Here is a 288,358-nt window from a genome sequence, read left to right as displayed (position 1 = left end):
GGTCCTGGAAACTCTGGAAGGTAGTTTTACAGATAATTATAAAAAACTGGAGGCCTATGCAAATGAATTGAGAGAATCAAATCCAGGAAGTGACGTTGTCATTAATTTGTCCAAGGAGGCACTAGCTCAAGGTAAAAGAAAATTTCTAAGAATGTATATTTGTTTCAATGCATTGAAAATGGGTTTTAAGGAAGGTTTAAGACCATTTATTGGGTTAGATGGTACATTCCTTAAAGGAAAAGCCAAGGGTCAAGTATTGGTTGCTGTTGGTCAAGACAGTATGGATCAATTTTACCCTCTAGCATGGGCAGTGGTTGATAAAGAGACTAAGAGGACTTGGATTTGGTTCTTACAACAATTGCAAAACTCACTTGAACTCCATAATGGCAAAGGAATAACCTTCATATCAGACATGCAGAAGGTAAACTACACTATTTTTTATCTATTTTTTAAATCTGCTTTTTTATTTGCTTTTAAATCTATTTTTTTATCTATTTTTTTTAAATCTGTGTAAATATTTAGCATTGTTTGTTTCTTATATGTAGGAACTAGTTGATGCAGTAAAGAATGTACTGCCTGAAGCACATCAGAGATTTTGTGTAAAGCACATTGAGGCAAATTGGTGCAAAAGGTGGAGAAAAGGTGAGTTGAAGAAGCTTCTATGGTGGGGTGCATGGTCCTCCTATGCTAAGGAGTTTGGAGACCACCTTGAACAGATGAAGCAGTTGGATGAACCTGCTGCAAAGGACTTAATCAGCAGGTATCCTCCAAAAATATGGTGTAGAGCTTATCTTGATACAGTCTGTAAGAATCAAAGAGTGGACAATAATTTTACTGAGTCATTCAGCTCTTGGATACTTGAAGCAAGGTATAAGCCCATCATTGGAATGTTGGATGACATAAGAATTAAGGTGATGAATAGGTTAAGAGAAAATGATGAGTTTGTGAGTAAGTGGTATGGTTTGGTCAGTCCTAATACAATGAAGTTGTATAATGAATATTTGAAAATAGCCCAAGTGTGCAAGGTCAATGGTAATGGAGACAGTGGATATGAGGTAACAGAAGGAAATGATAGACATGTGGTGATTTAAGGCAAAAGCGGTGTACTTGTAGGACATGGGACCTTACTGGAATTCCATGCCCACATGCAATCAAGGCCATGATTCACAAGAAAATTGACCCTATTTCTGAGATACATTGGTATCATAGCAAGGAGGCATTCAAGCTAGCATATAAACACAAGTTGCAACCGGTTAGGGGCATACAATTTTGGAATATTGACCCTTCTCAGGCCATGGAACCACCAGCTTTGGTCAAACTTGCCGGCAGACCCAGGATTAAGAGGGATAGAGGAAAAGATGAGACCCTTAAGAGGCAAGGTGAATGGAAGCTTTCAAGGAAAGGTAGAGTGATAACTTGCAACAACTATGGAGAGCCAAATCATAATGTTAGGGGTTGTGGTAAGGTAAATCAACACATCTATTAACTGTTGTGTATCTAATATTAGTATAATTAACTATTTTCTAATAATTTTTTCACCTTTTTGTAGCCAAAGAAAGGCAAGCAACAAGCTAAGAAAAGACATCCTGCTAAAGGCAAAAAGAGACAGACTCGGGGCTTAGTTGATGAAGATGAAAATTCCCAAGTTGAAGAAGAGATCAACTTAACAGCCCCTCAACCAACCCAAGATAGTCAGCCCATGCCTAGTAGCAGCACTCCATTTCCTAACTTTAAATATCCCTCAGTTGAGGAAGATGATGAAGACCCTTTTCTAAGGCCCATAGTGATTTCTGAATTTTCCACAAGACTTCAAATGAGGCAGAAAGCGCAAGAACCAACAGGTAGAAGGGCAATAAGCTTTAGAGGTGACGACAATGGTGTTAGTGAGGCAACCAATCTTCCATTCTCATTAACAAGATTAACTTGGCAAGGGAATAATGCAATTACTACCAGCAAGTTGGAGGCTAAAGCTCAAGAGAGGATTGGAAAATTGAATCCAAGAAGGGGACCTAACAATTGATTTAGCTTTATGAAATGTTATTATTTTTTGTGAATTATAGTGATGTATTTACTGCTTAAGACTTGTGGTGTATTAGTTTTTGAAATGTCCAGTTATTTTGTCAAATTCAATTATGTTTAGTTTTACTGAAATATTGATGAATGTATAGTTGTGTTGTTCAGTTGAAATATGCAGTTGTAATGTGCAAAAACTGCAGTTGTGCAGTTGAAATGTGTATGGAGTGTAGTAAATTAAGATCTATCAGAAACAGTAAAGTTTGATACATGAGAATATGATACATAAACTTTCATCTTATATTCGAGTTTGATACATGATAATAACTGATACATAAGTTGACTTAATACATAAGTTGTAGCTGATACATAGATAATACATAAGTTATAGATGTATCAGAAGCAATAAGTTGATGTATAAGTTGTAGCTGATACATAAGTTATAGCTGATACATAAGTTGACTTGATACATAAGTTGTAGTTGTTACATAAGTTGGCTTGATACATAAGTTGTAGCTGATACATAAGTTGGCTTGATACATAAGTTGTAGTTGTTACATAAGTTGGCTTGATACATAAGTTGTAGCTGATACATAAGTTGACTTGATACATAAGTTGTAGCTTATACATAAGTTGACTTGATACATAAGTTGTAGTTGTTTCATAAGTTGGCTTGATACATAAGTTGTAGCTGATACATAAGTTGTAGTTGTTACATAAGTTGGCTTGATACATAAGTTATAGCTGATACATAAGTTGACTTGATACATAAGTTGTAGCTTATACATAAGTTGCAGCTGATACATAAGTTGATTTGATACATAAGTAGCAGATGATATATAAGTTGTAGTTTATACATAAGTTGCAGCTGATACATAAGTTGTAGATGTATCAGAAGTAGTAAGTTGATACATAAGTTGTAGCTGATACATAAGTTGACTTGATACATAAGTTGACTTGATACATAAGCTGTAGCTGATACATAAGTTGTAGCTGATACATAAGTTGACTTGATTCATAAGTTGTAGCTGATACATAAGTTGACTTAATACATAAGTTGTAGCTGATACATAAGGTGTAGCTGATATATAAGTTGCAGTTGATACATAAGTTGTAGATATATTAGAAGTAGTAACTTGATACATAAGCTGTAGCTGATACATAAGTTGCAGCTGATACATAAGTTGTAGCTGATACATAAGTTGGCTTGATACATAAGTTGTAGCTGATACATAAGTTGCAGATGATACATAAGTTGTAGCTGATACATAAGTTGCAGCTGATACATAAGTTGACTTGATACATAAGTTGCAGATGATACATAAGTTGTAGCTTATATATAAGTTGCAGCTGATACATAAGTTGTAGCTTATATATAAGTTGCAGCTGATACATAAGTTGTAGCTGATACATAAGTTGTAGCTGATACATAAGTTGACTTGATACATAAGTTGCAGCTGATACATAAGCTGTAGCTGATACATAAGTTGCAGCTGATACATAAGTTGACTTGATACATAAGTTGTAGCTGATACATAAGTTGACTTGATACATAAGTTGCAGCTGATACATAAGGTGTAGCTGATATATAAGTTGACTTGATACATAAGTTGTAGATATATTAGAAGCAGTAAGCTGATACATAAGTTGACTTGATACATAAGTTGTAGCTGATACATAAGTTGGCTTGATACATAAGTTGTAGCTGATACATAAGTTGACTTGATACATAAGCTGCAGATGATACATAAGTTGTAGCTTATACATAAGTTGCAGCTGATACATAAGTTGACTTGATACATAAGTTGCAGATGATACATAAGTTGTAGCTTATATATAAGTTGCAGCTGATACATAAGTTGTAGATGTATTAGAAGCACTAAGTTGATACATAAGTTGTAGCTGATACATAAGTTGACTTGATACATAAGTTACAGCTGATACATAAGTTGCAGCTGATACATAAGTTGACTTAATACATAAGTTGTAGCTGATACATAAGTTGACTTGATAAATAAGTTGCAGCTGATACATAAGTTGTAGATGTATCAGAAGCAGTAAGTTGATACATAAGTTGTAGCTGATACATAAGTTGACTTGATACATAAGTTGACTTGATACATAAGCTGTAGCTGATACATAAGTTGCAGCTGATACATAAGTTGTAGCTGATACATAAGTTGACTTGATACATATGTATCAGCTACAACTTATGTATCAAGTCAACTTATGTATCAACTTACTGCTTTTAATACATCTACAACTTAGTATCAGCTATTCTCATGTATCAAACTCGAATATAAGATGAAAGTTTATGTATCATATTCTCATGTATCAAACTTTACTGCTTAAAGTTTATGTATCATATTATCATGTATCAAACTTGTAGCTCAAAATTTCCAAGAATTCATCCATAAATGGTTTCTTCAACACATAAAACTCAACTCTGTGTCCATCAATCACCGGCTAACACAGTGTCTGCAGTTTCTGCACATCTCAATTTACTATACTTCATAACCTGTTGTTCTGCTCTTTTCCTCAAATTGGGTGTTCAAAAATGTCCGACTTCAAGAAAACTACAAACCCACTTCGTTCTTCAAATTCATATAATTTCCTTTATGATAATTCCTTAAATGGGCTTTGACAAAATTGTAGCAGCAACAATGGTGGAGAAGCATTGAGTGTCCATTTGCTTCAGAACCAACTACTTATTTCTGATAATAAAGAGAATGCTGCACCTGAAAAATCCAATCTTTGTGATAAAGAAAATGTTTTATCATTTGATTGGACTAGTAAGGCTAAGAACAACGAGTTTTCATCAGCCGCGAGAATAGGGGTTGATATGAAAGACTCTGTGCTGAGGCCATCTTCGCTTTAGAGGTTTACAAAAACATGAACCAGATTCCAAAATTGGGTTGAAATGGAGGTTGAAGACGATAGAGAGAGGTGGTATGCATTTTTTTTAGAGAGAGAACAGAGAGAGAGCAACGTTATTGATGGGTTAGGTTTAGGTTTATTTGGGTATGATATATTATTGATGGGTCGGATACTAAATTGATTGGGTCGAATCTAATATTATTTGATCCGGATGAAAAAATAAGAGGGGAAATAAGTTGGTCATTGAGAAACCGACACGTGGCACTCTATTATACTCAAGGGCATATTTGGCCCAAATTATAATGGTAAGGGTATAATTGGCCCTAAAGTATAACGAAGGGCATGGATGAACTATTTTTCGAAGTTCAAGGGTAATTTTGGTCCTTTTCCATTTTCAAAATTGTATTACCGTCAAATAAGAAATAACAATACAAGTTTAACATAACACTAAAATAATAACAATAAATCTAGTATAATTTTATAGGTGAGGTCTTGACTTTCACATCCTCCTAAAAGTCATATTCTCAATAAGCTGAAGTTGTGCAATGTCTTGCATAATCACTTTGTTTCAATACTTCTTTGGCATACCCCTGTCTCTTCTTTAGTCCACCATGGACAACCTCTCACACAACTTCACTGAGGTATTCATGCATCTCATTTGCATTTGTCCAGATCGTCTCAGCATTCCTTCCCTCATTTTATCCATTAGGTAGGTCACTCTCACCTTGTCCCGTATATTTTCATTTCTAATCTTATCTCTTCTATTATGTTATGTCCATACATTCTCATCTCTGCTACTATATTTTATGCACATGAACATTTTTAACCAGCCAACACTTTACCCCTTACAATATAGTTGCCCTAACTACCTCTATGTAGAATTTACCTTTCAGTCTTGGTGGCACATTCTTATCACACAAAACATCAGAAGCAAGCATCTATTTCATCTATCTTGCTTCAATACGATGCGTGACATCATTCGTCAAACTCTTTATTGTGTTGGATTACTGAACCAGGTACTTGAAACTTTCTTTTTTGGGATGACTTGAGAATCAAGCCTCACGTCCACTTCATGAGTCACGTCACTAAACTTGCACTTCAAGTATTTGTCTTAGTCGTGCTTAACTTGAAACTGTTTGACTCCAGAGTTTGTTTGTTCTAACTCCACATTGACTCTACTTCGCATCTGATCAATCAATAATATGCCATCAACAAATAACATGCACCGTGACATTTATCCTTTAATGAGATACGTCAGTGGGTCATTGTCAAGACAAATAGAAATGAGCTAATCATGAATCCCTGACATAACCTCATCAGGTTTGAAAAGTGTTCCAAATCACTTTTCATGATTCTTACATGAAATTTGGCTTTATCATATATGTTGTTAGTCACCTTAGTACACGCTCTATCAAAAAAATTAAAAAATCAACATCATCAAAAGCAATTTTCTGTTGTTGGAGAGAAATTAAAGTACAAATTTTTGCTTCTTATTCCAAGAAGCACAACCAAAAAAAATCAATTATTTCAAACAAAAATATGCAATACCTCTCTTTTAATTTTGTTGATATAGTTATCAAATATATATATACAAAACTCTCTTCATCTTCCCTTTTTTGATTCAGTTACATTCCTACTGATTAAACCTTAATATATATTTTATTTTAATTAAAAAAAAATCAACAAAAATGTAAACTTATTTCCCTATTTAAGTAATACTAATTCTAAAATGAGTTTTAAGATTGTTTTGAAAGAAATTTGACACTAAAAATATTTTTTTGGGACAAATTGGTCAAACACAATTTATTTATCAAATTATTAAAGAAAATACCTTCTAAATGAATATGCCAAAAAAAAGTATTTCTTTTCAATTTTTAAAAAAACCCTGACCAAACAAACTCGTAGTTGTGATAAGATAAGAGGTGGATGTCCAGTCGAAATCCACCCATTTTTTACATACCAAATCATATTTTCTTTTGATGATTTAAGAAATATTATATTCCTTTGGTTTTGGCTATAAATAGCCATGGTTTTGTTCATATAGAAATACAGACAATACTCTCCATTCTCTCTTCCTATATCTGTTTTTTCTTTTTGTTTTGCTAAGTTAATTTATTTTATAACACGTTATCATCACGAGCCTCCATCACTTTGAGCTATTTTAAAAAGGTAATAAAAGGGTAAGAATTTTATTTTCTTAAAATGTCTAATATTTCTAAACTTGAATTTGTTGCTCTTGATATATCTGGAAAATGCTACTCATCATGGGCACTAGATGACGAAATATACCTAGAGTCGATGTGTCTGGCAAACACCATCAAAGATGACAATATGACATCTAGTCAAGACCGTGCCAAAGTCATGATATTTCTCCGCCACCATCTTGACGAGGGGTTAAAATTACAGTACCTAACATTAAAAGACCCCCTTAAACTGTGGAAGATTTTAAAAGAAAGATATGACCACCTGAAATTGGTCATCCTTCCACAGGCACGTCATGATTGGCTCAATATGAGATTAATGAATTTTAAAAATATAACTGAATATAATTTTGCCTTATTTAGAATTATAGCTCAGTTAAATTTATGCGGAGAATAAATCACTGAGCAAGACAAACTTGAAAAGATATACTCCACATTTTCACCCGCGAATATGCTCCTGCAGCAGCAATATCGCGAAAAGAGGTTTAAAAAATATTCTGAATTACTTTCTCTAATTCTTATTGTTGAACGCCACAATGAATTGTTAATGAAAAATCATGATAGTTGGCCCGTTAGTTCTTTGCCACTCCCTGAAGTGAATCAAAAAAACTATAACCAACGAAAAAGAAGTCATGGCCCAAGTCGTGGTCGAAGAAGAAATTATAATCATGATGTTCGGCTGGCACCGAGAAATGATCATCAGTATAAAAAGAAGAGTGAAAAGCAAGAACATATACCAAAGAAAAATTCAGAAAGTATATGTCATAGATGTGAAGGTATGGAGCACTGGTCATGGACCTGTCGGTCATCAAAACGTCTGGTTCAGCTATATCAGCCATCTTTGAAGAGGGCAGGAAATAATCTAGAGAAAAATTTATCTCTGAATATAATATTGAGCTTATACATCTGGATGTAGCTGATTTCTTTAATTTTCCAAAAGAAAATATGAATATTGAGAAGCCTAATAATATTTAAATAATTTTTTTTATTTGTGTGTACTAAATAATATGTTTGTATTTTTTTAGTCCGTGTAAATAAATAAAATTTCTATAATTGACCATGTTTTAATTATAATGTTTACTTTATTTCTTTTTAAAGATTTTTTTTGGATATACCTCAAATTTTGTTTGGATCAATGATCAATCACAAGGATATTTGTGTAATTGATAGTGGAACAACTCATGCCATTTTTAAAGACGAAAAATATTTTTCCTACTTGCTTAGAAGAAAAGCAAATGTTACTACAATTTCTGGTAATTCAAAAATTATTGAAAGCTTCGGAAGAGCTACTATATTTATTGCCTAAGAGGACAAAGATTGTTATAGAAGATGCACTAATTCTCTTCTAAATTCCGAAGAAACTTGTTAAGTTTTAAAGATATCCGCAGAAATAAATATCATGTTGAGACACTAAATTAAATGAATATTGAACTTCGTCTCAAGCCAGAAATATATTTTGAAAAAATTATCAACTTTATCGTCTGACCTATATTATGCAAAAATTAGTGCAATTGAAGCACATTTGATCGTAAGCCAGAAGTTTACTAATCTAAATACATTTTTTGAAAATTCGACTGGACATCCGTTAAAAACTTGAAGATTCTTATGAATGATGAATTTTCATGTGCTACTTGTTATCAAGATAAATTAATTGCAGATCATCAACCCTGAAGGTTGGAATCGAATCTCGTGGCTTTTTATAGCGTATATATGGAGATATATGTGAACCTATTCATCCACCTAATAGATTGTTCAGATATCTTATGGTCCTAATAGATGCATCATCAAGATGGTCTCATGTGTGCCTCTTATCATCTCACAACATGACGTTCATGAAGTTGTTAGCACAAATAATAAAATTAAGGGCGCAATTTCCAGATTATCCAATTAAGGCTATTCGCCTTGATAATGTTGGAAAATTTACTTCCCAAGCTTTTAATGATTATTGCTTATCAATTCGGATAAAAATTGAACATCATGTTGCTCATATTCATACTCAAAATAGCCTTGCAGAGTCATTTATTAAGCACCTACAATTAATAGGCAGGCCTCTACTAATGAAAATAAAATTATCAATTACTGTTTAGAGTCATGCTATCTTACATACAGCAATACTTATACGTCTCGTACCGACAAATTGTAATAAATACTCTCCATCGCAATTAGTATTTAGTTATGAGCCAAATATAGCCCATCTATGAATTTTAGGTTGTGCGGTATACATGCCTGTAGCACCACCACAATGTACAAAGATGGGACCTTAACGAAGGTTGGGCATATATGTCGGATTTGATTAATCCTCCATAATTCACTATCTTGAACCATTGACAAAAAACTTATTTACTACTCGATTTGCAGATTGTCGGTTTGATGAAATAACTTTTCCGCAATTAAGGGGAGAGAAAAAGAAACCCGAAAGAGAAATTGCGTGGAAAGTTTCATCACTATCTCATTTTGATCCGCGTACTCGCATATGTGAGCAGGAGGTCCAGAAGATCATCCACTTACAGAAAATATCAAATCAAATGCTAGATGTATTTACTGATTTGCAATAGATAACTAAGACACATATCTCTACAGTGAATGTGTCTTTCCGAATTAATATCCCAAAAGGACCATCTACTAGTATCATAGCTTCTGAATATCAAACACGCCTGAAGCGTGGTAGACCATTGGGTTCAAAGGATAAAAACCCTAGAAAAAGAAGCGTGAGAAATAATAAAGATGATACTACAAAGAACCTCCTGAAGAAGGTCAAGATTTGAGTAATCCTGATATTCCTGAAGAAGTCAGTGAACCCAAGATTCAAGTGATTGAAGAACTTTCAATAAGTTCTATCGATGATGAGATAAATTTAGATCAATCAAAAATTATGGTGGATAATATTTTTACATATAATGTTGCACTTAACCTCATGCAGGATAGTGAAAGTCTTGAGTCTAAATTCGTCGAAGAATGTCGACGTAGATGTGATTGGCCAGATTGGCAAACGACAATTCAATCAGAATTAAACTCACTTGCTAAACGTGAGGTTTTTGGACATGTAGTCCAAACCCCTGAAGGTGTAAAATCAGTTGGGTATAAATGGGTTTTTGTGCGAAAATAAAATGAGAGAGATGAAATTGTAAGATACAAGGCACGCCTTGTTGCACAAGGATTCTCTCAAAGACCTGGGGTCAATTATGAAAAAACATATTCACCTATTATGGATGGAATAACTTTTCGATATCTCATCAGTTTAGCTGTACATAAAAATCTTGAAATACATCTAATGTGTAGTTACAACTGACCTTTATGGTTCACTTGATAATGAAATTTACATAAAAATCACAGAATGATTAAAATTGCCTAAAGCATGTACTAAGTCTCGGGAGATGTACTCAATCAAATTGCAAAGATCATTATATGTTCTAAAATAATTAGGATGTATGTGGTATAATCGCCTTAGTAAGTACTTGTTAAATGAAAGTTATATAAATGATGTCATTTGTCCATGTGTTTTTATTAAGAAAACGAAATCAGAGTTTGTTATACTCGCCGTTTATGTTGATGACATAAATCTTATTGGAATCCCTGAAGTGGTCCAAAAGGCGATTGAATATCTAAATAAAGAATTTGAGATGAAAAACCTTGGAAAGACAAAACTTTGTCTGGGTCTGCAAATTGAACATTTAGCAGACGGGGTCTTTGTCCATCAATCTGCCTATATTGAGAATATATTAAAACGATTGTAAATGGACAAAACACGTCCATTAAGTACTCTAATAGTTGTTCGATCACTAAAAGTGGATAAAGATCTGTTTCTACCTCTAGAAGAGAATGAAGAACTTCTTGGTCCTGAAGTACCATATCTCAGTGCTATTGGTGCACTTATGTATCTTGCTAACACAACCAAACCTGATATAACATTTTCTGTTAATTTACTGGCAAGATATAGTTCATCCCCAACGCGAAGAAATTGAAACGGTATCAAACATATTTTGCGATACCTAAAGGGTACCATCGATATGGGTTTATTTTATACTAACAAAGGTTGTGCAGACCTTATTGGTTATGCATATGCAGATTATTTATCAGACTCATATAAAGCTCGATCTCATACAGGCTATATATTTACACACGGAGGAACTGTTATATCATGGCGATCTACAAAGTAGTCTATTATTGCTACTTCTTCATGCTGAAATAATAACAATTAATGAAGCAAGTAGAGAATATGTGTGGTTGAGATCGAGGATTCAATTCATCAAAAAAAGATGTGTCCTGAAAAATGATGTCAAAGTACCCACAGTTATATTTGAAGACATTGTTGCGTGCATAACTTAATTGAAAGGTGGCTTCATAAAAGAAGACAGAACAAAATATATTTCACCAAAATTATTCTTCACACATAATTTCCAGAAGAATTGTGATATTGATGTACAACAAGTTCGTTTAAGTGATAATCTTGCAGATTTATTCACAAAGGTATTACCAACATCAATTTTTGAGAATCTAAGATATAAGATTGGAATGCATCGTCTCTAAAATATCAAATGAAGTTTTCATCAGGGTGAGTAAAATACGCGTTGTACTCTTTTTTCCTTAACCAAGGTTTTGTCTCATTGGGTTTTCCTGGTAAGGTTTTTAATAAGGCAACACTCAATGCGTATTACCAAATGCGTGTATTTTTTTTTCTTTACTAGGCTTTTTCCCACTGAATTTTTCCTAGTAAGGTTTTAACGAGGCATAACATCTATGGGTGTTCAGGATAACTACATATATTATTTCTTGTAAAGTTTTTAATGAGTCACATTACACGTGGACATCCAAGGGAAAGTATGATAAGATAAGAGGTGGATATCCAGTCAAAATCCACCCACTTTTTACATAACAATCATATTTCGTTTTGATGATTTAAGGAATATTATATTCCTTTGGTTTTGGCTATAAATAGCCATGGTTTTTTCATATAGAAATACAGACAATACTCTCCATTCTTTCTTTCCTATATTTGTCTTTCTTTTTGTTTTGCTAAGTTAATTTGTTTTATAACAATAGTGTATTATGTTATGACCCGCCACTTGATCTTGAAGAAGGTAGAAGAATCTAGAGTCTTGGAGAGGTTAGTGGAAGACTCTAGATCCTTATAGAAACTTGTAGAGAAGTCTTGAAAGACTTAGAATTCTCTAGAGTGTGTAGAGAATTCTAGAGAGGGACTTCTTTGTAAATATGGAGGGACTTGTATAACAATTTTTATTTACACTTGAGCCCCTTAGGAGTAGTATAAATAGAGGGGGCATTCATTTGTAGCAAACCATCAAGCAAACAAGTATTCTTCCAAGCAATACAAAAGCCTTCTTCATAAAAGCTCTCTTGTCTTTCTTACAATCTAGCATTCCCTTAGCGATCTAGTCTTAAAGGCTTACTTGAGCTTACAAGATCGTAAAAGATTCGTGAGTAAGTTGTCAAGTGCCGCACGGAGGTCTTAGTTGAAGTCTAAGTCCGTGACAACGTGGTATCAGAGCCAGGTTCTACTAAGGGATATGGCAAGTGAGGGAGACATCAACGCCACTACCGCCACCAACGTCAAGCAAGATGTTGGAAGGAAGCACCGCAAGGGAAAGAAAAACTCTAAGAGAAATGAGGAGGTGCCGCTTGAGCCTACACCAAGTGAGGCCCTAACATCCTACTCACCCTCGGCCACTGAGGTGAGTGACGATGAGCGAGGCGAGGAGCCCGTGGACGTCACACCCGGCATGGAGTGGATTGCAAGGGTGGATGCTGCCCGGCAAGCAGTGGAGATATTAGGCAAGCGCTTGAACAAGGTCGACGGCAAGTTCAAGTCCCTAGAGGAGTTCACCCTTGAGGAGAACGACAACATCCGGAAGGAGTTGGAGGTGCGCAAGGCTGCCGAGTACGAGATGAAGGAGGTGATCACTTCCTTGGAGTGTCGGCTCATGGACGCGCTAAGCACGGTGGAGACCATGAAGGCCGAGATGGCAGCACTCAAAGGAGACATAGATGCTGGGAGATGCATGACGTCCAGTGCGGACCAGGAGGCCAAGATTGAGGCTCCCAAGCCACCGATGTTCAAAGGTGCCCGTGATGCACAAGAGGTGGAGAACTTCCTTTGGCACTTGGAGAATTACTTCAAGTGTAACAAAGTGAAGAACGATGAGACGAGGATCAACACAGCCGTACTATACCTCTCGGAGATGGCCATGTTATGGTGGAAGCGCAAGGAGTCCGAGATCGGGAAAGGGCTATGCACCATCAACACCTGGGAGCAATTCCGGGACGAGTTTAAGAAGGCCTTCTTCCCCAACAACGTCATCTATGAGGCCAAACGCAAGTTCCGGGAGCTGAAGCATACGGGTAGCATACGGGCTTACGTGAAAGAGTTCACTACCCTTACGCTTCAAATCCCCAACCTTACAGATGAAGATATGCTCTTCCACTTCATGGATGGACTGCAGAGTTGGGCCAAGACGGAGTTGGAACGCCGTCAAGTCAGCACCATCGATGAGGCCATCACCCAAGCCGAAGCCTTAACGGACTTTAAGCATGACAGGCATGACAGAGGCAAGGGCAAAGAAATAAGGAGTAGTCATGCCAAAGGTGGGGGAGATCGTGGCAAAGGCAAAGAGCAACATCCTCCACCTAAGATCCATGATTCCAACAAGTCCGACGGTAGGAGGTTCGGGCGACAGGGCTACGCCGAGAGAAAGGAGCAGACCTCGAAGGGCAGCGGCTGCTACATATGCGGAGGTCCTCACGGCTACGCTAGGTGTCCGGAGATGAAGAACCTTGGTGCCATTCTGCGGGAGCGAAAGGACAAGGAGGTGGACCAAGGGCAGGGTTCGGACACGACTCAGCTAGGCATGATCGGGCTATGTGGAGCCATCACGAAGCAAGCTGAGAAGGCAGGAGACTACTCTGCCCAATATGTTGACATATCCATCAACGGACGACCAGCTCGTGCCATGGTGGATTCTGGAGCAGAAGCCAACATCATGACCAAGACGGCGGTAGCAAGGTTGGGGCTAAGTTACGGGCCAAGCAACACCCGCCTGAAGACGGTCAATGCACCATTGACTCCCGTGTGCGGAGTCGCTCATGGAGTGGACATCACGTTGGGAAAGTGGCAAGGTAAGACAAGCTTCACTGTCGCCCCCTTAGATATCTTTGATATCATCCTTGGACAGGAGTTCTTCCAACGGTACCACACGATGATCGATCCCTACCTCCAACAACTCTTGGTGATGGAGCGAGAGGGACCCTGCATGGTACCTCTAGTCAAGATGCCAAAGAAGGAAGGACGAACCCATCTGTCGGCCATACAGCTTGTGAAGGGCCTAAAGAAGGGGGAGCCGACGTTCGTAGCCACCATTGCGAGCTTGGATGAAGGCAATGGTGCTAAGGAGACGTTGCCACCTTGCATAGAGAAGGTGCTTGAAGAAAACAAAGACGTGATGCCCGAAGAGTTGCCAAGACACCTACCTCCAAGGCGCGAGGTAGACCACAGGATCGAGTTGGAGCCAGGAGCAAGGCCGCCCGCATACCCACCATACCGCATGGCTCCACCCGAGTTAGAGGAGCTGAGGAAGCAGTTGAAGGAGCTCCTCGAGGCCGGTCATATCCGTCCATCCAAGGCACCTTATGGCGCGCCGGTGTTATTTCAAAAGAAGAAGGATGGCTCGTTGCGCCTATGCATAGACTATCGAGCGCTCAATAAGGTGACCGTGAAGAACAAGTATCCCATCCCGCTCATTGCCGACTTGTTTGATAGACTTGGACAGGCCAAGTACTTCACCAAGGTGGATTTAAGGAAGGGCTACTACCAGGTACGCATAGCAGAGGGAGATGAACCGAAGACCACATGTGTAACGAGGTATGGAGCATACGAGTGGTTGGTGATGCCCTTCGGCCTAACCAACGCACCCGCTACTTTTTGCACACTAATGAACAAGATCTTCCACCCCTACCTAGATCAGTTTGTAGTAGTCTACTTGGATGACATAGTCATCTATAGCAACACCTTGGAGGAGCACGTGGAGCATCTAAAGAAAGTATTCCACGTCTTGCGCGAGAATGAACTTTTCATCAAGCGGGAGAAGTGCGAGTTCGCCCAACATGAGGTGCACTTCTTGGGACATGTTATCAGTCAGGGAGAGCTACGGATGGACGAAGCAAAAGTCTGGGCCATCAAAGAGTGGGAGGCGCCCACAAAGGTAACCGAACTTAGATCTTTTCTTGGACTTGCTAACTATTACCGCAGGTTCATTAGCGCCTACTCCGCCAAAGCCGCTCCACTTACTGAGCTATTGAAGAAGAATAAGCCGTGGGTCTGGAGCGAGGAGTGCATGGAGGCCTTTGAAGACCTCAAGGCTGCCGTGACAGAGGAGCCGGTCCTAGCGTTGCCTGACTTCTCCAAGACATTCGAAGTGCATACGGACGCCTCTGACTATGCCATTGGAGGAGTATTGATGCAAGAGAGGCACCCTATCGCCTTCGAGAGCCGCAAGCTGAATGAGACAGAACGGCGGTACACCGTACAGGAGAAGGAGATGACAGCCATCGTCCATTGCCTACGCACATGGAGACACTACTTACTTGGCTCCAAATTCTTAGTCAAGACCGACAACGTGGCCACTAGCTACTTCTAGTCGCAGAAGAAACTCACCCCGAAGCAAGCTAGGTGGCAAGACTTCTTGGCCGAGTTTGATTATGAACTGGAGTACAAGCCGGGCAAAGGCAATGTTGTGGCCGATGCCCTTAGCAGGAAGTTCGAGCTGGCGGCCATCACCACAGCACATTGCGACATCCAAGATGCAATCAAGGATGGTCTACAGCATGACCCCGAGGCAAAGAAGCTTATGGAGTTAGCCGTTCAGGGCAAGACAAGGCGCTTCTGGGTAGAAGATGGACTCTTGCTTACCGTCGGGCGAAGGATCTATGTGCCAAAATTCGGGACTATCAGGCGACGAATCATGAAGGAAAGTCACGACACATTATGGGCCGGACATCCAGGGCAGCATCGCACGAGGGCATTGATTGAGGCGATTTACTACTGGCCACGCATGCGGGACGATATTGAATGCTATGTACAGACTTGTCTTGTGTGCCAGCAAGACAAAGTAGAGCAGCGCCAACCAGGAGGACTCTTGGAGCCCCTGCCCATAGCGGAGCGTCCATGGGAGAGCGTGACCATGGACTTCATCACATGCTTACCGAAGTCCGACGGGTATGGGACGATTATGGTCGTGGTGGACAGGTTCTCCAAATATGCCAGCTTCATGCCCGCCACGGCAGGTTGCACTGCTAAGGAGGCTGCCAGGCTATTTTTCAAGAATGTGGTGAAGTATTGGGGATTGCCAAGACATATCATTAGCGACAGAGATCCACGCTTCACCGAGAACTTTTGGAGAGAATTGTTCGAAATTCTTGGCATAAAATTACATTTCTCCACTAGTTTCCACCCGCAGACGGACGGCCAGACGGAGCGAGTCAATGCCTTACTGGAGTGCTACTTGAGGCACTTTGTGAGCTCCCATCAGAAAGATTGGGCGAGACTACTGGACGTAGCCCAATTCTCTTACAACCTACAGCGGAGTGAGGCCACAGGGCGAACACCATTCGAGCTAGCCACAGGCCAACAGCCACAAACTCCACATTCACTACCGGCCGCGTTCGAGGGCAAGAGTTTGGGGGCTTATCACATGGCCAAGGGATTTGAGGAGCAGCTCGACACTGCCAAGTCTTATTTGGACAAGGCAGCGAAGAAGATGAAGAAGTTTGCCGACCGCAAGCGTCGTCCCACGGATTACCAAGTTGGAGACATGGTCTTGGTCAAGTTCAACCCCAGGCAATTCAAGGCGTTGCGAGGCATGCATCAAAACTTGGTGCGAAAGTACGAGGGCCCGTTCAGGATCGTTGCCAAGGTTGGCAAGATCTCTTATAGGTTGGAGCTACCACCGCATATTAAGGTTCATCCAGTCTTCCATGCCAGCGTCCTCAAGCCGTACCATGTGGACAAGGATGATCCTAGCCGAGGAGAATCAAGTCGGGCGCCACTCACAATCACCGCCTCCCATGATCGAGACATCGAGGCTATTGTGGACTACCAAGCCAAGCGAAAACAGGGACAACAGGCCACTGCTATGTTCTTAGTCCATTGGAAGGGACAATCTCCGGAGGAGGCCACCTGGGAGAGATATGAAGACCTGTGGCAGTTCAGGGACAAAATCCGGGAGTTCTTGCAGCAGCAGTGCGCCGCGGTCGTCGCCACATCAGGTGGGGGAGAGTGTTATGACCCGCCACTTGATCTTGAAGAAGGTAGAAGAATCTAGAGTCTTGGAGAGGTTAGTGGAAGACTCTAGATCCTTATAGAAACTTGTAGAGAAGTCTTGAAAGACTTAGAATTCTCTAGAGTGTGTAGAGAATTCTAGAGAGGGACTTCTTTGTAAATATGGAGGGACTTGTATAGCAATTTTTATTTACACTTGAGCCCCTTAGGAGTAGTATAAATAGAGGGGGCATTCATTTGTAGCAAACCATCAAGCAAACAAGTATTCTTCCAAGCAATACAAAAGCCTTCTTCATAAAAGCTCTCTTGTCTTTCTTACAATCTAGCATTCCCTTAGCGATCTAGTCTTAAAGGCTTACTTGAGCTTACAAGATCGTAAAAGATTCGTGAGTAAGTTGTCAAGTGCCGCACGGAGGTCTTAGTTGAAGTCTAAATCCGTGACAATTATCTATTTAACAAGATTTTATCCCATAAACTATAGTTGAGCAACATAATTTTACATTTTTAGTGGTTTGCACTTGGCCATGGTGCAGTAAATAGAAAGTTAACTTAGAGAGAAATGTGATATAAGTGAGAATATCTTCAAGGGAAGACATAGTAGGTACACCAAAAATAAAAAATTAGGTGGTTATATGCAGGGGCGGATCTATGTTGATCATAAGGGATGCCATGCCATTCCGTGGTATCGCTTGAAAATCTGTATATACATGTATATTTGTATATATATTTATAAGGAAAGTATAAATATTAAACGTGTCATCCTTAGAAATAATAAGCCTTGTGGTGTCAGTGATTAAAGCTTAGGTTTAGCACCATATGAATGTTAGTTCGAGTCGTGGGGTGTATTTTCTTAAAACTGTTTTTATAATGCAAGACATCGGTGGCAAATTTATTTTAAAAGAATTGTGAATAAATAGATTAAAACCCTAGACCTCTTGTAAGTAAAATCTTAATTAACCCAACAAAACAAGTCTAAATTTCATATCTAAATTTGCTAATAAATATTAAGTATTATCTTGTTCTATGCTGGAGTTTTTGTCATAGGTTATTGTTCAAAGCAGCGTGGCACCCAAAGATTCAAACACCTGAATCCGCCTCTGGATATATGCATGATAGTAATAGTCAATAAAAGGAGATCAAGATAAATTCATCCTTTTAGATTCTGACTCCTACTTTTATATTTGAAGAGCTTGTTGAATCTTGGATATACATCTAAACCTGTGAAATATCCGTAATGACAGTATTTTTGATACGCCTCAAGCTTTCATGAATTCGCTACAATGTCTATGATCAAGCATTTTCTGTAAGATTTACAATAATATATGCTTTCCTTTTAACCTTATTACTTTAATATTATTTTCCATATTACAAACATATTATACTAATTTATTAATTTCTTAAACGATTCGTCCAGTACATAAAATAAAACGAAGAAACTGTGCAATTGCGTTTTATAATTACATTGTAAATTATAACTATTTATGACGATTTTCTTTTAAATATTTGAATCTTATATGAGGAAATTTCATAAATAGCTAAGAGAAAAAATTTAATTAGCCTTCATAGCTATTGTTTGCCTAATTACGCTCCATAATTTTGCTATAGGTATTTCCGTTAGTATATTTTGCGTGCATTTAATAATTTGGATTTCAATTTTTTTAGGAAAATAGGCGGTAATTTTGATTGTGAAAAAGGAAAACAATCCCATAAATCACGGGGATTGTATCTTATTAGAAATTCTTACCAAATATAACTTCTACCAAATAAAAAAATAAATTTAACTTCCTAAATAAACATGTCAAAATGACTTTTATATATATATATATATATATATATATAATTGCTGAAATTATACAAATAAATAATTGGAACGTATATTTGTTGATAATATACAAATACAAAAAAATAATTGTATATAATTATTGAAAATATACAAATAAGGTCTAAAAAAGTAAGAAATTCGCAATAATTATTGATACTCTAAATCCATAGAATCGTAGATAACATAATACGAAATATATTGATAGAAATACAAATCACAGAAGATATACAAAACAAATTATACAAATACCTAAATAATGCTGAAATTATTCAAATAATAGTTGGAACGTACACTTGTTGATATTTATTAGATATACAAACATGGTAACTATATACAATTTCTAAACTTATACAAATAAAAAAAATTCATAACTTATACAAACCAAATATCTCAACAAATCATACTAATAAGAAAATTAATTGATAAATACACATGAATCTATTGTATAGATACAGCTGTAAATCTGAAAAAATTAGCTATAAATCTTGAAATTCGTAATGTTATACAAAAATGAACATGAGTAAATTACAAAGGATAAATCTGATAATTATGCAAATATATATATTTGTATATGAATTTGAAATGTATATGTATATGAAGATATATATATACAATTAAATATGACATAAATATACAACTACAGATATATACCCCAAGATACGTATGCATATTTGCAAATAAATAACAAAATTATTTACGTATATATAATAATAATTTTTTTTAATTCAAATTGACATATACAATTAGGGTTTATACAAATACTTGGGATTCTTCAAATTCATTTTGATCTAACGAATCAGAAACAACTTCATCAGTTGTTCTTGACTTATTGCTATTAGAATCGATGTCTTTTACTTTCCTTTTCTTATTGGAACTTGATTCGACATCATGTTTGTTTTCTCCTAAAGTTATTTTGATGACTTTTGCCTTAGCTTTTTTTTTTTTTTTTTTTTTTTGGGAACAGACCCTACACGAGGCTCCCACCTCTCGTGCACAGTCAGGGGTTGAGCAGCACCCCCAAGCCTTACCATAAATAATCAAAATCAAATACAAGGAGGGGGACATAAACCTTACCTCCGATCCTATGGTGGTTCATAAGTCGGCTAACCTCTTAAGGTCGGCTAACTCATCCCCGATACAAAAAGAGACTAACTATAACTAGAAAGCATTAAACCTGTGAGAGGACTCCTCTCGGTACAAATCAACTAAGAAAGCATAAATGAGGGAGACTCTCCCCTTCCATGAGAATACAAGAAAGTAGCCTACACTAGTCCTATTCAAGAACAAGTATACAAACCTTCTATCTCGCATGGGTTGGGGAAATTCTTTTCATCTTTGCTTTTTTTAGACATTTCGTACCAAGTAGGTCCAAGGAAAATTGCAGCAACACCAATCGTAGCCAAGTTGGTAAAATTAGAGATAAACATGTTCAAGAAGGTTGTTTTATCCTTTTTAATCTTCTTCTCCTGAAGCTTGCCATTCCTATCTTGTCTAGCTTTATGTAGCCCTTGGTTTCTTGTGGAAGTTGTTGAAGGTTGTAGAAGTGTTGTGTATTATCAAGTGTATGGCTGTACTTAGATAATGTATCCGCTGGAAAATTTGCTTCCCGAAAAACATGTTTGCATTGGAAGTATTCTAGCAGTTGGACCAGTTGTTGGAGTTCATTAACGTAGTTTTGAATGTTCCAGGGTGGTTTGATGTCCAGATTCAGCCACTTGATCACAAGTTCCGAATCTACTTCCAATATTACTCTATTATAACCATGTTGAATGCACCAATTAATGCCAAAACTGGCTGGCTGCACTTCCGCTTGATTATTTGTTCCAACTCCCAAAGGAGAGGCAAAAGCATATATCAAATTACCCTTGTGATCCCTTACTATTCCTCCTGCTCCTATCTTTCCTGGGTTGCCTATGGCACTCCCATTAGTGTTAAGTTTAACTATGTTAGGGGGGGTTTGAGCCATTTAACCTGGGTTACTTTTATGTCATGCTTACAGTTTTCTATCCAAATAATTAGATCTTTCCAAGCTGGTGGCCATTGGATATATGGAAAAACTGTGGTAATAAGCATGTATATTTCTCTGATTAAATTGAACTTCACCCTAGTAGTACTAGATTTCTTTCCTCCATATTTACTTGCACACCTGTTCTTCCAGACATTCCAGCAAATAAATATAGGGAGGGCTTGCAACATGAGTTTATGTACAGCATTGTTTGGTTTGTAGGTCCACCATCTCATCAAGATGTCTCTAATGGAGTTGTGGTCCTGCCTGATTCCCCCCCCAGTTGGAGAAATATGTCCAGATGTGTTTAGCAAAGCTTCCAGAGACAAATATGTGTTCTATGTTGTCCAAACCAGGCCTGTAGCAGCATGAGCACTCTGCAGTTTCTCTCCCAAAAGAAATCAGTTTATCATTGGTTGGCAGTTTGTGTCTCAATGCTCTCCAAAGCAAGAATGAAGCCTTGAAAGGGATGTTAGTATGCCATGTCATCCTATCTATCAATGTCTTGTTTTTTTTCTTTCTCACATTTTCCTAAGCTGATTTACAAGTGAAATTTCCATGTGATTGCAGCTTCCATTGAGCTTGATCTAATGTGTTTTGTTGGTACATGATTTTAGTATTGAGAATTGTGTGTATCATGTGTTGAGGGGCCTGTTGCCTGATTTTCTCTTCATTCCATTTTCCATTTGTCAAGAACATGGAGACAGTGGAGTTGTTGAATCTTGGAATATATTCATAGTGATTGGCTAGCGGGCCAATACCCAGCCAATCATCCCACCAGAAACTGCAGTTCCCTGAACATAAGGTCCACTTAATGTGAGGTTCTATGTCACCTTTGTTCTTCATCATGTTCTTCCACATGAGAGATTGACCTGTGTGCCACTTTTTTGTGACAGGGTGAGCTCTTTGGTAGTATTTAGCTCTCAAGAAATCCCCCCATAAAGATCTCTTAGTTCTGAACAACCACCAATGTTTGTATTGCATTGCCAGACATATATCTTCCAAGTTTTTTACACCAATACCTCCCTCCTCATATGGTAAGCTAAGGGTTTCCCAAGAGGCCCAATGGTACTTTCTTTTCTCCTTATCCCAACCCCAGAAGAAGTCAGCAATAAGGCATTTTATTTGTTTCAAAGTGGTTCTGGTAGGGGTTATGGCAGATAACAGATGTATAGGAAGTGATTGAAGCACTGATTTGATCAAAGTGGCTCTCCCCCCGTAGCTTAGCATCTTTGTCTGCCACCCTTGAATTTTAGCAATCACTTTTGAAACTATACCAGTGAAATATATGACCCTTTGTCTTCCTATATACAATGGACATCCCAAGTATGTCATAGGCCCATGAGTGCATTTATAACCAGTGATGGTCGCTACTCTATCCATTATATCATCAGGGGTATTGGTAGGGATTAAGATTTGGCTTTTGTCCTTATTAATAAGCTGCCCAGAAATGCCTTCATACATCTGAAGAGTCTTCATGATGAGTTGAAGGGAATACTTGGAAGTTGAGGTGAAAATAATAATGTCATCTGCAAAACTCAAGTGGTTAATTTGAGGACCCCTTTTCTCCATTTGAAAACCAGTGTATAGATAGTGCTGATGAAGGTTGTTTAACATTCTGGTCAGTACTTCTGCACCAAGAACAAAGAGAGCAGGAGAGAGTGGGTCTCCCTGTTTGAGACCTCTTGTTGAGTGGAAAAAACCATGCCTGCTGCCATTTATGATGACAGAGTACCAATTGTTAGACATTATTCTCCATACCATATCTATGAAGGTTTCCCCAAATCCCATCTTTCTCATGACAAGACAGATAAATGACCATGAGACTCTATCATAAGCCTTGGCCATGTCAAGTTTAATAACCACATTATCTCCAATTTTGGGTTTGTTTATGTTATGCATAATTTCTTGAGCCAGCATAATGTTCTCAGATATGCTCCTTCCTTGGACAAATCCAGACTGATTATCAGAAATAAGATGTGGAAGGATGGGAGCCAGTCTGCTACTAAGGAGTTTGGAGATTATTTTGCTACTAAAATTGCTGAGAGATATAGGTCTGAATTCAGATAGTCTATTAGGATGTTCAACTTTTGGGAGTAGAACCAGACATGCATGGGAGACGTATTTTGGGATGTCATGGCCATTAAAGAAAAACAGAATCAGCTCCAAAAGGTCCTCACTGATAATGTCCCAGCATACCTAGAAAAACTTGCCACTCATCCCATCAGGACCTGCAGCAGAAGTACCATTCATAGAGAAAATCACTTTCTGTAACTCCTCTTTAGTAGGTACCCTTTGCAACATGTGGTTTTGATTGTCACTGACCTTTCTAGGTATGTACTTAAGGAAATCTTCATTGATTTTCTTGTTGTCTGTAGTAAATATCTTTTCAAAGTAATGACATGCAGCCTTGGCAATTTCCTCATTTCCCTGAATACTATTACCCTGATCATCCTCAATTTTGTGAATATACAGTCTTCTCCTTCTCCCTCTAATGATAGCATGGAAGTAATTGGAGTTGGCATCCCCTTCCTTAAACCATTGGAGTTGAGTTTTTTGTTTGAGGATGGATTGCTCTATCTTTAGATACCTGATGTATTTGGCATTGATCAAGTTCAACTTGGTTCTATTTTCTTCGGAGTTATCACTGATTATTGCATCCTCAGCCTCTCTAACTTTTGTCTCAAAATCAGTGATGGAAGAGAAAATATCACCATATTCTTGTCTTGACCACTTACTCAGAGTGCTTCGCACTCTTTTCATTTTTTCCTAAAATCTTCTCATAGGATTTCCTGCGGCAGGTTTTCCCCAGCACGTTTTCACTACATCAAGGAAGCTATCATTATCAACCCAGCAGTGTAGAAACTTAAAATACTTAGGGGAATTGTTCTGTCTCTCTGCACACTCCATAAATAAAGGGCAATGGTCTGATCTAGTGGAAGCTAAATGAGTAATAGTAGTCATGGGCATCATGTCTAACCACTTATCATTTACCATAGCTCTATCTAGTCTCTTCCAAATCCTGGCATCATTATCTCTGTTGTTACACCATGTATACTTTGCACCATGAAAACCCAAGTCTATGAGTCCACAAGCTTCAATAGTACTTATGAATTCAAAACTTTTGTTCATGTTGTAGGGTATGCCCCCCAGCTTCTCTTCAATGCCAGTGATTACATTAAAATCCCCTATTGTACACCATGGTTTGCCTACACTGGAATATAGCAGTAGTTTATCCCAAAGATCTCTTCTCAAATGATCTTTACATTTAGCATAAACAAAGGTTGTGAGATAGGTAATATGCCATGTAACATGTTTGATCTCACAGTTAATCTGCTGCTCATCCTGATCTATAATGGAGCATGCTACATCTTTATTCCAGAAGAGCCAAATTTTGTTGTTGGAATTATGAATAGCACTATCCATATTAAGCTGAATTTTATGGGAATTGAGGTGTGATTGGTTTGAGAATGGTTCAAGAATTGCCATCATAGATATTTTGTGATAGTCTTTGAGTTTTTGAAGTCTATCTAGTGAACCCTGAGTATCAATACTCCTTGCATTCCAACATAGGGTATTAATCATTGAGACTTATTTGATTTGGACCTTGTTTTGATGCCACTTTTGCAAATAGCATTATCAGAACTTGTTGTGTTATCTTGTTGCTTCTTTTTCCTATTTTCTTGCTGACCCCTGGTAGAAAGAGCCCTCCTTTCCTCCTCTTCTTTTTGAACCTCATCATATTGGTCAGGATCTTCCTCATCCTCAGAATGTGTGACTCTATATTCATCTGTTAGTTCTTGTGGAGTAATTTCCTTGTTAAGGGCACATTTTCCAGTATTCGGTTTCTGAATTTGCAAAGCTGTCACATGGATGCCTGCATGTTCCACCACCAGTACATCATGTAAGCTCTGTTGTCCTGATTGCATTTCTTTAATAATTTTCTTCTTCAACGCATCCCTTTTCTTCTTACTAAGTGATAATGTAGACTTGTTGTTAAACGCCTGAGGACTCTCATTTTGCCTTTTCGGATCTGGAGGTTCCTTATCCATTGTGTAGCAGTCCTCTTCTTGTTGTGAGTATTCATTGTACCTCTCCTTTCTGGTTACAGTTGTAGTAGTTACCTCTGTGGTAGCAGGAGCTCTAATGTCTTTCCTATGGTCAACCAAAGTACTTTCCCTCCCTCTGGTAACCCCTTTCTGCAAGTTAGTGGGTTCCTCCTGTATTCCCCCATCCTCACCTCCGTAAACTACAACAGCTACATCATTCACAACATTAAAATTATTGGGGGAGCCATGAGGCTGTGGGAGAGATAAGTCAATACCTGGCTCCTTCATTTTGTAATATTGCAGTCATCCTCAAGTGTATCATTTGTGTCAGCATTTAAACCAATCATCGGGACTTGGGGGTGTGGGAGAGATAAGTCAATACCTGAATCCTTCCTTTTTGTCGTATTGCAGTCATCATCCAGTGTGTCATTTGTGTTAGCATCTAAATCATTAATGGGGACTTGGGGGTGTGGGAGAGATAAGTCAATACCTGAATCCTTCCTTTTTTTTTGTTGCAGTCGTCATCCATTGTGTCATTTGCATCAGCATCTAAGCCATTAATGGGGACTTGGGGGGATGGGAGAGATAAGTCAATACCTGTTTGCTTTGCTAGATTCTGCTTTGATTGAACATTCTTTTGTTGTTCCTTCTGTCTTGGTTTTTTCTGAATTTGCCATTCTTGTTGTTTCTCCTTGTTTTTGTTCCTATTTTGGTGTTGTCTCTGTCTCCCAGCTTGATTTTCTTTTGTACCTGCATTAGTTAAAGATATATTATTCTCAGGCATTTGTACAGTGGTTAAGGGACATACCTGGTTGTCATCTTCTTTCCTGGTTTTATTATTCCTTGCTTCTTCAGCTTCTTTCCTTTCTTCATCTCTCTTCTTGACATTACATCTTGTCATAGTATGTCCTTGATGCTTACAGTAAGAACAGTATTCAGGTAAACCTTCATATTGTATAGCTTGCCATCTGCCTTTATTGTGATCCTCTTCATCAATTCCTAACCATACATGTTGAGGCCTTTCCTTGGTGATATCCATTTGTATCCTTACTTTTGCAACACTGCCTCTAGTTTTTTTAAGAGATGCTGCATCCAGGTACAGGGTTTTACCAATCGGGTCTAAAAGGGTGGTTATAAACTCTTTATTGTAACAATGCCACGGTAGTTCTGGTAGTATGACCCAAACTGGTACGATAGGAGTTTCCTCCTCTGGCCTAAAGGTTGGAGTCCACAATTGTAGTCGCATAAGTTGCCCATCAATATACATTTTCTGTTTATTCCAGACTGAAATATGATCTTCCTCATTATCAAGATCAATGTAAATGTGTCTTGCATTGAAATGAGCAATTTTGACACCTCCGATGAGTTGAGTCTGCTAAATAAAGCTTCTTCTGATAAGCTCTATCTTGGGCATTGTATTGGTGAATTTTCCTATTAAAGTATACTTACATCTAGATGCAAGTTTCACAAAAAAGTCTTCCTTTTTATAGATTATAGCTGGTAGGCCCTGTCTTGTGGTGTAGACAGGAGGTGAAATATTAATGGGCGCTTCAGTTCTATTTTGGTTAACTCTTAGTCTAGTCGCATAAGTTTGTATAACTGTAAATGGACTTGGTTCTGGGACAGACTCTATTTTGGAGCTCTGCAACTGAGGTAGCTGTTTTGGTTTTGTGGGAGGTTTGTCATTTGAATTCTGGATATTTGGTTTATACTGAGGGTTGTGTTTAACAAAGTTGGATGTTAGCTTGGTAAGATCATGAGGGAGTTGAGTCTTGTTAGATGTTGAATTGTTATGATTAATCTTGGTACTGTTATTACATGCATCATTTTTTCCTATGTTGTCCTGAGTATCAGTTTCTATAGCGATAGGATTCAACTCATTTTCACCCTTATTTTCCTTATTTACCTCTTTCGACTTATGTTCAATCGGAATAGATACACTCTTACCTGGATTGATTTGGATATTGCTCCTTGTCGTTTCTTCACTCTCGATATTCGACTGTTTCGAGATCCTTTCCTGTGAGGCATTTCCAGCACCAGTCGCCGAGTCCTCCACATTTTGTGTACCTGTGTCGAATCTCTTCAAATTCAAGAAGTTCTCATCTGAGTTAGAGAACTCTTTATCAGAGGAACCACTCTCAGTATCCGAGTCACCTTGGGTATCCCCAGATTTTCCGATTGGGAGTGTGAAATCGTTTGAGATTTGTTGTGAATCTGATTGTTTAGAATCAGACTCCGCGTCTTTACCCTGAGTTTCACCATTGCTTCTATTTTGTGACCAGAAGATGATTTTTTGTGCCCAAGCTAGTTGCTCCTTCGAAATCTCTACAGGGGTCGCGTTGTAGCCGATATCCGAGGAGCTACGAATGGATTTAGGTGTTGATTCCAGTTGGGTCTTGTTCCTGGGTGAGAGAGGCTCCTCTTGGACTAAGTCCGGTGGTCTGCGGAGTGCCGCCGGCGGCGATAGGGCCATTCCGGCAGCCTGTTTGTTGTCGGCGTTTGAGTATAGAGAGAAGAGAGAGGATAGTATTGCCTTAGCTTTATTGATAATTTGTTGCATTACAATTGGGTCATCTTTTTGCTTGGATCTAAACCCTTGATTAGATGTTTTCTCTTCAATTTTTTTAGATTTTTCAATTGACCCAACATTGACTCTCAAATCTTGTGTTAAATTCAAAGATAAAGACGGAGGATCATTAATAATTTTGTTATGCAATTATATATCTCGAGTGATTTTTATTGATGGAGTGTGATCATCCATTGTTTGTAAAAAACTATGGAAATAAGTGTATAATTGAAGATTGAAGATGAAATTATATGAATTTATCGAAAAAATGTAAACATATACAAAAGTAAAATTAATAAAGAAGAAGTTGGAACACTTTTTGGGCGGATACCTTGAATTGAGATGACACGATTAGATGAGAGAAAGAAAAACTTGGGAGCAATCAAAATTCAAAACATCGAGAGATTTTAGGAGCAAAATCAGTGAGTGGGAGATAAGAGATATAATTTGTGATTTCTATAAGAATAGCTATATTTGGATGAGGATGAGTTTTTGTATATAATACAAATCCGTTCAGAGGAACTCAAAATTAATAGCAAATTCCGTTAAAATATAACCGTAATTTATAATTAATTGAAATTATATTCTTATATCATAATATAATAGTAATGTTTGTCAATCTGCGTAATTTTTCAATCTTATATATGACCAAACGGGCTAAAATCCAAAAGGATCCAACATTATCATCATGGGCCCATATCCCATTATTGGGCCCACAAAGAAGGAATATGCATCGTATAAAGCCCATTATTCTCATCAACTTGTTTACATTCACATTCCCCAAAAATAATAATTTTTTAAAAAAATAACCATGAAATAAAAAATAAAATGAGTGGTCCATATTCAAACTCAACAATTTCTCAGCACTTCCAACAAATCAAAATCAACCACGTGTCAAAATTTCCCAAAACTTTACGCCACGTAAGATAATCATCAATCAAAATACTATATAGCTTCTCTCACACGATTAATTAAAGTCAAAATAACAGCTTCTTGAAAAAGTCTGTACTAATATAAAATCTCTCACACATACTCTCAAGGTGTGGTAGCACATTCGATAGTTAACTCTTTTTTATTTTTTGCAATTCTCACGAGTCTGTTTATAATCACGATTATTATTACTATTTCCTTGTTTTTGGGAGAGATTAGCGTGTACGCGATTATGGTGAAGAGTGATTATGAATTGGTGGAATTATCTGAAGGATGCAAGACACCAAGACATGATAAATGTAGGATTATGGTGAATTCTATGTGCCCTCCGCCGGCGCCAAAAAAGAAACGAATTTATGTGAAACAACAATCTCCTCCGCCCAAGGAAGGTTATTTTCAGCCGCCTGATCTTGAGATTTTCTTAGCTATCATTCCACGGAGGGAGACTCGTGTTTGAATATATTGTCTATCAGAAATAATCTTTCTACCTTCACCGTTTGTTTTTTTTTTGAGAGGAGGGGGGGTTTTCTGTTGCTGGAATGTGAAAAAAATCTAAGAATAGTAATTTGCTCTGATGTATCCAAGATTTTGTACAATTTAGAATTGGTTAAGCACTATGGGGGGGCATTGTTATTATGTCTAATTGTTTATTATTACACCTAGTGTTTTACTAAGCTTTTATATAACCAATTAATTTTGTTTGTGCAATTATAATTGACCCCAATTTAATTAAATATATAAACGACCAGGTAGGAGAAGTTGCTCGATCGTAAGCATTCTCCAGCTAGCAAAGGGAAAAAAAGAAGATAAACCTGTTACCCCGGAAAGGACGGTCAAAGTCAGAACAAATTAACAAATCCAGTAAACTTGGACAGAAGAATCCATGACGAGTCATGGAACAATGGGCTAAGAGTCCGTTTGAATGGAACCAATTTAAAGCCCCTTTTTAGCTTTTGGACGTGTTTGCCTAATGCTAACTTTAAGTCATAAAGTTCTTAAAGTCAGTCAAAAATAAAAAGTTAGGATTTCTAACTTTTTTTTTCTAAGTGCTTAAAGCCATTTTGTTTGACCATGGAAATTACTTTTATATCTCTTATATTTTAACTAAATTCTCAAACTACCCCTTTTATTCTTTTAACCCTTAAATTCAAACACTTATTTTCAACATAAACACTTTTATCCAAACACTCAACTGCTTATTTATAAAAATAACTTTCAGCACTTCAAAATTCTAAAAACACTTCATACATAAAGTTATTTTTTTTAAGCTCATCCAAACGGTCTCTAACACGCATTTCTGTTTGGGCCTAAAGTGGACTTTATTCTATACATAAAGCCCATTTAAACTAGTTTGTAGCCTGCTCATTTAGTTCTAATAGTTTTTGAAGTGCTTTATCATTGTTTAAAGGCAAAATTCATCAATAGACACCTAAAATTGGCATGAATTTTTATTTATATACCTCAATTAAGCCTGGTACACTTTAAACACTTGTAGTAGCTTTGTACATACAAAGATATTTCATCACTGTTTTGTAATTTGCACACTTTCTACCAATGTTTTTGTTGGAAATTTGTCCATCGGAAACAGTTTCCAGCGAACACATTTTTTATAGATTTCAGAGGAAAAATACGTATTTATGGTAAATAGTATATTTTAAGACCTCACTTATTGAATTCAATTGGATATATGTTGTTGTTATAATAGATAGTAGATTTATTCGACACAAATTTGAGTTAATTAGGACATGGACCTAACTACTACTAGAGCAATAGTAAAGGCTTTAATGAAATACACTATTTCCCTTCTAGACAATTCATTCCATGTTGTACGTCCAAACCTTTGACGTATTAAACAACCATTTATTGACATTCCATCTCACATATCAATCTCATAAATCAATTCAATTGATACCAATCGAAAGCTTTACGACTTATTGAAATTAATGTATATAATTAAAAGATGTTACATATTTAAAATGATTAACTTATTAATGAAATGAATATTTGAAAACATGCAAAAGTTTTTTTTTAAAATTGAATAAGAAAGTCTAATAAAAACACTTTATTATGTATTCAAATACTCAATTAAAACGAGTCATAATACAAATATCTAAAAGAAATTTTCTAGCAAGTTAAAACTCAAGAGTCAATGTAGTAAGCCATTAAAAGATCTCACGTATCTCATAATGACTTGATTCTGAAATTTAGGACTTTGTGGTCCTTGGTCTTAAGTAACCTATAAGACATATTTTCAGTCGCAAAAAAAACTATTAAAGAGATAAGGACAGTCCAAATTTTATAAGGAGTTCAAAATTTTTATTCAAGAAAAAATAGAGCGATTGGTAAGCTGACCCTACAAGAAATTCTTTAGTTTCAGTTTCGTGGGAAGAAGAAGAAGGGGGATTCGAATCCATTTGAGTCACAACCCTCTTTCCTTCTTAATTCGAGAGTAATCTTGGCTTCTTCTTCTTGATTTTTCAACTCCGCCCAGATTGGCTTTCCTATTCTATTTCAAACAGTAGACTTTTTCACCATTTTTGTTCGTGCTAGACAATGGATCCGCTGGTAGCGCCTTTGTTTTGGGTAAAAAAATGTCATCATTGATGTGTATTTCCGTCCATTCATCCCCCTCTCCCCATGCCCAGATACGAATATTATTATACGTAATTCTCAACTGTTTGGTCTGATCCATGCACATTCATGGACTGAGGATATTTCGACCTCCCTTCAATCATTTCGGGACCGGGTATTTCATCTCCACCCCCTCAATCGGTTCCCATTGGGTTCCACATCAGATTAAGTTTGATTCTAATATCATGTCAACTTAGATATTGAGCTTAATTTATACTCCTAAAACAAATTCAATAGGAGAAGATTGTCCAAATCATATAAGAAGCTCAGAAATTTTGTTTGTCACCAATATGGTATTCCATGGTATTTTGATTGATTTTTTGTTTTTTTTAATGATCGAGAAATTCTTGTGGATAATAATTAAACCAACGACAATTTATGAAACTTGGAGATAATGACTAATGAATTCTTTCTTTTACTTTTCTTCGTTTAAATATCAAATTAGTTTAATTTATATGTAGAATTTGAACTTGTGACCTAAATTATAAGCGGCTCACCTAAATCAAGTGTTTATAAGTAAACTTTATGCTAGTCACCCTAATTTATGTTCTAAAATTTATAAACACTTTTAGTTGACTAAGTTATAACATTTTATCTCTAATATTTTCTATAATCCCTAAAGTATCTTTCCTCCCTCCCAAAAAAAAAGGTTCCTAAATAGTTGTCTTATGGGTTCGATTGAAATAAATAACTTTGGAGTATCTTAAACTCATTTATTTCCTTTTTTAAAAAAAATAATTGAATTTGCCTCTATCTAGTTCGTTTCTATTTTATGTACATTTTGCCGGTTTATCTGCCTGCACAAGCAAAAGTAGCCAATATTAGCGCTAGCTACAATAATAACGCCTCAATCCAAAATAATTACGCTATTCTATTTAAACTTCTCTCAGATTAATATTGTACTATAAAATAAATGAGTAGCAAATTGGACAAAATGGAAGAAGACTGTAGACTGTATGGAGTAGGAGTTGGAAAATCAAATCGGAAACAATACACAACCCTTCCTACCTAGAAGACATGAAGTATGTCAATTTCTTATTTTACTATGTTCAACTTTTTATTTATTTTGATATTCGAAGAATACATTGACAACAAAAACAGTATATTCAGTGTAATTTCACAAGTAAGGTATACAAAGGGTAAAGTGTATGCAAACTTTATCTCTTTCATGAGGTAGAGTGATTGTTTCCGACGACCTCTACCTTGGGAGGTAGAGTTACTTTTTACTGGAATTTTCTGCGAGAGTTTTTTTCACTATTATAGCGATTATGATTGAGATAAAGCTCTTTAGATGGTCTTTTCTATTGTATAGTTTTCTATTGTCTTAGTTGGAGGCTTATCTATGTGATTCACTACGCTTGTCTGCGCCTATTGGCTGATTCTAAAGCCAAACTATTACTTTCTCCAGTCGATGGTACTATTGAAAGGAGAATGTCGTGTCGTCCAGCTCACTTGACCAGATCCGGTAAACCAAAACATCCTGACCAACTAACCATTGAGAATGGAACATAGATTGAATTCTTCTCTCTTCTCTTTCAACCCTTGCTCGTATCTAAGATGATAACAGAGTTTATTTTATTTATATGCACATAAAATAATTATGTAAACACTTGCTCGAGAAAATGGATACAATTTTATAAACGATTCTATAGGCTAGATCGAGTCGCAGAGCAACCGCAAATTCAAAGATTCTCTCAAAATCTTTGATGCTTAAGAACAAATATTTTAGAGGAAAACCCTAATAATGTAGCAATTCCCAACTCTTCACAATTATCGCATCATGCATTTTAGGCCCTTCTGAAAGCCACAATACCCGGTCACATTGGCTAGCTTGCTCGCGCCTCTTGCTTACTAATTTGCAATTATTACTACAATATAATCGTTCCTAATTGCACTTTACAACTATCTTAAGTTATCAGGTCACTATAGGTCCTAATGCACTCCACGATTTTCTTAAGTTATGGGGTCATTCATTATGCGTTTACAAAGGGTTAAACCCTTGATTTTTTATAATAATAAAATAAATTATTGGCCTATACACCTTGTTATAAAGAGGAAATTCTATTCTTGATTTTCAATTCCCTGATTGTCAAGAAAATGTTACAAACAAAATATGTTAGATCCGGAAAAAGAAAAAAAAATAGTTCATCAAAGTATATTAATCAAAGACAAAATAATATATTGTTACATTCTAATGTTACAAGATTAAAAAATATTTTGGTACATTCAACATATTTTAGTTTAAGACCAAGAAATTCAAAAAAAAATATTTACTTTTGTTAATCTTCATGTCAAATCAAAACAGTCATATAAGTTTAGCTAATCCCTACTTTTCTTTGCTAGTTAACAACACACCTGATCACAAGTCAGTTCTTTCTTAAACGGATCTTTATTTGATATCTATTTTTAATTAACGATTACTGGATTTCCAATAGCAAATTTTAGAAATATCAAACCAAATATCAAACGTCCACCCTAGCAGGTGGTGTATAAAATGAAACTAATAAGAGAATATTTGACTGACCTGGTGAACTGTACATGGGTCTGCCCCATATTCAATTATCTGAAGGCACGATATGCCAAAGGCCCCAAAAGAATCATCAAACTGTAACAAGAAACTATGACAAGAGATCTTCAAGCACATATTAGAAAAAAATCAATCAAGAAAGAAACAGAAAACAGTATTTAGTAAAAAGAACTAGCTAGTGACAACATATCATCAGAATCCAAAGAGAATAAATATTTAAATATCACATTGAAGTACAAACATTATAATACTAAAAAATAAAAGTCTTTTCCGCCACAAATCAATGAGAAATTTGTGTTATAATAGATGATTTTCATAATAACCATATTATAATTTTTCCATTTGTGAGAACACTATTGTCTCTTCTTTTCTCACCTATTCATTCAAAATATTTGTCAGAATAGCTAGTGAAATTTTCAATTGGAAAAATAGTGATTTATTAGTAATGTCACAACATAGAAGCAAGACACTAATATTTGTATAAGGTTGTCTTGTGTATCTCCTTTTTACATTGAAAGTACATATTTACCTGCATCATCAGACAGTACGGCCAAATTCAGAACAATTAATCTACAACAATAAGAGATTTTTTTTTTTTTTACAAAAAAAGAGACATTATACCATCTTTCAAGAAATCAAACATATGACACATCTTCCCCCCACAACATGGGGAAATTGTCCCAAGGTGTTTTTTTTTCTTGAAACAAAAAAGAGATGGGACTTAACTTTTATGAAGAAATATATACTGTAACAAAAAAAAATCAGACATTCTTCAACTATAACAAGTTTGAAAAGTTATCGGCTATTCGATTCCGAGGCAGATCTACAATGTTAGAGGTACGTAACAGAAGGTGATTCATCCGAAACTCCTTCATCGAAAAATCACAAAAGACATATTTAAGTGTAAATCATAAGACAAGGTATTAAATACTTACAAGCAAAATCTCACGATCTGGATTCATGAATATTGAATTTTAAAAAATGTTACTAGTAAGAAAATTAGCCATTATTTGCCGCTGCAGCATCATCAAGATTCCCACACATCACCATAGGGCTTTAAAAAAAATTAAATCCCTAATACGACTATGTGAATCTTGATGATGCTCCACCCGCAAAAAAATTGACTGGGATATCTTCAGAGCTTTACTGATACAACAAAAACATATCTAATGTAATTCAATAACTCAAGCATGAAAAAAAAAAAGAAGAGGTAAAGGTACTTGGCCAAAACCCTAACCCTAGGAAAAAAATGAAAAAGAAGAGATGGAAAAAAAAATATTGGAGTGGTGATGAGGAAAAAGGAGTTAAAGAGTGGATCTATAAATACTAAAATATGTGATGATAATAAAGTTAATATTACAAGATATTAGGGATTGGTTGGTGTGTAGTACACTGCAACAGTTACACATCACAATCTTAAGTACCAAATATTAATCTGAAATTTATTACTATACTTTTACTCAGTCTGTATAAATTGCATCTTAATATGGAAAATAAATATATTTACTATATTGTAATTGCGTCCTGCAAAAGAATTTTATCAAATTGATTGATGGTGATGTATATGTATTAAAGGAGGAAGAGTACTACACGTCAAATTTTGTATGAGATTTTAGGTTTGCAGGAATTTTGATTTAAAGGCAAAACATTTTTAACCAAAAGAATACTATAAGAAGTACTTACTAAGTTACTATGCAATCACAATTTTTATACAAGTTGTTTTTAAATATATATGTGAATACGGTTTTTGGTTTGTACGTAGGTCCAATATAATATACGCCATCATAATAATGATTATTATTACTCCTTCTGGTTTAATTAATTGTTTATCTTTTTTTTTCCAGTGCGTTTCAAAATAAATAACTCTTTGAATAACTTTTTAATTTGAACTTACCATATATCATGATTAAAACATGGGCGGAGCCACCTTAGGAGAAGGGTGGTATGGTGCACACACTTTGCCGGAAAATTATGTAGTGTACGAAGGTTAAATATTAGCTATTATGATTTATGAGTATATAATTAACTTTGCACACTCTAAACACAATTGAGAAGAAAATTTGCAGATTGTTCGCCAAACATCTGGTTCCTCCACTGGCTTTAAGACCACGAGATTAAAGAGTATTTTACATATCTTTTGTTTTCTTAAATTCTGTATCAAATCAAAATTTGACAAACAAATTGAAATAGAGAATTTTATAAAGATATAAAAAAATTTACCTCATTATTATAACTTAATATGTCATAACATGTTACATATCATTTGTTCTATGGTAACCATACTAATAACAAATAAGATTGCTTACATTACCATTTAAGTAGTCTGATTATATGAATAGTAGTGTAATCATTTATAAGAAAAAATCTTGTTATATAAAAAGAAACATATAATACACAAACAAATTTGAACATTTTCTCTATTATTTTTGAATCTTTAACACTATTAAATAGATAAAATAAAAGGTGAAAGGACCTACATAAAATGTAAAATCATTTGATTGTTGAAAAAAATATAAAAACATGTGATAAAGATTCGACTATCTATGAGACGATTGCGAAAAGATTATTGGGTGACATGACAACAAATATTATTGGGAAACATGTATAGTTTCTTGTTTAATATCTACTCAAAAAGAAGTATTTATCAAATATGTCAAAAATTGTGGTAAAAATGTTTAATTATAATTTTATAACTACTAGGTACGATTTCTAATAATAATAATAAGCAATTTTATTATATATATATAATAACATATTTAGTGTAATTTTATAAATAATGTGTAAGAAAAATATAACTAAAACATACTCAGACTTATCTTACTTTTGTGGGTGAGAAATTGGGTTCGATAGACCATTGGAATAAGCACTTTTCCTATTAGCAGTAAATTTTGTATTTGCAAGTCACATGTCACATGTCACATGATTTTGAATATATATATAAGTGTTGTCTTGTATATATAAGAAAAAAAAGAATTTGTATATAGAGTATATAAAGATGACGACTGTAATGTTATTTTTTGTCTTAAATTATCTGTCGTATTTTTTTTATGTTTTTAAAAAAATTATTAATTAGGAACAAATCTTTACTATTTTACTATTATTTATATCTACAAATATAAATTTTATTGACCCACTATACTCTCAGTTTCATTTTATGTATATTAATGTAAAAATTCATAAAGTTTAAGAACGTAAAATAAAATTTTAAACTTCGTAAGTTTTAACAATCTAAAAATGTCATTTGAATATCATGTTATTAAAACATTCCATATCATTCATTAAACAAAATGTCATTAAAGTTAAATTGAGAAATATTAGACTTAAAAACCTAAGAAATATGACATTATTTTCAGACTAATTTTTTTTAGATTGAAGTAATATTTTATTATTAACAAGAAAAATGTGAAATCCTAGGTAAAACCAGCTAATATAAGGTCAACACAAGTCTAATCAAATACAGTATAATAACTTTATCTGAAACTCAATTTACTACAGCCTAACTTCAAATTCTTACCCTACTAGATGTTTATACTGGACCATAGAAATGAAATGAATTTTAATTATAAAAATTAATGCATTAAAGAAGAATTAAGAGCATTGTTAATTCAATCTTTTATTTAATGTATTGAGATTCTGATCTACACTAACATTTTCCAACATGTCTAGATCAAGAGGGTTTAAGACTGTTCACTCAAACTCCATCGAATATTTTAATTTTTTAAAAGTAAATTGAATATATACATTATAGGTAAAAATAATTTACAATTCAAAAATAATAGAAATTATTTGAAAAAAATATGATCAAAGAAAATGTCCTTTAGCTGATTAAATAGTAATTAGTCAAAAAATTAAAACAAAATAAGTACTCGCTCTATTTTAATTTGTATGTCTTGATTTTCTTTTTAGCCCATTTAAAAAGAACTTTTTTTCTTATAATTTTTTTATTCAACTTTCTACGTAACATCTTTAAAGTCATCAAATCTTTATATTTTTAATTTACGACCACGTAATTCAAAAATACTTTTTACTTTCTTAAATTAAGTATTAAGTTAAAATAGAACAAATAAATCGAAATGGAGGATAGCTAATCAATATTTAGATTCCTTCCAAATTCTAAAATATACTTGCAAGATTTATTTTTATTTTTTAAAAATAATTCGACCCATCAAATTAAAATTGAGGATAGCTAATAATTAAAAGACATTGATGGGGGCGTGGGGGAGGGAGACACGGGGTAGTGGGAGGGGCCTTTAAATTGGGCCATGTTCCACTTCAGATACCCAAAGCCCAACTCTTTAAATATCCTCTCGTTTCCGTACGGACTCTTCAATTATATGTTTTATTTACGTAACTGAAATTTCATTAGTTTTAAGAATTAATTATTTAGATATATATTAGTTTGAAATATTAAGAATTTTATCAGATTTTGGTGTGTTCAGATATATGTATCTCCAGATACATGAGCTCAAAATTAAGTGTAATTTGTTCGAGATAGATTGTGTTGAAGTGGATTCGCATATATCTGACTCGCCACTCTCCTATCTCACTTACGTATCTGGTATCCTAGATTCATGCAAATCACACCAGATACATGTATCTGATGTGTATCTAGTATGATACACATGTATCTGGAATACATAGACATCGCTCGCCTCCTTTATGTTCTCGCTCGCCTCTCTTCCGATTTCAGTATATAGAGTAGCAAAAAACAAGTATCTAAGTGTATCAGAATTGAAAAATTTGGTGTGAAATTATTAAGTAGTGATATAAAATATAATTATTTCAAACTATAAGAAAGTAGAAATATTCGTGTAATTAGATAATTTCTCCTTTTTATTTTCTATTCGAGTACGTGCACCGACTTTAGGACATTATTAATTTAGATTCATATCGAAAAAAAATCACTTTTAAGTAATAAAGTAAAATATTTTATATTCAAAATAAAATTAGAAATTGCTGAGAAATACTTGCCACAACTTTTGACGACACTCTTGAATTATTGGGACACCCACATTATTGTTACTCCACTTTCCACGCCTACACTGAACTAACTGATGAATGTCTTATGTTCTCTAAATACCCACGCTACTTCGTTTCATGAGTTATGTAGTATTAAATGTTATATATAAATAATATTATGTTTGATAATTGATTAATAAATAATTTATTTATATTTAAAATTAATATAGTACTTAGTTTGTAATTTAGAAATTGCATAATATGTTATGAGAAAAATTATATATAATTTTATGTAGAATGAAATGTGGATTAACTAATACATGAATAATTAGACTCTACGAAACTATACCTGCATAAAACAATGCATAAATTCCCTCATAACTAATTCATATATTACTAATTTTTGTATAACTCTAATTAGCTATCAAACAAACCCTTACTGTTTAGTATTTGTATTTTACTATATTGTTTACTTTCCTTTGGAAAAAAGAACCATATTCTAAATTCTTTTCTTTAATGAAAATCTAATTAAGAACCCTCAATACATGAGTTTAATTTAATGAGGTGCAAGGACAAGACCATTAATCTTCGGAGAAACTAATGTATCTTTCCTACCATCGTACCCTATGATTATTGATTTTTTTTTTTAAGGTTTGGCTTTTCACCCTTCACTAACCCTAAAGCTAGCACCACTAAAGAAATGCAGCGGATGAAGCAACTTTTTTTTAATTAGACGTCTTAATTTCGAGTCCTCGGTGTGAAGAAATGGATATTAATAGATAAGTAAGCGAGAGGGCGACACCAGCTAGCAAAACGGACGGAATGAGAAAAAATCATCAAGATGGAAAGAAGTTTGAAAGTGAGAATCAGGAATGAAATAGGGAGACCAAACGAGCAAAAAGATAGTCACGAAGGTTGATGATAAGAGCGTAAGATTTTATGCAAGAGGGTAGAGCCCTTGATCCATTATTGATATGAAACGTTATTCTCGAATGAATTTTACACGGCGTGAATCTAAATTAGTCAAATTTCAATATAAATATCAAACACCAAATAGAAAATCAAAAAAAAAAACTGAAAGCTAGGTATAATAACCTAAGGATTCTCATGAGAAACCTAGTTTTGATTACACAACCTCCCTTTCATGTCATGAAAGGACAATTATATATATTGGTATGTCAAATCAATTTATTTATTTTCCCACTTCATTGCTTGTATGTCCTCAAACTTGTATGTCCTCAAGGTTGAAATTAACTTGGATTTTCCTCGTCCGCACCTAGTCATGACCAATTATGATCGATGTGTTTCATTTTTTCATTTTTCTATAATCATGTCAAATCTCTCTCTCTCTCTCACACACACACACACATATATATATATATATATATATATATATATATTCAAGAAAGAACCATTATATTTTTCAATAATATATCTCTTTCGTAATATTTGAGTGGAGTAAAAACACTTATCTATATGTGACACAAATTGTTATACACTTTAGGCATGTGTAAATCAGAAATGGATCTTGTATTTTGAATTTTATAAGTTTGAGATTCGAAATTCTATCGAAAATCAATTGATTTATTAAGTTTTAAGATATATTAGGTCAATATTTCTTTCGTCCGCTCTAAGTTCTAGCAAAAAAAACGTAAATCAATTTTTGACTTTCACAATTCTTTTGACATAAATTACTTTGGCATCATTAAACACATCATTTAAATTTACTAGAATTTTAATAAGTAAGTTTTTAATTCTGAAAATTAATTCGAAAAGTGTAATACATTTAAATTTAAATTTACTTACTCTCCATAAAAGGTTGAAAATAATATTGTTTTTATTTAATCGATGAAAGTAAACCTTTAGCAAAACCTCATCGTTAATTTGAGGTTTCGAATTTTATTCTCGAAAATTAAAAAAAATAAGAGAAAGGTAAAATTTGTATATATTCTATCTTTTCCAAACTTTACTTTGTAGAATTATATCCCTTTTAGTGGGTCTTATGCGATACAAATTTGAATTAGTTGGAACCAAACATGGTTGAAAAAATCAAATCTTTGAAATTTGCATTAAAAAGATAGCCCAGAAATCTCGCTGAGAAAATTGACAGCAACAGAAAATTAAATTCATAGGCAGTGCCCTATATATATGCTTGTCCATTTAGCTTTCTTAATTTAGAAACTAATTTGTCCTTTTTTGTCTCGATTTTATTTTTATGGAAATTTTCATTATTAGTCCTTGAATTATAGATAAAATTAAATTTTAGTCCTTGTGATCTAGTTACTGTTTGGCTTAAAGACTTGAAATATTATTTGGATATTGTTTTTGCTTATCAAATTGGTTCAGTATAATCCTACAAAGTAGTATGATAGTCAAAGAATAAAACAACAAATAATAACAGAAATCTATAACTACTAGTATGGACGGATAAAAAGACAATGCATTGCTACCTACTAGCTTTTTATTCTAATCTGTATCATCCACAACCTCCTATATCTAAGATTATATTCTCGGTAAAATTAAAATTGCATCATGTCTTGTCTAATCACCTTTATTCAATATTTCTCGGATCTGCCTCTCCCTTTTTTGAAACCATCCATAGCCAGTCTCCAACACCTCCACAGTGGGGTATTCGAACATCTCATCTTCACATATCTGAATAATTTTAGTCTCGTTTTCCGCATCTTTTCCTCCACCGAATCTGCTTCACCTTATTCTAAATACCCTTATTCCTAATTCTATCTCTCTTAGTATCCCCACACATCCACCGTAACATCCTCATTTCTGCAACTTTCAAACTTTTCATTCGTATTTTTCTATGATCTTTTAATTAATCGTTAGGGTATAACAGTGTCTATACGTGAGTTTGAACCATAACTTATTTGTTCTTTTTGTTTTAATTGGAAATAATTAATGTCTCTGATTTGATATTGATTCATGCTTTTCAGAATAATGAATCAAACCTCGAATTATTGGATTAACCATTAATATAAAACTTAATTTTATATTCTGTTTTAGCCAAGTTACTATTAAAATATTCCTGATAAACTTTTAATTTTTTATCAATAAATTAGTCTTAACTTAATGATGAAACAACGTAATAATGCAGTGACGTGAAAAGGGCTAATTCATGTATCTGAATTGAAATATTATGAAGCATAATTTTTAGGTGGTGCATCAACTCATACCAATGATGAATGATACAAATTAGAGGTGTCAAATGAACTTATTGAGTTGAATTTGAACAGATCAAAATATATCGATTAATAGGAAAAAAAAAAAACTAAAAATCGTATACGAAGTACGTGAATTTACAATATTTGCAGTGGAACAATATAAGAAGCAAAATGTAAAGAATGAAGAAATTTTTATAGGTCTGTTACTATCTTGTCTTATGTGTGAAAGATGAAAGTTTCTAATTAATTAGGAAGAACCTTTTTTCTACATTCTTATATTGAATTATCCTTTATTTAGTCTATATATAATGAGCTAATAAAAAAGAATGACCATATGAGAAATGGGCTGAGGGCAACACAAGATTGATTTGCCTCCCCGCACGAGATATAAACCTCATTATTACTTCCGAATGCAAATTCAAATTTAATCACTCTTCAATATAAATATCAAATATCAAGTGAGGAATTATTTAATTTTTTTTATCAAAATCTCATTTATTTAGGAGCTAATTACTTAAATACACTATAGTTTGCAATATTAGGAATCTTACCAATTTTTGGTGCGTCTAGATATATATATCTCGAGATACATTGTGTCAAAGTTAGGTGTAATTTGTTTTAAATACACTGTATCCAAGTAGATTCGCATGTATCTGAGATACATAGACAAATCTCGCTCCCCTCCCTCCATCTCGCTCTCCACTCTCCTATGTATTTGGTATACTAGATACATATCAATCACACCAGATACATATAAATACATGAATCTAGTGTGTATTTAGTGTGATTCGGATGTATCTGAGATACATGACTATCTCGCTCGTCTCCCTCTTCATCTCACTCAACTCTCTTCCTATTTTTAGTGTGTCTGATAACAAAAATTACGTATATCTAAATGCATCTTCCTCATCATTATTAAATTCCTTTTTTACACTAGAGTAAAATCCTAATTTTACCATAGCATTAAAAAGAAAGTTAAATTCTCACTTCAGCACTTCTTGTAGGCCTATGACACCCTTGCTGAAGCCCAAAACAAAAAAATTGCTCCTTGTTGCTGTAAAGTACAAAATTCATCCATCCCTCCCACAGAAGGGCAATGATATGTACTGTTTCATAGTATCAAAAATACTAAATAAGAATTAAACAAAATCGTTTGCAATGTCGGATAAGGTGAGATATTCCATGATTAAGTTTGGGATAAAATTCATATTGCATTGGTAGACAGTATAAATTTATCCCGGGAATATAATCCCACAACCCCTTAAATATATAACAAAGCATAAGCAACATAAGTTGACAGAAGGATCAATTTAATGATAAAAATCGTCACATTTGACAAACATTCTTGACAGCTAAAATTTCCAGAAACGATTTTTCAGTCCAATGATGGGAGGAAACAGATACATTTGACAAACGATTTTTCAGGGTCATGGGCTGTGTACCTCGAACGAAGGATCCCGCCTCTGTATCCTGATAAGATTTAAGACTAAGCTAATATTTACCAATGCGACATATTTCAGCTAGTTTGCACAATTGCAGAGTGCCATAAGAGACTTTTGACGATACAGGCTTCTGTGGTGTATGTGTATCGATGTCGGTTTTACAAATAAGTTATGCGCCATGCTGAAACTACACCATATCATAAGCATCTTCTCCTCCTTGTCCATTCTCATCCCACCTGGACCCTGCTCTAAATTTGCAGACAGGGCAAGTTCCCCGCTGTCGTAGCCATGGGTCGATGCAGTTTGCATGGAACTGCAAAAACAAAAGATAACAATTTAAAGTATGTACCTACTCTGCAATAATATGTCCAAATATTCATACTGAACTTTACTTACTTAGCTGCTAGAATTAAGGTTAATTAGGCAATTTTTTATTCTCAAAAACCACCCCATTCCTTCTTCCCCACACCCCAAAAAAGAAAAAGAAAAACCCAAGGTTATAAAACAGAAAATATCTCTGATGTACATTCTACGGAAATGTACTCAAAAAAGAATTTTGTGAAGGTAAGAATGTGTGATATACTTGCATGGTAGAAGACTACCACGAGAATAAACGTAACTATCAAAATACTTAACCTGATGTAAGCAAGGCAAGCTACGAATGAGTTCCCCATCATTGACTTGCTCCAAGCAGACACTGCAAGTTAGTTCGTCATCTGAGTTTTTTGCAACTCCTACGGCATTTGCAGGTTCTTGCTTCTTCTGCTTGAAATAGAATAATAAATTAGTTACTCTTCTCGTGACAAAAAAATGAAGTTTTTGACAACTACATTTCCCAAATAATAAAAGAGTCTAGCACAGAAAATATAGATCGCTGACAACTTGGTTTTTATATCATCAACACTGAAGGATGCCAATGCGGCAAAGTAACTCTTGTCTATTGTTGTATTTATGAAGCTTATATATTTCCTCCTTCAAATTTACTCCTCTTTTTACTTCCTTCTTTGATAGTTATCTTTCACTCTCTAGATGAATAGAGAGCTTCATTGATATTTGATACATGCTTAATAGTCATACAACAAATTCGTGACTGGTAAAGTTGCTGCCAAGTGACTAGATGGTCACGGGTTCAAGCTTTGGAAACAACCTTTTTTGCAGAAATGCAGGGTAACCATTGTGATCCAGCCCTTTCCGAACCCCTGCATAGCAGAAGCTTAGTGCACCCGGTTGCCCTTTTTATCATAGAACGAATTGTCCTCCAATCTTTTAAGATTCTTGGTTTATGGTTGCGTTGAGGAGAAGAACCTCAGAATATCAAGTAAATGAAAGCAATTTCACGAAGAGTCGGGATTCTCCTACCAAAGGTTGAGAACTTCTCCGAGAAGGCTCTTATAATACTTTCTTGGTGAATATGAGCTCTGACATCTCTGGAGGAAGGCACACCTCATAGAAAGACTAATTTCAATATGAGGAGCAGAAAGACATCGCAAAATGAAAAGAAAAAAGAAAAATCAGAGTTAAGCTAGTTTAGGGTCACAGCTTAGGGTCTGTGCAAGGCTTGGAGCATGAGCACAGCATCTACTCTAAAACATGAAATGAGCTCAATAGTTCACCTGAATGCAGTTGAAACACCTCTTTAATATTATAGTTGAATTTTGCGTATACACTTTGGTGTCACTGGATAACGATCATTTTGTCATCTAAACGTACATTATGGTAAAGACATTTGGAACTTATTCAAAAAGTCATTCCCCCTTTGTTCCATTTTATGTGGCACTCATTCTTTCCATTTTTTGTCTGTTTGTTGCAAAAATAGGGCAAGTTCCATATTTGGAAACAATTTAGCTTTATACACCCCATTACCCTTAATGGACAAGCTTTTATAACCACAACAACAGTATGTTATGTTTAAGACCACAAGTTCCAAAAATCTTCCTTTTTCCTAAAACTCGGTGTCCAATCAAACATCTCCACTTAAAATGAAATGGAAGTAGTACTAAAAATAGAACACATCATCGGATTGTGTCTTATAGATAAGTCATGCAAACATTGTTCCTGCAAATCAATTGTTCAAACAAAAAGGACACTAGAATTTGAAAAGTCAAATACAATTCAAAAGATCATCAATTGGGAAGGCATCTCTTTTACAAGCTTCAAGAGAGGGCTAGAAAATGAGGTACCTCAGTGGTTCCTGAAGAAGATGTCGGGTGTGTTGATGAACCAGCACTGCCAAGAAGAGCAGTCATCAGGATCAAGAGAAGCCAAGATATTACTAAAGGAGAGACATGGCACCGTACTAACAGATATACATATATACACTAATCAATTCGAGCAAGATTATTGCAAAACATATTATGAGGAAGGGAATCTCTGGCACAAAAAAAAAGATAGAGAACTGACATACAGATAATCCTGTCCATAACTTCATCAGAGATCGAGATATAAAAATTCCTAAACTTCCACTACAGAGCAAGAATAATAAAAAATAAAGGAACATCAGCACTCAATAACAGAGCTCTCGGCACAGAAATTTTCCGTTAGGATTACATATCATACAAAATTGTGTAGTAAATAAAATTCCAGCATGCATATGACCAAATCAAGGTACATCAGCAACCTGAAAGATCGTCACAAATTGAAACCATAGTTCGGTAATCCCTTGAAAACTGATTAAAACCGACAATAAACTCCTCATTTCCATAAATCACAAATCACAGATGGATATTAACAAAGAAAAGATGAAGAAAATGTGGACTGATCTAGGTGTCAAAGTGGTATATCAAAAGCTGAGAACTCAAATGGGTGCGGAAGCAAAAAGTAGTAACAACATGACAGACCTTTGGGGTCCAGAAACCTTATACTTGTGAACAGGAAGGGCATTTATCTCTTCCTCAGTCATTGATGGGGTTGTAGGACCATCATCAGCATCCAGTGCCCTCAACGTTTCATAATCTGCTAGTACCAAAAAATATCAATAAGCTTCCCAAACCCTTTAAGATCAGTTCAAGATAAATTTTGGTTTCTGGATTTTCAGAAAGCCAGAAAATGCTCAAGATCAGAAATGCATGCATTGTCACCTAAGTCATCAAACTCCCTGTCAAGAAGTGCAAGCTGTAGTCTGAGGCCTCGCAACCGTCCTCTGGTAGCAAGCGCTATTGATGGAGGCATATGCAGCCGCAACTCTGTAGGACCAAGAAGACCACTTGCAGCAACAGCATGAGCTTGTGCCTGGGCTTGAAGCTGCTGACACGTTGCATACATCCTTAGGGTTGTTGCCATGAAGAAGACACCAAGCACCAACCACAGCTGCAAGGTAGATTTAAGGCAAAACACACAAAGTTCCACATAAATAAAATAAGGGCCAGATTTAATTCAATTACACATGCTCTGATATTAGTCTTTAAGAGATAACTTACCAGAAAGTTCGGTGACATTTGATGAGAATTCAGAATCATGAACAGTAAGAGCACTGTCACAACAAAGTGGTTACACTGAAAGTGGTTACATTGAAAGATCTAGGTAAATCAAACACATGACCAAAGAATAAAAGAACAAAGGGATATAAGCTACTGGTACCTGTGACAAGAAAAGCTAATGAGTTAGTATTAACTGGCCGGGCTGCATGGACTCGCTGAATATGGAAAAGGAAAAAAGTAAGGGTACATAAGATGAGTAAAACAGATAAAGAATGTAACAATCACTACAAGCATTTAGGACAACCAAGACCAAGATTAAAAGGAGATGTAGGAGACTACCACTGCACGGCGCTCGGGGATCAATCCTGGAAAACCAGGTTCTATATCTGCTCTAGAGCCTCGGAAAACAAAACTCATGTTTGGAGTTGTACGAGAACTATTTCAGCAAAAAAAAAAATGATAGTTCGTAGAAGATCCAGCAACCGAATCCCACTGAAGAGCTTGAATTAACTGAAAACCCAGAAATAGCAAAGTGAGAAAACTTGTCTGGTACAAATATTAACCCACTACACTTTGTTTCAGAAGACAACACTAAAGCAAACTGTCATAAATGAAGATTAATTAGAAAATAACCACCACCACCCCAACTACACACCTTAATTTCACGGGGGTCATATTACCCCACTGAACTACTTTAAAATGGAATACTTATCTCTCTAAAAAGTCATAACCAGTTCTATCTCAAAGTTGTGCATAACATGCAAAAACGACTGTGTATTTATTTTTTTATTCTTTAAAAAAAAAAACTTGTTCTTTTTTTTTCTCTTTGTTTTCCTCCTCCATTTACTTTCTTCCTCGCTGCCCAGAGCCACCATTGATGTAGAGTATATTCATTTGATTTATATTTCTTTCTTTTCCATTTGATCTGTAGAAATTCATGAAGTACTGCTAGTTACTCTTTATCGCACAACAATAGCGGAAAATGGCAAAGAGTTGCATATTGCAGAATTTTCATGGCTGACTTTAGGCTATATGATTCCATATTTGGATATCTCAAAGCTCATAGCTCAAATGGGTCACAAAGTTTCCTTTAATTTCTACTCCTAGAAACATTGAACGCCTCCCAAAACTTCTCCCAAATCTCGCCCCCTTCTTAAATTTCGTCAAACTTCCAATTCCCCACATCGAAAAGCTAACGGAAAATGCAGAAGCCACCATTGATGTACCTTATGAGCAAGCCAAGTACCTCAAAATTGCTCAAGATAGACTCAAAGAACACATCGCTAATTTTCTCAAAGATTCAGATCTTGATTTTATACTCTTCAATTTTGCTTCTTACAAGGTTCCTTCAATTGCTTCAAATCCAACATTCTGTGAAAACTAAGTGGATGATCTCAAGCATCCATTGACAAACTCAGAGAAAGGAAACTCAGAAAGAAGAAGAAGATATTATTGATCTCTATTCCCAATTGCACAGCTCATTGATCCTTATATACACACACATATTCGGGCCTCAAAATATCTTTCTAACCAACTCTAGCTGCCAGCTCATTATTGACAGCTAATTAACTAACTACTCAACTGAGTGTGCAGCTAACTTGACTAGTACCAATACAATGACACAGTAGTAACTAACTAACAGAAATAGTGAAAATGGTGTACATGCATATTTCAATACGCCCCCTCCAGCTGAAGGGTGCAGTATATTGAGCACACCAAGCTTGCTCAACAAATGCAAATGCTGAGCATGACTTAACCCCTTAGTCAACAAATCAGCCACTTGTTGTTGTGTATGAACATATACAATTTGAATCAAGCTAGTTTTGATCTTGTCCCAAATGAAATGGCAATCGATTTCTATATGTTTTGTCCTATCATGAAATATAGGATTAGCTGCCAATTAAATAGCAGACTTGCTATCACTCAGTACTGTGATGGGCATCTGAATAGGTATACTGAGCTGACTGAATAGTCCAAGCAACCAAGTAACCTCTGCCACAGCTGAAGCCATATTTCTATACTCAGCCTCAGCTGAATTTCTAGAGACAGTGTGTTGCTTCTTTAACTTCCATGAAACTAGAGACTCTCCAAACTTCACTACATAACCTGTAACAGATCTTCTAGTGTTAGGACATGCAGCCCAATCTGAATCACACCAACATGTCAATGTTGTGGTAGGCTGAGCTTGTAACCAAACACCCAGGCCAACTGTTCCTTTCAAGTATTTCACCACTCTAGTAGCTGCCTCCCAATGAGATTTCTTGGGATGTTGCATGAACTGACTAAGTGTTTGGACTGCATAACTAATATCAGGTTTGATGATAGTAGCATACATTAGTTTGCCTACTAACCTTTGATAAGCTGAGATGTCTGTTAAGACCTCATCTCCATGGAAGCCAGTAGCTTACCAAATTCTATTGAGGTCAAACTCTGGTTGGACTCCAATGGAGTGGCTACTGACTTTGCACCACTGAGGCCTATGTCAGAAATAAGCTCCAATATATACTTTCTTTGGTTCAGGATGATCCCAATTTTGGATCTCAATACTTCAATTCCCAAAAAATGTCTAAGTTCTCCCAAGTCTTTAAGTTTAAACTGCTGATGTAACACCTCTTTTGCCTCTTTAATCAGTGTCTCATTATCCCAGTAATTAGCAAATCATCAACATAGATCAAAACAATTATCATCCCCTCTGGCTTCTTCAAAGTGAACAAGGAGTAATCATGTGAACTTTGAGTGAAGCCTGCAGTCAATAGGGTAGTGGTAAGCTTGATATTCCATTGCCTAGAAGCTTGCTTAAGGCCATACAAGGACTTAAACAATTTGCATACTTTGTTGGAGCCCTGGTTTCTGAATCCTTCTGGCATTTCCATGTATACCTCTTCATCTAAATCTCCTTGTAGGAAGGCATTGTACACATCCGTTTGGTATAGACCCCATCCTTTTGATGCAGCTAAGGCAATAACACATCTAACTGTGACCATTTTTGCAACAGGGGAGAAAGTGTCATGATAGTCCAACCCTTTCTGTTGGCTGTAACCTTTGGCAACCAGCCTTGCCTTGAATCTTTCCACTTCACCATTTGCTAGACATTTGATCTTATAGACCCATTTTGAACCAATTGTGTGTTTCCCTTGTGGCAAGTCAACTACCATCCAGGTCTTGTTGTCCTTAAGTGCTTGAATTTCCAGCTTTATAGCTTGGATCCATCTATCATCCTTAACAGCTTGCTTGAAGTTCTGTGATTCTACCAAAGCAGTAAACTTTGTCAGATAACTATGATAATGTGGTGTAATGTGGTTGTATGAAAGATGATTAGCTAAAGGATATCTGCTACCTTGGTCCTTCCTAGGAGCTGCATAATCTTTCATCCATATAGGTGGTCTAGAAACTCTTGAAGTTTTCCTAGTTGAAGCCTCAACAGATGGTACAGATGGGAATGAGGATTCAGGTAAATCTTGTTGTGTTTTAGCACTAGGGGAAGCTGCTTCAACTTCCTCACCACTAGGAGACACATCAACATTAGAAGGCACATCTGATAATGGTTATGATGGGATCTCACCAACTGGACTTCCCTGAGGTAAAACTATAGGAAGTGGTATGCATAGGGCTCAACGATTACGAAATTTAGAGAACCACCGTTGAAAGACTTGGAGAAAAGCTTGAAGAAATCATGAAATGGTTATAATGATTTTGTGATATCAAAAAAGGGAAAAGAATAATTTTAAAAAAAAAATTAAAAAATGAATTAATTACATAATCTCCAATTGGAAACTGACATATGGAGTATTTAATTCAATTTTAGCCATTTTAGAAATTTTACGTCAACCCTTACGCACCTCCAAGAGGTGTATTCACCTTCTTGGACAGGTCGGCATTTAAGGTTTATGAAATTCCAAAAATAAAAGGTTCAGGGGGTGATTGGACTTCCGTGAAGTTTAAGTGTGTAGTTGAAAATTGGCTAATAGATTGAAAGGGCATTTGGCTATTTTCTCAAGATTAATAGCGCAAATCATAAGAAGAAACAAAGTATGGACTTAGGGCAAGAAATACTGAGAAGAGAGAGAACGTCTTCATTTATGTAACTAAGGCTGAAATGGGGACGCTGAGAGTAAATTATTCTTACAAAAAGAAAAAAAAGGTGCCTTATTATTTTTGGTACAGACCAGGGATAAGACATAAATAATCCCTGAACTATACCAGAAATCCCAACACACCTAAACTTAACTAGGGTCCTATTACACCTATAAACTTGTTTTTTTGTATTTTTTTGCTCCTTTTGTGCTGGCGTGGCACCTTGTGACTCCACTTTGCTGAGCAAGTGGGATGACTATTGAGACACCGCTAACCAATAGGAAGGGGCCACATTTCTTTAATAAAGTTGAAATTGTGATTATTTTCGCAAATTTCAAAATTACAGCAACTCTCCTTCTTCCTACCGTAGTTGCTGCTGTAATTTGATACTAAATCATCTGAAACCTTTTCTGAATCACTCAAAATGTTAAATTTGAGATCCTCTATACGTTCCACTTCATTTGAGATATTACCCACCTAAAACGGAAGTCTTTTGTGGTGATTTGAATATTTAAAATCGAGCTTCCCATAGCTTTAATAGTGGACTATAGTCACTCACATTTTTTCAGCTTTAAAATCAATGGCTATTACATCTTTCCGCTTCAAATGTCCTTCACTAACAAGTTCGATCAAATGAAACCCGACCTTCGAAAATCCAAATATTACCAGCACCCAACTTGAAATCGAAGCTCAAGATCTTCGTTAATAGAGGTCACCTTCAAGCTCTCTCAAAATAGTAGCTGAACCCCCACTACTAGCAGATTTTAACTCAAACATGGAACCAATAAATGAATCCTTCAAACTCATTACTCAAATCACACGGACTAGATTCCTTGGTTGAAATTGAACACTAAGTATCAAAATGAACATACAAAGTATAAAATTGAATATTGAAGAAGAAAGACATTTGAATTTTCGGAGAACAATTTATTAAAGTGAAATGGTAAAAGTTAAAGGACCTTTTGATAAAGTTAAAAGTTTTTTTGGAAAGTTAAAATTTTGGTAAAGTGGGACCCGCGCATGTTATACAACGCAGGTCACTTATCTGGACCAAAGTGCCACGTCAGCACAAAGGAGCAAGAAAATACCAAAAGAATGAGTTTAGGAGGATAATAGGACCCAAATTAAGTTTAGATGAGTCGCTAGAATTTCGGATATAGTTCAACAGGGGTATTTATGCCTTATCCCTACAGACTAAAAGGAAAAGTATCACATAAAATAGAACAGGGAACATGTATATGTGTAGAAAATTGGTATTGTACATACTTTACTCTTCTTACATACCATTTATATATTGTACATACTCATCTTAGCTTTTGAGTCAGTCAAAAACCTTCACACAGGATGAAAAGGAGAGAATGTGTTCATTCATGTAAGAAGAGTATAGTATGTACATTAACTCGGATTTATTGCATGTACACATATTCCACCATTGACAACACCGCTAACTGACTTACTGAATAACATTGTCTTCTATCCTCCCTCACAGCCATCATCTAACAACAGAGCCATGCTAATGTATTTTCCAACACAAACGAAGCTCGAGCATATTTAATACCTCCAGGTCCACAATGGAGTAAATGAAAGCTGACGATAGCAGCAGGAAGGACATTCACATTGACTTAAAGCAAATGTTATAAGGAAGGAGGGGCCAAGTAAACCAGGTAGTATTAGCATTGCACTCATAGTATACATGAGTTCACACAATTCATACACTAAAAGACATTTTTTAGTAACTGTGGTGTCCAACTTACGCTCAACTCAATTAATTTCACGAGATACATATAACAGCTCCCATCAGCAACAGATACCAGGTAAATCTATCCACCAAGACTAGGACAGATAGAAAGAAATCACCAAGTTCTCTACTTGAATTTGAACGTGAGATCTCATGGTTCTTAGTCCACCCTACTTCATTGCCCACTAAGCCACACCCTTGGAGTTACACCAAAAGAACTATCAACTCCAATATTTTCACACTAAGAGACTCATAATTGGCGGCAAAAGATCAACCTTAGCAGGCAAAAGTCCACTTTTTTGCCGAAATGAGGCTGAAAACGTGTTGAGCACCTGACCTCGCTTTATGTGCACGTAAGTGTCGTCATCAAGGTTCTAAGGCATATCTTTTCTTGCTAATGAGTCCATTCTGAAGAGGTGACACTAAACAATTGATATTTCACTTTATCATTAAAAAAATCAATTTCTTTGGTCATATATTTGTCATTCATGTTTTATAGACTAAACATATATATTCGTATTTTTTCTCCCTTTGCGTTTTTTTTCATTAAAGTTCACACTTTATTTCCGCTTTGCATTTAAAGCCTCAACAGACTTTTGCACTTTTCGCCTTTGATAACACTGGTGTAATATAGGAAGCCATTGTAATATGATGTATACAAATCAGAAAATTCCATCCACAAACAAGAATCCCTTTACTTCCACGGCTACAAAAAGTACTCTTTTTTAAGATTCTCCCAGCATCAATTTTACAACATGTTTGGTTTCATAAAGTACAACAGAATGTTAATATCCCTCACAGTATAACAGAATGTTAATATCCCTTACAGTATAACAGAATGTTAATATCCGTCTGTAGTACAAAAACTAAAATTCCAACCAAAAGTACACCCATTTTTTAATCACAACATCATAAAACATTACCAATTGCCAAAGCAAAGGCAATTTCACCTAAAACCCCCAAATTTATCAATAAGTAGCTAGCATTCAGGACGAAAAAGTAAAATTCACTCAGATTACATCATTTCCGATACAATAATCATCAAACAAAACAAAATTAAACAACTCCAAAAAAAAAAGGAAACATGAAGAATCAATGCACATCCAAATGTAAGTTCAACAAGATTACATAGTTTACAATAAACAAAATTGTCGGTGCATCTAAAATGAATCATACATGATAAGATATACCCAAAATGGAGAACATTTAGATAGAGAGATAGAGGAGATCAATCACTTACAAGCTTAATTAATGGCGAATGATGGAAACCGAAAACAAAATTTAGGGATTTTGATGAATGATGAGCGAACGAGTCAAGTCTACAGAGATCCAGAAATTGGACTCGGACGCCAAAGGATATACCAACATATTTGTGTTGAAATCAGAAAAATGGTTTTTTGAATGACGGGTTTTGTTATGTCCAACGACATCGTTTGAATGCAAATGTTTTTCTTTTTTTGGTTTCCCCGAAGCTCACATTTGGAGCACTGACTAAATCTGAATCGGGCATTGTAAAACTTATTTGGGGTGGCTCTCCCAACATAAATTTTTCTATACAATGAGCTTGAACTCGATACATTTAGGTAAAGGTGAATCAGTCTCACTACTATCTTACCACTATATCAGAACTCATGTTGGCGCAAATGATCTTATTACTCTCTTTATTTCAATTTATGTAATGTAATTTAACTAAATACTATACAAATTATAAAAACAAGAAAGAGCTAATGACGTAAATGTCACTAGTTTAGGGTTTAGTTATGTGCCTTCACTTCAGTTTTCGAAATTACCTTTTGTATTATATTTACTTCGCCCGATACATGTATTTTGGATATATACATGTCAAATTAGGTGTATTTTATTTCATATACATTGTATCCAAGCGTGATTCGCATATATTTGGGATACACTAATTCTCTCACTGGCCTCTTTCCCTATGTATCTGTATTTTAGAATATATTTGGTATCTTTGCTACATCTATTTGACTTGAAATCTGAATGAGTGATGTATCTCACTTGAAATCTGGTACAAATTGTTATTTAATGAGATAATATGCAACTATTTTTAACTATTAAGTGGATTGTTATTTATGGTAGGAATATTTGTGTAATTAGGTAATTTTTAATTATTGAGTGGTTTACTGTTTATGGTAGGATCGCGACTGCAAAGTCCATTCGGAAGTGGCTCTCCCAACAAATTTTTCTTCATACCAAGGGCTCGAATTCGAGACATCTTGGTAAAGGTGAAATAGTCTACCATTGCACCAACTCTCATGTTGGTGCAAATGGTCTTATTACTTTCTTCGTCTCAATTTATGTAATGTAATTTAACTAAATATTATACAAAATATTAAAAAAGAAGAAGCAAATAACATAAATCTCTCTAATTTAGGGTCTAATTATGTGTCTTCACTTTAATTTTCAAAATTCTTTTGTATCCTATTTACTTCACCGATACATGTATTTTGGATCATGACTCGCCAAAATTTACATTTGGTTCAAATGGATAGAAAATCGGATTGGACCATGACCCACTCAATTTAACCCGCTTTAATCTCGAGAATTTTAACATATTACTATGTATTTTTTGTAACGACAATTTGAATTTCAACTCAAGAAAATAAAAAAATAAGTTCTTGATTTTGAAGTGGAAAGTCACCAGACATTATACCAATCAAATAAACAAATATTTAAGATAACTCACTCAATATGTACTACATGAAAAAAAAATACAGTTTAATTTCTTTCGATTATTTTGATTCCGGAAAAGTAAAATTTTAATTTACAAATGGATAGATAAAGGAGAAACTACTTTATTAGACATACATCAATACCATATCTATTAATTCTACATATACTTTTAAATAATTATGTATCTTACCACTAATTAAGAGTTTTCTATTATACATTGAGAAAAATACACCTAGATACATGTATTTTTGCTATCAAATATACTTAAAATAGGGTGAGAAGCGAACAAGATAATCATGTATCCTAAATACTTGGGAATCACACTAGATACATGTATCTATATGTATATGATGTAATTCATATGTATCTAAGATACTAGATATACATAGGAGAGTGGTGAGCGAGGTGAGAGGAAGGCGATATCCCAGATACATACTCGCTCGAGGGAGGCGATATCCCAGATACATACTAATCAACTTGGATACAGTGTACCTAGAATAAATTACACCTAATTTTGAGCTCATGTACACTGAAATATATGTATCTGGACATATATGCACGCAACAAATTTTGGTAAGATTTGTAATATTGCAAACTAGAGTGAGATTTATGTATGTTTCTCTATTCTAAAAGATATAAAGTAGATAGTAATTCATACATTCGATATAGGAAGAGAATAAATTGCACCAATGCAAATAAAGAGTCTTAAAATTGGTTGAATTTAGAAATTAATTGGGGTCAATTGAAGATTCATTTTAAATTGGTTAAGATTTGAATGGATTGAGATTGACTCAATTAAAATAGATAATTACTGTTGACACCCAATTTTGACCATCCACAACGCAAATTAGCTATTGAGTTTTTTTGAATTTCGAACATTTTGAAATAATTGACTTTTATAAAAACAAAAATATTTTCATGTTATTCTTAACTATTTTTATCTTTTATAAATTTTTGTATAATATACATATTTCTATATAACTATATCTTTGATTACTATTTATGTGGTTATTAGAAAATCATCTCAAAAGATTTTATTTTTTACTAAATATAATGTTAGTTAGGTTAGTTTAATTATAATTTATATTTTCAAAATTTTTAGTTTTTTCTATAAAAAAAAAACAAAACCCTTCTCCCACATCGAAAATTGATGAAGAATTTGGAATTTTTGGAGTTTATATAAAGGCTCATATTCTTATTAAGAAGAGGAAAGAAGTTGTAGGTTTTTTAGCCACCTCAAAGTTATAAATTTTCTTAACTTAGCTAGGATTTTGGACTTTTGTCCCCAGCCTAAAAGCTGTGAAAATTTATAGCTTTCAATCTATATTTTTCTTCAAGGAAAATAGGAGATTGAAGTCGAAATTTAGGCTAAGAACCGTGTTCTTATAACATCGAACCACGAAGGTTCGAGTCTAAATTTTCAATTTTTCTTTTTTGTGGATTGGAGTTCCATCAAGCTCTTGGATGGTGGTAAAGTTGTCTTCCGCTCATCGTCTTCAGTCTCGCTACCCGAAAAGAAGTAAAATATTTTCTCAGTTTTATTTTATTTAATTATTTCATGTTTTATATTTAGTTGATTCGTAGTCTTGTTTTTTTTAGTTAACATGTATTAAGAATAATTAGATTAATGATATAAATTTCTTATAGTTAGCATGCGTCTCGTAGTTTTGTTTATTATTTTTTCAAGTAGTTTTCTTTGACAATATAGATTTTCATGTTTTCAATTTCTTCTTTTAACATGATTTAGATAACAAAATATGCTTAAAGTTGTTATTTAATTAGATCTTTAATGGCCTAATTGATTTAATTATCTTTTTAAAATTGAGCTAGTTAGCATATTGTTAGTCATTTCTAGAATGTCCATCAATTTGACAACTTAAAATATCATGATATATTCTTTGATTTAGCTTAAAATGAGTAATGCTTATGTAATTTTATTTTGGTGCATGTGATATCAATTTGAGTTCATCTTTGGACTTCATCCTTGCATATCATTGAGTTTGAATCTCTCATCATCTTGCTCAAAATGCTGGAAAGTTGATACATGAAAATGAAGCTAATATACATGATTTGAATATTGATATTGGGTTGTATACATGGAATAGAGGTGGAAAACAGTGTCGTATATACTGATATACAGTATATATACACTCCAATATGTAAGAAAGTAATGTTGTATATACTGATATACAGTATATATATAGTATGATATATAGTGATATACAACATATATAGAGAACAAACAGGTGGTATATTGTGAGTATACAGTTCAATATACAAAAATAATATTGTATACACTGTATATAGTGTATATACAATCCGATATACAATGTATATACAACTGTGATATACAGTGGAATTGTGCTTAAGGCCCATAACGCAAATGCCCCAACATCTTAGTCCAGACGTACAGAAACTAATTGTCAGACCATATTTTCATATGTTATTTATTGTTTATTATTGATTCGAGTTGTAATAATTTATTTACTTATGTTATTTATGCTTGCTTAGATATTAATTTTAATTTTTTTTAACTTAATTAGATTCTCCTAAAGATAAACCAATTCATGTTAATTTACTCTTTAAATAATTTTCTACCTTTACTTAATCATTTGATAAATTTTTTACTTTTTTTTTATACACATGTATATTATTTTCAAATGTTTAAGTTTGATCATTTTTCTAAAAAAATAATAATTTTAAAGTCTTCGTGTTCTCTTAAATTAATATTTTCAAAAGTTAGTCAAATAATTTTTCAAATCGTCGGATAACCATGCGTTAGCGGACACTTTGAATGCTTAACACCTTCTCAAAGTGGAAATAAGAACCTCGTACCTTTTTCTCTGAATTTTTAAGACTTAAATCTGTTAGGGTCTTTTAAATTAAATTTTCTTAATTTTTTTAAAAAATTAAGTGGCGAATCTTCTTTTCTAAAATTAATTTTTTTCTCTATAAAGTTGAAATTAATTTTAAATCGTCTTTTTCCGACATAACAATTACCTTTTTAATTGAGTCCTTTTTATAAATATTTACTACTTTTAAATATATTTTTTATTTATTATCTAGATATATTATATTTAAAGAATATATATGTTATATATAGATAAATTTTCATAAGAGTATTTCAATTATTTTATAAACAGAATAATTTATCGATACTTTTTCACCAAACATCTCTTTTTATTATCAATTTCATCACTTTATTCACGTACTATTATATGTAGAATTAATTTCAACACATAATATTTATTAGTTATTTACCCTCAACCAATCCAAATGAATTCCATATAAATAAAAAAGGCTAATTAAATAGGTAACCAAAACTATTAATCGAAATGGCAACATCAATTGATCCGAAAGAATAGCAAAACAAGATATCTCTATCTCATAGTTAAATAAATAAAATTATACACCCTAGCCATAAGGCAATTAATATAATAGATTATTCAACATGACCTCCACCCCCCCCCCCCCCCCAAAAAAAAAAAAAAAAACAAATATTAAAGGAATATATGAAAACAATTTGTACCAAAAAGAAAAAATAGCTTAAATAAAGTAACTCATAATCATGTTCTTTCTTGTGCCTACCACATTTTTGAAGGTGTCAATCGATTTCTTAATCCCATAATTAGTGCTGGAATTTTTTGTTAATCCATCATTACCAGCAAGAATTCTGTACTTGTCTTTTCTTGTAAAATTTGTACACTCAAATCCTAATGTTGCACCCAAAATTCTCTGGACATAATTGGCAACATCGTGTGGACTTTTCCCAGATGAACACGTGGCATCTTCTGGTAATTTATTCAAGAACGTTACCTCATAAATTGGTCTAGGATTCATAAAGAAAAAAATTGGATCCATAGCTTTCCATCCTCTAGCTGTTGTTGCATGAAAAAACCCTACTCTATCATTCATAGCCACTGGTACAATACTATTGGTTAGTTCTGCAAAAAGTGCACTGAATCTTAATAAAAATGGTTCCCTACATGTTGTTCCTTCGGGGCACACGACCAAATCTCCTTTCTCGAGTTGATGTTTGATTTTTTGTGCGTCTACGTCCCGTATTCTTGTGAGACGGACAGTCGGAATCGGGGACAGGATTTCGGTCAGTCGGGAGACTGAGTAGGTTACGGCTGGAATTTTACGTTGGAGTACGATTGATAAGACAACAGGGTCCATAAGGGTACGATGAGTGCAGACGAATAATACGCCTGAGTTAGTGGTGGTAGCCGGTGATGGTGGAGGATTTCCTTTGACTATGAGTACTTTGCCACCAAATAAAGGTGTTAAATAGGGAATTGTCCATATAGGAAATATTAAGCCAGTGAGGATTCTAATTGTAGCTATAATAATGCCTAGGGGAATCCATAAAAGGATTATTAGAGCTGAAAATGGTGTTGGTCGAATAACAAGTCGACCATCATGGAAAATTACTGGCAATGGATTGATAATAACTTCTTGTTGTTGGTCTTGACTTTTGCTTCTCAAGAATGGTGATTGTAATTGTTCCTGTTCCATACAACATTTAAACAATGAGTTAATAACTTCTATAAGTTAAAAAAGAAGAAAAATTACACTATTTGACGTGAAGTATAAGGTATAATAATCTCGAAATAAAATGTAGAATTATTTTATTTGACATTTGGTTGGAGGTATTCGGTCATCCTTGAATTATATTATATATCCACTATTTATACCTTAGTGATGAGATAAGTTATCTCATAAACATAGTAGAATAACTTATCCCAGGATAAGTTGTTCCTAATCAAATGACCCCTAATAGATAAACGTCCATAAAAAGTAAGGACAGTGACTGAGAAAATATGAGAGATTACGTGCTATGTCAAATTAAAATTTATTAATAGATTTAAATTTAACTTATATACATCAATATAATAAAGAATTTTTACATCATTAGGTCATTCAAAAACTATTTATCGATACCTTTTATAAAATGAAAATTTTTAATCTTAAAAAATAAAATACAAAAGTCAATCGATTTTTTAAGTTATTAATTATTGTGATTTATAATACTTTTTATATAATTTTTAAACATACAACAGATAAAAAAGAAAGTACATTGAAACTTGAATTTTCATAAATATCCTTAACTAGAAACAGGTATGTCGACGAACAACTACTTGCTTCTAGCCGCTTATTAGTAATAGTAATACATAAGTTAAATCCTTAACTATATATATTTATGGGTTTAACTTCAATACATACACTAAGTCTTTTGGATTCAAGTAAAAACAACAACCAGATAAAAAGGTAATCGTAGCAGCAAAGAAAATAACAGATGATAATAAAGATTTAAGAAAGAAAATATAATAATAATTTTCTGTGTACATACTTACCTTGCACAAAGAAAGGAAGGAAGAAGTAGATTTTGGCCTACCAAGACCAAAACTTGGTTGTTCATCCCCAAATAATGCAACAATCCCATCATAAACCTTGTCAAAATCATCCTTAATAAATCCAGTAGCAAATCCATATTTACTAACAAGTTCACTACCAACAACTTCATCACATCTTAAATGCACTTTCACAAATCTCTCCACCATAATCCTTGGAATTTTAGTCACCACAACTTTTTTATCACACATACTAAATATCCTCCATGCCTCCATATTAATATCATCAAAATAAAACTTAGGTAAAACAGCTCTAGACACCGATTCAATTTCGGATATTCTTACCCCTATTGTTGCTACGAAAATAGTAAGTTTTAATCCGTAATCATCTCTCCCTAAAAACTCGAGCAATCGAATTATTGGCCATAACATTAGTAACAGAGCAAATCGAACTACACCCGATGCCTCGAAAGCCATTAACATGAAATAACAAAAGGGATTAGGGTCTTTCAAAAGAACCCCTTCAAGCTCAGAAACAATAGAATCCATTGATCAATTAATTTCTGAGGAAAAAATATTGTTGTGTAATTTTGTGTTTTTTTTTCTTTTCCCTAAGTGGTTTTTTGTAAAGTGTAACGTTTTTTTGCTTGTTTGTTTGAGTGTGTTCTAATGAGAGAAATGAAGTTGTTTATCTGTTTCACAACTAATACTTGATGCATGGAAGACTCTTATTTATATTAAGCTTTATGCCTATATTTTTTTATTTTTTTTAATCAGCTTCATATTACCAAGGACATGACTCTAGATAGTAAGGAGTGGAGGACGCGTATTGTGGTAGAAGGTTAGTTAGTGGAGGATTAATGTATTATGTTGTGTATTGTGTTTCGATCATCACACTATTTTGCTGTTGTTATTATTTCTTTTTTGTAGACTTTGCATTGCTTTTCTTATTAACGGCTATGCTTTCTTCATTGTTTCTTCTTTTCTTGGATTTGAGGCACTTGAACTGAGGATCTTTCGGAAACAGTCTTTTTACCTCCTTAGGATAGTGATAAGGTCTGCGTATACTCTATCATTTTCAGACCTCATTTAGTGAGATTTCACGGAGTATATTGTTATTGTTGCTTAATTTTTATAATATAGTTTAATGGAATGTTTGGACTATACGCCACGTTTAAATGCAAAGATTGGTTACTAAACTCTACCAACTTTTCTAATCTTTTCTTACATTTATTTAAGGATGGGGTCCAGGAGTCTCTAGTGATTAGGGGCAGAATTCACTATACGAGTTCGATAGAATCTAATTTGTTTTAATTATATATATAAATTAAGGAATTTATTATATCTTTATATATGTGTATAAAAATTAAATTTAGATTTTTAATTGCTAACATTGAAGATTGCCATCCTAAAATGTAAAATCTATAATATTTAAATTCTAAATTCGTCTAGAATCTCAATCCAGAAATGCTTTGCTCAATTTTAGGTGACTAAATTAGATCATTTTGTACTTGGATGACAGATTAGTTGATTTTCTATTTTTTTTAGTTTCTCATTCTATGTTTGGAGTTCGTGGAGTCTCGATTAAATTCGAATAGCACACTGCAGGACCCATTCGGGGGTGACGCTCCCAATAAGATTTTTTTCATACCCAGTACTAGAACTGAGACGTCTGATTAAGGGTAAAACAATCTCACCACTGCACCACACCCATGTTGGTAGGATTAGTTGATTAGTACTAAACTAATTGACTGTATAATATAAGTGGCGTATAATCTTGGCAATTTGCTAGGGCCTTGGCGGGAAATTGATCTTTGTTTCAACGAAAAAATTGTGTTATAAAATATAATTTTCTCATTGAATTAATTTCCTGGAAAAACACATGATGAAAAACAATTTTTTAATGAAATACTGGAAACTTTTTAATTTTTCTGTATCAAATAACTACTATTTTTTTCTCACTGATTTAATCAAAATATTCACGGGAATAACATATTAAAAAAAGTCAGGGAGAAATTTCAATGGATTTAGTTACTTTTTAATAGTTACCCTTACATTAAAGATTTTTTTTAATAATACTCAATTTTCAAAAAACATCTAATAAATTAGAAAATAAATTAATAAACTATATCTTATATTTATTATTTTTAAATAAACATGAAATGAGCTAAAACAACACTTATTTTGAGATGAAGAAAATATCTTATAGTTGTATTAATTTGTTTTAGGAGCCATGAGGCAAAATAAATAAAGAAAATAAGAATTTGTAAAAAATGCTTGACCAGTAGCTTGATGGATAGTAGAGTATAGTAGTAGTTAAATAAATAGCTATACCTAATTAAACTTTTACATGTAGATAAACACTGTATTTGGACTATCAAAATCACACTTAAATGAAATGATTCCATTAAATTGAGTTTTAATACCACTAATTAAAATTAGTGCTTTCTTGTAAAAATTACCAACTGCTAGTTGCCATTTCGGAAAACTTTGAATTTGGATAATCTAACCTTAGTTTTTAAGTTTACTCGGTACGTTTCATATTACTTGACCCTATACGTTGATTTAACACATTTTATAAGTAAATTTTATTTTAAAATATATTTTATTAAACTAATCTTATTAATGATGTTTTGAAACTTTAAATTTGATTATTACTATTTTATGTAGCTATTTAATACTAATGATCGTATAGGAAAAAAAGCTATATACTTGTAGCTCAACTGCTTCCTTTTTTATTATAATTTAATTACTATTAAAAAATCACTATTTTTCCATTTAAATTTCTCATTGAAAAATGTTAATTGACTATTTTCATATATATTTTATGTGTTTTTTTTAATAAGCTGGTTCAGTGGGACTGAGCTGAAAAAATCATGTTTTATCACAAATTTCACATTGATGCGCAATGTAAAAAACCTCTGTTTCTAGTGGTGAGTTGAGCCGAGAGTTTATTACAAACAATCTCGACCTTACTTATGAGCTGCTTATTTTAGAAATCCATAATACATAAATATGCCCTTCAACTTAGCTTCAAACTGGCATCTATGCCTCAATTTTGGATGTGCACAAATAGACACTTAAATTTGTAAAAAATTAAACAAGCAGACACATGCATCCTACGTAGCATAATAAACGCAGGACACAAATTGCCACCCAGGGACGCCTAGGAAAAGAGAATTAGGCAAGAAGTCTACAATGGAGATTTCAGATTATGATTGTTAACCAGCAGAGTAAATGTTGATAGTAATAGTTTGTTCATAAATAAGACAGATCAATACATAGACATAACAATGGAAGTTTTTCTTTTTTGCATACATTGAATTGACACTTGAACATACGAGTTACATCCAAGGTCCATTTTTTTCGCGAAAGTCTAAATACTCGTACTATCAATAATTCTTAGTATAGTAATTTGATTGAAATAGTTTGCTCATAAATACAAAGACTTGTAAGAAAAATGGGAAAAAGAAGTGTTGTATACATTGAATTTACACTTGAACATACAAGTTACGCCCAATGTCCATTTTCTTCGCGAAAGTAGAAATGCTCGTACTATCAGTAATTCTTGAAGTATAGCAGTTTGATAGAAATAGTTTGTTCATAAATAGACAGATCAATACAAAGACTTGTAAGAAAAATGGGAAAAAGAAGTAGCATACACTGAATAACATTTGATCATACATGTTACTTACGTCCAAAGTCCATTTTCTTAACACGACAGTAAAAATGCTCGAACGATTAAGTAGGAGGGCAAAAGGTAATGAGATATCGTGGCGCCTTACAACTTTTAAGTCCAGTAGATTCATCAAAAGCATAGCTATAAGCCCTAGGACAAATAGTCTTAAACAAGCGCGAAAACGCGGTTGGTTTGCAAGTGTTTTTACTAGCAAATTCCCCTGTGCAGCAGTATTTTGGTGAATTAGTAGCAAGACAAGCACTTTTACATCCCACAATTTTCCCTTGACACTTAATTGCTAAGTATTCTGGACAACATTGATTCAAATCAGCTTCACAGGCAGCAATTCCACAACCAGTACTGCCACCAATTGGTATCATTGAAACAGGAATATTGAATCCATCAACTAAACTTACATCATAGTAATGTTTTTGATTGTTTGAGGTACCTAATGTCATTTCCACGAGCGTTGCAGGGGGGATTCCTCCGGCCCCTGAACAATTCAGGAGGCCGGAGCAATCCCCTGTCTGACAAGATCCTTTACCATTTTCGTCGAAACAACAGCCTTGTCTGCCCCATATTCTTCCTGACCATAGGTTAGGAAGTTGAATTATTACTTGTTGGCCAATGTTGAGATGGAATCCACCATTGTTTGGTGTTTCATGCCCTGCTGTGCCAAGAATTCCTGGCCATATGCTTTCTTTGCAATTGTTCACTATAATCAATTGAGTTCCATCTGCATATCATAACAACATTAGACAATTTGTACATTTTTTCACAAATTCCAATCTATGGAAAACTTAACAAAAAAAAAAAAACTCAGTGCACAAAGCATTCTGCATTAACGCTAGGTCCAGGGAAGAGCCTGTGATCTACACAGCCTACTCTGACGCAAGCATTAATAGCTGATTCCACTGTTCGAACCACATGGAGATAATTATGTCAGGGTAGGTTGCCTAGCCTTCCCTGGACCCTGCATAAGTGGTTGATTCCATGACTTGAACCACATGGACACAATTGTACAATTGCTTCAACGCTCTCCTTCGCGACTTAACAAACATGAAAAAAGAAAAACATGTATAGGGGAGAGAATTATTACTTGAGATAGATAGATAACCGGACAAACAGAGGAAGAGCAAGAGATGTAAATTAGTTCTCATATTCTTCTGAACTTTTTTGTTCTTGATTTTGACAAATTGAGAAAAAAATTAAAGCAAAGTTGTTATTTTAGAAGAAAAAAATAACTGCAAAGGTAAGGTAGAAGAGGTGGTAGCAATTAAAAGGGAGGTACTCAATGAGCATTTTCTCCATGTTCCACTTTTCAAGGGCAAAAATATTATTATTTTCGAGTTTAAGTTTTATGTACCGAGTAAAGTTTTATCAAGGATAATAGAACTTCTGGTCGACCCTCAGTTATTGATAAATTCTTACTTTTGGTTTTTTTAGTATATGATTATACATTTTAATTTTTAATTATTTTTAAAATAATTATTTTTAGAAATCACAATAAATAATTTGAGGTGGGTTACATATGTTTTTTCTTATAATTTAGCCACTATTAAATTCATCTCTCTTGGTTATCTTTACAGGATAATGTATCATGATTGTGTTTACTTTACTTTTTCTAATCTCTCTTATCTAATTGGTTAACGGAGGATTAGGAAATGGTTTAGTAGCTAATTTTCCACTTTGGTATGTGAAAAAGTTAGAAAAATAGATTCCTTAAAATTTCATTCACTGAGAAAAAGTGATTAATATTCTAATGACACGTATGACTTTTTTTTATTTTATAATATTAATTGGTGGGTTCTCGTTAATAAAGGAGTTTTTAGTGTGCAAGTGCAATTATGTTTTGAGATTTAATAAAATAATTTTGCACTTATTCCTACAATTATAGATCTCGAGGAGAAAAAGAGCAATTCTTGAAACTCCAAAATGATCACAATTTACAATCTCATGGCCACATAACCAACTTGTACAGTTTTTTTCATTTTTTTATTTGTGTTATAGTGGTAGATTTAGAATATTGCGTGTGAATTTAGGGTTTTTTTTCCTTAGATTTTATATTGCTATCAAAAAATTTATTAAATATATTAGTAATTTCTATTTGGGAGAGCCTGATATCAAAAGGGATGTTGATTTCACAGTAAATTAAGTTGAAATTAGCTTAATCACATAGTACAATTTTGCTTCTTATTTTTTAAAAACAAGGAATGATATTGATGGAAAGTAGAAACTCACGCGGTTCAAATCTTGAATTCGTCTTTAATTTAATGTATGGCCGACATAAACATATTTAGACAATATTGTACGATAAATGTTAAGGTATTCTGATTTTAAAAAGAAAATTTCACAAATAACCATTATAATAAACTTAATTAGGCTCATTAGCTATAATTTGCATATTTATGGGTTGTAGCTATAGTTTAAGCTGCCTCATTTGTATAATTCGCAACTTTATGTAATACGCAAGTTTGTATAATTCACGGATAATTGAGCTATTTTTGTATAAACTTGAAATAACGAATTTATACAAATTCAAATATATGAACTTTAAACAGTTATACAAATTATATTATACAAATTTTGAATTATACAAACGTGCGAATTATACAAACTCGAACCGTAATTAACGCTAAATGTTAGTGGCGAATTGTTAATTAGCTAAACTATAGTTATGTTAACTAATTAACTAGTATATGTCTGCTTATTCGCTAATTTTCCCTTTAAAAAAAAATTGGTAGTTAACTGGTTAGTTAAACTATATTGATCGCATATATTGGCTTTTATTTTTTTGGCACAACTATTTAGTAAATAATCCCATTTTTATTTTTCTAGCAACTTATGGACTTTTTAGATCATTCTTTTGAATATACTCAAAATCTTACGAGAAAAAAGTTATACCATTATCTATAAATTTTATGCAATACGAGAGATGGATGTGTGGGCATAGCAGGAGTGACAAGATTAGAAATGAGGCTATTCGAGAAAAGGTAGGAGTGGCCTCGGTGGAAGACAAGATGCGGGAAACGCGACTGAGATGGTTTGGACATGTGAAGAGGAGAGTCCCAGATGCACCAGTGCGAAGATGTGAGAGGTTGGCCATGGATGGTTTCAGAAGAGGTAGGGGTAGGCCGGAGAAATATTGGGGAGAGGTGATCAGACAAGACATGGCGCATTTACGACTTACCGAGGACATGACCCTAGATAGGAGGGTGTGGAGTACACACATTAGGGTAGAAGACTAGTACATAGTGGTTTTATTCTCCCTTATTCGTAGGCGTATTAACGCACTATGATTTCTTGTACTCGGATGTATGTTACTTATGGTATTTATGTTATTATACAATAATAATATCTACTGTTTTTTTGTGCTTTGATTATACTATTGTTTGGACCGTTTTCGTCATCTACTTATTTACTCTAATATTCTTGTCTGACCTTTTTCTATGCTTTTATTGAGCCGAGGGTCTTTCGGAAACAGCCGTCCTACATTGGTAGGAGTCAGGTCTGCGTACACTCTACCCTCCCTAGACCCCACGATGTGGGATTTCACTGGGTTGTTGTTGTTGTTGTTGTTGTTTTATGCAAGACGATAGTCTAATATCTTATTAGTCTCAAGGACAATATTAGCATAACTTTAAGGGAAAATGACATGAATTAGTAAACATTTACGAGTTAATTAATATACATAGCTATAATTTAAGTTAATTCCACTCGCAGCAAACCTTTTCAAGTAATTAATATACATAGCTATAATTATCTAGGATTTGTATAATTAAGCTCGCAATTGTATAAATTCAGAATTTGTTTGTATAAATTCAGAATTTCCTAAACGAATAAATCCATATTTTGTATATGCTTATCGTATCATGTATATAATTATAATATTGATACATTTGATTTGTATAAGTTATGAAAAATTCCTAAAATGTATAAATACAGAATTTGTATATACAAGCGAATTATACAAAAAGTTGTTATAGCTATAGTTATAAAATGTAATTATCTAAACTATAGTTATTTCGACCTATTAAAATTTTTGTAGTAGCTATTTGTGAAATTTTCAGAACTTTTAAAACTACGAACAAAATCTAAACAGTAGCCCGTTTCACTTGAAGCTAAAAATAAGGTGGTCTTGCAAAAAGGATAAAGTTTAATGGGCCGGGACTGCAGAATATTAGTTAGCGGAAATATAGCCGGGCCAACCTATTCAAGTTTGGGTAGATTAATGTTTGTCTATTTAGATTAGGGGAATTTTTGTATATAGCCATTCAAAAATATCTTAATTATACTCCATAGCTATAGTTTGCTAATTATAATTCGTAGCTATAGTTATAGCAGCGTTTGTATAATTCGTGCAACATTTGTATACGTTTGTATAATTTGTTATACAATTCACAGTTTTTGTATAATGTTTGTATATTTCACTATACAATTCATGCACATCGTTTGTATAATTCGCTATCCAATTTTTAGTATTTGTATAGTTCGCTATCCAATTTTTATAAGGAAAAAAAATTAAAATTATGTAAAAGTTTAGTGGGTCAGCATTGATCCATTATTTAACTCATCTAGACTCAACTCCCGTAACTTAATGAACCCGTCTATTTTATTAACTCAAATCCCTTTTAACTCGTTCAAATTTAATCAAATTCGCTCTTTTGACGCCCCTACTTTATTTTTCGTGTGGTTGTTGGTTTATTACTTCTACTCTAGATTCTTTGATTTGAGGGAATACTTTGTTAGTAGCCTCAAGCAGGTCCTAATCATGTTCTACTGTATATAGTATTTTCTTCTGGTTTTAAGGGTCCATTATATTATACAAATTTTGAACTATACAAACGTGCGAATTATACAAATTCGAACCATAATTAACGATAAATATTAGTAGCGAATTATAAATTAGCTAAATTATAGTTATGTTAACTAATTAACTAGTATATATTTTTTTATTCGCTAATTTTTCCTTTAAAAATGGTAGTTAACTGGTTAGTTAAACTATATTAATCGCATATATTGGCTTTTTTTGGGCATAATACATAAATATGTCTTTAAACTTGACCTCATTTCATATTTATGCCCTCCAACTTAAAGTAGCCGAAATGAGAATGTTGAGATGGATGTGTGGGCATACCAAGAGCGACAAGATTAGAAATGAGGCTATTCGGGACAAGGCAGGAGTAGCCTTGGTGGAAGACAAGATGCGGGAAGTGCAACTGAGATGGTTTGGGCATGTGAAGAGGAGAGACACAGATGCCCCAGTGCGGAGGTGTGAGAGGTTGGCCATGGATGGTTTCAGAAGAGGTAGGGGTAGGACGAAGAAATATTGGGGAGAGGTGATTAGACAGGACATGACGCAGTTACAGCTTACCGAGGACATGACCTTAGATAGGAGGGTGTGGAGGACCCATATTAGGGTAGAAGGCTAGTACAAAGTTCCGTTATTCTTCCTTATTAGTAGGCGCATTAGCGTATTATAATTTCTTGTGCGCTGATTTCTGTTACTATCTACTACTCTCTGTACTTTGATTACTCTATTTTATCTATTACGCTTTCGTTATTTGCTTTGCTTTATTTGCTTTCACATAACACTTTGAACTTCTTGTACTTCTTTGCTTATCTGACCTCTTTTTATGCTTCTATTGAGCCGAGGGTCTCTCGAAAACAACCGTCCTACCTTCGTAGGAGTAAGGTTTGCATACACTTTACCCTCCCCAGACTCCACGTTGTGGAATTTCACTGGGTTATTGTTGTTGTTGTTGTTGTTGAGTGTCCACTAAACACAATAGGGACGAGTTGGAGTGTTTAGTTGTCAGTTGAGATTAAGTTGAGGTGTCTAGATGTGCACTCTCGAAGTTGGAGTGTTGTTTGAGTGTTTGTTTATGTATTATGCCTAGTTTAATATTTTGGTTATGATTGATATTAAGTTACCATGACTGCTGTAGAAGTATGCCATAAAAAATTACTTATTGAGAACAAGAACAGAAAAAAAGGGAAGGAACCAAATGAAGTCAAAATTCTATTGAAATGGACAAAGCTTCAACAAGATTCAAAAGTGATTGACTGCCAAAATATATTCACATCCTACTAGCACCAATATTCTCAAAACCAGAGAATGGTTTATATATCATTTTCTTTTCAAAAGCCATAATTTACATGTAAGTCGAAAATCAAACCATAAAAAGAAGTACTAAAATATGGAGGGAGTTTGGGAGGGCAGGTAGAATGGTCCCTCCATTTTGCATGGCTACCTGTTGTCCTCTCTGCCAGAATCCGTTAACGGTGTTACTGAATTAGCTTCAATATCAATATCTCCTTCACCATCATAAGCTGATGACCATGTGCTTACTTTCTCAAAATAAGACGAAGATGGATAGGAATCTATTAAGTCCTCTAACTCCATACCACTAGTGCCATCCTTCTTTCCATCATATTCATTCAGCGTCTCTGGGAGCAACATCTCCCCTTCCAAGTATCTCACCACTAACCTCATGCTAGGTCTCTTAGATGGTGTATTATTTGAACAGATTAGTCCTAATTTAAGCACCATTACGGCCTCCATCTTATCATACTTGCCATTTAATCTCGGGTCAACCACTTCAAGAATGGCACCTTCCTTCCATTTATCCAAAACCCAATCTACTATGATTAACTCCTCAGGCAATGCCTTTGCCTCAATTGGCCTCCTCCCACAAGCAACTTCTAGCAGCAATGCACCAAAGGCAAAAACATCTGAACTTGTTGTAGGCTTTCCGGTCTTGGTTAATTCTGGAGCTAAGTAACCCAACGTGCCGACTACTCTTGTTGTGCTAGGATTTGCTCCATGCTCATATAACTTGGCAAGCCCGAAATCTCCAAGTCGTCCATTCATATCTGAATCTAACAACACATTCCCTGCTTTAATATCTCTATGGATCACAGTTTGTTCCCATTCTTCATGTAAATACAACAGACCAGAAGCAACACCTTTAATAATCTTGAATCTCTGATCCCAAGTTAAAATAATTCTTGGTTCATCATAAATGTATTTGTCTAAGCTTCCATTTGGCATAAGGTCATAAACAAGTAACAAGTCACCTCTTCGCCGACACCATCCTATGAGCTGAACCAAATTTCTATGTCTAAGGCGACCAATTGTGGCGATTTCAGAAACAAATTCTTGAAGACCCTGTTTTGCTTCATGATTTATTCGCTTAACAGCAACAACGGTATTGGTCTTAGGCAGTGTTCCTTTATAAACTCGACCAAATCCACCAAACCCAAGCAACTCCTTATCTCTAAAACCCCTTGTAGCCTTCTTTAGCTCCTTGTAAGAAAACCTATGTGGACCTATTTCAAGTTCCCAAGGTTCAATCACATCTATGTTCTTGATTTTCCAAATGACATACAAGGCTAAAATGAGTCCAAATGCAAGAAATACGAAAGCTGATAAAGAGGTAGCTACAATTAAGATTGTTTGGTTCTTCTTAGGCCTAGGAAGAAAAGGCAATGAATCAAGATCCAAAGATTGAGCTTTCCCATTCATCTTGAAACTCCAACCAATTATATAATGTGAGCTAGCAAGCAAACCAGTTGAAGCAGAAAATCCAACATACATGAATTCCTCAAGAATTGGAGAAAGGTCCACTGGGAAAGACAAAATTGAAGAAGTTGGTTTTGTTGAAGAAAGGGAGAGTGTAACATTCAATAAATTTCTAGTGGAATCATAGTCAATCCAAGCCTGAATTGTCTTTCCACTCTGAAGATAAAGTTTTTGCTTAGTGGAATTTCCTTCAGAAAAGTAGCTAGCATTGACTGAAGCATTGGACTTCAAATCATTCATATCAATACCAACATGATTATCACTTATATCACCAAATTCAAAATCTTGAACAGTATCAAATTCAACAGCAAATACATGGTTGGAAAAATTCCCGACATCACCTGAATTTAAAAGACCTAAATACTGACTAGGAAAAACCCCTTTCATCTCTTTAGTCCTTGAGATTGTGAAAGCAAAACCATGCCCCCCTAATTTAGCATATTCTGGAACAATCCCGAAAGCAAAAGCAGTAGAAAAGGAAGAAACTTTACCAGATTGGGAATTCTTGAATCTTATTGGATTTTTGTAAAAAGCATGACCAACAACTCTGGATGTCTCATCTGTAAGCTTTAAAGCACCATTCTTTACAATCTGAGCAACCCCATTTAAACTTAGATTACTAGCTTCAACCCCTTTAAAGTCATTATAAAGAAATTCATCAGAAAAAACTGTTCTTGACAGCAAAATAAAGAGTATCAAGAAAAGGGTTGGCTTAATTTGTTTGGCCATGGCATAGCTAGATTAAAATTTGGTATTTGAGTACAAGAACTGTGTGGGGTGATGATTTATAGCTGAATCTAGACATTCTTTTTGGAAAGTTGCCACTGATTTGACACATGTGATTTGTCTGTGTGATTACAAAGGAAAGAAGAAAGAGTGGGGTTTTGAGGTTGTGGTGAGTTAAATTCAAACGTGGTTTTTATGTTTTGGATTTTGGATTATTTACTTTTTTGAATTTTTTGTCACGGGGGTGATTTTTCTTTTCCTTCACAAGATCACAACCCGCGCGGCAGTCAACTTCGCAAGCTAACTTCAGCCAACCAACAAACGTTTGACACAAGATTATATCAAACACAAAGGAAACACACTACAGCGGAAATACACAACAACAACACAAGCATGTACAGGCAAACTGCCCAACTTCTATATATAACTCTCCACAGTTTATACAAAAGAATCACCTCAAGGAGTTTGGAAGGCTAAGGAGCTTGTGCATTGCCCCTTGTCAGCTGGCCGATGTTGGCAGAAAAGCAATGCGCGGCAGACATGCCTATGGCATGGCAGGCAAGCAAAGGCCAAGGGCCTTGAGTGTTGGCAAGGCTTGGCAAAGTCAGTGGCAATGAAGGCACATGGCACCAGGCGGGCGTGTGCGCAAGCAGTGGGGTTGGCGTTGGCCGACATGCGTGTTGGCATGGGCGGGCCAAGGCCAAAAGCTGAGGCAAAGGCAAGGCAAGGCAAGGCAAGACAAGGCAAGGCAAGGCAGAGGCAGGAGCGTGGGCTGCGGATGCGCGCGGGCGCGTGCAGCAGACAGACACCTGACAGACTTGCAGACAGGCGTGCAGGCAGAGCACATGGGCTGGCATGGGCGCAACATGGGCTCTGACAGGCGTGCAGATTGTTTAGTATTTCCCTTGTACCCCTTTGTAAGGTGCTGGCACATGGCCAGCACCCCCCCTAGTTGGCTAAAGCTGCTGGCTGCTTTGTATATATATAGAGGGAGTTTGGATGGGCAAAGGTTAGCAAGAGTTTTGTGAGAAAAGCTCCTTAGCCTTCCAAACTCCTTGAGGTGATTCTTTTGTATAAACTGTGGAGAGTTATATATAGAAGTTGGGCAGTTTGCCTGTACATGCTTGTGTTGTTGTTGTGTATTTCCGCTGTAGTGTGCTTCCTTTGTGTTTGATATAATCTTGTGTCAAACGTGTGTTGGTTGGCTGAAGTTAGCTTGCGAAGTTGACTGCCGCGCGGGTTGTGATCTTGTGAAGGAAAAGAAAAATCACCCCCGTGACAACTGGTTTAGTGTCTCGTATTTAGTGTCAGAGTCAGGATTTTAAATTAAAAGATTCAAAATCTGAATAAGTAGACATATAAATTAGTCGAAAAGGGTCGATATCTATTTTATATACATAAAAATTATTTTAACTATGTATAAATGCTATAATTTTCTGTCGAAGGAGGTTCGGATAAAAAAATCGCCACAAGGTGGCTTCGTCACTGCTCGTACCCACATAAAAGCTCGACTAATTCGAATTCACCTATTGCAAGAGAGCTCGACAAATTCAAATTCACTTATTGCAGAACTTATTTCTAAAGCTATGCTATCAACAATTTTTTTGATCATATTCAAAACTCGAATGCTACCTTTGATTAAGGATAGAGAGCGAACGGTGGAGGATTCAATCATCCGGTAATTAAATGTAGACTTACAACTACCGCGCACTACAACTCTAAAGTGTCAGTTTCCTAGTCAATTGAATCTAATAGTTTTATTTATATTTGTTTTTAATATTTAGGTATAATATATAAATATGTTATTTTATTTAATTTTATTTTATATTTATATATTTTAATTTTGAGTGTGCACAAGTAGACATTTAAACGTGTATAAAGTTAAACAAGTACACACATAAGTTTTATGTGGCATAATACACGTAGGACATAAATTGTGATATAAAATGCCACCTAGAACGTATATATTTATTTAATATGTATTATGCCTAATATTTGTTGAATATACACTGAAATATTAATTAGTAACTAGTAGATTATACTTTATAATATTCTTGGTCAAAAAGTTTGAATGAGTTATAACCATTATACTGTACCCAAAGTTGGTAAGAAATCAATTCCTTTGTAAAATGTCAACGAGTTTAATTTGCAACCTTAATGCCCTGGTCAGGACTAATTAGTTGGTTAACCACTCTCCTGTTACAAATTGAAATATAATTTTTTTCTTGCATTGAAGTCACGTCAATAAAAAAAAATCAATATTCTTTTCAACTCCTATAGACTTCTAACTAACTTGAAGTAGTGATGAATAGCTTTCTTTATAAAACAAACATAGGATAAACATATAAAATATTGTGTTTAATTTGTTTATTAGTATATTATTATTAAATTATTGTGCCAATTAGCATAACCCTATTTGCACAAGGAATATTATTAACGTGACAATTTTTAACTTCTCCACTGCTGACAAAGGGGTTTTGGCTTGACTTGGGAAGGAAGAGGTGGAGTTCGGAGTGTAAGGGGTTTATTTGATTTTAGCGTTCATATGATATAAGTTTAAAATTATTATTTTTAATTTTTTTATAATTAATGTTAAAATATTTTTATCTTGTGAAATCATACTAAATTTATTATTATTAAAAAAAGATTATACATTATTTTTATATATTTAAATATTTTTGTAAAACTAATAAGTGTATTAGTATTAATTTATGAGTTTCATTGACTTTATACGCTAGCTTTACCCATTAATTTATCATCTGCCTCGTCATAAATAAGCTATATATCGTTATCCATAAGAAAATAAATTGATATGATGGGAGGATGCCTAACTATAAAGTAATTTATTAAACAATTAATTGAAAGTACTAAATAGTAGGCCTGGTAAATTTTAGTCAATTATATTTTGGATTCAGTCGTTTGATCTTTCGTGTGAATTAACACAAAACATTATAAATAGTAAATGTGTAAAACATAAAATGAGAGCAATAGATATATAATATCAAAAACTTTTTTTTGGTTTGGTTTATCACTCTGTGTCTGATACATATATTAAAGTTCGATTAATTCAGATTCATGTCAGGTAAGTCCATTCGAGAAGTTTCGCTCTTTACTAAGGATTTTTTTATACTCTGGATTAGATCTTTAATTTAAAAAAAAGCAGTTTCATTCATTGCATCACATCCTTTTTTGGTATATCAAAAACGTTTATATTGATTCGGAATCAATGAAATATCCTTAGTTTCATTGAGGTGCAAAGATGTTCTTTGAGATTTTTGTAATTTAGTATGGCGAAATGATTTGGCAACCCCTGTACTTGGCTTCGTTTATCAGTTGAACCCTCCTACTTCTCATTTTGCCAATTAAACCCTTAAACACATCAGAACACAATATTTTAAGTCATTTTCTCCTCTGGTCAGTGCGCGTGTAATAAACTCGATTACACGTGAAATTTCATGTCATTTCTTAATGCCGTATAAGAAATTAGGTGTTAAAAAAATAAAAAAATATCAATTTTGTAATTTCTGAAAAATTTCAAATAGCCATCTTCTTCATATTTGATAACAAATTGAGCATCAAATTCATACACAATAAATTTTAAAAAATTCGATTTAACTTGTAAATTTAACTACAAGTTCAACCCAAGGAACTCCAATCAATTTTTTTTAATTAATTTTACAAATTAGCAAGACCCATTTGTTATTTTTCAAGCCTTTTCAAACTTATCAATGTAGTTTTATAACTTTCAATACTCATAATCACATTCACATTATCCATATCTTCTCTTTAAAACCAACGAACAAAATAGTGACCTCAATATTTTTAAAACCTAAAAAATAAAAATTTCAGAAGGGACAAGGGTGGGGGTAGGGGCAGAAAAAAGAGATTAGAGGTGAATGATTTGTATCAAAAAATAAGAATGGAATGAAAAAGAAGAAGAGGAGGAGAAGAGTGGATGTGGTGGGTAAATTCGATGATTAAAAAAAGAAAGTGCTGAAGAAAGAAGAAAGTTGGGGGCTAGGGTGAGGGGCGGAGGAAAGAGGGCTGGTGGAGAAGAAGAAAGGTGTAGTTGGGTGGGTGGGTGAGAGAGGATGAAGAAGATTTTTTTTAAAAAAAAATTGTTTAATTGAATTTTTAAAGTAAAATATTGTTCTAACTCGCTTTTAAACGTGTGTAATCATGCATATTTTCAACTCAACAAAATTAATGTCATATAAGCTTGGTCAATGGTCAGAGAGATTTAAAATATTGTGTTATGATGATTTTAAGAATTTAATTGACAAAGTAATAAATAAGAGGGTTCAACTGATAAATAAAATCAAGTATAGAAGTCTCCCAGGTTATACCGCCATTTAATATTGATGTGTGAATTTCTTTGACTTATTCACTACCTTTACCCATTAATTTATTATCTGGTCCCTCATAAATTAGTTATGTATCTTTATCCATAAAAAAATAATTGAAATAATGAGAGGAAGCTGAATTAAAGTACTCTATTAAACAATTAATTACCTTTTTTTTCAACCGGTGTTCGGTACGGTATCCACATTAGAGCCCAATTAAATTTGAATTTGCGTCGAAAAATTCCATATTAGGGGTAAAACGCTCTCTAACAAAGAAGACTCCGTACCTAAGAGGATTCGAACCCGAAACCTCTTGATTAAGGTTGAGGAAGTACTTACCACCACCACAATCCTTGTTGGTAACAATTAATTACTTAAAACTATAGGTTTGTAGATTTTTATTATACTAATTCTTATTTGGCGTGTTAAATAGGGTGTGCAAAAATCGAATCAAAAAAAATATTATTGGGCTATTGCTCTTGGGTTATTGGGTTAATGGATTTTTACTGGTTTTATTAAAAAAAATCGGGTTATTGATTCGATATTGATTTTTAATATTGGGTTATTGAGTAAATCGATAACTCATTAAAACAATAGTAATTTACTTCTTTATCCCTAAATAAATATTAAATATTAATATAAATACTTTATTGATTACTACCTTTGTCATTTAGCCTTCAATTCACATTATTGTCCTAGTTTTTTTATTTATGTTTCACTTGTAGAGTTTTTTTCATATTAGAGCCCGTTTGGATGGGCTTAAAAAAAGTAACTTTTATGTATGAAGTGCTTTTAGAACTTTGAAGTGCTGAAAGTTATTTTTATAAATAAGCAGTTGAGTGTTTGGATAAAAGTTCTTAAATGAGGAAAATGATGTGAATTTTAGGGTTAAAAGAATAAAAAGGGTAGTTTGAGAATTTAGTTAAAATATAAGGGATATAAAAGTAATTTCCATGGTCAAAGAAAATGACTTTAAGCACTTAGAAAAAAAAGTTAAGAATCCTAACTTTTCATTTTTGACTGACTTTAAGAACTTTATGGCTTAAAGTTAGCATTAGGCAAATACGTCCAAAAACTAAAAAAAGGCTTTAAGTTGTTTTTGACCAACTTAAAGCCCATCCAAACGGGCTCTTAGTCACTATTGTTTCTATATTATGAGGATTCTGTAAAGTTATATTATTGTTTTATCGCGCCAAATTGTTGGAGAAGTCATATAATTATTTTATGAGCATTTTTTTTGATTAAACTGAAAACCAAACCGTTAAAAATCAAAACTCATAAATCGAAAACCAATAAAAAAATATTTTGTATTAATTTATTATTGATTTAGTATATTTTAAAATTGAAAATCAATAATACATAAAATTGAACAGAAACGATTGACGATGGGAAAAACACAATTGCACTTTCTTCCAAGGTATATAACTAAATCTTTGTTATAATCATATGATTCATCAGAGAATTCTAACACCCATTTGGTTCAAATTTTGATTATTATCTTTTTGTATGTTATCCTTTGTCTGTAAGATAGTTATTTACCTTAATAAGGTGTAAACCCCTGATATGATGCATATAATTAAATAAGATGCCATATATGGCTAATTTAACTATCCAATAAATGAAAGAAAATATGTGTAATTTTTTTTAAAAATAAAAATAAATTATCAAAAGTGTCTAACTGGAGTATTTAATCAGAAGTTGGAATGATTTCGATAAACTTCCTAAAGGATGATGACGTTGTGGATGATGTCCCAGCTCGAGAGGTCAACCTTGAAGACTCCTCTTTCTTCTCCAGTGAAGTCACCTTATTTGTATAGGGAAGATCTTAGATAGAACAACGAGAAAACAGTCTTAACCCGTAGGTAGGGTAGGACAGTTCAGTCCAGTCCTGATCAGTCCCTGGATAATTCAGAATCAGAATAGGTCCAGTCCAGGGGACAAATCAATAGGAAATGCTATTTGCTTCGTAAGAATAATATTCTGAAAAATCTAAAATAAATTCACAACAATGGAAGTTATTTTCATTGGCCCCTCTCCCCACAATCCAACTCCAAAAATAGTAGTCAAATTTCCGTTTAAAATGTTTAGTGCAACTCGCTTTCGCCTATTGGCAACTCGCGTTCAGATGGCCATTCTTTATTTTATTCATACTTTTGTTTTTTCTCAACTAGGTGATGCACCTATATCAGTTGATGATTTCAAGATGGTAGAAGTTGGTAGTTATGAGCAATATCCATGGGGGAAATTAGCATATTCAAAATTGATAAAAGGAATGCGTTAGGAGTTTCCAAATGCCAAACAAATGTATCGTCTAGGCGGCATGCCATACGCTCTGAATGTTTGGATATATAAATGTGCATCTCAAGTTTCCTCTGAAATTGCTGTAAGAGTGGGTAATAAAATTCCCAGAATTCTTAACTGGCGTGTTGTCGCCGTGAAACCAAAATTTGAGACCTTCATGTCTACCATCTTCAGTGAGGTACATGCTTTGAATATTATTCGTTTATGCACTGATTCATTATACATAAAATCTAAGATACATTATATATCCATGACCTTGATACAATATAATTTGATTCATAAAGTAGATGTATCAGCTCATATATTTATGTATCAGGATATAAATGTATCAAGATATAATGTATCTTATACATATACTTTATATAACCTTTCTGATACATATAATTGTATGTATCAGAAAGGTATTTACATCTCATGAAAACTCATTTATCAGTATTTACAGCTCATTAAAACTCTATCTTATGTATCAAATTATAATGTATCAAGAATTACATCTCATGATACATCTGCATGTATCTATCAGATAATGTTGTTTTTCTATCAGTTTAGCATGTATGAAGGATTAATGTTTCTGATACATCATGTTTATGTATCAGCATTAACATGTATCAATTATTCAATTTTTTTGCAGTATCCATGCTCCAACATTGTCCAATCTCAATATGAAATGGAATCTATTGTCGTTCATGACAGCCAACAGAAACCTGAAGATTCAACATCGGCTGTCAAGGTCAATTTCAGAAAACCTCATGAAGTCACTGGATTTGAGGACTTTTCAACAACACCACCCACTGAATTTTTAAAGAGATCCAGGGATGTCGCTGAGACATCTTCTCCACCTCCTTCCAAGAGAATGAAGACTTCCCCTGCTAAAAAGCCAATTCAAGTAGAAACAGCCAACATGCACAAGGATTTCATACCACCAAATGAATCAGAAAATCTTGTTTCTCCTGACAATGAACCGGGGGCAAAGTCACCAAAGGAATCAGAAAAGCCTGTTTCTCCTAACAATGTACCAGGGGCGAAGTCAGCTGTAGGAGGTGAATCTTCCGGTCATTCGGATCAAATTATTCATATGTAATTCAAAGCATTGAAGAAATCCATAAAGAAGTCTCTAAATAGATACGTAAGTTATTACTTTAAGATGTATCACGTACAATATACTTTTAATTAGGTGATACAATCTGATTTTTCATATACATGTATCAAGGTTGACCGGAAGTTCAAGCGTTTGGAGAACAAAATGGATTCAAATCACATTGATCTTTTGAAAGCCATCGACAATATGGCGAACCGAATGACTGACACATCATCTCAAGTTAAAAAAAATGATTTTGATCAATCATTCCATGTGGTTGAACAACAAGAAGCACCTACTGGATTGGAGGTGAACAATTTTGCAAATAAATCTGATCCACCCCAAAAAAATGACAAATCTAATGTCCAGGAAGATATTAAGGTACATACATCATGTAATATTTGATATTTATGCTTTTAAACTTCTGGATACTTTTCATTGTCATGTATCAAATGTAAATGTTATTATGTTTTCAGGGACCTGAACCATCCACCATGATAAATCAGGTGGACAACATATCGGAACAAAGCATTTCAGCAGATGTTTCTGAATTATTTGATCAGCAAGTTTATTCTGATACATTAAAGGTAATGTATCAGAAACAAATTGATGAACAATTTGATTCTATATATATATTTTGTATAAGCTCAACCTCTTTAAATATATATATATATCTAGACATTTAGTACATATATATCATAAGTAAATGTTATTATGTTTCCAGGAAGATGAACCATCCATCAAGATACAAAAGGTGGATGATATATCACAACATAGCATTGTAGTAGATGATGTATGATATCTGCACATTTTTTATGAAGTAATTGGTTTTTTAAGATAATGTATTATATCCACAGTTTTTTATTTAGTAATTATTTTTTTAACATTTGTATGAACCGAAAACATTAAATTTTACACCACAATTGAAGGATGTATCAGCACACCAAATGGAACCACAAAGAGCAGATACTGATAAGCTTATTGCTGATTCTGATACATTACAGGTAATGTATCAGATTCTTTACTGAGATAAAGTCAACATTATTAATTTTTTTAATGACGTTATACATTACGTGTAGAACACTGGAAAGAAAGATGGAAGAGTAGCCGATGATAAATCTGACAAAGTAGAAGAGCAAGTCGAGGAGATTGAAAAAGAAAAAATCAAACCAAGCACATCAGAATCCAATACTTCAGCACCATTTTCGACCGAAACTCTGGATGTGATAGATGCTCTAATATACGGACTTTCATTACCAGCCATGCCATTGACAGTTGTTAGTCATGAGCAAGTTCAGGATGAATGTCTATTACGCGATATCCAGCTACCAACCACTCTTCCATCAAAAGCTAATGTATTGTCTGACGATGCGAAGACACCATCTCGAAGAAGCAGGATTCCTTCGAAGATCTTACAGTCGCCGTATCTTTCAAACTTTAGGTCGAGTGAAAAGGGAAAGGAAAATTTGTCAGATGTTATGCATCAGACACACCCTTTTGAAGGTTTTGGTATATGCTATCAACCCCCTTCCGAGCTTGTCACAGACTACTCTCAATGGATAGATAAAGGATTTCTAAAATCACATGGCAACAAGTAAGTATGACATATTCAACTTATACCCATACAAGTCGTGTATTATATTTGTTATGTTATTAAACTACAAGTTTCCATTCAGGAATTCGAAGGAGGATCATTACAGATCTAAGTGCTCTTCATTCGGCTTTGAAAAAATGGACTTTGTTGTGGCATTTCCTAAAGATAAGAACTGGTTCTACCTAATGTCACATCCGGACAGATGCTGGAACGATGAGGTAAAAATTTCATCATAAATAATATGATACAACTCATACTAACTACCTGATACATACATATTAATGTATCTGATACATAGATAGATAAATGTATCTGATACATTCATAATCTGATACATGATGCTAGTTGTTATATAACTAATACTTTCTTAAAATGTGCAGCACATCGATGTAATATTTTACTACCTTCGGAAGAAATCGAAGATGCAGTTGAGCAATCAGTATCGATACACAATGACAAACTGCATTTTCAAAAATTACATCGAATATGCACACACACGCTACTATCACCTTCCACCTAACATTTCTACACAAGAAGATATGGCAAGGGCCACTGTTACAGCTCATCAAGAGAGATCCGTGAAGAACATAATAAGAGGTTTCTCAATACCAGCCGGTTTGCCCTGGCATTTGGTAGATGAGGTATACATTCCAGTAAACTGCGACAGGGATTTTCATTGGGTTCTTGCGGTAGTTGTGTTGAAAGAGAGGTTGATACGTGTGTATGATTCATCGCCTAGACGAAGAAGTAGCAATCTTTCCCAAGAGATCCAAAAGATAGCAGCAATGCTACCAACATACCTGCAAGACAGTGGTTTCTTTGACAACAACGAACGTACTGATTGGTCGTCTCTTGATTCATACAAGGACAAATCAACCGGTAACATGCTTGAACCACATCACCCATTTGCAGTTGAGTATGTTGAAGGAATTGCGCAACAGGGAAGTGGCAGCTTGTGAGTATTAACATCGGCTATGTATACCTAAATCATTCATATGTCAATTTTACTTTTTTTTAAATTCCTGTATTCCTTTATTTGCAGGGATTGTGGAGTTTTCCTGGCCATGTTTGCTGAATATCTTAGTGATGGAATTTCTATTTCAAATACCGGACTAAATGTTGAATTCTTCCATTCAAGATATGCCGCACTCTTATGGAGATATGGTTGTCAGAAGGCCATTGATGGTTATGTTAGCGATAACGACGATCCAAAAAAACCTAGGAGAGACATATCTCCAAACCAAGGAGAACTGATTGATGTCCAATAATTTTTTTTTGATAGTAAACATTTTAGGTGATTCTGATTCTTCCAATGTGTCTGATACATAAACTGTAATGTATCAGATTTAGTATGTTTTAATATTTCCATACCTCAGATTTACTATGTTTTTCTCTGGTGTCAAAATGGAATATAAAATCAAAGTTTATGTTTTATACTCTACTGTATCAAACTTGTATCGAGTATAATATTCATAAGTGTCACATTTTTTGAATTCTGATACATGAATCAAGTTTTTTTTATAAGTATAATATTCATCATGCACATGTATCAGATTCTCATTTCTCAAGATTTAATGATTGTATCAGATTTAATATGTTTTAATATTTCCATACACCAGATTTACTATGTTTTTCTCTGGTGTCAAAATCAAATATAAAATCAAAGTTTATGTTTTTATATTCTACTGTATCAAACTTGTATCGAGTATAATATTCATAAGTGTCACATTTTGTGAATTCTGATACATGAGATAAGTTTTATTTTATTATGATACATCATGCACATGTATCAGATTCTCATTTCTCAATATTTAATTATTCTGATACATTAATTTTTTGCATAAGAATTCTATGTCTCAAGATTTAACGTATATGATACATCTTGCTTATGTATCAGATTCTCATTTATCAAGATTTACTGCATATGATAATCTACAACCTATATCAAATAGGATCTTATGTATCACCAACAACTCTTGTGTAATTATGGTTGTCGAAAAGACAAGAATGTTTATGTTTGGGAAAATAACGATCCAAAAAATAAACCATGTGAGATTTCATTAATCCAAGTCAAGGCGAACCGATGGACGTCCTGTATTTTATTTTAAAAAAAATTGTAGCAATATAATGTTCTAATCTTGATACATATCAACTGAAAAAAGATTTTTATATTTATGTCACGTGTCAAACTCAAATATAAAATATAATAATAGATGTTATTTTATGATTCAATTAGAATGTATACCGAGATACCACAAACATCATATCTATTTAGGAATGAAATTACAAGTCTTTCTGTTGTGGCCTTCGTGGCCACAACGTCCACAAGAATTTGTGCTACTTGTTATTTTCTCATTAGCGAACTTTTTTCTCCCTTTCTTTGGTCTTCCTGGCATCCTTTTGTATATTGGCGGCAAGACAATTTCTTCCAAAATTTCCTTCGGAGCAGTCCAGTCTTTCTTATCTGGCATTGGAACCATTGGTAATTCATAAGTATTTGCCAACGCCTCTGGTTTGTAGTAATCAGAACAATATGGGTGCAGGTCAGTAATGTTCTTGCTCTTCAACACTGCAATTGCATGTGGACATGGTATCTCGTCTAGTTGAAATCTACCACAAGTGCATGTTTTTCTCTCTAGACACACAATGTATCTTATACCTAATTCGTAAACAGAATAAAGATACTCTGATGAAGCAACAACCTGCAGGAATTATATTTCAAATTTATGTATCAGTACTGCTTCCTCACATACACAACTATGTATCAGAACTGAAGTAAAAGGGTAATAATTATCACAGGATATACATATCAGATGAATCAACAGCCAGCAAGAAATAAATTTCACATATATGTATCAGAAAGTACGTATCAAATACAGAAATGATGTATCAGAACTGATGTATCAGTATGTATTTTAAACATGTTATGTTTATATGTGTCGGTACTTATGTATCAACTACACATTTGATGTATCCGAATTGATATATCAGTGTATAATGAGCACAGGCTATACTTGAATGACGAAGCAACAAACTGATATAAATAAACTTCACATATATCTAATAGTACTTATGTATCATCTACACAAATAATGTATCTACACTGATGTATCAGTATATATTTAGAACAATTTATACATAACTGATTAATCATCAGCCTGAAGGAAAATAATCTTTACATATATGTATCAGAACTTATGTATCAAATGTAGAACTTATGTATCATAATTGAAGTTTCATTATTTAATTAGCACATGTTATACATAACTGATGAATCATCAGCCACCAAGAAATAAATATCACATATATGTATCATAAAGTATGATTCAATTACAAAAATGATGTATCAGAACTGATGTATCAATATATATGTATCAGAAAGTATCTATCATGTACCAGAACTGATGTATCAGTATATATGTGTCAGAAAGTATGTATCGTGTACCTTCATTCTCGAACACTTGATCGTGTTTGAAACTAGGATATCTTCGAATTTTCTACCCAAAGTATGTTTTGTATAAGATGCTATTTCTCTATTTTTGCAAAATCCAAGAACCAAAAAACATTCTCGTTTGCTCCAAAAAGTCAATTATAGGCAGCTCTCGTGCTTCAACAAGACATCCATTGATACATTCTGCGATGTTAGAAGTCATCATTCTACCCCTGTTGACAGTGGCATGAACCCTTGACCACTTTTCGTATCCTGCATTTTTTAAATATTGTGCCACCCGTTGATCGATTCTTTCAACTTTGGCCATTAATTTATCGACTTCATCTTTTCGGTATGCCTTGGCCATTGAATAGAAGATATCACTTAGTACAGCTTTGCTCCTTCTGTATTTAGTACACACATTTTTCCATATATGCCATATGCATGCAAAATGAGGAACATTGGGAAATACCATGCTTACACTCTTGATTATGCTTTCGTTCCTATCTGATACAACACACATATTGTCCCTCTCTCCAAATGCATTCTTGAAATTCTGAAAAATCCACGTCCATGATGAATCATTTTCCGTATCAACAATACCATACGCCAACGGCAATATGCAACCTAATAAATCAATAATAGCGATACAATAGTTATTAGAATTCATCAGAATCACAACAAACGTGAAAAATGAGATGACACACTGTTATTCAATAAGAAACAATATAAGAAAGCAATACCTGCCCCATCAAGTGTGCTAGCTGATACAAACGTCCCTTTATAAGGTCCATCAAGATGTGCACCGTCAACAACAACTACTGGTCGAAAAAACTGAAACCCCCTCATCAATGGCCTTAACGCTATGAACAAATACATGAATTCATCAGTTGATGACTTGTGCATACTTATGTACGAATTTGGATATACGGTTTTTAGAATATGTATGTATACAGACAGCTGTCTATATCCATCAGCAGGTTTTCCCCTTAACATCTGCAAAGCATGCTCTTTTGAACGCCATGCCTGTTGATAGATAATATCAATTCCATACGCTGATTTAATATCCTCTCGTATATCATTAGGGGTGACAATTCTCTTATGATTAACCAATTTAAGGGCTGTGAATGCACTAACAAAAGCCTTTGTAGCATGAACTTTGTTGAAAATCCTATCTCTCAGTGCAAATGAATGTTCACCATTGAAATATCTAACTTTGAATATATCCGATTTTTTCCAACATGAAGCTTTCATTCTCCAACAACATCCTTCTGAAAGGCATACTAACACATAACTGCATTTGTATTAAAAAAATGACATGTATCATATCAATATTTTTTCATTTATAATATCAACAAATACAGTGACATACTGATAGGAAGTGTGTCAACCAATGTACTTGATACATGTTTCTTTGTATGTATTGTTAAAAAAAAACATCTGATACATAGAGTATTATGAATCTGATACATACTGACAGCATTATTATCATTTTTTAACTGAGTTACAGGAATGGAGTTTTGATGTATCATGACAGGAAAATTTATTTTATTTTAAGAATGTATGAGATACACACAGTAATATGTATCTGATACATACTGTTGGATACTATCCAACATCAAAATTTCCAAATGCAGAAATGGAGTTTTGATGTATCATGACATGAAAAATTATTTTATTTTAAGAATGTATCAGATACACACAGTAATATGTATCTGATACATACTGTTGGATACTATCCAACATCAAAATTTCCAAATGCAGAAATGGAGTTTTGATGTATCATGACATGAAAAATTATTTTATTTTAAGAATGTATCAGATACACACAGTAATATGTATCTGATACATACTGTTGGATACTATCCAACATCAAAATTTCCAAATGCAGATTATGCGCATACCTTTTACTGTCGGATCTTTTAACCTTGAAATTAAATTCATTATTGATTTTGTATTTGGCCATTACATCAACTAGAGTTGCTTTATCCTTATAGAATTGATTCTCCTTCACTTCCGCACCATTTGTATCATCTATGTAGTTCGTCAACTCCAATTCTGCTATATAACAACTTGCAACTTTACCAGATTCTTCTAAACCAAAATTGTGGGACTCATTCACATTTGATTCGGCACAAACGATTGCTCCAGATGTACTGTCGAATGATTTTATCTCACATCTTTTTATATCAAAGCTTGATATGCACAGGGGATAATTCACGAAACCAGGCTCTTTCTTCTTCAACTCTATGTAAAGATTAACACCCATATCATTACGAATATATATTGGCGACGAGTTACCTTCAACTATGTATCGAATTTCAATTTCTTTCTCTGATTCATCCACACTCAATTCAGCAGCGATTGCTGCTTTTAAATTCGAGTAAGATACATTGTCACCGACAACGATTCCATCACTTTTGTATTGTTCATAAGTAATATCGGATTGCCAAACTCCAGAATGTCTCAGTAGTATCGGAATATTCATATCGATTAATTGATGAAACTCGAAGTTTGCTTTGAATTGATGCTCTGTTGTTTTCCTTGTAGTCGATGCTCTGACTTTTGGCTTCAAAATTCATCTACATAACTGTCGCCTTCTTTAATAGATCAGTAATTGATATAAAGAGCCAATCTTTTATCCATAAATAGCTGATGTGCATTAACTATTCTATAGCTAAAGTTATGTATCAGATACATAACTTATGTATCAGCAAAAGTTGAAAAATAATTGAAATCAACTTCAGTATGAATTGATGCTCTGTTTTTTCCATTCGAGACGACGCTATGTTTTTTGGCTTGAATCTTCATGGACATAACAATTGTTTTTTTTTTTACAATTGATGTATCATATACATAACTGATCTATCAGATACATAACCCAAACTGAAAAAAAAATGGAAACGAAGTTGGTTTGAATTTATGCTCTGTTTTTTTTTTGGCTTAAATCTTCAACTGCACAACCGTTCTTTTTTTAACCAAATTAATCTCATTAATTAGATCACTAATTGATTTGAAGAACCAATCATTCCTTATATTAAGATACTATCCATAAATAGATGATCTTCATTAATTACTGATTGGATAATTGATGTATCAGATACAAATCTAATGTATCAGAAAAGTTGAAAAAAAGGAGATATCGGGTAATTTTGATACAATGAGGGATGTATAGTAATTAAACTTTTCCATTATGGGATTTAGGTAAAGTTTGCTTTAAATTACCTAAATCCAATCTATTCTTTTTTATAATGTTCGTCTTTTGTACTTGTGAACTATTTTCAATAGATTAATTTTATCTTTTGTTAACTTTTGGCTAAAAAATGTCCTCGTTGTTATATTTTTGGCTAAAAAACACCCTCCAATTAGCCAAATAGCTCGAAGGTACCTTTACTAAATGAGGCAATTTTGCGCTTGAACTGTTAGAAATGAGGCAGTTTTGATTTGGCCAAAAAAGTTGTGGCGACGTCAATTTTGAGCCAAAAATATAACAAAGGATATTTTTGACTGCTATGTGTCCTATCCAATCTCTTTCACCCTTATATAGTTGCATGTATGTATTTTGCAAGGATCTTATTTTGAAGCAATATCTGAAGTTTTTTTTTATTCGAACGAGTCTGTCTTCTTATTTTTTTGGGATCTTTACATGAATAACTGGCAAATTTACTCATTATACACAATTATACACATACTATACATGAATTTATATATATATCGATTATTTTTAATTTAATCAGTTGAGCTTCTATTTTTTTTTCCTTTGTGCATGTGTGTACATGTTTAGTACTTTAGTTCCTCTCTTGGCTCTTTCAGTGGCTTTCCTTGTCCATTATTCAAAGACCCGTTTTTCCCTCTTTCTTGAAACTTGTTTTTCTTGCTTTAATCAGGAAAATCACTTTTCTTATTTTAAAGACTTAATTTTTTTTTAGAATATTTTTCAAAACCTTCTCAATAATGAAACATAAATATATATATATTACGAATCTTATCAGAATTTGGACTTTGAATACATGTATCTCGCACGTTCAGATACATGTATTTTAAATACATGATATCAAAATTAAATGCATTTTGTTCCAGATACACTCTATCCAAGTGGATTCGCATATATCCGACTCTCTCGATCGCGTCTCTTCCTATGTATCTGTATTTCAAAATATATCTCTCTGATATCCCAAATACCTACTATAATTTGCATTTATTTAGGATATATATACTATTTCGCTAGCCTCTCTCCTTCCCTTACTCGCTTCTTTCCTTATTTCACTATATCATGTAATAAAATACATTTATCTAAGTATATCTGATTTAAAACCTAGTATGAAATTATTAATTGATAAGATAATATGTAATTATTTTAAACTATCAAGAAAATTAGCAAATATAATAAAAATATTTAGGTAATTATTTTAAATTAACAAAAAAATAAGAATGTTTGACTTTCTCTTTTAACTCATATTTTCACACTAGACCAAAGTTTTATCTATGAAAAAACAAGATTGTTTTTTACTTTAATTTTCCTCTTTAACCCTCAAGTAGTAGTTGGCAATATTGACTATGCCATTATTATTTTTTTAAAAAGTCAATTCCATGTCCCATAAAGAGGACAAATTAAGGGTCAACAAGATTTATGACAATTGTAATTTAGTGGCGTAGGTCAAATAAATAGTGAAACGCCACATTTATTAATCTTACACCCCTCAGAAAAATCATTAATCGGATGATGTTCAAGTTGGTTGAGTAGGAAATTATTGATATTATTTATCTGTATTTTTTTGGATTAAGCTCATCGCACGGAAAGACGGATAGAGAGTATATAACAGCCCTAAGGAACAATTGGTCGCATTGAATGAGATTACTGACATTAGCACTAGAACCTCCCAACGTCCCATATACAGATTGACAGATAAAGCCAATTTAATTGACACACAAATCAAACATTTTCTTCCTTCCGATGTAGCAAGACATTAGTACTACCAATTAATAGTCAGACACAAAACATATTTTTCCCTTAACCAGATCAAAAGTAAATGAGCTAGGTTTTGTTGTTTTTCCGGGTAAGTACAAGATAAAGCTCGCTTTAATGTAATAGCCTCAGAAATCATACAAAAAGGTACATCTCACTAGAAAAATTATGTGACAAATTATGTGCGACGAGCTCGATTGAAAAAACATACACCCCCACCCTCACCATTTGAGGAAAAAAACAGTATTACCTAAATATAACAAATTACCACAACACTTTGTGAAGAACAACCATGACTAGTCCCCAGCCTTAAATCAATACTACAAATGAAGTGGCAGAATAAATGCTACAATGATTAATCACATTAAAATGTGGAACAAAAAGATAGTAATCCATCATTAATTAAAAGTCTTCGATTCGAAGACTAAAAAAATGAAAAAGAATTCGAGTAGGTAGCACTTTCATTTTAATTCAGAAACTTCAATTCGAGCCCTAAGAATAGATGAATTTCTAGCAGGTAGGAGCGTTTGTGGGATGAATAGAGATTTACGCATCATTAATCAGAAGTCTCGAACCCTAAAAAAATGAAAGAAAATCGAGTAGGTTGCACTTTCATTTTAATTCAAAAACTTCAATTCGAGCCCTAAGAGTAGATAAATTTCTAGTAGGTAGGAGTGTTTCCTTTCTAAATGAGCTCTATGCAACTCAAATTTGAATGAATGTTATACAAAATGATTGAAAAAAATTTCAAATTTAGTTGAAGTAGGGCAAGAATTTCAGCAACATCAACAAAGGCTAAAACTAACACCTCAGTACCAAGTTTTCAACCTATATAAGTAGGTGTTGAATTTATAATTCTACCTAGATGGCTAGCTATTAAAGATATAATTCTAACAAGATATAATTAGTCAACCAAAATAGAAGGTTCACTAGGAACAAGACTGTTCGAATCGAGTATGCAAAACTAAGAATGAGTTTTGCATACATCTAACCGCACTAATGAAACTCTACTAGGTATATTGTTGTTGTACTAAGGACTAGACTACATATGGGTTCAACTAGGACTAACAAACTTAAATAAGAGAAAAATTACTAGGATTTCAACCAATATTAAATTCTGAACTTATACAATTACCTAAAGATTGAACCATCAAATTTAAATTCTATATCCATCTACATTTATTAAAAAAAGAATTATAAATCAAGGCGGTAAATGATACCTGAATCACACAAGATAAATGTATCTGATTGTTCTCCCATGTCTAGACAAGATTGTCTTACCTACATCAAGGAAAATTCAACAATTTCTACAAAAAAGAGAGTAGCTTAGAGAACAAACCAAATTGATAAAACTTCTAGGGATACAAAGTTACAAACATAACCTAAAACCTAATTAAAAGGAAAAGATTCACAAGAGATACAAATAGGGTCACAAAAAGTTAACAGCATTGTAATAATCTACTAAAAGTTTCAACTAACTAATTATATGGAGTAGGCCTTGAAGGAGGAGGAGGAGGATGAGCCCAAAAAACTTCATGGTGCATTTGGTCATTAGGCAAAACATTAGTGGGTAAATTGTACATAGACATAGAAGTAGTAGGAGATGGATCATCAACTTGCAAACTATCAGAATTTACATTACCAACCCCTGAAGTTGTAGGTAATTGCATTTGCATCCCTTCATTTACATTATTCTCTTCTTCTTCTCCATCATTCTCCACTAATGGTAACCTTTCAAATGTTGCATTTGTAAAAGATGCAGCAATAACCATAACGGGTCCTGATGCAATTAATTCACCTACAACATTTCCTCCAACAACTTGTCCTTGGCTTCCTGCCAAGTACACTGTTAACCCAGTTGGAGATCCAACTGGGGAATTCGGTGCGGGTAAAAACGCGCCGGAAAGTGATAAAATCTCGAACCTCCCATGAAGCGTGATTACGCCTCCGGCCGCGGTTACCGCGGCCGGCTGGCGCAACGTAACGTTCGTTACTATGCCACTGCCGCTCAAAACAGATACGCCACGGCCGCAGCGATTCGCGAAAGCGGCTATGCTTTCGATTATGTCGCTTCCGGTTTTAATTTCCAAAACGTGACTCTTAAGGGAATTTGGGGTTTCCTTAGTTATCACTATTGGTGGTTTGGGCTTGTTTTTTGAGCCCATAGGTCTTCCTCTGGGTCTACGCCGTCCAGCTCTATTCGAACTGGACGGTCCAGAGGAGAAAAGACCTTTCGAACTCTGTATATTCTCATCTCCTTCATGACTCATTTCGTTTGGGTTTTCGCTACTATTGGTGGTCGTGATGGTAGTGGTGATGATAGGTTCAATTGTCGTATTCATAAACTCTTGCTCTCTTCCAGAGTGGAGTCGGTTTGATCCGATTTTTTCTTCTTCTTCTGGGTTACTCCTTGATGAAACCATTGGATTCATTGCTATATTTCCAGTCCACCATGGGTTAGACATATTTTTTTTTCTTCTTTCTTCACTTTTTTCACCTAAAATTCTCACTAACCAAGGAAGAAAAATTCACCAGAAGTTATCTAATCTACTGTTTTTCTCTCTCTAAAACTATTTCTCTCTCCCTTTTATAATTTTAAAGAAAATACTCTCTTGGCTTAAATTGATTTTCTTATTTTTCTTTTTTGGTCTGTATTTGAAGAGGAGTGTCTCTTTTCATTTTTTATAATTTTTTAATTTTAATTTTTTATATGATATATTTAATATTTAAAAAATTAAAAAATATTTGAATATATTCTATATCATTTTACTTTAAAATCAAAAAAAAAAAAAAAATCTTGAACTTTCATTACAAGAAAACATTAGTAATGAAATGTATCCATAATTTTGAGTTAATTAGTTGATAAAAAGCTTTTGGCTAATTAAATTTTGACATAATATATAAATATGTTTTTTAATTTGACTTTAACTGATATATATATATATATATATATATTTCATCTAACTTGGGTGTGCATAAGTATGCATTTTAATTTGTATAAAATTGAACAAATAGACACATTAATTCTACGTGACATAATACACTTATGACTTCACGTTGGACGCCAAATATGATGCATGCATTTATTTGTTCAATTTTATATAAGTTAAAGTGTCTACTGATGAACATTCAAATTTGAAAAGCATAAATGTTATTTGATGTTAAATTAAAAGTTATATTTGTATATTATATCTTAAATCTTTTTATAATATACCACTAATTATCTAAATGGGATTAAAAATTTTAAAAAATATTTTTAAACTATGAAATTTTACTCATTGCTAAATTTTTTTATTTTGTAATATTATTTGTGATAAATAAATTAAACAAAGTGAATATATATATATATATATATATATATATATATATATATATATATTGTTTTTAATATCAGAAACAGCCAAAAAAGTAGTCTTCTTGGAGGCAAAAAAACCCAGCTCTCTTCAGCTACATTGAAATAATAAAGAGGGAGAAAAACAACAACCCATTTCATTTTCTAGGAAATTTGAACCTCAGTGAATTTTATTTTTTATTTTTTTGTTTGGTTCTGAGTTTTGTGGAAGCAGAAAAAGATACTATGAAGCAAAAGCTTCTTCTTTTTTTTTTTTTCCTAGTTGTACTAACCTTAACACGATATATTCAGTTGGTACTGTGGTGGGTAAGGGGTGCCTAGGTTTTTTGGGTTCCTGTGCAACTCTGTGCTTTCTTCAATTACACTAAAAAGACCTATATCGGTAAGAGCTTCCTAACAAATACGAATTTGTATTTATTGAAATTCAAATCTAAAATTTTTGATTGAAAATGAATGAATATTTATTACTTTACCGCAATATTTGTCGGTGAGTTGTTTTTCATTTATAAGTACATCACAGATTTTCCTTTCTTGGTTCTGAATAAAGTTTTTTCCTTTTTTTGTTTTTAATTTTGAGCTTTGTTTTATTTTAAGTGGAAGATCTATAAAAAAAAAATAGTTTTTTCTATTTTTTAATAAAAATAAAAATAAAATTAATGTAAATTTAATTTTTTAATATTTCACTTATAATTTATACTTCTTCCGTTTCAATTGATATAAGTTAGTTTGATAACTTATATAAATTGAGAACGGAGAAAATAACTTTCATTTTTTAACGGTTGTGCAAAAAGGCAGTGGTTCATATGTTAATTTGTTGTCAAATAGAAATGTAATAATATTTGTGCTGTCAAGCTCCCTATTTTTAATCTTATGTAGAAAAAAATAAATCCACACGAATTGCACATATTTTCGTAGAATTTTTTAATTTCCTGATAATATTTAATTAAAGGATGAAAATTGTTAATTTTTAAATATTTGAAGGATGTTTTCTGTTAAAAAATATATTTTAAAAATGTAATTTAAATTTGAGGTATAATTTAAGAATATTTTCGACCAAAAACTCCACATATATGCTTTCCAATGTGCATTCAACCTTCTTCTTCTTTTTTCTCCCTAGAAAGTCCATTGACAAGTTGAATTATGATGATGATGGTTAGAATATAATGTATGATATTAGTTATGTTGATATTATTTTATATTATTTATTTGATTTATTATATTAAATAAATATGTTGTATTAAAATAGAAAATAGTAGTTCATTCATTTTAGAGTAATTGACATGTTTTATTTTTTGACAGATGATTTAATTAATTATTTGAAGTTAAATTGAATGAGATTAATTATTAGCCATCTAGTCTCACTATTAATATGTGTATGTGGAGACGATATTATGCTAATTTACGGGAAAATATTAAACTCTCTTTCTAGATTGAGGTTAAATTAAATGAGATTGTCACGAATGTTTCAAGATATTCCTTTCATCTATTGTCATGTTTCATTTTTTGAGTCAATTTAATTAATTTTTGAAATTAAATTAATATAATATATTAAAATTATAATTTAGATATTTAAAAATTAGATAAAAAACATTATAAACAGTAGATTTTTTTTAATTCAATATATATCAAAATATAGATCAGCATTCCAATAATTCGACTCTTGAAAGGATAAATATTTCAAAACGGTGAGAATAATAGTTTTTCCCCCAACTTTCACTATTGGTTTCTCACCAGATATTTGGAGTCCGCATTAGAACCTCGATTAAATTTAGATTACGCACTACAAGATCTATTCAAGGGTGGTACTCCCACAGATTATTTTTTTATTATATCTAAGACTCAAATCTAAGAGCGTTGATTAAAGATGAAATAGTGTCAGCATTGCAACACATCCAAATCTCATGAGAATCTATTTTTTATTTTACATTTTTCGATAAACTAATTCAATGCAAAAAAAAAAAATCAGATGTTATAACATAAATTTTTCATTAATTTACAATGGAAAAATCACTGTTTGTAGTGATGAAATTAGGTATTGATTTGTTTTTAATGACAATTGAACACAATGATGTGTCATTTGATGGTTGGTTGCATGAAGGTCTAGGGTAGCTCTTGTATTTGGTAAAAGTTGGACTTTCACCCCTTCCAAACATTCTAGGGATGTGTGTTTTCGTGGGGACAAAGTTTGCATGTTAGTGCAGTTGATGGGCCATCACCATCGACAAGTTTCGACACAAGGTATCGATTAATGTCTAAACATCCCCCTTTTCCATTTTCCATCGCCCAACACAAATATTTCTCAACTAGTTTTGATCCATCATCACCTAGTAAGTACACTTAAAAAGGTCATAAAATTTAAAAGTCTCATTTAAAATTATCGCTTGTTTATGAAATATGCATTAAAATTTCAATTTCAAATCATAAAATCTCAATAAAAAAGATTTATTTTGAACGTGAAGAGATTGATTATTTCATGTGGAGGGGTTTTAACAAAAAAATAATATTAGTTACTATTATGGTTGATTTATTGGACCAATGAATAGTTGTGAAATTCTATATGTGATTTAATAATTTGGTACATTGTTATATTTTGATACTTTAATTATAAACTATGATTTGCTCATTTAGTATGATTGTATAAGAATTGAGGTAGTTTTGACAATTTTTACAATTAACAGATTTTCATGCTTATAAAAAAAATTACAACTTAAAAAATTCAAATTGTATATCTAAATAAAATTTTAATTTCAAACTATGTCGAAACGAACCCTAAATATTATAGTTGGGAACCGAATAAAACAAATTAAAATTCAACTCGCTTATATTTCATGCAGGTAAAAAAGGATTGGGTCATTAATCGGTGCAGTTTCCTTGGTCCCACAAAATTAGAAAAACAATTTATTTATTATATTCTCTAAAAAATTTAACCATTTGAAAAAATTATAAAAATCTCTATTCTCTCCTATTCTCGGATACATCACTTTATACAATGTATCGATCGGATACATCAGTGGCGGACCCAGGAATTTTATGAAGGGGGTTCAAAAAAAATTAAACACGCTAATCAAAAAAAATGTGCTTATTCGGATTCGAACTCGCGAGCTAAGACAAGCTAAAGCAAAATATTGAACCACATTTGCCACTAAGCTAGTCCTTTGGCTTATGTTCAGGGGGTTCAATGTTAAATATATACACATAAATTAAAAAAATTATCTTATATATACGGTGTAATTTTTTAACGAAGTCCGCCCCTGGAATACATCACTTTACACAATTTATCAATCGAATACATCACTTTACATGATGTTTCGAAACGTAAAATACATCACTTTACATGATGTTTCGAACGTTGAATATATCACTTTACGTGATGTATCGAAACGTACATGATGTATTCGAATTTTATCAAAAAAATTTTTGAAAAATTTATTTAAAAAATAATAAAAATAGAATATAATTAGCTCTTAAAACTATGAGACTTGTGTAATTCCTACGAAATACAACTCTTGTCAATTTGGGACCCTTGTTACAATTTTCTTCAATCATGAAAAATTGTGTTTTCCATATTTATGACGAATTCAAAACAAACACAATTGTTTTAAGTTTATTTCTCTGAAACAACACGTTTTTCCTAATAGTTAGGACAAAATAATTCGGTGCACTAAACAATTCGTATTTACATAAAGTTTAGAGAAGGGCCGCCCATCTAAACCTTAATGCAAGCATCAGTAGCTTATTCTATGATTCAAATTCATAGCTTATAAATCACATATAGATAACTTTATAGTTGTTCTAAGACTTTCCTTTATTTTTCCTAATAGTTGGTCCATTAAAAATTTCTAATAAAGATGTAAACATAGAACTCAAACTCATAACTTACATAGAAATAACTTTAGAGTTGCTCCAAGGCTTCCCTTCATTTTTCCTAATAGTTGGTTCATCAAAATTTTCTAATAAAAATGTAAACATGCAATAAATGGAGTTAATAAACTTTAAAAAATATTTTAAAATATCAAATTTAGATATTTATACCGTGTCGAAGTTTGCATGTAGGGATAATAGAAAATATACTTAATGTTTTCTTGATATATTAAGTTGTTAATAAGTATACATTGATTAAATTAACGAGTGAAAGCATAAAAAACAGTACAAACATAAATAAGGAGCCCTAATGTAACAAAAATTACAAGTGGAATAACAGCTCCATAAGTATGCATACTCCCACATCCCAAAGTTCCAAGCTTGATTTGAACCACATTGATCAGACCAAGCATCAAAAACACCGACCCGACAACTGAACCCGCAGCCGAGACCAAGTACCCGACCCGTAGAGCGTTTTTGTTGATTAGGGCTAAGTCAAGATTTAAGACAGTGGAGAAGTGAGCTGACTTAGCCAGTCGAATTGCCTGCTTAAGGCACAACGCAATGAGGCTAGAAAAAAGGAAACAACTAAATGAGTAAACGTGGAATGCTACAAGGTCCTCCGCGACCTTGGGCTCCGCGAAACAGCTCGGGTCTTGGGAGAGACTGTTGCCTTGATCATGCGGATTCCAAGCTAGCCCGATGAACACGGCTAGCGTGAAAAGGGAGTTGACATTGATGATCCCATCGAGCGCTGAGATGTGTATGGTGGTGCCGAGTTTTGGGACAGCTCCCTCACACATTTTTTTCTCTCCGAATCAATCAGATGAGGATTCAGGATTTAAAGTTTATCCTACAACCACCTAAAGTTAATACGACCCCAATAACTAAGTTTCCACTCAAATATTTATACATTTGATAAATTTATATATATATATATATATACAAAATTTGATTAAAAGCTATTGAATTCATGAATAACTCAATTCAAGGATTTTGCACGACTGAAGCTTTAAAATATTAATACTTAAATTTGAATAGGTCTTTGCAAATAATTATACATAACACATTGCTCCTATAACAACATTAAGAAAATGGAATGCATATGCGTATATATTATTTTTATAAGATATTATAAGTTAATGTATTGTATATTACGTACATTAAAAAAATACATTTATTTTCACAATTAAAATTTGGTAAATATTTGACAGGATCAGAAATGTTAACTTTAATAAATTTAAAGGACCAAAACTACACATATAACACTTAAAAGAGACTATTTTGAACTTACTATAAAAAATATGATACCATTTTTGTCATTCACTCATAGATCTAATCGCTATATCCTAATTTGTTATATGATTATTTCCTGTCTTTTTTTTTGCGATTTCTGCTGTGTGTCCGATATTCATATTGAGAATTTTAAATTCACATATGGGAAATGATACATTTCTGACATTGATTTCACAGAATTTATGAATAATAACAGCCTAAACAGTTCAATCATCACCAACATTTGAAGATTTATAGCAGAAACAAAAGCAAATAAAAAAGTAAAAAAACAGATAATCTGAGAAGATAACTAAAATCGCATAGAAAAAGAGGGAAAAAAACAAAGTAAACTTACAGTTAGCCACTGAAATCGCGGAGAAGAAAACGCAGAAAATGTGTGCAGAAATGGAGGAAAGGAAAGAGGAGACAGAGATCTGAAGAAAAAGGAAAAGTAAACTTAGATTTAGGGATTTTTGTAATTGAGGGTAATATTGGAATTATTTAAAATTAACAGGGATACAAACGTCAAAAAAGATAAATTAACTTCCTTTTTAATTATTTTTTATTTTATTTTTTACCCCTCGCTGGACAAGGACTTCCACTTTTTTGACCACTTTATTGACTCGAACTTACAATTTTATCGTTGATACAAAGGAATGTTTATCATCCGAGCAACTCCCTCTCATTAGATAAATGAACTTTCTTGACCTCAATTTAAATATTTTCTTTAGAGATGTAATGAATATTATTGTCTCTATCATTAATTAAAAGTCTCAAATTTGAGTCAATTTCTCTTATTAAAAGTATTAGTAGGGATTACACATATCACATAGTATTAAGAGTTAGTTACATTTTATCCCTACTCTTTTTCAAATTAAAAAAATTCCTTAAATTTAGTAGAATCCGAATACATTCCAAAATATCTTAATGTATCGCATCTCGATTTCGAATATATCCCTCAACGTCCCGATACATCTCATCTCGATTTCGAATACATCACTCAACGTCCTGATTCATTATGTATGTTCCGATACATAACATAATTATAATAAGATAATTGTCTCTTGTAATTATAATAAGATAATTGATAAGGGTTTCTACTTCTTACCTATTCTGTATTCACTTCTATTTGAACCGTTCAAACAAGTGTTATAGCTTATAACTGTGCAAACTATGCAAAACAGAAGTGTTATGTTACTCTAAAATAAAAGTACTCTTTAAGACAAAATGGACTAATGGACATTATTGATGAAGTTTTGTGTACCTCTTACTACAATCTTTGTGGTCATCTATCTGGGCCAAAGTTGTAGACATCTGCCTTTATACAAGTTTAAAGCCCAAATCTATTTTCACAATTTATCATTCATGGATAATGAATGGCCCATATACATAGAATTATAGAATGAAAATGGAAAAATTACATAATAAGGTAAAGGAAAAATTACTAGGAAAAACATTTTTTAATAAATAATTACTGATTTTAGTGATACTTTTTATTTATTATCATTTATAGCAATATATAGCAATATTATGATATATCTGCCATGTATTAAAATTGAATTATGCATGCAATATAAATGTATTATAAGTGTTTTAAAATATATTATACGGAAAAGGGCCAAAATTACCCCTGAACTTTGAAAAATAGTTTATTCATGCCCTTCGTTATACTTTAGGGCCAATTATACCCTTACCATTATACTTTGGGCCAAATATGCCCTTGAGTATAACGGAGTGCCACGTGTCGGTTTCTCAGTGGCCAACTTATTTCCCCTCTTATTTACACAGAAACGAGAAAAAATGAAAAAAAATGCATTTAAGTGGTAAACTTTCTCATAAATTATACATCTATTAGTTATATGAAATTACAAATCAAACACCGTATTAATTTTATATATGAATAGCTTACCTCCTAATCAACTACCAAACATGATATTACTTATGAAAAATTTAATACTTACATAACTCATTTTCAAATCAGCTACTAAACGACCCTTTAATGTGTGTTCGATAAATTGATGCTTCTCCATTTAGGGTGTGTTTGATATTTGGGGAACACATTTTCCTAAAAAATATATTTTGATATTTCATGTTTGTTGATCAACAAAAATTTAAATACTTTTTTTTCTTAAAATGAGGTTGCATGTATATTGGTATGATTCAAATTTACATACTACATAACTCATTTTTAAAGACGATTCTATTAATATAATTTTATCCTATTTTAAAATTTTAAATTTTAAATCTTTAATTAAAATACGACTTATTTCATGAATTATTTTTGGAGACGGTGTTCCTATACAAGTATGTGTCACCGTAAATTAGGTCCCAACTGGTTGACAGGTCGACGTGCAACCAGCTGTGTTGACACTAACCAAAAACAATATGTATATTTTCACCTTCTTACAAAGGTATTAATTATTTTAAAAATAAAAAATGTGTTTTGATTTCCTAAGTAATAATGGCATCATATTTTTTTTTGATTTCCACTCGATGTTCAAAGATCGTGGAGCCCCGACTAAATCCTAACCTCTAAATAACAGCATCATATATAAATAGTGAATAGATTAAAGTAATAAATTACTCTTATGCTCATCCGTTTTATCTTATTCAATCCCTGATGATCTATCGTGCTTCATAATAATACAAAAAATTAGAGGTATGTTTTAACAAATTAACTTATAAATATTACATTGATTTTTTTAATTATATTTTAAAATTTTAAATTTGATTATTATTACTTTGTATAGTCATTTATTATTGAGAATAGTATGAACCAAAAAAAAAGTTTCTTAATTTATTAAAATGGACAGATAAAATGCAATATATTTTTTTGATCCTAATTGGCCAAATAACATAAAACGGATGCAGTATATTTATGGATTTCATAAAACAAGTCAGCTAGATACTCCTTTCGTTTTATTAGATAAATGCACGAACATAAATTGGAAAAGGACAAGTCTAATAATTTGCTAAAAAGAACAACAAATTACAAGAACCGTAACATGAGAAATTTATATGATTTTTTTTTTAAAATATGAAGTAATCCTACTTTAGGTTAAAAGCTTAATGATTTTAACACGTAAGTCTATACTAAATAGATAAAATTATTTATATATTAACAAGTGTGACCTTATTTTATAGATATTGTTTCAATTTTTCCTCCAAATACGTATGTATATCGAAGAAGCAAAGAATTTAGTTGAAATCATTTGATCTTAAAATATGTGTTTTAGTTGGATGGTAAGTACTCACCCTAATAAAGAATTTACATCAAAACATGTAAAATTTCTATTATTAAGTATTTTATGAAGTGAGAATATATGTTAAGTAATCATAGTTAAATACTAAAAAAAAAGTATGTACAAACTTGTATTTTGTATTTATTGACTTAAAGACTTGACGTTGACCCCATAACTTTTTATCTAGTATTTGTATAATCATATTTATTTTTTACATATTTTAAAAAATATATAAATTAAAAAAATTAAAAATAATTTATTATTATTTTGAAAAAATAAATTATACTCTTTTATTTTATTTATTTTTAAATACAAAGTAGAATTTTTTTGATAATTCTATCTTAATTTTTAGAATGAAACATATTTTGAGTCAAATATTTTTTGTAATCCCGATAATTAAAATAGAATGGAGAAAGTATATCAATAAAGATTTATGATATTCCCTCCATTTTACTTTTCTAGTCAATAAGAAATTTGCATTCTCCTAAAAATAAATTATTTAAGAATTTGTTTTACAACGTTACACTTTTTAGGATTTAATCCAAAGTTGAAAGTGCTACTATTTTGGAAATAGAGTTTAAAGTTCTATTAATTCGAAATTAGATTTAAGATCTTACTACTTCAAAAAATATTATTTTTTTTACTATTTCACAAAATAAAATATTAAAAATTCAGAATATTTCTTCTTAATCATTTACCTCTTTGGAAGCAATGAATCGTGATATATTCACAATTAAATGTACATTTAATTTTTTATGCTTTTATTACATTTACTTTAGAGAATAGATCTAATATTTATAACATTTATCGAAAAAAATATTTTTGATGAACATGAAATAATCATTTGAATGTATAAGTATGTCAATATGATGGTTTAGCACCTTGTTTAAGATGTTGCTTCTACAAAAACAAATGGAGGTTAATATATCTTTAATTGCAACTACAACAAGCCTATGATTTATTTCCGAGAATAAATTAGAACAAGTAATTTGACTGCAATGATTTTTTCAAACATAATATGTTGTTTTGGACGCAAGAAAATGTGTAAGTACTTTAGAACATTTTTTGAATCTTATCTCTCGATATTCGTTGTGTTAAAGCATATTTAAAGGCATGAAAAATTAATGATTTAAAAAATTAGCATATCAATTAGTGATATTTTCACCACATAATTAACTAAGAGTACAATTCTAAACATTGAAGAATTGTACCTATGGATAGGTTCAAAATCGTATGACCATAATGGATCCAATCAAATCGTGCTTGTGAAAGCTGATCATTTTCAGATGATCATATCTATATTTTAAATTATTTTTTAAGTGGTGGACAGTGTGCCATTGATAATGGTGTTATTGATTATTACGCTGATATGAATATTATTTTATCTTCACTTAATTCATCAATATCATTGGGTAAGCTAAAGCTTGTTGATAGCTCTACTACTCTAATTGTTGAGAGTGGTACTGTTAAAAAATTTCTCCTTTAACACATGCATAAGTGATAAATATGAAGAAAGAAGATCTTTAAATATGAGAAATTCTAATTTCAAACTTTCATCAAAGTAATAGCATAAAAATATCATTGCTTTGACACCGTCTTGATTTGATGCATGTTGTTTATTTTTTATGGTACTTATCAGATCCACCGCACGAGCATAAATTCCAATACCATATGATCAAGAGATGTAGTTTTTGCCGACTATAAATTCAAGCTCGAAAAATTTATATTAATCAGGAAAAAAAATATCTAATTCACAGCTTTCAAATATTTGCTCGAGATGAAGAATCTCATATTGATAGCATATTATGAGATAATAATGACAAAAATACAAGACAATAACATACATAGCTAAAGAAGATAGCGCATATCTATATATATATAAATTGTTGTACAAATATACTTAGTTAGCTTTTTATTTACGAGGAAAAGAAGTTATTGCAAGGCTTTTGAGGAAGTATTGTAAGACATTTTAAAAATTGCGTGCAAGCGCTTACTTAAGCTACTTGTAATATGTTTGTTTGAGCTACTTTTAAGTTGTGTGCTTGATTGTAAATTTCTTTAAAAAATCATAGGATTAATTCAATGAACGTCCACAATGCAGTATATTTTCTATAAAAAATATAAATTCTATAAAATATTATTTTCTATAGACCATTTTACATGTCATATTTTTTATTTATATGCCTCTTAAAAAGCTATACGTTTTGACCATTATGTCAATTTTAAAATTATTTTTAATAATTTAAAGTAATAATCTCTCTTTAATGATTTTTTAAAATTTCTCTTCAATAAATAAAAAGAGATTTTAAATTAGACAATCACAATCTTGGAGCATATATATGTGTCATCTTCAGTTAAATTTTCTGTGTTAATTATTTAATGTTTATTTTTTCAAAGAATAAGTATTATTGGGGATAAAATGAAAAGAATATACTCGATTATATTTTAATTTTCTAATATTGCAACGATTTTAAACCTTCTAATTTTAGAAAGGAAGATAAGTAAAATTGCCCGAAGGGAGTATTATTATCTCCATTTTAAAATAAATGATATTTTTAATTTGGACACAACCCCTTAAAAAAATCATTCATTTTTAAAAAGTATAATTATCTTTACTAATTTGCTTTAATAAATACTTTGAAAAATATGCAACTCTTAAATACTCTTTCAATCCATTTTTGTTTGTCCACTATATTAAAAAATACTATTCATTTCTGACAAATCAAAAGATAAATTTACCCTTGCTATTAACTATACTCATTTCCTAATGCAATTTTCAAAGTAATGATTTTTTTATATTTAAAAGGTGATACAATAAAATTGTTATTCTATTTTATTATTTTTAAAGGACAATGCAAGTCATTAATGGACAAATAAATATGAATGAAAAAAAATAATTAATTCTTGATTATGTAAAATTTACTTTATTTAAATAATGATAAAATTGAAAAAAACAATATTAATATCTTTTTAATTATGCAAAACACCACTAATTTTGAGACAAATAAAAACAATAAAAACACAACTTATTTTAAAATAAAGAGAATATCAAAATGTGATAAGGGTTCAATTCACACATCGTAATCTCCTTCTCATTTTTTCTTTCCCTGCTCTTAATAATTTTTAAAAAGAGAATACCAAAATCTTTTTCATATTTCAAGTTTTAATCAAAGGAGTTGAATGAAATGAGTTGAACGAACATAGCTTTTGAAAAGACATAGCTATTTGCTCATTTTTATTTTTATTTTGATTTTTCAGTTCGAAATTTGTGGAACTCCGATTTAATTTAAATCGTCTATTACAAAGCTCATTCGGGAGTAACGCTCTCAACCTAACATTTTTCCATTTCCAAAACTTAAATTCAAAATTTTTAATAAAGAATAAAATAATTTCACCATTATACTACAATTTATATTGATTGGTTTACTCGTTTTACTCAAACTTAAATACGTATTTAAGGAGTTGAACATAATAAAAAGAATCGTTTTTTCCTGATGAAAAACGCCACAAATTAAGACACGTAAGAGGCCTCGAACTAATTGAATATCAAGGAGGTGGTTGGGTGAGAGATACATCCTCCTAAATTTTTTTTAATTTTTTTTGACAATTTCTAATTTGGTTTTTTAAATTTCTAATTTGCAGCTTCATTGACACGTAACATTGAGACACGTGTTGTCATCCTGGGTTAATCAAACTTCAGATAGTCCGCAAGCGTCAATTTAATGTTGACATATCTAGTCTCCACACACATTTTTTCTTGATTTTATATTAAAATTTAATTAAATTTAAATTTAAATTTATATTCAATTTAAAAAGCGTTGCTTACCATAAGAGTTTTTTGATTTTCCGTAAGCTAAATTATGAAATATTTAATTAAAGATAGAAATATCTCAATCATTCGATGAGACTATAAGCTCGTTTGGATGAACTTAAAAAAAATAACTTTTATGTATGAAGTGCTTTAGAAGTTTAAAGTGCTGAAAGTTATTTTTATAAATAAGCAGTTGAGCATTTGGATAAAAGTACTTAAATGAGAAAAATGATGTGAATTTTAGGGTTAAAAGAATAAAAAATGTAGTTTGAGAATTTAGTTAAAATATAAAGAATATAAAAGTAATTTATATAATCAAAGAAGATGACTTTAAGCGCTTAGAAAAAATTAATTAGAAATCCTAATTTTTCATTTTTAACTGACTTTAAAAACTTTATGGCTTAAAATTAATATTAGACAAAAACATCCAAAAGCTAAAAAGAGGCTTTATGTTGATCCATCCAAACGGGCTCTATGTCAATATGTCCGTTTGTTACGTAGACGCTTTTTAAAGTGTTTCACAACTGGAGTGGATGGAACAAAAGAATTAATGCAACATTTTTAATTTCTGTTTCCCCCACTTGTAGTTCTATGGACGTGTTCGTCACGCACTGGTATTCAGCTAAATGTGTAAAACTACTTCCTTGTAGCACACAGCAAATTGAAATCAAGATGGTATTGATATGTTGTTGAATTTTATGAAAAAGTAATAAAATAATGGGAAAGGGTTTAAATTAAATTGCTTCTCATTTATGTGAAATAGATCCCTTATGTCTTTTATTATATTTTAAAATAAAAAAATACCTCAATCATTATAAAAATATAAATACTCTCAAGATTCACTATAAGAAATTGAATCTTTAGCCGCGATAAAAATCACCATAAAATTTAGAATATCACCGTTAAAAGTTTTCACGAAAAATTTGAATTGTTAACTGTTAATGATATTTGAGGTTTTTTGAAATAACATCAAAGGTAATTTTTGACGCCAAAATATAATAGAAGGTATAAGAGACCAATTTCATATAGTTTAGAGGCAATTTTGACCATCTTCTAATAAAATAATCTAATATCTTTAAGCGAAAAGAATTTTTAATTGAGAATTGCAATGAAATTTTGAGCTTCAAAATATACCACTTTAATTGGTAATAATTGCCACTAAAAATCTGTGGCTATTGTAATTTTTAGTTGTCACTAAAAATCAGCGAGAACCTTTAGTTTAATGACAATATTCTGGGATTTGTGGAGACAAAACTAAATGTCTAGTTTCTTGTAGCGAATCCTAGTTGGCAACACTTAGGTAGAAGGATTACTCCTACATGGATTGCCACATCAGAAAAAATTGATTTGTTAACTCTTGACAATATTTGTGGTCTCTTGGAATAACGGCGAAGGTATTTTTGATACCAAAACGTAACAAAGGATATAAATAGTCTATTTCACATTGTTTAGGAGTAATTTTGACTTTTTTCCCAATTAAATAATGAAGGAAAATATTTTATTTATAAACTCAAGAATTCTTGAATCTTACTACAAGATCTCTCTTGATCTTTCTATTTTGTATTTTTCTGTATATTCTTGTGTATTTCTGTTATTGAAAATAACCTAACAACATCCTTTTTTATAACAGTAAGAAATCAAATTAAAGTACGACTAGAAAATTTATTCCTATATAAACTAGGACAAATAAATCATACGTAGACATAAATTAAATAAATAGCAAATAACAAATCCTACGAACTTTGAATTATTATTTCAACATTCTCCCGTAATTCAAAGTTGTATACTCTTGCCTTTTTCTTCTTGTCATTGTTGTTGTATTGGAAAGTCTTTTTCTTCAATCTTCAAATTCATTCTTGTTGTCGTTGTTGTTTTGGAGAACTTCTATTTAATCCTCAATTTTTTTCTGCCCGTCCCATAGATATGGTCTACTCGATCCGTAGGATCAATCTACCCGGCTCATAGGCTCGATCTATCATGCCCGAAGGCTCGGTCTACCCGGACTATATATCCGGTCTATCTGGCCAGTAGGCTCGGTCTACTCGAACTATATGTTCGATCTACCCGATCCGAAGGCACAATTTATCCGAACTATATGTACGGTCTACCCGGCCAGTAGGCTCGGTTTATCCTGCTCAAAGGCACAGTCTACCCGGCTCGAAGGCTCGATCTACCCGGACTGTATGTCCAATCTATTCGGCCCGTAAGTACGATATAGCGTTAAAGCACCTTATCTCCAACTCTCGTTGATGTTCTTCTCACCAACTCATTTTTTTTGTTTTTTAACTTTCTCTAACTTTTAATTAGACAAAAGTTTTTTGCTCTTGTACCATGTTTGCTTACACTTCTTTAACTCTGCAATATTTTGTAAGTCCTTCCTCCTAGCATTATGTTTTCATGCATATATCATTCGTCCAGTGTTTTCATCATGATCATTGGCCAGACAGACGACATATATGGGTCATAACCTCTCGCCGGCAACGAAACTCTTTGATTCTCTACCAAGATCGTAAAAGTTCTAATATTAATTTGAAGGTAAATATTTTATTTATAAACTCAAGAATTCTTGAATCTTACTACAAGATCTCTCTTGATCTTTCTATTTATATTTTTTCGTGTATCTTATGTATATCTGTGTATTAAAAATAATCTAATAACATTCCTATTTATAATAGTAAAAAATCAAATTAAATTGGGATTAAAAAATCTATTCCTATATAAACTAGGACAAATAAATCATAAGTAGACATTGAAAGAAAGTCAAACAAAGGGGTTACAGAAAGTAATAAAAGAAGGAAAAGTAAAAGGTAGGCAGCAACCTCCTTTTACACATTTTCAATTGCCAGACTCTCCTTACACTTTCCTTACGCGTTTTAAAATACGAAAACACGTATACTCCTTTTTACGCGTTTTCATTCTACTATAAATAGAGGGTCTCTTGCCCTCATTTGATTCATTCAGAAAAACAGAGAGTAAAAATACAAAGAGAGTTATACACCAAGATAAATATTGTAGTCTTGAATGTCCTCTTTAGTAGTTGTTCCTTTTACAAGAGAGAAATGTTAATTGTTGTTTTCTCCTTCTATTTGAGAGCAGTGTACTTCCATATTATCACAGTAAGATTCTTCTACCCCATAATTTTTCTCCTCTATCTGTTTGAGGGATTTTCACATAAAATTATCGTGTCCAATTTATTTTTATTATTTATTATCATATCAAATTTTAGTTGTGGTGCTTCCTCCCCCAATAGTGGTATTAGAGCCCTCAGTTATTCTGTCTATTTTATGCAAAGGTACTATCTGTGAATAGTAAATTTTTGCGAATAGTAAAATTCAGTGAAAAGTACTATTCACGTGAATAGTAAATTTTGGTGACGGTATATTTTATCACGATTGTTCGCAAAAATATTCAAAAATGATCTAGAAGGGTGTGAAGCAAATAACAATGTCGAATACAACAAAGTTTGATGTTGATAAATTCAATGAAACTAATTTCTCATTGTGGAAAATGAAAATAAAAGCGATATTGAGAAAGGACAATTGCTTAGCTGCAATTGAAGGCAGGCCCACAGACTTCACTGATTATAGCAAGTGGAACGACATAGACAACAATGCAGTTGTTGATCTACACTTGGCACTAGCTGATCAAGTGTTACCTAGTGTGGCTGAAAATCGGACGGCGAAGAAAATATGGGATACTCTTATGGGATTATATGAGGCCAAGTTTTTGCATAATAAAATTTTCTTAAAAAGAAGATTGTATACTCTTCAAATGGAAGAGTCAATGTCGGTTACTGAATACATCAACACTTTGAATACTCTATTTTCGCAACTTACAATAATGGGTTGCAAAATAGAGGGGACTGAACGTGCGGAGCTTCTACTTCAAAGTCTACCTGACTCGTATGATCAACTCATCATCAATCTGACGAATAATACAGACAGTCTAATTTTCGATAAAATTGCAGCCGCCGTCTTAGAAGAAGAAAATCGGCGCAAAAATAAGGAAGACAGACAAGTAAGTTCGCAGCAAGCTGAAGCTTTGATGATGGCGAGAGGAAAACCAACGAAACATGGCCCCAATGGGAGTCACAATCATGGTTGATCTCAATCAAGAAGTAAGAAGAATATCAAGTGTTACAACTGTGGCAAGAAAAGGCACTTCAAGAAAGATTGTCGGTTCAAGAAGAAGAGTGAACATCCTGAGTTATCAAATGATTAAGGGAATGTTGCAAGTATCCTCGGATGATGGCGATATTTTATGTAGTGAAGCAATATCAAATAATGAAGACGGAAAATATTTCAGTGATGTCTGGATCATGGACACAGAAGCAACATGGCACATGACTTCTCGAAGAGAATGGTTCCATCAATATAAACCTATCTCTGGAGGATCTGTGTTCATGAGAGATGATCATGCTTTGGATATTATTTGTATTGATTTTATTAAAACAAAGATGTATGATAGCACGATACGCACCATCTAGGATGTACGACATGTAAAAAACTTGAGGAAGAATTTATTGTCTTTGAGGAAATTAGATGATAATGGATGTTCATATAAGACTCATGGTGAACTCATGAAAATATCCAAAGGAGCACTTCTAGTGATGAAAGCAGAAAAACTTGTTGCAAATTTATATGTGCTTAAAGGTGAAATACACCAAGAAGGAGAAGCATCAACCGCGTAAGCAAGTTTATTTGAAGAATCAACGATGATATGGCATCGTAAACTTGGCCATATATCGGAACAAGGTTTGAAGATTCTTGCTGAGCAAAAGCTTCTTCCAGGACTCAAAAAGGTTTCACTACCCTTTTGTGAGCATTGTGTTACCAGTAAGCAAAATAAACTGAAGTTTAGCTGTTTCTCTGTTAAAAGCAAGAAAATATTAAATTTGGTCCACTCTGATGTCTGGCAAGCACCGCTGGAGTCCTTAGGAGGAGCAAAATAATTCATGTCATTTATCGACAATTACTCTAGAAAAAGTTGGGTGTATCCAATCAAGAGAAAGACAGATGTTTTTTCAGTCTTCAAAGAGTTCAAAGCGCGGGTAGAACTTGAATCTGAGAAAAAAAGATCAAGTATTTAAGGATAGATATGGAGGAGAATACACTGGTGATGAATTTGATAACTTCTGTAAACAAGAAGGTATTAAAATACAATTCACAGAATCTTTTCGGAATGGACAAGAGCTATGTTGGCAACTGCAGGATTGAAAAAACCATTTTGGGCAGAAGCAGTCAAAAACTTTGTTATGTGATCAATCATTTACCATCAACTGCAATTGAACTGAAAACGCCAATGGAAATGTGGATAGAAAAATCAGCTGATTATTCTCGCTTATATATATTCGAAAGTCCTGCTTATGTTATGTACAACACCCAAGAAAAATTAAAGTTGGACCCAAAATTTAGGCAATGCATTTTCTTAGGGTATGCTGATAGAGTCAAGGGGTATCGTTTGTGGGATCCCACTACCCGCAAGATGGTCATCAACAGGAATGTTGTGTTTGTTGAAAACAAAATACAAGCAAAAGAATGTAGCACTTCAAAAGAAAAATCAGAGACTACTACAGTTGAAGTTGAAGAAATAAAAGAATTTTTAGTTTCTTCTAAAGCAGCACTAGAGTACGAAGAACAAGAGCAAGCTGAGATCGAAACTCCACAAGTTCGACGGTCAACCAGGGAGAGACCAGCTTGGCACTCAGATTATTTTATGGAGAGTAATGTTGCATACTGTCTATTAACAGAAGATGGAGAGCCTTCAACCTTTCACGAGGCTATGAAAGGCCAAGAATCATCTCTGTGGATGGCAGCAATGCAAGAAAAAATTGAAGCTCTTTATAAAAATAAAACATGGGATCTTGTTCAATTACCATAACGAAGGAAGGCCATTAGAAACAAATTGATCTACAAGATCAAACGTAATGGTAATGATCAAGTGGAGAAGTATCGTGCAAGATTGGTGGTAAAAGGATTCGCTCAGAAAGAATGTATAGACTTCAATGAGATATTTTCTCCGGTGGTTCGACTCACAACAATTCGAGTGGTACTAGCGATGTGTGCAACATTTGACTTGTAATTGGAGCAGTTAAATGTCAAAACTGTACTTCTTAATGGAGAACTTGAAGAAAAAAATTACATGCTCCAACCAGAAGGTTTTGAAAAACAGGGAAAAGAGAACTTGATTTGCAGGTTAAACAAATCTCTATATGGTCTCAAACAGGAGTCGAGGTGTTGGTATAAAAGATTTGATTCCTTCATTATAGGCCTTGGATACAACAGACATAATTAAGATCCTTGTGTTTATTATAAGAGATTTGGTGATGATGATTTTATTATTTTGTTGTTGTATGTTGATGACATATTGGTAGCAAGCCCCAACAAAGATCGTCTTACGAATTTAAAGGCACAGTTGGCTAGGGAATTTGAAATGAAGGACTTGGGACCAACAAACAAGATTTACGGATGCAAATTTACCAGGACAAAAATAATAGAAAGATTTGGCTTTCACAAAAGAACTACTTGAAGAAAATCTTGCGACGCTTCAAGATGTAAGATTGTAAGTCTATTTCTACCCCACTTCTTATTAATTTCAAGTTATCCTCAAGTATGAGTCCTAGCAATGAAGCAGAGAGGATGGAGATGTCTCGAGTACCGTATGTATCAGCAATGGAAAGTTTAATGTTCGCCGTGGTATGTATTAGACCTGACATTGCACAAGCAGTGGAAGAAATCAGTCGATACATGGCTAATCCTAGTAGAGAGCATTAGAATACTGTTAAGAGGATCCTGAGTTACATCAGGGGTACCTCAGATATTGCAATGTGTTATAGAAGATCAGACTTTACTGTTAAAGGTTATGTTGATTCAGATTATGCAGGTGATCTTGCTAAAAGCAAGTCCACCACAGATATGTGTTTACTCTTGCTGGAGGAGCTGTAAGCTGGTTTTCAAAACTGCAATCTATCGTGGCTACATCTACGACGGAAGCAGAATATGTAGCAGCTACACAAGCTAGCAAAGAGGCAATATGGATGCAGATGTTACTAGAGGAGCTCGGACACAAACAAGAGAAAGTTGCTTTGTTTTGTGATAGTCAGAGCTCTTTGCATCTTGCAAAGAATCCGGCATTTCATTCAAGGACAAAACACATACCAGTTCTGTATCACTTTGTTCGTGAGAAGGTGGAAGAAGGCAGTGTGGATATTCAGAAAATTCACACTAATGAAAACCTAACAAATATGTTTACAAAGCCGATCAACAGTAACAAGTTTAAATAGTGTCGATCTTCTATTGGCCTAGTAGAAACGTAACATTGCAGTAATTGGGTAGAAAGGATAGTGTGGAGACTTAGTTGATTCTCAATTAAATCTTCAAGTGGGGGAGTGATAGAAAGTCAAACAAAGAGGCTAGAGAAAGTAATAAAAGAAGGAAAAGTAAAAGGTAGGCAGCAACCTCCTTTTACACATTTTCAACTGCCAGACTTTCCTTACACTTTCCTTATGCGTTTTAAAACACGAAAACGCATATACTCATTCTTTTTACGCGTTTTAATTCTACTATAAATAGAGGGCCTCTTGCCCTCATTTGATTCATTTTGAAAAAGAGAGTAAAAATACAAAGAGAATTATACACCAAGATAAATATTGTAGTCTTGAATGTCCTCTTTAGTAGTTGTTTCTTTTACAAGAAAGAAGTGTTAATTATTGGTTTCTCCTTGTATTTGAGAGCAGTGTACTCCCATATTATCATAGTACGATCCTTCTACCCCATGATTTTTCCCCTCTATCTATTTGAGGGGTTTTCACATAAAATTATCTTGTCAAATTTATTTTTATTATTTATTATCATATCAAACTTTAGTTGTGATGCTTTCTCCCTGAATAGTGGTATCAGAGCCCTCGATTATTCTGTCTATTTTATGTAAAGGTACTATCTGTTAATAGTAAATTTTTGTGAATAGTAAAATTTGGTAAAAAGTACTATTCATGTGAATAGTAAAATTTAGTGACGGTATATTTTGTCATGATTGTTCGTAAAAATATTCAGAAACGATCTAGAAGGGGGTGAAGCAAATATCAAATTCGAATACAACAAAGTTTGACGTTGAGAATTCTCCTATTTTGATCTCCTAATAAGTAACGCAATTAGCATTTACCATATTTGAAAGATATTCTCCTATAATTTTCTTCAATCTTTTTTTAATTACTTGTATTCTATTAAGTAAAAAAATAAAAAAGTACAAAAAGTGTCTAAATAGCAAGTCAAATTATTGTCATTTTCAATAAATGCTAAAATATAGCTATTGAATCCTATTAAATACTAAAAAATTACTGTTTTGAAAATTTCTCAACTAAATATTAGTAACATTAAAGCCCACGGCAATTATATGCCAGTATTTGTTAGACGATAAAAATATATATATATCTCATCTCCCGTATTAAAAGAACATTGCATGGATAACTGAGTAGACCTTTAGGGCATCTCCAAATTTGGTGTGAACCAACTTCAACCCACTGCATCAAATTTTATACCAAAAAGATTCTCTTTTCCTTTTCATTATTATACTATTATTTCTTATTTCATAAAACAAAATTCTTTCTAAAAAACATTCACTATATATAATTTTCATATTGTTTTAAATTATAGTCGTTTAATATAAAATTATTTTATATCATAATTTTTCAAATTATATAAATTGCTAGCAAATATTACATATTATACATAATAATGGATAACACAAATAAAAGTGAAATCATTAACGAAATATAATTAAATAAATATTACGCAATTAAAAATTTTATTTTAAGTTCTACATGAATATTCAACTTCAAGATCACAATGGTGCTCTCATAAATTTAATTTTAAAAAATTTAAGTAAAGGAAAATAATTTATAAAAAATATTAAATTTTTAATCTAAAATTAATATTATAAATATATTACGTATAAATAATAAAATTTAATTAAAACATATAATTTATATAATGTTTAATTAAAAGTATTATATAATAAAATATTTAAAAAGTATAATTGGTGTGATCAATAGTATAACATCAAATTTGATGTAAAATTTGGAGTGGGTTGGAGTAACTTTGCACCATATTTTACACTAAATGCGGGAGATGGCTTAAACTAAGAAGGTGACGTACAAACGCTAAAAAAGGCGAGTGGAACAAACACAGATCTGGTATTCTAAGATGTTGCCACGTATTGTGTTTCTCCTTAGAAAGTCGAATAATCGGCGTGTGGTTGTCTTTAAGGGCCACATGCGTGTCAGACCAGCAAACTATATCGTGTCTCCTTGTCATTGGCCCACGTAAATTCAAAACAATAGAATCTGCTTCACACGTGGTTTGTATCTGTGAAACAAATGGACGGTCATGATCTATGGATCTTTATATTAAGAATCTTACGTCACAACAACAATACGTGTCTCATTCTGCCCATAGACGGTGACGGGCAATAGGGGGCAGCATCTGCCCGAAATTAGCCCCACTATAATTCAGTCTTCATAACTAATCAGAAATATTTCTAGCATTCCTCAAATTTTGTTAGTGTCTTCACCTTCTTTTTTGCTATAAAAATCTTCAAGTTATAATTGATTATAATGGCTGGTATGTGCTGTGGTGTTAATATAGCTGAAACAGAGGCTACTACACGAGTAGAGCCAAGTTCAGAATCTGTAAGGAGAAGAAGAATGGAAATTCATCAGTTCCGTTTTGTACCAACCGATGCTGAAGCATCGGTTGCGGTACAGGAAAATGGAAGGAAAAGGCATAAGATTGAAAAAGTTGTTGATAATAAGAGACAGAAATTGGAAACTAGTGTAACGATTTCGTTGTTGCCACCACCAGCGTTGGTGGTGGCTGATGAAACTGAAACTAAAGTGCCTGATCTGTCTGAATCTGGTTCTCAATCGATTGAAATTGAGCCTGATTTACCTAAATTTGGTATGACGTCTGTATGTGGAAGAAGAAGAGATATGGAAGATGCCGTAGCGATTCATCCTTCCTTTTGCAAGGAGAAAAGTGAAAACTCAAGCAATTTACATTTCTTCGGTGTATACGATGGTCATGGCTGTTCACATGTAAATACCCACAAATTGACTGAACTAATACTGTTCTGTTATCTTTCTTTCTTCTTTTTTTTGCGTCAATTTTTGCTGAACTTCGTTTGATTTATGTAGGTGGCGATGAAATGTAAAGATCGAATGCATGAGATAGTGAAAAACGAGGTTGAAAAGGAAGAAACCCCATGGAAAGAAGCAATGATACAGAGCTTTTCTCTAATGGATAAAGAAGTTGTGAAATTTTCCAACGGATCTTCTACATCTAGTTCCGAATGTAGGTGTGAACTTCAGACTCCACAGTGTGATGCCGTTGGATCAACTGCTGTTGTTGCTGTAGTCACCCCGGACAAAATCGTCGTCTCTAATTGCGGTGATTCTCGTGCTGTTCTCTGCAGAAACGGCGTCGCTATCCCTCTTTCAATCGATCATAAGGTGCTTTGAAATATTCAATTCTTCAAAATCTGGTATTCCCCAAATTTTAATTTATTTCCAGATAAATAACCTTGAAATTGTGCCTTACAGCCTGATCGACCCGATGAATTGAATCGAATACAAGAAGCTGGTGGCCGTGTTATATATTGGGATGGTGCTAGAGTTCTCGGCGTTTTGGCAATGTCTCGAGCAATTGGTATGCATAATAATTGCATCTATACTACATTTACCAAAATTTGGAAAGCATAAAATAACATTTGTTTGAACTTTTTAAATACAGGGGACAATTATTTGAAACCATATGTTATATCAGAACCAGAGGTGACCATAACAGAACGAACCGATGAAGACGAGTGTTTGATACTCGCCAGCGACGGATTATGGGACGTCGTATCGAACGAGACCGCATGTGGCGTGGCTCGTATGTGCTTGCAATCAAGGAGGCCACCGTCTCCGGCGGGTTCGCCGGAAAATGACAACACGGTGACCGGTGACGGAGAAAGCTCCGACAAGGCTTGTTCTGATGCATCCATTTTATTGACGAAATTAGCCTTGGCTAGGCGGAGTACTGATAATGTTAGCGTCGTTGTGGTGGATTTAAGGAAAGATCTATAACATTATGATTTAAGTAATTTTAATTAATTAATTAGTTAATTAAGTGTATAATTTTGTTATTGATTTTAATTAGAGGGTTTTTCTTGAAGAAGGGAAACTCTAATTTTAGGTTTTTAATTAACATGGGTTTTGCTAATGAAGCTTAGATTAAAGATCTTTTGATTTTGCTGCCTATGTTGATGATTAGTAATGCTAATTATATTTTAGAGAAATGGACATAGAAATTGTAAAGAGGTGGATCTTTTCTCCAACTGTCCAAAGATTTTATGTGAAATATAGAAAATACAAAATCCTATTTTATTTTTGTTTATTATTATCACAATTACTGGGCAACAGCTGGCTCAAAGTTGATAAGAAATGTGTAATGCACACACTACCCGCGCACCCCCCAAACCCCACACAATGAATACAGAACTCAATTATAATATTTAATTAAATTTATTGATAAATTTTTTTAAGTTAATATATTGGTATTAGGCTTAATTAATTTGATGAATGATGAGTGGAAAACTTGGGTTAAGAATAATACTACTAATGAAACCATTTCTCGTTATGTATTTTTCATAATTTAATTTTTTATCATTTTACTTTTAAGGATTTGACTTAAAAACTTAAAAAAGAAGCCCTCCCTCCTTATATGATATGCAAGATATAAGTTATTTTGTAGTCAAATTCAACACAAACATTGTTTATGTAAATATTTTTCTTGTTTATTCTCCACTATAAAGGTCAAAATATAATGTATTTTCAGTTAAAAAGGAATAAGTGGGCGGTGATAATGTAATGGGAGGACAATGAAGAAAAGATGATTCAAGTGGAAATATGTGTCATCTATTTGGGGACCATAATTACATAGTATGTTTATATAGGATAAGATAATTGTTAAGTGGACATTGATGAGGAAAATAGCTAGAGCCACAAATATACTGGCAAAAATCAGAAATTTCATTTAATGAGAAGTAAGGGTGGACTTACGTGGGTGTTTGGGGTTTTACTCGAATACATTGTGTATATCTATATAATAGATCTTTTATATTTTTATATATATATATATATATTAATTTTAAATCACTTCAATTAAAAAAAGAAAAGATAATTTAATAATATTAGATTGTGTAATTTGGATAGCGAATATTATCCCCAGTTCATTTTTTGCTGAATATGCTATTTTTATTTTTTAAACCCCTGATAGAAAATCTTGTATCCACCCGCTGATGAGAAGCATTCAATTTATCTATCTTTCACCATACATGATTTACTATAAATTTACATATAAAAGTTTAAAGTATTTCTTATGTAATATATAAATTCATATAAAAGAATTATTTTTTAAAAATCCGACTTTGATAGGGAATAGGTGGATGCCGCATTTTGGTCCATGATAGATACTGGGGCTCCACTTGCCGGATTCGAATCAGCTTTTGTTGGAGTTGAAGTGTACACTTCAACCCATCTTTGCCTTCCACGTATTGCTTACTCAATCTCATATGCTCCACCTTGCTCACTAATGCAATCAAGTGTCTTTTATTGACATTTTTTATTTATTTTTATTAAAGAGATATGATATATGTATTTTATATGTTTCTAAAATTTTATTTTATAATATCACACTAAATACATTATAATTATTGTTATTGTTAAGAGGTAGTTGTTAATGGAAAAATTTATAAATGGCGTTGTTTGGATGTTTGTTTTTATAAATAGCGTTGATGATTGATATCTTTTTATGTAAATAATATCTCATCCTGATTAAAATCGGGCAACTTTAATATTTACTTTTATTATATTTATATGCATATGTTTTTAAAGTAGAAGTTGAATGTGTATGTTTATGTATGTGAAGACATCAACTACATATATTGTCAATTAGATCCTCCAATACATATGTTCTATAAACTGTATATGTAGATCTACTGTATGAGCAATGTATATTATATATGTATGGAAAATCAACACGTAAAAATATATGTTATATGTATGTTAGATATTTATTATCATTTATATTAAGAAATTGCTCACTGCTAGAGTTTTGAATATATAAATATATATGTTATATGTGCTTATTATTAAAAAAACAAACAAATACAAATATAACTATATTTTATATTTTTTTGAAAGTACAAAAAAATTGTCATTTTTTAATAACAAAAAATTGAACAAAACAATTAGAACAGTCTTTAAATTTCCACTAAATAAGCATTGACCTTTAATAAATGCAAAAAGAATATCAGCTATCCCATCACATTCCTTAGTGATTAAATCATTAGTTTATGTTTTGGTCCCAAAACTTGAGTTTTTAAATCGAGTAGAAGAAAATGCTGCCAATAGAGTATAAATTTATTTTCTGAAAAAAATATTTCAAGTAAATTTACCAATATTAAATAATAATTCTCATTTAATTAGTATTTTCTCTATTCTACCATCAAAAAATAATTTAGAATTCAGTAAAAAAAAAACACAATTCACCACAAGAATGACGCTATCTAAAAGAAAGAATTGATTAAATACAAGGATCAAACCTTTTAATTTTCAATTTTAGTTCGAATGTAAATTTCTTAATATATTTTATATAACTTTTAGATAATAAGAAATTACGTAAAATATTATCTTATAATTTTTATAATTACAATACTCAAATATATAAGAAAATTTCGGAGTCAAAGCCAAAGTTATTTGACTCTTTGTCTAAAGAAAAATTCTCAAACATTATAAATTTCAAAATAGTTTCCAGTGTTTTAAATAATATTTTTAGTTTATAGTTATATTATTAAAAAGTAAGAAATAGTCTTATATTATAGATTTCCTTGAACAAATATGAAGTAATCAGTTCATCAACTTCCGTTTTAATTAATTCAAATTTAAATATTCAATTTGTGATGCATGATTGAATGTACTTTTTTTAAATAAAAAAAATAAAAATATGTGTATACTATACCTTTTTGTCTTGACTTGAATGTCTTCTTTTGTTTGTCAAATTAATTTGCTTAATTTTTATTGTAGAATTTCACCTTAGAAGTATTACTTAAATTTTTAAGGTGAAAAATTCAAGCGGCTTACTAACTAATTAAACGAATTCTTGATTTGACATTTATGAATTTAAGATTTTACATTGTTAATAAGGTAGGAGAGATCTTCGTGATAAATAAGACGAAAAAAAGAAATAGAGATGGTTCAAGCATGTGATCAAGAGGAGGTGCATTTGTGCTACGGTGAGGAATTGCGAGGGATTGGTTGTGGTGGATTTAAGGAGAGGTAGAGTTAGGTCGATGAAATATTTGGGAGATATGATTAGACAGGATATGATAAATCTTCAACTTACAAAGGACATAAAACAAATATATATATATATATATATATATATATATATATATATATATATATATATTTATATTTATATATGAAGATCACATATTAGGATAGAAGAGTAGTAGGTAATTGAATGTTGTCTCGACTTTAATTTCCGGCGGGATAGATCGACTTGGTAATAATTTGGTGTACAATATCCGCTTCTTCGTTCATACCTGTAGTAGTAGCATTTTTCTCGTAGTTATCTGCCTTTCAAAATTTGTTACTCTTTGTTATTTCATGTGCTTCAGTTATCGCACTATTTGATTAATGTTATAGCTTATCGCTTTTTGATGCTATGTTATGTTTTCTCTATTATTTGTTGTGTCTTCTTTTCTTCTATATTTTTCTTTTTAACTACATTGATGTGCATTATTCGAGTCGACGGTCTTTCAAAAATAACATCTACTTCCATGATGTAGGAATAAAATTTGCATATAATTTACTTTCTCCAAACTCCATATATAAAATTACACTAAATATATTACTCCCCCCCCCCCCCGTCCCATACTAGTTGTCATGTGTATTAAAAATAGTTGTCAATTTAAACAATCAAGAAAGAATTAATTATATTTTTCCAATTTTACCCTTCACATTAATTATTCTAGAATTAAGAGGTACATAAATAAATAAAGATCAAAGAATTAATAGGGGGTATATTAATTAAATAATGCTCCTAATTAATATTTTATTAAAGATTGTGCAAAATCTTATCATGACAATTAAAATAAAATGAAAGAAGTATATTTGATACGACCTCAAATGCAAGAAATTAGATTTTAAATATAACTATTGAAAATATTTAGTAATTTAATTAAAATTATTAATTATGTCAATCATCCCTTGGCTAATGTATTGCTATTAGTTTAACATTTTCTTTGAATAAAAAGATAGATCCTATGACATGTCACTTTTACTTTAACGACATTAAAAAAGTTAAGACGGAAAATTTGACTTAAGAAAGATAAACAGAATATTTAATTTCGTTGGGCTATTGCACAAAGTAAAGCATACAAATTACAATATATTATCATCTTAAAATACTTGTGGTTCTTAAGAAATATATTTATTTTAAAATATTTAATATTTTAAGAGTTAAAGATACAATTTTATTTTGTTTTATTAATAATAGTAATTGCTTTAGAAAATTATCAATATCTCAATTATGACACACACATAAAATAAATATTCAATGAAAATATATAAATAAAAATAAAATAATCAAATAACTCTACATATCAATATTTTCTTAAATAATACGATAAATAAAAACACGATAAGTATTTTAAGGCGGAGTTATCAGTACCATGTAGTTTAAATATCATTATGAACTTCTGAATCATTATTATCGATACACTTGTCAAATTAAGGTTTAAGAACGTAAACTAATTAACCGACAATTACAAACAAAAAAATAGTTAATAGCTAGATAACTTAATTAAATCCACATACTTCCAAATCAGATTAATAAATTAAATCAAACCTAAAATATATATTTTTAAATTTCCATAGTTTACTAGACCATAGCACTTACAGATCTTTATTCTTCAGTTTTTTTTTCTTCTTATTTTTATATTTTATACTTTTTTCTGGTCCCAACGTACAATATGTTTTCATTTTAATGATTTCTTGAAAAATTAATTGGTCGATGATTGTGAGGTGTCAATTAGTGAACAAAGTTTGGATAAGAAAAATCATTTAACTAAAAGATATACAAATTCATAATTATTTTTTTATCTTTTAACATACTTTAACCTATAAATAATTTTATTTTTAGCTTACTAATTTATTTATAAATAAATACTTTTAATCAGTTATACTATCCGAAAATATTTTTAGGTAACTTAATAGTATAAACTTTTTTTACCCAAACGGATAAAAGCTAAACTCGAAAAAGAAAAAACATAATTGTGGCTAGTTATATTACTCATTGTTTATTTGAAGAGAGAAGTATTGAAAATATCCTTAAACTTGGCACAAATTATTAATTTTATTTTTGAATTATTAACAGCCTTAAAAATATTTCTTTATTTTGCTAACTGAACTTAAATACACCTCTACTTTAGCAACATGAGTGAAATACACCCCTAAATTCTCGTCAAGTTTAGGGGTGTTTTTAACACTTCTCTGACTTTTTATTAAGAGTTTCATGCTCCTACAAGAGTTTGACACCACTTGCTATATCATGTGGTAGGTTGGGGGTGTATGTAAGTTTAGTTAGTCAAGTAGAAAAGTTTTTTAAATCTGTCAATTGTTCAAGAATGAAACTAATAATTTACGTTAAAGTAGAAGGGTTTATAGCGTGGAGTGACATGGAATCATTGTTGGAATTTGGACAAACCAAGTTAGACCTACTTCTACTTTTGGTTAGGCAATAAAATCATTATGGTCACTTTTTTTATCATCTTTTAACAAGATAGTTCAATTCAAGGTGCACTTTGTTTTTTTTTTTAGGTAATTTTTTTTTACGCCTATTTTGCTAGTGAGGCATTATGATTATATATATAAATAAATTTTTTCAAAACAAATATAAGATTTCAAAGTTCAATGAAAAGATAATTCATTCTATACAACATCAAATTAAAAGTCGTGTAATATTACTGAGTTCTATCGAAATTGTTATCCAAATTGTATATCCACCCCAACCTAATCTAAGTTTATTCAAGATATATTTATCAAAAAAAAAATTACATCCAAAAGAATATGATTTAGAATAAATATCGAGTATCTTATGCTAAAAGTTGAAATAAAGGGCGATAATAAAAAAAATAAATTATCCATAATATCGAGGTTCTATAAGCATCCATGTTATGGTTTAATTGATTAAACGAGCAATTACCTCACACAAAGAAGGACACATCAATCATATGAAAAAGAATTGGAACACTTGATTAATGTTTTATTCAAGTAAAGATATTATCATATGTAATAAAAAAAAAGAATGATAATTTAGATGCAATAACACTTATAATTATAAACATGAAAGCCTTCTCAACACATGAAATCATTATAATGTAAGCCTTCTGAAGCATTAGTGGTTGTTGTTGCTCCAAAATTGAAGGATTTTATTCAACTTTTTGACCAAAAATAAAAATAATAGGATTTAAGTTATAAGAGTCTAAATATATATTTTTTCAATTTAAAATTAGATATTGATTCCTTGGTTATTATTTCCACAAAAAAAAAAACACAGTTTTAGATTTTTAACACTATAAGTCACAATTTTTTTTTTTTATATAGTTCCCTATTAATTTAGTATCTCCTAATTTAAGGGTGGATAAATTTGCCGATAAAAATATGATTCAATCAATTTTTCATATTATTTTGACACCCCCTACGCTACTTATTTCCTTTGACATTTTTGTACCCCTACTCTACTTATTTCCTTTGACATTTTTGTAAACATTTTAAGAACATGACTCATTTATTAATATAATTTATTTTGATTCGTTCAAATTCTATTTAAGTCGCTTATTTGATATCCCTATTCCTTCTATATATTCGTATCCTAGGTTAGATTTGGATAATGAAGGTTTGAAGAATAGCATATGATTCCTGAAAATTGCTTTTATTTAATTAATGAATTTGACTACATTTTGTTCCATTTTTTTAATCTCATCCCACTTCATATATATTCAACCTATTCCCCATCACTCTTTATTATACAAGATTTCTCATCATCTTTTTTAGATTTTTGACTGTCTTTCTTTTTTTTAAAAAAAAAATCTAATAAAAATATTCTTTGCTCTTGGTTGGTGACAAAAGTCATTCAGTAGAAATGACACTAGGTAGTCACTTTAGTGGCCAGTATTTAAATTTTAGTCCCAACTTCAAAAATATTGCAAATAACAACAACAACAACAATATACTCAAGTGAAATTTCACAAGTGGGTCTGAGCAGGATAGAGTTTACGCAGACCTTATCACTACCTCATAGAGATAGAAAGTCTGTTTGCGAAAGACACTCAGCTCAAGTGTAGCAAATCCAAATATAGGGAGTAAGAAAAAGGAAAGCAATGCAAATCGTGCAAAAAGGGACAAGAATAACAAAATAGTGCGACAATAAAAGGAATTAAAAGATATTGCAAATCTAGCCATTAAATAATTAAGTGGTACTTGAAAGATAAAATTTTAGGGTTCTGATATATGTATACTCTAACTTTGATTTGATGAGTTGAATTGTCAATAGGATTTGAGAAAACTTCATTGATATTATAGCATGATTTCTATCAATTTCGATGTGTGAGCTTGTTTATATTGCCGATCTTCAGCTCAAATAAAGGAGGAGGGTTGCGAAAGGTCAGTCGAGAACAAATAAAGGTAGGGTAAGGCTAAACTAAACAAAATTCGGTACAAATTGGAACTTCAATTCATTTCTTGGTAGACTCGATAGGTTTGGTCTTTGAGCTTAAGTAGTGTGTGTGAAAATAGCTACAATTAAACAAATTTATATATTATGACTGTGTTTTAAATCACACCAATAAAAGTGATTATTGGTGCTATCAGCCTAGTCATTCGATCATCCAAAATGTACTAGACAAAATAATACATATATTAAATATTTAATATCTTGTTTGGTAGTGTCTTCAACGTTTGTTAATTATACATCATATTTAGTATTACAAGATGTATAATTAATACATAGCAATTTAGGGTATTAGTAATACTAGAGTTATTAATAGATGGATAAGTATGATTAAATACAAAACTAACATCAAATCAAATAGTAGATAAAAAAAATAATCTCAGTAAAATTAATCTTAACATTACTAATACATTATATTCAATCTTATTCTTAATTTCTTATACATCCTACCAAACAACCCGTTTCCCCCCGAGAAAATGGCATGAAGGAGACCATATTTTGAGCCACTTTTTAATATTCCAACAGAAACTTCTCTCTGGCACACATTATATTAGAGTTTCACTTATAAAAGTTTGAAATTCCAACATAATATAATGTAATGAAGTTATGAACCTTTACCCAATGTCGATCTCTACACGGATTTGGGACCTAGGTCCACTTAACAATTAGCTAAAAGGACGACGGATGAAAAAGAAGTTTTATGCAAATTGTTATGCAGAGTCTATATTCCCTCACCCTTTTCTGAGTATCTGGCTTCTCATCTCTTTCTTGTTCTTACTATCCTTTATTGCAGTCATTTACCTATTGTTATTTCCTAGAATTTCTATTGTATCCCCATTGTGTAATTCAAATACCATTATGAGTTTGCGCTGAGAATTTGGTTCATTACATTCAACATAATGTGCTAGAATTCAACTTGAAAAAGTATTAAAATCCAACACACTGTCCTGGAGTTTTACATGTTAGGATTCTTTGAACTACAACATATTGTGTTAGAGTTTTGACATATAAGATCTTCAAATTCTAGCACATTGTAATGCAAGATGTTAAATTCACCCAAAAGAAAATTTCAAAGAAGGTACAACTCCTACTTAAATATATATATCAATATGTTGCATAGTTTCTTTTTCTGTTCTACAGTTTCTGGATTTATTGTTTAGATTTCTCAGCTCAAGTAAACAGCAAAACTTATGACTAAAAGAACCCTCATAGTCAGAACAATCAATGGAAACAAATACAACACTGAGCTATGTAACTTCCACACATATCCTTTTATGGGCGAAGTAAATTTCTCCTGTTTATGTCTCGATCGTGTGAAGCTATACCATTTTCTGCTGTACATTTTATATGCTACATGGTTCAAACAACAGCCATGGAAAAAGAAAGACTGCCATGTTAGCAAGCATCGATCTTTCAGGTCCAATCCTCGTAGAAACATGAGTTTTGATGTGTCCATGAAGTTATCTGAATGTTCTCTTCTCCTTTCTTATCATCTGTTAGGCTCGTAAAAGGTGTTTGTCCCCTGTCAATATCTTGTAACTTGCATGAGGACCCTCAGATGTGTCTCTCACAGTTACATGCCAACCCATGGCTTTCCCAATATCTTGAAGTTCATCCATGACAGCAACAGAATCACGGATGTACGCTCGTCCACCTGGCCTCAATATCCGGTCCATTTCGAGCATGATTGTGGACATGTTGCATCTGATACATAGAAATCAAACACAGCATTAGGGCATCGTAAAAATCTTTGAGCAAATTATGAGATCTATCCTATGAATGCGGAATTGGACCACAATATCATTTGTGAAGCAAATAATCAGTTAGGAACAAATACCTTTTATGTTCAATGGAGAAGAGACCATTTGCGTGCAATAAGTCGTAGGTTCTTGGGTAAGTATCAAATGGTTCACACCTGGAAAATAGCACAACTCTTAAAAGACGATCCACTTGGATAAAATGGTAATCACATATCAAGATGAGAATGTCACGTATGTATTTCATGCAACCTACTTCTCAAAGAATCCATTGCATGTTCCTTGAGGATTTGTATTTCTTCATGTTGGCATAGGATAGGATGTAAAATATGCCAGACTAGTATATCTTATAGGCTATACGTGCAGACAAAAGAGTCACAAGTATTGTCTCCTTTCTTCTCAATTTCCTTTTCTCCCTTTTCTTTTTTTGAAGTCATATTGATATTGCTAATGTAAGTTATAAGAATGATAGAATGGTAAATGCTAACCACTAATTAAATGCGGTGAAGGATTAGCAACTCTTACCAGTCATGCATGACTCCAAGTAGTCCACGGTCAAAGATGACAGGTAATGTATTTTTGCCACTAACAGGGACAACATTTAGAACCCAGCAATCCAGTTGATTTTCAATCAATGCTGCTGCAAATCTGTTGAATAAAGCAATTGATAGGATATTATTCTTTCCACTAACTTTAGAAGCACAATGCTGATCAGACGATTGAAATGCATAATGACAAAGAGTTAACCAACAGAGATGGAATACAGTACCCTCCAAAACCAGCTCTCATATCCAGCACATTTCTAAGTTTTAACTTCTTCCAATGCCAAGCACGGACATAGCTATCAATTATTTCTTTCCAGAATTTAGACTCTGCCTTGAAAAGCTCTTTCCTAGACATATAAGAATCTAGTTGTATGCTCTGGAGTCTATCTGGAGGATATTGCAGGCGTGCAGGCCAAGTGGTAATATTTGCGCCATATCCTTCGTTAGGCAGTCGTGTAATACATGCTTTCAGATCAACATACCTAAATGTGATTGTGAAAAAAGAAATCAGCCAGTGCCAGAACAAAAGGAATGTCTACATGAAACAAGAATCATTAATGCATGGCAAGCTATTGATTCAGTTTCAAATGCCTTCAGCAATGTTACCACTTTGAACATGCCCCGTTGATTAATCAACAGCCGACTAATAAAGAACAAACTGTTATTTTCACAAAAGGCAAGTACTTTTAGCATTATCAGACTAAGTAGCGGAAGTGCCAGTTCGATTTGTTATAACTAGGAAAAGATGAAACAAAACGACTACGCTTGATAATCCTTTTCAGGCTTCAGACATGCCATTGATCAAATAGTGCAATGAGTAAGTTGGAACTAATTGGTAGGCCATTATTAAAAGCACCACTGAAACTTCTGCTGACATCATAATTATTTTTATAGACTTACTCCAATCAACTTAAAAACAACTATGCCTCAATCCCAAGCAAGTTGGATAGACTTTATGAATCCTCACAGATTATGTCGTTCCAATTAAGCTATGACTAATCAACATGGTCCTCAGAAAATGCCTAATCTACAGAGGAATCCTATCAAGTACAGACCCCAATCTCCATTCCTTGCTGAACACTACACAACATGATGAATAAACAAACAAACAGATAAAAACAAATTCTTATTTTGTTCTCAAACATGAAAAGGTAAAAGCGGAACCCATCTGCAAAAATGCCTTAATTTACCTTGATAGTGAATGCCAACATAACTTAAATGATTAGTACTGTGAAGAAAGTGTACTTCTCATGGGAACCACATCCAATTGTTCTTTCAACTTAGACTAAGACATTGACATATGCATCATGAGTGGAAGGGAAGAGCACAGGCGGATTTGGGGGTGGGGGTGGGAGGTGGGGGGATTTGGAACTTTTGTCCACTTTGACAGAAAGAAAATAAAACTTTAAACTGACAAGATAAGTATAATATTACCAAACATCGTCTGGGTCATCATGTGGATCACAGAGAGGTGGTTGGGTTCCTTCCTCGCGGCTTAAATAGCAACTGTTATTTAAGGGCTTCTGCCATATAGCGATATAACCTTCCTTCTTCACAAGATTCCAGCAAAGACGAGTGGTAAGATTAAGCATCTCTGCATAAGAAAGGACAAGAACAAATATTATGATTTGTTACAGCACAGATTTACTAAACCTGCAATGCAGAAAGTTTTCAAGAACCAAAAGGGCATGATATAGTTTATACGGAAAAGTTGCCACAGTTTCAAAAGCTGTCTAGTATTTTTAACTTTAACAATTGGGGGGGGCGGGCTGGCAGTTCAATTTTAAAGAGAACGAGGATACAAGTTGTCGTTTAAGCAACTAAATTTTCCCCATCATTTTATTCCTTTGTCAAAATTTTGTTTTATTTATCAACAAAATAGGAGATAAACTTAAAATGAAAAAAGAAATAGTTAGAAGAATTTGATTGGAGTCAGTTTACTATAGAGTCACTTAATAACTTCTGTCTGCAGAAATGCTGAAAACTGATTTGGACCTTATTATTAACTTTCTTTCGTTTTTTGAAAAGGAACCTGATCATTTTTTTTATAAGATAACAGACCTGGTCATTAACTTTTTGAACATTACAGTCAAAAGTTTTTCTTGGGTATGGCCTTTAATAGGAGTTTTTGTACAATCATCAAGGAGTATGTCTACCAAAAAGTGGAGAATTGCCTACAGTCAGGTGAAAATTGCTGACACAGTCTAAATAACTTTGTATTTACCTTCCCATTGTTCTTCCAGGACTGCTTCATGCTTATAAACAGGTTGTGCAGCCCAAACAAAATATCCACCAGCACGGAGCAACCGGTTGACCTCCAGTAGTAAAATCCCATCTTGAAAAAAAGTGCATCATAGGATAAAGGCAAGAGTTAGACTCTCTTATACATGAGCAGCTAAATAAAGTTCAGCAGACTTGGTTAAAATTAAAATATTTATCTAGTAAGTTCACAATAAACCTTCTAAAAAAGAGAGGGAATCCAGACAAAGGAAAATCATATCTTGAGTTAAAAGGACTAACATATCTTCGCTTTTCCATTCAGGACTCTAAAGGTATGGTGCTCCTAAGTCCGAACCTAGAAAAGATAGCTATCTATAGAATATACAGATTATTAATAAAACCATAACTGTCATCTTGATGAATGAAACTATGAAAGTGAGAAATGAAGGAGCTCTGATAGAATTACAAGTGCAGCACTTCAATTTTAATACAACCTACAATGTCAAAGGGGAATATGCATCTAAAACTGGTTTTCTGTATTAATTGATAGATTTCATACTACAAATAAGAGAAATAGATAATAGCATGATCTAGAAAAGCATACCATCACGAGTCCAATTGATCCTACACCTTGAACAATGTATTAGTTCAAAAGCCTGACTTGGATAAAGTAAACGATGTGTCGCAATTGCAGCTACCATTGCAGGCACGCCACGTTCGAGAGCAAACTGAATCTGGTTTTCATGAACGTCTTTTGGAGCCACAGACAGAGTGAGCACATTCCTGGATAGTAAATAAGCACCAAAGCTTGCCACACCACAGCCAATATCTAAAGCAACACGGACATGACGGCCAAATGCAATTTCAGGGAGCATCTAGCAGATAATACCCAAAAGATAAATTAAAATAAAAAAGAGCATCCAAATTTGTCCAATCTGTTACCAGCTTAAATTGAAAAAAATATCAAACACCTTTTCAATCTGATCCAAGTACTGATCAGCTCCATGTATGAACTGAGTGCCACCTCCAGGAAACTTGAACTTGTCCTTGTCTATCAATATCCAATTTTGACCCCCCTTATCCTCAGCTAGACGTGCATGAGGAACATTGCTGAACCAAACCTGCAGTATAGAATTTTTTTTTAAAATTCCACAAAATGAAACTTTGGAACTTCCTTTTTCCCTTGTCATCATCTCACAAGTAATTATCCAAAATTACATAAGCACACTGGACAAGTGCTTCAAAAATTAAACTTTGAGCCACTCATCTCAAAGTATTTCACGAGAACATAATACAACTCATCACAATATCTGAACAATTGCTTCAAAATATAAACTTTAAACATTTCAGTTACCATACACCAACTTTAATATACAACGACAACGACAACAACAACATACACAATGTAATCCCACAAGTGGAGTATGTACGCTTGGGTCAAGTAAAAACACCAACTTTAATATCCAATTAGATCATGACTGATATAAGACAATTTACATAACTAACACAGACGGATCCAGGATTTGCAGTTTATGGCTTCCTACGTACTGAGTTCATAGTCAAATATTTAGTGAATTTCTTAAAACATATACCGGATTACACTATTGATCCGCCACTGATAACTAAATTATCTTTAAAATAAGTAGAATTCCCAGCAGAATACAACAAACCTCGTCACGACTTTTAGGCCATTGAATTGGAGCTCGATAACCTCTTGGTGGAGGAACCAAGCAATTCAATCCGTTACCTTTTTCAGGACAATGCCGCTCAAATTTCTCCCCTCTTTCAGTTGATTTCAGCTTCCGAATTGCTTCTACATTATCCAAACACGGAATATACTCTCTCATACTATCAGGACACAACCCAAATTTCTTAACCCTAAATCTTTTAACCCCAACCCCATCACCTTCCTCTACATCCGTCTCATTCCCAACACCCCAATTATCCACAACTTCAGGATCAAATTCCCCCACTTCAAATTTATCATTCATCACCCCATTCTCATCCAACACCCCCATCTTCTGAACCGCCGGCGGAGGTGGCGGCGGAGATAAAACAACCTCCACCGACGGCGTTTCCTGTGGCTTTTCGGAAACGGTGGTGTCATTAATTATGGAGGATAAATCGAAAGATTTGTGGAAATTAGGGGAAATTGAAACAAATTGAGAAGAGGGGTTTGTGGGGTTTGTGAGGGAAGATGAATCTTGACGTGAATTGAAGAAAACAAGCTGTTGAGATCCATCAGACCAGTGTTTGCCGAAGTAAAAAAACGCTATAGATAGTAATGCAAAGGCTAAAACTTTGATTATTGTGGCAGATTTGAATACATCTCCCTTCATTGTTTTTCCTTCTTCTTCTTCTCCGACCAAGCTAACACAATCAAATTTTCAGAAAATCGATAAGCAAAAGAAATAAAACTGCATAGTTATAGTAAAATAGTGAGAGCGAAAGAAACTGTTCCTTTGTAGATCTGGAAATCTGAGTGTATAATAAGTGAAAGTGACGGGGACGTTATTCTAGTTTATAATTATTAAAATTCGAGGACTCCCAGTAAAACTTATTGACACAATCCGCTCGAATAATTAAGATTTCTCGATTACTTATAAAAGTAAATAAAAGATAATATTTATATAAAATTAAAATAAATACAAATAGCATATGATGAGGGGACTAATAGATAAATATCGAAAAGGGAAGGAGGAGTTACATTAGGATGATAAAGGCTTACAATAAAGGACATGTATGAAAGGAGTTAAAACACTGATAAAAACAATGGAAAGAGATTTGGATGACTTTTCTGTGGAAATAGGCTTACACCAGGCATTAAATTTAAGTCCGTTTTTATTTATCTTGGTAATGGATGAATTGGCGCGAGATGTTTAAGATGAGGTGTCTTGATGTATGTTATTTGTGGATGACATAGTATTGATTGATGAGACGCGCAATTGAGTTAATTCTAAATTGATGGTGTGAAGAGAACTTTAGATACTAATTAAAGGGCTCAGATTAAGCAAGAGCAAAAGAGAGAATGTAGAGTGCAAATTCAGTGATGGAATCATGAGGTAGGCATGGATAAAGTGGAAGCTCGCCTCTAGAGTCTTGTGCGATAAAAAAATACCAGTGAAATTCAAAGGTAAGTTCTATAGTGTGGTCATTAGATTGACTTTGTTGTATACGGCAGAGTGTTGGTCAGTCAAAAATTTTCATGTCAAAAAGATGTACATTGCAAAGACGAGGACGTTGAGGTGGATATGTGATCATATTAGGGACGATAAGATTAGAAATGAGAATATTTGTAATAAGGTAGGAGAGACCTTTGTGGTGGACAAAATAAGGAAAGCGAGACAGAAATTATTTAAACATGTGAAGAAGAGATGCGTAGACGCATCCGTGAGGAGGTGTGAGAAGTTGGTTCTATAGGCTAGAGGAGAGGCAGAGATAGGCCGATGAAGTATTGGGAGAAGATATGACCCAACTTCAGATTATCGAGAACACGGCCTTAGATAAGAGGATGTGGAGGAAATGTATTAAGGTAGAAGATTAGTAGGTAGTGTAGTGTTGTCTTGCTTGGGGTGGTTGATGTTTATCATTGTCATTGTACTAGTTGTATAATTGGAGTTTTTGTTTTTTATATTCTTATTGTTTATTATTATTTATTATAATCTACCATAGTATGTTGTTTAATGTATTTCGATCATACTATTTTATTGATACTTGCTATATTTTCTTCATTGTCTCCTTCTTTTTGGCCGCACTTAAGCCGAGTGTCTTTCAGAAACGATCTTTCTACTTCCACGAGTTAGTGATAAGATCTGCGTACATTCTATATTCTCATATTTCACTTATGAAATTTCACTAAATATGTTATTGTTGTTATTTTTTAAAAAACTAAATATGTTGTTATCTTATTTAAATTTTAAATTTTTTGATTATAATAAGTTAAATACGCTCCTTGAAGAGCTCATAATTGAGCCCGACCAGTATTTTCTAGATTTAAGATCAATTCGCCATGAATTCAGTGTGTTAGTAATAAATGGCTTTGCCTCAGAGTAAAGCGTTCAATAAATAGTCAATGTTTGATTGCCATAAGTTTCCCTAAATAATTAATTTTGATCGTTGATTACATATAAAACGTCACTTAAGAATTTAAAATTACTTTTTAAAACTAAGCCCCACAAAAATTAAGCCTCATATGTGAGCCTCAAGGTGTTTTATCAGTATCTATCCATAAAGCGAGTCCCAAATTATCTTTTGAAACACTGATCAAAACAAAAATCATAATAATGATTTTTTTTCTTCTTAATATTTTGATTTATTTAGTTCCTGTTAGACTTGATATTTTTGTTAAGAAAATATTTATTAGAAATTTATTTATTATATTAGTTTTACTAATATTTTATATATAATTACTTAATAGTAATAAAGATAGTATTAAAAAAATACTATTTTTTCTTAATTTGTCAAAATAAATCCTATATTTTAAATATCGGATCAAATAAACTTATTAAACTCGTAAATCCCAAAGCCTATAAAACCCCCCAAAACAAAATAATTTCACCTGAATTCTCCTTCTTCTACTTTCTCCCCTTCCCCTTCCCCTTCTCGGTTAAGCTTCAGCAATTTTCTAGCCATTTTCCTCACAAAATTTTCCCTAATTTTCCATAATTCTGTTTCAAATTCCGATGAAATGATCCAAAATTCCATCGACCGTGCCGGAAACGATTCTTCCTCAAAGTCTGTAAACGAAACGGTGAATGGGTCTCACCATTTTACCATCAGGGGTTACTCTCTGGCCAAAGGAATGGGACCTGGAAAGTACATATCTAGCGACATTTTCACCGTTGGTGGGTATGATTGGGCAATTTATTTCTACCCAGATGGTAAAAACATCGAGGATTCTTCAATGTATGTATCTGTTTTTATAGCATTGGCTAGCGAAGGAACAGATGTAAGGGCGTTGTTTGAGTTGACGATGTTGGATCAGAGTGGTAAAGTGAAACACAAAGTTCATAGCCATTTTGATCGGGCATTGGAAAGTGGACCTTATACTTTGAAATATAGAGGGAGCATGTGGTATGTTTTCTATGTTTTTATGGTTATCTTGTTAATTGATTGTTAGTTATGTGTTGAAGATTGGAAATTTTTGTTTGTGTTTGTGTAAGGGTTTAAAATTTTGCAATTAGGGTTTTGAATTGTATTCGATCCCAATTCTGGATAAATTATGAGGGTTCGTGTAGGTTGATGGTCGGTGTAAGGGGATGAAACGATGATTCTTTATTGAATTTGATCTGTGGAGCCTGCTGATTATACCTGACTTTACTTGTTTTACTTGAGCCCGTCTATTGGAAACCACCTCTCTACCTTGTTAAAATGGGTGTGTTTTGGTAACGTTCAATCCTACACCTCAAAATGAAGCGTAGTGCGGGTTGTACCTATAATAAACCTAACAAAGTTTGGGGTCGATCCCACGAGGAATACACGAGTCAAGATGTTGAAGAATATGCTTGTCTTTGAATTTCCTAAGTTTTCTTCAAATAAAAAAGTGATTTGAGTAATTAAATCTAAAACTAGACTATTTTCTAAGCTAGGAATACAAGAAAATATAACTTCTTGTTTATCTTTTAAGGGGATCGGAGTTGTAGACTTGTAGCCTCAATATAGCATATCTATTCATGGATATAACTTTCTTGCCTACATATAAGGGATTGATGATTATGATTCAATTGAAAGCTACTTACTAGAATTTTTCCGTCTCTAGCAAGCTAATCCCTACAAGTTCTTCCAAACTCAAAAGAGAAAGAAATATTAAGACCCAATTGATAGACCCAGGTAGGAATTTCTTTATTCCTAGTTCCATTCCATTAATTGAGCATAAAATTTCCTTAACATACTCAATTCCTTGCCACTTGTTAAAAACCCAATCCAATTTCCACTCTTCCAAGCAAGAAATAGATATGTAGGGCTTAATCTAGTGTTTGCAACCACCAAATTGACAAATAAGAATGCAAACAATTAGATAGTCAGAATCCATGTAACAATAAGCAAGACAAACCAATACTCATTCATATTAATGCCATAAGAGTTTATAACCCCAGTTAATGGGTTTAACTCATACTAGAAATGAAAAATATAAGATAAAATGCAATAATAAACACAATTTAAGATTAAGCAAAGAAGAAGATGCAAACTCTATGGTGAAAATCTCTAAATCCATTCCAAGCTAGCTATAGATACTCCTCCGAGAGATAAAAGATCAAAAGCTGCCCATGAAAATGACCTAATTCCTCTTTATATATGTCTACAAATCGGGACAAAAAATGGCCTTCCACTGCCAATATTGTGGAGACATTCCAATTTTGTGTATTAGTTTTCATTTCGTGGAGCAATTTTGTGGAATGAGACAAACTCGTTCCTCTTCAGACTTAGACAAATTCAAGCTCAAACCCTCAGAAACGGCTTCTGGAAAACTAAACTTGGGCACAATTTTTGTGTGTCTTGTCTTCTCAATCTTTACTTTTCTCACTCTTTTGCTCCAACTTTCATCTTTTTTCATCATTCTTGTTCAAATACTTGATTGATTGGCTTTTTTAAGCTCCAAATCCTGAAATTCACCAATTTAAGTTAGTTTAGGTTATTAAATTATACTCAAAAAGACTCTTAAAACTCAAGAAAAGGTAATCCCTAGGTTGGTAATTTACCAACTTATCTTGTATCTGAATCTTGTGTTGTATTTCTCTCTTTTGATTTTCCTGGTTTAAATGTGTGAGTTTTTGATGCTCAATGAGTGTATGTGAAATGATTTGCATTCCATATATTGGGGGTACAACAATGTTTATATTTTGTCTGGGTTTATGATGATGCATGTGTAGATAAAATAAGTTTTAGGTTCCTTACAATAAAAAATAATACTGAAAGAAGGAAAAGACCCTTTTTCTTTTGAACTGGTAATGTTAAGAAGGAAAAGGCCTTTTGATACTATTGAAATATTAAACCCAGGTTTATTCTTATTTTTGTAATTTTTTATGCATTGGTGTCACTAGTATATAAAGCCCAGGAGCACAAGTTCCTTTTACCGGGAACATACCCAAGGGTCCATTTGTCTAATTTTGTTAATTAGTCAATGGTTGCGAATCAGTTGTCAATTGTGTACCATCTTCATACCTTATTAATAAAAATTTACCTTATCAATAAAAGAAAAGAAAAGAAAGTCAATGATTATGAATCAGTTGTCAATTGTGCTTTGTCAAGATAATCATATCTCATGTGCCATGCGAACTAAACCTGGTATTTAAGTGGAGAAGAATATAAGGACGGACCATTATTCCAGAGTTTTGAAGGTTGCAGTTGGTCCTAAGAGTTGACTCAACCAGATTTCTTGCTTATATAAAAAAAGATATTTGACCCATATGTGTGGAGGTCAGCTACCTGACTCAGTTTTCCCTTGAATGGTGTCTATTTTCCGTTTTGCTTCCCAACTTCTCTTCATTGTTTTAATTCCAGAGAATTGTGATGCATCCATCACTTATTTGTTACTAACTGCCTTCTATACATTGTGTGTCAATGCAAGAAATTTTTCATTTGCACCTGGTAAGTTTTGATTATAAATATGGTAATGAGTCTCGTATATTGTGGGTACACTCAGTAGCAAGTTAGGCTCTGATAAGCCTCAAGAAAGTTACCAGATTTTCTAGTTGGTGAACTGTATGTCCTTTTGAATCCAAGGCGTTGAAATAGTTTTGGAAGTGTTTCTTTTATTGGTCCTCATGAGAACATCTTGTCTGTATTTCAGGGGTTACAAACGATTTTTTAGAAGAGCAAGTTTAGAAACGTCTGACTACCTGAAGGATGATTGCCTTTCCATGCACTGTACTGTTGGAGTTGTCAGAACTCGCATTGAAGGGCCCAAAAGTTATAGTGTTACAATTCCACCATCAGACATGGGCCAAAGTCTCAAATACTTGCTGGATGCTGAACTTGGTTGTGATATAGTTTTCCGGGTTGGAGAAGAGGCATTTAAGGGTCATAAGTTGATACTTGCTGCTCGGTCTCCTGTGTTTAGAGCCCAATTCTTTGGCCTTATTGGGAATCCCAAAACGGACGAAGTAGAACTTGAGGATATTGAACCCTCAGTCTTCAAGGTAATTAGTTCATGGTGGAAACATATATAATTGAAGGAAGGTGTGGAAGATGGAGAATTTGAGAGATGAAAGGTCTTTTAGGCACATTCCAAATTTAACTTTGATGTTCAACTGGTGTATAAAATTTTCTTTTGGGTGATGGGTGGGGATGAAAGCAACTGTTTATCATATATTACACTGTTCATTATTAAACAGTAGCATGTGCTAATACTTTAGACATTTTTTTTCCCTGAATCAGCATGTAGCAGTATGATATATAGCCTGAGAATATTTGACCTAAAGTTGTTAGAGCACTAATGTTTGTGCAAACAAAGCATTTTTTAAAATAAATTTACCATTGTTGCCTTAGCTGGTAATTTTATGTTTTAGATAGTTCTTAGTATTCTTAGTTGCTTCTGCGCCAGTCGGTTTTTAAGGGCAAAGAGAAAAACATAAAGCTAGCAAGTATTTAGCTAAGCATTCTCATCCCTTAAGGTTTTAGGCTCAGGCTCTTCTTGTTTTATGGTCATGGTGTTGCACTTAGCTTCTCCAACATCAGTTTCTCTGTGTTGATTGTCTGCTGTTTTCTATATCTTAACTATATATATAACTTGTGCTAACGTAACAGTACTTTTTTATAAGTTGAGATGATTAAGGTGGACTTATTTTGTTATGTAGGCTATGCTCCAGTACATTTATTCTGATGAGCTTCCAGATTTAGTTGAAATTACTGGCTCTACTTCAACTTGCACTTCTACGATAATGATGCAGCATCTATTGGCAGCAGCCGATCGATTTGGTTTAGATAGGTTGAAAGAGTTATGTGAGGCGAAATTGTGTGAAGAAGTCAATGTGGATACAGTGGCAACAACTCTTTCTCTTGCTGAGCAGCATCGATGCCCACAACTCAAGGCCATCTGTTTGAAATTTGCAGCTACAAACTTGGGAGGTGCGTGTTCTCCATAGATGTGAGCGGTGAGGCATTTCAGGTTATGTCATTTTTAGTTCTTCTTAGTCAATCTAACAACGGCATGTTCTTAACTCTGCTTGTTCATGTCAGTTTGTGTGGCAAATTTATTTTTCAGCTTAAATGTACAGCAAGGAAAAGAAATCTTATGATAAATTTCCGCAATAGTCTCTTGAACTACTATTGATAAGGACACAGCTCTTGTATGAAGCTGATAATCTTAGCTTCAACTTGGTTGTCAATTAATAAAGTTTATAGAAATGGGTATCCGTCATTGAGGCAGTTTCCTTTTGACCTTGGTCAAAATGCATTGTTAGAGGTGTTGGCGGTATATCTCAAGTAAGGTTCCTTGCGCAAAACAACTCTTATTATTTGATCTGAGCTTCCCGATCAGTTAGTTGATGGGCTAGCTTTGAAGATATGAGAGAATATTTGAGTGGTTTTGGCTTCTTCAATTAGTACCTCTTGGGGAAAACTTAGTATCCATTGGAAACAAAATACATAAACCAAAAATTGTATGTTGAAAAAACATTCAGAATTTGACAGATGGGTGGTCATTGCTTCTGTTACGCCATTGAGTCTTTGGTGCCCATTTTGCTTAGATGTGGATTCTCAATTTCAATTAACAAAAGGATTCATGATTGATGATGATGTACTAGACAAAGTCAGTTGTTTTAGGCAAAATTGTAAATAACACAAAGTGACTTTTCTTGTCATACTAAGTGTGTTTTTAACTGCGGAGAAGGGCTGGCTTCTTTATGAAATGATGTAGCTTTACAGGAAAAACAGGCAGATAGTATCATTTCTATTTATTTGGGTTCATGTCTATCGGAAAATGTTCTTGTATTTAAAACTTTAGGCACATAGGGCTTTATTGCACTATGCTGCTGAATGTGGTGTATAACAAGGAGAATTGGAATTTGAGCAGTTGAAGTGCTTTATGAATGTTCATTTTTATCAATCCATTGTGTTTATAATCTTATAAATCGTTGGGGTGAAATTTTAAAAACTGGGAAGGCTTCCAATATTAGAACAGGAGTATGCGCCACTTTGTTGCAGATTCTTGTTTTCATGCAACATTCACTATATTCTAAAGCATATGCTATATCTAAGATAAGATATTGTGGGATCCTCTGGCTATTTTCTTGCAGTTGCTGAATTGTTTGATTTCTTTTTTACTAAACAGTGGTCATGCAGAAAGATGGATTCAAGCACTTAGAAGAGAGCTGCCCCTTACTGTTGTCAGAGCTGCTGGAAACAGTGGCGTCAGTCGATGAGAAGGCAAGTCTGATGTCTAGCAAGAAAAGGAGTAGCAGCAGCAGCATCTTTGGGTTGGATCTGGCTGCAGATGGCGTGCCAGCAGATTCCGTTAACCCTACCGTTAGACGGGTGAGGAGGAGGATGTAACCTTGTGATATAGTATAGCCTTAGAAGTGCAATGAGAGTTAGGTTGAGAATGTGTTAATGGAAAACCCAACTAATGATTAGTTTTGTTCTTCTTATTGGATTTGAGAACAGTTTTAATGATCTGAATGATAATTTGTGGTGTTAGCAATTAGCATCATATATTATTTCAGATTCAGACAGCACAAGGTATGATAGATGGGAACTGAAATTTACTGGTTGTATTTTTCACTTCTTTCCGCTATGTGAGATACAATATATGAACGAATAGGTAAAAAATTCTCTCCGATTAGTAATGTTGGAATTAGTTATGCTGACATTATTTTTTATCAACGGTTTGATTTGTTGACTTAAATGAATAAGGTGTATTAGAATAGAATTTGTATTGAATATGATCTATTAGAATAGAAATACTATTTCATATTGTTAATGCTATGATTTATTATGTACACCTTATTCATTTAATACAACAAACCAAAACGTCTTCCTCAGTAGGCCCAGGAAAACTTGTGAACTTTTGGATTTATTTAAGAAAAAAAGGATTTCGATTATGTCTGGTGTGTCGTGCGTGAAATATGACAACATAAATAAATAAACACATATTTGGTTTAAGTTTGTGGTGAAGAATCAAAGGTACTCTGAATTCAATAACATAACAGCCAATGATTTTTTTTGGGCACATCACATGATTGCATAATTGACTAAATTGAATCTGCAATATTATTTGTTGTTGCTATTGTTCTTTTTTTCATTATTTTCAACATGACTTCTTCTGCTATAGTTTCATTTCATACCTAATTTGATATGTTTTATTTGAGCTGAAATTCTATTGAAAAGATACTCTCGACTTTCACAAGATACAAATAAAGTTGTATACACATCACTCTCTCCAAAACCCACATGTGATATTATACTCAATAATCTTCCAAAAATTCAACCTAATTTTTGGAGTTTTTTTTTTTAAAAGATATGGCAAAGAGTGTAGAGGCAACTAAAATATTAAAGTTAGAAGAAACAAAACAAAAAGGGGTTTCAAGCAAATATTTTGTTTTTTTATTTTAAAAAAAAACTAATATTATGAACTCCTAAATCCTAATGGTTCCACAAAATAGAGAAAATGATCTCTTATAATCTATTATAATTAAAATAAAAATAATAATACATTTTAAACAATCAATCTCATAGTACTGGATTCCAACATTTTTTGGAGTATTAATTATAATGCTACCAATAATTATATTACGTCTTTTTCCTTTCGAAAATAAAAATAAAAATTTTCCCTTTTGCTTTGTCAATCATAACTTCGAAAAATATTAGTGGACCATAAAATGGGTCGTCCTCACAAAATTGGATTCCGTCCTGATAACCCCTTCAGATCTTGAACCACCCAATTCTATGGCCCAACAAGCCCAATCATTAAATTCTTTGGCCCAACAAGCCCAATCAGTGGACTCATTGTAGTAACCACACAAATAATACATTCGTCCCAATCAAATGATCAATGAGAAACACTTGTATTAAATTAGTCTTTGAAATGATAAGAGCATTCAAAATTTAAATTTTATGGCTCCGGATCTTGTTTTACCTGGAATCATCTACTAAAAAGTTGTTTAAGAGGCTTAAACCGCCTTTGAATGATGAGTCAGAGTGAAAGTCGACGATACGCTAATGGATGTAAATTTCTTAGGAGATAAGTTTCGACGACTCAATAACAGTGCAGAATTGAGTTTTTTGTCTGGTGAAAACACTTTTTGTGTCATGATCAGTCTAGCAATGGTTAAATCAGATTCAATCACCACATTTGTGAAGTCTTTATGCAGTCCATACAACGACCTCAAGTTAATAGTATAATAATAACTGAGTTCACAGTAAAATATTTCGCAATATATATTCATAATTTGAGCAAATGTTAATGAATTCTCGTGAGCTCGTATTATATAGGTCTCTAGATCTACCCTCATTTGAAATGCTCATTTTTTTGAAGAAATTTTTTAAAGTAATTGTATTTTTGCTATTAAATACAGCAAGATTGTTTCATGACTTTGATTCTAATTTTTCATATGACATAATTAAGACTACGAGATTAAAAAATATTTTGATACATTCAATATACCATTCGTTTAAGACCACAAGATTCAAACTTTGTGCTAAATCAAAATCAGATAAATCCAAGGGAGATTTTTTTTTTACAAAGTATGTCTAAACTCTAAAAATGACCACACAATGTTTTTTTGAGGCTAAAATATGTGTTGTTATGGTATGAACATGTGGCATTACGGATCCGTACCTTTAAAAACCACTTGCTAACAAAGTGGGCTCTCTTTATAGTCTTTAAATCATTAGGCCTCTTAGGTGTTTGGGCCAGTAGGTGGATATAGGCCCACTGACCCAGCAATTGTCAACATCAAATCAATGGACTGATCATTCACCTTCTTTTTAACTTTTTCAATTAGACGATCACTAGTATTCTCACTTATTTCCTTAACCTATCAGTTGATGATGGAAGTGTTCAATCAGCCGTCAATTTTTGAATGTATCAAGCTTCTTTGTACACTTCCTGATATATCGAATAATCAGGTTTCTATCAATAAAAAATAATACAGTAATACTTTGAATAAAAGAAATTTAAATTGACTTAAAATTTTAGATTTTTCTTTGGAGTATACTCGAAACAAAGACTAGATTGTGTAATAATGATAATAATAATAACGACTAAAATAAATTTCCCTTTGGTAAATTCACCTTCCAATTTGACTATTTCTGTCCTGAATTCTCACTGAAGGAAAATTTTATTCCATTTTTTAAAATCTAGCTCAACATGACTTAAATGCCTCACAAGCTTTTAGTAATCATTTTACTCTTCTATATAATATAAGTAGGTTTTTTCATTCACATATTAATATATATATATATATATATATATATATATATAAGAGCTTTAGTTCAATCTAATCATAATAGTCATACATATCGATCACAAGGTACTAGATAATAAGGAGATAGCAAAAATAAGTCAGTGCCAAACCAAAATAATATCTTAATAAGTTGTAAAACTTCAAGTCTGTTTTAATTGAAGTTAATGTACAAAAGAGATACATAAGTTTATGTTGTTAACTTCTACCTAATAAACGTTCGGGAGTACACACAAAAAAAAATATTGAACTAAGAGTGTCTAATATAATCATTTTATTATATACTAAAATGCTTAATTGAATCAAATTATAATTTAAATATCTAGATAAATTTTATCGATAAATTTAAAAAGTTGTCAATGTATTAAATCCAAAAACTATAATGACGAAGATAACATTAAGCAAAATGTATTTGATACTATCTGACAAGGGCCAAAGTTCAAAAATAAAATTAAAAAATTGACACACAAATTAAAGGGCAAGTTAAATTTGTCTGGATCATCAAAAATAATTTTATTTTTTGCCAAATATACAAAATATATGAGTTATTTTATATCAAAAATACATATTATATATTAATATAAAGAAAACTATACATTTGTTGGCTATTATTGGTGAACGACTATTAATATTAAATATATCTTTAACGTATTAAAAATATCTTAAAAAATGTTGTTCTTTCGCCCATTAGATTAAATTTGCTCCTCCTTTTATGTATTAAGAATTTAACATACTTTTAATGTATTAAAAATGACTAAAACTGCCCTTGACTTTAAAAAAAAAACTAAAAATATGCTCCTTTCAGTCTTTCAATTAGAACCAATTTGCCTCTAACGTGATTTTCAGGCTTAAAATTACCTCTTTATTAACAACAAAATTATATAACATTTATTAAACTTTAAATAAACACATGTTCTTAAATTTATTATATATATATAAATAATTATTAAAAAACTAATAAGATATCTATTTTTATAATCTAAAATCCACAGTCCCACTTTCCCTCGACGTGGCATTAATTTATATGGCAAATATAGTAATTTGCGGTAGGGGCGGTGCTTGACTTTGACTCAGTTATAAATCAAAAAATTACGTAAACAATTTGGACCAGTAAAATCAAACAATTTAAAATAAAAAGAATATAAACTCAAACTAATAAATTTTAAATCATGAATTTACTTTTAATTTTTCAATTTTTTTATATGTATTAGTTTATAATTTTGTTTGGAGTAGAGCCGACCAACTCTATTTGGCGCTAAATTTTTTGGATCTAATCGTGACGATCTAAACGATATTTACCGTCTATATAAAATTCACACATTTTTTTGGATCGCAAAACATGAATTTAAAATTATCTCATTTTTTCTTATGTATTAGTTCATAAATTTTTTAATAAGCATTTGGCCTCAAAGAGTTTTTGGAAAAAAACTTAAAAAGTTATTGAGAACTAGTGTTTGTTCATATAATTTATCTTATTTTACAAATATTTGGCAAACATCTTAAGTTTTCTAGTTCTAGATAAAATTAGAACTTTGGAACTTGGAAAGTTTTAAACATTTAAAAGTTACATCAATCTTTTATATTTTATAAAAACACTCATCATTTATTAATTTTAATTAAATATTTATCTATCAACTTATTCCATCACTTCGTCTCATCTGATTTAGAAATGACAGTTTGTCGGAAAGAGATTGTTGGTACAATGTGAATAATTTAACTGACAAGACTGAGAAAAAATAATAATTTCTTTTTAATTTGATTAATATATTACTCTTGCCCATATTGTTATTTTGTTATTGTTAATTGTTATCAATTATATTATAAGTTTTTTTAAAGAACATGTTCACTATAAAATAATAACACAAACTTATGGATATTTTAAATAATTTTTAGAACCTACAGATACAAAATAATTTTTTTAAAAACTTCATCAAAACTTAAAAAAATTTATGACTTTACCCAAAAATATTTAAAAATTTGGAGCAAAACGACAGCTTAGAATATGATGGAACACTCTGTTTGACCTCAAATTTAGTAGATTCACTCGTGACCGACTTAGTGACCCAATATATTTCGACACATGGCAAAAATGATGATTGATAACCAATAAAAGAAACGACACGTGTCACACAATTAGTGAAACACGGCAGCACAAGCACTCAATGGTCTATGGAAGGTATAGTTTTTGAAAGGCCTGAAATTCCAGAAACTTCCAGGCTACTACTGGTTCTAAATGGCCTAAAAATAGAGGCCAATATCATGCCACGTGTACTTAAATGCCACATCAGCATCCTAACTGGCATCCTTATTGGCTCGAAATTGATTCAGATCTTTCTCTCATAAAAACCTTTAGGTCACATTTCATAATTTTTCACCAACAGAAATACAACAAACGCTGCTCTTCCAAAAAATAAAATAAAATAAAAAAATTAAAAGCAGAAAAATCTGAGAAATTGTTGGTGAACTGAGAGATTGTTGGTGATTATTTTTTTGGGGGGGTGATTTTTGTGGAATTTGTGGGAATGGATGGAAGTGAATTAGGTGAAGGAAGTATGAAAATAGAGGTAATAGAGAAGGAAAAATTAGTGTATATGTGGGGGTATTTACCAGGAGCTATGCCACAGAGGTCGCCGTTGTTGTCTCCGATAATTGTTAGAATTCCACAGCTGGGTATTAGTAATGCAGGAAATTACTCATGGAAGGATGTTTGTGGTGGTGGTTGTGGATTTGCTATGGCTATTTCAGGTGATATTTTTTCTATTTTTGGGTTATTTGATTTTGTATTTTCAATTGAGCGTGTGTTCGTTTGGGTCAGATTATGAGTACCTCGATTAATTTTACGAATATATGTGCTTGTGATGTTTTTGTTGAGACAAATAGCGGGATTATAGTTAGGGTTCGTCTGGATAAGTTTGCGACTACCTCGATTAATTTTTAGGGATACATGTGTTTGTGATGTTTTTGCTGAGAGAAATTGGGGATTATAGTTAGAGTTCGTCTGGGTCAGTTTGTGAGTATCTCGATTAATTTTATGAATACATATGCTTGTGATGTTTTTGTTGAGAGAGTATCTCGATTAATTTTATGTGTTTTTGTTGAGAGAGTACCTCGATTAATTTTATGAATACATGTGCTTGTGATGTTTTTGTTGAGAGAAATTGGGGATTATAGTGAGAGTTCGTCTAGATCAGTTTGCGAGTACCTCGATTAATTTTATGAATACATGTGCTTGTGATGTTTTTGTTGAGAGAAATTGGGGATTATAGTTAGAGTTCGTCTGGGCCAGTTTGCAAGTACCTCGATTAATTTTGTGAATACATGTGTTTGTGATATTTTTGTTGAGAGAAATATGGGATTATAGGTAGAGTTCGTCAGAGTTAGCTGATTAAGAGTGTGTTTAGTATCAATAAGAATATTTTTTTAATTTTCTCATCTTTGGTTGGTTATAAGTTTTGGAAAATTATTTTCTTTGTGAAGAATAATTTCCATACTATGGTGTCTGCTTGAATTATATGCAAATACTTCTGGAATAATATTTCTATTTACATACTATGCACAAGAGAATAAATAAGAAAATCTCTTCTTCTTTTTTCGAGAAAACATTTTCCTTCCTATGAAACACACCTTAAGGGATGAAAATCATTTTGTAAATATGCAGTTACATGAATGAGTGGAACTGTTGAAAATGATAATGAGTAATTGGTGTGGTCGGTAAAATAGTGCTCATAAATATTTTTTCCGTTGTGAAATGACCTAAATGTCCTTGAAATTATTTTTAAAAAAAATATTAATTTGGAAGCATCTTTACATTAAATTGGATGAATGACAAAAATGTAATGCTGAGGCAGTTAGGGGTTTTATTCAAAAAGAGCATTTTGGGGATTATTAAAGCTATTAGGGGTCGTTTGGTTATATTGGAATAAGTTATGCTGGGACAAGTTATTTTGAAATTAGTTATGCTGAGAGTAGTTTTTACGAAAAAGGGTCAAATATACCCTGTACTATTGAAAATAGTTTAAATATACCCTCGTTATGCCTTCGGGCTAAATATACCCCTCATGTTATACTTTCGGTTTAAATATACCCCTTTCATTATACTTTGGTACAAATTCACCCTTAATTTTAACGGAAGAACACTTGAAAATTCAAATTAAATAACTCATTCCCAATTTTAAATATCTGATTTTTTTAGGAATAAATAAAAATTCAAATACTAATTTGAGTTTTTTTTCTTTGAAATGACAATACAGTACTAATATATGAAATGCATTTTATATTGTCATTTCTAAGAAAAAAATTCAAATTAGTACTTGAAAATTTTATTTATTACTAAAAAAATAAGATATTTAAAATTTGAAACGAGCTATTTAATTTTGAGCTTTTCAAGTATTCTTTCGTTAAAATTAAGGACAAATTTGTACTAAAGTATAACAGGAGGGGTATATTTAGCCCAAAAATATAACGAAGGGTATATTTAAACTATTTTCAATAGTACAGGGGTATATTTGACCCTTTTTCGTAGTCTTTATTGCTTGTTTGGTTTGTCATATTCAAAATTATATACATTGCATAATTTTTAAGAATAAGTTGCTTGACCCTTATATATATATATATTTTTTTTTTTTTTACATTTTCTTTGCAAACTTTAGTTATTCATTCATAAAAATAAAATCTCTATCTTGTTTAACTTAAATATTTTTGTGTATGCATTTCCATGATTGTGCCGCGTGTTTTTAAAAATTAAATTTTCATCTTGTTTAACTCTTATTTAGCTTTAAATAAAATTTTCATCTTATTTAACTTAAAAATAAAAAATTCATCTTATTTAGCTTAAAAATAAAACTTTCATTTTAAGTTTATGAAAATAAAAGAAATTTTAGTATTAAAATTATCTATATTTTAAAGTTATCTACATTTTAATTGATATATAAAATATAATTTTTAACTGTGTAATAAACTATTTAATTAAAAATATATAATTTAGGAGTGGAGTGAACATTTTAAGAGAAATCAAAATGTAAATAAATATAAGAATTAGACAAATAAATTCAACTTATAATATATTCATAAATAGAAATTGTATTTATAAAATATAATTCTTTAATGGAAAAATATATTATCATATAAATAGCAATAAATTAAGGTTGTGAATGTTATTATAAATGTTGTCAAAAATTATGTTAATATACATGAATGTAAAAGTGGTGTATAAAAGAGAGTTTAAGGGGGTATTTTTGTTATTTTACACACTTATCTTTGGATAAGTTATCCTGGAATTACTAATCAACTTACAGGCTGGGATAACTTATCGCAGTACTAATTGTTAATTTTGGGATAAGTTATCCCAACCTTTGCAACCAAACAAGGGATTAAAGGGCATTCAAAAATTGTCTCGGGATTTACTCCTCTTATCCATCACACCAAACGACCACTTAGGAGTAAAATACTGAAAAAACTGATCAAACTCAAGTAGTTAAATATTTTAGCTTATTGTATGTTGCTTTGTTTGGCTTTTATCTTGCTGTGATATTTTTCTTTCAATCCTGCTTCAAAAACATTTCTTTTGAGCCAATTGTCTATCAGAAATAACCTCTCTACCCCACAAAAGCACGAATAAGGTTTGCGTGCATTCTACTTTCTCCAGACTCCACTTATGAGACTACACTGGATGGTTGTTTATATAATGGTTATCAAAAAATATTTTTAGCTTATAAACACTTTAGTGTTTACCAAATGTATAGATAAGCCAAAAATGTTTATAATCTGATCATACCATCTTATAGGCTTTACCCAAACAGCCTCTTAGTCATGACTATTATTTGAAACGAAAGTTTGGATTATTTTATAGTATTTCCTCTGCCCTATTTTATGCGACACTTTTCACTTCTCGAAATTCAAACTATGTGAACTTTGATCGACATTTCATAATATATTTTTTTTAATCATATTACCTTTCATATAAGTTTTTAAATAAATATTGAGTTGATCTAATCCAATTTAGCTTCAAAGATTAGTCAAATTGACTCTCGTGAAGCGAAAAGTCCACATGAAGTTGGGATGGGGAAGTAATTGATTGTTTCAACTAAGATTGCTTGGATATGAGAAATTCCTTTAGTTTTCAGTGAATTTATGATGCACTACTTCTTGGTAACTTCATAGTACTAAGTCCTTAGTTGGATTTCAAATAATCATCTTTACGGTTCCCAATCTTGTTATATATGTGCTACTTGACTTACCTAAATTGCAACTACTATGCTGTTTTATACTACTCTTTATCAGATTCTGGGAAGATTATTACATGGGGTTCAACGGATGATTTAGGACAATGCTATGTGACATCAGGGAAACATGGGGTAATTCACTAACTTTGTTTACTCAGCTTAATGACTACTTATATGTGACACATCAAAATTACCTGCAATTTCTTACTTTTAGGAAATTCCAGAGCCTTTTCCCCTTCCTGATGAAATTTCAATGGTAAAAGCCGCAGCGGGTTGGGCACATTGTGTTGCTGTTACAGGTATCCTAAGCAATGTTAATGTTAGTGGTGCTACTAATCTTTGAGCAAAACGAATCTTGTGTATTTTGTGACTTGGGATAATATTCAAATGTGAGAGTATATCTACTTCAACTTCCATTATGTTTTCCTCCTTCACTGGATTTGGGTACTCATAATTTTGCTTAGTTGACAAAGATATAGGATTGACTATGTTACGTGTCTCACATTGCTTGAGGGATGGGTTGTTTGTCACCTCTTGAGCTAGCTTTAAGGATTAAGTTAGGCCTAAAGTGCATTTCTTATCATTTTAGTGTCAAAGCTATCCCTGTTATCGTGTGTCCCGATGTTGGTCCATCATGTTATGTTATCCATGCTCTGGTTGGCAGGGGTTGCGGGGTGTTAAGAGTCCAACATTTCGTTGAGGAATGAGTTGTTCGTCTCCTTGTATGGTCTTGGCAATCGTCACCCCTTCAGCTAACTTTTGAAGTTGAGTTAGGCTCAATGTCCATTTCTTTTCCGATTAGTGAGCTTTGGCCTCTAATATTTGTATATTTGTTCTTACATCATGGTTTATAAGTTCTCTTTTTGTTTGTTTTCATAATCCCTAATTGTAATATGTTTATGGAACCTTGGGATGACATTCTACTCAAACCTTAAATGCAGAAACTGGAGAAGTTTATACATGGGGTTGGAAGGAATGCATTCCTTCTGGAAAGTTTCTTGGGGAGGCAGCAGTAGACAAGGAGGTAAGCGACAGGCATAGTTCATTCCCGGCACAGCAAGGTATCTTTGGAGCTTCACTGTCAGAAAGAAGCACAATCTGCTATTTATATTTTACAGAGTAATATTTTGAAGATTAACTTTATCACAGTAAGCCCTCACTCCCAGGGATCGAGATCCAAGGTTGGAGCACCACCTGGTATAGAGACTAGAGGGGGAGAGGATGGTGCAAAACGTAGACGGGTATCATCAGTGAAGCAACCATCTGAGAGCTCATCCTCAGGTGATGAAGGTCTCTCAGCATTGCCATGTTTAGTCACACTGAATCCAGAGGTACGGATTGTCAGTGTAGCAGCAGGTGGTCGGCATACACTAGCATTATCAGGTAATTTTGTATGTCTTGGATAAACTTCCTTCAACGCATCATACAATTGTCTTTAGGTTCCTGGAGCATCATTTGTGTACATTTCCCTTTATGAACTATACGGTTACATTGTCAAAGATTTTCCAAAGAAGGATAACATTTTTCTTTTTTTAGATATAGGACAAGTGTGGGGTTGGGGCTATGGAGGGGAAGGACAGCTTGGCCTAGGCTCCAGGATTCGAATGGTGTCCTCCCCACATCCTGTGCCATGCATTGATTCTTCTTCTTTGCGGAAGGACAGAGCTATGGGCCTTTCTCATGGATGTACGGGGTCAGAGGGACAAGGCCTCAGAGTTCCTGGGAATTACGTCAAGAGAATTGCCTGTGGGGGTCGACACAGTGCAGTAATTACAGGTTCGTTTTCTAGTTCTTGTGTAGATAACTAGGATATTCAGTCAGTAGGTTATACTAACATTTCAGCACTTTCTTATTACAACGAACATTAGTTATCACCTATCAATGTGTCTACTTCATGTTGAATATGCATGCCCATTCTTCATATGACTGATGTTTTCATTCCTTCTATGTGTTCTCTATTGTTACATTATTATATACAGCTTCCCTCTTGCAGTCCTTTAATTTACTTCTATTATAATTTCTGCTTATAATTTATTGCTGCTGAATTTCAAGGCAGATGCTGGAGCACTGTTAACTTTTGGTTGGGGATTGTATGGACAGGTGAGTTTCCTGGGATCAGTCTATTGCATTGTGAATTTAAGCACTGGAGTTATTTAAAATAAGCTATATTCTTGATGAAACAATAACCACATTTTTTTTCGTGTGTGCGCGCGCGTGTGTACATCCACACTTCCATCGTATGTGTATAAAGTAGAGTAACATATTCCTCGAATGACATTATTTTCTTCTGAACCCAATTGGACTGGACTTGAAGAAATTTGCATCCACTATGTTGTAGCACAATGATCTTTTGAACACTAGACACTTGACCGCAATAATAGTTGCGTATTCTACTTCTTCCACCAGAGAGAATGTGTATATATATATATATATATATATATATATATTGAGTCTGTGAGCTCCTTTTGCCAATGCCTGAAGTTCATTTCGATTTGAGAATTTTCCTAAAGGTGCTATGAACTTGGGAAGGCATGGCAAACTAATGGTAATCGTAGGACCTCCCTACTACAATATATAATCATATGTTCCCTTTTGATGTATTATAAGATTCTTTTATTTATCAAATAGAATAGTAAGCATTGGTGCTGCATTTTTCAGTGTGGTCAAGGGAGTACAGATGATGAGCTAAGTCCCACGTGTGTATCTTCATTACTTGGCATCAGGATAGAAAGTGTAGCAGCAGGGCTCTGGCACACTGTATGTATTTCTGCTGATGGTGATGTATATGCATTTGGAGGGAATCAATTTGGGCAGTTAGGCACTGGCGCCGAGCAGGCTGAGGTACAATTTTGAACTTTTGTTCTTTCCCTCCTATCCAACCCTGGAGCTCTGTTAGTACTGTTACAACTATTAATATAAGAGGCTTTCAAAATCTGGGTAACATATCATACGGTGAAGTGTGGTTTGATTACTTGGAAATACTGGCAAAGTTCTTATTGACCAGGGATTTAATCCTGGTAAGGTTGTCACGACAAACTTTTACATAAGTTCATAGTAGGACGATTACCCCTTCAGTAGCTTTCCTATGGTATGGACTATACCAAGAGTCCTGCAGATCTTTTCCAATCTAGTAGTGAACTTTTACTTTTACCTATATCAGACACTACCTCGGCTCCTGGATGCTCCAAGTTTGGAAAACATGCATGTGAAAGTTGTATCTTGTGGAGCACGCCATACTGCCGTAGTCACAGGTACGGCTCTTATCTGCATCTCAAAAACTTTTCTCCTGCTAGACATACTATGTTTAGACTATCAGAAGCTTCAGTGAATTGATGGGGCTAATCAGACGAAAATTAAGGTGACAATGAGCGTGTCAGTATAGAGTCAAAGGAACTTCAATATTATAGGATACGTGGAAATGTAACGCCCTGATAATTAGTGTAGTGAATATGATAATGGGAAAATGATTTTTGCTGCTGAATTATTTTGGTGAACAGTTTCAGAAACCTCTTTCAAATGCCTATTTCTATGTAGCGGATACCCTGTTTGTCACTATTGTAATTTTTAGGAGTGACCCCTTTCATTGATCAATAGAGTAAAAACTTGATGGGGGTCATACAATGGCACCATAAATTCTTGATGTACATTAAATAAGGACTTGTTATAATTGGACAAGCTTGAACTGCTACAAGGTCCTCAACTAGATTGGCTGAACACGCACAATACCCTTTTTTCCAAAATCTGTTTTCTTTATTATGGTGAATAACTTGGGTTTTAAGCACTAATATCATCATGGTTGACCACTAATATCATCATGTTGACTTACTTGATTTGATATGTAACTATCATAAATATATTGTCGAGGTATCTGAGGGGAAGAGTCTATTGTCATATGGGAAACTCATTTAAGCAATTTCTCCTATAGCCAATATGTGATTGTGGAGGTGTAGAAAACTGTCTTTCTTAAACTGACAGTCAATAAGGCATAAAAGCTTCCATGATTGTTGAAGTGATGTGGTAAAAAACTGAAAGTGCTGGAAAAAGTGGAAAGAAAATGGATGCAGTCACTTTTTTGTAGGTTGGAATAGCTTGCTGTATTATTCTGATGAGCTGCTCAGTTAGCAATCTTCTGGATGAATAGCAACTAACGTCTAACAGTCTGTTCATTCTAGAGCATATTCTTTTTTTGTATGCTTGTTTGTTTAGCTCATCTAACCTTTCTCCTGTTTGTTTTATGAAGGTGATAGCAAAGTGTTCTGCTGGGGGTGGAACAAGTATGGTCAGGTAGCTATAGGTGTTTGCTAGTTTGTTAAGTTCAATTGTTTGGCATTATACAAGTGTTATGGGCTAATGAATAAATGAATTCATTCATCTGTGTGCAGCTTGGACTGGGTGATGTGATCGATCGAAATATTCCATCCCAAGTCTCACTGGATGGTCATATACCGATAAATGTCTCTTGTGGATGGTGGCACACACTTCTACTAGCTGAATCACCTACTTGAACTACTCATCTCTTTTATGCCAATTCACCAGTTTTGTTAGGTTAGGTGCCTTTGGTTCTCTACTTCAAGATAGTTATGTTATATGCATATGGTACATATAGTAGTTTGCTTGCATATACATACTAGCATGGAGCCAATTCTTTAGTTGCAAGAATAAGGTGGTCATCGTCTTCCTACCAAGGCAGCAACATGCAAAGTAAGATCTCGTCTATCGTGCCATGTCAACTTAGGATATAGTGTATATCCTCTTCGCTACTGGATTTTCTTATGTATCGAAGGTACTCTGTATAGCAGCAACTATTATAGCTTCTGGGGGTACTCTTTTCGGGTTCAGATGTCTGTTAGATTGTTGTAATTTATCAGTCTTGTGTCTGTGATGTTGAGAATTTGTGCATATATAATGATGCTTTGAAAATTTGATGGGCAAGTTCCCGTTACTTTTTTCTTATTTTTTCTTTTAGTTGACAGTTTCAGCCAAGTCTTATTGCAGCTTTTTACTGCTGATATTATTTGCATGTATACAATAATGTCTCACAGGCAAGCAAACGTCACTCCACTTGTGAAATTATATTGGGTATGTAGTTTAGGCAAGCAAACACCAGTTACTGTTGAACTTTGAAGTGCACTATAATTAGCCTAGAAAATCCTCCTCCTCCCAATAATATATTGTCGATCTTTTAAGTTTGGTCATTTAATCATTTGTGAATTTTGATTCTTGTATTATTTAGTTAAGCATATTTAACTAGTGGTTGATTAAAATTTGTGTTTTTGCTTCCTTTATAAGGGAGCATATTACATTTTGATTATTCCTACAACTATATTGTTTTCAAATATGAAGTATTAGAACAAATTTAACATTACATATTTGTAATTAAATGGTTTAATAGCTAATACTTCATTACTAGAACAAATTTACATTATATATTGGTATTAAATGGTTTAATAATTGGTAAGCCCCTGCGCAGGGGCTCGGCTCCCGAGCTGATTTACTGTGAAGTTCACAAATCACAAGTATTGGTATTGTTATTTAATTAATTAAAGATTAAATGTATCAAATATCACAAGAATTACAATATGAATTTATCAATACGGAGGAAATAAAAAATGTGATTTCTCTTTCTATAATATGAAAATAGTTTTGTAAGTGCGCTTCAAAAATATAAAAAATATATATTTTTATGTTCTTCAAGAGTTGGAGATCATTAGCCATCTAAACGTTGATCTCCCCTCCTCTCCTACTTATTAGTGATACTATTTAGTAACCACATGTATTCTTATTCTTCATATTGATTTGGTGTATTGCTTCAATTATTTTGTAGCTTACTATTTCTTGTAATTATTCACTGAATGCTCCTCTTTTGAGTTGAGGTCTTTCGAAAACAATTTTGCTATCTCATAAAGGTATGCTTGAATCCTATCATCTTTAGACTCCACTCGTGAAATTACATTGTTGTTTTGGGAGAGAATTTCAATACTTTGTGAGGACTGTTTATTAACCAAACACCAAAAAAGAAAAGTTTTTTATTCTTTTTTTTTTTAAAAAAAAATAAATATCAGAAAGAAAAAAGTTTCTTCTTTGGAAGATTGTACAAAAATAGTTTTCTTGCATCTTTTAGGTAAACAACAATAACATTACCAAGTGTACTTCCACAAGTGGGGTTTGAGGAGGGTGATGTGTACACAACTTTACCTTTACTTTGAAAAGGTAGAGATGTTTTCAATAGATTCTCGACTCAATTAAAGTATATCAAATCAGGTATATAAAAAACTACAATAGAAAAGAAGTGATTGAAATTCTTCTCTTTTTTTAAAAGCAAGCACCACATATGATATGACTAACCTAGAGAACACAAAGTGTTTCTCCACTTGGGCCTAACACCAAAATGCAACATCCAAAATGGTGTGTGTTTTCAAGAAGGGGGAACAGCCCAGTGCACAATTTTATATGTTCATCTTCGATTGATTAGAAAATAACAAGGCAAGGGAATTGGTTTATGAATTAAGATGTCAAAAATCAAATGTCAAAAGCAATGAAAGATAACCTAGAGGGTCTTAAATGACATTATTTCATGAATCCCCATGGCATACACTTTGTATTACATAAACAAAAAAAATGGTTTTAATGAGGAGGCTCATTTCCAGAAATGAGGAACCTCAAAACAAGCCACTAAAGGAAAAACATAGTTACTACTTCCTGTACATAAGTTCTCAAAGTCAATAATATTCACATCGATCACCATATGAAGACGTGGTAGCATGCGGAGAAGGGACCTTTAATCAAGAGGCCGCGAGCCAAAACATGACGCAGGAAGAAATGGCAAGGAAGAACCATGAGAGGAAAGCCAAAGCTACTGAAATTTGAAACATGTGGCAGGATAGCTTAGGATTGGATTTGCACATATTTGTATCTTTAACAATCAAAACTACCACACCGGCTGATGAGCATGCAGCAGCAAGTGATAAAATGCCTGTCACCTGAATCATGATAATATTTACAACATGAATGCAAAATATGCCCAGAAATTACATGCAAAATGATCAGCTATAGTAGTCATATTTAAGCTAAGAGGAGTCTTTTCTTTTTAGATAACCGATTAGTAGTATGCCTAAGATTGCCATAAGACCTTCTCCCTCTTGGAAACTAGCTAATCAAAAGGATTTTACTTCACTTTAAGGAAGTCAATGATCAGCATTATATTGGCTTGTCTAAAACTACCTATGCTGAATGCGTAGAGTATAGGATAATATAGGATGATAATTGAGAGAAGTAGCATTAATGAGGATAACTTAATAATTTCTTTGAATCCAAAAAAACACATGTTTCCTAAAAAAGGTACATGCCACTTCACTCACCATGTGTGGGTTGTAAAATGATCCTCATCATCTTTTGTTGATGAGTTTTTTGTGAATACAAAGTTACCTTTACTCAAAAAAACAAAAGATACATGCCATAACCATTCGTTTGTCATGCATTAATCAAGCTACAATATCCAGAAAACATGTTCACAGTGTATCTTATTCCAGTGGTATGCGTAAACCAATGGTATTAGAAATTTATACACACATTCAGGACAGGGGAACATAGAAATGATGTGTGATGGTAAGTGGAACTTACATTAACCAATAGCCTGTTTTCTATCCCATAATAAATCAATGAAGTTGGCTCTTTTGACTCCAACAAGCTTGATGGAATGGATACAATCTTGGATCTTCATGAGCAATATGAGGTGCTTTTTTCCTTTTTTATTTTTTTTTGGGGAAAAGTGTGACATGACGTGTTAAAGCAAAAAGAGAATACTAGTACAACACACTAAAGATATAAATAAACATATTGAAGAGAAAAAAGGCATTCTCACATTTCATACACAACCCCTATATAGACTGGTTTGCTAGTTTCTACTACTTGTATCTGGTCAAGTGACAAAACTTAGTATCCAAAAATTTACTCTGGCCACCCCCATGATGGTATATTTCATGTAATCCTGATCCTTCTTTACTATGCTTGTCTTAGGAGTTGCTATTGAATTGTTGTGCGCTAAAACAGCTGCTGACACTGTTAACTAGCTTTCAGCCTCCTTATAACTGGAAAAGATGATTCCATCTTTGAATTTAGGAGCTTTCATCAATAAATTCCCATTATACTTAGAAACCGTTTCTAGACTCAGGCACATAAAGTCATCTTTAAGTTATAACAGTTGCATGTATCACCACATACACACATAATTTTTTTTTCTTTTCCTTTGAGCGGGGATGTTGATGTATTTCGAAGTAAGTCCTTATACTGATAAGCTAGAAAAGGAATATATATATATATATATATATATATATATGACACTTCTCACCAAATTGGCGTGAATGCTAAAAGATAAATATAAATAAATATGTATTTAAGAAACAAACAGTGAATCTAGTTTGGTTATCTTAGGTTGCATTGGTAACTTCACACTGATAAGCATCCATTCATAAATAGAAGATAGAAAGGAGAAGATTACCCAATCACCGATTACAAGCAAGCTCAAAAAGACATAATTCCTTAGATCTCTTTTCAATCTTAAGGCATGGATATCCAAGCAGGCAAGTGAGAAGCTCCATAATACTTGCAGCCCCATTGATGCAATTAAATAGCTGAACCAATAAAAATCATGTAGTTGGAGCATGAGCAAAACTATAAGCTTATTGAACAACATAAGAGACAGAAATTACTACATGAAACTGAATGCGTTTCACATGGCAAATTGTCAAAAGCAAAGCAACTTTACTGCTAAGAAAGACCATTCAGCTAGAAAGTCATGATTCGAAAAGAAAATTGATCTGAGAACAGAGCCAACAGATAGTAAAAAGAAAAGAAACAACAGGAAAGTTAATAAACATATTCGAAAATACTACTACTTTCAGAAGCAACTAGTCAGAAATTTAGCCCACAATGGATTTCCAAAGTGTCCAAAAAAAAAAACTATTCAAACCACTCTTTAAAGTACAACGAGAACTGTTACAGATTCTCAGAGGTGTGGCAAAACCTATTGTTGAATTATAGCTAATTGCTAAATCTGGTCCAATAGATGGATATCCTGCTGGACTGATTACTGAAGGCAACTATCGTTACGGAATATAAATGCATTTAATCCATGAAATCAGGCTCTCGTGCAGTCAGAGTCCAAGTTCAAAAACAAATGTGCTTTCCCAATATTTGGAGAGCAAATTATGACTTAACACTTCCTTTAAACTACTTGCAATTTTCCGGTTCCTTTTGGGCAAGACATTCTGGAGAAGCCAAAGACTGGAAACTTCAGCAACTTGGGCTAGAAAACTGAAAGGAGGATATGAATTTGTTGAATGATTATAGAGGAAAAGTTCAGCAACTTGGGCTAGATAAGACATGTTCTCTCATGGTATAATAGCCTAAGGATTATAATTTTTCCTATAAGGTGTGTTTGATATGGAGGAAAATATTTTCAGAAAGATGTTATCAATTTTTCCCATGTTTGATTGATCAAATGTCTTGGAAAATTATTTTCTCTAGGAAAACAAGTTCCTCAAAAATTAGGAAAATGACTTCCCTGGTGGAAGCAAAGAACAAGTTCTAGAAGTGGCATTCCATACTAAATTGCTAATTATCTCCACCCTCAACCCTCCTGCAACCCCCCTCCTTCCCTCCCTCCACCCCCACCTCACAACACCCCGACGCCCAACTCACCCCAACCCCTCATCTCCTTCTACTACCACCCAGCTTTGGAACAATATTTTCTATTTACTTAACAAACACTAAAAAAAATAGGTAAGAATGCCACTAATCAACAATACTTTCTTCCTAGGAAAACATTTCCATCATACCAAACACACTCTAATTCAACAAAACTACCAAAATTTGGCATTATCACCAACATTTATAAAAGTAATGTAATCTTTAGCTCATATTGATTGAATGAAAGTTTAGCGCATTGCTATGTCTGATGAAAATAACTACAAAAGCCTCTTCACCAAGCCAAAGAAAAGAAACCAATGACAAAATGTTTAATACAGCACTAAACTGAAACTGTAAACATCACTTTCACAAATTAAATGCTAAAACTTCCAACAACAACCCAAAGAAAAACTATAAATATGACCCCATTTATATATATATATATATATATATATATATATATATATATATATATATATATATATATATGTATGTGTGTGTGTGTTTGTGTGCCTTTACACACCCATTTCAATCCATTCCAGTTCATTTTGGGTAGGATAATATGTCCGCATACCTTTACTTAGCAGCGTAACTAGAATTTTCACTAAGAGATTTCCAAATATGAAAGAAGTAAATACACATAATAAGCCAAAAGGGGTTCAAAAATTAGTTCATTTTATCAAAAAGGAAAATAACAAAGCAATAAATAAGAGAGAGATAATACCAGAAAGCAGTATAAGTGGCGAAACCATGAGAAGAAGCCATTACAACCATAGAAGAAGCAGCAAATAAAAACTGACACATTCGCAATACCAACCCACTCACTTTCCCTGGACCCCCAAACAATTCCTTCATCTTCTCTAACTATATTCTGACACCCCAAATTTGAAGTTTTGATTATTTACTACAAAATATTTCCATCAAATTCACTGGAAAAGAACCCTAGATCCAATGAAAATTGGGCAAATTGATGAAGATTTTTTTATGCGAATCGACGAAAAAGGAGAAAAAAAGAAATGGAGTTAAAAAGGATATGTTCCTGACCATGACTGGTCGGAGTGATGGTATTTTATTTTCAACACAGAATATTTGGTCTCCTTCCAAAATGTTGGCATTATTATATGGAAAAACCTTACGAGTGAAATTGTTTATAAGCATTTATATTTTATTCTGTATAAAATAATTAATATATAATTTTTTAACGAAAGAGACATCCTCATCACGACGCTAAAGTATATGAAGAATTGGGTTCGACTAAGATCCCTAGAAAAACATACAAGTATTAAATGAAATTGTTGTATTTTACGAAAATCAATTTAATTAAATTAGATAACATTAATTTGATATTTTGAAATAAAAAATTTAGATATATATGAAAAGTTCTATAAATTACAATCTATTTCGTATTAATATGATGAAAAAATATATCTTAAAATACTAATCAAAATTCATATTATTTGACTATTAAAATAAAAATTATGACAACTAAAAAGGAACAAAAGTATATCAATTAGATGTTAGGCTTTGTAATTATTTTATTGTATAATAAATTCATAGATATATTTGTATTGTCACAGAAATACATAACAAGAAGTAAATGGATCTTTAATTGGATAACAATTTTACGTGTATATTAGAAATGTCAAATATTATCTAAGTAATCTACAAGTGCACATCTTTCAGTAAAACATATACTACTAATTATAATATGAGAATAAATTGAATCAAAAATGTACCTATCTCCTAATATGTACACAATTTCTAGTCCTCTTAACTAAAATTTATTAAATTGTGCAAAAACTGAAAAGAAAAAAAAAACTCCAATTTAAAACATGTGGGAAAAGGTAATTTTACTATAAGCATTTGCTCATACATTAGTCTCGTTCATGAAAAAACGTTATCATATACCTATAGACCAAAAATACATGCTCTCCAGATGCAACAGTAAATTACAAAAGGTAGTATTTGTTGAAACCATTAAGACACTTCTCTACAAGTTTCCTCTGTTTGTACTGTCCACTCCTCTTTGCTTCACACAACTATGCAAACCACTGATTAATTGGTACACCAAATACACCAGAAAGGGAAGAAATTTGTCGAGGAAAACAAAACTCGAACTACACTTTTGAAACTGCGAGTTGAGCATACAATTGATAGAGTAACCCGAAACTTAAGAGAAGAACCACATCTTGATAAAGATTGTCAAAGCCGCTTGCAGGGCAAAAGCAGCAACCAGTATAATCATAAGATCATCTGACTGTACATATGTCCTGAGGTTTAAAGCAACGAAACTAGCTGATGTTGTGGCAGCAGCAATTGTGATGGTCCACCTAAGGAACTCGATGGGGATGATCAACAGAAACTGAAAGATGGAGAAGACATAATAGGATCTTAGTGAATACATGTTGCCAAAAATAAAAAAAGGGAATCATTTAATTTTCTACAGAAGTGACAGAAAACCAGCAACTCTCTCCTTTTCATCGGAGATAAAAAAATCAGTCAAACTCCAACATGCAAACAATGCACAAGGTGTAAATATTGTTCTATATATCAACCAGCTAATAAAGCTTAGAAAACTATAACTTATCAAGGTAAAACTGTATTGTTATGGAATCAAGTTATGCTACAACACATTTTATGCATTCGCTTAATAGCACTTCGAGCAGAGAGATGCATTATGGAGAGGTATAAAAGCTGTATGTTTCTAAACCATAGAGGTAGTACAGGAAGGAGGGGGCATTTCCCTTATTATTCTGTCAGCAATACGATTAAAAAGGGTCTGAGTTATCCAGAGAAAAGTTATACACTTACAGAGCTCAGAACTAAAACAAAAAGTGAATATCCCCACAAGCACCAGAAGCGTATCAGGCTAGCACTTATACCCATATACCGATGCAAGAAGTAAAACCCCAACGGCACTAGCAATGCATAACCATATACTGAGCAGGCTGCCACATTCACATAATTGACATCAAAGTTCCAAGAACTATTATTATCGCTCCTTTTGTGCATCAAGTATGTGGCACAGTTCCCAATGGAAGAAAGGACAAATACTAAAGTAGTAGATATCCAGACAAGCCCATAACTGAAATATGCAAGAACAGGAGAAAGAAGAACAATATTAGAAGATGGAGAAATTTAAAAACTCAAATAATTCAAGGAAAGCACACTAATCCCACATTACAAGGAGATACAAGATATTAAACAGAAAAAGAGAAAAAGGACACGCTATTGAATTGCTACTGTACAACATCATATCTAAGAGAATTGGTTCACCAGCAGCTTGAGAGTCTCCAGAACTTAAGCAAAGGTTATTTTGGCTTGATACATCAATAACGTAATGATTTTATGTCTCAGAAGACAAAAACTAATATACCAAATATCCTCATAGAAGAATTAAAAATTTGTACATCAGAACTGCAAGATACAACATAGGACATCAACATGAAGAATTAATCATTATCCTAGAATGAGGAAATATTATACACAATCAAACAGTAAGAATGCGGACAAGGTTTTCCATTGAAACTTCACCTCATGAGAAATATACATGTGATCAGCATCCCGTTTTCTAATAAGTATGTCTTGAGCATCCTATTACAAAGACTAGTTCTTTCACCATAAAGGTCCGTAACAAGATTGAGTTTCACTACCGAAACAGAAGTTTTTTCTGCATCTCTTTTTCAATTTCTTATGAAGGATAATACATATAGATGCATAAGTGTATGTAAATATGGAATATGGGAACTTCTGAATCCTCGTGCTGTTCGAATAAGCTCATACTTCCTCAAACCTAGTTAAATTATCTATATATCAGCAACTGAAAAAACTTAGTTGCTTTATCGCCATGTTTCTACAGTTACATAAGTAGGACTTACAGGTCAGGGTTAGCATCAATCTTGCTGAAGAAATCTCCAGTAGTAGGATTCAATGAACTCATCAATCTGTTCAAGACAAGGTCTGTATCCACGTTAAAATATTCTGTATAAGATGACACGCTAAATACTCCATTCCATTTGTTTGTTGATTGCTGCCCATCTCCTTCTGCATAAATTAGGTAGGCATTACTTGAACTAATGGAAGCTGCACGGCTATTACTTCTGATGTGCTCTATGAATTCGGATTACATAACAAGCATATGCACTCCTTAAAGCATCATAGATGCCTAGCAGTCATTACAAGAAGGTAGGTTTAACAAGTCAAGGTTGGTGAATGCCATATGGCAGAAAGGAAGCCCAAGAAGGACAATAACATAAAAAAGAAAAGGAAGCAACAAAGAAAGGAAAAGATCAATGTCAATCCTTCATGCAGATATGCAGAAGTTAGCTGCAAAAACAGCCTCTTTTTGTATTTTAGACTCCAATTACACGAAACCTAAACTGCAGCCTACCCTTTCCTTAAACAGTGTGATGTTAACAATGGATTCCTCTCTATGGTCTACTAAATGTTACCTAAGTAGATCCCCTCGCTATCACTATATGGACATGTCTCAGAAGTATGAATCTCTCTTTTCTCCTCAATCTTTCAACAGTAAAAACACCACTCAGAATTTACAAATACGCAGTCTGTGCTACTGAAATAAGGGAAGACTTTTTTTAGCAAGAAAAACTTTCAATCGTAGCTCCATCCCTTGAAGGTTTTTCCCTTTTGCCAAATGTGGAATGGATTCACAGATCCTCAGTATGGAACATTACATAGACCAGTAAGTGATATTGTTTCCAAATTAGCTTCTGCGGAACCATAAACAAGAAAGAAATAGTTTCGTGTGACGAATGGTTATTTAAGGGTTTGTTTTCTTTTGGATACATGTTAGTCAAGGTAGTAATAACTCGTAGTTTTATGCACAATAAGTTTATCAACAAATTAAGGAGCAAGATACCATGTTTTTACACACACCCAGAGTCTTTCAGTTCACTTAGGTTGTTTAAGAAAGAAGCCACCATTGCTATATTGTAATACCCAGCTAGAGATATGCTTGAGTTTTCTGATTTCAATTCAACATTTACATTCACTAAAATAAGGACGAAAAAATAGCCTTTGTAGAAAGTTATCTGCACATTTGAAAATACATATACAAATTGCAACACCAAAACACATAAGACTTGTGTCATTGTCCAAGAAATAGAAGATAAAACCGATACTGTAGCAATCACCTAGAGCTTACCACCAGTGGCAGTTATTTCCTGGTCTGTTATAAAACTTCAATCAGAACTCATTAGTCCTATCTTATGTACCATTCTCTCTTTTCATAACTTGTGATGTTTGGCACAATTTCATATAATAACCTAAAACGATCCACAAGTCTCAGAATCAATCCATTAATAGAAATGAAACTTCAAACTCAGAAAAAATGTTTTGCATTGAAGTAGTTCTATTTACATTTTCAACAAATAATATATATTTGCTAAAAAAAATTCAAGTCATACTAACTCTACAAGTCCTCTGCAAGTCTCAAAATCAAATTCATTAAAACCAATTGGACTTCAAACTCATAAATGATGTTTTCTTATTGAATAATTCTATTTGCATTTTTCAAACAAGTAGTTTAATGCATTCATCGTCCCTCCAGGGACATCTGATAAAAAAGTTTAATGCAATCATCATCCACCATCAAAATGACATGCCAGTCATACAAACTTTTTCAGTATTCAGTAAAAGAAATTATTTCATATATCAGGAAGAAGGAAATACAGTATCTTGAAAGACATACCACCTCCAAGAGTTTGATACCCTCTTCCTGCATTTGAACCATTATTTGGAGGAAGCATTGGAGAATTTGCTGCAAGGGCTGCTAACAGCATTAACAGATTAGCATAAGTTTGTTCTTCAAGAGAGCAATCAAAAGAGTTATAACAAATTCCTATTACAGGAGGGTACCTTGTGGTTTATAGCTGTTCTTTTCTTCAGTGACAACTGCCTGTACAATATACAACAACTATAATGTAAAAGAAGTGTCCTAAGCAAATACTAGAGTCAGCTATTAGGTATAGTTGAAATTACTTGACAAACAATCAAAACTGACTCTAGATATGGTTTTTGGGTTTAAACTTTAGACTCCCGGAAAGAATAAATTCCCGAGCCTTGTTGAAGCACTAAAACATAATATTTCAAGGAAGTCAGATCCTTCAAATTAGTAGTCAAATAAAATGCATTCCATTGTAGTTTTATTAAGAGAAAGTTATGAATCCAAGATCCTTTTTTTTTAATCATTTCAATAAAAAGAAGAGAGTCTGCATTCCAAAAAGACTCTTTTATAATACCCCTAACTTTGTGGGGCAGGGAGGTTATTTCTGATAGACCCTTGGATCAAAAGTAGTGTAATCAAAGTAGGATTCAAAGAAAAATAATGGCAGAAAAATAGCAAGATACACAGAGCAAATGATGCGGCAGATAGTAGTGAAATTTTGAGTAATAAGGTACTACACGAATATTAACTAATACTATTGGATAAGGAGAAAATGAGAGAAGGAGATTGACCTCCCTGTTTCTCCCACATAAAAGTATGACAACACTCCGTTACTAACTACCTTTCTACCCTAATCCTCGACCTACATACCTTCATATAGAGAGTTGTGTCCTCAGTAAGCTGAAAATGTGTCATGTCTTGTCTAATCACCTCTCCCCAATTCTTCATCAGCCTATCTCTATCTCTTCTAAATTTGTAAAAGTCGATCTCTCACACTTTCTTACTGGTGCATCTGCACACCTCCCCTTCGCATGTCCGAACCATCTCAATCTCACTTCCCTCATCTTGTTCGTCGCGAAGGCCATTCACTCTCACCTTGTCGTGTATAACTTTGTTCCTAATTTTATCTATCCTAGTATGCCCACATATCCATCTGCGCAACCTCATTTCTACTACCTTCATGTTCTTAACGTGTGCGTTCTTGACTGGCTAGCACTCAACCTCATATGATAGTGTAGGTCTCGCCACTCTATACCTTTAAGCATTGGTGACACATTCTTATCACACGGTACCCCAGACGAGAGCCTCCATTTCACCTACCTTACTTCAATACGATATGTGACATCCTTGTCAATCTTCCCATTTACTTGGATAATAGAGTCAAGATACTTGAAACATCCTCTCTTAGATATGACTTGCGTATCGATCTTCACTTCCACTTTCAATTCATGCACTGCGTCATTGAACTTGCACTCGCGTTCTCTGATTTAGCCCTACTTAACCTAAAACCTTTCGATTCTAAGACCTGTCTCCAAGCTTCCAGCTTATTATTACTCTACAACGCGTCTCATCGATCGATAATATGTCATCTGTGAATAACACACATCATGACACCTCCCCTTGAATATGTCGTGTCAATTCGTCTATCACTAAGGCAAATAGAAAAGGACTAACGGTTGATCCTTATGCAACCTCATCATCTGCGTCTCCTCCCATTGGTCACTACTCTTACACGGGTGTTGGCTTCATCGTGCATGTCCTTAATATCCCTAATATAACTTAAGACACAAGTACACCTTTAGACTCCAAACATCTCCCTAGAAGCCTCCCTAGAAACTTTGTCGTACGTCTTTTCGAGGTCAATGGACATTATATGTAAGTCTCTCTTCCTATCCCCATACCGTTCCATCAGTCTCCCTACAAGGTGCATCCTAACGATGAGGATTCAAAAAATACTATTTCCGAAATCAACTAGTTTGTTCAAGTGCAGCTAGCTCAAACGTGTTAAAAGAATACCCATCTTATGCTTATTTCCTATATTTTCCAATTATTTGTAGTGTCACAAAACAGAAAGAAACAAATCTATTATAACCATTCACAAAAATCCCAATGTAGTTAGAAATTTCAGTACTTAACCAATAATCAATTTCCCAATTGCTTGGTACAATTACGTGAAAATCTACCCTATGTTTTTCCGTTTTATTTTCCCCCTTAGTCCACAGTCGAACATACTTTTACAAAGAAACAAATAATCATAACAACCAATCAATAAACAAGCCTCAATCATGAACTAGTTGGGGATCAACTATGTGGATAAAGAAAATTCAAATGGAAAAATCTCTCTAACACAAAAGGAAACAAATTAATCACAAGAATCAATCAATCAACTATGCCTCACTCCAAACTAGCTAATTATTTCTGCTACATTGAATCCTCAATACCAATTCCACTCTATTTTAATCCATTTAATCGCAACATCGATAATAATTTGTCTTTTAAGGAACACTACTTGTTCTATAAAGGATACTAATTTAACACAATGAACAACTAAAGTCTCAATGTAGCGTAAATCTCAACAAATCATAAATTTCCACTCACATTTAGTATCTATTTTACCATAATACCCATATTAATTGGTGTGTGCTCTCTATAAACTTGGAAAATGATTTGGAAATGAATAGGCTGGGAGGAATCGGATAAGATATTTTATAATCACTCCTTTAGGAAAACAATCAATCAAATCAACTATGCCTCACTCCAAACTAGCAGATTCTGCTACATTGAATCCTCGTCATTACCAATTCCACTCTATCCGCCTCCAATTAATCAAAATATCGATAATAATTTATCTTTTAAGGAAAATTAACTGCTCTATAAACCTAAAGGAAACTAATTTACCACAAAGAGTAACTAAAATCCCAATGTAGTGAAAAATCTCAACAAATAATATATTTCCACACAAAATCAAATATCAATTCCACTCTATTTGAACCCAATTAATCCCAATATCGATAATAATTTGTCTTTTAAGGAACACTAACCGATCTATAAACCTAAAGGATACTACTTTACCACAAAGAGTAACTAAAATCACCAATGTAGTGAAAAATCTCAACAAAACATGCACTTCCACACACAATCAAATACCAATTCCACTCTAATCAAATCCAATTAATTCCAATATCAATAACAATTTGTCTTTTAAGGAACCCTAACCTCTCTATAAACCTAAAAGGGAACTAATTTACCTCAAAGAGTAACTAAAATCCCAATATAGTGAAAAATCTCAACAAATCATGCATTTCCATACACAAACAAATACCAATTTCACTCTATTCAAATCCAATATCAATAATAATTAGTCTTTTAAGGAAAAGTAACCGGTCTATAAACCTAAAGGAAACTAATTAACCACAAAGAGTAACTAAAATCGCCAATGTAGTGAGAATCTCAACGATTCGGAAAAATCCACAAACAAAAAATAAAGTTACAGGAAAAAAAAAAAGCGTAAGTGAAAAGTACATACCGGTACTGAGCCAACAAGGTGACTCGTCGGGAAATTGGTGTAAGAATCGTCCATCGGATTGTATAATGAAAACAAATACGAAGGAGATCGAGGAGACACGATCGTTAATGAGACGAACGGTGAAATTTCCTCTCTGTAATTCGTTTTGGATTACTTAATGAAGAAGCTTTTCGATTAACGAAAATGGAGGAGGAAAGTGACCGGTACGTCTTAACAGCGACGGAGTCGCGCGTGTTTAGCGAACATTTACGTATCAGCGCCATTGAGAATAGATAATGGGCTAAAGACTTGAGCCTTAGAGCACATTACGGCCCATTACTTGATATCTATCTCCACAGGCCCAAATGGACGCTTCGGGAAGTGCACAAATAGCCGATTTTTGTAAGTTTAGCCATTTCAAAATTAACTTTTCGATATATGGGAATGGGATCGAAGTTACAAATTTTTGCATGCCAAACTTTCAACATCTGCACGTGGCTTTCCAAGCATCTGAAAGTTGATTTGCCATGATCAAACTTTCGATATTTATGCTTGAATTTAGACATATGCATTGGAGGCTGAAAGTAGTTTATACCATTAATCTTCATTCCCGCTATTTTTTCAAGCTTTTATAATAATACTTACACGTGATTTGAATTTACGTTTTATTAGATTTGAAATTCAAAATCTATTTCTTCAAATTTGCAAAAATGTTGAATAATTGCAAATAATCCCAGCAACACTCATGTGAGTCCCATATGGTTTAATTTTGTTTTCCTACTTGTTATGTAATTATGTGTTTTACTACAAATAAGAGTTAATTGTTCAAAATTATCTAGTAAAATTATATTTATTTAACAACGGCAACAATAACAATAACAACAACAACAAACCCAGTATAGTCCCACTATGTGGGTCTGGGGAGGGTAAAGTGTACGCAGACCTAACCCCCACCTTGAAAGGTAGGGCGGTTGTTTCCAAAAGACCCTCAGCTCAAGAGAGTTAAAACAAGATAAAAGGTCAGATAAGGACAAGCATATCGAAAATAAGATGAAAACAAGAAATAACAAAAGTGAGAAAGTCATGATAGAATAGTACGGAAAGAAAGATGCATTAACTACTATAAATAAATAAAATAATCAAAGTGCAATGGCCCCACACCTATAAACAACAATACAATGCAGAAATCAAATGACAATAAACAATGAGCAGAACTACAACCACTATGGTGTAAGATTAAGTCACCTAGCATTTTATCCTAATCTGAGTCCTCCACAAAAGAAGTTATAATGCGTTAATGCGCCTACTAATAGAGAAGAATAACGAGACTATGTACTAGCCTTCTACCCTAATGTGGGTCCTCCACACCCTCCTATCTAAAGTCATGTACTCGGTAAGCTGTAACTGCGTCATGTCCTGTCTAATCACCTCTCCCAAATATTTCTTCGGCCTACCCCTACCTCTTCTGAAACCATCCATGGCCAACCTCTCATACCTCCTCACTGGGGCATCTGCGTCTCTCCTTTTTACATGTCCAAACCATCTCAGTCGCAGGCCACTCCTACCTTATCCCGGATAGCCTCATTTCTAATCATGTCGCTCCTGGTATGCCCATACGTCCATATCAACATTCTCATCTCGGCTACTTTCATATTTTGAACGTGAGAGACCTTAATTGGCCAACACTCCGCCCCATATAACATAGCCGGTCTAACCACCACTATGTAGAACTTGCCCTTAAGTTATGGTGGCACCTTCTTGTCATGGAGCACACCGGAAGTGAGCCTCCATTTTATCCATCCTGCCCCAATACGATATATGACATCATCATCAATCTCTCCGCTGCCTTGCATGATAGACCCAAGGTACTTGAAACTACTTTTCTTTTGGATGGCCTGGTCACTAAGTCTAACTTCCGCGCCAGCCTCCTGAGGTGTCTCATTGACCTTGCACTCTAAGTATTCTGTCTTGGTCCTACTCAGCTTAAATCCTTTAAACTCCAAGGTATGTCTTCAATCTTCTAGCTTAGCGTTAACTCCGCTACAAGTCTCATCGATCAGGACTATGTCGTCCGCAAAAAGCATACACCATGGCACCTCACCTTGAATTTGTCGCGCCAATCCATCTATCACCAAGGCAAATAAAAACGGACTAAGGGTTGATCCTTGATGCAACCCCATCACAACTGGAAAGTGCTCTAAGTCCCCTCCTGATGTCCTTACCCTGGTTTTGGCCCCCTCATACATATCATTGATCACCTTAATGTACGCCACAGGTACACCTTTAGCCTCCAAATATCTCCATAGTATCTCTCGTGGAACTTTATCTTAGGCCTTTTCTAGATCTATGAATACCATATGCAAGTCCCTCTTTCTCTCCCTATACTGATCCACCAGTCTCCTCATAAGATGAATGGCAGAATGTATGCAGACCTTACTACTACCTCATGGAGATAGCGAGGTTGTTTCCGAAAGACCCTCAGTTCAAATGTCATAGTCCCAAGTAAAAGAGAAAAACAATATATATATAGCATAATGGCAACAAAAAAAATGAAAAGCGAAAAATTATATTTATTTGTAACAAAAAAAAAGAATCACTATCATGAATATATGTTGGAAATATAGGAGCTAGTTATTGTGAAGTCTGTTAGTTAGTTACTGTAGCATATTCACAAAGTTAGTTATATGCACTGTTAGTCAGTTAGCTATGTGCACTGCTCACTATTAGTTAGATGATGCATATGAGCTGGGATGTGAAGTTTTTATGTTAGTTAGATAGAAGTTTCTAGATCATTCTAGATACTTTAGTTACTTTATAAATAGCTGATACACATGAGCATTGTATAGAATTCAGATTGATTTATTTTCTTCCTCTTCAATAAAGCCTTTACTTCCATTGGTTTCTTTATTTCTATCAAATTCATAAGTTGTTAGATTAGTTTTTCTCATGGTATCAGAGCAGGTTCTTTGATGAGCTGCGAGGAATGAAGTTGTAGACAGAAATTAGAGAAAATCAGATTGTTGTGATCGTTGAAAGATCTGGAGATAATAAGAATTAAAATTGATCTTAGTGATCCATTGTATATAGGCCCATCATATGTATAAGGAGCTTAGCTAATCTACTCTGGTTGAGCATCTTGATTCCCTCATTGGAACACATACTTCTTTGATGAAAGATCGCAGGTGTAGCTGCCTTGATCCCTATCAAACTAGTTGGATCTGAGAATTATGGAGTTTGGAGTCGATCGATGAGGAATATGTTATTGGAGAAAAGGAAATATCGAGTTGTAACTGGATCTTACAGCAGATCACTGTACAAGAATGAATTATATGAACAATAGGAGACCTACAATGCAGTAGTGCTTTCATGGTTGATGAGTATTGTCAATGAAGAGCTCTCGAGTGAGATTGTGCATGCAACAAGTGCATTTGATGTATGGGGATTTGAGAGACCGTTTTGATAAAGTGAATCGCATGAGGCTTTACCAGTTGCATAGAGAGATCAACACACTTTCACAAGGAACTGATTCAATATGAACTTACTTCGTGAAGTTGAAGAATCTATGGAATAAGTACGATACTGTAATTTCAGCTTTAACACATGTTTGTCCAATATATCAATTAAGGTTAATCCAATTTCTAATTGGATTAAATGATTCATATGATTAAGCTCGAAGCAAATACTATTGAATGAGATCAAACCTACTATCAATTAAGCTTATGCAATGGTAGTAAAAGATAAAATTCAGCAATTGACTTGTGTGACTACCGTGGGAGACAAGTCTGATCCGATTGCAATGCAAGTGAATAGGAACTCAGAAGTCAATTATGGAAATCAAAGTTACAAAGGAAGAAAGTGTGATTACTGTCATTTCACTAGTCACACTAGAGAAAATTGCTACAAATTAATAGGTTATCTTACAGACTGAAAACAAAGAAAGAAAGAAAACTACAATAATGGAAACTCAAGAGGAACTGATCGACAATATCACTTAGAGGGATACAATAACCAAAGCTATGGTAAACCAAATGGAAATCAGTATGGAGGCCAAGTCAAAACTTAGCCTTTAGCAAATAATTCAGTGGAAGCAATCATTATGAATAGGCAAATCAGAGTACAATCAACTAGTCGTGAGATGAACAAATAAGCAAACAATGTCATCTTAGCTAAAATGCAATGATTTACAGATGGAGAGTACTAGCAGATCATGAAACTACTAAACAAAGATACACAAGAAATAAGTCAGGTCAACAGGTCAGGTATAGCTACTTATCTATTATCTCATGTTGCATAATAAGAATGGATTGTAGATTCTGATGCTACTCATCATATTACAGTAAATAAGGATGTGTTTTCAAGGAATCATAAAGTAACTAAATTAGAAAGAGATAAGGTAAATCTTTCTACTGGAGCTAAGGTTGATATATCATATATTAGAGAGGCCTTTGTCTTTGAGGGTGAAGCTGTGAAAAATATGTTATTTTTATATGACTTCAAATTTAATTTATTATCTATGCCAAAGATCAGTAGACAACTCTCTTATTTTGTTTCTTTCTACCCTGACTCCTGTGTGTTTCAGGACCTTTACACTGGCAGGGTGAAAGAGATTGGTAAGGAGAAGGGAGGTTTATACATTTTCAAGAGTGGGTGTGAAATAAATAAGGCATGCAAGATTCATGATCACCAGAAACTAATTGCAAAAACAAATGTACAGGACAACAGTCTGTGACATAAAAGGTTAGGCGATCCCTCATCTCAAATTCTGAAGTTATTAGATCTCTTGAAGGACAATAAAAATAGAGAGTCCTTGAATAATTATCATGCATGTCCTCTAGCTAAACGAACTAGGCTATCATTTTCTATTAGTGATACTAAAGCAACTGAGTATTTTGACACTATACATATGGATTTTTGGGTCCATATAAAATTTCAACATTTGATAAGAAATATTATTTTTTGACAATTGTTGATGATTGCAGTAGATATACTTGGATCCATCTACTGCAGCTCAAATCTGAAATCATTATGGAACTCATAAATTTCTTTTTGATGGTTAAAAATCAGTTCAGTACTCATATAAAGAATATAAGATCAGATAATAGGACATAGTTTTTCAACTCTTGATATAAAGATTTGTTTCAGTCTCTAGGCATATTACTGTTGACACCCAATTTTGACCATCCATAACACAAATTAGCTATCGAGTTTCTTTGAATTCAAATATTTTTGAAATAATTAGCTTTTAAAAAAAAAATATATTTTCATATTATTCTTAACTATTTTTATCTTTTTATAAATTTTAGTATAATATACATATTTCTATATAACTATATATTTGATTAATATTTATGTGGTTATTCAAAAATCACCTTAAAAGATTTTATTTTTACTAAATACAATGTTAGTTAGGTTAGTTTAATTATAGTTTGCATTTTTGAAATTTTTAGTTTTTTCTAAAAAAAAAAAAAAAAAAAAAAAAAAAAAAAAACAAACTCCCACATCGAAAATACATGGAAAATTTGAGGGTTTTGGAGCCTATATAAAGGCTCATATTTTCATTAAGAAAGAGAAGAAGGAGGAGGTTTTTGTTGACACCCAATTTTGGCCATCCACAACGCAAATTAGCTATCGAGTTTCTTTGAATTTGAAATTTTGAAACAATTAGCTTTTATAAAAAATATATATATTTTCATATTATTCTTAACTATTTTTATCTTTTTATAAATTTTAGTATGATATACATATTTCTATATAACTATATATTTGATTAATATTTATGTGGTTATTCAAAAATTACTTTAAAAGATTTTATTTTTTACTAAATACAATGTTAGTTAGGTTAGTTTAATTATAGTTTGCATTTTTGAAAATTTTAGTTTTTTTTCTAAAAAAAAAATAAAATAAAAAAAATAAAAAAAAATCCCAAACTCCCACATCGAAAATACATGGAAAATTTGGGGGTTTTGGAGCGTATATAAAGGCTCATATTTTCATTAAGAAAGAGAAGAAGGAGGAGGTTTTTTTAACCACCCCAAAGTTAGAAATTTTCTTAACTTGGCTAGGATTTTGGACTTTTGTCCCCAGCCTAAAAGTTGTGAAAATTTCTAGCTTTCAATCTATATTTTCTTCACGGAAAATAGGAGATTGAAGTTGAAATTTAGGCTAAGAACCCACGAAGGTTCGAGTCTAAACTTTTTTTAAAAAAATCTTTTTCTTTGTTTTGTAGATTGGAGTTCCATCAAGCTATTGAGTGATGGTGAAGTTGTCTTTCGCTCATCGTTTTCAATCTTGGCTCGGAAAGAGGTAAAATATTTTTTCAGTTTTATTTTACTTAATTATTTCACGTTTTATATTTAGTTGATTCATAGTCTTATTTTTTTTAGTTAGTATGTATATAAGAATAATTAGAATTAATGATATAAATTTGTTATAGTTAGCATGTGTTAGGATTAATTAGCTAGCATGTGTTAGTTAATTAGTTAGAATATGTTAGGATTATTTCATTAAAGCACTTAGTTTTGTTCATTATTTTTCCAAGTAGTTTGATATTATTATTATTACTATTGTTATTATTATTGTTTGTTCTTCTTCTTATTGTTGTTGTTATTATTATTGTTGTTCTTATTATTGTTGTTGTTTTTATTATTGTTGTTGTTGATTACTATTATTATTATTATTATTATTATTATTATTATTATTATTATTGTTTGTTCTTCTTCTTATTGTTGTTGTTATTATTATTGTTGTTCTAATTATTGTTGTTGTTGATTACTATTATTATTATTATTGTTTGTTGTTATTATTATTGTTGTTGTTATTATTATTGTTGTTGTTGTTATTATTATTGTTGTTGTTTTTATTATTGTTGTTGTTGATTACTATTATTATTATTATTATTATTATTATTATTATTATTATTATTATTATTATTGTTGTTGTTGTTGTTTGTTCTTATTATTATTGTTGTTGTTCTTGTTATTATTATTGTTGTTGTTCTTATTATTATTATTGTTGTTTTTATTATTATTATTATTGTTCTTCTTCTTATTATTATTATTATTGTTGTTGTTGTTGTTGTTGTTGTTATTATTATTGTTGTTAATGTATTATTTATTGTATTTATATTGATTCGAGTTGTAATAATTTAGTTACTTATGTTAGTTATACTTTCTTAGATATTAATTTTAATTTATTTTAACCTAATTAGATTCCCCTAAAGATAAACCAATTCATGTTAAGTTTACTCTTTAAATGATTTTCTACCTTTACTTATTTATTTGATAAACTTTTACTTTTTATATATACATCTATATTATTTTCAATGTTAAGTTTAATCTTTTTTTTTTCTTTCTAAAAAAATATTTCTAAAGTCTTCATTTCATTTTAAATTAATATTTTTAAAAGTTAGTCAAATAATTTTCAAATCGTCGGATAACCGCGCGTTAGCGGCCACTTTGAATGCTTAACACCTTCTCAAAGTGGAAATAAGAACCTCGTACCTTTTTCTCTGAATTTTTAAGACTTAAATCTGTTAGAGTCTTTTAAATTAAGTTTTCTTAATTTCTTTAAAAAATTAAGTGGCGACTCCTTTTTTCTAAAATTGATTTTTTCTCTAAAAAGTTGAAATTAATTTTAAATCGTCTTTTTTCGACATAACAATTACATCAAAGTAGCTGTCCTCACACACCTCAAAAAAATGATGTGGTAGAGAAAAAGCATATACAAATCTTAAATGCAGCCAAAGCTATTAGATTTAAATCTTTCATGCCTATCAAATTTTGGGGCATGAGAGTCAAAGCTGCAGTATATCTAATGAATATGCTACCATCTTCATCTATTGGGGGTAAAATTCCATATGAGATGTTGTTTTTCAAATTCCCTTCAATAACTCATCTAAGAGTGATAGATGCTTATGTTATGCATCAGTAGTTCCAAAAGGAGATAGATTCTCAAAGAGAGCTGGATCGGTTGTTTTAATAGGATATTCTACCACACAAAAGGGATACTTGCTGTTTAATTTCCACACTAATAAGTTCTTTGCCAATAAAGATGTTATTTTTCAGGAACATGTTTTTTTCTTTTGCAGATATGCAAGCTCAGGATCATCCCATAGAACTTCTCAAATCATACAGAATATCAACAATGTTGCAGATATGAAGTCTGATGCATGTCAAGATATTGATCGTATAATACCTTTTGAGACAACAACTTAGGAAATATCAGGTCATTAATTGACACGCAGTTTGAAAATTATCCTACTCATATTAATGACATGCAGTCTTTATCGCCGATTGATCCTCCTAGAAAGACACCAAGAGTATCTAAGCAGCCCGTTTGGATGAAAGATTATGTAGCAACTGGACAGAGTAAGAGGACAAGATATCCTTCGGCTAACTACTTATCATATAGTAGCACATCTCCTAGTTATCAGTGCTACATGACAAATTTTTCCACCTTGGTGGAACCACAACACTTTAGTCAAGCACCAAAGGATGAGAGATTGGTCTAAGCCATGAAATTAGAAATTCAAGCTCTTGAAGATAACAACACTTGGGAGGTAGTTGACTTATCTCTTGATAAGAATGTAATAGGTTCAAAATGGGTGTTTAAGATCAAATACAGAGCAAAAAGGAAAGTGGAGAGGTTCAAGGCAAGACTAGTGGCTAAAGGTTATAGTCGACAAGAGGTATTAGACTACCATGACACTTTCTGACCTATTGCTAAGATGGTGACTATTAGATGTGTTATTAATCTGACAGTTTCTAAATATTGGTGTTTGTATCAAATGAATGTATATAATGCATTCTTGCAAGGAGATCTGGATGAAGAAGTGTATATGGAGATGCCTCAGGGGTTCAAAAAGAAAGGACTATACAAGGTCTATAGACTACACAAGTCATTATATGGCCTCAAATAGGCCTCCAGGCAATATAATATTAAACTCACCACAATATTATTGAATACAGGTTTCATTCAAAATACCTATGACTATTTCGTGTTCATTTTGAAAAGGAAGGAAGGGATGGTTGTAGTCTTGGTGTATGTTGATGGTCTACTCATCACTAAGGATAATGAAACCATGATATGTGAAGCTAAAAAAGTTTTGCACCACTAGTTTAAGCTCAAGGATTTAGAAGAGTTTAAATACTTTTTAGGCATTGGAGTGTTAAGATTTGATAAAGGGGTCATACTAAATTAGAGAAAATACATTCTTCAACTCATATCTGAAATAGGTCTTGCTCCACACCTTTAGAATTCAATATTAAATTGATCTCAATAGAGTTTGACAAAACTACTGATCTTACTGGAGATGCTATTTTGAAGGATATTACTTCTTATCAGAGATTGGTGGGGAAGTTGATGTATGTAGCTATCACTAGACTTGATATTTGTTATGCTGTGCAGACACTAAGTCAATTCATGTAAGTATCAAAGAAGTCTTATATAGAACCTGCAAATAGAATGATTAGATATCTGAACGGTATTGCGGGTCAAGGTGTTTGGTTGAAGGCTCAGAACACTGCAGACTTGTTTTGTTGGTGTGACTCAGACTGTGCTGGTCCCAATACAATGAGGTCTTTTATAGGGTATGTTGTCAAATTTGGTGAGTACTTGGTGTCTTGGAAGTTAAAGAAACAACATACTGTATCTAGAAGTTCAACTGAGGTGGAATATAGGAGTATGACCTCAGTTATAGAAAAAATCACTTGATTAGAAGGTCTGTTTGTAGAGTTAAATGTTCCCATTCACAAGCCTATTACAATATAAAGTGACGGTAAATCTGCTATTCAATTAGAGCAGTCAAAATGAACTTGGCCCGTGAGACTGGCCCAACCCAACACTTGAATTAAGTGGGGTTGGGCTAAATTTTTTCAGCTCATTTAGGAACGAGGTTTTTTAGCTCAGCCTCATGGGCTCAACCCGCGAGCCTCAAAGACCGGCCCGTGGGTCATGAGTTTTAAAAATATTTATTATATATATATATTAAGTAGTATTTTATTTTATCAAACCTTCAACTAGACAATTGAAGTTATTATAACTATGAATCTTTGACCTCTTTTACTTTTGTGTTTATGCCTAATTTCTTGTTTCTCCTTTGTTGTCTAGTTTATGAAAAAATGATCATATAATGTATGTTGTTACGATGAATCTTATGATTGTTGACTATTGTATCTTGCATGTTCTATTGTTTTGTAAGTATTCCACTAAAGTGTGTGAAACTCATAGACATGCGAATTTTTGACATATTGGTGTTGTGTTGATCAATGTTCGATAGTTTTTCTAAGAGGCCAATGTTGTCCATCTTTTGATTGAAAGGCCAACCCGCCCCAATCCGCAGCCCGCTTAGGGCTGGATTGGACTCCTTTTTTATAGGCCCCTTTAGTTAAAAGGGTCAGTCCGTCCTAACCCATTTAACTCGCTAGCTCTTTAGGGTTGGGCTGGGCCAGCCCATTTTGATAGCTATATATTCAACTGACAACCAATCCCATATTCCATGAAAGAACTAAGCACATAGAGATTGATTGCCATTTTATTAAGGACAAGATTAAATCTTGATTGGTGAGGACTATGTATGTGCCTATTCAACAACAAGTAGTTGATTGCTGACCAATAGCTTGGGGCAAGACCAACATCTACATTTATTAAGCAAGCTTGGTGTGCTTAATATTTTGTACCCTTCAGCCTAAGGGGGAGTGTTAGTTGATTACTGTAGCACATTCACAAAGTTAGTTATGTGCATTGTTAGTCAGTTAGCTATGTGCGCTGCTCACTATTAGTTAGTTGGTTTATATGAGCTGACATGTGAAATTGTTATATTAGTTAGATAGAAGTTTCTAGATCATTCTATATATACTTTAGCTACTTTATAAATAACTGATACAAAGGAGCATTGCATAAAATTTAGATTGATTCATTTTCTTCCTCTTCAATGAAGCCTTTACTTCCGTTGGTTTTTCTGTTCCAATCAAATTCATAAGTTGTTAGATTAGCTTTTCCCAATATATCTTTAGGGTCTATCGAAAACATCTTTGTATTTTTCAACATAGGAATAAAATCTATATGCACACGATTTTCAAATTCACTTACATGAGTACACTTACGTACTATTGTATATAAATATACTTTTTAATTTTAACTTTATATATGATTAAGATTACAAGATTAGAAGATATTTTGATAATATATATTAGTATAAATCACAATAATAAAATTAACGGACCAAACTATAATCTATAATTATGCTTTTTCTCCACTAGCCTCCAAAACTCCAATTACCAAACCCAGTATATCATCTCACTCTTTTCAACGACCGCCACTTCTGTGTACTACTACTCTGCTCCACCCGCTCCACATCTCCCTCTCAGATTTCTGGTTAATCCCCTGCTACTGCTGTTGCTTCTTTTCCTCTTTCTATCCATTATATCAATCTTCATCTTCGTTTCTTTTGTATTAATAATTCTTTCATTTCGGTGCTGAGTTTTGTTTCGTTGTTTTATTTGTTCAGGTTTCGCTCGTGTCTCAATCGAAAATGTCACAAGGTACATACCCTAATTTTAACTCCTAAACGTTTATTGTTCACGCGATTTCCCTATATATGAGAAGTCCAAGCTCTAATTAACTGGTGGAGGGTGGCGGTAGGCAGAAGCGGATCCGGGATTTGAAGTTTATGAGTTTCTGTTACTTCAAGTTAATATACTATTGATGATATTATATATATTTAGTGAATTAATTAATACATGTATCGGGTTTGAGTAGACAACATGCTGGATCTGCTCCTGCCGGTAGATTGATCAGTTGATGGACAGAGGAAAAATTGAATCTTTTTGAGATTAGATACAGCAATTAATTGGATGCATAAATTGTTTTTGCAGGAATTATATATACTTCAGTTATGCAATTTTTTTTTAAATTGATTTTTCTTTGGTAATGGTTAATTTTGTTTGTATGAGAATGTGTTTGTTCTGACTGGTTTGAGTAATAGGTGAAGCTGGTGAAGGTAAGGATGAGATAAAGCCAACTCTTTCTCCATATGAAGAGGCAATGGAGGCATTATCGTCATTGATTACAAAACGCAGTCGTGCTGATAAGAGCAATAAAGGGGATAAATATGAATTGCTTTTTGATTATATCAAGGTTGTTTTACTCGTTCTTTCCCTTTTCCAGTGTTATATGATGGTGAATTGTTGATATGAATCTGAGAGATATTTCTACTGAAATGGGTCACAGATACTGGAACTAGAAGAACCAATTAAGCAGATGAAGGTCATCCATGTGGCAGGTACCAAAGGAAAGGTAAATGAGTTATATGGGATCTAGTCTGCTATAGATGGCTTCAATTTTGAATCTGTCGCTACTCACATCTTGATTGAATTTTTAGAATTTGTGTAATTGGGGTTTGTCTAACATGTCAAGGTGTCCTACTAGACTTCGTTGATATCTCATTTCATAAATGTTTTTGTATCTCCAATAGCTTTGGAAGAATTTGTTGCACGTTGAAAAGCTTATGTTACACGTCTTCTCTTTTCAATGCACCTCTCTAGTTGTTTTCCTTGAGCATATCATCAGTTCATTTTACAAGTATATCATATTTCTTTTTTATTTCTTTCTTCTGTTTGTTTCTTTTTATTTTATTCATTTTGTTAGTTATTTTCATTGGACAAGGATTTCTAATTTCTTAATGTTTAATCCACGTTATCAAATGCCTTTGAAATCCTAAACTATATGTATCAACTATCTTACACTTACCCCTTTTGCCTGTTGCAATCTTTGAATCAATTGACAAATTAACTTGCAGCAGGTCAAGTTTAAGCTCTATAGCAATCTCTAGCTAAAAGTACTCTTGATATTAATCAGAATCAGCTTCGGTGATACTGCTGTGAGATTGTAAAATAAAGATATCAACAAATATGCTGATTATTTTTAAAAATATAAGGATGCTCATGGACCTACGATGAATGCAGAATGGATATACTATCTATTCTGTGGTAATTTCTGATTTTCTATTATTGGTAATGTTCTGCGGTAATTTCCGTTAACACATTTTATCTACATATGTTCCTGCATCTGGCCTTGCATTGCATCCTTTAGTTGAAGCATTCTTGCAAAAGTTTTGCTTTTGATATGCAAAAGGATTACACCAGAAGCTTGTTATTTTTGACCATGTTTGCTAGTGGTTTATATCCCTGACTTTTTTCTGTTATGGGTTTCATGAAGGGCTCAACTTGTGCCTTCACAGAGTCTATATTGCGCAACTGTGGCTTTCATACTGGTCTTTTTACATCTCCTCACCTCATTGATGTTAGAGAAAGATTCCGATTGGATGGGTGAGTGAGTTTCATCTCAGAATGTTAGGATCATCATGTTCTAGACCAGTTATAACTGTAAATTTCTTCCAACAATTTTTTTTTTCATAAAGGAACTTAACATTACACCACTCTCTGTGAAATTTTGTTGGTCCTGTAGGAGTACTTTATTTCCTGCTTTATCAACCTCTGTTTGTGTGATTGGATGTTCATATACGATGTAAATGGCTAACGACTCTTGAAATAACATCTACTTTACTTCTTTCCACCTGATATCAAATTTCAATTTATAAGGTTATATTAAAGCTCAGTTGATAACTCTATCACTAAACTTGGCGTCTTTCAGAATGGACATATGTGAAGAGAAGTTTTTGGCATATTTCTGGTGGTGCTTCGATAGATTCAAGGCAAGTAAAAATTAATGTGTTCTTTGGAATGTTAATTTATTAGATAACTCCATCCTATTTTAAGTATTAGGCCCAATGATAGTTACATGTCGTAGTTCTCTTGAGGAATTAATAATTTGGATGAAACCTCATAACACTAAGTAGTCTTTTAAAATAAGATCCGTGAGTAATTTGACCATATTCAAGAAAATTCTTGCTTAATGAGTAGTGTTTGAATCTAAATCTGGATATACTGTTTAAAAATTCCAAAATCGGGTGGTTATTCTACCCTGAGTTGCCAATGACACTTGAGCGACTTTAGTGAAACTCATTCCTAATCCCTAACTAAATTCTTCCATCATTTGGACTTCATCCTAACTAAATTGGAAATTCCAGCATAGGAGCAGGCATATAAATTACGGTCATTTCCAGTGTACTTAATGGGTTGTCGGTTACATAACATTATAAAGTTAAATCTAAGATGACTTTTCAAGTCTCTATCATGTTCTTGGGCCATTTATGCATGATTCATAATTCATTGGATATTTGAGTGAGATGGTTGTCATAATTGTGCATATTTTTATACTCATTGGACTGTTTAATAAGTGATCATTGAATAGTAGATTCAAGTTTATCACTTTTATTCAGAAATATGTGAAATTTGTTATAAAGTATATCCTTGTGATGACCAAACACTGATGAGGAAAAAAGGGGAATTTATTCAGTAAAATGTACTGTGATTTAATCAGTTGAATGCACCTGTAACATGTAGTTTTTCATCTGGAAGATAGTGAAGAGAGGTGTGAGCAACTCTAGCTTGCTTGATTTTCCTAGTAGGCATTCTTTTACCATTTTTAAGTTCGTCAGTGACAAAGGATGGCAACCATGTGCCTATTCCAGCACAATTTATCTGAAATTAATTTTTTTCATTGCTGTTGAGAGATGATATCTTGCAGTACTTGATAATATTTCTCTTTGTTGGCATATTTTCTTTGTTTACATTTGAGGAGATTAAAGGAACAAAATGTACCCAGTGTGGGATAATCACAATTCATTGACCTAGACATGATGGTCCTAACTAAGAAAGATCTATACTTGATATTCATTGATCTATAGAGAAAACATATGTTGGAGAACCACGGAAGGTCCTATGGGGCGATGGAAAAGAAAGGAATTGATGTTAAATATATAAATGCCATAAAAAACATGTATGAAGGAGTCATTCACTAGCGTGAGAACAGTAGTAGGAGATATACATGAGTAGTCATTCACTAGCGTGAGAACAGTAGCAAGAGATATAAGGGAGTTCCTTATATGAAATTCCGAACCGCTATAGAATCGAACGACTCGTGAACTATAGTCTTTGTTTGAATAGTGAGTTCTACACTAGGGATCGGCATTGAGCCTTCACTTGGTTACCCTAGTTGTTGATGAGTTAACCAACACAATACTAGATGAGAACAGTAGTAGGAGATATAAAGGAGTTCCTTATATGAAATTCCAAACTGCTATAGAATCGAACGACCCGTGAACTATAGTCTTTGTTTGAATAGTGAGTTCTACACTAGGGATCTGCATTGAGCCTTCACTTGGTTACTCTAGTTGTTGATGAGCTAACCAACACAATACTAGATGAGGACCTCCCATGTTGTATGCTATTTGTTGATCATATAATGTTAATTAACGAAAGCAACGAGGATGTCAATCATAAGCTTAAAATATGAAGAAGTATTTTAGAGAGTAAGTGTTTTAGGATAAGTAGAAGTAAAGACTGAGTACATACACTGCATGTTTAGTCAAAACGCAAAGATGAGGTGAAACTAGTTGGAATAGGCCCGTTGTTTCAAGAGAATGGAATGATATATAAGGATATTACTCATAGAATTGAAATTGGATGATTGAATGGAGAAGTGCTATCGAGGTGTTATGTGATGGAAGGATGCCTATCAAAATGAAAGGTGAGTTCTACATATCAGTTGTAATATTAACAATGTTATACGATAGTAAATGTTGAGCAACTAAAGTAACATGTATCCACTAGATGTGTAGAGATGTGGATCCTTACATGGGTATGCCGTTATATAAGATTAGATTAAAAATGATCATATTCGCCCGAAGGTGCAAGTAGTAAGTATTGAGGAGAAAATGAGAGAAAGTTGCTTGAGATGGTTCGGTCATGTCTTGCGTCGACCTACATTTGCACTGATCTATAGGTGTGAACTATGGTGAGTGAAGTTGGTAAAAGAGGACGAGGTAGACCTAAAATCGCATGGACGAAAATCGTCTCAAAAGACCTGCAATTTCTTGGGATCAATGCAAACTTAGCTAAACATAGCGCACAGTGGAAGTAAAAGATTCTAATAGGTAATATCTATTAGAGGGAATAGGATTTTTTTTTGGTAGGGAACTTCTGATATTATTAGTGCTATTATTATTTATATTGTAACTTATTTTCACTTTTATTTTTATTTGGTATAATGATGACATGAGTTGAGCTTAAATGAAGAAGTGAGGATTTATATATGCAAGATCCTAACTTGTTTGGGAAGAGGCACAATTGTTGTTGTTGTATAAGAGCCTAAGCTGCGCGGACTCTTCACTTTTGATGCCGCACCAGTGTCGGATTCTCCAAAAATACACTACTTTTGGAGAATCCGACACACACCCGTTGACATTTTTGAAGAGTCCGAGCAACATAGATAAGAGCAACTCAGAACTTGTCGAACTAACCACACTGTTACTCACATTTCTATACTACTCCACTGAGTGCATTTATCTCCTTCGGTTAATTGTAATAATTAATTGGTTTTGGGTAAGCCACAAGTTGATCTTCTTTTCTTTTTGACCAATTTCAAAATAGCTAATGCGTATTTCCTGTGGTCACTGTCAAGATCCTGTATATGTGCAAAGCTGATGATTGGAAGTGTTATAATCCACCATTTGTAGCATTTCAATAAAAGCAAACAACATAATATCTTCATAAAAAAGCAAACAACATGGATTAGTCCTGATTTTATTTTAACAGGTCTTGCATAACATGAAACTATGGTCTCAGATCTCCTCAGCCTGATAGGAAAAGTGTCTATTTTCTGCGTCTAATGTTTGGTTTGACCTGGAATGTAAATATCGGGTGATTTTTGGTATTCCTTGTGTAGGAAAGAGCCACTGATGAGGTCCCAATGCCTACTTACTTTCGCTTCCTTGCGCTGCTAGCCTTCAAAATATTTGCAGCAGAGCAGGTGGGTCCTGGTAACTTTCCATGGCAAAACTGGCAACTGAATATACATTCCTTGATCAAAAATCGAATTTCAACTGTAGTTTTATCACAAGTAGTGATTCTTTTGTGCATTGTATTTTGAGCAGGTTGATGTTGCTATTTTGGAGGTTGGATTAGGAGGCAAATATGATGCAACAAATGTGGTACTTAATCGACATATTAGACAATGTTTGCTACAGTGATCTATTCAATATTTCAATTTGTCAGTAATTTTTGGATATCTACTATAATGATGCGTGTTATTCTTTTCAGGTCGAGGATCCAGTTGTTTGTGGCATATCTTCACTAGGGTATGACCACATGGAAATTCTTGGTTAGTGTTTCTTGTTCAAAATTTTTTGATGATGTCTCTTCAATAAATGTGGTGCCAAAACTGTTTGCTCCTACTTTAAAATTGTCTAACTTTAGTAATGTTCAATTTTTAAGATGATACAATTGAATCACAGATTTTAACATTAAATCTGGTTTGGTTCTTAACATTTGATTTTATCAATTTATTCCAGCACAAGTAGTCCTTATGTTTACTTTTTGCATATTATACTTTTGCACAGGTGGAATCTAAAACTCTTAGAGGATGAGAAAAATTCAAATGTTGGGATTAAATCAAATGTTTGGTCAAATAATTAGGGACAAAAAATGGAATCTACCCCATAAGACTTAAACAACAACAACAACATACCCAATGAAATCCCACAAAGTGGGGAATCCCATAAGAGTTCATGTAGAAGATTTGAACAACATTGTCTTTAATTGGCATGTGGCCTTATCCTGCTACAACTTAACTGTGCTAGCATATTTCACTTAAGGCATACAGAATCTACATTACAACTGCTCAGTTACCAGTTTCATTTTTTTTATGTACATTGCAACTGCAATAAAGCTAGTACTGCATAACTATTCCTTAATCATTTAGGAAAGGGAAATTGTTATATGTAGTCGTAATATTCTCAAGTTTAGGGTCCAAATGAATATTTCTACACTTTCTGCTTTATAAAATTAGTGGAGTCCAGAATGCAAATTTCTGATTGGGTAACAGTTACATGCAAGCCTTACAATCATGGGACATTGTAGATTTGAGAACAAGTGTGAATGATTAACTGAAGTAGGCGAGGAGGGGAATATATTCCTAGAAATTACTTTTACCTTGATAAAGAGGAAGGGCATATATTTCTAGAAATTACTTTTCCTTGTTTTATCAGTTAAATAATGAAATCATCAGTGGTTTGAAAGTTAGGATGCATGAAGTAGAGAAGTGGGCAGAGAGACTTTTGTAAAGTCAGTTTAGGAAAGTACTAACTTGTTCTTATGGACTGAAGGGTATTTCTAGGATGGTGAGGTACCCAAGATTAGTAAATTGGCAAATTTTGATTATTGGAATTTAAAATGTGGTAAGGATAGAATGGCTAATGAACACCGACCAAAATTTGTTAAAATGGAGAGTCGTATCCTAATTAGAACCTATTCACCAGATATCAGATTATTTGAGGAAGAGTGTCACGAGAGCGATATGGCACACGTCCCAAGTGCATGTGCCATACCAAATTTAGCCCATTTTCTTTTTTCTCTTTTTATGCTTGGAGGCTACGTTTAGCTTCTCCATAAATAGAGAAGCAATTTTTCATTCAAGAACACACCAAAACAAAGAAAGAAAGAAGAGTGAGGCATCACACATAGGGTCTAAGAAATAGTTTGAGAAAAAAATTAGAGAGTAGGGATATTGTAGTTCGGTGGGAAAATCAAAAGAAAGTTGTTTATATTTTACTCAGGCCTACAAAATGTAAATTCCTTGATATAGTGATATCAGTTGGTCCTCTCAGTTCGTGGTTTTACCCTTATTTAGAAGGGTTTCCATGTAAAAATATTTGAAATCACTCTTTTTATTCTTGTTGATTAACTGTATTTTCCTATTTCGCTTTTATTGCTATAATATATTGTGAATACTATTTCTGTGTGCTATTTTTATTCCCAACAACTAGAATATTATTTCAGCATGCACTCAAGCTAGAAGATTGGTGCTACCTTTCTACCGTTTGGATTAGCTTATAAGCTGCTTATAAGCTGTTTTCAGCTTTTTTGAATGTTTGACTGACCAACTTAAAGTCATTTTGTGCTTAAAATAAGCCCCCAAAAATAATTAAGTTTGTTTGACTTAGCTTATCTAAAACAGCTTAAAACAGCTTATAAGCCAAAAAAAATAAGTTGTATTACCCCAACTTTTTTTTTAGCTTATAATAAGTAGTTTTCAGCTTATAAGTAGCTTAAAAAAAGCTTATTCAAACAGGCTCACTTTTTCTGCAAGCCTTACTATCTAGATGTTTGATCTATCATACCTTCATTTACATTTAAATTTAATCTAGAGTTCTAATATGTCTATTTTATGATATTAACTTGGTGGAGTATCTTGATCTTGTTTTGATTGCTTTTATCATCATGCATGAACTACTATCATCAGGAAATACTCTTGGACTAATTGCTGGAGAGAAGGCAGGAATCTTCAAGGTTGGAGGAAATATCACATCTTACAAAATTGTGCCCCTTCCTTAAACAAAGTCATCCTGTCTTAGGCTTTTCATTTCATGTCTTGTTCATTTGTTTTGTTCCTCATCTGTGTTTATGCTTGAAATAGCGAGGAGTGCCGGCATTTACTGTTCCCCAGCCTGACGAAGCTATGCTTGTGCTTGAAGAGAAGGCTTCCGAGTTGGATGTAAGTCGAAATTTCTCTTATATGATATAAGTGTCAGTTTCCTTTTGGTCCTAATAGTTATACCCTATTCTCTACTGTGGCCTTGCACTTCCAATTTCATCACTGGAACCTTTTGTTTTGAGTGACTTGCAGCTGGCATTATTCAAAATATTTGCTGTGATATGGTCTTGGTGTGTATCTGTAGTTGTTTTCTGTAGTAATCTATTGATGAAAATGGTCACCACAAGGTTTGGATAAGTACAGTTTTGTGCCTGTTTAGGCGTGAAGTTTGGATGTTTGTTCTTTCGTATTTGGATCTGAGCATATGTTTAATTTTCTGTGCATTTGATGGTGGCAAAGTTACTGATTCGCAGTAGCTGGGGAAGACAGACCGATGGTTTATCAGAATGCACTTTTTCAGCACTCGTTTCATGACTGAGGAGAGTTGATGTTGATGTGCAGAGTTTGCATTTCCTGCATTTTAGTTTTCCAAATATTATTATGATTTTTCTAATTCAGATTCTCTTGCTTAGTTCTTATTTTATACAAAGAATAAATCTATCTTCAGGTTGTCAAACATGGCTTCCATGGAAGTAGATTCACGCAGGAACTCAATTCAGATCAATGTTAACTTTTTATGTGTCTTGAGCTTATTTCAAGATGTGCAAAATGAAAGCATAGTTATAACCAATTATCGCTGTAGGTATAGGGGTGGAAATTGGGCGGGTTGAGTCAAATTTGGGCGGATCATAATGGGTCAAGACAACTAACTGGTCAAGACCCAACCCAACCCAAATTTGATTGGGGTCAAAATGGGTGAGTTAATGGGTCAAGACCCAACCCAACCCAATTTTTACTAAGTTTAATTGTTTTATTTGTTCTTTTAAAATATTTTAGTACCTAATAAAAGTATTGTTTTTTCTTTATTATGCTATATATAACATATAAAAAATTTTAAAAAAGTTTTTCAAAAATATATTGACAAGATTTCTCATGAGCCAATTTGTGTTACATATCAACCCAATTTTTAATGGGTTGGTTTGAAATGGATTGAGCTAATAAATGGACGGGTCAATAACCCCTCCACACTTAAATGGGTTGGGCAGATTAGGTTTGATTTTGCCACCCTTATGTAGGTATAAAGGTAGTGTTTGCATCAGACAGAATATAAGTAATTTTTTATAACTGAAAAAAAATATAAGTATTGGCTTTTGTAATTGGCTGCAAAAAGTATTGTGATGAACATTAGATCTGTATATATTTGTTCAAGTAGATTGACATGTGGATTTCCATTAGATCAGCAACTAAGGTTACACTATCTTAGCTCAAAGGTGAGTCCTCAAAAAGAAGCAGTAACTAGTTAACTTGCTGACATCCAAAGGGGACTTCATCCAAATTCGTTAACTGGATGAATAAAACTCTCTCCAGTTGGACAGCATGGTACTGAAATGAAAGGTCAGAGTGGGATTCATTTAAGGGAGAATTCTCATGTCAGATATCTCTTATATACTTTTCCTTCATTTAAGGGAAGAAATTTTCATCTTTGATCTATGATGAACTTTCCTTCGTAACAGGAACATACCTAAGTTAAGAAGTTTCTTGTTGATGTGAACATATATTGTTGTGCAGGTACATCTTGAGGTAGCTGCTCCACTTGATGCCAGCGTGCTGAGTGGTTTACATCTTGGGCTAGAGGGTGAGCACCAATATATAAATGCTGGTCTCGCCATTGCATTATGCTCTACTTGGCTACAGAGAACTGGCCATGTTGAAATTAATTACCTAAAAGAGATGGTAAATGATATCTCATGCATGGTTTTAATGTGTATTCCTCGTTTCCCTCCTTTAACATCATTCTTTTGTTTCCCCCCTTCGAAATAGACACGTCTACCTGAGCAATTTGTTAAAGGGCTAGCAACAGCTGCCTTACAAGGCCGTGCTCAAATTGTGCTAGACCAACTCATAGAGAGTGAAAGCTCAGGGGACCTTGTGTTCTACTTGGATGGTGCCCATAGTCCTGAAAGCATGGATGTATGTGCCAAATGGTTTTCACTGGCAATCAGAGGAGATTACAAGCAACACAATTCCTATGCAAGTAATCATGGGCATAATGAATTGGGAACCTCACATGATTCAGGAGAGATTAGCCAGTATGAAGCAGCCAAGAAAAGTTCAACCCAAGTAAGCTTATCTAAATGTCATTCAAAAGATTTCTTGTATGCTACTTTGGACTATATGCTGCTTATTAGAGTATGAATTTTAAAAAACGTGAGCTTTTCTTGAGTTGAATATATAAGTCGAATTATTGAACAGACCTGAAGTTTCTATATCACACACACACACACACTGTGTGTGTGTCTGTAAAGTTGAATTAACATCTAATTTTGTGTTCACTCAGGCAGTGTTGTGCAAAATAAGACGGAGGGAGCTGTGTGTGTGTGTGTCTGTCTGTCTGTAAAGTTGAATGAACATCTAATTTTGTGTTCACTCAGGCAGTGTTGTGTAAAATAAGATGGAAACTGATCAAGAAACTGATAAGAAGGGATTTACAAACCCCCAGGTGGGTGCCATCATACTCAAAATCCAAAAACAAACTTTCAAAAATTACAATTGGCCTATAAACTCCACTAAGCTATCTACTCTCCCCTCCCCCCCCCCTAAATCTTGCTTACACCAAAAGTACAAAAGACTAAGACATCTCATCTTGATCTTCTGTGAGCTGCTAACCTTTCCTTCATAACATCTCTCATTCCTTTCCTGTTGATTTGAATATTATAGACCCTCCCTTGTTTTATGGTTTGAGAACCTAACCTATTTTTTACTCTCACCTTTCCATTTGAGTATTATAGAACCTCTGTTTATAATTTGAGAAATCAAACTTATTTTTACATGAATTGACCAACATGCCCTTTGAATATTTGTATTTTCCGAAAAGAAATATATTGGATAATAGTCAAAACGTATGTTGCTCGGACTCAGGTGTGGGTATTCTATCCAGGTGCGGATCTAGAGGTGGCATTCTTATCACATAAATTTTAGGATTTGGGGATATGGATCCGAGCGCAGATAAGGTCAATAAATGTATATTACGACATATGAAGTGTATATTTTCATTAGTTAAAGTTATTGAAGTAAACCTAATAATGCTTCATTCTTTATAAACACCAATATTTTGTTCTTATCTCGCATAATTGAAATACATTCTCATACTATATATATATATATATATATATATACACACACATACATATATATATGACATAAACCTAAAAATCAAACCAAATACCCAATCAACCTATGCTTCTAGGACAATATATATATATATATATTTATATGACATAAACCCAAAAATCAAACCAAATACCCAATCAACCCATGCTTTTAGGTCAAAGTACCCAGGTAAGTTGACCAAGTCCGGTATGAATCCCACATCCATGTTGTGTTGCCACCCTCCCCCCACATAAAAAGAAAAAGAAAAAACCTTTTAGTCCTAAAAGCTTGAAATGAATCTTTAAAATCATAGATTTAAAAAAACTACCAGGGAAGTTGGTCAATCTACTCTAAACCTATAAAAGAGAGATTTATGTAACAGTCAAAAGTAGGAGATTAAGTAGTTACACTGAAGCTCAAGGGAGGTCTATGTAATTAAACCCTTTTATATTATCAGTACAAATCTTTTTGACATTTAACCAAAACAAAAAAAAACAAATCTTTTTGACAGGCCTGAGTTTCCATCTTAGTTCAATAACTTTTATGGAACGAAAACGAAATGTGTCTAGAAAGGATGATCAGAAGACTATTATTTGGATAGTTGTCTCAGAAGCACATTTTGATGCGAAATACACCCTTCGTTCTCATTCAATCTATTAATAAATAAGTGATGCTGACAACTTAAATATATTCCTGAGATGATTCACAAGAAGATGAATTTTATTTTAATTAGAAAAGCTAATCTATCAATTTTTGTTTTAGTAAAATATTTTAAAAACTAATCTATGTTCAATTATCCTTCCAAGTCTTGATCTAATATTCTGGATCTCTAGTGCAGACAAAATAAACAGTTGGTTTATTACATAAATATCTGATGTCTTGAAAGTGTCTTATCGGGGGGTTGGGTGGTGGTGGTAGTTAAGCTACGACTCCTACCTTTATATGATAACGAGAGAGAAAGTACATATAGGAAGGCCATTGTTCTACACTCAGTCATCATTTGTTTTTGAAATGCTGATTATTATTATTATCATCATTTTAAAATTATTATTATTATTTGCCCTGCTAAATCTGTGAGTGTTGTCAAACCTGCAGTTCTTACTCTTCAACTGTATGTCAGTGAGGGATCCTGAGCTACTTCTTCCAAGGCTGGTGAGGGCATGTGCTAGTCATGGTAATTACTTGAATCCAGTCAATCTTACCTTTGAGTCCTTCAGATAAATAGCAAGGATAAAATTCTTGAAATCTTGTGGTCATTGCTGAATGATAATGATACTATAGCCCGGTGAGCTTGATGGTTTCTTTGCAACTTTTTATGTAGTTCAGGAGTTTGACATTGAGTCTAATATTTCAGGAGTCCACTTCCAGAAAGCACTCTTTGTACCTAATGTTTCAGTATATTACAAGGTGGGTGCAAGTGCCTCACCGGAAACTGATACTCAAGTTGATCTCTCATGGCAGTTGACTCTACAAAGAATATGGGAAAACCTTGTTCATGGGGAAAAAGGTTAGAAGTCATATTATACTATAGTCAAGATTTTAGTAGTTAGTATTTTGGAAGCTAAAAATTCTCATAATTGACAAATATCATGGAACTAATTTTGTTCCAAATCCATTGATTAATATCTCTGAGACTTGATAATAATTTTTGAAATAATCCCTTTATATTAGTAGAAAATTTCCTGGCATTTCAGGTATGGAAGATTTTGCAAAATTATAAAAACTATTAATGACGTTGCTCAACAAAAACCACTTCCTAACCTACTGGTTAAGAGCGTCTCATTTGATAAAGGTTCAGGGTTCAATTTTCCAACGAACATGTAATTTTTGCAAAATTTTAAAGTCTGCTTTAATTAAAAGATAGAGCTTGTAATGATTGACCTCTTGACAGATACTAGACCAATGGGCCTGTAAAGATATGGCAATTGGGCCTAACTCAACCCTAAAAGCTAGCTTATGGGGGATGATTGTCCAAATCCATATAAGCAGACCACCAATCCATTCCCTAACCAATGTGGGGCTTTTTACCCACTCTAACACCCCCCTTCACGCTCAGGCCCAATGGAGCGTGGACCGAGATCCCAAACGGGGATGGACCTGGTTGTGATACCATGTAAAGATATGTCAACTCAACCCCAAAAGCTAGCTCATGAGGGGAGGATTGTCCAAGTCCATATAAGCAAACCACCGGTCCATTCCCCAATCAATGTGAGACTTTTTACCCACTCTAACAGGGCCAAAGTCACTTCATATGTATAAAAAGTAATTCAAGTATATATAAATCTGTTACGAAATAATAAATCTGTCACTAAATTGATTATTTGTTCCCTTTTTTAAATATTAAGACCTCATACAAAAATTACGCTTACGTCATTGAGGCATTTTAAATTCAAGATACGATTCTTTTCAGCATGATGTGCAATATCTATCTGATTTATTGCAATTTTTTTGTTATTGGCGCCAATAATTCTATTATTGTTTTTTGTAAAAGGTTGAATATACTCTCTTTTATTTTTGTAGAAGGTTGAAAATACTCCTCTTTTTTATTTTTGTAAAAGGTTGAATGTACTCTTTCTATAGATACACTATCAGCTTGTTTGGATGGTGGTTTTCCGTAGTATAGTATGGTATGGTTAGTAAGAGAATCATGTTTGTTTTGATTGTTTTTTTAATTATATGGTATGGTATGGTTTGATTTCATGGTTTTGTAACCATGAGAACCCTCACTTTTTGAAACTACCAATTTGATGGTATCCCATGGTTTACTTTTTTTTTTTTCAATTATATCCTTAATTTTAAATAATTCTAATTTACTCTTTATTCTTAATTAAATGTTACCCTAATATATCTATTACTTTTACTGTCGTATTACTCATTCTCCTCGGCAACAATTTTTGAAGCTTCTAGGGATTTCAAATTGAAATTCTCTCTTCAATTATTATTAATATTTATAATAATTGAAGGCATTTTCATAAATTTATCAGTTACGATACAGTACCATACAATGAAACCAAACAACAAAATTATCATTAAACAATAACAAACCATACAGTCTATCCAAACATAGTATTGTACTGTACAGTACCATACCATACCATACAATACCGTACATTATGAAACCATGGAAAACTACCATCCAACCAGAGTGTTGGAAAAAGAACAGATACACAAAGTTGTTTAAAATGGGATTCTCATTACTGGTCATCTTAGGTTGGTGCTGGTACACTAGGAAACACTACAAGTTTGATTCATTTCATGTATCTTTTGTCTCTTGAAATTTAACCATCTTATTTGTTATTGAGAATTAAGCTATGATGGAAGTATCTTGTTTTTAGCTGACTCAAGTGGGTTGGTGATTCCCTACTTAAGAATTTACTTGGAACAATTCCTATTATCCTGTCTGTTCCCCTTTTTTTGCATACCTTGACCATGTCTAATACTTTATTGCCTCCTGGAAAATGCACCTCAACCACTCGACATGTTTAATGTAAACTTACCTAATTCTCATCAACTATGGATGCTTCATTCTTTAATGCTAAGACCATACTAGTGCAAAATTGGGATCAAGTGAGTTTTCAGTTATGTGTCTCGACTTAAGAGGACACCTGATCCACGCTCTCTTCCCTTGGTAGAGAGGAAAATTTCTATACCTTGCATCTACTTATATTGTGTAATATGAGTATCTCTTTCGTTGAATTGAAAGAATTATCTTCTTACACAGGCTTATGGAAGTCATTTACTGTTATACGTCCAATCATATTGTTCGAAACATTCAGGACAGTGACTAACAGTCCTCTTATATCTCACCAAGTATGATGTGTTCATCATTATTGGATGAATTAGAGAAATGTGGTTTAGGGGTCATATTGAGCAACAATCTGCTTTTATCTTCCCTTTTCCCTTTCGTTTTTATTTTAATGGACCTCTAAGACACTAATAGGGCGACTACTCTTTCTGCATGTTAATGTACACTGAATTAAATAGCGTACTGATATCAATTAGATAAATCTGTTGTGCCACGTGTCTGTTGACTTTTATCCTCTTATTTATCTGTATAAAAGCCTCAAGTATTGCCACAAGTGTGAGGAGATTATTTTTATATTGGAGTTAATGGTTTTTTAAACATCTCCCTTGAATAGAAGCATAATTGACTGCTAAAAGATAAGTCGTTCATTTAACTGATCCTATTTAGTTACAGGCAATGATGTGAAGAATACAGACCACACATATGAAGAAGTAACAGGTGATTCGGAAAAAGGAGCTCAAAGTTGTGAGAACAGCAAAGTGTTTCCTTCACTCCCAGTAGCAATAAATTGGCTTAGGGACACTGTTCGTAAAAACCGATCTGGTCGCTCCCAGGTAATGCCGAATCATGCATGATTACTGTGCATCATTGAATAGGACAACTTTTTGTCTTACAGGAAATAAAGGAAATCATTTTTTATTGATTAGAGCTAACTCTCTGACGTACTTGAACTGAAATCTGTAGAAGTCAAATACCATTCCCTCCGCGCTTCATCCACAATTGAATTTCACTTCTCTTTTTGTCCTGTGATATCTTCTCCCTGTTTGGTTGTGTGTGTTAGTAGTTCACGTAGGATCTTATTCTACGATCTTTACTGGTACTTGTTGCTTTATTTGCTGTGTAGCTTTTGTTATTTTGCTGTCATTATTTTCCTTTTATTCCTGCTTTGATTACTCTTCTTTTGAGCCGAAGGCCTACCGGAAACAACCTCTCTACCCCACAAAGGTAAGGGTAAGGTCTGTGTACATCCTACCCTCCCTAGACCCACTTGTTGGGTTTTACTGGGTATGATGTTGTTGTTTTTGTCTTGTGGTAAAGCAATGTTCACTTCTTCAAGTAGCAGTTTTACTTGTAACACCAAATATTAATATATAATCATTAGATTTACTTTAGTATCGACAACACAATTTTTCCCCTTGTCTATTTATGAGAAGAAAATGTAACATGTAGGTCTGTGATGTTCCCTTAATAATAATCATGCAAGTCACAATTGGAAAAGTTTTGTGGCAAATTAAGTAATAGAGAAATAGGATTTCAGGGAAAATACTCTTATTAAGGTCCTTGTTGCATAACAGTCTGTTGTTTGTCAGTATTACTGAGAAAGCAGTACTTATTGCTAAGATTTTCTTTCTAGAGATCGTTTCCATTTTACAGCATGCACGCAACAAAATCTTACTAATTGTAAAAAGAGATGCATTTTTGTTAATTTCTGCTGTTGTAAAATCGTAGCAACCCTCCTTCAGCATTGTCCGACTCCTTTATATAACAAACTAGTTAATGTTTCTGTTGTTTATCTAGGTTCTGGTGACAGGGTCTTTACATCTCGTGGGTGACGTTCTGAGATTAGTCAAGAAGTGAGCTGCTAACAACGTCTGTTTGTAGTACCTCCGCGTTTCCAATTCGTTCTCCCTTCTGATGTTGCAATGAAAAACAGGAAAGACTTGATACATTTGTTTTCTGTTTATTGCCCTGAAGCATCAACCTCTCAGTTATACCAGCTCCAGTTGATCCACACCTCTCATGTTCTTGGTCAGAAGATTGATTTTTCATGTATTAATTGCATTTTCAAAAGATCCTTGTGGTCCAGCCTTTTTCCGAAACCCGCGCATAGCGGGAGCTTAGTGTCCTGGGCTGCTCTCCTTTTTTTTATTTTTTATTTTAAAGTGCATTTTCAAGTGTATTTTTTAAAACTTCACCAAAGCATATAGTATAATTCTTTTGAAAATTGTTCAGTAACAATTGTCACATTTCTCTCAATTAAGTACATGTTTTTTGGGTGAAAAACCTTTTCAAGGACCAGCAGTACGTATTTGCTGTAATTTTCATATTTATGAAAAGTATATGCACTTCACGATGCATAAATGATTATGAAAATGAAATACAAAATACGCTGATAAATTAGTAACAATTGTGTTAAACTACAATGACATACTATTCGAACCTCCTTTTGACTTTTTCATTAGTGTTATTCGTAAAAGGAAAAAGGTTCAAATATGTCATTGAATTTTGAGAAAATGCTCATTTATGTCATCCGTTAAAAGTTTGGCTCATTTATGTCATTGCCGTTTGAGAAAAAGCTCATTTATGCTACTATTTTTTAACTCCGGTTTTGCAAAATCATCTAAATAACTTTTAACATTTTTCTATTGCAGTTTTGAATTAAATATATTTTTTTGCCTCTTCTTCTTCAAGAACACCAACACATGAAGAATACCAAAAATCTAAATTTCCAACTTCTTTAATTTTTTACGAAATCACTTCAAATTTCAATAGTAGCATCTCTTAGAGTTAGATATCAAAACTAAATATCTTATAAGCTTGAATTCAACCTAATTCAAAAGACACAATTAAAATTTCTTCATAGTTTCAAAACTTTAACTTCCTTTAATGGTGGAATTTTTGACACAATTTCAAATTACTTGAAATTTTGAATGTAGACCCAAAAAGCACTATTTCAAGTGATTTGGAGTTGCGGAGAAAATTCTACCATTAAAATAGATTAAAGTTTTAAAACTATGAATTTTTTTTAATTGTTGGGTTAGGTTGAATTCGAGCTTAAAAGATATTGAGTTTTGATACCTAATTCGAATGGATGCTACTATTGAAATTTGAGGTGATTTCGTGAAAAATTGAAGAAGTTGGAAATTTGAATTTTTGGTGTTCTTCATGTGTTCTTAAAGAAGAAGTAGCAAAAAAAGTACATTTCATTCAAAACTCCAATAGAAAAGTGTTAAAAATTGTTTAGATGGTTTTGCAAAATTGGAGTTAAAAAAAATGGCATAGATGAGCGTTTTCTCAAACGGCAATGACATAGATGAGTCAAACTTTTAACAGATGGCATAAATGAGCATTTTCTCAAAGTTAAATGACATATTTGAACCTTTTTCCTTCATGAAATAACACTAATTTCGTATAATTTTCACAGACAAATCACAAAAAGGAAACTTATTTCGAAGTTGTTCAGGTAGCTCAACTAGACTGAAAAATTCTTGTGTGGTTCGAAAGAGAAGGGGAGGAAGTGGTGTAGAGATGTAGAGGAATTAGTCAACTCATCAAACTTATCACTATGAAAAAGCTAGATAGCGGGGATGAAAGGTTTGCGATGACTTTATAGTCAAGTAGAATTGCTTTCACATCGATGCCTTAATAGTGGTATGACCTATGAAGATTTCCTTGGTGATGGTCCACTTATGGAGGTTCTTGCTCTTATGTAATTTCGTCAGTCAGTTTCATTTTCATATCGAAGAAAATAGAATTCGAACCCATAATGCAATTTTGTGTTATAACTCATAGCTCAAAGCCCAATTCTTCGATGAAAAGAGTTGCCGACTTAAAATTATCGAAAAAAAAGAAGAAGAAGAACTCGAAAGTTATGTTATTGAGATGAACTAATTTTACGTGAAAGAAATGCATAACGAAAAACTTACAATATTTTAGTGTTTAACAGGTCATGAAGAACATTGGTTGATAAATTAACGTAAACACAATTTGTCAACTTTAATTTCCTAATGGAAGTTTGAAGAATCTTCATCTAATTTGTTTAGAGGGAATTTCTTTTTTCCCAGGTAAACGACTCTAAACGAATGTTCAAAATCCAGCTGGCCAATAAAATATACTTTGTTAAAAAAAACAAATAATTAGTTAAGAGTCCATTCAAATCCTAAACCCCATTATATTTTGTTAATCAATTTTTTTTCTTCAAATGTGATACTTCATAGTGAAAGAGGATAGTTTATTCTTAAAGATATCCTAAATTCGTTGTAATTATATTATATTAAAAGGATGCAATTGTAGAATAGAAGTCTCATTATTAGCTTGCGGAACATAAATTTATTATTAGCTTGCGGAACATAAATTTATGAGCGAAAATTCACTAAAGTTATAATAAATAATATATAATAACCCATAACATTAAAAATTTAACTGATTCAAGGCTAAGAACCTTAAAAATTGAAGTCATATAAAAAGCTAAAATCTAGTTCTGCCTCTTGCAGCAGGAATGAATGAATGTTATACTAACGGTCCGTTCGATCATTATGAAAGAATATTATGTCAATAGAGTACGTTATTCTTATAAGTTATAACTATAGAGAAAAAGCAAAGCTTCGTAGAAAACTTTGCTTCTTATTCTTATGATTATACAGGGAGAAGCAAAGCTTCATAGATAACTTCGCTTCCTCCTTGCCCTTTTTTTTTTCTTTTCTGGCGACTAACTTTTCAAGTGCACGATTTGATAAGCAAGCTATCTTCAACTTAGGAATTAGATTCGGAAGTTGTTTTAGAAATTTAAGTTTAACTCTAAAAATTTATAATACGATTCAAATAAGTCTCGTTCACGAGTATTTGAGTAATTCTTCATGTTGGTTTTACAGAACTTACAACTAAGTAATAAAGTGAATATAAAAGGCACATTGGTTTGACGTTAACTAATTAAAAGGGTACTAATGTTTTTTTTACCTTTATGTATAGAATGTGCAATATGGTGCTTGGACAATACAAAAGTTGCAAAAAATAACCACTTTTTAAATCCTGTCCACAATGTCTCCCTACATTACTCTCCCACTAAAAATCTGATCCCAATTGCAAATTTTCTTGGGAAAGAGAAACAAAAAGAAAAGGGATTTTTGTATTTATGAAGAAAGAAAAAAGCTGCTAGCTAGCCATTCAACTTTTATAGAGTAAATACTTTTTTATTTTTAATTAAAAAATTTGAGTTCGAATTTTAAATATGAAATTTATCTTAATTATAGTGTGTTAACTTTAAATTTAAGATTTTTCAGCGTCAATTCAAATTTAAATATCAATAACTCATAACAGGTGAAGAATTTGATAAAATCTATTGGTCAAAAGAGAAATAAAATATTTAACCTCAAATTTAAGATTTTTCAGCACAAATTCAAATTTGAATATCAATAGCTCACAACAGGTGGGATATCTAATACAATCTGTTGGTCAAAAGATTAACAAAATGTTTAACTCCAAATTTAAGATTTTTCGACGCAATTTCAAATTTGTATATAAATATCTCATAACAGGTGGGAAATCTAATAGAATCTGTTGGTTAAAAAAAATGAATATAATGTTTAACGTCAAATTTAAGATTTTTCACCGTAAATTCAAATTTGAATATAAATATCTCGTAACAGATGGAAAATTTAATAGAATCTGTTTGGTCAAAAGATGAACACTTGCGGTAATATTTAAAATTCAACCACTATTTGAAATAGTAAATTAATTAGTCAAATTGTTTAATTAATTAGGACTTAATTTGCAGCCACTAAATCCTGATGTCGGCCTTTGATGAATAAAAAGTAAATATATACATTACTTTTTAATTTTTTTTATTTTTCATTCCGTGTTGATATTTATATTGAAGTACGATTAATTATGTAGGATTTTTTTCATTCTCTTTTTTCATTCTCAAAATTAAAACATCTGATTAAAAGTAAAGAGATCTCAATTACGCAATTAAAAAGCTACTTTAATTAATCTATTTTTTAACCTTATATGCCTGACAACAAAGTGAGTGCCAACAAGTTATGCCTTTTCCTTTTTAATAACCCAATCAAGATTTAACTTTCCACTAAAAAAAAAGAATATTATGGTTATGATTAATTAATTAAAAATATTGGACTTTTATTAGTTGTAATGACAGAAGAGAGTACTGATTCTAATGGACAGATCTTAATTAACTTTTTTAACGCATAAAATCGCTGGAAGAATAATTCAATAAAGTTGCTGATCAAATAAAATAAATAGTAGATGAGGCACAATTCTCTATGTTTCATCTTTAACTTGTGCTCTAACATAACAAAGAGTAAATTTTGAATTTTTTTTTCCCGATGTTCGATATTATATTCATTTAGAATCCTTATTAATGGTGTGAAATTATAACTTTAATAGTTTTTGACTCAAATTTTATATTTGTATTTAAGAATTTCAAAAAAAAAGTTCGAAACTCATAAAGTATAAACTAAAATTTTTAGCTTCACTTCTATTTACTAGTCCGAATTCACGTTGCTCAAGTTATTAAAGAAGAAAAAATCAGAATTTTTTTATTTATTTTCGAAGCTTAAATTGAGACTTGTTATTATAAATGGAAGGATCCTATTCGTCTTACTACAATTCTTGATTGTAATATAACATACTAGGTAAAACATTATTTATTTTGGAACGGAGTGAGTACAGAATGATAAGACAAAAATATTGAATAATACCACTTAAAACCAAGAATATTGATTTGAAGTTGAATTAAGAAAAAAAATCAGATTTTACACTAATCCTCAAACGAAGAATCTCAAGCACATTTTATTTTTTTTATATATATAAGAAAAAAATAGTAGAAATGCTTGTTAACTCCTTTAAGAATTCAAGATACCTAAACTAACAAGAAATGGTATAACAATAGTCCTCATTATATCAACGAGGGTTGTGTTGGAGTGGTCTCGGATTCGAGTGCCTATGGGTGTGGAGTCACCTTTTGTAGGGAGTACGTTATCTTTTATGTGGGACTTTTCGATGCGAATTCAGATATAATCGGGCTTCAATATGAATACCGAACACCGAATGAAAAATTAAAAAAATTAATCCTCACTATACTAAATGTGATCAATTTGAGACCGTTAATTGCTTTGCTTGAGTGATTCTATAGTATAAGAATTTATTCTATTATCATATCATCTTTATTTGTTATAACAAATAACCTATCTTATTTTCAAGATCACAACTTCCATATTTCAAAGAAAATTACCTAAATTTTATTGCTCGGATTATTTAAAAATGCATTTGAGTGCATGTCGGATCCTTAGAAAAACAATGTATTTTATGAGAATAGCATACAAATGCAACAATATTTTTAAGTAGTCCAAATACAATCTTTTAAATGACTTGATAATATAAATAGCTTTTATATTAACTAATGGTGTATATATATAACTTGAACTTTTTAATTATTTTTTTTAGAATCTTTCTTGAATGACTTTTGAATGGACAGGTGCTTGGATATATGATAATATTCGTTTTAGTAATTCTTCATAACTTTATATTTACATAATGCTTACCAAAAGCCAAAAGGCATCATTTTATTTGGATATCAACTTGTTGACAATACATTAGATGGGAAAAAAATTCTCTTAAGAAAAACACACAACCGTTAGAAGTTGGCATGGCCCAATGACCAAAAATGGTAGGGGGTTAGGGGACTTTTGGACATGACATTTGCATGCATGGTTGACTTAATGTAACTCCAAAGATTCAAATTATCTCTGATTTTTAAGAATAATTGTCTCAAATTATTTATTATTTTAGAAGTTTAAGATAAAATTAATTTTTTTTCTTTAATTCTTAGAAGTAATTGTTCTTGAAGATTACAAATATCTTGATAGAGTAAATATTTAATAAAGAAAGATTATATCTTAAGATATAAACAAGGGTAAAATAGTTTCTAAAATAAATTTTCCTAATTAATATTTTTTTAAGAAGCGTGTGAAAGAGAAATACGACAGATAATTTGAGATGTTACTAAATGAAGGAAGAGACAAAATGGAATTGTGATGTCTTGGGTAGAGACGAGTGATATTTTAGTAGGTAAATTAACACCCCGGGTCATGAAAGAATCTTCATATGCCCCAGAAGTATGAGCAAGCATCGATTTTTAATTTCATTATGACTTGGTCGTTCGGAAGAGCAATTAATTCAATCAGAATAGTGGAATGGAAGGCAGTACTAGAGAAGTACTCCTTCTGTCTCAATTTATGTGGCCTTTTCATTTTTCGAGAGTCAAACAGTTTAAGTTTGATCGGGAATTTGCACATGAAATCTTCAAATTAATTGAAATACAATTTATATATTTTTAAACTACGTAAAAAGTACTATAAGTCATTATAATTGATAATTCAAAATATTTCAAAGATATAAAAAATTACAGTTAAAGATAGACTTATTTGAATCTCAAAATTTAAAAAGTGCCACACAAATTGAGACGAAGGGAGTATTAGATATTGTGCATTGTGGGCAAGGTAAAGTCCTTTTCTAGTTATATTCACATTGAGCTTAATAGTTCAGGACCCTGAACTTGCTATTTTTTATTTGGTGAATATAAGAACTATTATTGATCAAAATTATCCTTCTGAACGTGATATTTTTTTTAATCAAAAAAATAGTGTGAAGAGCCATTAGGATCTAATTGATGGAAGGAAAACAAATTTAAATCATTTTTAGTATAAGCCATAAGGTCCAGACATTTTGGTCCTTTTTCGTATAATATATTGTACAATTAGTGTCTCACTTTATTATGATAACTAAATTTGTTTGTTTTCCTGATGTTTCATCTGGTGTTTCATACTCATATTAGATCCGACTAATTTAAATTCGCGTATAAAATTCATTAAAATGAAAAGTGCTCCCTAGTAGGATTTGTAGAAGGGTGTCTTCTAGATAATGTACATTAGTATATTCTGGTTTTAGAGTTCACATTCATTTTCATAGTGTTACGTTTATATTTGATCCTAAACGTATGCTTCTACATGAACTCATTCTGCAACTATAATATCTTAATAGTCAAGCAGTTTCTTCCTTTTAAAATTATTTTTTCAAATGAAATACTCATCTTATTGTTAATTTTGGTCAAAAATACATCTGATTTTTTTCTTTTTTTGCGAGTTTCACCCCCAATTATCAGTTGTTTCCTTTACTTACGTGAACTATCCCTATCTATAAACAAGAAAAAATTAATTCTAAAATTTATACCAGAATAACTCACCTAATCTTTTGAACCAAACAAATATGCTATACTCAACTATAGTGAAACATTATGGGACCTTGATGTAATTTGTAAGAAAAGGAAGCCCCATTTTGTCAATAAAACTTCTTTTCCCTCCTTTGCAACCAAACCTTTCAAAATAAAAATAAAAATTCAATCAAGAATGTTTTTGAGAATTTTGTGTTGTATAATTAGTTGTGTGAAAGAAGCTTCACTCACACCCCCAATTTGTCAGCCATCCAAAATTGCAGCTGCCACTGCCAGTGTTTACCTTTCCATCACAATCCTTCTCAGCAGATTCCCAAATTTCCTCTTTCCCTTCAAGCCAAGAATCTTTCTCTCTCACAAGATTCTCATAAAAACTTAGGCTTTAAACATGATGCCATTGTTCCATTTCTTTTCTCTATACACCCTTCTTTATCATTCCCACTTTGTCCTCTTCATTTTTAAGCCACCCTTTTCAAATCTTGAAAAATCTCAACAAATTTCTTCTTCTTCTATACATATTTCAGCACCCCTAATCAATGTCTTCTTCAAGTGTCAATCATATATCTCAGCCTTGCATATATGGTAATGTTTTAAGTACTTCAAAGATTAAATCTTTTTGTAATTGAAAGAGTACCCTTTTGAGTATTTTTCATCAAACTTGGTTTAGTTATGTGAAAAAAGGTGGATTTTTCGGTTGATATTTATTGTGGGGGTTTAAGGATTACAAAGATTGAATCTTTTTGCAATTGAAAGAGTACCCTTTTGAGTAATTTTCATGAAGCTTGGACTCTATTTGGATTGACTTTTGCTTTTGACTCATGAGCTAAAAGTCACAAAATAGAAATTCTAATTTATGGCTTATTTTTTACTATTTTATCTTAAAATCAAGTGCTTATAAGTATTTTTTTTTAATTTATCCAAACACTTCAAAAGTGGGTAAAATTATTTTGACTTAAAAGAATTTAAAATAAGCCAATGCAAAGAGGCTTTTGGTTTAGTTATGTGAAAATAAATTTACCTTTTTTTGTGGGGTTTAAGCAGGTCACTTTGTTTCTTCAACTACTGAGAGAAAGTCAAGATTAATGAAATGGCTGAGTAAACTTTTCAAGGGTGGGTCAGGTAATAGGGGACAGCAACCACAGTTTCTTGGAGATGAAAATATGGTTTGGCGAGCTCCAGCCAGATCAATGGTGATTTTTTTTTTTACTCTCTTTTTTTTTACATCTTTTTTTACTTTGATGTTTATGATAGACCCTTTAATGTTCTTGTAACACAGAAAACTGATTGAATGTGTCTCTATTTTATATCTGTAGTGTCAATATATGTTGTTTGAAGTATAGGAAACATAATAATAAAAGAGAGAAGAGGAGAGTAAAGGGTGGATTTTGAGAATTATAGGTTTTCTGCAGCTTGGTATGCACATTATCTCCTTGAAATTCTATGCTGCCTTTAACAAAATAGCTACTTTTTGTGGGAGTTATTTTTGCTTTCTAGGGACAAAAAAGAGTAGTAAAGCTTTTTGAGGTGGTTTTTCTTGTTTGTCTTTTTTTTTTTCTTTTTCTTTTTTCTTTCTGTAAAGAAGTTGGTGTTTTCCATTAACTCAAGTGAACTTCATCTTTTGGATGCTGGATTATTGAGAATAAAGATTGTCTTCATTCATAATCAAAACGTACGATTCCCTGATACATGAGAATGTAGGTAGTTGAGCTGGCTAATAGTTTTGACTAAAATTGTTTTAAGTATAGTCAATGATAAATCCAAGGAGGTGAAAAACTTCTCGAATAGGAGGATGGAAAGAATGCATCTTGTTGGAATTGTATTCCTGGTGAGGATGATGGCTAGCATTTTAAACTTGCTTTTTAACCCGGTGAATCTCTGGAAAATGTGATAGGAGGACTCTTTATCATCTTATATTTATCTTGGTAACGATATGACAGAATGTATAGGTGCACAAAAGTGGTGGATCAACACCAATAGCCAAGCGATGCAACTTTGTGATTCTTATAACCATAAGACTTTGTGATGGACTGCCTGAATTCTAATGCTTCAATTTGTTTCTGTTTCTGATCTAGACCAATAGCTAAATTGGTTTATTGGGAAAAGAATAAGCTCTTCATTAGCCATGCTATTAAAATGCTACTCTGTTTTCTTCAGGGGTATCAATTGAAGTCTCAACTATCCTTTTCTGTTTCTCTTTCTTTCTTTATTTTTGGGAGGGATTTTAGGTGGGGCGTTTGGCCATGAAAATTGTGAGTATTTGAAAAGAGTAGTTTTTGTTTTCAAAGTGAAAAATGATATTTGAAAATTGGACAAGTTGTATTTGACCGAGAATACAAATTGGAATTGTTTTTGAACTTCTTTAAGTAATTTGGAGTGAAAAAAGTGAAAACAACCTTTTGGTATTTTTCAAATTCCTGAAAAATCCGAAATTCAACTTCAAGTTGAACTCCGGAATTTTATGGCCAAACGTGTTTGGTCTGTAGTTCAACTCCAGTAAAAAGTAAGAAAATTTCATGCCTAATGCAGCCTTAGTCTCTTCAAGAAGCTTCTTTATGCCCTTCTGAGTAGGATTTCATATATCCTGAAATGTGAAACAGTATACGAGATTATGCTGTGATAAACATATTTATCTCTATAGTTGACATCCCCTTCTTGTCTAAAGACTTCTCATGGTATGTTTAAGTTTAATTAGCCTTTGCCATTTCGAAGATTGGAAGATGGTGTAATCACTTCGTACCTTCGTGTCTTCAATGTGCCATTTTAGTTACTCTTAACAATAATGCACATCACGTGTGACCTGCAAAGCTGATGATTTTATAAATTAACGTCCTCCTGATTTAATGCCAAAAAGTCATCAACTTTAAGCCATATCGTTACGGTTCTTCCAGAACTATTGCCAACTAGAATTTAAAGAAGCCCTTCTATGTTTCAGCTGTACTAGTTGTACTATGGGAAGGAATTTTTGGTTGACTTCAGAAGTTGATGCTTGAATTCTTCTACTGATTACTCAAGTTAGGCCATTTGCTTTTCATTAACTTTCATCAAATAATTCATGACTACTTCTTTTCTCTCCTAAAATTAACTTATAGTCATATTCCTTTCAATCATACTTATCTCCTTCGATTGAATGTTCTCTCAACACATTTAAAATTTCATCAGGATGATAACTCTAGGACCAATAAGGAGAAAGAGGAGCTAGACCGTGCAATTGCACTCTCTCTTGCTGAAGATTTGAAAAGACCAAAAGGTAATTATATTTTCATTCATGAAATTTTTAAGAATCGTGAAGCTACTCTTGCAATTAGCATTACCATTTCCAAAAACTTTGATTTTACTCATTTGAGGATGAAGATGAAAGGTTTATGTTTCTCAGGATACAGATGGAGGACTGATCAAGATGAAGGTCTAGCAAGATCACTTCAAGATAACTCTAATTCATCCTCATATCCTCCTAAGTATGCTCCTTCATATGCTCCTTGGGAATATAATCCCAATAGTTGCAGGTAATTAGTCTTGTGTTTCCAAGATTGTTGAGATTTCAATTATTATACATTGTCTCATTGTTGTGATATCAAATTATACATTGTCTCAGCTGAAATATAAGTAGTTCTAGTAATTTACGTCTTGAGCTCTTCAATTCGTTCTCATGGAAGTCTTAGTACCTCTTGTATCCGTTGTAATGCTGAAGGAATAAAAGAAACCAAAATATACGTGATTGCTGCTTATTTGTTGTGAATATGTTTACTTTGAAAGTTAAGAAAACCAATGCATTGATGTGTTAGAATGTGTCTGGATTCATTTTAATTTTTATGTGCCTAGGTTAATTTGAAGAGACCAAAAATTGATCAATGTTCGCTTGAAGATGAGACTGTAACATACAACATCCCATTATAAATATGAAAAATTTATCTGATTGTTGGTGTAAATACAAAAAATTCAATTTTAGGACACTGAACAGATGTATGCTTTTAATGTATATGCACACACACACACACTCTTCCTTAGCTTTGAGGTCTTGAAGGAACCATTAGTAAACTACTGCTTGTAAAGTCAAATATCTAGGTAACAAACAGGTTGAGTAGAATTGTGCGCACCCGAAGGGTAGCAGCCGTGGTTCCCTTGTCAACAACAACAACAAAAGAAAAACAGGTTGAGTAGAATATTAACAAAGGGTTTGTTTGTGTGTGCAATGCACTTTTCTTGGTGATTAAAAATAAAGCTAGATTGCTATTTCTCAGAGTAAGAGAGAACTTATGTGCACATAAAAATATTCGCAGAAAATGTAGTGGCTGCCATAAGGAGATCGTCTCTGGCAATTATTTGGGATGCATGGGAACTTTCTTTCATCCGGAATGTTTTCTATGTCGTGCTTGTGGTTTCCCAATTACTGAATACGAGGTACATTCTTGTCCTTGCTGTTGCTTTCATTTTTTCAACACTCAACCCCTTTGCCAAATATGAAACTAAAATACCAATGGATTGTTATTTTCATACAAAATGAATATTATCGGATATTTTGACATGTTAGCTCATTGGTTACGTTGATTCAAGTTTTCTTTGTCAGGGAACAATACATATCATAAGTCATGCTTCAAGGAAATGACTCATCCAAAATGTGAAGTCTGCCATCAATTTGTAAGGACATACTGCTTCTGTATATGACTTTTTTAACTTGGAGTTACTTAATAGAACTCCAAGTTACCGTTCATAGTTCTATTCTGAGGCCATTTTGTGTATTTAAGGCCATGTAGTATCTTTCACGTCCCTCGTGTTATGACCTACAATTCACATTGCAGATCCCAACAAACGGAGCTGGCTTGATTGAGTACAGATGCCACCCATTTTGGTCTCAAAAATATTGCCCTGCACATGAGAATGACGATACCAAACGGTGCTGTAGTTGTGAACGTCTGGAGGTACGAATGTCAACTAAAACTAAACATGTTTGATCATACCTCTCATTCAACTCACTTGCTCGTTTATTGTCTTTATCTTCTTGAAGTCACGGAATGCAAGATATATGCCACTTGGAGATGGACGGAGCTTATGCTTAGAGTGCATGGAATCTGCAATCATGGATACTGGGGACTGCCAGCCACTTTACCATTCCATCAGAGACTATTATGAAGGCATGAACATGAAAATAGATCAGCAAGTTCCTATGCTTCTTGTTGAAAGACATGCCCTTAATGAGGCCATTGAAGGGGAGAAGCATGTATGAATGATCTCTGCCTATAGTTTTTTCTGTCCTTTTCTCTCAGAAGATTACTAACTCGAGAACTCTTTTAGGGTCTCCATCATATGCCTGAAACCAGAGGTCTATGCCTATCAGAAGAGCAGACAGTCACCAGTGTAAGATCTTCAGTCATGAGAAAAATTTTCCATGTTAGACTCGCTTAAACACATCTTCACGATCTTCTAGTGGAACATGTGATAGGTGCCATGACAATTTTTATTAACAATGCAGATACTCAGAAGGCCAAGAGTAGGTGGTCGTGGACTAATAGGAATCAGAACACATCCTCAGAAGCTAATTAGAAGATGTGAAGTTACAGCTATCCTAGTAATATACGGACTCCCAAGGTAACTTCATTGTTTTCGTTGATTCCTTTCAGTTTCTTTTAGCCTCATGGTGAAAATGAAAACCAACGTGGCATGTGGTGCTCCATGCACCCTGAGAAAAAGAAAAGGACAAGAAGAAGACCAGGAAAAAGATCCATATAGGCGATATCAATTGCTTGGTACTTAATTTTATTATTGTTGGTGTGTTTACTACTTTACTTAAGGTTCAATATTCATTAGGAGTGTTTTGGTCTCGTAAGAGATATGGCAGTGGGAAATATAAAGAACTTCTGGTGCTAGATAACCTAAAGTTTTTAAATATTGGATTGAGATAGATTTAAATGGAGCGACATGGACAATGAGGATTCATTTAGTAGACCCCAACTAGCTTGGGACTATGACATAGTTGTTGAGAAAAAAAAAGAAATCTTTTCATGACATGTCTTTAAGATGTGCTTTTACATGTCATCCAGTTATTATCCTTTTATTTGCATGGTTGATCTTATATTTTAAGTGGAAGTAAGTAAGATGTCCTTTGGCATGAATCCACGTTATTATTCGTAGACTTTGAAGCAGAGAGAAGATAAAGTCAATCTACATGTTAATAAGAATGGAACATAAGTACTCCCTCTGTTTCAATTTGTATGTTTGGTTTTGATTTGACACGGAATTTAAGAGAGTATAAAAGACTTTGAAACTTGTGGTCTTAAATAAATATGCGTTGAATTTACCAAAATTCCCTTTAATCTTGTGGTCTTAAACATGTCATGTGGTAAGTTAGAATTAAGAGGTGTCAAAAAAAGGAAAGATACATTTTGTTTGAAACGGACTAAAAAGAAAAGTAAGGCAAATAAACTGAAACAGAGGGAGAACTGTTCTTTGCCTATTCCCCGACCTTTCCTGTGACCATAATACTGTATGGTATGTTTGCACTATCAATTAACAATCAAGATGCTTCCTATAAGATTATGGCAAATTTACCAAATCTTTTCTATATGCAGATTACTTACTGGTGCCATTCTAGCTCATGAATTGATGCATGCCTGGTTACGTCTAAAAGGTAAAATTCGAGACTTTCTTTCAACTTTGTCGGTGTGGAGCGAACTTTCAGAACATGAACAATTTTCAAGAAAAGAAAGATATCTGGATGTTTCATCACCAGAACTTCGTTGTGCTTGCTAAACCTACTTTCTTGTTAAGATTATACAACAACATACCCAATGTAGTCACACAAAGTGGGGTCTGGGGAGGGTAGAGAGTATGCAAACCTTCCTCCTACCTCATAAATAGAGGTTGTTTCCGATAGACCCCCGAATCAAGGAAAAAGAATCTAAAGTAGTCCAGAAAAAGAAGTAATGAAAGTGAAAGCATAACAAAGCAAAATAGTACGATAATCGAAGTACAAGAATTCTTGTTAATATACTTTTGTAATTTGCAGGATATCGTAATCTCACCCCTGAGGTAGAGGAAGGAATCTGCCAAGTGCTTTCACACATGTGGCTTGAAGCAGAGGTAATGCCTGGATCTAGAAATATGCCATCCACATCAACTGCTTCGTCCTCATCTACATGGTCATCATCGAAGAAAGGGGGAAAATCTCAAGCAGAGAGTAAGCTCGGTGAGTTTTTCATGCACCAGATTGTCCATGATGCTTCTCCAGCATATGGTGGAGGATTTAGAGCTGCTTATGCAGCCGTGAATAAGTATGGTTTACGAAGTACATTGGATCACATTCGCTTGACAGGAAGTTTTCCTTTATGATACGTTCGTTGTGACCTCTTTGACCTCGTATGCTCTAAGATGATTTCCTCTCCTGTGTGCCAAGTTAGAGGTTGTTGATGAGGAAAATGAGTTGATCATGCAGAGCTGGTTTAGCTACCCCTATTTTTTCCGGGGTCCTACCGGGGATACTGATGGAAAACAACTTGGAATCCTATAAATAAGTCTACATATTTTTCAATTAAAACGAAATATATAGAAATTCTATCTTGTATTGGAGACTTATCAGTTTAAAAGGCAATAAAGATCAGATATTTGAATGATCCCAGGGACATTCCCTTCTTCATGCAAATATTGTGAATACATTATTTGATCTCCTCATGTTCTTTCGCTTCTGAAAGCATCCTTCGTTCTCAATGCTCGGACATTCATTCAATGCATTCTTTTCTATTATATCCTATGTAGGCTTGTTAAGCATAGGCTACACAAGCAATACACTGAACACTGATCCAATCTCGACTAAAAAAAGAAAAGCAAGTACATTAGTATCTTTCAAATTCAAGATACTTGGCGATAATTTGAGGTGCGTTTTGATAAATAGTTGGTGATAGTTCACATGATAGTTCATATATGAAACTCGCAAAAAAAGAAATACTTCAGGTCAGTGGTGGAGCCACCTTGGGTTTAGGAGGTTCATCCGAACTTTCTTCGGCAGAAAATTATATTATTTATACATGGTTAAAATAATTTTTTATGTATATATAGTAGGTATCGAACCCCATTCTACTAGTTCGTGTGTCTACTTCAGATTTTGAACCCCCTTATTTAAAATCCCGTCTCCGCCAGGTTGGTATGTATTTGACCATTTTCTCTTTCTTAAATTATCCATGAGGATGAAACATAAAATCAAGCAAGAAGAAAATCATGGTGCAAAATGTGAAAGATCCAAGGAAAAACTGTGTATGTAATTCCACACTACGCAAAATCATATTTCTTTCATCAGAGTAATAAAAAAAAAAAAAGCCAAGAAAAGTATTAGTACACCATTTTCAACCTCATCATCACTTGTACTAATATAGATTACAACATTTTATAAGTAACCTATAATATATCTATATACCATTTTTCAGACACCCAAAAATCTTTTTTTTTTTAAATTTAATTAGAACAACATGGTCTCTTGTTATTGTTACCAGAATACTCTCCAACATTAATAGCAGTGCCTTGTCCAGGAATAGCAGCTGCTTCTTGAGCAGCCAGAGCTTTCCTGCTTACAATTTGATAAATGTCCAATAAAATAGTCTGGAACGCTTTCTCAACGTTGTACGCCTCGAGAGCAGATGTCTCGAGGAACGAGAGCCCTTCTTTCTCAACCAATCCCCGAGCATCCTGCTCGGAGATTGATCTGAGGTGGTTCAAATCTGACTTGTTACCAGCCAACATTATGACAATATTCGAGTCCGCGTGGTCCCGCAGCTCACGGAGCCAGCGGGTCACGTTCTCGAATGTTTGCCTTTTAGTTATGTCGTACACTAAAAGTGCACCAACAGCTCCTCTATAATAAGCACTTGTAATTGCTCTATACCTTTCTTGACCTGCAGTGTCCCATATTTGTGCCTTCACTGTCTTGCCTTCTACCTACACCACATAGCGAAAGCATATACAGACAGTACTTATTAGTGTTGGAGTCAGAATTTTCACTATAAAAAACATAACTGAAGCATATATAGATATAAAGATCATTGTCAGAGTCAAAATTTTCACTATAACAAATGCAAGTGAGGCATATATAGAGACATAAACGTCAACATCGAGTCAGAATTTTTTCACTATATAAAATGCAACCGAAGCATATAGAGACATAAAAATCAGTGTTAAGAGTCGAAATTTTCACTATATGAAACACAACCAAGGTATACATAGACATACATATCAGTGTCGGAGTCGGAATTTCCACTATATGAAATACAACCAAAGCATATATAGACATACATATATATAAATGTCGAGATCGGATTTTTACTATAGGAAACACAATCAAATTATATTTAGTCATAAACATCAGTATCGAAGTCAGAATTTTCATTGTTTCAACAGAAGTATATATAGTCATAAACATCATTGTCGAAGTCGGGATTTTCACTAAATAAAACACAACCAAAGCATATATAGACATACAAATCAATGTCGGAGTCCGAATTTCCACTATAGAAAACACAACCGAAGCATATATAGTCATAAATATCAATGTCAAAGTTAGAATTTTCACTATAGAAAACATAACTGAAGCATAAATGACGTACAGATCAGTGTCAGAGTCGAGATTTTAGGTTATAGGAAACACAGCCAAGGCATATGTAGACATAAATTTCAGTGTAGGGGTCGAGATTTTCACTATAGAAAACACAATATATATATATATATATATATATATATATATATATATATATAAGTCAGAATTTTCAGTATGAAAAGTTAAAAACAAAGCAGAAAGAAGCCAACAAATTAATCAAAAGATATAGCATAATCAGTGTGCAATCTACTATTTAAGTTGCGTTTGGAAGAATTCGAGTAACTTTGACACAAGATCAGTACTTTTGCTAAGAAATTTTAATCAATATGTATAAATAATTTATTCAAAATCTAATAAATAAAAGGATTATGATCTGAAATCGACAAACTTAAAATATTAAATCCATCTCAAAATAAAAATTGTAAGGCAAATGAAAAAGAAATGTAACAACATTTACTAATGTGTCACATTTTTCTTTTATTCCATATAAAAAGAATGTCATAATTTTTTTATTTAAAAATAACTATAATATAAACTTTTTATTTTACCGTGAGATGATTCATAGCCATAAAATATCTGATTTATTTTATACTATAAATTCTCTTTTCCCCCTCAAACTACATACCTAATCCAATTACACCACAACATAAATTGAGGCGAAAGGAAATGTAACTATCATCCTTGTCTCCTCTCAAGCTGCCAAACATTAATTATTACTTCCATAAATCGAGATGGAGGAGGCACTTTACCTTCGAAACAACTCAAATTTAAATTAATTGAATCTCAACACATATCGAATATCGAATGAAAATATGAAATGAAAAAAAATCTATGCTTTTTGAAAGTGAAATTTGCAGAAAAAAAGATACAAATAATTACCTGAAGGGTCCTTGTTGCAAATTCAACACCAATGGTGGATTTAGATTCCAAACAAAATTCATTTCGAGTAAATCTAGAAAGTATGTTAGATTTTCCAACACCTGAATCTCCAATCAAAACAATCTTGAATAAATAATCATATTCATGATCCACCTTATATGCCATTTCCACTTCTCTGTATACGTATATCAATATTGACCTATAATCCAAAAAAAATAATTAAAAAAAGATACAAATCTAAATCAAAATAATCATTATTATTAGTCATCATTATATATGGAGCCAATGTAAAGAAAAAAAAAGAAGAAGAAAACTCACCATTAATGGTCAAATTAAAATCTGAGAAATGGGAAAGGGCACTTGGCTTTGGTTAATTAATTAGACATGATTAAAATGTTTTTGCAAATTTGTCTTGAAAATTTTGAAATCACAAAAGAAAAACCGAACAAATAGGAATATGAATGGCTATGCCCAAATTATCAATATCTGGAGTTATATCATTTTTTTTAATAAAAGTATTGTTCGGATCAATTTGAACGTACCTAGATTATTTCACCAAACATGTGTTAGTTGCTTCTATCTACATACAAAATTTAATCAGATGATAAGAAATTATCTAATATTTTTTTATATAGTTATTGAAATTTGTATCATCATATTTTTTATTAATTTCATTGACGGTTGAAAATCATAAAAAAAAAGAAAGATATATGAGAACAATGTTTTTTTCCTTCTTTTGTGAGTTTAACTTTCTGGATTGGCCAATTCTTATTTGAAAAGTTGTAATTTATTAACTGCCAAAGTTTTCTACTCCTGCTCATAGTTTAAAATATTTGTTGTCTTCTTCGATCTTGTCGAAATAGGTTTCTTTCTTCAGCTAGTGAGTCACTCCGATTTGTGTATGACTTGATGATGCTCTAAAATTTGTATCTTGTCTCTAGCTAGTTACTTAATCGTATTTGACTTCTATTACAAATATGTTATTTCTTACTCATTTCTTTCCGTTCACAATTTGTAGTGTAAAGAAATTTTAGAGCTATTAAGTCTTTTAAATGTAACCTATTCACTTTTTATGAAAACTTATCAATAAATTTATCTCTTTTGGATGATCTGCTAATATAAAAAATTTATTTATACTATCAATTGTATAAATTAAACTCTTCCTATTATAAAATAGAGGATAGTGGATGCTCCATTTGTAATGCGGACCACTTAATGAGTTGATGTAAATCCTTTTTCTTCTCTGTGGAAGTTCAGCTATAAATAGCCATCCGTTTTGTGTAATTGACACACACATCAAATAATTCTCTCTTCTCTTTCTATCTTCCTTTCTTGTCTTTTGTTTACTCTTCTAATTTTCTCTGGATAAGTTAACTTCTATCTCAGATACTGAAGAAATTTAATTTTACTTGTCTTTGTTATTTTTAAATTAATTCTTATTTTAGTTTTCATCATGTCAAATTTATCAAAACTTGAGTTTGTGACACTTGACATTACCGGAAAAAATTATTCATCATGGATCCTTGATGCTGAAATTCACCTTGACGCTAAAAGTCTTGGTGATACTATTAAACAAGAAAATAAAGTGTCAAGCCAAGATAAAGCAAAGACCATGATTTTTCTCCGCTATCATATTCATGAAGGATTAAAAATTGAATATTTAACTGTGAAAGACCCTCTTGAATTATGAACTAATTTGAAGGATCGATATCACCACCTAAAACTTATGGTGTTACCAAAGACTCGATATGAATGGATACACCTTCGATTTCAAGATTTTAAAATTGTGACAGAGTATAATTCTGCTATTTACAAAATAAGTTCCATGTTAAAATTATGTGGAGATATTATAACTGATGATGACTTACTTGAGTAAAATTTTTCCATTTTTCACGCTTCAAATGTGTTGCTACAACAACAATATCGTGAAAAAGGGTTTAAAAAATATTCTGAATTAATTACATGTCTATTTGTGGCTGAGTAAAATAATACTTTGCTGATGAAAAATCATGAAGCTCGTCCACTAGGTCTGCTCCATTCCCTGAAACGAATGTTGTAGCAGCACATAATCAGTTTGAATCAAGATAAAATAATTATCATGGCCGTGACAGGTCGTGGACGTGGGTGAGGACCTGGTAGAGGACGAAACAATGGTCGTCATCGTGGTGAAAATAAACATGACAATAATAAAGTTTCTCAAAATAATCCTTCTAAGGGTAAATTCAATATTTGCCACCGCTGTAGTATGAAGGGTCATTTGGCACGTGAATGTCATACACCCGATCATTTTGTGAAACTTTATCAAGCCTCTCTCAAAAGAAGAGATAATAATGTGGAGGCACACTTAAATTTTTGGAATGATGATAATAAAACAACTTCCTCAAATAAATATGAAGATATTGAGACAAATCTTACTTATAAAGATAGTGATTTTGAAGGCCTCCCAAATATTACTCATCTGGAAGCTGAAGACTTTTATGAGAATATGAATATTGACTGAAGAACTGATCATCTAATTGGGGATGGAAATTATAAAAATAGTTATTGTTTTTCTATTATGTTTGCTACTATGTTGTCCTTCGTAAATGTATTTCTTAAAGCAGTGCAATTTTTTAAGGTTTCTTATGTTGTTAGTTTTTCACGTTCTTATAATGTATCTTTTTGTTTATGAAGAATATAGAAATTCCCCAATCATCAATTGGATCCAAAATCAATTATGATGATATGTATCTTATTGATAATGCCACAACACACACTATTTTAAGAGATAAAAAATATTTCTCTTATTTGATTATGAAAGAAGCTAATGTTAATACAATATCTGATAGTACACGATTAATTGAAGGATATGAAAAAGCTAATGTTGTACTTATCTGTGACACCCCGGAATTTGTTTCGCTAAGATTCGAACATTTCTTCACGTGAGTGTAGACTCAGACCGGAGGACTTGAAATTTTTCACATGAGTTAGGATGAGTTCCTAAGAAATTAAAGAGCGTTAGAGGTGATGTGGGGTCATGAAGGACCCCTAGGACCAAATCAAGCCAAAAGGTTCGTCGTGGCTAAGTTTGAGGAAGAGTTTGCATGAGGGGTTGACTTCTAACGACCCTATCTTTTGATATATGACGATCTGGGTAGCCCATGACCTATTAAATTAAAGGTCGTCGAGTCTTCTTTCCAACGCCACCAAGAATGTGAATTTTGGAGTTCGGGGTTGAGAGATATGACGATCCTAAGACGAGCTAGCACGGCAGGAATTTCATTTTTGGCCTGGGTTGCAATTGCTGGAAAACTGGGCTTGGCGCCGCAGTGGCGCGATGCGCCTCTATCGCGCCAGGAACATGCCTCAGTAGTTTGGCCCCTGGCGCGACGCGCCGCTAAAAGTTGTGCAGGGTTTTCAGGCCAAATTTCCAGAACCCAAAAAATATGGCATTGGCGCTATAAGGGCGCGACGCGCCACTATCGCGCCAAAAACATGCCTCAGTAGTTTGGTCTCTGGCGCGGCGCGCCACTGCGAGGTGTGCAGGTTTTAGGCGTAATTGGCCTGGCGCTGCAATGGCGCGACGCGCCACTATCGCGCCAGGTGCATTTTTAGCCTATTTTCAGAACTTCTGAAGAGGGGCAATTTGGGAACTTACCCAAATTATATATGCATTGCCTTTGGTCTTTTGGGAACACATTTCTCAGCCTCACTCTCTCTCTAGAAAAGCCCTAGGAGTTCCTCTCTCTTCTTCTTCTTCTTCTTCTTCCCCAAATCCATCTCCAACAAAGGGTGCCTTCAAGATTTGAGTCCTCCATTGAAGATCCAACATCAAGGTTTCTTCAAAGTCTTCAAACAAGGTATGTAAGGCTAACCTAAAATATGGATTGAGTTCTTCCATATGCCCATGGATGTGTTGGTTAGGAATTGTGAAAGAGTTGCATCTTCTAGAAAGGTTTTCTTGAAAGTTTTCCCTAAACTGTGGAATGTTTAGATACAAATGGTTGATTGATGATTTTAATGACTTGAGTTGCTAAATAGTTATTTTTCATATTATTAACTACAAATGTATCTTTGTATATAGATTTATAGGTATTGATGATATACTTGAGTTGAGCTTTGTTGAGAGTATGGGTTCATGTTTCATTCACATGAACCCAAGATGAGATTTCTTGTCATAAATGTTTTGAGGTTGAGATGGATAGTTGTGTGTATATATTTGTATTGATTGGAATGAAAAGAATGAATTGATTAGTTAAGAATGTCCCTTTGCTTCTATAAAATGAACATAGGACAAAAATAAGGATTTTGGAGTAGATGTTTGATGATTGATGTGATGATGATACTTGACAATGATGTGATGATAATGTTTGACGATGATGTAAATGATAATATATGATGATGATGTGATGATGATGTTTTGGTGACGATGTGAGTGATGATGTGAATGATGCTTATTTAATATATGTAGAATGGTTGACGAAGAGGTATATTGATGAGGATGTTATGTGATGAAGTGGATTGGAGTCTAATGTGATTTTGTGGTATGTGATGTGCATAATTTGAGTTGATTGGAGTCTTAGGAATATTTTGAAAATAAATGATCTTTTGAGGAGGAGCTTTAAATAAATTATTTGTGAATCTTTTTGCATAAACTATTTATACACTATTTTGAGTCTAAAGAATTATTAGTTTCATCTTTGATTCAGAAAGGAGTTTGAGTATGAGTTGAGTATGAGGAGCCTTTAAATGAGTTGAGTATTTTTACATTAAACTATCTATTTTGAGTTTGAGTTGAGGAGTTGAAATTATATTTTTATGTATATAATATTTTCTGCAATCATTGAGTTGAGATTGTATAAATTTTTAAAGAGAAGAGTTTGATGATTTGAGATGAGTCGATTTGAAAGAAGGTCCAATTAGACTTGTCATTATGAGTTAATTGAGTTGAAATGAGAACAGAGTTGATGAGGTGACAATGTTTCACATGAAACTAGCCGTGAGGGCTTGTTTGAGATGATTGGAGGAGTTTTATGAGCATTGAGTCATGGGAGGAGTATCGAGCACCGAATTGGGCAAGAGTATAGTCCATACTCGAACCCAATACCTGTGTTGCCAAACGTAGGGGGGATTGAACCGTTAAAGTCGGATGCTTCCCCGAGAGATTTGTCCTGACATTATAGGACTTGGTTGGATTGGATCTATGAGTGTTTGATTCGTTCATACCCTGGCAAGGTATGAACGGGCGCGGCAACAACGTCGTTTTGTTGTACCTTCACTGGCTCATAAGTGATGGTTATCGGTTAAGAGAAACTCCCATTTAGGTCTTGATAGTACTCTGAGTCAGTTGAGTTGAGTGAGTTGCTATATGCTTATGAGTTAGTCCCGTCTAAACTATTTCTTGTTAGATTTAGGACACTTGAGTGAGTTGTTACAGATTTATTGAGTTGAGTCCTTTGAGTTGAGTTGTGAAACGTTGCATAATTTAATTTGCATATTTACTGAGTTGAATCCTTTAAGCTGATGGTTGAGTTGAATGTTGAGTAGATTGTATACGTTCGGATTGGAGTAGATGAATTGTGATTGGACTGAATAGAATGGTATGTGACTAGGTTGGATTTGATTATTGAGTTGATTGTTGAGTTGAGTGTAGATAATCAGAGTGTACATGATTGAAAGGGATCGAATTGTAAATGATTTGGTTGAACTGTATTATACATAATTGTGATTGGATTATATGGTATATGATTGGTCTTTGTCTAAATTGTAGCCTTACTTTAGATTTACGATGCTTTATTTGAGTCCCTCTTATCTTTCTGATTTGAGATATGTGGACCGATGTTATTCTTCCTTGAGGTATGTTTCATTCTGCCATATTACACACTCGTACATTCCACGTACTGACGTCCATTTGGACCTGCATCATTTCATGATGCAGAGACAGGTTTAAGAGATCGTTAATAGGAGCATCATTGGGGATCTATTCGCACTCAGCGTATTGGTGAGTCCTCCCCTACATTCGGAGGACACCGTCTGTGTATTCTTGCATCGAGTTAGCCCTTTTCATTTTGATTTGAGGTAGCCATGAACATGTCATTGGCACCAATTAGATAGTAGTGATAGAGGTTTCATAGACTAGATAGTGATGAGTCGATTGAGTATTTCTATCCTTGAGTTATTCTTGTCAAACTATTTTTAAATGACAAATATTTTAGTTGATCTGTCGGCCCATGGCCTTTATTCTTTGAGTTGGATGGGTGATTTGAGTTGCCCGCTAAATTATTCTTTATTTTTAAACTTTCCGCTGAATGAATGAACGAACGGATATGTGATCAGGCTATGTGGTTCGCTTGGGAGCCAGAAATGGTTTCTGAGTGCCGGTTACGTCTAGGGTACCCTCCCGGGGCGTGACATTATCGAAGGAACACATTTGAAAATTAATGAAGCATTATATTATAGTAAATCTCAAAGAAACTTATTAAGTTTCAAAGACATTCCTTAAAATGGCTATCATATTGAGACTACAAATGATGAAAAGAATGAATATCTTTACATTACTACAATGATGTTGGGCAAGAAGTTTATACTTGAAAAGTTGCCCGCTCTTTCCTTCAGCTTATACTTCACAAGTATTAGCATGATTGAAACACATGTCATACTAAACCAAAAGTTTACTAACTCAAATGATTTTATTATTTGGCATAACTGGTTGGGTCATCCAGTTCTAATATGATGCGCAAAATAATTGAGAAGTCACATGGACACTCTTTGAAAAATCAAAAGATTCTTTAATTTAAAGAATTTTCTTTTGGTGCATGTTCTCAAGGCAAATTGTAATCAAAGTGGGAATTGAATTCCAATATTTCTGAAACGTATATAGAGTGATATATGTGGGCTCATTCACCCATCATGTGGACCATTTAAATATTATATGATTTTAATAGATGCATCTACAAGATGGTCACATATGTGCTTATTATCAACTCGTAATATGCATTTGTGAGATTATTTGCTCGAATAATTAAATTAAGAGCACAATTTTCAGATTATGCATTAAAGACAATTCATCTTGATAGTACTGGTGAGTTCACATCTTAGGCATTTAATGATTATTGTTTGTCTATTGGGATAACAATTGAGAATTCGGTTGCTCATGTTCATACTCAAAATAGTCTGGCAAAATCATTGATTAAACACCTTCAATTTATTGCTAGACCAATGCTTATGAGAACAACACTTTCTATTTCATTATGGGGTCATGCTATTTTGCATGCAACAAGTCTTATGCAGATCAAACCCACATGTTATTATAAAGTCTCCCTATTATAATTGGCTTTTGGTCAGGTGATGAACATTTTCCAACTTAAAATATTTGAATATGCGTTATATGTTTTAATTGCTCCACCACAACGTACAAAGATGGGTCCCAAAGAAAGATGGGGATATATGTTGGTTATGAATCTACTTTTATCATAAAATATTTGAAATATATGACTGGAGATTTATTTACTGCAAGATTTGTTGATTGCCATTTTGATGAATCAGGGGAAGAAAATAAGTAGCTGAAAAAGGAAATAGATTGGAATGCATTATCACTGTCTCATTTAGATCCTCATACAAATAAATGTGAACTGAAAGTTCAAAAGATAATCCATTTGTAAAATATTGTAAATCAACTATCAGATCCATTCACTGACCTATCAAGAGTTATTAAATCTTATATTCCAGCTGCTAATGCTCCAATTCGAGTTGATGTCTAGTATGACAATTAATTAATGTAAATGAGTCTAAACCATGCTTAAAACGTTGTAGACCGATCGATTCCAGAGATAAATCCTCAAAAAAGAAAAGGAGCAAACAATCAAGATGATCATAATAAGGAAGAACCTGCTCAAGAAGAACAAGGAGACATAACAATTGATAAAACCTTGGAAGAGGTTGATGCGCCTGAAAATAATGAAAAAAATTCATTAAATTATGTTTCATCAGGAAAAATATGGAATCGAAATAATGTAATTGCTGACAATAGTTTTACTTATATTGTTGCTATTGAAATAATGCAACAAAATGAGGATCTTGAACCAAAATCGCTCGAGGAATGTAGACAGAGGAACGATTGGCCAAAATGAAAAGATGCAATTCAAGTTGAATTAGCTTCACTTGAAAAACGTGAAGGTTTTGGACTGATAGTCTGAACACCTGAAGATATAAATCCAGTGGGTACAAATGCATCTTTGTGCGAAAAAACAATGAGAAAAATAAAGTCGTAAGATATAAAACACAACCTGTGGCACAATGATTTTTCAAAGACTTGGCATTGATTATATAGAAACATATTCTCTTGTGATGGATACAATCACTTTCAGATATCTTATAAATCTGACAGTTCATGAAAAACTTGACATGCATCTGATAAATGTCGTTACAGCCTATTTATATGGCTCTCTAGACAACGATATTTTTATGAAAATTTTTGAAGGATTTAAAATGCCTGAAATATATAAAGATTTCTGAAAAACTTATTCGATAAAACTTTAAACTTTTTTATACGAACTGAAACAATTAGGGCAAATGTGGTACAATCATCTTAACGAATATTTGCTAAAAGAAGGATTTAAAAATGATCCAATTTACCCTTGTGTCTTTATGAAAAAGTCTGAATCTGAATTTGTCATAATAGTTGTATATGTTGATGATTTGAATATCATTGGAACTCCCGAAGAACTTTCAAAAGCAGTAAAATGTCTGAAAAAATAATTTGAAAATGAAAGACTCCAGAAAGACAAAATTTTATTTTGGACTACAAATTAAACATTTTGCAAATGAGATATTTGTCCATCAATCAACATATACTAAAAATATTTTAAAGAGATTTTACATGGATAAAGCACATCCACTGAGTACCCCAATGATTGTGAGATCTCTCGATATTAATAAAGATCTATTTCGACCTCGTGAAAATGATGAAGAGCTTGTTGGTGCTGAAATAATATATCTTAGTGCAATTGGTGCATTAATGTATCTTGCCAACAATTCTAGACCATATATAGTTTTCTCTGTAAATTTGTTAGCAAGATTTAATTCTTCTCCAACACGAAGACATGGAATGGAATCAAGCATATATTCAGATACCTCAGAGGGATCACCGATATGGGATTGTTTTACTCAAATGAATTCACATCAGAATTTATTGGTTATGCAGATGCATGATATTTGTCTGATCCCCATAAAGGTCGATCACAAACAGATTACTTATTTAAATGTGGTGGTACGGTTATATCGTGGCGTTCAACAAAACAAACTATGGTTGCCACTTCCTTAGTCTAAGTTTTGTACCACTGAATTTTTCTAGCTAGGTTTTTAATGAGGCAACAATCATTGTGTATTGAGAATAACTATATATATTTGTTCTTTCACTAGATTTTTTTTATATGAACATCCAAAGGGAGTATTATAAAATAGAGGATAGTGGATGCTCCATTTGTAATGGGGTCCACTTAATGGGTTGATGTAAATCCTTTTTCTTCTCCGTGGAAGTTTGGCTATAAGTAGCCATCTATTTTGTGTAATTGACACACACGGATCAAATAATTCTCTTTTCTCTTTCTGTCTTTCTTTTCTGTCTTTTACTTACTTTTCTTATAATTTAATTACTTTTATAATATAGTTTCACTTATTTTAAATCTTATCTTGTACATCCATAATTACCGGGAGGAATTGAAATGTTATAGGAACAACCACAAAAGAATATTTTTACAAAACTATTAGTAGTGGCTTTAGCTTTTTCATTCGTTATTTAATTAATTGCCCTAAAGGATATGTAAAAACGGTTAATCATAAGAATCAAAGAATATAATCCGATAAACTTTTTCAGATTATAGTCATTAATAATCTTAATGCTTTATCTATTTTCGTCATCATTAATTATATTGGATTTTAAAAGTGTAAATGGAAAATGAAAAGCTGTAACTTTTCTGAAGGGTTGTAAAAAGTTGTGACTTTTCTGAAGGGTTATGACTTTTCTGAAAGGTTATGATTTTTCTGAAGGATTGTGACTTTTTTGAAAGGTTGTGAGATCTTTCCGATAAGGCATCTAAGCAATTGTTCATACTACCATTTATTGTCTACAAATAGAAGGACTTTCTCTCATTTCTAAAAGGACTTTTCTGAAAGGTTGTGATTTTTCTGAAGGGTTGTGACTTTTTTGAAAGGTTGTGAGATTTTCTGAACTTCTTTTTCTTCTGCACAAATAAATTCTAGTGTACTTTACTGTTGTTGAGTGGTTCGCTGACACCGTAATTTTAGGTACCGATATACCGGTGAGTAAAATCGTTCTATCTGGAAGGATATATTCCATTAACCTTGAATACTTGAGGATAATAATTTTCTTAAAGACACACTGTGCATTCAGTGGGCTTGATTTTTTTCTCTGAGAAAAATATTCTCTATACTATTTCTGATCTGTTTTAAATTCTATTTTCTTTACTGATTTTAAGTTTCTTGTTTTGAAAATATTATTTAAGCTTTATTGTTTCTTACCAAGTTTTTCAAAAGTTGTAATTCTAAATATCTAAGTAATATAGATTAACAACAAATTATTGTTAGCCCCATTAATCCTATCATTATATGCATATACAAATAGTCAAAAAACATAGATGCATATACACGTACATTGGTAAAAATACTAATTAGGGGTAGGCGTTTAGATATATACTTCTGTAAAATACTGTTTCTTTTTCCTTATTGTCTTACCAATTATTTCTTGTATCGTGATTATTATTATATTAGTATGTTATTGTAGTTCTTATTTTGTTGCTATCAGTTATTTTTAGTTATTTCTTATACTTTTGTTATTCTTTTTTTGGGATAATTTTAGACTATTTTCACTTAACTCAAGGGTCTATTGGAAAGTAACCCTTCCTGTTTTTGAGGTAGGAATAACATCTGCGTATACCTATCCTCTCCAGATCTCATTTTATGGGACTATACTGAGTATGTGTTATTGTTGTTGTTGTCAATGGTGGAGCTAGAATTTTGATTTATGGGTTCAAAATTTGAAGAAGTAGACACATGAACTTGTTGAACGGGGTTTGACATCTACTATATATAGATAGAAAATTATTTTTACCATGTATAAATAATATAATTTTTCGCTAAAGGGAGGTCGGATGAACTTTTGAGCAATAGGTGGCTCCGCCTCTGATTGTTGTTGTTGCCCTTTAAAGGAAATTAACTTTTTACTTATAATTTTTTTATGTAATTTTTAATTATTTATTTATTTTAAAAAAGTTTTTAGAATTATACCCCAAATTCACATAGAATTTATATAGTCTTACACACCTAAAGGAATAATTCCCCAAAAGAAAAAAAATGAGGTTGAAATAAGAGAAGTACTTTTTGACATTTTGTTCACATGGCTATGTCGTTATCCTAAATAAAAAAAATATTCTATGCTTACCAAGATTGTGCCCACGTAATATAATATTTGCTTACTTCTTGCCATTGATATGTGTATATATCTATCTTTTGGGGTCCAAAGAAATCAGAGTCAACCGTTTGTTTTGATGAATGGTGAGGGAAACTCCTAACATATATTCCAAAATAATTTAAGGGTATATATATATATATGTCGACAGTGTAAAGATATTTTTAGGTTATTGGATTGCCACCAAAATCATATTCAACATAATTACTAAGTTGATAATTATATATGTATACATTTATTAATATAAATATAGAATCTAAATAAAAGTTATTGGGATTGTCTAAACTTGTCCGCTCCCGTAGGAATCATCACCATCATTATCAATCATCAACACTGTCGCCAACTATCAACCGCCATCACCAACCATATCTGTCATCACAATCACCACTGACAATCATCACTGTTGTTAACCACTATTGTCAATGGCTACCACATCTACCACCTTCATCACTATAATTATATCTACAATCATCATCACCGCTGTCACCTCCACCATAACTATCAGTCATTACCACCACACGATCAACCCCTACTACTAACCATTACTATTATCAAACTGTCACCATCACGTTAGTCACTACAACACCAACCACCTCCATCAAAACCACCACCACCACCACACCATTACTAGTCATTAATACTAATCATTATCCCCCCCCCCCCCCCCCAAATATTATCTCCACAATCTCTAGCGAATATATATATGTTTTTTAAAAATCAAATAATGCTTTTATTTTTATAAATATATATATTTTTATATTTAATTATTATTTTTATTTAAATTGTATTTTTATTATATTAGCAAATAAATACATTATATATTCAAATGTTGATAACAAACAAGTAAAATCTTAATTATTCAATACTTATATAATCATTTAAATTCACACGTTTTAATCTTCATATAATAAAAATAATTAAATAAGACCTCAGGTACTCACAAGTATTTTTTCAATAATTTTAATTAAATAAATATTTTTTTATGCAAGTAATTAACCCAACTTGGAAGAAAGATATAGACGACCTTATCTATCTATCTATTAGTATCTCTTTTGGGTGGCTTCACGTGGTGTTTCTTCTCATTTGACTTTGTAAAATTATTATTTCCACAAGTGCTGAGAATATTTCTAGTATTTTTGAATCTTTACATTTTTTTTCTAATTTCAAAACATAACTTTATACATTCCCCTAATTGGCCTAACTGACACTTGTAATTTTAAATATCCCTCAACATATATATGAAAACAAAAACTTATATTGAGAATAAGAAAAAAAATTCAATTAAATAATTTTCAATTTTGGAACACTATAATAAATTTTGATATATATAGTACAAGGGTTGGGAGACAGGCAACATGCCCACTTGTCAGCATTTGTTCTCTATGTGTGAGCATTATTGAAGTGATAAAATGGGCCATAATTCTCATTTTCTATGGTTGACCGTCTCGCGTCGGATGAAAAAAGAATCGGATGATCTTAAATAATTTTCACCTTTTAAATTAATTTGAGATTGAATTAGATCAAAAATTTATATAATATGATATTAGAATCGGACTTTTAATTGTCCACACCTTGAGATCGAACAATGTTGAGCATGTAGGGGGGTTGGGGGTGATGAAAGAAGACTCCACATCAGTGATGGATGAGGTCTTAGGTTTCTTTAATATGACTGGACAATCTCCTTGTTGGGCTTGTTTTAGGGGTCGAGTTAAACTTAAAATTAATTTCTTTATTATGGTATCAGAGCTCGCAAGATCTATCCTAATTCTTGTTTTTAATGTTGGTCCCCATATATAGTAAATTGTTCACGCTTCAGATATCCAACTCTGGATGTGACATAGGGTGTTGAAGAATCCACATCGAATGAAAAAGAAATGTGTACGTGGTCTCCTTATATGATCTTATTTGTAAGTCTCACCTTTTGAACTAGCATTTAAGATTGAGTTAAACCCAACGTCCATTTAACAGGTGAAGATGTTTGGTGTTATAAATAGGAGTGACAGATTTTTGTTTCTTATCACAAAACAACACAAGAAAGTAACTTCACGTTCAATACTCCTCTCATTTCTATAAAACTAATTGTATTTTTTGTCTACCAATTGAGACAAAACAAAAGGAATTTTTCTCTATTCAAAGGACCTTAATATATCCATTTCTTGTTTAATTTTTACCATATGGAAAAGGCAAAGCAAGTAGTTGGTTCCTCCTCTTCTTCTTCATCTTTCACCAATGAGCTATTTGGTCCCAAAGAGCCTTCAAATTCAACTCTCTTTGCTTCCGTTTTTGGTCCACCTTCCACGGTATATATATTATATATACATTCTACATGCATCTCTTGTGTTTGTGTTAGCAATCGTCTCGTATTTGATATTATCATTAAACGAGTTTCAACATAAAATGACTGGATTCTATATACGTGTTTGAATTTTTTATTGAGTTTTGACTATGGTATAGAACGACTCGATATCACATGTCAAGTTTAATTAACACATGAGAGTAAATTAAGTTACTTGATTTCTGATAGTACAAGAACAAATTTAATCGACCATTTTTTACCTCCTTTTTGTTCCCTCCTCTTCTTTCTTTTGGTACTTTAAAGGAAAATTTTAAAATTAAGTTATTTTTAATTATGAAATCGTGAGAGTATTTTTTAATAAACTAAAATAGAAAGTGTGATATATAAATTAAAACAAATCATAAATATCTTTTCTTGCATATTGTTCATATCAATTTCTTGGTTAACATAATTAGTTTTTGGAGAAGGTAACTTAGCTTAACACTACGTATTATTGTCCAATTAACATCCTTTAAATTCTTAGCTTATTAAGTAAGCACGTAAAGAGAGTAATTATTAGCTAAAAGCTCAAGTTTATCCACTAGAATAACAAAAAATCCAAGGGAAAAAAAAGGAGATGAAAGAATAATTATTATCCATTTTTCACATGCATATATCCATTTGGTCCTTTAGATTCTCTTTTCATTGTATATATTTTTTTGTGTTTAATCCGTTAATAAGCTTTAAAGGTGAATAACATGTGATAATAAATTAGTTATCATTTTTATTGGATCATTATAAAGTAAATTTTACTATAGCTTGATCAACTAATTTATCAATATGGTCGAAATATACATAACACATATATTCTACCGTGTACATGTTGTGTATAGATATGTCTATTATACGTATATTTAGTATAAAATACACACTATCTGTACATTTTATATAAATTTTATAAACTAATTGACCGAAAATATTTAGAATCGTAATTAACCCAATACTTTTTACGCTATTCGTACATAAAACTTAAACTCCATAATTTTTAAGCACTGAACAAGATCTAATGAAAGCTATTTATTCATTTTCATTTGTGACTTTTAGGGACTTAGAAGGGATCCCATTCACTCAGGGGATCATAGAGGTTCATCAAGAATCCAAGATCCTGGGAACCAGTATGGCAATAATACAAAATATGGGACTTCAGGTTAATTTCTAAAAATATATTTATATTTGTAAATAATATTCTTTCTTAGAGTTGTTCTTTTTATATTATGACACTATTCAAGAAGTTAAATACAAATACATGTCTCTCTCTTGGGTAACGTTAACACCCTGACTATGACAAAGTTCACAAGTGACTGGGGTGACCCAAAATGACGTCATGATTAAACATGACGTTTACTTGATAGGTTTAGTTAAAAAATAAAGTTACAACTTTGCTATTAGTTATAACTTTTGATATGATAGTAAGCATTTAATTCTAACAATATATATGTTTTACAGATAATGGATCAAAAAGAAATCAGAATGAAAAATTAGAAGCTCCATGTAATTTGAGTTCATCTATTTACTATGGTGGTCAAGATGTTTATCCTCCAACTAATCAGACCACTGGCTCCCAGAATAATATTGTAAGTATATATATATTTATACACTTCTTTTTTCACTACTATTATAATATAATTAAATAATTAAAAGCATACTCATTTTATAATTAATAGATTTTTTTAAAAACATTTTGTAAATTTAATTTGTAATTTTGTGGTTAATTAATTGATCAGGTAAAGAAAGATGGGGATGGTTCAAACTCTGCTTCAAGAGGAAATTGGTGGCAGGGTACGTATATATAATGATAATATATATTATTGAATATTGTATAGTACTTTTCATTATTACAATTATTTTTCCTACACTTGAAATTGAATTCGACTCATTGTTCTTGGTTGGTTAAAACAAAAATCCAATTAAAGAATTCTCTTAATAGAAGGTGTTAGGCACCTCAGAATTTCGTAATTTTAGCACGATTACTTTATCATACTTTGATGATAATATATTATTGGATATTCCTTTAATTTAAACATGATATATCTTTTTTCAATATCACGAATACCAATTTTTATTTTTATTTTTTGCAGGATCACTCTACTACTAAAAAGAGAAGCGGAGAGGCGTAGTTGATGGATATTACAAAATTTCATTCCCTTAGGCTTTTTAAAGAATTTCGCTCCTATGTCGTAGGACTTGTAGCTCGGCAGTCCACCGGATGGATTTGTTTATCCTTCCAGTTTTGAGTGTCTTCTTAGATAGTTATAGTGGTACGTTTAGTTGCTCGATAGAGGATAGAAGTGACCCGACTTAACTATATCGAAGGATATGATGGGCTGTCCTCTCCTAGCAAAAAAACGGATGTGCGCACCTTTTTTTTTTTTTTCGTTTTTCAGTTTGTAAATCGGTATAATATTAGTTCCTATTTACAGTTGCTGAACTAATTTTCTTGTGTTCATCTCTAATAATCTTTTTAGTTTAATTACTAAAATATTTTTATTTATAGTTTGGATAAGTTTAGCATAGGAATATATAAACCTGGCACACAAAAAATTGAAATTGTTAATACAATTTATACATAAAGTTTAAATTAGGTATATCGACAATTTAAAGAAATTTTTATATTATCAAATAAATCGTTGATGATCGATAGGAAAGAGTTATGTATGCTCAATAAATCATACAGTATGATATAGAATGCATGAATCCCTCCGCACTTAATTAAAGAGAAATATATCGTAATTCTCATGTAATATATAGTACGATCGACTCTTTGAATTTTGATGTATAATAAAGTAATTCTATGTTAAAGTTAACTCAAAAGACAGTCAAATCCAAGATAAGCACAAATGTTGTATTCTTTTCTTTATTTGTTTGCTCTTTTTATTCTCGAATAAAATCCTGTAATGTTTATATATATATATACATGGAAAATTGAATAATATTATTTAAAGAAATTCTTATTTTCAAATTAGTTTACGTAAATTATGAACGAAAACACATTAATTTCCTAAGCTTCCTTGTTGGATAAATGCAAGATAAAATTATACGTCTGATCTTTAAATTTTATCTTTCAAATAAGATTGATCTTTAACTTTTGTGTTTTAGCAATCAAACTTAGGTTTAGTGGGGCATAAGTTCTTTAAACTGAACTCGGACATAACTTATAAATATTATGATATAAAAATATAGATTAATGTTCCGCAAAAAAAATATTCATAAAGGAGAATTTTTGCATATAGCCACTCAAAAATACCTTAATTATTCTCCATAGCTATATTTGCTAATTACAATTCGAAGTTATCATTATAGCACCGTTTGTATAATTCGCGCAGCATTTGTCTGCGTGTGTATAATTCGCTATACAGTTCATAGTTTTTGTCTAACGTTTGTATATTTCACTATACAATTCATGTACAGCGTTTTTATAATTCACTATACAATTTGTAGTGTTTGTATATTTCACTATACAATTTGATTCGCGCACATCGTTTGTATAAATCGCGCGAATTATACAAAACTCAACAGTATAATCGTGCGAATTATACAAAACTCAAACTGTAATTACGGCTAGATGTTTGCCGCAAGTCATAATTAATTCAAACTATAGCTATATTAGCTAATTAATTAGTATATATTTGCTTAACTGTGTAATTTTCCCATAAATGAAAGACTAGTACAAAATAGGGAACAAGTGCAAACTAGAGTGGACTCTTAGTACTTTTGGATTAAGACCCAATAAGTGTTATCAAAACCCAAGATCAAAAACAAAGGAAAAATACATTTTTTCCCCCAAAGATGACTTAAATGTCTTTGAAACTATTTATAAAATAATAAAATAAAAATTACTTATACATGAAAAGGAATGAATCACAAATGAAATGCAAAGGAATAAAGGCTTTGTTTTGAGAAGGTATTTCGTAGATTAAAAGAAAAATTAGAATAAAATAGTACCAAAAGTTTGGTCAAATTAAAATTACATATAAGCTCAGAAATCATAAGTTGGAGTTCCCCGATTTAAGACTGATTTTAGCGTATATGTACTTAACATACTTCTAATATTTATCTAATCTATAAATAAGTCAAAACGTATTTATAAGTTGGTTTGACCACTTAAAAACTAACCACCAACTCACCAAGGATTGTGGTGGATGGATAAGATCTTCTACTAGAGAAGATAATTTAAGCCCAAATTTATAAAATCAACCTATTTGATTCATATTTTAATGAGTTGGATCACTTATCTTTTGTTCGAGTAAGGGTTGAATCTGGGTCCTAGGTCAGGGTCGGGATTGGGATTGGTTCTTAGGTCAAGGTCAAGGTTGGGACCAAGAGTTAGGAGTCCGATTCCAAGTCAACATTGAGATCGGGTCTGGTCCCGAGTTGATGTTGGAGTCAAGATCGAGTCTCGGGTCAAGTTCAAGGGTTGAAAGTTTGTCCCTTGTCGAGATGAATGAGAGACAAGGTCCTAACTATATATAATCTAATTCATTCTTATCTATACATAACATATGAGAGAACTTATGACCTCGTGGATGGAGAGGATTTCAAACACCTTGTATTTCTATAAATACTTTGTCTATGAATACTATGATTGATTACCATCATTAAAGAAGAATCATTCAAAAATATTTTGTGTCAACGGACCATTCAAACATCCAAAAATACGTCAGAATTGAAAATGACATGGCATTTGACTCATTACAAGTGTTATTTCTATCCACAATTATATAAAATAATCAAGTTAGTAATGATTGAGTGAAGGTCATTGGTTCGTTCCCTCTTATGGATTTAATCTTAATTGGGAGAATTTCTCCCTAAAATAGATTTTATACAGTATCAAGTCAGATTAGTCGATGCTTCAAACTGGATATCGAATATCAGAACACCGGGAACAAAAAAAAATAATCTAAAACTAATACAAACACCTTTCTAAGCCTAGTGAATATTAAGTTGTAAAATCTTTTACATTCACAAGAAACAAATTTTGTTTTGTTTGGTCCAATCTTTCTTTTACTTGTGGCTCCAAGATAACTACAAATGAAATCAACCTTTTTTCTGTTCCTATAGATGACTTCAACCAAAAAGATAAAGTAAATAAATTAAAACATAAAGTGTAGAATCAGAAGATATGAAGATCTAGTTTTAAAAAGTTAGTTATTATCAGTTAGCTTTTAATGATTATTATTTTTTCCTCCAAAATTTCTTGGATAAATCCTCCAAAATGGGGGGTAAAAAAAAAAAAAAAGAAGGCTTTTTCAAAAGCCCCATGAATTACTCTATTTAGAATAATTGACTTTTGAAATTCTTTTAAGCTAAAGATAAGAATGTGAAAGGAGGATATCCAAATTAGTTTAAATCCAATGCACTAGACACTAGTTGTTTAAAAAAAGAATTTTATAAGCTATAAAATGAATAATTTGAGATTCGTTGAATTCAAATCATATAAAACATAAAAATCTTTTTCTTTCCACTTGAATAAAAGAGTGGAGGGTGACTAATCAATAGAAAAATGCGTAACCACATGCACAAAAATGAAAGTAGACCCTCTAGAAATGCAAATAGAAAAAAGACGTAGCTCATAACCACAACTTTGTATTCGATGGAGGTAAAACTCGAGAAATGATAATATAAAATTAATTACACTATTAGTATATATAAAAAATTATATCATATGGGATAATAAATAGTAGAAGATCTTCCTTAATATTACTTTTTTCTTTTATAGAATCTAAAAGTATATTTTTTTTTAAAAATGGTATCATCCACTATAGTATTTACTAATTTTGGTGTTTGCTTGAATTTTAAATTTAATCCATTAGATGCTTTGTAAGAATAACTTTTTATCTTTGCTTTATCTCTTTGTGACCATCATTCTCCCTAGTAGTCCAGCCACACTGCAATTCCTAAATAAAGTATAAATTAAATATTATTTTATTAAATTACTTTATTATTTATTTTTTAATAACCTAAATTTTACAATTATTATTTCAATCATAAGTTTGAAAAGTTGTTACTTAGTCATAAAGGTCATATTGAAAAAAATAAAATAATTTCCTCTTAATTTACTAAAATATACAAATGAATAACATGTATCGTTAATATACTGAACAAGTAAAAAGTGCCAAACAAAATATTTTTTTTCTAAACAGTCATTTTATTAACTGGTCATGAAGATGATAGTATTTTATTAACTGATCATGAAGATGATATCCCATATCGGTGAGGAATGAAATCTCTGAATCTTTAATATGACTTGAACAATCCTCTCTCATTGAATTAGTTGCTTTACTTAAGTTTGCTCCAAGATTCATCTTGGGGATTTCATGATACAAAAAATGATATTTGGACCTAATTTAAGTCGAGCGACCAGTTTAATAGGTGAGAATTTGCCAAACAATTTAAAAGGAAAAATAACTCTATACCCAACCGATGTGGTACACCAACTAGATATTGAAGGAAAGTAATGTATAACTAGTAGAATTTTAAAAAAATATCAAAATTTTAGATGATTTCTTCTTATTTATTTAAGTTTTGTGAATAAATTTTTTGAAAAACATGTATTCATAAAAAGTAACTTATACCGATACAATAATGGAAAAATTACGCAGATAAACAAACATATACTAGTTAATTAGCTAACATAGCTATAGTTTGAATTAATTATCGCTCGTGGCAAACATCTAACTGTAATTACAGTTTGAGTTTTGTATAATTCGCGCGATTTATATAAACGTTGTACGCGAATCGAATTGTATAGAGAAATATACGAACACTACAAATTGTATAGAGAATTATAAAAATATTGTGCATGAATTGTATAGTGAAATATACAAACGTTATACAAAAAATGTGAATTGTATAGCGAATTATACAAACGTATACAAATGCTGCACGAATTATACAAGCACTGCTATAACTATAGCTACAAATTGTAATTAGCAAACTATTGCTATGAAGTATAATTAAGATATTTTTGAATGACTATATGCAAAAATTCTCCTAAAATAATTTTGATCGGTAAAAGATTTGATGCGTGCAAATTAATTTAGGTACCGTTGTTATAAGAAAAAACATAACTAAGGAAAATTATATGTTCATAATAGGACCATGTATCCTCCTCCTCCTTTTTCTCCCATTTTCTTTCTAAAAAAATGTAATACATTACCCTTGGTACAATTTATTCGAGGGTGACGCTTACATGACTCGAACCCGAAATCTTTGGTTAAAGGTAAAACAACTCTACGACTGCACCACAACCTATGTTGACAATATAACTAATTAAATTACAGCCTAAATAAATATATATCATATTGGATAGTATATATAGTAGGAAATCTTCCTTAACATTACTTTTCCTTTTATAGAATCTAAAAGTATATAAAAAAGAAAGGTATTTGCATTATAATATTTACTAATTTTGGTGACTTCTTGAATTATGCTTGTAGTACTAATTAATTTAATCCATTAGATGCTTTGAAATGTTATAAATAAAATGACAAATCAATTTAAAAAGAGGAGGAGAAAGCAAATGAGTAATCTTATTGTTTTCTTCTCTTTTGTATGTTCATCCATGCTTACAAGAATGCCTATTTATAGGCCTAAAAGAAGAAACAAAATGTGGTGAAAACACATAATAGTGGAAATAAATTATGACGGAGGATAAGATATATTGGAAATAAATTATGGTGGTGGATAAGATATATTGGAAATAAATTGTGGTGAAAAATAACATGGACATATATTATTTTATAACATTCCCCCTTAGATGTCCATGTAAAATAAAGGTTCTAATGAAAGAACAAGTATATATCTTTATTCCTGATACACATTATTTGTTGCCTCATTAAAAATCTTATCAGGAAAAACCCATTGGGATAAAAACATTGGTTAAGGAAAAAAAATGTGCAGCGCGTATTTACTCCCCCAAATGAGAACATCACTTAATATCACGAAGACGACGCATTTCAATTTTGTATCTCATTTTCTCAAAGGTTGAAGTCGGTAATGTCTTGGTAAACATATCTGCTAAATTGTCACTCGAACGAACTTGTTGGACATCTATTTTACCCTTCTTTTGAAGCTCATGAGTAAAAAAGAATTTTGGTAAAATATATTTTGTTTTATCTCCTTTGATGTATCTTCCCTTCAGTTGAGCTATAAATGCAGCATTGTCTTCATACAATATTGTTGGAACGTCTCTTTTCAAAGAAAGACCACATGTTTCTTAAATGCGTTGAGTTATTGATCTTAACCAAATGCATTCTCGACTTGCTTCATGAATGGCTATTATCTCTGCATGATTTAAAAAAGTGACAATCATAGTTTGCTTTGTTGAACACGAGGATATAGCTGTACCACCACATGTAAATAAATAGTATGTTTGCGATCGACCTTTATAGGGATTAGACAAATATCCTGTATCTGCATAACCAATCAATTGTGGCGTGGATTCATTTGAGTAAAACAATCTCATATCAATGGCCCCCGGAGGTATCTAAATATATTGCTTAATTCCATTCCAGTCTCTTCATGTTGGAGAAGGACTAAATCTTGCTAAAAAGCTTACAGAAAAAGCTATATGTGGTCTAGAATTGTTAGCAAGATATATTAATGCACTAATTGCACTAAGATATGGTATTTCAGCACCAATAAGCTCTTCATCATTGTAATGAGGTCAAAATGAATCTTTATTAATATCAAGAGATCTCACAACCATTGGGGTACTTAATGGATATGTTTTATCTATATAAAACCTCTTTAAAATATTTTCAGTATATGTTTGACTGGTGGACAAATATCTCAGTTGCAAAATATTCAATTTGTAGACCAAGACAAAAAATTTTCTTTTCAAGGTCTTTCAGTTCAAAGTCCTTTTTCAGATAATTTAGTGCCTTTGAAATTTTTTCCGGAGTTTCAATAATATTCAAATCATCAACATATTCTGCTATTATTACAAATTCAGATTCAGACCTTTTCATAAAGACACAAGGGCAAATTGGATCATTTCTAAATCCTTCTTGTAGCAAATATTCACTAAGACGATTGTATCACATGTGCCCTGATTTTTTCAACCCGTATAAGGATTTCTGTAGCTTTATTAAATAAGTTTCTTGAGAATCCTTGCATGCTTCAAACACTTTGAATCCTTCGAAAAAATTTCATAAAAATATCGTGATCCAATGAGCCATATAAATAGGCAGCGACTACGTCCATTAGGTGCATTTCAAGCTTTTCATGAACTGCCAAATTCATTAGATACCTGAAGGTAATTGCATCCACCACAGGAGAATATGTCTCCATATAGTTAATGTCAGGCCTTTGCGAAAAACCTTGTGCTAAGAGTCGTGTTTTATATCTTACGACTTCACCTTTTTCATTTCGTTTAAGCACAAAAACCCATTTATACCATACTGGCTTGACATCTTCAGGTGTTCGGATTATTGACATCCTTCCATTTTGGCCAATCATTTCTCTGTCTACATTCATCGACAGATTTTGGCTCAAAATTCTCATCTTGTTGCATTATTTCAATAGTAACATTATAAGCAAAAATATTATCGACCACAATATCATTTCGGTTCTACTTTTTTTCTGTCGAGACATAACTTATTGAGATTTCTTCATTCTCATTATTTTCAGGTACTTAGACCTACTCGGTGGTATCACCATTTTTTATGTCTATGGGCTCTTCTTGAGCAATTGCCTCCAAATTATGACCATCTTGATCATTTATTCATTTGTTTTTTCGAGGATTTTTATCTTTGGAACTGATTGGTCTTCCATGTTTTAAGTATGACCTAGACTCATTTGCCTAAACGAGTTGTCTTACCAGAACATCAACTCGAACTTGAGCAATAGAAGCTGGAATATGCGATTTAGTAACTCGTGGAAGGTTAGTAAATGCATCCGGCAGTTGATTTGCAATATTCTACAAATAAATCAACTTTTGAACTTCTTGCTCACATTGATTTGTTCGAGGATCTAAATGAGATAGTGACAATAAATTTCAATCTATCTCATTTTCCAATTGCTTATGTTCTCCCCTTAATGTTGGGTATTCTGATTCATCAAAATGACAATCATCGAATTTTGCCATAAATAAATCTCCAGTCATATGTTTCAAATATTTTATAATAGAAGGAAATTCATACCCAATATATATTTTCAATCTTCTTTGGGGATCCATCTTTGTGAGGTGCGGTGGAGCAATTGAGATATATACTGCACATCCAAAAATTCTAGATGGGATATATTTGGCTCCCTTCTAAAAGCCAACTATAATGGAGAAAATTCATGAAAATTTATTGGCCTTATGCGCACAAATGTTACTGCATGCAAAATAACATGCCTTCATACCGAAAGAGGAAGTTTTGTCCTCATTAACAATGGTCTAGTTATCAATTGGAGGTGTTTAATCAATGATTCTGCTAAACCATTTTGAGTATGAACATGAGTGACCAGATGCTCAACTTTTATTCCAACCGACATACAATAATCATTAAAGGATTGAGATGTAAATTCACTAGCATTATCAAGACGAATTGTCTTTATTGCATAATCTGAAAATTATGCTCTTAACCTTATAATTTGAGCTAACAATCTCGCAAAACCATGTTGCGAGTTGATAATAAGCATACATGTGATCATCTTGTAGATGCATCTATCAAGACTATACAATATTTAAATGATCCAAATGAAGGGTGAATTGGCCCACATATATCACCATGTATGCGTTCCAGAAATGCAGGAGATTCAATTCCAACCTTAGTTGCTGATGGTTTAATAATTAATTTTCCTTGGAAATAAGCAACACAATAGAATTCCTTATATTGAAATAAGCAACACAATATTTTTTTTGGGCTTGCAAGGAATGATGTTGTGAATTATTTTATTCATTTTAATGAGTACCGGTGTGACGTTTATGGAAATATTAGTGTGAAAATACGGAGGAAGGCTGAGGGAAAAATTGTGAATTTTGGGAACTAGTTTGTGAATTACTAATAAGACTTATGATTTTGTTGGGCTCAAATAATGACAATAGTATTAGAAGAATTGAGGCCCAACACAAGGAATGGCCCAAGTCTTGGAAAGTTAGTTCATTAAGTAAGTGGCCTACATATATATGTTTTATGACTTATTTCCCTCATCCTTATCCCATAAGTCCTTTTCTTTAAGAGAGTTCAAGAAGAGAGAAGAAGAAAAAGAAACCTTGAGCTAGAGAGAGAGAGCTCGGATTTGGGAGAAAACAAATAGGTACGTTCCAATTTTGCTCCATAAATTAACTATTTAAGGTATTCTACGGTGGTATAGAAGTGTTTAATAACATAAAAATCCATTTTGGAGCAGCAAGATCAAGCTGCAAACAGTCTACAACTGTCAGCACGCTAAAGAGGTTTCCGAGGCGTAATTTTGGCTAGTTTTGGCCAATTTCGGGTAAGGTAAGATTTCTCCTTTAAATTTGGACTTTATGGGGTTGTTGTGAAGTGTATTATGTACCTTGTATACTTCTTAAAGTATAAAAAAAATTGTGGATATGCTCAGCGAAAGAAACAATCTAAATTGAAGTCGTCGTAGTTAAATTGTAGTCGAAATGAGGCATTGTGCGTGTGGGGGATGCTGCTGGTCGTGTGGTGGGGTATTACAGGACCTAAAAGTGTTCTAAAGAAGGTGGGGGAGCTGCTGGTTGCAGCCACACGACCCCCGTTTCGTACGATTAAAGGTTTTGCAAAATAAAAACTAGAAACTCTATTTTTGTATCATAGTTTGGAGCTAGTTGTTTGGAGCTTGTATTGTGTAAGGTTGAAGTGATTTAATTGTAAATATGCTGCTAGTTGTTGTTGTTGGTATGGTTGTTGATATTGTGGCCGAGTTGAAATCTCGGGGATGTTGAAGTTATAGGGGAAATGCTGCCCGATTTTCGGTAGCATCGGAACTAGTAATAAACTAGTCGGGGGTAATGGATAAGGAAATGACTCCTATTAGTATTTGGTTGTGGAGTGGGCTATTGGAAAGTGAAAGGCTATTAATCTTAGTATTACTTTCATGTCAATAGGTTAAGGAGGTATCAAGGCAAGACGGATTTCAATTAATCCCGAAAAAGGTATGTAAAGCTATCTTCTTTTCTTTTGGCATGTCTTAGCCTTAAGTGATTGATATACGAAATGTGGGGATAATTCTATTCATAGAACTCCAAGTATGACTCATAAGTCTTATTTACTTCTCGATGGTAGAATTCCTATACTAGTTGAGTTATTGCCTCGCAAGGCTTATATACGATGGAGAGTAGCAAGTATGTGAAGCTATCCTTCTTTTCTTTTGACATGTCTTTGGCATGAGTAAATAGAGCTACCCTTCTTCTCTCTTGATATGCCCTTGACGTAAGTTATGATGTTATGATGAAATGTTTATGGTACCGAGTTCCTTGATGGGGTAAGTATGATATGTGTTACTATCGAAGGATCGGGCCGTACGTTCCACGGCACATATGTATATAATGCTTTTATGAGGGAAAGTAGAGGGTATGTAAAGCTTATTCTCTTTCTTCTTTTGGCATGGCCCATAAAAAGCCACGGACGAAGAATGCGCAAAGTCCGCAAGAAGCTCTTATTCTTAAGTACACTAAGATGGCTAACGTTTTTAATTTTCTAAAACTTATGTCCTTTTGCCTCGATTCATGTGAAAGTGTCCAACCATCCTAAGTTGGTATAATTTAGGTTGTGGTATAAAGCATGACTCTTATTCTCTCCTTTAAGCTAGAACCCTTCTAATAATTGAACTATGGCTTCTCAAGTTTTTCTATACCTTGGGAAGTAGTAAGTAGGTAAAGTTAATCTTCTTTTTTTTGGCATAAACTTTATGAAATAAATAGACGAAGTATGTGTGATCCCAAGGAAGCCCCCATTCTCAAGTCCACTAAGATGGCCATTTTCTTGACTTCCAAAAGATATTTTATTACGCCTTGATATGAGTAGATGACTCCAAAAGTGCTACTTTGATGCAAATCATAAGGACGCTCCAAAGGTACTTGTTATGACTATTGTCTTAATTTTTGAGTGATAGTTCATTTTGATTAGTTCAACAAGTCTCCAATGATGGTTTAAATTTCATAGGGTTACTCACTACTCCACTCGTGTATACTGTGATACATCTTTCACCGAGTCCCGGGTCGGCTATAATTACTATATGATATATGGATCGGGCCGAACGTTCCTCAGCATTACTATATGATATATGGATCGGGCCGAACGTTCGTCGGCATTACTATATGATATATGGATCGGGCCGAACGTTCCTCGGTATTACTATATGATATATGGATCGGGCCAAACGTTCCTCGGCATTACTATATGATATATGGATCGGGCCGAACGTTCCTCGGCATTACTATATGATAAATGGATCGGACCGTACGTTTCTTGACATTATTATATGAGATAGCACTAATAGTACATAGATGCTTATGATAACAGAGTGATGTGGTTGTTACACCGGGTCCTCGAACGGGCCGGGTATAGTATGTGATGATAGTATGTATGACTTTATTTTATGAGACGCAGGTACAGTGGTTTGTTGAATGTTATACTTTCCCCTGCATCCATATGTTAGTTGTGCCCTCCTTTTGATGTTTTATACTTTACATACTCAGTACATATGTCGTACTGACCTCCTCTTTCTGAGGGGGGTTGCGTTTCATGCCTGCAGGTACAGGCGTGCGCTTTAGGCATCCGCCAGCTTAGGATTCCACTCAGTAAATTTGGAAGAAGCTCCATTGAATCGGAGTCAAGTTTTGATACTAAACCTTCTATGTATATATTTATTTGATTACGAGTACGGTGGGGGCCCTATCCCGCCTTATATTACTATTCTTTCTCTTAGAGGTCTGTAGACATGTATGTGGGTTGTATATGTATGCGTGTAAGGTTGTGCCTATATATTACGATAGCCTTGTCGGCTTATATATTGTCTTATCTATTGGTACGCTATGACTCAAATAGGAGAAATGTTTACTTATAGTTAGTAGGGGTATACGCGAGTGTCCAGTTCGGGCACCCATCATGGCCTACGGGGTTGGGTCATGACACATCTATCAAGACTATATAATATTTAAATGATCCAAATGAAGGATGAATTGGCCCACATATATCACCATGTATACGTTCTAGAAATGCAGGAGATTCAATTCCAACCTTAGTTGCTGATGGTTTAATAATTAGTTTTTCTTGGAAATAAGCAACACAATAGAATTCCTTAGATTGAAGAATTTTCTGATTATTCAAAGTGTGCACATGTGAATTCTCAATAATTCTGCGCATCATATTATAACCGAGATGGCCCAACCGGTAATGCCAAATGATAAATACATTATGATCAATAAATCTTTTATTTACCATGGCATGTGATTCAACCGCATCAATACTTGTGTGGTATAACCCAGAAGAAAGTGCAAGTAATTTTTCAAGCACAAATCTTTTTCCTGCTTTTATTATAGTAATATAAAGGTACTCAACCTTTCCTTCCTTAGTAGTCTTAATATGGTAGTCATTTTGGCGAATAACCTTGAAACTTAATAAGTATCTTTGAGACTTACTATAATACAAAGCATTATTAATTGTCAATATTGTTCCCCCAGGTAATGATAAGGCTGGTCTTCCAGAGCCCTCAATTATTTTTGTACTACCGGATATTGTATTAACATTGGCCTCTTTCATAACCAAATGAGAGAAATATTTCTTTTCTCTTAATATAGTGTGCGTTGTAGCACTATTCAAAAGACACATATCTCCATTACTTATCTTAGATCCAATTGAAGACTGAGAAATTTATTTATCTTTATAAAATAAAAATACATTATAAGAGATAAAATAAGTAACAATATTGCTAGAAAACATAAATCCTCTTTTTTTCTTTTTAAATGGATAAAAGTAAAAACATGATAATCAAAAGTACATAAAAATGACAACATATTGTAAATCATAAAATAAAATTAAACATTAATTACAATCCCTAAAAAAGTCTTCAACCTCCAAATGAGTAATATCATTGAGGTCATTAAAATCGTCATTCTTCAAAGCCAAATTTGCTTCAATATTATCATTATGCGAAGGTCTATCCTCAACATTATTTTCAAATGCCAAATGTGACTCTATCCGAGCATTAGAAGAAGGCACCACCTCTATTTGTCTTTCTTTTGAAGGAATTTTGATAAAGCCTCACAAACTGCTTAGGCGTCTGACATTCATTTTTCCAGTGGTCTTTCATGCCACAACGATGACAGTTACTTCTTGAAGGACCGCTTTGAGAACTCATATTGTTCTACCTTTTATGTTGACCACCAAGACGATTATTATATCGCTTATACCATTGCCACGTCCGCGCACATTATTGTGGCCTCAATTTTTAATTTATCTTCTTTCAGACTGGACATGTGCTTCCACCACATTTGCTTTCGGTAATGGAGCAGTTCTAGTGGGACAGACTTCATGATTTTTCATTAAAAAAGCATTATGTTGCTCAGCCACCAGAAGGCATGAGATCAATTTAGAGTATTTCTGAAAATCTTTTTCACAGTATTGCTGCTGTAATATCACATTAGATGCATGGAAAGTAGTTAGTGTCTTTTCCAACATGTTCTCATCATTTATAGTTTCCCCACATAATTTTAATTGAGAAGTTATTTTAAATACAACAGAATCATACTCAATTACAGTTTTAAAATCTTGAAACCGTAAGTGCGTCCACTCATAACGAGACCTTGTCAATACTGTTGCCCTAAGGTGGTCATACCTTCCTTTTAAACCTTTTCACAATTCAAGTGGATCTTTCACTGTCAAGTATTTAACCTTCAGGTTTTCATCCAGATGATGACGAAGGAAAATCATAGCCTTCGCTTTATCCTGACTTGACTTTATTTTCTTTGATTATAGCATCACCAAGACCCTTGGCGGTAAGGTGAATTTCAGCATCAAGTATCCATGACAAATAATATTTTGCCAGAAATATCAAGTGTCACAAACTCCAATTTTGACAAGTTTAATATGATGAAAACTATCATAAAAATATTTAAATTAGATTAAACTAATAAAATTTTAACTATTGAAAATTAAGAACAACTTATATGGTATTTTAATAAAAAAATTTATTTTTATTAATTAATAAAGTCAACTACCATCTTATATTATATGAATAAGTGAATTAAATTTCAAGAAAATATATCTCAAACTCCATGTCACTTAATAAATATGTCTCCAATATTAATAATCGACCTTTCATTTTATTTATCTTTTATACTTGTCATAATAGTTTATTGCTATGCATAATTGGATATCCTTTTTTATCATTCTTAGATTACACTAAATCTCGTGCTTCTCTTATTTTGCACTTCATGCAATATACAATGAATCATCCATTCAAAAATATTAAGATGAAGATAACTTTACATACCTTATAAGAGATTTCGTGCTGATAACGTGTTATAAATAAAATGACAAATCAACTTAAGAAAAGGAGGAGAGAGCAAATGAGTAATCTTATTGTTTTCTTCTCTTTTGTATGTTCATCCATGCTTACAAAAATGTCTATTTATAGGCTTGAAAGAAGAAACAAAATGTGATGGAAAATAACATAAACATATATTATTTTGTAACATGACATAATATATTTGTTATTTTGCTTTCTCTTTGTGGTCATCATTCCCTCCTAGTTAGTACAACCCCTTAATAAAGTATTAATCAAACATTATTTTATTATATTTTAAAATTTTAAATTTGATAATTAACACTCAATCATAAGTTTGGAAAGTGGTTATTTAGTGATAAGGGTTCAAATTGAAAAAAAATAATTTAGCTCTCCCTTAATTTATTAAAATAGACAAGTAAATAACATGTGTTATTAATATATTGAACAAGTAAAATATTGGATGAAATATTTTTCTAAACGGCTAGATTAATATTTTGTTAACTGGTCATGAAGATGATATCCCACATTGACAAGTAGGGTTGTACATGGCAACCCGATAAACTGCACCAAACCGACAAACCAAACCAAACCGGAAAAAAAACCCGACTAGTGGTTTGGTTTGACTTGGTTTGGTGTTTGGAAAAAAAACCCGATCATTATAGGGTTGGTTTGATTTTAACTAAAAAAAGTCAAACCGAACCCAAACCGACCCGATTATAGATATACTACTCTTAAATTATGTTATACATAAAAATATTTATTAAAATGTAATTTATAAATATTTTTTAAAAATTTTTCATAATTGTTTTTTCTTTCTTACATTTAGTTTTGGACTTGAAAAGCTCATCTAAATAATATACAAAAAAAGTCCATCTTATAAAGTTATATTATAAAGTTAAAACTTCAAACAGTGTTCTCCCTCCATCTTATATGTTGATATTTTGTACTAGAATTTTTTTTAAGAAGCACCGCTCTTTATTTTTTATTAGATACTATGAAAATCCGAGAAACCCGAAAAAATCCGAATAACCCGAAAAAACCCGGAAAACCCGAGAAAAATTAATATCGAAAAACCCGACTTTATTGGTTTGGTTTGGTTTATAGATTTAATAACCCGACACAAATGGTTTGGTTTGGTTTATAAAAAATCTGAACCAACCCGGTCCATGTACACCCCTATTGACGAGGATGAGATCTCTGGATTCTTTTATATCGTTTTAATACTATGGGATCATTGAGTTGGCTTCTGGACTTGAGTTTAGCCCAAGATCCATTTAATAAATATCGTGATAAAAAATAAACTTTGAGCCTAACTTAAGTCCAGCGGACAACTTAGAAGTTACGAATTGTCCAAACAATATAAAAAGAAAAATAACTCCATATTCAATCGATGTGGTATACCGATCAATACCGATATTAATGGGAAGTTTTGTTGAATATAAATACATATATTGATGGAAGATAACTTATATCAATGGCAACCTAATTAGTAAACGGATAACCTTTTTAGTGTACGCGTAAATTGATTTGGATACCACTATTATAAGAACAAACATAACTAAAATTAAAGAAAATATTCATATAGGACCATTCTTCCTTTTTTTCCCTTTTTGTTTTTCTTTCTAAATGTAATACATTCCCTCTGGCACAACTTTTTGGTGAATGGATGAAGATCATGTTAGTGAATTATTATTTTAAAGATAAAAAAAATAAAAAAGAAGAAGTTTGGATCTAACTCAACTACAAAACCAATTCAAAAAATGAGATTTATCTAAACAATATAAAAAGAAAAATAATTCCACACCCAATCAATATTGATTTGTGGAAAGTAATATGTATCCAATAGAATAAGAAAATTAGATGTTTTTTTTTTCGTTTATCTAAATTAATTTGAATACCACTATTATATGAAAGAGAGAAAAACAAAAACCATAACTAAAGAGAATTATATGTTCATATAGGACCATATTTCCTTCTTCTTTTTTTGCCTTTTTTCTTTGTAAATGTAAATACATTACCTTTGGCACAATTTTTTGGTGAATGGATGAGGATCATATTAGAGAATGATATTTTTAGAGATAATGCATATCAAAATCTTTGCTGGATATGCTAAATAATTAATGGACCTCTTATTATTCTCCTTGTGATCATTACATTTCCTTTTGTCATCATATATATAGCCAATAATAACAAGGAGGAATTGAAATGTTATTTGTAGCCAAAAAGTACTGTTTATACAAAATATTTAGTAGGCGTCTCATCATAGATTTTAATTTTATGTTTATAAAGTTGAAATTAAAGATAAAATTATATTTAGTTATACTTTTTGTAGAAAATAGTTGTAATAATATTCATACTTAAATATAGTTAAATATGATTTCAAAAATGACAAGTGAGTTGCAAAACATGTTTAAAAATTCTGACAAAAATTTTAAATAAGTTTTACGATCAAACAGATCCTTAGTACTTTTGATTTCTTTCATTATCCAATTGTTCCAAAGGATATGCTAAAATTGATAATCATAAGAATGGAAAGAACATCATACATTAAATTTTGTTTGATTAGTATAGTCATTAATAATCTTAATGCTTTAACTATTTTAGTAACCATTAATTATTGTTAACCCCACTAACCCTATCATTATATATAATATACTATATTACCTAAAATAATGAAGTGTACCAATGATGGCATAGGCCACACTCCTAATTCTCCAAGTCTTGCCAAAATTAAGATTTTAATTTTCTTTGTATTCCACAATTCAACAATTTAAATTAATTAGAATAATTAAGATTTTCTTGTGTATATCAAAAACAGTTTTTTATTTTCTCAAAATTGAGATAAGGCTACATACATATCATCCTTCCAGATTTTACTGATAGAATTACATTGAATATATTATTATTTATGAGAATAAATGATGCACTAAAAACAAAAAACTTGCAATTTGTGATGATGTGAAGTTTCTAGCATCTATCCGGAAGTATCTTTGATATATATATATATATATATATATATATATAAAAGTATGGATATGATACTATCGAATTATTCTTTCGTATTCTTACTTCTTTATATTTTATTCTTTTAATAAAAATCATGACTTCACCACTAATAAAAGTATCAATAGTGTCATGTCATAAAAAAAATGACCATCCAGAAATATAAAGTCATATCTAGCTAGTCAATGTTTCACCACACCATCGATAAAATTTATGTATAATTTTAAGAGATTATTGATGTATTATTAGCTTATTAAAAATGTAAATTAGAAGAGATCGAAATCTTACTAGATTGATCTAGAATAAACAAAGAAAAAAATAGAATTGAAGTGAAATATTCAGTACTTTAATAAAGAGGATTTATATTGTTACTAGATATATAGGACTAGACTATATTAGAGACCAATTACTATTTGGAAATAGTTTTTCCTATTTAAATCGTGCTATATATTATTCCCTTTAAAGGAATAATTCTCCAAATTGTAGAAATTAGAATGAAAGAAAGTTTTGACATTTGGATCACGTGGCTGTTCTGTCCTTCTCAACAAAATCAAAATATTCTCGAGAGGCAGATGCAGCGTTCCGATATTAATTCTATCCTAATTTAATATTTTTAATGTGAAATATAAATATATTTTAAAAAAGTAATAAATTTAATATTAAGAATATTTAAAGTTAAATTCAAAGAGTTGAAATCATGCATCTGCCTTTTCATGTTTTGTAGATCAAAGTGTAGCAATATAATTTTTTTAAAATTAAAAAAATAAACTTTTTGATGAAAATAAGAAAAATAAGTTTCGTAAGTAATAAAATGATCGTCTCGACCTCCTCAACGCAATCCCCCCCCCCCCAAATCTACCCTTGCCCTCCACCCCTTACTCCTCTCTCTATCCCTATTCATATTAAGGCTAGACTGCGTATTAATTGGATCGGTCCGATTACGAACTTTATCGGCTCGACTTATCAGTTATCAATTTGTACATATATGCTAAATCATTATAGAACCGTTAAGATGGCTTATCGGTTATTGATCGCTATCAGTTCGGTTATCGGTTAAACCATTAAGATTTGATATAAAATAAATCATTGAAAATCACTTAGAAACAAGGTGAAAAATCAAATGAACCTTGCACATGAGTTGACAGATTGCATCTTTCTCAAAAGCAAATATTGTCACACTGGAATAACCGAGAGTTTAAGACAACCAAAAATAAAAGTATGAAACCAAACTCTAAGTCAAATACTTTATATACCAAATGCTATAAATATAATTATTTAATTTACTCTCGGGTTATCGGTTAATCTATTAAGAAAAAACCTCAAATCATTAAAAATCGATAATCCAATAATTAGAAAAAATCAAAATTATTATCGAAATCGCTAAATCAATAACCTATTACCGATAAATCAATAACTTTTTTTCGATTCAAATTATCAATTTCAATTCGATTTTGAACAAACCCTAATTCAGGCTTTGCACGCGCCCAAACCCGAAACCCATGTTTAAAAAAATACATATAATTATGTTAAAATAACCTAATTATATAAATATTTCTCGTAATGTTAAAAATATATGTGCAAGTATATTTTAGGTTGTCGACATAGTACCTGAAATACTGTTATTGGATCCAAACTGAGGACATGCAAATTGCAATTCGAATTTTATCATCTATAAAGATTGGTGAGAGTGCATCGTTTGTTCATATCAGAATTCGTAATCTACGTACACTCTATTCTTTCTAAATTTTATTTTGTAAGATTACATTAAATATATTATTGTTGATGGTAATGGCCATAAGAATGAATAGGATCCTTTTATCATTAATCATAAATCGTGAGTTTGAACTCATGATATTAACAACATTATGTTAGAAAAAATATTTTAATTTAAATAAATTTTATGCAAAATAAATTTAAATTAATCAAATATATACCTAATATAAATATCAAGCATCGAGCAAAAAATAAAATAAAAACAGACACGTAATTGCTAGGGGCAACAACATGTCCATGCACCTGTCAACGATATTTGAACTTTAATTAATTAAAATGTTCAAATTATGGGGTAGGGAATAAAATAAAATAAAATAATTGTCCATAGCACAAACTATCTTGATGACAGAACAATTGACCTTTAAAAAGGACTATAGTGCAGTTGAATGAAAATTGCAGGAAGGGATCATGGAAATGTGTGATATAGTATGATTTTAATTTTTTAATTTTATTATTAATCACAGGTCTTGAATTAGGATTGTTTTTTTTTTGATAGAAACACTTTTTACAAGTCTTCTATGAGAATTTGACTTAGAGACCGTTTGAATTGACTTATAAGTTGTTTTCAGCTTTTTTGAGTGTTTGACTGACCAATTTAAAGTCATTTTGTACTTAAAATAAGCCCCAATAAATAGTTGGGTTTATTTGGATGAACTTATTTTAAGCAGTTTATAAGTTGAAAACAACTTATAAGTCAAAAAAAAAAGTTGGCTTGCACCTACTTTTTTTTAATTTATAATCAGTTTTCAACTTATAAGCTGGTTAAAAATAAGCTAATCCAAACAGGCTATTAGTCGAATTTTGATACATTAAGTTCACATGTTGAATCAGGAACATATATAATATTTGATTTTTCATATAGTCACTTAACTAAGTAATAATATTAAAAGAGAAGTATTAAAAATATTTTAAAATTTGGTGTGAATTATTAGCTTTATTCCAAATTATTGACAGTCTTAAAAACACTCTTATGCTTGATTAACTGAATTTAAATACACCATTGATCTTGCAACACAAGTGAAATACACTCCTAAATTTTTGCCAAATTTATATATGTTTTCAACACTTCTGTTGGCTTTTTATTAAGAGTCGCATGCTCCTACTTGAGTTTGAGACCACTTGTTATGTTATGTGTCAGATCGATGGTGTATCTAAGTTTAGTTAGTCAAATGCAGAAGTGTTTTCATAACTATCAATAATTCGAGGAACAAAATTAATAATTTACGTCAAATTTATCAGAAATATTTACAATACTTTATCTTTTTTATTAATGAAGTGACCATATAAGAAATCAAAATCCAAATATAACACCTATGCAACTACCTCATCGTCTAGTTGCATCCTCTAAACAACTTTATATTTCATAATTATTTTAGTGAAAATTTCTACTCCATCAGTTTCAGATTAAATAAAATAAAATAAAATATAGTGTACGCATGGCCTATAAATAAGTCTCACCATTCCTTGTATTCTACCCTGAAAACTTCACGTGCTCTCTTTCTCTCTTCTTACATCCCCCAAATACTGTACAATTTTGCTCTGTTGTCTGCCAAAAAAAGTAAAAAACATTAAAAACTCCTTATCCCATTTCTGTTTTTTGGGAAACTGTGTCATTGATCAGTTAGGTCATTATATATATTTTGCTACTCTACCAAACTTTCAAGGTAGTTAGTTAGTTACTAGAGAGAGTTTTATTTGGACAAGAGATCTTAATTCCTCGATTAATTCGGTGATTTTAACATATATATGGAGAAGGGAAAGCAAGTGTTTGGTTCATCGGCTTCTTCTTCGTCCTTTACAAATGATCTGTTTGGTCCGAAAGAGCCTTCAAAAACGTCCCTCTTTGGTTCTGTTTTTGGCTCACATTCTATGGTATTACTACATTTATTTTAATTTGTTTGTCTTTATTATTATTTCATCTTTTTTTAATTTATGTAACGTTTGACTTGACACGGAGTTAAAAAAATAAATTTTTTTGAAACTTGTGATTTAAAATAAGTTAGAGATGTTTGTAAGAATATAAATCAGTTTATTAAGAGTGAAATGAACATTTTATAGTTACTTCTTCTGTCCAACAATAGTTGTTCATTATTGACTTGACACGGGAATTAACAAGTAGAAAATGATATGGGCAATTTTACCAAATCACCCTTGTTAAATACAAATAATCTAAACATTGAAAAATGAATAATATTTAATAGCAAGGGTAAAATAGACACATTATGGTCAATTATTCTTTGATTTTATAAACTAGACAAGTATTGTTGGATATCCTAAAATAATATAGTGGATAAGTAAATATGAACGGAGAGAATAAATTATTACTAAATATAAAAATATGTTAGAGTCAGAGAAAATAGTATTTTAGCCATATTTTCTTTGACCATAATTCTTACTATTGCAACTTCTCTAGTGCATCCATCCTGCATGCATCAATAAGTTACTCTATACCAAAAAAAATATCGACCTTTTTAACTTTTATTTTGAAAAACTTAGGAAGTTTGAAATGATAACTTAAAAACCTTTTTTTTTGCTTAGAATTTCTTTTCATATTTGGATTCTGTTTTCATTTTCTAATTTTTTTTTTCTTCTTTTATATGTGTGATTGTAGGGACTTGGAAGGGATTCCACTCACTCTGCAGCTAGAGGTTCATCCAGAATCCAAGATTCAAAAAACCAGTCATGTGGAAATGCAAAATATGGAACTTCAGGTTAATTTTGCTCCTATATTTTTCTCATTTTTTCCAACAATCACTCTCCAAACATAGTTTAATTTGACATGAAATTTTACAATAATAATAATAAAAAAAATAAAAAATTGAGTGTGTGATCTAAAATAGGCCATAAGATTTATGAAACTAAAAAAATAAGTCATTAAGGATGCATTAATAATAAATTGAGTGTAATTTTACAAGTAGGTCTGGAGAGAATGGTGTGGGAAGATAGAGAAGTTATTTTCGATAGACATTCGGCTGAACTACAACATAAGATAAGAAAATGAAATACAAAAAGGTATCATTCTTTTTTTCTTTAAACAGACTAATAAGGAAATAATGTCACAAAAAATGAAACGCGAGAGAGCATATGCCTTTAATTATGGTTTTCACCTGATGCATGTATTGAGGCCCGATTAATCTGAATGTCCATGAAAGTGTTTCTGGACAAAAGCGACTGATCATGAGATTTTTGCTAAATATAGAGTACTTACTACTCCACCACAACCGTCTGTCTGCTTAAGTTTCAAATTTATCTCTTAATTGTTCTTCAATGTCATGACAGATAATAATGGTTCTCAAAAAAGCAGAGGAGATAACAGTAATAAGGACAAGAATCCCATATTGTATCAGAATGGAACAACAGAACCATGCCATTTAAGCTCATCTATATACTATGGTGGACAAGATAATTATTATCCACCTACTGCCTCACACAATACTGTAAGTTTATGAAAATTGCTACTAGTATTTATTTCACAATTCACAAAATTCAATTTTATTTTATATCCGTCAGTATTTGATTTAACATAAAATTTTAAAAAAAATGAAATATTTCAATACATACTTAGATCGGATGAACCAATAAGTTATACACTAGATCCGCCCCCATGCACGGTATAGTCAGGGGAGGATCTAGAAGGTAGCGAGGAGTTCATGCAATTCTCTCGACAAAAAATTAAACAATATTAAGGTTTTTAATCATTTCTTTTTATGTATATATACAAATTTTGAACTTCTCAAACATAATGTTAGGGGTTGATTTAGTAGTTGAAAAGGTTCTAAATTTAAATCTCAAGCACTATATTTTTATTTTTCGAACCCCTTCCGTGAAAATTCTGAATCCTCTGTGTAGTAGTTGATTTTTCAATTTCTAAATTGGTTTTTTTCTGCTCATGACTTGATCAGTTCAAGAAAAATGGAGAAGAAGATGATGATCAAAATGGAAACAATTCAAACTGTGCTTCAAGAGGAAATTGGTGGCAGGGTATGAAATTAATTATTATTATTTTTTTGTAGAAAAGAATAATTTTCTATGATTAATTTATCTCTTTTAGCAATGTCACAAAACTATATATTTCTTTTTTTTGTCTCACAGGATCATTGTACTATTGAGGCCTTGCTTTTTTTCCTAAATTTGATCACTATATTAAAAAATCAGGAGATAAGAATGGTTCGGCATTTCTTTGGATCTCGTGCATAGCAGAAATTTAGTGTATCGTGTGTGTCTTTAGTCAAGGCTTTAATTGGAGCATTTTAAGCACTTAATTTGTTACTTTTTTTTTGTTTTGTTTTCTTGGTTTGTCTTTATGGTAATTGGCAGGACCTTAAGCTAATTTTGTACATGGGTTTGTCCCACTAATTTTAACACTTTATCAGTAGACAGTTTGTTCTAATTAATCTCACCTCTCATTCTGGGAATATATATGTGTGTGTGTTTGGTTGGGGGGGGGGGGGGGAGAATATATGATGGTTTATTTTGTAAATAATTCTGAGAAGTTCCATTTCTGAGATGATATCCAACTACAAACCAATGGAAAGTCATTATGAGCCGTTGTATCCCATTGTATCAATGCGTAAGTGGTCATATAATAATTATGTCGTTGTGTTCAAAGTTTTATGGCGAAAGGTCTCTGGTCCGTCGTAATAGTATACAAGCACATTGTGCATATTTTCTAGCAACACCAATAAAATGTAAAATACAAATAAGAGTTATGACATTCAATTTCATATTGCAAGAAATTCAAGAATTTATGGGGGCACTAGTACGAGCAAAAATGGTTGAAAAGTCACTCAACTAATAATTATTATCTAAAAAAGTCACATTTCTTCCATAATCCTTGATACACCTTTTAAACTAGTCCGCTGAAAGAAAAATGATATATAGTTAAAAGATATAGTTTCGCCGTTTCTGAGTTCGATACATCTTTTATTCTAGTCCGTTTTAAAAAATAATGACATATCTATAAAAGATGTTGTTTCGCCGTTGCCGGGGATCGAACCCGGGTCACCCGCGTGACAGGCGGGAATACTTACCACTATACTACAACGACTTGATGTTTCTGATCTTCTCCGATTTGCTATCTCTCACATTCTTCTGTCTTCTATTTAAATATTTTTTTGTATTACTAGCAATTACCATATTCTATAGTCTTGGACTTTGTATATTTAGCATTCAGCAGCCCACTCCTACATTATGTTGAAATACTAAACCATCTATTAGGGGACCGAGCAATAAACCTAGATATGAATTCAGATGTACCGAATAATTTGTGTGTTGAGAAATTCGTTAAATATGTATAAATATTAAGTTTTGAATCTAGCTATTAACAGTTCAAGTAGCCATATAAAATTTTTCGAACTCATACAATTGAAATCTTCGTTTCGCCTCTGCATCTAAGACAATTATCTTTTACCATATAGATAATTTCTTTCCGTCCACTTTTACCCTTCTATTATACAAAATAAACATCCAGTTTTATTTATTCAATTTTAAAAATCAAGAGATAATTTACTATTTTATAAGTAATTTTTCTTTATTATTAAGTAGTAAGTACTAATTGTTAGTTTTAGCATTTTAATATCAATATTGAGTGATATTAATTTGCATAAGTGACATATGTTATAACTCTCTCTTTAGTGCATAAAAATGTCTTTCATTATCATCTTTAGTTAGTGCAAGATTATTCATTTCATTATGTATTTTTAACCTAATTATCATTAATAAGTGGTGCACTAAATGACAATGACGATAATGATGGCATTCCATTATTTTTTCATCTTTGAATGATTTTCTCTCCTATAAATAGGGAGGTCTTCTTTATTTTTATAAAAATAAGAGTAGAAAAAGATTAAGTGCATTAAGTTAGTTAAAAAAAGAGTTTTTATAAGTTCAAGGGAGGTGTTCTTATTTGTGGAGCTTTAAATTCAACTCTTGTCCAGAGTTTGTTGAGTTACATTTTATGATAAGGCTGTTATATCCTGGAGGGGACAAGTCAAGAGGACTACTGCTGGACCGGTAAAAAGATTTTCTGCAGTGGGCGTGAATCTCCTTAAAGAGAGCGAGATATCCGTGCCTCAGTCAAGAAGTGAATTTATTTTCTTCATTTTATTTTTTTAATTATAATTTGTAATCTTGTAATATCAACAACAATTTTAAGGAGATTTAGTATGGCTACAATTGAAAAATCCGCGGATATCAAGATGGGAGATCTAAACAAGCCATTTTGGTTCAATGGTAATCATTTCAAGAGATGAAAGGGTAAAGTATTTTTCTACTTAAGTCTTCTCAATGTTTCATATGTGTTAACTCAGAAAAATCCTAATAAAGTTGATATCCTCTCCATGGATAATGATGAACTTATTTCTCATCAAGAGAAAGTGAAAAAGTACAATAATAATTCCTACAAGTGTCGATATTATATTCTTAATTGTCTATCTGATAATTTTTATGATTATTATGATAGAACTTACTCTAGTGCAAAGAAAATATAGAAAGCATTTGTAACACCCCTCAAAAAAAAATTCAAAGATTCGGACCCTTCTTGTGTACGGGAGGGGTCGAACCTGAGTATCTTAAAGTATATTCGTAAGTTAAGACGAGTCTCTGAGGGACTGAGCAGTGTTAGGAGTGATGTGGGGTCACCATGGACCCCTAGGACCGAGCTAAGTCCGAAAGATCTATTGTGGCTAAGTTTAGGATGAGTTCGTATAAGGGTCGACTTTTAATGACCCTATCTTTTGAAGGACGTCAATCTGGGTGGCCCACGACCTATCAAATTAAAGGTCGTCGAGTCTTCTTCTCAACGCCACCAAGAACGTAAAGTTTGGAGTTCGGAGTCAAAAGATATGACGATCCTAAGATGAACTAGCACGGCAGGAATTTCATTTTTGGCCTGGGTTGCAACTGCTGGGGGAAATGGCCTTGGCGCTATAAGGGCGCGACGCGCCACTATCGCGCCAAGAACATGCCTCAGTAGTTTGGTCCTTGGCGCGGCGCGCCACTACGAGGTGTGCAGGTTTTAGGCGTAATTGGCCTGGCGCTGCAATGGCACGACGCGCCACTATCGCGCCAGGTGCATTTTTGCCTATTTTTCAAAACTTTTGAGAAGGGGCAATTTGGGAATTTGCCCAAATTATATATGTATTACCCTTGGTCATTTTGGGATCAAAATTTCCAGCTCTCTCTCTCTCTCTAAAAGCCCTAGAAGTTCCTCTCTCCCTCTCTCTTCTTCTTCATCTTCTTCTTCTCCATTCTCAACAAAGATTTGTCCCAAGAGCTTCAAGATTTGAGTCCTCCATTGAAGACCCAACATCAATGTTCTCTCCAAGTCTTCACTAAGGTATGTAAGGCTATCCAAACATGGGTTAAGTCCACTCATGTGCCCTACTCTTGCTTGAGGTTATATGTTCAAAAAAAAGAGAAATGGAGTTCCTTGGTATGGTTTATGGTTGAATGAGTTTTGTTCCCTATTTATTTGATTCTATATGTGTCAATGTTGTTGAGCTAAGAGGTTTCAAAAATGAGCCCTTATGTGAGTATGAGTTGATGAAGAAATGAGTTGTGAAATATGTTTTATTTATCTTCTTAACTATGTAGATTATGATAAAGGATGTTATTTTCTTGAAAATGTTGCTCAATATGAAATGTCAATTTAAAGTCTTAAAATTGTGATAAGCCTCAAAAGATTTCTCAAATGGATGAAAGAAATGATTGATTACATCTAGATAATGCTACATATGTGCATTTAAATTTCTTTGAATGATATGCTTGAGATTAATCGGATAGTACGATTGAGAAAGATGTGATGGTGATAGAGTTGATGAGATGACAAGGTTGTAACGAGACTTGTCGATATGAGTTGATTGAGTTGATTGGATGGAGTTTTATGAGCATTGAGTCTTGGGAGGAGTATCGAGCACCGAATTGGGCAGGAGTATAGTCCATACTCGAACCCAATACCTATGTTGCCAAACGTAGGGAGGATTGAACCATTAAAGTCGGATGCTTCCCCGAGAGATTTGTCCTGACATTATAGGACTTGGTTAGATTGGATCCATGAGTGTTTGATTCGTTCATACCCTGGCAAAGTATGAACGGGCGCGGCAACAACGTCGTTTTGTTGTACCTTCACTGGCTCATAAGTGTTGGTTGTCAGTTAAGAGAAACTCCCAAATAGGTCTTGATAGTACTCTGAGTCAGATTGAGTCGAATTGTATGTGATTGGTCCCGTCTAAACCATATTCTTGTTTTAGACTTAGGACATTTGATTGAGTTATTATTCCTCTTGAGTTGAGCTTCCGAGTTGGTTAATTCTTCCTTGATGTTCGTTGTACTCGGCCATTTTACATACTCGTACATTCTATGTATTGACGCCATTTGGCCTGCATCATTTCATGATGCAGAGACAGGTAATAGAAATCATCAACCGGCGCTCCGTTGAAGATATACATACGCTTCCAGCCAGTTGGTGAGTCCTCCTAGTTCCCAGAGGATATTGAGCCTTCTTGTACAATTTTGTTGTACTTTCTTTTATTTTGATTGTTGGTAGACATGGACTTGTCATTGGCACCTTTTAGACTTGGATAGAGGCTTCATAGACTGGAGTGTGGGGAGGTTGAACGGTTATTTTTTAGGAGTCTTATTTTATGTGTTTGTCGGGCTTATAAATGTTTGGCCTTTGGCCCTCATATTGCGAATGGTATTTTATTAATTGAGTTTCCGCTAAGAGAATGTGATTGAATGAATGTGTGACTAGACCAGGTGGTTCGCTCGGAGGTCAAAAATGATCTTCGGGTGCCGGTTACGTCTAGGGTACCCTCCCGGGGCGTGACAAACATGGTATCAGAGCACAGAGTTCAAGTGTCCTAGGGAGTCTATGATGCCGTGTCTAGTAGAGTCTTGCTTATGGGTGTGTTGTGCACCACACTTATAAGCAGGAGGCTATAGGACATTAGGAAATTGTTTCACTTCTTTCATACTCTGAACTCGTGCGATAGTGTTAAACTCTATAAAACTCCTTTCTAATTCGTGCGTTTGTACGTTACAGATAATGCCTTCTAAATGTACCGCTAGCCAGAGGAATATTGACAACGCCGAGGTGCCCTAGTACGAGGCACACCCGGCAAGGGCTAGAGGCCGACCCGCGAGATATGCGGAGGCACCTCAAGTGTCATCTACTCCACCTGCACCCACATCAGAGGCAGAATTTTGAGGGGCAATTGCAATGCTCACGCAACTAATGGCTGCCCGAAGTGGTAATCAGAGTTCGCCGACTCTTAGCTCTAGCTCCCAAGAGCCATCTACTGCCACTAGAATTAGAGACTTCCTGAGGATGAATCCACCGGCATTCACGGGTTCTAAGGTCGATGAAGATCCCCAAAACTTTATTGATGAGATGTGGAAGATTCTGAAAGCTATGCATGCTACAGAAATTGAGGGGGTTGAGTTGGTTTCTTATCAACTCAAAGATGTGGCAAACATTTGGTATAACCAATGGGAACAAGGTAGGGGCGAGGATGCCGAACCTTCTAGGTGGGATGAATTTGATGGAGCTTTTCTTGACCACTTCTTTTCCCGAGAATTGAGGGAAGCGCAGGTGGAGGAATTTGTTAATCTGAAACAAAAGGGGATGACAGTTAAGGAGTATGGCCTGAGGTTCATCCAGCTGTCCAGGTATGCTCCAGAAATGATTCCTGATGTGAGGTCAAAGATGAGAAAGTTCGTCTCCGAATTAGGGAGGCATGTGAAGAAGGAGTGCAAAGCAGCATTGTTAATCTCGGACATGTATATTTCGAGACTAATGATGTATGCTCAACAGGTGGAGGATGAGAAAAGAAAAGACAGAGAGGAGCACCTGAGCAAGAAGGCAAAATCAGTGGGCCTTGAGGGTGAACTAAGGCAAAGCAAGGGCAATAGGTCCTTCTTCTAGAAGATGCCTTCCAATCATGCCTCATCTACCGCCAGCGCACCTATGTCGTAGAACAGGTATAATCGGCAGGGGCAGAGTCGTCAGAATTTCAGACCCCAGGGTTCTCAATTCCAGGCCAGTGTAACTCAAGGTACGAGGGGGAAGCCACCATGCAGCAAGTGTGATGGCTCCACTTGGGAGAATACAGAGCGGGAAGGGTTGGTTGTTATAAATGCGGCCAAATGGACCATTTTCTGAAGGAGTGTCCAATATGGGGGAACAGGGCCCAGTCCTCTACCACCGCACCATCAGCTAGGGGTAATCAGAGGGGCACTACTTCAGGTGTGAGTGGAGGTACAAACCGCCTATATGCCATGGGTAGTCGCCAAGATCAGGAGAACTCTCCAAACGTCGTGACGGGTATGATTCGAGTCTCTTATTTTAATTGTTATGTATTGATAGATCCGGGTGCCACCTTATCTTTTGTGACTCCTTATGTGGCTAGTAAATTCAATAAAATTCCTGAACGTCTTCTTGAGCCTTTTAGTGTGGCCACTCCTGTCGGTGATTTTGTCTTAGCTGAGAAAGTCTATAGAGATTGCACTGTGTCCATTTATCACAGGGATACCTTGGCCTACCTAGTTGAGTTAGACATGGTTGATTTTGACGTGATCCTTGGCATGGACTGGCTCTATGTCTGTAATACCTCTATTGATTGTAGAACTCAGATTGTCACATTCAAATTCCCGAATGAGGCTGTTATAGAGTGGAAGAGTAGTCATATTGCGCCTAAGGGTAAGTTTATTTCATACCTTAGGGCCAGGAAGCTAATCTCAAAAGGGTGTGTTTATCACATTGTCCGAGTAAAAGATGACAGCATTGAGTCTCCATCCCTTGAGTCGGTTTCGATTGTCAATGAGTTTCCAGATGTCTTTCCTGAAGATCTACCTGGAGTCCCCCCTGATAGGGAGATCGACTTCGGGATTGATGTTCTTCCTGACACCCAGCCTATCTCAATTCCTCCTTATAGAATGGCCCCAGCCGAGTTGAGAGAGTTGAAGGAGCAGTTGAAAGACTTATTAGATAAGGGATTTATTAGGCCGAGTGTCTCACCATGGGGAGCTCCAATCCTATTTGTTCGAAAAAAAGATGGGTCCCTTAGGATGTGTATTGACTACAGGCAGCTCAATAAGGTCACCGTAAAGAACAAATACCCTCTCCCCAGAATAGATGATTTATTTGATCAGTTTCAGGGTGCCACGTGCTTCTCAAAGATAGACTTGAGATCCGGTTACCACCAGTTGAAGGTGAGAGAATGTGATATTCCGAAGACTACTTTCCAGACTCATTATGGCTACTTTGAATTTTTGGTCATGTCCTTTGGGTTGACTAATGCCCCCGCCACTTTTATGGATCTCATGAACCGAGTATTCAAGTCATATCTTGATATGTTTGTGATTGTGTTCATAGATGATATTCTGGTTTACTCCAAGAATAAGGAGGAGCATGCCCATCATCTTAGAGTTGTCTTGCAAACTTTGAGAGACCAGGTATTGTATGCAAAGTTTTCCAAATGTGAATTTTGGCTTGCATCAGTGGCCTTCCTAGGCCACATTATATCTAGAGATGGTATTCAGGTTGATGCTCAGAAAATTGAGGCAGTGAAGAGTTGGCCCAGACCCACATCCCCGACGGAGATAAGGAGCTTCTTGGGTTTGGCTGGCTATTATCGAAGGTTCGTAGAGGGATTCTTCTCCATATCATCACCATTGAATAAGCTGACTCAAAAGAAGGCTAAGTTCCAATGGTCCGAGGCCTGTGAGGAGAGTTTCTAGAAATTGAAGACTAAGCTAACCACTGCTCCTGTTCTAACCTTACCCGATGGTACAGAGGGTTTTGTGATCTATTGTGATGCATCCAGAATTGGTTTGGGTTGTGTGTTGATGCAAAGAGGGAAGGTGATAGCCTATGCTTCAAGACAGCTTAAGGTTCATGAGAGGAATTACCCAACTCATGACCTTGAGCTGGCAGCTGTGGTGTTTGCGCTTAAAATCTGGCGCCACTACCTGTATGGAGTGCATATCGATGTATTCACCGATCACAAGAGCTTGCAATACGTCTTTAGCCAGAAGGAACTCAACCTGAGGCAAAGGAGATGGCTTGAGCTACTCAAGGACTATGATATGAGCATCCTCTACCATCCAGGTAAAGCTAATGTTGTTGCTGATACTCTTAGCAGGTTGTCTATGGGTAGCACTGCCCACGTGGAGGAAGGAAGGAAAGAATTGGCGAAGGAGGTACACAGATTAGCCCGATTGAGAGTTCATCTGAAAGAGAACAATGAAGGCGGAGTTACTATTTAGGATGGTTCTACGTCCTCACTTGTGGCAGAGGTAAAGGAGAAGCAAGACCAAGATCCCATCCTTCTCCAATTGAAGGGAGTTGTTCACAAACAAAAGGTAATGGTTTTCACCAAAGGAGGAGATGGTGTGTTGAGGTACTAAAATAAATTGTGTGTACCGGCTGTCGATGATGTTCGAGAGAGGATTATGGCCGAAGCGCATAGTTTCAGATACTCTATTCATCCAGGCTCTACGAAAATGTATCATGACTTGAGGGAAGTCTATTGGTGGAGTGGGATGAAGAGGGATATTGCGGAATTTGTTTCCAAGTGCCCGAATTGCCAACAGGTGAAGGTTGAGCATCAAAGGCCATGTGGTTTAGCCCAAAACATAGAAATTCCAGAATGGAAGTGAGAGACGATCAACATGGACTTTATTGCAGGCTTGCCGAAGTCCCGAAAGCAACATGATTCCATTTGGGTGATTGTGGATAGAATGACGAAATCAGTTCACTTCTTGGCGGTTAAGACTACTAATACCGCAGAAGATTATGCAAAGTTGTATATACAGAAGGTCGTCAGATTGCATGGGGTCCCTTTGTCTATCATCTCAGACATAGGAGCTCAATTCATTTCCCAATTTTGGAAATCCTTTCAGAAGGGATTAGGTTCGAGGGTGAACTTGAGTACAACCTTCCATCCCCAGACAGATGGCCAAGCAGAGCGCACCATCCAGACATTGGAAGATATGTTGAGGGCCTGTGTACTGGACTTCAAGGGAAGTTGGGATGACCACTTACCTCTCATAGAGTTTGCATATAATAATAGTTATCATGCAAGCATTCAAATGGCTCCTTATGAAGCTTTGTATGGGAGGAGGTGTAGATCTCCCATTGGGTGGTTTGAAGTTGGTGAAGCCGAGTTAATTGGGCCTGACCTTGTTCACCAAGCCATGGAGAATATGAGAGTTATCCAAGATAGGCTAAAGACAACCCAAAGCCGCCAAAAATCTTACACCGATGTGAGGAGGAGAGATTTGGAGTTTGAGGTGGGTGATTGGGTGTACTTTAAAGTGTCACCCATGAAGGGTGTCATGAGGTTTGGAAAGAAGGGGAAGCTTAGTCCTCGATATATTGGTCCTTACCAGATCTTGAGGCGGATTGGGAGTATTGCTTATGAGTTGGAGTTGCCTCCAGGGCTAGCCTCTATTCATCTGGTATTCCACGTTTCGATGTTGAAAAAGTGCTTGGGTGATCCCTCGTTGGAAGTCCCCATTGATAGCGTTGGAATTAAGGATAGCTTATCCTATGAAGAAGTTCCGGTCCAAATTCTTGATCGCCAAATTCGCAAATTGAGGAACAAAGAAGTCGCCTCAGTCAAAGTCCTGTGGAGGAACCAATTTGTTGAGGAAGCCACATGGGAAGCGGAGGAAGCCATGAAATCTAAGTGTCCCCATCTATTCGTGCCTATCGAGGAGAATGTTGAAGGTAATGATCATTTCCTTGACTTGAATTCATTTGTGCCTTCTTGAGTCTTGATTGAGAATTTGACTGATTGAATGACTGATTTTTGATTGTGATTTGCACCCCGAGTATACTCTTGATTTCTCGTTATTCGAGGACGAATGATCCCAAGAGGAAGATAATGTAACACCCCTCAAAAATATTTCTAAAGATTCGGACCCTTCTTGTGTACGAGAGGGGTCAAACCTGAGTATCTTGAAGTATATTCGTGAGTTAAGACGAGTCTCTGAGGGACTGAGCAGTGTTAGGAGTGATGTGGGGTCACCATGGACCCCTAGGACCGAGCTAAGTCCGAAAGATCCGTTGTGGCTAAGTTTAGAATGAGTTCGTATAAGGGTCGACTTTTAATGACCCTATCTTTTGAAGGACGTCAATCTGGGTGGCCCATGACCTATCAAATTAAAGGTCGTCGAGTCTTCTTCCCAACGCCACCAAGAACGTAAAGTTTGGAGTTCGGAGTCAAAAGATATGACGATCCTAAAATGAACTAGCACGGTAGGAATTTCATTTTTGGCCTGGGTTTCAACTGCTGGGGGAAATGGCCTTGGCGCTATAAGGGCGCGACGCACCACTATCGCGCCAGGAACATGCCTCAGTAGTTTGGTCTCTGGCGCGACGCGCCACTAAAAGTTGTGCAGGGTTTTTCAGGCCAAATTCCCAGAACTCAGAACAATGGCCTTGGAGCTGTAAAGGCGCGACGCGCCACTATCGCGCCAGAAACATGCCTCAGTAGTTTGGTCTCTGGCGCGGCGCGCCACTGCAAGGTGTGCAGGTTTTAGGCATAATTGGCCTGGCGCTGCAATGGCGCGACGCGCCACTATCGCGCCAGGTGCATTTTTGCCTATTTTTCAAAACTTTTGAGAAGGGGCAATTTGGGAATTTGCCCAAATTATATATGTATTACCCTTGGTCATTTTGGGATCAAAATTTCTAGCTCTCTCTCTCTCTCTAAAAGCCCTAGAAGTTCATCTCTCCCTCTCTCTTCTTCATCTTCTTCTTCTTCTCCATTCTCAACAAAGATTTGTCCCAAGAGCTTCAAGATTTGAGTCCTCCATTGAAGACCTAACATCAAGGTTCTCTCCAAGTCTTCACTAAGGTATGTAAGGCTATCCAAACATGGGTTAAGTCCACCCATGTGCCCTACTCTTTCTTGAGGTTAGATGTTCAAAAAAAAAAGAAATGGAGTTTCTTGGTATGGTTTACGGTTGAATGAGTTTTGTTCCCTATTTATTTGATTCTATATGTGTCAATGTTGTTGAGCTAAGAGGTTTCAAAAATGAGTCATTATGTGAATATGAGTTGATGAAGAAATGAGTTGTGAAATATGTTTTATTTATCTTCTTAACTATGTAGATTATGATAAAGGATGTTATTTTCTTGAAAATGTTGCTCAATATGAAATGTCAATTTAAAGTCTTGAAATTGTGATAAGCCTCAAAAGATTTCTCAAATGGATGAAAGAAATGATTGATTACATCTAGATGATGCTACATATGTGCATTTAAATTTCTTTGAATGATATGCTTGAGATTGATCGGATAGTACGATTGAGAAAGATGTGATGGTGATAGAGTTGATGAGATGACAAGGTTGTAACGAGACTTGTCGATATGAGTTGATTGAGTTGATTGGATGGAGTTTTATGAGCATTGAGTCTTGGGAGGAGTATCGAGCACCGAATTGGGCAGGAGTATAGTCCATACTCGAACCCAATACCTATGTAGCCAAACGTAGGGGGGATTGAACCGTTAAAGTCGGATGCTTCCCCGAGAGATTTGTCCTGACATTATAGGACTTGGTTGGATTGGATCCATGAATGTTTGATTCGTTCATACCCTGGCAAAGTATGAACGGGCGTGGCAACAATGTCGTTTTTTTGTACCTTCACTGGCTCATAAGTATTGGTTGTCGGTTAAGAGAAACTCCCAAATAGGTCTTGATAGTACTCTGAGTTAGATTGAGTTGAATTGTATGTGATTGGTCCCGTCTAAACCATATTCTTGTTTTAGACTTAGGACATTTGATTTAGTTATTATTCCTCTTGAGTTGAGCTTCCGAGTTGGTTAATTCTTCCTTGATGTTCGTTGTACTCGGCCATTTTACATACTCATACATTCCATGTACTGACGCCATTTGGCCTGCATCGTTTCATGATGCAGAGACAGGTACTAGAGATCATCAACCGGCGCTCCATTGAAGATCCACATACGCTTCCAGCCAGTTGGTGAGTTCTCCTAGTTCCCAGAGGATATTGAGCCTTCTTGTACAATTTTATTGTCCTTTCTTTTATTTTGATTGTTGGTAGCCATGGACTTGTCATTGGCACCTTTTAGACTTAGATAGAGGCTTCATAGACTGGAGTGTGGGGAGGTTGAACGGTTATTTTTTAGGAGTCTTATTTTATGTGTTTGTCGGGCTTATAAATGTTTGGCCTTCGGCCCTCATATTGCAAATGATATTTTATTAATTGAGTTTCCGCTAAGAGAATGTGATTGAATGAATGTGTGACTGGACCAGGTGGTTCGCTCGGAGGTCAGAAATGGTCTTCGGGTGCCGGTTACGTCTAGGGTACCCTCCCGGGGCGTGACAGCATTACAAAATAAACAGATACCGAAGAAGCTGGAGCGAAAAAATATGCTGCTAGCCAATTTTTTTGTTTACAAATGGTAGATGACAAATCAATGATAGTCCAAGCTCAAGATTTTATAATGATCGTTGTAGAGCTCAGGTCCATGGAAGTCAAAATTAGAGACAACCTTATTGTTTATGGCATAATAGAAAAAAATTCACCTTCATTGAAGGAGTTTAAAAAAACTATGCGCCACAAACGAAAGAAAAGCTCTCTTGAGACTTTGATAATGAAAATCCGCATGGAAGAGGAGGCAAAGGGGTCAAGATGCACACAAAATGAAGAGAGCAACATCACAACGAAGGTAAATTTAGTTACTTCAAAAAATGTTACTCCTGAATCTAACAAAAATGCCTCTTTGAAGCTTAAGAAGAAAAAGTTCAAGAAAAATAATAGTAGACTTCTCAAGAAAAATAATGGTGAAAATAGCCAAGCACAAAATCAACAACTTTATGATAAAGGACCGTGATTTGTCTGTGGCAAGAGTGGGCATTTGCTCAATTTTGTAGATACCAAAAACATGGTCCTACACCTCAGGCAAACGTTATCGAAGAGCCTTTTGTGGCAATGATTATAGACATAAACATGGTTGAGAATGTTGATGGATGGTGGGCTGATTCTGGTGCAAACCATCATTTCTGCTATGATAAAGATTGGTTTAAAAAATATACTCCTTTTGAAGAGCCCAAAACCATCATGGTCGTTGATTCTTATACTACTCAAATGCTTGGAACGGGAGATGTCGAATTTTGTTTTACCTCTGGAAGGATATTAACTTTGAAAGATGTACTTTATACTCCTTCCATGAGAAAAAACTTGATGTCTAGTTTTCTTCTTAACAAAGTAGGTTTTAAACAGATTATTGAATCTGTTCAATATGTAATTGTGAAAAAGGGTATTTTTTGTGGAAAAGGGGTATGCTTGTGATGAGATGTTTAAACTAAATGTTGAAATGAATAAAGTTTCTACTTCTGTTTACATGCTTTCTTCTACTAATTTTTGACATGCTCGTTTGTGTTATATTAATGATCGTTATGTTGGAATCATGAGTAGCTTAGGATTAATCTTAGTGATTAAAAATAATTTTGAAAAGTGTGAAGTTTGTAGTAAAGTCAAAATCACTAAAAGACCTCATTTTCAAGTTGAAAGAAAAACTGATTTATTAGAATTAATTCACACTGATATTTGTGAACTTGGAGGAATTTTAACTCGTGGAGAAAATAGATATTTTATCACTTTCATTGATGATTTTTCTAAGTTTACATATGTTTACTTGATCAAAAAATAAAAGTGATGTTTTTGAAAATTTTAATTTTTTTCTCCATGAGGTTGAAAATCAGTTTGGAAAGAAAATAAAAAGAATTAGAAGTGATAGAGGCCGTGAATATGAGTCAAATGAGTTTAATTCTTTTGTTAAATCATTGGAAATAATTCATGAAACTCCTCCTCCTTATTCTCCTTCATCTAATGGTGTAGCGGAAAGAAAAAATAGAACTTTGGCTGAATTGACTAAAGCCATGTTTATTGAGTCAAATGCACCTTTAAATTTTTGGGGTGAAGATATTTTAACTTCGTGTTATATGTTAAATCGAGTACCTCATAAAAAGACTAAACTAACACCTTTTGAGTTGTGGAAAGGCCACAAACCAAGTTTGGGATATCTAAGAGTTTGAGGTTGTCTAGTCTTTATGAGGCTAATGGATCCCAAGGTTACAAAATTGGGTAAGAAAATTACTACTTGTGTTTTTCTTGGTTATGCTTCAAATAGTACAACCTATAGATTTTTTAATCTTGAAGATAATATTGTAATAGAATTAGGTAATGCTACTTTTCATGAAAATAAATTTCTTTTTGATTCTAAGAATAGTGGGGGTCAAATGATTGAACAAAATATTTTATCACTATCTAGTTCTTCTTCCTTCATTTTAAAAAATAAAGCAACTGATGATTTTGAGTTAAGAAGAAATAAAAGAGCTAGAGTATAAAAAGATTTTGGTCCTAAATTTTATCTTTTTAATGTTGGAGATGACCCTTTCACTTTACAAGAAGCTTTATATTCACATGATTCTATTTTCTGAAAAGAGGTTGTAAATGATGAAATTGAATCACTAATTTCTAATAAAACTTGAAAGTTAGTTGATTTACCACTAGGTTGTAAAACAATTGATTGTAAATGGGTCTTACAAAAAAAGTTAAAATCGGATGGATCTATCGATAAATATAAGGCTAGAATAGTTGCTAAAGGATTTAAAAAACTAGAAGACCTAGAGTTTTTTGATATTTTTTCTCCAGTTACTAGAATTACATCCATTAGACTTTTAATTGTTATGAATGTAATTTTTGATTTGCATATTCATCAAATGGATGTAAAACTGCTTTTTTAAATGGAGACCTTAATGAAGAAATTTATATGAAATAACTTGAGGGTTTTGTTGAAGCAGGCAACAAATGCAAAGTATGTAAAATTACTAAATCCCTATATAGCTTGAAACAGGCACTAAAGCAATGGCATGAAAAGTTTGATTCCTACGTGATTGAAAATTATTTTTAAACAAATGAGTGTAATAAGTGCATATATCATAAGTTTTGGAATAATACACATGTTATTACTTGCCAATATGTTGATGATTTATTGATCTTCGGCTCGAATATGAATGTTATTGATGATACTAAGAACATTCTTAGAAGCCATTTTGATATGAAAGACCTTGGTGAGGCAAATTTTATTCTTGGAATAAAAATTACTAGAATACGTGATGAAATTTTTCTTGACCAGTCACATTATATGGAGAAAATTTTGAAAAAATATAACTTTCTTGATTGCAAGCATGTTTTAACTCCTTTTGATTCAAGTGTACACTTGTTTTCTGTTCAAAGTGAAAATCATGTGATAAATCAAAAGGAGTAGCTTAATTAGAAGTTTGAGATATCTGATTGATTGTACTAGGCCTGATATTGCATATGTAGTAGGAGTACTTAGCAGGTTTAAAAGCAAGTCAGGTAATCAACATTGCATGTTATAACAAGAGTTATGAGATATTTAATTGATACCAAAACTTGTGGTTTGTTCTATAAAAAATATCCTACTATAGTTAAAGGCTTTTTTGATGCAGATTTGAACACTCTAGCAGATGATTCTTGTTCTACCACTGGTTATATTTTTATATTAGTTGGTGGTGCTGTTTGTTGAAAATCAAAAAAGCAAACTATAATTGCTAATTCTACCATGGAGGTTGAACTAATTGCTTTAGCTTCAGCTAGTGAGGAAGCGAATTGGTTAAGAGATTTATTATTTCAAATACCTTATTTTGAAAAATCAATTCCTCCAATTTTAATTCATTGTGATAACACTGCAGCAATTGGTAGAGTTCAAAATCGTTATTACAATAGTAAATCCAGACCTATAAAGAGGAAAACACAGTAATGTAAGATCGTATTTGACAAGTGATACCATTAAAATTGATTATGTCAAATTTTGTGAAAATCTTGCAGATCTTCTTACTAAGGTCTTAACAAGAGAAAAGGTCTAGAGACATAGAGGGGGATGGGATTGAAGCCTATAAATTCATGAGTCATATACAAGGAAACCCAACTTGGAGACTAGAGATCCTATAATCAGGTTCTTGGTGTGAAAAAATACACTATTTTTTATTTCCTCCCTATGATGTGAGTGTATTGTTTCCTGTAGTGAATTGTGGAGGTTGAGTTTAAAAAACTCTTAATGAAAATTTGTAGCCCGTATAGGTGGAGTGTTAAACTTATCGGAGCACTCTCAACAGATTTCACCTATGTGAGTGTGGAAGTAGGCCGCTTTCTATGAGAATTTATCTTATTCTCAAAAGCACTCATAAAACCAGGATAACACAAGGCCGTAATGTGCAGGCTTATAAAGCTCGTGACAACACCTTGATTACTATGTGTGAGCAGTAATATTTTATGTCCCTTAAGCAGTCGTAGTTCAAGTCTGAGACCACTACGACTCTAGAGTAAATGTTGTTGTTTCATTAAGTGGGGGTTCAATACATAGCACACCTTTATTATGTATAGTAGTCTTCCTTCAGCTGATAAACTCTCTTATATAATATTAAAATGAGTGGGAGATTGTTAGTTTTAGCATTTTAATATCAATATTGAGTGATATTAATTTGCATAAGTGACATATGCTATAACTCTCTCTTTAGTGCTTAAAAATGCCTTTCATTATCATCTTTAGTTAGCACAAGATTATTTATTCCATTATATATTTTTAACCTAATTATCACTAATAAGTGGTGCATTAAATCATAATGGTACACTAAATGATAATGATGACATTCCATTATTTTTTTCATCTTTGAATGGTTTCATCTCCTATAATAGAGAGGTCTTCTTTATTTTTGTAAAAAGAAGAGAAGAAAAAAATTAAGTGCATTAAGTTAGTTAAAAAAAAAGAGAGTTCTTATACGTTGAAGGGAAGTGTTCTTATTTGTGGAGCTTTAAACTCAACTCTTGTGCAGAGTTTGTTGAAATACATTTTGTGATAAGGCTGTTGTATCTTGGAGGGGACAAATCAAGAGAACTACTATTGGACCGGTGAAAAAATTTGTTGCAATGAGCTTGAATCTCCTTAAAGAGAATAAGATGTCCGTGCCTCAGCCAAAAAGTGAATTTAGTTTCTTCATTTTATTTTTTAATTGTAATTTATAATCTTGTAATATGAACAACACTAATCATTTCCAAATCATTAGAAATAATATAGATAATATGCTAAAATTATCATTTTATTTTCAATCACTTAAAAGATTTAATATCCTTCACAAGACGTTCAAAATTACAATAAGATGATCCACCTTCCATCAAACAATTTTTAGCTAATTTAGACATATGATTTGCTCTTTCTAAGAATTCTTCTTTTCTCAATACCATCAAATCCTTCACCATTTTCTCTACAATTTTTCTATCACATGTATCCTTCATGTCAAGCCCAAGTCCCCAAACTTTTTCAACAAATCTGCTATTCACTTGTTGGTCAAAAAAATAAGGCCAACAAATCATAGGCTTTCCCTCGTAAATACTCTCCAAAATCGAATTCCATCCACAGTGAGTCCAAAATCCGCCTATCGCATGATGTGCCAATACTTCTTCTTGTGGAGCCCATTCTACGATATATCCCCTTTCTTTCGTACCCGCTGTTAAATCCAGCGGAATCATGGATTTCCAATCTCCACCGGCGATGGAATCCGGTCGGATTACCCATAAAAAAAATTGCCTACTGTTAACCAATCCGTACCAAAATTCGATCAATTGATCGATCGTCATCGTTGCGATACTCCCAAAACTCACATAAATTACTGAATTGGGTAGCTGATTGTTTAGCCAATCGATGCAAGTTCTGTCTTCAGCCCACAAACTGTTTGATGATGGTCGTAATGTAGTTAGTTTCCTCTTTAAATTTGCGTGGAGCGGTCCAATTGGGTAGAGATTTGGGCAAATTGTTCGGATTTGATTGAGAATTAATTCATCGAGTTCTTCAAATGTGTTGAGTATTAAGCCATAAGCTCGTGAATTTTCTTGACCCTCTGTTTTGAAGAGTTGGAAAGTTGAATCGTTTAGATCGCTGGAGCGGCAAAATCCCGGTAGATCACGTCGCCGGAGAAAAGTTTCAGCTCCGGGAACACTTGTAATTGGTTCATCCAAGTTATCATCTGCAGATATTTGAAGAAGAATTAGAAGATAGTGTAAAAATTATGAGTTAAAAAATAAGCATAAACTTGGAGAAACCGTAAATTATCTCCGTACGATCTATAGGTAATGGAGTTGAGCCTTGTAATTAATTATTGATACTTAAATTAGGATAGGTAAATTACTCCACAATAGGGTGTGGTCCTTCTCCAAATTATGCGTGAACGAGCAATGCTAGGTGTACATAGCGTCTCCTAGCTAAATTCCGCGTGTGAAAAACTACTAAACTTTGAACATATATATAAAATTCTAGCTCATAATCTCAAAAATACAATAAAATTCAAGATGAACATAACATTTCTAATACCAAATGCAAATATATATGCCATCGACTTTCAGAAAAGAGTACAAAGAATGAAATCTATTATGATGGGACATACAGATCATTACGCTTCAATCGAGTTAGGCCTCTTTCGCTGCCGACCATACCTAATACCGGTGTGACAAGGAGAAAAAGACCAAGAGCCATAGTAACAGAAAAGTTGTCCATTCAAGAAATCACTAAAATTACAACAAATACTAAGTTTTGCATCTAAGATCTCAACAGTAAATGAGTTCAATATCAATAACTTTACATAGACAAACAGACCTAAAATTTTTAGCAATAACACAAATTCAAAGGTATGACACACGCGAAGTAATGCCATCTTGAATCATGTGCGGATCTTAACAAATTTCTCTCCAAAACACTAATATGAATTCAGTGGCAGAATCAGAATATGAAAAAGTAAACACACGAAAAAATCTAAGAGAGTTCGAGATCTACTATATATATATAAAATATAATTTTTGACTGAAGAGGATTCAAATGAACCCTTACTAGCTCCGCCCCCTGAATACCACTACAAACATCATCAAGGCACCCTAGGCTGGTTGATAAACCTAATGGCAAAGCCCAAGAAGAGAATAGTCCAAAAGGATAGTTCCTAAAGTACTACAAACTTGACAGATAAGATAAAAATCATTTTTTAGAACGATCAACCAATTCAAAACCCAACACTAACTCGACTCATAAAAAATTTGCATTTAAACTCATCAAATACTTCAAATCATGCATCCGCCTCTATTACGAGTTACATATGAAAATCTTACTAACCTTTGAAAGGATATTCTCCAGATTCAATGAGTTGAGGAAGGCAAAAGAAGATCCAAAGACAACATGGACTAATAGTTCGAACATAAAAAATAGGTACACAAATCTCATTGGCAACATCACAAGTAAATCCCAAAACTCCATCAGCTATAATACAACTAACTCGTCTTTTTTTCCCATCATGATCAGAACAGAGGAAATCTGAAGTCAACATATCTTTAAACAGAGTCTTTGTATTAGTCTTCAATGAGTTAAAGACCTCCAAAAATTTTCCTCCCTCGCGAGGGTGATCTTCAGGAAGACCATCCGAAATCGTCTTGATTTGAAAACCAGGAAATTGATCAAGTATTGAAGTTATATCTGTGTGAAGAACAAGACGATTGTAGATGTTTTCAGTGAGGAGAAGGGTGATATGTAAGCCTGAAAAACAGAGGAGTTGAGCAAGTTTGAACATAGAGTTTACAGGGCCTTGTAAAGGTAAAGGGAAAATGAGTACATGAGGAGGAAGTGATTGTTGTTCATCCATTGTAATGTTGATGGTGCTCTTGTTTTTGGAAAATTTGAAATTTATAGAAATATCTAATGGTTTTCTTCTTCTTCTTTTTGACTTTCGATGTTTGATATCCGAATTAAGGTCCAACTAATTCTGATTCATGTCGCATAGAGTTTCATTCAGAGGAAGATGCCCTATCAAAAAAATTTCTATATCAAAACTCGAATCCAAAATCTTTGAGAGAAACAGACTCAATCCATTGGATCAAATTCTTTTGGTGGTGATTGCCTAGAGTAATGTGAGGCATTGATATTATATTTGTTCAAAGTTGGTGGAATTTAGCACTATTATCTCTGTTTTTTTAATATAATATTGTTGTGTTATTGTTCTGTATGGCGATCTATGACAAATGAATTAATTAGTGTTTTTCTTTTTCCATTGGGCAGTGTAGTAGGTAGCGTGCAGAATTTATTGTAATAAAAGATACTCCTACTAATTTAATTAAAAGGTATTATCTCTGTTTTTTTAATATAATTTTTTCCATTTTTCTCTCATGGATCATTATTCGTCTTAGGTGATATCTTATATGATAATTTTGTATTCTTCGTAATGTTTTATGTGTATATGTTACGTGAATACATATTAACTTATTCAATTTTATATAAGTTACATTCAAAATTGGAGGACATAGATGTTAGTTGAAGTCAAGTTAAACAACATAATACGTCAATCCCCTTCTTTTTAAAAAACATTTTTGAACTCTATGCAGCTATACATATGCATTAAAATAATATTGTATTATATTATTCTCTTTGTCCTAATTCATTTGATATATTTTTCTTTTAAGGTAATTCAATAAAATGACTTATTATTATATTTAGTAACAGTTTAATTTTAAAATATTCATTTTACGGTTGATCTATAGCCTTCAAACCTCTTTGATTTGTCTAAAACCACAAATTTCTTCCTTTTTATTTTTATATTTCAAACTAAATCAAATACATTATATAAATTGAAACGGAAGAAGTACATATTCATGTTGTTCAAACACATTCCCTTCACAGTGGTGTAGGTGATGGTGGGGTGACAGAGAGAGAGCAAGGAAAAAGAAAGAGAAGATGGTGGTGGAGGTGCTTATGACAATGGTGGCGGGGAGAGACAAGGAGGAAGGAGGAAGAAAGAGTGATCAGTGGTAGAAGCAACGGAAAAAAAGGATGAACGGAAAAAGGCTTCAAACTCAAAATTGGGGGAAAATGTCAAATTTGCCTTTGAACTAAGCAAAAATGTTAAGTTTGGCCGGGTTCACATTTCGCCTTCCGTTTAAAATCATTTTAAAATAAAGGCAACTCTGACCCAACTAGTAATGGTGAGTGCATATTGACTCCAATTATTAATTGAGGACAAATTTATTTCATTTTATTATCAACCAAGTAAAATGGTTGTCCACTTAAAATGGTGGATAATCCATTTACTTTTTAAGTGGATAAATTGCCCATTAATATTTTTATCCACTTGTAAATATGACTATAAATATAGCTTTAAACTTCAATGTAAAAACACACAAAACACATAAAAGAAGAGAATTACTATTACTCTCTCTATATTACTACTCTCTCTATTAATACTTTCTATATACATATTCTCTTGTTCTTCTTCCTTTATAAAATTGTCAAGTTAGTTAATTTATAACACGTTATCAGCACAAAACTCTAATTTTTCAGAAAATTAACTTCTATATCAGGTATATCTACTAAAGAAATTTAATTTTTAAGTTATCTTTGTTACTTTCAAATTAATTTTCATCATGTCAAACTTGTCAAAATTGGAATTTGTGGCACTTGATATTTCTGGTAAAAATTATTTGTCATGGGTACTTGATGCTGAAATTCACCTTACCGCTAAGGGTCTTGGTGATGCTATAATTGAAGGAAATACAGCATCAAATCAGGATAAAGCAAATGCTATGATTTTCCTTCGTCATCATCTAGATGAAAGCCTAAAAATGGAATACTTGATAGTGAAAGATCCACTTGAATTGTGGAAAGACTTAAAAGGGAGGTATGACCACCTCAGGGCAACGGTATTGCCAAGGGCTCGTTATGAGTGGATGCACTTACGGATTCAAGATTTTAAAACCGTAATTGAGTATAATTCTGCTATATTTAGAATAACTTCCCAATTAAAATTATGTGGGGAAAATATAAATGATGAGGACATGTTAGAAAAGACACTAACTACTTTTCATGCCTCTAATGTAATATTACAGCAGCAATACCGTAAAAAGGGTTTTAAAAAATACTCTGAATTGATATCATGCCTTCTGGTGGCTGAACAACATAATGCCCTTTTAATGAAAAATCATGAAGCCTGTCCCACTGGAACTGCTCCGTTACCGGAGGTAAATATGATAAAGGCACATGGCCAGTCTGAAAGAAGACAAAATAAAAATTATGATCACAATAATGTGCGTGGACGTGGCAATGACAGAAGACGATTTAATAATCGTCGAGGTGGTGGTCAACAGAAAAGGGAGAACAATATCAGTTCTCAAAATGGCCCTTCAAAAAGTAACTGTCATCGTTGTGGCATGAAAGGCCACTGGAAAAATGAATGTCGGACGCCTGAGCATTTTGTAAGACTTTATCAAAATTCTTTTAAAAGAAAGGCAAATAGAGGTGGTGCCTCTTCTTCTAATGCTCGGATAGAGTCACACTTGGCGTTCGAAAATAATGTTGAGGCAAGGCCTTTGAATAATGATATTATTGAAGCAAATCTGGCCTTAAGGGATGATGATTTTAATGACCTCAATGATATTACTCATTTTGAGGTTGAAGATTTTTTTAAGGATCTTAATTGATGTTTAATTTCATGTTTTTCAATATGTTATCATGTACTTCGAATTATTGTGTTTTTACGTTTATGTATTTGAAGAAAAAAAATAATCAAGGTCACATTTTTATGATAATTGTATATTGTTTATTACATTGTGCTATTTTACAATGTTGTAATTAATTACTATTAGTGTGGTATTATTTAATCTTAATATCATATTGTTACTAAAAATAATATTCGTCTTATTTAATGTCATTATACTAACTGTTTATTCTTGTTAATGTTTTAGACATTAATAATATATAATGATTGTATTATTTTTGTCAATAAACAAATTATCTATACATGATGAATAATATTATATTAATGTTTTATAATATTTTATATTTGTTTTTAATACTTGTGTATAATATTTATTTAAGGTTAATAAGTATATAATTCCATAAACTAAATTATTGTAACATTCATCATAATTGAATCATATAATTTTTTAAATTCTAAATTACCATAATTTAACTTTTTTAAAAAAAAGGGGGACTTATGTTTTTCTAGCAAAATTGTTACTTATTTTATTTCTTACAATGCATTTTTATTTTATGAAGATAAATAAATTTATCAGTCTTCAATTGGATTCAAGATGAATAATGGAGATATGTGCATTTTGGATAGTGCCACAACTCATACGATATTAAAAGAAAAGAAATATTTTTGTCATTTGATTATGAAAAAGGTCTATGTCAATACAATATCTGGTAGTACAAAATTAATTGAAGGCTCTGGAAAAGCAGCCTTATTACTACTTGGAGGAACGATATTGGTAATTGATAATGCATTATATTGTAGTAAGTCTCAAAGAAACTTGTTAAGTTTCAAGGTTATTCGCCAAAATGGCTATCATATTGAGACTGCAAATGAAGGAAATGTTGAATACCTTTATATTACTACAATAAATATGGAGAAGAAAATTGTGCACGAAAAATTATCTGCACTTTCTTCTGGGTTGTACCATACAAATATTGGTACTGTTGAATCACATGCCATTGTAAACAAAAGGTTTACTGATTCTAATGATTTTATCATTTGGCATGACCGATTGGGCCATCCCAGTTATAATATGATGCGCAGAATTATTGAGAATTCACATGGACACACTTTGAAGAATCAGAAAATTCTTCAATCTAAGAAATTCTCTTGTGTTGCTTGTTCCCAAGGAAAACTGATTATCAAACCATCAGCAACTAAGGTTGGGATTGAATCTCCTGCGTTTCTGGAACGTATATAGGGTGATATATGTGGGCTAATTCACCCTTCATGTGGACCATTTAAATATTATATGGTCTTGATAGATACATCTACAAGATGGTCACATGTGTGCTTATTATCAACTCGCAACATGGCTTTTGCGAGATTGTTAGCTCAAATTATAAGGTTAAGAGCACAATTTCCAGATTATGCAATAAAGACAATTCGTCTTGATAATGCTGGTGAATTCACATCTCAATCATTTAATGATTATTGTATGTCGATTGGAATAAAAGTTGAGCATCCGGTCGCTCATGTACATATTCAAAATGGTCTAGCAGAATCATTGATTAAACGCCTCCAATTGATAGCTAGACCATTGCTAATGAGAACAAAACTTTCTATTTCAGTATGGGGGCATGCTATTTTGCATGCAGCAGCACTTGTGTGCATAAGGCCAATAAATTATCATGAATTTTCCCCATTACAGTTGGCGTTTGGAAGGGAGCCAAATATATCCCATCTTAGAATATTTGGGTGTGCGGTATATGTTCCAATTGCTCCACCGCACCGCACAAAGATGGGTCCCCAAAGAAGGTTGGGAATATATGTTGGGTATGAATCTCCTTCTATTATAAAATATCTGGAACCTATGACTGGAGATTTATTTACGGCAAGATTCGCTGATTGTCATTTTGATGAATCAGTATACCCAACATTAGGGGGAGAACATAAGCAGTTGAAAAATGAGATAGATTGGAATTCATTGTCACTATCTCATTTAGATCCTCGAACAAATCAATGTGAGCAAGAAGTTCAAAAGATGATTTATTTGCAGAATATTGCAAATCAACTGCCAGATGCATTTACTAACCTTCCACGGGTTACTAAATCGCATATCCCAGCTGCTAATGCTCAAGTTCGAGTTGATGTCTCGGTAGGACAACTTGTTCAGGCAAATGAGTCTAGACCACGCTTAAAACGTGGAAGACCATTTGATTCCAAAGATAAAAATCCTCAAAAAGGAAAGGAATAAATGATCAAGATGATCATAATTTGGAGGCGAGTGCTCAAGAAGAGCCAGAGACACAACAAATGGTGATACCACCGAGGAGGTCCAAGTACCTGAAAATAATGAGAATGAAGAAATCTCAATAAGTTATGTCTCGATAGGAAAACGGTGGAACCGAAATAATATTGTGGTCGATAATATTTTTACTTATAATGTTGCCATTGAAATAATGCAACAAGATAAGGATCTTGAACCAAAATCTGTCGATGAATGCAGACAGAGAAATAATTGGCCAAGATGGAAGGATGCAATTCAAGCAGAGTTAACTTCACTTGAAAAATGTGAAGTTTTCGGATCAATAGTTCGAACACCTGAAGGTGTCAAGCCAGTAGGGCACAAATGGGTTTTTGTGCGTAAACAAAATAAAAAAGGTGAAGTCGTAAGATATAAAGCACGACTTGTAGCCCAAGGTTTTTCGCAAAGACCTGGCATTGACTATATGGAAACATATTCCCCTGTGGTGGATGCAATTACTTTCAGGTATCTAATGAATTTGGCAGTTCATGAAAAGCTTGAAATGCACTTAATGAACGTGGTCACTGCCTATTTATATGGCTCATTGGACCACGACATTTTTATGAAAATTCCCGAAGGATTCAAAGTGCCTGAAGCATACAAGAATTCTCGAGAAAATTGCTCAATAAAACTTCAAAAATCCTTGTACGGGTTGAAACAATCAAGGCGAATGTGGTACAATCGTCTTAGCGAATATTTGCTAAAAGAAGGATATAAAAATGATCCAATTTGCCCTTGTGTCTTTATGAGAAGGTCTGGATCTGAATTTGTCATAATAGCAGTATATGTTGATGATTTGAATATTATTGGAACTCCAGAAGAACTTTCAAAGGCAGTAAAATGTCTGAAAAGGGAGTTTGAAATGAAAGACCTTGGAAAGATAAAATTTTGTCTTGGTCTACAAATTGAACATTTTACAAATGGGATATTTGTCCATCAGTCAACATATACTGAAAATATTTTAAAGAGATTTTATATGGATAAAGCACACCCATTGAGTACTCCAATGGTTGTGAGATCTCTTGATATTAATATAGATCCGTTTCGGCCTTATGAAAATGATGAAGAACTTATTGGTGCTGAAATACCATACCTTAGTGCAATTGGTGCATTAATGTATCTTGCCAACAATTCTAGACCAGATATAGCTTTCTTAGTAAACTTGTTAGCAAGATTTAGTTCTTCACCAACACGCAGACACTGAAATGGAATTAAGCATATATTCAGATACCTTCGAGGTACCATTGATATGAGATTGATTTACTCAAATGATTCCACGTCACAATTGATCGGTTATGCAGATGCGGGATATTTATCTGATCCCCATAAAGGTCGGTCGCAAACAGGCTATTTATTTACATGTGGTGGTACAGTTATATCATGTCGTTCAACAAAGCAAACTATGGTTGCCACTTCCTCAAATCATGCAGAGATAATAGCCATTCATGAAGCAAGTCGAGAGTGTGTTTGGTTAAGATCAATAACTCAACACATTCAAAAAATATGTGGTCTTTGTTTGACAAAAGACGCTCTAACAATATTGTATGAAGACAATGCTGCATGTATAGCTCAATTGAAGGGAGGATACATCAAAGGAGACAGAACAAAATATATTTCACCAAAATTCTTTTTCACTCATGATCTTCAAAAGAAGGGTGAAATAGATGTCCAACAAATTCGTTCAAGTGACAATTTGGCAGATATGTTCACCAAAGCATTGCCAACTTCAACCTTTGAGAAAATGAGATACAAAATTGGAATGCGTCGTCTTCGAGATATTAAGTGATATTTTCATCAGGGAGAGCAAAATACGCGCTGTACTCTTTTTTTCTTAGTCAAGGTTTTGTCCCACTGGGTTTTCCTGATAAGGTTTTTAATGAGGCAGCACTCAAGGCGTATTATCAGATGTGTGTACTCTTTTTCCTTCATTAGGCTTTTTCCCACTGGGTTTTTCCTAATAAGGTTTTAACGAGGCACAACATTTATGGATGTTCAAAATAACAATGTATATTATTTTATTTTTTTGTAAAGTTTTAACGAGACACATTTCTCGTGGACATCCAAGGGGGAGTATTATCAACCAAGTAAAATGGTTGTCCACTTAAAATGGTGGATAATCCATTTACTTTTTAAGTGGGTAAATTGTCCACTAATATTTTCCTCCACTTGTAAATATGGCTATAAATATAGCCTTAAACTTCAATGTAAAAACACACAAAACATATAAAAGAAGAGAATTACTATTACTCTCTCTATATTACTACTCTCTCTATTAGTACTTTCTATATTATTCTCTTGTTCTTCTTCCTTTATAAAATTGTCAAGTTAGTTAATTTATAACAACGCATAATTTAACAACAAATTTAACCATTTTTCCTTATAATGATTTAGAATCTCAACACGAAATGATATCCTTCAAAGCCTACTAAAACTCTTTTTGCTTCTACAAGAAATATCGAAGATCCTTTTACTTAATAAGGGTAGGGGATACCTAATCAGAGACGAATTCATTTTAATACTATAATAATTATTGGGTTCATAGTTAAATATTTATAAATATTTAATTAAATTTTATTTATATTCAAAAATTACTAAATTCACGTGAATCGTAATACATAACCAATGTACATAATAGAATTCAACTTTTATATACTGATAGTCCACATGAGTTTTTTCAATAAGTGTAGTTACATGTAATGATCTATAATTAAGTGAGATTTGTAATTAACAAATAACACAATTAACCTACTTGTGCAAGTAAAATAACATTGATAGCATAAAAATTCTTTACATTATCAAAGTATATTATACAATTATACGACCCTAGTAAATTCACAGTCAAATCAAATATTCAGCAGAGTTACTAAGATGTGTATGTATATATGAAAACACTTCACACAAAAAACATATCCTATGATTCTCTATGTACAAAAATGATCACAGAATATTAGTACTTATCTACATATGTTGATCAGACTCTTCAAAAATATTGTTGCATTCATGTCGAAATCCTTCAAAAGTACTCTAGTTTTGGAGGATCAGATACACATCCGTTGACATTTTTGAAGAGTCCGAGCAAAATAGCTTATCTATATATGTTTGATCAGTCTCTTCAAAAGTGTCGTTGCATCCATGTCGGATCCTTCAAAAGTACAGACACACATACGTCGAACATTTTTGAAGAGTCAGAGTAACATAGATATTTACAAGTCCTCCCCTGCTAGCCTCAATAGACTAGTGTTCTGAATCTTCATCAATAGCCACAATTTTGGCAGCACCTTTCACAGCAGTTATAAATCTAGGATTATTAGGATGATGAATAATAATCTTGGATTCAAGCCTTGAATTCTTGTTTATATCATCATCATCATCACTTATAATTTCTTGATCATCTTCTTTCTTCAAGTCACTAGGTGGCAAAAAACAATCTAAAGATAGTCCCTTTATGTTAAAATCAACTTCTTCAATTGTCCAAACTTCTTCCATCCTAGTCCTTGTGTGTCCTTCTGAATTTTCGCCGAATCTGAATAAAGAAACACATGTCTTCCCAGCATATGCAATGTTAACACCATCAGTCGTTCGATAATCTTGGATCAATGATTCCATTGTTGTTTCCCAAAAGACATCATCTTTGGGGGATTTTAGTCTTAGAAGATGTGAATCTTCAAGTTGGACTAATAGTCCTCTTCTTTGGCTAAAATAGCCCCAAACAGTATGTCTCATAATTTCAACATTGCTACTGCTTCTTGCCTTTAGAGATGAGGATTCTGCTTCAAACTTTAGTACAAAACAATCTTCACCATGCACTGTTTTTTCGCCTATGCAGATCGAATCAGAAAACATATCAGCAGTAGACCTTGGATCAAGACCCTGTTAACATGATCAAGATCAACATAATCAGACGTTGTTGAAGACATAATTAAGTAAACGCGTGTTTTCTCTAATAAGAGACATGGTCACACATTTTAACATGGTATCAAAGCCGACGCATTACATGTTGATGACATAATTAAGTAAATAAAAGTGTGATCTTTTATGTCAATTCACAACTAGTATCCACATAAACAGAGAACCATATTCATTCAACAACTATTTTCTTCATGTTCTTTTCCTATTTAGTGATTAAATGTGTCATTGTCACTGGTGCTGACTTTCGTGCTAGTTTTCGCGTCAACTTGTCCTATAGAACAACTCGAAGAGGTCAAGTTGTGAATGAGATTTAGAGTTTATTCGAGCCATAACTCATAAGGTTCAAATTCTGACTCCGACTCTGCTTGAAGGGGTCAAGTTATGGACGAGATTTTGAGTTTATTCAAGCCATTGTGACACACAACCTGGCCTGTTGATAAGGAAGAACTCCAAAACAACATTAATGTTGACTTCTTGACAACAATGTTTTTCCAGGCTAATAAGTGTGTATATACACCAAATTGTCAATTGGACCACTTATCAAGTCAATCTTATTAGTAAAGGTAAAATGACATCTCAGGTCCACATTGGAATTTAAATGACAACAAAGACAGAAACCAAAAATTGACATGACCATATGCTGTGAATTAAATTCTCATTGTCCCGTGACAAATTTTGAATCGAAAAAAAAGTACCTGTAAGGAACGACGAAGAGGCCTAGCAGGACCACGAGACGCGTGAGAATGATGCCATGGAGTTTGCCTCCAAGACAGGTTACCATTACTTCCAGCACTGATTTTACATCCTGAAACTACAAGCTCTATGCTCCAAAGATCAGGTCTTTTTTGCCACAACACGAATCCTCCCATTTCCCCTGCCCCATTTTTCGCGGTCTTGATCTTCATTACTTTGCCATTGTTCAATCCAAGACCATCTCCTTCAATAAATTCAGACGCCATCATCTTCACCTTCCCCATCGCGTACATACTATTAATTGAATTCAAAGCATGTTCTCCTCCCGCGGCAGCTATGTATTGTTGCACTAGATATTTTGCCATTGAAGCCTCCTGTACAAATGCGCCAACCATTGGTTAAATACAACAATAACATAGTCATTGAAATCCTACAAAGTAAGGTCTGGGGAGGGTAGAATGTACGCATACCTTACCACTATAAATTCATACATGTATAAGGTAGTAGGTCAATTTTCATAAATTTCATTGTACATTTATTTCCACTTGTTTAAGTACAAGTACCTAATAAACTAGTTCAAGTATATGCAATCTCACAAAACACAAATTATCAACAAGATGAAGACAAAAATATATTACTAACTATTTACTTATGAATCCTTTTAAAAAAGATTTGATACATTTTTATATTTAAAAATAATTAACTGTAATTTAACACTTCACCTTTTTCACCTATAATTACTGAAAAACCTTTATATCCCTACAAATGTTATCATATGTTTGAGATCACAAATTTCACTTTTTCACTTAAATTATGTACAGAGTTAAACTCACATAAACTGAAACGGAGGGAGTTTTTCATAACATACAGGAAAAAGAAAGATTTCGTTGATATATTGTTTATCTTTCATCTAATTCCTCAACCAATAGTTAATATTATCTCAGAAAACCACACTTTCTTGATCTTTTCCAATTTTCTTCAACAAAGAAAATGACTTTTTGAGTTAATAATTATTAATTGAGTGGCAGCAGCATCAAAAAAGGTTGAGAGAATTGTAAAAAGAACTTACAATGGGATGATCATTAATGTTTTTGTTAAGAGATTGATTGTTGCATTTAATAGGATGAGGAATTAAAGGAGCAGCAACAACACCAAGCAATAGTTGAATCTCAGCATTTCTTCCACCAATAACTGAAACAGCACCATGATTAGTAGTAATATCATGATGATTATTACTACTATGATTTTTTATCCAAGTTTTCATATTTTGCCATGACTTATGTTTATTTGATGAATTAACAAACATTTCTTCTGGAATTGGTACTTCAAGAACTGTTTCTAGACCATCTTCATTATGCAAATTGGGACACAACGTTCTCATTGGAATAATCAGAGATGAAGAATATTGGAGTGTTGGATATTGAAAGAAAGGAAGAAGAGAGAAAAATAATTATAATACAATGTATGTATTGGAATTATATTAGAAATGAGAGATAAGTTTTTAATTTATTTGCAAAGTTTTTTTTTGAATAATACAGAGAACCAACCGACCAATGAGGAGTCACACACACACAACGTGCATTTCTTTGTCTAATCTTGTCGTGACAGCACGAATTCCTTTTTTTTTTTGTTTTGGAAAAAAAATCTAATGTACTTCTTTGGTATATTTTTGACTGGTGGTTGAAATAATTTGTTAGAAGTAAATTCTAGTTAGGAGATTCGGGGGTCGTTTAATAAAGTGTATTAAATAAAATAATGCATGTATTAACTTTGTGTATTATTAGTATTTTGTTTGATATATATTTTTGAATTATATATAACTTGTTAAGAAGTTTCACATCGGTAGAGGGATGGAAAATTGGTCTCATTTAATGGATTTGGACAACCCCCCCCCCCCTCCCCCCAATTAGCTAGTTTTTGAGTTGATTTAGATTCAGGTGTCATATTTTTACATGGTATCAAAGTTAGGTCCTTCACTGTTTTGGCTCCCGACCCAAACTCCAGTTGGATTTGAGCGTGAAGGGAATGTTAGAGTGGTCTACTTTTATAGACTTGGACAATCTTTCTCTTATGAGTTAGCTTTTTATGTTGAGTTAGGTTGAAGTGTCATATATTTACACAATTAATGCTTGCATTACTAAAATTTTCTATTGTGTATTGAGGTATATATTACTAATATCATGAATTTTTGTGCATTAGTAATGCAATGGGTTCTAATGCATGTATTAGCTTGATTAAAAACATAATTGTCCCTCAAAACTTTTTCCACATTCTTTTCACCATATTTGTGGAGGGTATTTTTATAAATAAATATTTTTTTAATATTAAATCTACAAAAAAATTATAATATGCGAAAAGTATGACGAGGTAAAGTTACTATGAAAAAGTAACTTAAAGGATAGATTATAATTATTAAATAATAAGTAAAGACAAAATAAAAAGAAAAAAATATTAAATAATGATGCAATCACACCAAATCGATCGTTACACGCATGAAGACTTTTCGTTGTACATACAACAAATTTAAATAATAATAAGAAACAAACATTATATTTAAACGTATTAAACAATACAATGTTTTTTTCTGTTTGGATTTTATTTTATTTATTTATATATTTTGACTGGTGGTTGTTGAAATAATATGTTCGAAGTAAATTCTAGTTAGGAGACTTAGGAGTTTTTTTTCTGCCAAAGCGCGGATTGTGCCTAAATGGATTCCTAATTTCACGGCTTAAATATCATCTTTAAAGTAGGCAGAAATTTTCACATGAATCCCAGCTGTTATATTAAAGTGGACAATCCCTTTTTTTCTATATTTATAAATTATAATGATATATTAAAAATTACCTAAATATACAATTTATTTTATCATATTCTCTAAAAAAAATTCCTATTTAAAAAATTACAAAAATTTCAACGCTTTCCTATTTTCTAATACATCACTGTACGTGATATATCGGTCAGATACATTACTTTACGTGATGTATTCGGTTCCACCCAAAAGAAGAAATTTCGGATAATTTAAAAAAAAAGTAAGAATAGAGTGTAATTAGAAGGAGGACAACCAAATACATACATACATATATGTGTGTATATAGACATGTATGTTGAATTTATCCATAGATTAAAAAGTACTTATGAATATAGTAAATATGTTGAATTATTTTTGTTTCTTCATAAGTTTTATTACTCTCTTTTAATGAAAATTCTAGTTTCCAAAGGTGGCATGAAGTATTGATCATTTCTTGGTCTTGTCTTTAGAAATTAACTGATCACTCCGTCTTATTTTATGTGACACTTTTTTCTTTTTTTTATTCCGTCTTAAAAAGAATGTCATCTTATCATAATTAGAAATAATTTCACTTTAAAATTTTTATTTTACCCTTAATGAAATGATTTACAACCACATGAATATCTAAGGATTATTTTAAACCACAAATTTTTTATTTTTTTTTCTTAAACACTGTGTCAAGTCAAATGATGCTACGTAAAATAAAATGGAGGGAGTATTGTTCTATGAATATATCGTGAAATGTAAAATTTTTATAATAATAATAAAAAATTTTCAATTAAAGGGGTAGAATTTTTTTATCATTTTAGTTGCTACTGTTTTGTGAAAAGCATTGAAGTAGCAGTCTCCTATTTCACTTTGTACATCTTAGTAGAGTTCGAGTTGGACATGAATTAGTTTATTTGCATTTCATACGTAACCATTGAAGGCTAATTGAAGAATATTTCCTTCCGTCTATATTTAGTGAATTATTGAGATTTTTTCTATACTTTAAAATGAGTAAATTATTTAAAGTTGAAAAAAATTATTAACATTTTTGTAAATATTTACCCATTATTTGATGAGAACATTAACTACTTTACATTTTCTAAGAGAATAATTCAAAAATAATTAAAGGATAGTAGAATGTAACATTTAATTTATGTCTTAATTAATTTTTTAAGAAATGTATCGTCCTTCAACAGTTCACTTAATATCAACTAGAAAGAATATACTTTATTGAGTTAGTAAATGAATGAGTCGGGTCGAATTTAAATGAATTAAAATAAGTTGAATTAGTAAACTAATCCGTCCAAAAGTTACTTACTCTAAGATAAGCTAAAATACAAATCAAATTTAACAAGTTCAATTTTTACTAAATTTTAATTATTTTTTAATAATTTTATAATATCTAATAATTTTTTATTTTTTTTACGGCTAGAAAATAGTTTATTTGCATTCTGAAATAGTCGACGTAAACCAAAGCGTGCGGCCGACCATCTGCTGAAATAGCTTAATTAGTTCATGATGTTGGGTAAAACAATTTTGTGAGAAAAAAAATAATATTAATTTTGATAAATTAAAAAAATTAAGTTCTCATTATTTGTTGTTGGTTTTGCAGTTAGCTAGGTAGAATCTGATTAAATATGTAATTACAAGCACAGTTCGTTTGGTACGCACAATTGGATAAGCAAGGATATACTATGAGATTATTTTATTCCACGTTTTATATGATGAAATAAAATAATGAAAGGATTGTACAAATTTCATAGTGTTAAGAGCTAATTAAATCTTATCCCTATTTTTTTAAAAATTATAAAAATTCCTTAAATTTGATGAAATTCGGATACATCTTAAAACGTTCCGATACATCATGTAAACTAATGTATCCGTCTTAATACATCATGTAAAGTGATGTATCCGACTGATACATCGAGTAAAGTGGTGTATCTGACATTTCGATACGTGAAATATGATAAAATAAATTGTGTATTTTAGGTAATTTTTTCGAAATAGGCTAATACCTCAGATCAAATATAAGATAAAATTAATCCTAAATTTGATTCCAAAATAATCTCGAGATTAGCTCAAGTTTTTTTGATACTTATCTTTTAATTTAAAATTTGTCCTCTTTTGTTTTGCAATCACTAATTAATAATTGTACTAACATGACAGACTAATGAAATCTTCCCACAATCCAAAAAAAAATGTTTGTAAAAATGTTGATGGTTTGCTATTTAGCAGGCATAGAGATTTGGCTTGTTATGCGTATTCATCCACCCTTCTCTAATCACATATGCACTAAGCTTATAATTAATCGAGAACGGATTTAGAATTTAAGTTTTATAAGTTAAATATTTATGATTTTTAATATTGAATCAATTGTATTATTTTTAAGTTATGAGTTAATATTTATCATTTATTGTAATTTTTCATATATAAATTTATGTTTTACAGCATAGATGAATTCAATACTATTACTCTGCGTCTCTATTAGAATTATTGGCTATGCTACTCACTGGCGTTGCTACATGTAATAATGATTGGTTAGTCAAATACCTTTTTGTTAAAAAATTATATTATGTATAAATTAAAAAAAAATATGTATATATTAAATCTTAAATATTCTTAATAAAATTTTTAGTAATCCAGATGCCACTTAAATTGACTTAAAAAAAGACCTCAATCATGTCATGCACGTTTACACATGAATCCAATCCATTTTAGCAATTGCCAACACTAACATGATTTCTAGAGATTTTCATTAATAAAAATTAGATTGATCACCAACTACTAGAATCAATAAATTCATATGGTAATTTTTTTTTAATAAAGAAAAAAGATAAGTGTCAAAAATACACATAAATTATACTTTTATTTTAGTTTCATATCTAAACTATTCGAGATGTGAGTTTCATACCTAAACTATCATTTATTAGTTTGACAAACACACATCAAAGGTGTGTGGTGTGTGTAATACACTCTCTCTATTCTCTCTAATTTTTGAAAAAAATCTTGTCATTGATAAAATATTCCACCTTGATAAAAATTAAATAAACTATTAACATTTGTTAAAAGTTAAAGAATAAAGTATTTCTACCCCAAAAAAAATATTTTTTTTATAAAAGAAATTGTTTTTTAAAAAAATCTAAAATATTTTG

At 33.0% G+C, this 288,358-nt stretch overlaps 21 protein-coding genes, 1 non-coding gene and 1 pseudogene across 32 annotated transcripts; 8 read left to right on the top strand and 15 right to left on the bottom strand.

Moving 5' to 3' along the window:
- Nucleotides 1-43,337: 43,337 nt before the first annotated feature.
- LOC129880914 (E3 ubiquitin-protein ligase SDIR1) lies at nucleotides 43,338-54,086 on the bottom strand. Its single transcript, XM_055955163.1, has 9 exons — nucleotides 53,955-54,086; nucleotides 47,242-47,412; nucleotides 47,063-47,117; nucleotides 46,903-46,955; nucleotides 46,564-46,792; nucleotides 46,324-46,438; nucleotides 45,667-45,712; nucleotides 44,123-44,248; nucleotides 43,338-43,799 (listed from the first exon to the last, which is right to left on the bottom strand). Exons 2-9 carry the CDS (start codon nucleotides 47,317-47,319, stop codon nucleotides 43,674-43,676), a joined length of 828 nt encoding a protein of 275 aa, XP_055811138.1. The 5' UTR covers nucleotides 47,320-47,412; nucleotides 53,955-54,086; the 3' UTR covers nucleotides 43,338-43,673.
- Nucleotides 48,803-49,237, bottom strand: LOC129873499 (uncharacterized mitochondrial protein AtMg00810-like). Its single transcript, XM_055948610.1, has one exon. The coding sequence runs from the start codon at nucleotides 49,235-49,237 to the stop codon at nucleotides 48,803-48,805; it is 435 nt and encodes a 144-aa protein (XP_055804585.1).
- Nucleotides 54,087-58,938: 4,852 nt separating the features above from the next.
- Nucleotides 58,939-61,399, bottom strand: LOC129877948 (glycerol-3-phosphate acyltransferase 5-like). Its single transcript, XM_055953430.1, has 2 exons — nucleotides 60,763-61,399; nucleotides 58,939-59,914 (listed from the first exon to the last, which is right to left on the bottom strand). Exons 1-2 carry the CDS (start codon nucleotides 61,306-61,308, stop codon nucleotides 58,952-58,954), a joined length of 1,509 nt encoding a protein of 502 aa, XP_055809405.1. The 5' UTR covers nucleotides 61,309-61,399; the 3' UTR covers nucleotides 58,939-58,951.
- Nucleotides 61,400-64,284: 2,885 nt separating this feature from the next.
- LOC129880913 (thaumatin-like protein) lies at nucleotides 64,285-65,698 on the bottom strand. The gene is made up of 2 exons (XM_055955162.1): nucleotides 65,538-65,698; nucleotides 64,285-65,174 (listed from the first exon to the last, which is right to left on the bottom strand). Exons 1-2 carry the CDS (start codon nucleotides 65,596-65,598, stop codon nucleotides 64,501-64,503), a joined length of 735 nt encoding a protein of 244 aa, XP_055811137.1. The 5' UTR covers nucleotides 65,599-65,698; the 3' UTR covers nucleotides 64,285-64,500.
- Nucleotides 65,699-70,540: 4,842 nt separating this feature from the next.
- On the bottom strand, nucleotides 70,541-72,952 carry LOC129880912 (L-type lectin-domain containing receptor kinase S.4). The gene has a single exon (XM_055955161.1). The coding sequence runs from the start codon at nucleotides 72,750-72,752 to the stop codon at nucleotides 70,689-70,691; it is 2,064 nt and encodes a 687-aa protein (XP_055811136.1). The 5' UTR covers nucleotides 72,753-72,952; the 3' UTR covers nucleotides 70,541-70,688.
- Nucleotides 72,953-81,733: 8,781 nt separating this feature from the next.
- LOC129873490 (uncharacterized) lies at nucleotides 81,734-83,333 on the top strand. Its single transcript, XM_055948598.1, has 4 exons — nucleotides 81,734-82,065; nucleotides 82,148-82,283; nucleotides 82,479-83,020; nucleotides 83,108-83,333. Exons 1-4 carry the CDS (start codon nucleotides 81,734-81,736, stop codon nucleotides 83,331-83,333), a joined length of 1,236 nt encoding a protein of 411 aa, XP_055804573.1.
- A 977-nt stretch (nucleotides 83,334-84,310) lies between these two features.
- Nucleotides 84,311-86,311, bottom strand: LOC129877932 (uncharacterized; annotated as a pseudogene).
- A 5,375-nt stretch (nucleotides 86,312-91,686) lies between these two features.
- On the bottom strand, nucleotides 91,687-93,057 carry LOC129877916 (AT-hook motif nuclear-localized protein 15-like). The gene has a single exon (XM_055953429.1). It carries the CDS (start codon nucleotides 92,924-92,926, stop codon nucleotides 91,940-91,942), a length of 987 nt encoding a protein of 328 aa, XP_055809404.1. The 5' UTR covers nucleotides 92,927-93,057; the 3' UTR covers nucleotides 91,687-91,939.
- A 4,822-nt stretch (nucleotides 93,058-97,879) lies between these two features.
- Nucleotides 97,880-99,406, bottom strand: LOC129877891 (uncharacterized). 2 transcript variants are annotated; one of them, XM_055953427.1, is made up of 2 exons: nucleotides 99,305-99,406; nucleotides 97,880-98,527 (listed from the first exon to the last, which is right to left on the bottom strand). In XM_055953427.1, the coding sequence occupies exon 2, from the start codon at nucleotides 98,475-98,477 to the stop codon at nucleotides 97,935-97,937; it is 543 nt and encodes a 180-aa protein (XP_055809402.1). In that variant the 5' UTR covers nucleotides 98,478-98,527; nucleotides 99,305-99,406; the 3' UTR covers nucleotides 97,880-97,934. The 2 variants fall into 2 exon arrangements, with proteins under 2 accessions (XP_055809402.1, XP_055809403.1); XM_055953428.1 differs by having other exon boundaries at nucleotides 97,880-98,537; nucleotides 99,305-99,401.
- A 16,123-nt stretch (nucleotides 99,407-115,529) lies between these two features.
- LOC129880910 (protein phosphatase 2C 37-like) lies at nucleotides 115,530-117,420 on the top strand. Its single transcript, XM_055955160.1, has 4 exons — nucleotides 115,530-116,092; nucleotides 116,192-116,506; nucleotides 116,597-116,702; nucleotides 116,787-117,420. Exons 1-4 carry the CDS (start codon nucleotides 115,613-115,615, stop codon nucleotides 117,119-117,121), a joined length of 1,236 nt encoding a protein of 411 aa, XP_055811135.1. The 5' UTR covers nucleotides 115,530-115,612; the 3' UTR covers nucleotides 117,122-117,420.
- An 8,487-nt stretch (nucleotides 117,421-125,907) lies between these two features.
- LOC129880908 (probable methyltransferase PMT11) lies at nucleotides 125,908-131,855 on the bottom strand. Its single transcript, XM_055955156.1, has 9 exons — nucleotides 131,025-131,855; nucleotides 130,326-130,475; nucleotides 129,959-130,229; nucleotides 129,359-129,469; nucleotides 128,569-128,728; nucleotides 127,359-127,616; nucleotides 127,115-127,237; nucleotides 126,670-126,747; nucleotides 125,908-126,536 (listed from the first exon to the last, which is right to left on the bottom strand). The coding sequence occupies exons 1-9, from the start codon at nucleotides 131,691-131,693 to the stop codon at nucleotides 126,329-126,331; spliced, it is 2,028 nt and encodes a 675-aa protein (XP_055811131.1). The 5' UTR covers nucleotides 131,694-131,855; the 3' UTR covers nucleotides 125,908-126,328.
- A 2,038-nt stretch (nucleotides 131,856-133,893) lies between these two features.
- Nucleotides 133,894-140,129, top strand: LOC129880909 (BTB/POZ and MATH domain-containing protein 3). Of its 3 annotated transcripts, none has more exons than XM_055955158.1 (4): nucleotides 133,894-134,427; nucleotides 137,144-137,492; nucleotides 138,150-138,446; nucleotides 139,625-139,762. In XM_055955158.1, the coding sequence occupies exons 1-3, from the start codon at nucleotides 134,042-134,044 to the stop codon at nucleotides 138,435-138,437; spliced, it is 1,023 nt and encodes a 340-aa protein (XP_055811133.1). In that variant the 5' UTR covers nucleotides 133,894-134,041; the 3' UTR covers nucleotides 138,438-138,446; nucleotides 139,625-139,762. The 3 variants fall into 3 exon arrangements, with proteins under 3 accessions (XP_055811133.1, XP_055811134.1, XP_055811132.1); XM_055955159.1 differs by having other exon boundaries at nucleotides 138,150-138,460; nucleotides 139,625-139,760; XM_055955157.1 differs by having other exon boundaries at nucleotides 133,895-134,427; nucleotides 138,150-138,420; nucleotides 139,625-140,129.
- Nucleotides 140,130-145,118: 4,989 nt separating this feature from the next.
- LOC129880907 (ultraviolet-B receptor UVR8) lies at nucleotides 145,119-154,076 on the top strand. Of its 3 annotated transcripts, none has more exons than XM_055955155.1 (11): nucleotides 145,119-145,499; nucleotides 149,034-149,107; nucleotides 149,190-149,274; nucleotides 149,917-149,999; nucleotides 150,142-150,358; nucleotides 150,512-150,751; nucleotides 151,032-151,075; nucleotides 151,634-151,816; nucleotides 152,136-152,226; nucleotides 153,216-153,259; nucleotides 153,358-154,076. In XM_055955155.1, exons 1-11 carry the CDS (start codon nucleotides 145,277-145,279, stop codon nucleotides 153,478-153,480), a joined length of 1,407 nt encoding a protein of 468 aa, XP_055811130.1. In that variant the 5' UTR covers nucleotides 145,119-145,276; the 3' UTR covers nucleotides 153,481-154,076. The 3 variants fall into 3 exon arrangements, with proteins under 3 accessions (XP_055811130.1, XP_055811129.1, XP_055811128.1); XM_055955154.1 differs by having other exon boundaries at nucleotides 149,917-150,036; nucleotides 150,125-150,358; nucleotides 150,518-150,751; XM_055955153.1 differs by having other exon boundaries at nucleotides 149,917-150,036; nucleotides 150,125-150,358.
- Nucleotides 154,077-155,451: 1,375 nt separating this feature from the next.
- LOC129880906 (CASP-like protein 5B1) lies at nucleotides 155,452-159,764 on the bottom strand. The gene is made up of 3 exons (XM_055955152.1): nucleotides 159,387-159,764; nucleotides 157,473-157,605; nucleotides 155,452-155,955 (listed from the first exon to the last, which is right to left on the bottom strand). Exons 1-3 carry the CDS (start codon nucleotides 159,515-159,517, stop codon nucleotides 155,758-155,760), a joined length of 462 nt encoding a protein of 153 aa, XP_055811127.1. The 5' UTR covers nucleotides 159,518-159,764; the 3' UTR covers nucleotides 155,452-155,757.
- Nucleotides 159,765-160,495: 731 nt separating this feature from the next.
- LOC129880905 (uncharacterized) lies at nucleotides 160,496-168,126 on the bottom strand. Of its 4 annotated transcripts, none has more exons than XM_055955149.1 (6): nucleotides 167,875-168,126; nucleotides 164,540-164,579; nucleotides 164,376-164,453; nucleotides 162,541-162,706; nucleotides 161,474-161,747; nucleotides 160,496-161,024 (listed from the first exon to the last, which is right to left on the bottom strand). In XM_055955149.1, the coding sequence occupies exons 1-6, from the start codon at nucleotides 167,926-167,928 to the stop codon at nucleotides 160,833-160,835; spliced, it is 804 nt and encodes a 267-aa protein (XP_055811124.1). In that variant the 5' UTR covers nucleotides 167,929-168,126; the 3' UTR covers nucleotides 160,496-160,832. The 4 variants fall into 4 exon arrangements, with proteins under 4 accessions (XP_055811124.1, XP_055811122.1, XP_055811123.1 ...); XM_055955147.1 differs by having other exon boundaries at nucleotides 164,373-164,453; nucleotides 167,875-168,125; XM_055955148.1 differs by having other exon boundaries at nucleotides 164,373-164,450; nucleotides 167,875-168,125.
- Nucleotides 168,127-179,120: 10,994 nt separating this feature from the next.
- Nucleotides 179,121-196,307, top strand: LOC129880903 (folylpolyglutamate synthase). 2 transcript variants are annotated; one of them, XM_055955145.1, is made up of 17 exons: nucleotides 179,121-179,226; nucleotides 179,360-179,393; nucleotides 179,837-179,988; nucleotides 180,082-180,147; nucleotides 181,069-181,178; nucleotides 181,504-181,564; nucleotides 184,699-184,782; nucleotides 184,907-184,963; nucleotides 185,073-185,133; nucleotides 187,273-187,319; nucleotides 187,447-187,524; nucleotides 189,133-189,297; nucleotides 189,385-189,684; nucleotides 191,809-191,887; nucleotides 192,068-192,220; nucleotides 194,912-195,072; nucleotides 196,037-196,307. In XM_055955145.1, the coding sequence occupies exons 2-17, from the start codon at nucleotides 179,384-179,386 to the stop codon at nucleotides 196,094-196,096; spliced, it is 1,644 nt and encodes a 547-aa protein (XP_055811120.1). In that variant the 5' UTR covers nucleotides 179,121-179,226; nucleotides 179,360-179,383; the 3' UTR covers nucleotides 196,097-196,307. The 2 variants fall into 2 exon arrangements, with proteins under 2 accessions (XP_055811120.1, XP_055811121.1); XM_055955146.1 differs by lacking the exons at nucleotides 179,121-179,226; nucleotides 179,360-179,393; nucleotides 181,069-181,178 and having other exon boundaries at nucleotides 179,875-179,988.
- A 7,427-nt stretch (nucleotides 196,308-203,734) lies between these two features.
- On the top strand, nucleotides 203,735-211,097 carry LOC129880902 (protein DA1-related 2). 2 transcript variants are annotated; one of them, XM_055955143.1, is made up of 12 exons: nucleotides 203,735-204,068; nucleotides 204,528-204,676; nucleotides 206,646-206,733; nucleotides 206,860-206,989; nucleotides 207,764-207,884; nucleotides 208,038-208,121; nucleotides 208,283-208,402; nucleotides 208,489-208,701; nucleotides 208,776-208,871; nucleotides 208,954-209,069; nucleotides 210,050-210,108; nucleotides 210,487-211,097. In XM_055955143.1, exons 1-12 carry the CDS (start codon nucleotides 204,023-204,025, stop codon nucleotides 210,807-210,809), a joined length of 1,545 nt encoding a protein of 514 aa, XP_055811118.1. In that variant the 5' UTR covers nucleotides 203,735-204,022; the 3' UTR covers nucleotides 210,810-211,097. The 2 variants fall into 2 exon arrangements, with proteins under 2 accessions (XP_055811118.1, XP_055811119.1); XM_055955144.1 differs by having other exon boundaries at nucleotides 203,738-204,068; nucleotides 208,776-208,838.
- Nucleotides 211,098-211,747: 650 nt separating this feature from the next.
- Nucleotides 211,748-214,132, bottom strand: LOC129877881 (ras-related protein RABA2b-like). The gene is made up of 2 exons (XM_055953418.1): nucleotides 213,940-214,132; nucleotides 211,748-212,405 (listed from the first exon to the last, which is right to left on the bottom strand). Exons 1-2 carry the CDS (start codon nucleotides 214,102-214,104, stop codon nucleotides 211,926-211,928), a joined length of 645 nt encoding a protein of 214 aa, XP_055809393.1. The 5' UTR covers nucleotides 214,105-214,132; the 3' UTR covers nucleotides 211,748-211,925.
- A 13,307-nt stretch (nucleotides 214,133-227,439) lies between these two features.
- Nucleotides 227,440-230,164, top strand: LOC129877875 (uncharacterized). The gene is made up of 5 exons (XM_055953409.1): nucleotides 227,440-227,703; nucleotides 228,783-228,885; nucleotides 229,185-229,312; nucleotides 229,463-229,517; nucleotides 229,817-230,164. The coding sequence occupies exons 1-5, from the start codon at nucleotides 227,578-227,580 to the stop codon at nucleotides 229,831-229,833; spliced, it is 429 nt and encodes a 142-aa protein (XP_055809384.1). The 5' UTR covers nucleotides 227,440-227,577; the 3' UTR covers nucleotides 229,834-230,164.
- Nucleotides 230,165-250,386: 20,222 nt separating this feature from the next.
- On the top strand, nucleotides 250,387-253,373 carry LOC129877865 (uncharacterized). Its single transcript, XM_055953400.1, has 5 exons — nucleotides 250,387-250,832; nucleotides 251,572-251,671; nucleotides 252,240-252,397; nucleotides 252,863-252,941; nucleotides 253,053-253,373. Exons 1-5 carry the CDS (start codon nucleotides 250,707-250,709, stop codon nucleotides 253,067-253,069), a joined length of 480 nt encoding a protein of 159 aa, XP_055809375.1. The 5' UTR covers nucleotides 250,387-250,706; the 3' UTR covers nucleotides 253,070-253,373.
- A 562-nt stretch (nucleotides 253,374-253,935) lies between these two features.
- On the bottom strand, nucleotides 253,936-254,007 carry TRNAD-GUC (transfer RNA aspartic acid (anticodon GUC)). The gene has a single exon. It is a non-coding gene; the product is annotated as a tRNA-Asp (tRNA).
- Nucleotides 254,008-270,127: 16,120 nt separating this feature from the next.
- LOC129873480 (7-deoxyloganetic acid glucosyl transferase-like) lies at nucleotides 270,128-272,948 on the bottom strand. Its single transcript, XM_055948587.1, has 2 exons — nucleotides 272,175-272,948; nucleotides 270,128-271,041 (listed from the first exon to the last, which is right to left on the bottom strand). Exons 1-2 carry the CDS (start codon nucleotides 272,695-272,697, stop codon nucleotides 270,128-270,130), a joined length of 1,437 nt encoding a protein of 478 aa, XP_055804562.1. The 5' UTR covers nucleotides 272,698-272,948.
- Nucleotides 272,949-280,623: 7,675 nt separating this feature from the next.
- On the bottom strand, nucleotides 280,624-283,888 carry LOC129877857 (uncharacterized). The gene is made up of 3 exons (XM_055953391.1): nucleotides 283,497-283,888; nucleotides 282,430-282,801; nucleotides 280,624-281,695 (listed from the first exon to the last, which is right to left on the bottom strand). Exons 1-3 carry the CDS (start codon nucleotides 283,806-283,808, stop codon nucleotides 281,060-281,062), a joined length of 1,320 nt encoding a protein of 439 aa, XP_055809366.1. The 5' UTR covers nucleotides 283,809-283,888; the 3' UTR covers nucleotides 280,624-281,059.
- Nucleotides 283,889-288,358: the final 4,470 nt, after the last annotated feature.

The sequence above is a fragment of the Solanum dulcamara genome, chromosome 2, assembly GCF_947179165.1.
Source record: "Solanum dulcamara chromosome 2, daSolDulc1.2, whole genome shotgun sequence".
NCBI classification, from domain to species: domain Eukaryota; kingdom Viridiplantae; phylum Streptophyta; class Magnoliopsida; order Solanales; family Solanaceae; genus Solanum; species Solanum dulcamara.
Note: the sequence above shows the minus strand (reverse complement) of the source record. Positions and strands in the feature narration are given on the sequence as shown.

What these genes read in the sequence shown, in the direction of transcription:
- LOC129880914 (XM_055955163.1), bottom strand. Translation starts at nt 47,319, where the DNA reads ATGAGTTTTGTTTTCCGAGGCTCTAGAGCAGATATAGAACCTGGTTTT. An exon ending in AAATGTCACCGAACTTTCTG is followed by an intron (nt 46,793 to 46,902) that starts GTAAGTTATCTC and finishes TCTACCTTGCAG; the next exon opens with CTGTGGTTGGTGCTTGGTGT. An exon ending in GCTTGCCTTGCTTACATCAG is followed by an intron (nt 43,800 to 44,122) that starts GTTAAGTATTTT and finishes TTGTTTTTGCAG; the next exon opens with TTCCATGCAAACTGCATCGA.
- LOC129873499 (XM_055948610.1), bottom strand. Translation starts at nt 49,237, where the DNA reads ATGTATGCTACTATCATCAAACCTGATATTAGTTATGCAGTCCAAACA.
- LOC129877948 (XM_055953430.1), bottom strand. Translation starts at nt 61,308, where the DNA reads ATGGATTCTATTGTTTCTGAGCTTGAAGGGGTTCTTTTGAAAGACCCT. An exon ending in CCTTCCTTTCTTTGTGCAAG is followed by an intron (nt 59,915 to 60,762) that starts GTAAGTATGTAC and finishes TGTATGGAACAG; the next exon opens with GAACAATTACAATCACCATT.
- LOC129880913 (XM_055955162.1), bottom strand. Translation starts at nt 65,598, where the DNA reads ATGAGAACTAATTTACATCTCTTGCTCTTCCTCTGTTTGTCCGGTTAT. An exon ending in CGGTTATCTATCTATCTCAA is followed by an intron (nt 65,175 to 65,537) that starts GTAATAATTCTC and finishes TATGATATGCAG; the next exon opens with ATGGAACTCAATTGATTATA.
- LOC129880912 (XM_055955161.1), bottom strand. Translation starts at nt 72,752, where the DNA reads ATGGCCAAACAAATTAAGCCAACCCTTTTCTTGATACTCTTTATTTTG.
- LOC129873490 (XM_055948598.1), top strand. Translation starts at nt 81,734, where the DNA reads ATGCCATTGACAGTTGTTAGTCATGAGCAAGTTCAGGATGAATGTCTA. An exon ending in ACAGATGCTGGAACGATGAG is followed by an intron (nt 82,284 to 82,478) that starts GTAAAAATTTCA and finishes TACCTTCGGAAG; the next exon opens with AAATCGAAGATGCAGTTGAG. An exon ending in CAACAGGGAAGTGGCAGCTT is followed by an intron (nt 83,021 to 83,107) that starts GTGAGTATTAAC and finishes CTTTATTTGCAG; the next exon opens with GGATTGTGGAGTTTTCCTGG.
- LOC129877916 (XM_055953429.1), bottom strand. Translation starts at nt 92,926, where the DNA reads ATGTCTAACCCATGGTGGACTGGAAATATAGCAATGAATCCAATGGTT.
- LOC129877891 (XM_055953427.1), bottom strand. Translation starts at nt 98,477, where the DNA reads ATGTGTGAGGGAGCTGTCCCAAAACTCGGCACCACCATACACATCTCA.
- LOC129880910 (XM_055955160.1), top strand. Translation starts at nt 115,613, where the DNA reads ATGGCTGGTATGTGCTGTGGTGTTAATATAGCTGAAACAGAGGCTACT. An exon ending in ATGGTCATGGCTGTTCACAT is followed by an intron (nt 116,093 to 116,191) that starts GTAAATACCCAC and finishes TGATTTATGTAG; the next exon opens with GTGGCGATGAAATGTAAAGA. An exon ending in CTCTTTCAATCGATCATAAG is followed by an intron (nt 116,507 to 116,596) that starts GTGCTTTGAAAT and finishes TGTGCCTTACAG; the next exon opens with CCTGATCGACCCGATGAATT.
- LOC129880908 (XM_055955156.1), bottom strand. Translation starts at nt 131,693, where the DNA reads ATGAAGGGAGATGTATTCAAATCTGCCACAATAATCAAAGTTTTAGCC. An exon ending in ACTTGGATCAGATTGAAAAG is followed by an intron (nt 130,230 to 130,325) that starts GTGTTTGATATT and finishes ATTATCTGCTAG; the next exon opens with ATGCTCCCTGAAATTGCATT. An exon ending in CCTGGAAGAACAATGGGAAG is followed by an intron (nt 128,729 to 129,358) that starts GTAAATACAAAG and finishes TTTCTTATGCAG; the next exon opens with AGATGCTTAATCTTACCACT.
- LOC129880909 (XM_055955157.1), top strand. Translation starts at nt 134,042, where the DNA reads ATGATCCAAAATTCCATCGACCGTGCCGGAAACGATTCTTCCTCAAAG. An exon ending in AAATATAGAGGGAGCATGTG is followed by an intron (nt 134,428 to 137,143) that starts GTATGTTTTCTA and finishes TCTGTATTTCAG; the next exon opens with GGGTTACAAACGATTTTTTA. An exon ending in TTGAACCCTCAGTCTTCAAG is followed by an intron (nt 137,493 to 138,149) that starts GTAATTAGTTCA and finishes TTTGTTATGTAG; the next exon opens with GCTATGCTCCAGTACATTTA.
- LOC129880907 (XM_055955153.1), top strand. Translation starts at nt 145,277, where the DNA reads ATGGATGGAAGTGAATTAGGTGAAGGAAGTATGAAAATAGAGGTAATA. An exon ending in TTCATTCCCGGCACAGCAAG is followed by an intron (nt 150,037 to 150,124) that starts GTATCTTTGGAG and finishes ACTTTATCACAG; the next exon opens with TAAGCCCTCACTCCCAGGGA. An exon ending in GGTGGAACAAGTATGGTCAG is followed by an intron (nt 153,260 to 153,357) that starts GTAGCTATAGGT and finishes ATCTGTGTGCAG; the next exon opens with CTTGGACTGGGTGATGTGAT.
- LOC129880906 (XM_055955152.1), bottom strand. Translation starts at nt 159,517, where the DNA reads ATGAAGGAATTGTTTGGGGGTCCAGGGAAAGTGAGTGGGTTGGTATTG. An exon ending in GCCACTTATACTGCTTTCTG is followed by an intron (nt 157,606 to 159,386) that starts GTATTATCTCTC and finishes TTATTGGTTCAG; the next exon opens with CTATTTAATTGCATCAATGG. An exon ending in TGCTTGTAATCGGTGATTGG is followed by an intron (nt 155,956 to 157,472) that starts GTAATCTTCTCC and finishes ATCATGATTCAG; the next exon opens with GTGACAGGCATTTTATCACT.
- LOC129880905 (XM_055955147.1), bottom strand. Translation starts at nt 167,928, where the DNA reads ATGGACGATTCTTACACCAATTTCCCGACGAGTCACCTTGTTGGCTCA. An exon ending in GTATCAAACTCTTGGAGGTG is followed by an intron (nt 162,707 to 164,372) that starts GTATGTCTTTCA and finishes TAATTTATGCAG; the next exon opens with AAGGAGATGGGCAGCAATCA. An exon ending in TTGTTTTAGTTCTGAGCTCT is followed by an intron (nt 161,025 to 161,473) that starts GTAAGTGTATAA and finishes TCCATCTTTCAG; the next exon opens with TTTCTGTTGATCATCCCCAT.
- LOC129880903 (XM_055955145.1), top strand. An exon ending in AAATATTTGCAGCAGAGCAG is followed by an intron (nt 184,783 to 184,906) that starts GTGGGTCCTGGT and finishes TATTTTGAGCAG; the next exon opens with GTTGATGTTGCTATTTTGGA. An exon ending in ACCGATCTGGTCGCTCCCAG is followed by an intron (nt 195,073 to 196,036) that starts GTAATGCCGAAT and finishes TTGTTTATCTAG; the next exon opens with GTTCTGGTGACAGGGTCTTT.
- LOC129880902 (XM_055955143.1), top strand. Translation starts at nt 204,023, where the DNA reads ATGTCTTCTTCAAGTGTCAATCATATATCTCAGCCTTGCATATATG. An exon ending in ATCTCAGCCTTGCATATATG is followed by an intron (nt 204,069 to 204,527) that starts GTAATGTTTTAA and finishes GGGTTTAAGCAG; the next exon opens with GTCACTTTGTTTCTTCAACT. An exon ending in GAGCTCCAGCCAGATCAATG is followed by an intron (nt 204,677 to 206,645) that starts GTGATTTTTTTT and finishes AAATTTCATCAG; the next exon opens with GATGATAACTCTAGGACCAA.
- LOC129877881 (XM_055953418.1), bottom strand. Translation starts at nt 214,104, where the DNA reads ATGGCATATAAGGTGGATCATGAATATGATTATTTATTCAAGATTGTT. An exon ending in TTGCAACAAGGACCCTTCAG is followed by an intron (nt 212,406 to 213,939) that starts GTAATTATTTGT and finishes TATGTGGTGTAG; the next exon opens with GTAGAAGGCAAGACAGTGAA.
- LOC129877875 (XM_055953409.1), top strand. Translation starts at nt 227,578, where the DNA reads ATGGAAAAGGCAAAGCAAGTAGTTGGTTCCTCCTCTTCTTCTTCATCT. An exon ending in TACAAAATATGGGACTTCAG is followed by an intron (nt 228,886 to 229,184) that starts GTTAATTTCTAA and finishes TATGTTTTACAG; the next exon opens with ATAATGGATCAAAAAGAAAT. An exon ending in CTGGCTCCCAGAATAATATT is followed by an intron (nt 229,313 to 229,462) that starts GTAAGTATATAT and finishes TTAATTGATCAG; the next exon opens with GTAAAGAAAGATGGGGATGG.
- LOC129877865 (XM_055953400.1), top strand. Translation starts at nt 250,707, where the DNA reads ATGGAGAAGGGAAAGCAAGTGTTTGGTTCATCGGCTTCTTCTTCGTCC. An exon ending in TTTTTGGCTCACATTCTATG is followed by an intron (nt 250,833 to 251,571) that starts GTATTACTACAT and finishes GTGTGATTGTAG; the next exon opens with GGACTTGGAAGGGATTCCAC. An exon ending in TGCAAAATATGGAACTTCAG is followed by an intron (nt 251,672 to 252,239) that starts GTTAATTTTGCT and finishes ATGTCATGACAG; the next exon opens with ATAATAATGGTTCTCAAAAA.
- LOC129873480 (XM_055948587.1), bottom strand. Translation starts at nt 272,697, where the DNA reads ATGGATGAACAACAATCACTTCCTCCTCATGTACTCATTTTCCCTTTA. An exon ending in TGGAGAATATCCTTTCAAAG is followed by an intron (nt 271,042 to 272,174) that starts GTTAGTAAGATT and finishes AAATATCTGCAG; the next exon opens with ATGATAACTTGGATGAACCA.
- LOC129877857 (XM_055953391.1), bottom strand. Translation starts at nt 283,808, where the DNA reads ATGAGAACGTTGTGTCCCAATTTGCATAATGAAGATGGTCTAGAAACA. An exon ending in ACATTAATGATCATCCCATT is followed by an intron (nt 282,802 to 283,496) that starts GTAAGTTCTTTT and finishes GCATTTGTACAG; the next exon opens with GAGGCTTCAATGGCAAAATA. An exon ending in CTCTTCGTCGTTCCTTACAG is followed by an intron (nt 281,696 to 282,429) that starts GTACTTTTTTTT and finishes TCATGTTAACAG; the next exon opens with GGTCTTGATCCAAGGTCTAC.